Source organism: Lissotriton helveticus, chromosome 7, assembly GCF_964261635.1.
Source record: "Lissotriton helveticus chromosome 7, aLisHel1.1, whole genome shotgun sequence".
NCBI lineage: Eukaryota > Metazoa > Chordata > Amphibia > Caudata > Salamandridae > Lissotriton > Lissotriton helveticus.
This window is the reverse complement of record NC_136068.1, coordinates 1,882,450,872-1,882,719,423: the sequence shown is the minus strand read 5'-3', so window position 1 is coordinate 1,882,719,423 and position 268,552 is coordinate 1,882,450,872. Positions and strand designations below refer to the sequence as shown.

Genomic DNA, 268,552 nt, shown 5'->3' with positions numbered 1-268,552 from the left:
CTTTCACAAGCCACTGTATCCGTTCCTGCAGAAGTGAAGTGAACCCAGTGCATGTGAGAGACCCTGCGATGTGACTACCTTATGAGAAGCGGGCAGGGCATGTTCAAGGCTTGATTAACATGTTAGAAACCCCCTGTCCCCAAAGAGCTCGCGCTGATTGCCCGGTGACTAGGAATGGCGGAAACCAACCCTGCGTCGTAAGGTCAGTGCTTTAAATCAAATGCACATCAAGGCTGTTGAGTCATGACCCGCTGCTTGGAGACAATAAAACTGCAAAGGATTTACAGCCGTAGGTTCTCCTGCCACTGGCCTGATCCAATGAACCACGAGCTCTTCTCAAGCTTCTTACCTGTGTTTTCACACAGGCATGCAAAGATGTGCGTAGTCAGCATGCGCGAGTTCTGCGTGAGAGCTGATGTGCCGAAGTCACTTGCTTTCACTTTCAGGCTTTAGGATTTGTTGCCAAGTGCTGAAATAAGCAAAGGCTGAGACACACTTTCAACATGCGTTCTGTAATCATCATCGTAGGTGACAGTAAAGCTCCATAAGAGTGAGCAGGGGCAGACTAGCTATTGAGGCAATTAGAAATTCTGGTGGCCTTATCACAAAAATCAAAGACTGAAAGGAGTAAGTTGCAATGAAAATAAAGGCGCGCCACGGCAATACGATGTAGGTTGAAGAGGGAAGAGATGTAGTCTGTGTTACAGGTTCTAGGCACTGGGAAGAGGGCATTGCATCGTCCTTCGCTACTAATGCATGCGAGTCACTGGTTCGGTAAAAATTGGTCAGAGTTCAGACTAAAGGGTAAAGACAACTATTGGTGTTGTGTTAATTTAAATATTAAAACTGCTGAAAACAAGAGGGGAGGGAGAGAAAGTCAGACAAAAATGAGGAATAAGGGAGAAACAAAAATGTAGAAAGAATGAAATAGTCCGAAAAAGGGGACAGTAGAGAGCGAAACAGAGGGAGCGAAAGAGACACACAAGGAAGAGGAAAGCGCACGAGAAAGAGGACAAGAGTAAGAAATATGGAGAAAATTAGGATAAAACTGACAGAATGAGAAAAAATAGGAAGTGACAAAATGTGAATGAAAGATACAGTGGTGAAATAGAACGAGAGAACACTAGGCCACGACTTCTGGTCAGAAATATAGATGGAGCACAATCGGGAATGTTTGACAGACAGAGACATATAATAAGAAGAAGCTAGGAAAAGGGAGTGAGCTCACGCACATTGTTGTTTTTTTGCGATACACAACATTTACAGAAAGGGCGCCTTTGCCGGAACAATCTTGGTAATGTTTTAAGTGAGCTCATGAAGTGTTAGCCCCCTAAGCGTGAGGCCTAAGGCTCAGTATGATTTCACGGTGACTCAGTTGTAAGTTGCACACAAGTGCGGCATGTGCAGAGCTGTTTTTTAGATCCCCAGCCTCTTTAAGAATATAGCAGGACAGAGTGCAAGGCAGAGGGACAAGCATAGTGAGTTTAGAAAATAAGTGTAACTGTGAGGATAGAAGACAAAGCAGAGTAACAGCCACGGGGAGTGAAAAGCATGCGGAAAAGTGGTAGGAGAGAGTGCAGGACACAGTGACAGGGACGCTAATTGAAAAAAAAGTAAGAACAACTGTTACGACAGAGTGTGGGGCAGATGAAAAGCACAGAGAGTGAAAAACCTAATATTAGGTGACAGGACTGATTCCGGGGTAGAGAGATAGGATTAGCGAGCTAAAAACATGGGGAATAGTGGCAGGACAGAGTGTGTTCTAGACTGTAAATTAAGGTGAAGTTAAAATGTACGTATAGCTAGGAGGACAGCGCGAGGGTCAAAGTAAATGGCACGTTAAGGTAATAACATAAGGATAGGTGGCAAGAGAGGGTGCAGGGCAGAGGAACAGGCACAGTGAGGGAACAACATGAGGTTAGGTGGCAGGACAGAGTGTGTGGCACAGGAACAGGCAGATTGAGTCAAAAACATAAGGATAAGTGGCAGGGCAAATTGCAGGGTAAAGAGACAGGGACGGCTAGGCTGGAGGAGGGGAGGGTGAAGCGAGGCTAGAAGCATCAGGCGAACTATAATTTGAGTAGAATGTATTATAAATGTTCCTGGAAATTACTATTAAAAGTGCTTAAAACAGGTGTTTACCTTGTGCAAAGGTTTGAAGAAACAACCAGTATTTAAAGGCAAAATAACAGATACATTAGCGTATTAGCATAAGGCTTGTGCTGCCGTGTAGGGTAATGGCGACTGACAAAATTGTAATTGTAGCTTTGTGACTATAATAGAATGCATTGTAATATTATTTGTTGACATTAGTGGCACTGATGTTCAACGTTCCACAAGTGTTGTGATATTGTCAAACAGGAAATGTAACTGCTAGATGCGCTAATGGCACCTTTTAGTCTGGCTGTTTGTAATTGTCATTGAAGTTTTATGGGAGGGGTAAAGGCGCAGCTTGAGGTATCGAAACCAAAACAAACGTATTTTAGCGGCCAATTTAGAACAAACAATAGATGGTGTGATAGATTAGAAAAGGAATGTTTCTCGCAGACATTAAATAGCGTTGCATGGCATGAGTTTGTTATATGGGAACTAGAGGCAGAGCGCGTCCATATGTTTTGCCCTATGTGCACGCCGACATGAAAGGAAAGACATTAGTGACAACATAAGGAAAGGTATCAGGATAGAGTGCGTGGCAGAGGGAAAAGTACAGCTAATAAAGAAAACAGGCATAGACGGCAGGACAGAATGTGAAGCGAATGGTGTGAAAAAGGTACAGGCACGTAGAGCCAAAAACATGAGGATAGATGGCAGTACACATTGCGTGATTATAAGAAAGCCATGGGGAAGCAATAGTATGAGGATAGGTGGCAGGATAGAGTGAAGGCAGAGGGTAGGGCATGGGCTGTCCAGAATATAAGGCTATGTGGCAGCAAAAAGTGCAGGACAAAGGGACAGATAGGGCGAGCTAAAAAACATGAGGATAAGTGGAACGAGAAAGTGCGAGCTAGAGAGACAGGGATGGTGAATAAAGAGTATGAGGCTGAGTGGCAAGTTAAAAAGTGTGTAGTGCGTGGCCGAAGGAAAAGTACAGCTAATAAAGAACACGAGCATAGGCGGCAGGAGAGAATGGAAGGCGTACGGTGCGAAAAAGGGACAGGCACGTAGAGCAAAAAGCATGAGGATAGATGGCAGTACAAAGTGCGTGATAATAGTAACTCGACCTAAAAATACGTAAATAAAAAAAATGAGATCAGTGACCTGGAAGTTAATGCCTCCAAATGCAAGGTCATGTTAACTGGCCCTTAGCGTCTAATTAGCACCACTTTGCAGAACCGGCTCGACCGGTTGTGGGTGGCCTAGCACCGACTTTGAAATAAAAGTAAAGCGAGTGAACCCCGAGACAACCACTTCAGTCTCATCTCACAGATTGTTGAGGTGATTAGCTGGGCTATTTTTAAGCACAGCAATCACTGCCGAATATTGCCATTTACACATTCACTAACCCCACTCAATAGACAAGGCTGGTCATGGTGTATATCGCAGGCTGAAGATTAAAGAGTACACTTGCTGTAAATTTTAAGCACTGTGATAATAGCATGGCAATGTTGACCTAATTGGGGAAGTTTGCAACTTGAATGCACATTCTAATTACATCGATATAACTGTGGCAATGTAAACCTGGCCTGGACGTATATCACTGGCTGAAGCTGTGTGCACTTGTCCTAGAACAGCAATGTATAACTAATTGCGGCAATATTGATAATGGTAAACTGGCATAATAAATTGGAACTAGTGTTTTTTGTGCAGTACCACTAGCAAGCTAGCACGTTAAGGTATATTATTTTTAAAAAAAACTCTAGCAGCCTCTGCTGAAAGATGAAAAATAGACAGGGCAACCGTACTTATGCAATTGTGTGGCTGCCCGTGTAGTGCTTTATTTTGTCATCTTTCTGCTGCGAAGAACACAAAAGTGCTTGTTTATTGTTAAATCTGCAGCGGTGGTTTACGCTGCTAATCAGCTGCTGTAGGGAAGGAGGGAAGGGGAGCAAGTTGGAGCCCGGCACAGCGGCTCATTACTGTAGCTGTTAGAGGCTTTTGCTGGTGAAGTCGTGTGAGGAGCATCAAATGGGCAGACTGTTTGCCGCGAATCTGAAAGAAATGCGGGCCCACGAAAGTGCATTGAGCAAAAGGAAAGCACGTCATCTCAGAACAAGCTCTCGGCATTGTGTGGTGGGGGTGGGGGAGCGGATTCCTTTGAAGTCTGATGCCGAGGCTCAGGCTGCCAAATGGTGTGCGATGTGGCTGGCGATGTGCACGTGCCTTGCTCACATGAACTGTACCTAATCCGCAGTTTGGGTAGACTTTTGAAAGCCTTACTATAATCTCGCCTAACAAGGATTGCTAAAGCAATGCTGTAGGCGAGACCTAAAAAGGTCGCTTTCTGACCCACGCACTACCTTTGTGCCAAATTTGGGGTAATTCCATTCAGTACTTTCAGCTGTAGCCTTGCACAAAGTTTCCTATGGAAAATTGATTTTCTGACTCTTATTTTCGAAATTTCTCAAAAACTACTGAACGGATTTTCACCATTTAAAAAAAGGTTGCTTTCTGAACCAACCTCTACTTTCTTGCCAAATTTGGCGTAACTCCGTTCAGCAGTTCGGACTGTAGCTCATCGCAAAATTTCCTATGGAAATGAACATGGGGAAAACGCATTTTGGGTTCCCCCTTTTTTCTCAGCCCCCCTTGACGAATCACCCCCAAACTTTCAGGATAGGAGCTGACCTGGATAGACTTTTTTTTGGGGAGAATTTCACAATGAATCATCAAAGACGCCAAGGTTATTAGCAAATCAAAAAATGCTTTTCCTATGGAAACTAGGTTGTATCTATAGTTACCTACTGGTGACCGCCAGTAGGTAATAGATATATATATTCACTGAAAAAACCATAGGTTATAGACCATATATAGTTAGGAATTAGCATTTACAAAACCTTGTCATTTGAGATGTCATCAGTGATGTCATCAGTGATGTCACTGACCATGTCATGAATGATGTAATATGTGACATCATCAGCAGTGGATTGCGGGTGCGCGATGTATAGTTAGTGCAACTAACTATATATGGAATTTCAATGGTTTTGTGTGAGTAAAATAAGGTTTTTTAAATGCTAATTCCTAACTATATATGGTCTATAACCTATGGTTTTTTCAGTGAATTTTCAAGGTTTTGTAAATGCTAATTCCTAACTATATATAGTCTATAACCTATGGTTTTTTCAGTGAATTTTCAAGGTTTTGTAAATGCTAATTCCTAACTATATATGGTCTATAACCTATGGTTTTTTCAGTGAATTTCAATGGTTTTTTAATAACAAATATCAAAAGCTTTAAAATGTCAAGTACGTGGTAGGTAAAAACATTTTCGTGTTTATGCACGCTGATGTGCTTTGAACGCTGCCCCCCCCCCTCTTTTCTTTTAGGAGTATTCTCTCTTTGCAGATAGTGAAGGGTAGGTAACGCAGGCCTTTACCCCCGTTGTAATCCATCGTGCCTGCTTCCCTCTCCATGTGATTGATTGTTATCCAAGCATTTACTGTTTTGGAATTGGTTCTCTTTGGTTCATTCTCTATTTACAAACAAGCACAGAGTCGCAATACTCTGTTTAGTCTTTGCAGATATTGAAGTATAGGTAACGCAGGCTTTAGCCCCCGTTTTAATCCGTTGTGCCTATTTTTATCCCTCATTTGATTGATTGTTTGGCCGAACATTGATAGTTCGGAATTGGTTCTCTTTGGGTGATTCTCTATTCACAAATAAGCACAGAGTCGCAATACTCTGTTTAGTCTTTGCGGATAGTGAAGGATAGGTAGTGCAGACTTTTGTCCCCTTTGTAACCCGTCATGCCTATCTCTGCCCCGTTTGTTGGTACTTGGTTCAGCCCAGACCGTTTATTAGAGGTAGATCATCCGACTCCACCGGAGGACACCCCTAATAAAAAGGACATATATATAAAATGCGGACTAGCCGCTGTATCGTGCTAGCAAACTATAACATAAAAATCGTTACAAAAAACAAAAGGAATCAAGCAAAATCAGTAGGCCACTGATGGGATCTCTTTTTGACCTCGCTAAAATAGAAACATTAGGAACAACCCCTCATGAGAAATATGAAACTAGTGAGAGGAACCGAGCTCGACGCCATGATGGCTGCAAGACAGCTCGGCTCCGCCGCCCACCCCGCCCAAAATAACGACAAACCCTATGCAAATATTATAAATATATACAACACACCAGCAAAGTAACAGGGTAAAACGTTTTATTAAATAACTATTTACATGGCAGCCTGCTGCAACATCGATCCAAATGCATGACGCTGTTCCTGTCCCTCCTTCCTTAAAGTAGCAATGTTGGGCTACTTTGGGCTACTTTTTAGTAGGATGTGGGCTTTAGAAAGTCTACAAAGGCCATCAGTCGGCGAGGTAGCGGCCTAGGGGTGGAGGACCGTTGTGCAAATAGTCCGGGGGAGACACCACGCGCCAACACTCGTCCCAAATACACCCAGAGGTGATGTCCAGCAAGTTGTGTGGGGGGATGCCTTGCTGATGCCGCCACCCCCCCCCACCTTCTTGTTGCCTGATCCGGCCAGCTCAATCGATCGAGCATAAGACTCTCAAACCCAGGGTCGTAGGCCCGGCCATCTTGTGGGGCGCCCGCAGGAGAGACGGCGCGGACGGCCTCCTCTCCCCTCACTCCCAGATGGAGCTGCAGCAGGGCGACCCTTAGCGTTTCACACGCCGGTCAGCTGCAGTAGGGCGACTCTTACGTTTCACTCGCCGGTCAGCTGAAGCAGCGCGACCCTTAGCGTTTCACTCGCCGGTCAGCTGAAGCAGGGCGACCCTTAGCGTTTCACTCACCGGTCAGCTGCACCAGGACTGCCATTGGCGTTCCATTCGGTTGGATGGCCGGGGACCCGATCCGGGGGCCGGGGTGAAGAGCGGCTGTTGCTGCGGAACGCTCAAAATGGCGGCCGACTCCCCGGATTTGGGCCTGGTCCACTAGAACGGCTCTGGACTACCCTGGAACTTGAATGCTTGCCTGCTCGGGCATGAGCCCCACTCTTAAAGACGTCCTCTCAGTTTTAAAGGTTCTACGAGAGTCGTTGGCCCTCAACTCCCGCAGGCTTCCGATGGGGGCAACCGCCACTGTTGCTCGACTATCCCCCATGGATATACCGCTGCCACGGGTGTCCTCCGCCTTATCCACATCTGGTGCCGTGAGGGAGGCTGATTCAGTGCATCGTCGGAGGGATATGCCTGCTGTCCCGCTCTCCGGAAGTGGCCACAACATTGTCACAGGATGGTAGTGCTCTCATGCTGACGCTAGTTTTTGTCCGAACAACTAAGAGACTGCCAACTTGATCAGCTCCGGTGGGACCTCAGCGTGACCGGGTAGGGAAGATTTTGCCTCCCTCGCCTTTGAGTCATGGTTCATGCTGCCTGTTCTTTCTGTTGGCGCTAACAAACTTTTTGAACTGCCGAAAGGGATTCTGGTCCTGCCGCTAGTTATTGGAGACATTGAACTAAACTCTGGACTGTAGAAGTTACAAGAAATTAACAATATAAATAGGGAAATTGCTATAGTTTGAAGACATTTCTGAGGATTTTGTGATTATCAAACAATTTCAGGAATTAATGTAATTTATTGCTTTCCAGGATTAGTGGCAGAGCGTCCAAAATCCACAAAAAACACCACTGCCAACTCTTCAATAACTTCCATCACCCAGCACCGCATTTCCAAAGAAACAGCATAGCAAGCTTTCGTGGCCTTTAGAGTTTTCGGAAGCAGTTTCCCAAGACCATCACTGCAGCCATTGCAATCCAACTGAGGAACTTTTTCCAAGATCAGCATATTAACAGGGCTGCTTGTGTAATCGGAGCTCTTGCAGCCATTCAACTTAATTGAAGCTTTCACAATGACAGACCGCCCACTGAACTTCGTGCCATGACATTTACTTATAACATTCTGCTAGGTCTTCGCCAAACTGAAGTCTACAAATGCAAAGCATTTCATTCCGCTTTGACATTTCTTGACATGTAGTGGGTTGAAGTCTTTAAAGAGGTCCACAATTTGCTCCTCAGTCAAATCACTTGAAAGATTCCCCAAGCCAGCCAGGTCCCACACCACTTGAAAGGACCTGCCTGGCCTCGACCAAAATGGCGCCAGTATGGGAGCGACTTGCAACTCCTTATGACGTTCTAGTTACTTAGCCTTGACGTTATGGGGGATGTATGCGGTCTTTGTGCACATGGCGGGCGGGGAAGGGTACTGACTGGGCATACGGACAACCCTATTGATGTTGGTTTTTCATTATTGATTATTGTATTATTAAAGCTTCGAAGTAATGTTACCCATGATACTCGCCCATGGTGTGCGTATGGACGATTTTATTGTAACTGATCCTGTTATACTTTCAATTATAAAATCAACCTTCACTGATCCTGCAACCGTTTGTCACGTTTATTTTTTTTCAATTAAATTGCTCGCTTGTTACATACTCCTATACCCCTGGCTTTTGACCCTTTCCTATGCGCGGTCTGTACTACCGCCCTCGGGCGATCTATGTAATGAACAGACTACCATTGCCGAGACACAAGGGAATGCATCTCAGAGAGATAAGTCAAGTACGTGGTACATAAAAACATTTTCGTGTTTATGCACGCTGATGTGCTTTGAACGCTGCCCCCCCCCCCTTTTCTTTTTCTGCAGGTTACATTGGAATTTCAGCTCAAGTATGGAGAAGACCTAAACCGCACCGTGTTCCACGCGAGGAAAAATAGGCTAGCTCTGTGAGACGGTACATTATATGTAGGAGCTATCTCTGGGAGCGTGAAAGATTGTGTGGTATGAATGTGCGCATGGGCCCTGATTTGTACGGTATGAATGCGTATGTGTGGCGCACGACTGAGTCAATAATAGAATTCTTTTTGTATGACTGAGGCGTTGATCGAACGGTTAATGGAATGAGAAAAATAAGCCCTAACATGGTATCCGCATGTGAAGTACGAAAAAGAATATAGCACTTTCCTTACTTAGGAACGACTCTCTCTGGAGCTAGTGAATGGGAGAGTAGCCTACACCAGAAACTTGAAGGGTTATTTCAGTACGACGAACCCGACCCCAACCGATATCCCAAATGTACACCCAAAATAATGCGCACCAGTAAGTCAATTTATGTGCTGACTAAATAAGAGAAGTTAGCTCGGCTCCGCCGCCCACCCCGCCCAAAATAACGGCAAACCCTATGCAAATATTATAAATATATACAACACACCAGCAAAGTAACAGGGTAAAACGTTTTATTAAATAACTATTTACATGGCAGCCTGCTGCAACATCAATCCAAATGCATGACGCTGTTCCTGTCGAGGTAGCATAGGTGGCGGCCTTGGGGTGGAGGACCGTTGTGCAAATAGCCCGGGGCGACACCACGCGCCAAGGCCCGTCCCCGCGGTCAGCTGCAGCAGGGCGACCCTTAGCGTTTCACTCGCCGGTCAGCTGCACCAGGACTGCCATTGGCGTTCCACTTGGTTGGATGGCCGGGGACCCGCTCCGGTGGCCGGGGTGAAGAGCGGCTGTTTCTGCGGAACGCTCAAAATGGCGGCCGACTCCCCGGATTTGGGCCTGGTCCACTAGAACGGCTCTGGACTTCCCATGGAACTCGAATGCTTGCCGGCTCGGGCATGCGCCCCACTCTTGAAGACGTCCTCTCAGTTTTAAAGGTTCTACGAGAGTCGTTGGCCCTCGACTCCCGCGGGCTTCCGATGGGGGCAACCGCCACTGTTGCTCGACTATCCCCCATGGATATACCGCTGCCACGGGTGTCCGCCGCCTTATCCACATCTGGTGCCGTGAGGGAGGCTGATTCAGTGCATCGGTGGAGGGATACGCCTGCTGTCCCGCTCTCCGGAAGTGGCCACAACATTGTCACAGGATGGTAGTGCTCTCATGCTGACGCCAGTTTTTGTCCGAATTACTAAGAGACACTGTAGACTGCCAACTTGATCAGCTCCGGTGGGACCTCAGCTTGACCCAGTAGGGAAGATTTTGCCTCCCTCGCCTTTGAGTCATGGTTCATGCTGCCTGTTCTTTCTGTTGGCGCTAACAAACTTTTTGAACTGCCGAAAGGGATTCTGGTCCTGCCGCTAGTTATTGGAGACATTGAACTTTACTCTGGACCTGCCTGGCCTCGACCAAAATGGCGCCAGTATGGGAGCGACTTGCAACTCCTTATGACGTTCTAGTTACTTAGCCTTGACGTTATGGGGGATGTATGCGGTCTTTGTGCACATGGCGGGCGGGGAAGGGTACTGACTGGGCATACGGACAACCCTATTGATGTCGGTTTTTCATTATTGATTATTGTATTATTAAAGCTTCGAAGTAATGTTACCCATGATACTCGCCCATGGTGTGCGTATGGACGATTTTATTGTAACTGATCCTGTTATACTTTCAATTATAAAATCAACCTTCACTGATCCTGCAACCGTTTGTCACGTTTAGTTTTTTCAATTAAATGGCTCGCTTGTTACATACTCCTATACCCCTGGCTTTTGACCCTTTCCTACGCGCGGTCTGTACTACCGCCCTCGGGCGATCTATGTAATGAACAGACTACCATTGCCGAGACACAAGGGACTGCATCTCAGAGAGATAAGTAAAGTACGTGGTAGGTAAAAACATTTTCGTGTTTATGCACGCTGATGTGCTTTGAACGCTGCCCCCCCCCCTCTTTTCTTTTTCTGCAGGTTACATTGGAATTTCAGCTGAAGTATGGAGAAGACCTAAACCGCACCGTGTTCCACGCGAGGTAAAAATAGGCTAGCTCTGTGAGACGTTACATTATATGTAGGAGCTATCTCTGGGAGCGTGAAAGATTGTATGGTATGAATGTGCGCATGGGCCCTGATTTGTACGGTATGAAGGCGTATGTGTGGCGCACGACTGGGTCAATAAAAGAATGCTTTTTGTATGACTGATCCGTTGATCGAACGGTTAATGGTATGAGAAAAATAAGCCCGAACATACTATCCGCATGTGAAGGACGAAAAAGAATATAGCACTTTCCTTACTTAGGAACGACTCTCTCTGGAGCTAGTGAATGGGACAGTAGCCTACACCAGAAACTTAAAGGGTTATTTCAGTACGACGAACCCGACCCCAACCGATATCCCAAATGTACACCCAAAATAATGCGCACCAGTAAGTCAATTTATGTGCTGACTAAATAAGAGAAGTTAAGAGTACCCCGGGTTGGGGTTCATCCAAGATACCCCTCAGCGCAGAAATTAGGGATATTGTTATGTTTTAGATTTACCCCTTCTTCTTCCACCCTTGTAGAAAAGTCAGAATTGTACCATCGCACGTCCGACTGACACCCCTCCTTTACATCAGCTTGGATCATCATTTTCTACATGTTGGAAGGCCCCACCGTGAGTATAGGCTCGACTGGACTAGTGTCCGACCAACTAAAAAAGGAGTAAGTGTTTTCGAAAACGAGGTTACCAACAAAAATTGTCTACTATTAGGAAGGAAGGAGAACAAAGAGCTCGACCCCCAAATGAATGAATTGGAATACTGAGAATACGCAACGTGCATGAAAAAGTCCTTTTGCCCAAAATAGCTCTGTGTTTTGTCTTAGGTTTCCGTACTTGATGTATGTAATGTCGCACCCTGTCTGGTATTTGTGTGTACGTAAACTATGAATTTATGTTTTCCCTCAGCTTGTGTTTTATACGTGAAACCGACCCGTACTGTTCTATATGTGTGTGCACTGAATAACCTATTATTATACACGTTTTTCTCTCTCTCTCTCTTTATGTTGTACGTGTACTAATAGCCTATTTGGTGCGCACGACGCTCTCTCCCTCTGAGGGCTCCCTTGCTCCCTTTTGAATAAATGACGACACTGTACCTCGCCGGTACAGGTATAATTGGCTTTAGACTCGACAGTGTTTGAACAAATTGATAGAAACAAAACGATCGTATTTTGCCATATTACTACCTCTCCTTTCTGTAAAATGTTGGAACTTAATTGGCTGAGAAAGAAAGGACAGGTAAGACGACTGATGTCCCCTAATCTGACCCTTAAAAGGGAACTATATGTCAGTGTTTTTTTGTTTTAAAGCCTTAGTAACACCACCCTCATCATTTACATTGCCACCGCCCATTGCACAAAAGCGTACCGGGCGCTCCCCACGCAAAAAAAAAACGATTTGAAGTCTCCACATCAAACCTAGGGGGTCAGGGAGGATCTACTATGCCCCCTTATGGTCATTTCCCCCTTTGTTTTGGCCTCCTCTTGTCTCTCGATCCTACCGAGAGACAAGATGGCGGCCGCTCCGGACTGTTTAGAATGTTGACAGACACCGGAGAGCCAATCAGCTTCGCTTTGCGAAGTTCCGTTACGCGTCAAGTACGCGAACCGGAGCGCTACCCGGACCGCTGTTACAGATATATATATATTTTTGAACGTTAATTTATCAAAATCCACTGGAGCACATATATTGAGACCTAGCAAAGGCACATCGGGCTAACAGTCCCTACAATTTTGCCAAGTTTCATGCAAATCCATTCAGTCGTTCGGGCTAAAAGTGAGGCCAACCGCCCTATGGAAATTAACATGGGAAAAATGCGTTTTGGGACCCCCCTTTTTTCTCGGCCCCCCTTGACGAACCCCCCCCCAAATTTTCAGGGGCTGCTCAGAAACAAAATGTTCAATTTTCCTGAACATTTCAGCCAATTCCGTCCACAAACGCCAAAGTTATTAGACATAGAATTTTCAAAAATCCCATAGAGAAAAAATCCTAACTATATATACCTACTGGCGACCGCCAGTAGGTAATATATATATATATATATATATATATGTATTTATATATTTTCACTGGAAAAACACAGGTTTCAGGAACGCTATATTTAGGAATTAACATTTAAAAAACCATAGAAATTCATAGAAAAAAGACAAAGGTTACAGACAAGTTACAATTAGGCTGACATTTCACTTGTACAAAACCAGAGAAATTCAGCTGTTATAGATAGCCATAACTCGTACTACCGTAGTGCACTGCTTATGACCACTCATGACATAGTCAGTGACATCACTGATGACATCACTAATGACATCGCAAATGAAATCACTGATAACATCTTATTTGTCTGGATATTGCACACTACGTAAATTGTGGTTGCTGGTCTGCATAAGCCATAGTAAGAGCTATTTACATCTCTTCCTCCTTATCTTTCTATTTCTCTATTGCAGGAGCACTTGGTTAAGAAGTTATCTTAAAGGGGTTTAAAGGATTAGTGTGGAACTACAAGGCAGATGGTTTGCAGTAAGAGAGTATAGATGAACAGAGTCTAAGTTGTAGCCCTAAAATTGGACCTCGGCACATAGATTGCAGCACACTTAGATTTACCCTCTTTAGCTTTTTAACTCCATTATGGATCCTTCTACCAGAAGCACTGTGAAGGATTTGCTTTCAATTCATTACACATTGGTAACACCAATTGGGAAACATTAAAATATTACTTTCTTAAAGGAAAACACTTTGGATTTTTAGAAATTGACAGTGTAAAGGATGTTCACATGGATGTTCAACAATAACTAACAGGATTACCTATTTGTGTGGCAATATTTTATTTTCCTATAGATAGACAATGAATATCTCACAATACCATGAATACCCAGTGCAGAGGGAATTAGCGGTAAAATTATTGGGAAAGACAACTTCATATCCACGATTCATTGCCCCAACTAAAAAGAACCATTGATAGGCAGTTGTCTCTTTTGGTGCATTAGACACCTTGGTTCAACCATCCTCAGTAGTTACTGAAGAGGGACAGAAATACTAATTATATGAGATGAAAATCTTTGCTTAAAACCTTCTTTGACATAGTGATATATGCCCAATATCATATTAACTTTTTGAGTCTACCTCATTTTCAATGTCTTGTATTTAATGTTTTGGAGAATTGAGTGCCAAATAGTTCCTTTGTGGTTTGAGGGTTAAATATTTTTTACCCCATCTTCAAAGGTTGCTTTAAATGGAGGGAGACTTATATCTTGGCTTCTTGTATAATCATGTGTCTTCTCTGTAATTTAGAGATGTAAAATACATTGGGATACCTGCTGGGTTAACATTCTTTAACTCAGGATATTGATTGGCACTTGGAAGCTATTTCACTTTTTGTGATCTCATCCGTTTCCTTAATCATCTATTTTGATGAATTCATGCATGTGCAATGTAATTTTCACTCCCATTAATTTGAACTAAAATCATTGTTAATTTTAGTTTTCTTTCTAAATATCTCTTCTTTTCTTTCTTTGCAAAGCTTCCTTGAACTCTTGGTTTTTCAATGTGTAAATAATGGGGTTACACACTGGAATTACTGAGATGTTGATTAAAGATGCCAGTTTACTCTGCTGGAGGGAATAGTTTGAAGCTGGGCGCATGTAGACAAATACAACTGTTCCATAAAATAGGATGACAACAGTAACATGAGAAACGCATGTAGAGAATGCCTTGTATCTCCCTGACAAAGACTGAATTCTCAAGATGGCCAAAACTATCTTGACATATGATGTGACAACTAACACCCATGAGAATATTCCAATTATCACTCCCAGGAGAAAGGTTATTATGTCAACAGTGTGAGTGCTAGTGCAGGAAAGTTTCAGCAGGGCTGTCAGGTCACAGAAGAAGTGGTTGATTTTGTGAGAGCCACAAAAAGAGAATTTAGATATAAGGACAACGTGAGCAAGTGGCTCAATAAGGCCACAAATCCAAACTCCAGTGGTCAGTTGGACACATGCAGATCGATTCATAACAACTCTATAATATAGGGGGTTGCAGATTGCAACATAGCGGTCATAAGCCATGACGGCCAATAGACACATCTCTGTTGCAAGCAGAGCTACAAAGAAGTAGACCTGCAGCAGGCATTCCTGGAAAGTGATACGCATGATTGGAAGAAAGAAGTTGGCAAATAATTTTGGGAATACAACACAGGTGTAACTGATGTCTACAAAAGACAAGTTGGTGAGGAAGAAGTACATGGGAGTGTGCAGCTTTGAGTTAGAGTAAATAACAGACATTATGACAATATTTCCTATCGCAGTCATCAAGAAAATGCAAACAAATGAAACAAAGAGGGGAACCCAGAGGTGAGAAAGATCCGTGAATCCCACAAGAATGAAATCTGACTCTGAAGTCCCATTTTCTTCTGCCATGCTTCAAAAGCTGCTTCGTTGTTTGAGGAAAATATGAACTAAAAAGAAAGAAAAGGAATATGATGTTGCAAGTTAAATGGTTAGAATATAAAACACAGGACATGTTAATAATGTACATGTATGTTTCATGGTACACACATGCATCCATTTTTAGGAACGTGCCGGGAATATTATGTACAGTAAACAGTGAAGCGGGGTGCGTGCAGTAGGGAGTATTTTATAATTCGCCAATTTATTTTTGCATTTATTTATTTATTTATTTATAGATTTGTATAGCGCTAGAATCACTCCTACAGGAGCGCAGTAGACCTATTGTAGATTTCAGAAACACCTTATTGAAATATACTTTTAACATATAATGTATATAGAATATCAGAATAGCCAGGTCACCTCTTAAGAAGTTAAGATCAGAGCAAGCTATTTTAATTTTTTTCTGCAAACTAAATCTAAAATTGATCAACTGATCTCTATATTTTGTAGACTATTTGTGAAATTACCACTGTTGTGTAAGGAATGTGACTACTGAATAAATGTGCACCTGTCTGTCAGCTAATGTGGATCCTGAACATATCATCTTACCACCTGTGTTGAGATATGAGCAAGCAGACTATATAACTTTATCATCGCAGACTCTCCTGAGCATTTTTTAGTACAAAGTGGACCTTATTTTTCAAAACCCTACACATTTCTGCCTTTGAGATCAACGAGAAAAGCAATATTTTTTAGAGAATCAATGGCATTTTATTTAACAAACTAGATTAATATTTTCCTGTGCTTATGAGACAAAAGGTATGAAATGTGTCAAACTATCCAGACAAAGGTTGGTATCATTTTCTTTAATTTTCTAAAGATTTCATATAGTTATTATTCCAAGATTGTTTGAAATTGTCAGTTATCGCTGAATCATTGGCTCTAGGGCATTGTTTTTTTTATATCAGTTGTAAAGCAAATATAAGCCATAACTGAGCCAACATTTTCTGAATCCTAGGGAGAGGGAAACAATGTAACAATGTAAACAAATAAATGTGACTGTTTATGGAAAATATCCCCTTAAGTCAATGCTATGCTTTCCATATGCCACTGTACCTATGTCCAGTGCAGATAATTTATCTGTGAAATGGTGATAGGAGAACCAAAATCCACTGTAACTACCATCACCACTTCCCTATGCTGACATTACAAATGGGATCACCTCCCTTAAGAGAATGTTGTTGAATGACAGTCATTTTAATGGACAGTAACACTCTACTATCAACTTCCACTTCTTTGCTTTTTCTTTTTGAGAACTCTTCATCATTGATGAATCCCACCTTCTGGATATTCCTGCACACCGTTGAGAAATGTGCCACTTTTTTACATTTCAAGCATGTTTTCCAAATGGCTGGGCATCCCTTGGAACGTGCCAAGTGTGAACTAGAACCACATCTGAAAGACAAGTAGCTTGAATTTGAAGTTGCTCTTCCACTCTTTTTGTTATCTTTTGCCACACCCGCGTTCAGAATAGTTTTTTAAAATACTGCATTAACTTGTTCAACATTTGTAAGGTCTCTGCACTTATTCAATTATTTTGAGGCCATCACTGATGTTTCAATCCTTCTGGTGATTTCTAAAGTGTTGGGAAAGCAGCAAAACGACAATTTTTATAGAATGCGTTTGTCCAAATTGCCATCAACTTCACAAGTAAAAGCCAGGACTCTTAACTCAGCCAGAAATTGTCAACCGACTCATGTTGTACTTGTCAGTGTGAAAAATCTGTGGCATTCTACACTTACGCTGGTATCATCCTTGAAGTGGTTGTAAAGCCTGTGAAAATGTTCTAAATTGTCATCCCACTGTACATCAGGTGGTTGAATGGCGGTAGGCAAATGGTAAACAATTCTCTGGCATTTAAACACCTAGAGAGTTATAAAGCAACTCTACTTTCCTTTCGGGGTTAAACTTAAATCCGTCAATCACAATTAGATAACTTTCAACGTTCTTTAACCATTGCTTCCATTTACATTTGTGCACCTTTTGTTCTGCAAGAAAGGGTGTGTGTATATTGACATTTTCATGTCTGTAGAAAGATAATGTGCTAGTACTGTTATTCCTGTCAGTACTGTGCCACAAAAGAATACCTTCAATATACCTCTTGAGGAAGGTATGCTTGTACAGGGTTAAATGAGCTGCAGTATTGACAAGTGGCATGTGCTTGCAGTAAAGCCAATCAACAGACACAAGACTATGAGCCAATCAAATGAACAATAGGCAGAAAATGATAAGGCTGCCGTGTGGACCATTCCTTAGTGAAAATAGGGCAAGTCATTTTCTAAGCGACTTTTGAACTCTGAAGAGCAGCTATGTGGTGGTCCATTTCCCTCCTCAGCATCAAGGTGAGAGCTCACACTGTGGGGCTATGTCTCATGAAGTTGCATGGAGAGCTGTGGTATATTGGCTTGTTGCGTGGAGGAGCGCAAAGGCTGTAGAATCTCACGATGAGTTACACACTCGTGCTGCTTCTATTGTTCTTATGCTGCTTCTCTTTTGCTCATGCTGCTTCTTTTGTGCTTGGGCTGGAGTGTACAGCAACTCGTGGGACTAATCTCGCGATGCTCTTCTCACTCTCAATCTGTGGCAACCCTCTGATGGTGTATGGGGAGCTGTTCGTTCAGTCTTAGGAGTGCGGGGGTCTGTGCGGACAGTGTTCAGTAACGGCAAGTTCTGGGAGGTGACTTAAATTATCTCACCCCCAGTTACAAATTAAAGTGGTTCTTGTAAAAGTTGTGACTCCTGATGTCTTCAATTGTAACAAGCGATGTACGGATGCTGTCCATGGGGTAGCTTAGGTTCAGATTAATCAACTCATGGCAAAAACATTTTATGTCTTGAATAACACGGTCAGGAGTCCAAAACCATATAAAATAGTTTGTTGGATGAAGTTTGTGGGCAGCACACAGTAATCCCTGTTGGCTGCACCAGATCCTGCATCAGCTATTAAGATCTGGAACACTCAACTGAAACCATGGTATAAACATTCCATAGTAGATCACAACATCTGTTTGTACACCACTTTTAATGAAAACACATTTTTCCACAGATAATACCTTTCTAAATAGATTGTTCAGATGGATGATTTACATGAATGATGTTATAATCATTTGGCAAGGTGATCATGACTCACCGGTGCCTTTATCACATTGTTCGATACCTGTAAAACATTTCTCAATTTAACCCACCCCATCAGGAATAAACAGCTGACCTTCCATACTATGGTGAATTGTGGATACTCCACTAAGATGACCAAGATACTTCTGGAGAAAGAACAGGTATGGATTACAAAATAAAGAGTTATCAATCAGGCCTGAATGATCACATTCCCTCGACATACTGTGACAATGGTGGTACAAAAACAACAAGGGTGAAGGTAGAGGAGAAAATATGGGATTTATAGTCCAGCCAGGCACTCTAGAGTGACGCGTGTGCGGCTCTCTAGAGTGCCTGTGCCGCAGCTCCCAATCTCCCCTCCCGCCCCCTGCAGGTGTGTGGGCCCCATGGATCCTGCCCGCCAGACTCCATTCTTCTCTTCTTGCAAACTCTCCTCTGGGGCAGCCTGGCCCCCGCCTCTGCCTCCTGATTACAGCCCTCACGGCCCTGTCTTCAGCGGCACCCACGCCCCTCCCTCTCAACCCCCTCACTCTCTTTGTACCCCCCGACCAACACCCTCCCTGGGAGACACACCGACCGGCCAGGGTCACAGGAGGTTGAGGCGTGCCGAGATTCAAAGCTTGCCCCAGAGTGGGCCGGTCCGAGCCTCGAGGCCCCTCCCCCCTGCGACTGGCAATTGGGGAACCGTGTTTGCAGCGCCCGGTCCAGGCAAAGAATATGGCCAACATCTTGTGATTGGCACCAGCGGCGCCCACGGCTACCACCGCAAGGCCCTAGCGGCGGCAACACTCGCTGGTAGTTCTCCGCCGCCGGATCTACATGCTGCTGGGACCCTGAGGGGCATCCCTGCATGACGCTGCTGGCCCACGGGGGTGTCCTGTGTACATTGATGATGTTATGAAGCTAGGATCCCTGCTCGTGACGCAGCAACCTCGGAGGCCCTGGAGCTGTGGTTTGTCTGGCTGCCTGGTGAGTGAGGTCCCGACCTGCTGCTTTGGGCCCTTGTTACATTTGCGGAGTGGCTGCACTGTTCACACCTGGGATGCGGGACTCTGGTGCAGCCTCTTGTGGGGGTGTGCAGGAGGGCTGGACTTGTCCCCCCCTCGATCTTCTTCATCGCCTAGAGCACACAACTTAGACTGCTACTCAGATGTGGCCAATATGAGCGGGCTTGCTCCATGCATTAATCTGGCCCCTTGTTCTTGCGGATTGAGGCCAGTGATGTTCTGGGGCTGCTAAAAGTTGATTAGGCCCTGAGAAGCGACGGGGCCTTTGTCTACTCTCGCCCATATCTTTGCTACAGGTTCTGCAACCAGCGCTTAGTAGGCTTTTAGCCTCATGCCTACACAGCCACTACTCCTATTTGGAGGCATCTTCTGATCATCCTGGTGGTATTATTTATTCTTCTTGTGAGTGGCTTGCTTTTGTGCTCTGGGGCACGCAGGGTCTTGGTTGGATCCTTCTACCATAACTCCTCTCTGGGAGCGCTGCTACCTGGAGGGCCATGCCACGCAACAAGGCAGGCAAAGAGGCTACACTGTCCCTAAAAGAGGATCCTGTCACCTCATTGTGGAGCAAAGCTGGTCCCACTGCCTCTGCATCTATGGCGTCCTCTTCAGAAAGCCCCGACGATCCTCTCACCCGACCTATTATGATGCAATTTCTGCAGGAAATTAAAACTGAAATTGGATCTCTTAAATCTGACGGCCAAACTTTTATTAAGGAAATCAGAAAGGAGGTAACAGATATTGGGGAGAGGGCAGATGACCTTGAAAAAACAGTGGACACCTGTACCGAAGACCAGGAACAGCTCTGGCAGTGACCAGCCCAGATCCCCATCCTGACAGCGGAGTCAGAGCACAATGTCTGACGCCCGGTGGAGCTGCTATGTTCAGCTATTGAGGAGATCGGCCTTGGTTCATTCCCTGACCGTCACCTACCCAGCCGGAGTTTGGGCACAGTTTATTCACCCCATCTCCCTGTCTCGCCCATGCCCCCATCGTATTTCTGTGACTCTGCTTTTTCCTTGTCTCCTATCTATCTGTTCCTATTCAGCATTCTTTCATTCTTTGTCTACTTCCTTGCTCCTATCCCCTCTTGTTGGACTTGGCCCTTTTGGCAGGTTCACCCCTAAAACTTTTTGCTTTTATATGTGATTTGGTGTTGGTTGTTTTTGGCTTCTGCGCACCTTAACTCTGTGTCCCAGTGTAAAGTGTGTGCGCTCTCTGAGTGCATGTTGTGAGATTGGCCTGCCCTCCCATAGGAATGCATGGGGAATATGTGTGTCCATGGTAGTTCCTAATGTGAGAGGAGTGCAGGGTCGAGTTTGATATGTGCGGACTCGTGTGATTAAATGCTGCACAATGATGTGCGTGGATTTTATGTGTCTGGTGTGGAAGTGCCACTTCTAGAATTTGGCATGTCTTTGTAGTAAAGGTGAATTGACTGTCTGGCTTGTGATTGGCTGGAGCTGGCAAAGGATGTATGTGTATAAAAAGGGGCTGTGACCCCATGGAAAAGGTTCTCTTGTTCCTAACCAGAAAGGGGGGCTTGTTGCTGCTGGGCGCCAGGAGGATACCGCCACTGGGTGCTGCCTCCCTGTTGGAGGGCCCTGTATGCTGGCCCCTGGGCCCAGCCTTTGCCCCCCTGCTTCCTACATAGACTTTCTTTGGACTTTTGGATTTCTGCCTACCTGCCAGCGCCTGGGAAGCACTGGCCTTCCCCTTGCTGAATAGAGCGTTGTGCCGCTGGAGTGACGATCCCCTTTCTCGAGGGATTCCTCGGCGTGGGGATCCCCCTTTTCCTCATTTCCAGCACGGGTGCCCTGCCCACCCCGCTTATCTGCCGTTTTATCCCCCAAGCGGGAGCCTACCCTGTGTGCTTACACATTTCTAACCCCTGACGGGTGCCCACCCCGCCAGGGACTTGTGCATTTTAACTGGTGCCTACACCGTGTTGAAGTGCAGGCGTTACAACAGGAAGCGGACAGAAGCCCAACCCGCGCTCCTGTGACCCGGAAAAAGATTGCCGCATCATTCCTTGGGGCTCCCGAGAGCGAGGGAGAGCCCCGGACTGCCCGCTGGTGCCACGTGAGGAGAAGAGAGTGGCTGAAGGTGCAGGCGGGGCTCCGGTGTTGGAAGAGAGCCCCGCGCTGCCCGAAGAAAAAAGAGAATCGGCAGACAAGTGACCAGACCGGTGATCAAGGAGCAGCCAGAGTCCCGCAAATCCGGTGAGTGGTGCTGTGTTCAGTGTTGTGGAGAGGGGCGTCGGGGCACATTGCCGGTGCCCGCCCCTCCCCTCCTGCCGTTGATGTGTCTAGAGCCTGAGAGGCTCCACTGGAGTGGGGGCATTTCTGCTGGTAGAGCGGCCCCGGTTGTAGTGGGCCGCTCCCACAGCGTTTGGCAGCATTTCCAGGTGATTTAGAGCCCATGTGGCTCCCACGCACTCGGGGCATTGTTGAAGTCAGAGCCCACGAGGCTCCAACGATTGCGGGGGCATTCTATATCTAAATCCCGAGAGGTTCCAACGCTGTGTGGCCACATACTTGTTCTTGAGCCCACAAGGCTCCCACGTGTTTGGGGCACAGTTGTTTCAGAACCCACGAGGCTCCCACGTTGTTTTGGGCCCTATTGTTCATTTGAGAGCCCCAGAGGAGAGCCAGGAGGCACGCTGGTGCCAGGCTCCTTTCCCCAGCTGCCCAGCACTTAGTGGGCAGCTGCATCATTTAGGCCTGTTCTTTTGCGCATTCTTCTTTGGCTGCCTGCGCAGCCAGCCCAGATATTCTGGACATTGGGGCTGTGAGCCCCTGAGAGGCCAAGTTGGCATGGGGTCAGTTATGGGATTTTTGGCGCAAATGTGATTACTTGCCTAATGTAATTTATGCATACTATGCAATGCCTTTATGCCTAAACCTCTACATGTGTTTTTCATGCCTAGGAGGTTGTTTAACCTAGTATAGTTATGCTAGTGAGTTCCTGGTTCCCTGCGTGATATATGCCTAAGGTGGTTAGGATTGCGTAGTGTGTACCTTCCTGTTACCAGTGGTTACTGGTTGTGTTCTGCAAGTATTATTTTGTACTACAATTATCCTACGTGCTAAGTGCTATTTCTACAAAGTGCCAGTTCTACTAAGTGCTATTCCTGACAGTGGTCCTCATGGCCCTGTCCTGGTGTACAAAATCCCTTGTAAATATTGCCCGTGCCAGTTGGCACAATGTATACAGTGAGATTACTATCTGATGTGTTTTGATAATACAAAGGCTATTTTTGATATAACCTTGTCTGGAGTTCCTTTTGTGGGGGGCCTGGGATGTTGTTGCTGGTGGGTGCGTGCGCAAATGTTTAACTTACACTGCCTCCGGGATACGCCTTGACTGCTCTCGCCACGCTATCTAGAGGGTGAGCAGGGGTTATCTTGGTGTGTAACTCCCTTGCCCTGACTAGAGTGGTGGTTTCTACCTGGCTTTGGCGCAAGCCTCAGCCAATCAGAAATCCCATTTCTAACACCTCTCACCTGAATCTTTCCCCTTGCCCGCTTCACCACCTAGCCCCCTGTACTTTTGTGCCCTTTGACTAAGCACTCCTTCTCCCCTTTTTGGGGAAAGATTCAAGATATATACGCTGGAGTCTCAGCATACCCGCTGAGAGAGTCCACAACGCCAAGGGATTGCATGGCACCCCTTGCCAAAGCATTCCCTCTCCCCTTTTGGGAAAGGATCCAGTAAAGTATGCCTTGTTGTTTTTGCATTCGTCCCGTGCTCTCCACACCACTGGAGTCAAGCTATCCTGGCTGAAGGTGGCTGATAGCCAGAAACCGGTCCTAGGATGCTTGATTCCGGTCCAAGGAAGACATGGCTTGGCAGTTCGGGCTGGACTGTTCCCATGAGGCACAGGGTCAAGGCTGATTTGCATATGGCCATGTCTGAATTGGGGTGGTGTGGTGAGCAAGAAAACAATGGATTTAGGCCCGGATCTCTGTACTGGGGTGAATGTATGACATTGTTCTGCATTCTGTCCATTGACTGTTGTTTTTGCATTTGTCACCCCGAGTGGGACGGGTATGCTCAGACGTGAGTCCCTTGCTCTCCACACTACTGGAGTCAAGCTATCCTGGCTGAAGACGGCTGATAGCCAGAAACCGGTCCTAGGATGATTGATTCCAGTCCAAGGAAGACATGGCTTGGCAGTTCGGGCTGGACTGTTCCCATGAGGCACAGTGTCAAGGCTGATTTGCATATGGCCATGTCTGAATTGTTGTGGTGTGGTGAGCAAAAAAACGATGGATTTAGGCCCAGATCTCTGTACTGGGGTGAATGTATGACATTGTTCTGCATTCTATCCATCAACTGTTGTTTTTGCATTGGAGTTTCAGAGACCCCTCTGAGAGAGTCCACTGCTCTTAGGGAGCCTCTCACAACTAAGATGGGGAAATGATACCACGCCCCCCGGGGTACACAGCTTACTGGACTATGAACGCAGCTTTGACTCGCCTACCGGTTTGTGTCCCTGTCACCCTCGCACCCCTCTTGCCTTGCCGTGTCTCTAATCCTCCCCTCCTCTTTCCCTCCTCCACTCTCTGTCAACTTCTCCTGCTCCTACCCTCCCATTCCCCAGAATATCTCCCCTTGCCTGGTTTCACAACCTAGTCCCCTGTCCTTTTGTGCCCTTTGACTAAGCACTTCTTCTCCCCTCTTTGGGGAAAGATAAAGTTATATACGCTGGAGTCTCAGAATACCCGCTGAGAGAGTCCACAGCGCCAAGGGAGCCATTCACAATTGAGGTATGGTATGGCACCCCTTGCCAAAGCACTCCCTCTCCCCTTTTTGGGGAAGGATCATGTAAATAGGCCTTGGAGTCTCAGAGACCCCTCTGAGAGAGTCAACTGTGCTTAGGGAGCCTCTCGCAACAGAGATGGAAATGATACCACTCCCCCTGGGATCACAGCTTCTGGACTTTGGGCGCAGCTGTGACTCACCTACCCGTTTGTGTCCCTGTCACCCTCCCCCTCCTCTTGCCATGCCGTGTCTCTAACCCTCCCCTCCTCTTTCCCTCCTTCACTCTCTGTCTACATCCCCTGCTCTTACCTTCCCCCACTCCCCGGAATATCTCCCCTTGACAGCTTTTTCCCCTACCTATATGTTCCTTTTTGTTTGTCTCAACCTTACTTGTAACTAAAATTGCCATGCTCTAATAACTGTGTAACCTTTGTAAAGCTGTAACCTGCAATTTATTGTCTGATACCCATGTGAAGCGCTCTGATACCTCCGGGTCTAGAAAGCGCTATATAAAACATTTTAAATACATAAAATAAATATAAATTGCTTCATCACTCAACATTCTAGTATCCTTTCCATGGGAAGAATCCATCATACAACAATAAGCAGGTAATGGGAGGAGATACCACACACATTTTAACACATCGTTGTATGAACATCAGAAACCATATAACAGGAACATACTAAACTATGAGAAGCCACAAAGAGATCCTCACACAGGCCCAGTCATTACTTTCTCATGGCTTCCACTCTGTACATTAACAGATAATTGGGTCTCTTGTGAGATGCAGGGCCTCCTTTAGTCCCAATAGTCTAGTCCAGGTTTTCTACCATACACCCTGCTGGCAAGAGCTTTCACTCTCTCCCTCATATCCAACCCCTTTTCCATGTCCCAACTTCCCTCCACTGCCCAGGAGACTCTATTCAGGAGAAGGGTTAACCTGTAAGAGGAAAGGGTGGGATTGGCCTTGCTATCCAGTATCCAAGTCTTCAAAAGTCATGACAAGTCTATTTTAAAATATGCGTAGAAGAACTCATTGCAAAATAAAACATTAATACACGCCTCACGTTTCTCCCACATCAGTATTTTCAATCAGTTCTACCATAGAGATTCAATTGAACAGTTGAACATAACAACATCACCAAGTGTCTGCAGTATATGCTCATATAGAAAGCGTACTCTGTGGAATAACAGAGGTTCTTAATTCTGGTAACTATCCGATCACCAACCCAAGTGTACCTTTCACATGGTTTTCCATGTTGAGACAAGTCATGTTACTGACAACAACAGCAAAAAATCTAGCTTCCCTCTTCAACACTGAGTTGTGTTACATTATTCAGTCAAATGGCCAAACTAGAAAACTACTGTATACCCATGCTGAGAAAATTCTGCTTCCTTTTACATACCATCCATGTCATCGAACTAACAAAATTTTATCAAATTTTGCAAGTGTGGATTATTGCAATATCATCTATGCTGGCCTACCTTATTCACATATCCACACATTACAGAGATTGTTTAACAACTTGGTTATAACTTGCCAGATAGTTAGAAATTCACTAGCCCTTCTTGCCTGTTCTGAAATGCATGATATTACAACCAACGATCCACTTCAAGGTACCTGAATGGCCTTCTAACAAAAATGATCCCATTAGCCGCAATAATCCATGACACAAGACTGCCCCATGAGAAATATGAGATCAAGTAATGCCTGCTACCTAAGACGAAGAATGGTAAGATGGGAAAAACACAAAGGAAGAGCCCTCGAAACCAAGGGGCCCATTAGGATGGCAGGCGGATTGCCCCCGCCAGGCTGGCGGTAGTCACCGCCGGCCTGGCGGGGGCAATCCGCCCACCATCCTCACCTAAATGACCCCCCGCCATATATGGTGGCGGTTTCTAATAGACACCGCCAGCCATATTAGCATGGGCTTTTTTAGATGCCTTTCCGTGGCAGCGATGCTGCCACGGAAAGGCATGCGGTCTTCACTTTGGGGTCCCCCTGCGGGCCCCCAAAGTGAAGGAGAGGTGGGGGATGCACAAGGGGGGTACCTGTGGTACCCCCCTGCATTTGCATAAACAAAGCGGCAGGCACCACGCGGTGCCTGCCGCTTTGTTTATGCAAATGAATACGTGCATTTTTTGCCCGCCACAATGCTAAAAATGCAGGATGCGCCCACCACAGTGGCAGGCGCATCCTAATAACCCCCACTGGACCCCCGCCCTAATGGTGGGCGGTCCCAATAACCGATAGGATGGCGGGCGGACTAAGTCCACCCGCCATCCTAATGACCCCCCATGTGTTAGAAATTGGGTTCCTGATTCACTGGTCAAGCAGTTACCACAATCCTAGTCAGGGTAAGGCACAAGCAATCTCCTAAATTATCCTGTGCTCAACCTCTGGTAGCTTGGAACAGAGCAGTCAGGCTTAACTCAGAGGCAATGTGTAAAGTATGTGTGCGATACTTCAAACAATAAAACAGTGAAAACACCACACAAAAATATTCCACACCAGGTTAGAAAAATTTACTTTTATTTAATAAATAAAATGAGACCAAAATGACAAAATCCAATTAGTAGAACTTGAAATATTGAATATTAAGGTTTGAGCAAAAGAGAACGCCACCAAGAAGATGTTTTTCATCTTATTGAGGATATCTGATTGTGCCGGACTGGGACAAAGTACTAGTTCAGGGCGGCCACGATGGAGCACAGGCTAGATACAGTTACCCAGTTAGGCCAGCTGAACCAAGTACCCTGAGTCTAGGTTGAGAAGTGTTGCATGGATCTGCATCAAAGATGTGTCCCGCAAAACAGACAATGCATTGGTTCCGAGATGTGACAAGGCAGTGGTGTGTGGACGCTGAGGGTCTTATCAACAGGCTTGTGATGTGTAAGCCGCTGTCAAGGATACATGGCGCAGTCGAGGTGATGTGTTGGTTTTGATGAGTGGTGTAACTGGGATACAGCGGTTTGGCATCAAGGCTGCTGCCAATGGGCAATGTGAGGAGCTTGCACGAGAAAAGAGTTGCACAGTGGCGGTTTGAATTGTAATGCTCTGGTCCCAAGATGCGGGATGCAGCGGAGATGCAAGTCTTTTGCAATAAGTCAAATCCGCACAACAAAGGTGATGCATCACTTCTGCTCAAAGATGAGCCACTCAGCCAAGGAGATGAATTGGTTCTGCTTGGTTCACTTTTAAGTTACAGGGCTGGGGTGCCACAGTGCAGACTCCGAGATGGCAGAGTCCAGATGCAGAAGAAGGTTGGTTGGAAGTATTTTATGTCACTGAGATGTCAAATCAGGAGGCCAGCCACCTAGCCTAGGAGTCACTCTGAGTTTAAGTGATGTAGGTACAGTCCGTCTCACCCAGGCAGGAGGGCAGCAGGAGGATCTCTGCAAGGCAGGAGTGCAGCAAAGCAGCAGGTCAGCAAAGTGGCAGTCCTATCTGTGACACAGCTGTGCTTTTTCCTGGCAGAGTCTTCACAGATCCAGAAGTCACTGAGGTGGTGGCGTCAGAGGTCCAGTACTTATACCCAGTTGGGCCTTCGAAGCGGGGGAGACTTCAAAGACATGTCTTTAAAGTGCACAGATGTCCTGCCTTTCATGCCCCGGCTCCAGACTCACTATAAGGAGGTATGCAGTCCTTTGTGTGGGAATAGGATTATTCAGGTGTAAATGAGGCTGAGTCCACCTCCTCCCTCCCATCTGACAAGGTTTATTGTGCCAGGTCGTCATGGCAGTGTAAACCGCAAACACAGACTCTGCAATAGCAGGTATGAGACATGGTTAAAGATCTACTTAAGTGGGTGGCACAATAAGTGCTGCAGGCCCACTAGTAACATTATATTTACAGATCCTGGACAGAAAATGCCACTTTACTAGGGACTTATAAGTAAATTAAATATGTTAATTGGGGATGAACCAATATAAACATGATTAAGAGAGAAAGCACAAGCACTTTATCACTGGTTACCAGTGATAAACTGCACAGAATAGTAATATGAGAAAAAACTACGTCAGAAAAGTGGAGGAGTCAGGCAAACTCATGGGGGGAACACCACCCTAAGGCTGTCAAGTCTAATACCTGGGTCCCAACATATGAAAGGAGTTAGAGCCCGCCTTTAAAGGCCAATTAAACTATGTCAAGGTTAGAAGAGACCAGCACACCTCTATTTTCAAGGATGTTTTTAGCACACCACTAGCTCACTGAGACAGGCTTCCCATTCCCACACTGTGCTCCACTTACAATCAAGATGGTTCAATGAGACTTTATTTCGGTTCTGATTTTACAAACCATAAAAGTACACAACCAAATACAACGGGATAAAATTCATTATGGAAAAAAAGCCAACATTAAGGCTTCGTTTACAGCAATTTGTAACAGTGCATTCTTTGTTAATCTATATAGCAGCATAAAGTTTTTTTAAAATACTTTAAACAAGGAAAGTTTTAAGAGAAATTCATTATAAGTCCAAGCATTTTCTATATTTGACAACTGATTTTAAAAACTCTAATACAAAAAGGATACAATCACTATATAATAATTGTAAATGCATCATGGCTGGTCTAATCTGATAAAAGTTATGTTTTTTTAAAAGAGGGATCAGATAGCGTTTACGGGGGAATTCACACAATTTACATAAAAACATAAAATGCAGCATATCCTGCGGAGACTTTCCGTCGCAGCCGCAGGGAGCTGCTTCTTTCCAATCCTAATATCTGTCATATCACAACAGGAAGGCTTCTCTCTATGCCATGGTACAACCTGAATACCCCCTTGAGGATCAGGGGTCCCTTGAACCATCACAACCGCTTGAAGCCTCTGTAAGGCATTCAGCCTACAGTGTTACCTACCACCACCTAGTTATTTATTTATTTTGTAGTTTTATTTAGGCCAGACTGGGCTCAAGGGGATGTATGACATCACAACACATGCTTTCACAATGCATGCCATTACGACGCAACTTTTACAACGCTTACCATTACAACGCATAGTGCTTTGGGGCGCTGGATAGTGAATAGTGTAATTTACTATTCCAACTCCAGTCCCCGTGGATAGTAGGGAAGGTGTTGGATAGTAAATTAAACCTATTCCCTATCCTAGAGAGCCCCCCAGCGCAATGCGTTGTAATGGTTTGGGTTGTAAAAGTTGCGTCGTAATGGCACTGCTTAGTAAAAGTTGCGTTGTAAAGGTTGTCTCCCGCTCAAGGGGTGTCCGGGTACTTTACATAACAGCTGTTAAATAGAACGGTGCTTTCGTTTCTTGACATAGCATTTTGAAAAGGACAAGTTTGCAAGTTTATATTAGATGGAGTTCAGGTGGGCTTAAACAAAAAGTCTGGTTGTAGTAGAGTGAGACAGAACAGCTGAAAAAGAACTGTAAGATCAAAACATACAGTCTGCCCCTCGCTATGACGCATGGGCCTGCCACCAGATATTCCAACAAGCATTTGTTATGCAATAGGTCTCGCCCTTGTTAGAGTTTGAGCTATTGGCGTTGTAAATGACAATGCCTTTTATTTGTGTTTTAAACACCAAAACATAAATAAAAGGTATTGTTATTTATAATGTCAATAGCTTAAAGTCGCATAAATGCGAGACCAATTACATTTCAAATGCTTGTTATCATGCCAGCATTTTCTGAACCCCAAACCTTATTTTTGAGGTGCTGCAGCCTCCCTACTTCCTTTGCCCATACCTAGTGTACGTAGCTTAAGCCTGCTCTGGAGGTGCCCCCTTCTTCACAGTTACACGCAGCAGGCACCTCTCTTTGCTGTCACGTTAGAGTGTTACAAGGGTCCCCCGCTCTCTCTTCCTTGAGGCTACTTCACGCTGTCTCCCGCTCCGATACATACTGACTTTGCTTTCCTGCCTCAGTGACATGACGGTCACTGTCTCAAAACTGTTTCGCTCGGTAGCATGCTCTACTCTGTGTTCTTCAGCACTCACAGGCACGCACACTCAGCCGCGGTGCGTCCATGGTGGTGTAGGGCCGTAGCCCCACTAAGCCTGGACGCACCGTGGCAACTGGCAAGCTATAATTCATTCACATACATTATAAAATTCACAATAATGCGCCAGCGCCACAGCGCAGCGCTTCTATTAGTATCGGGACACGGGGACAGGCAACAACGGTATGCGGTGCGGAGTGCGCAGGGGGTGGGGCGGGGCGGCTGGTCTGCTGCAGCTTGAGTGACAGTCTGCAGCAGGCCAGCAGCACTGTGCGCATGAGAATGTTAGGGCTGTGACTTGCCCGAGCATGCGCAACAAACACCCAAAAAGTTCCGCAGTGAGAGAGGGTCCGAAGGTCCTCGTAAAGTCTACCCCTCCCGCATTACTTACGATGCCACCACCCTCCTAGCCCTCAACCCCGGCCGCTCCCTCAACTGCGTCCAAGCTGCTCCTGGACACACCCATGGACCCTTTTCCTGCTACTCCTGCAAGTTCGACGGCACTAAGAACAACTCCTCATCCACGAACACACAACAGATATCCGACCCCAACCACCTACAATGCATCCTGCTCAACACCCGCTCGGTCCACAGGCACGCCATTGACCTCTGGAATCTACTCTCCACCATCTCTCCGGACGTCGCCTTCCTAACAGAAACATGGATGAATGCCTCTTCAGCCCCAGACATCACCATTGCCATCCCGGAAGGCTATAAGATCATTCGCAAGGACCGTACCGGCCACACAGGAGGAGGCATCGCTATCGTCCATAAGAAATCCATCCGCATCTCAACCAGCTCAGACGTCAATCTCGCCAACTCTGAACACCTTCACTTCCAGATCCACATCGACCCCAAGACCACACTCAGAGGCACCCTCCTTTACAGGCCACCAGGACCCCGCGCACAATTTAGTGAAGACATCACGGACTTCCTCACTCCACACGCGCTCCCCTCCGAGGACTACATCCTTTTGGGAGACCTCAACTTTCACCTTGAAAAGAACAACGACCGCAACACCACCACCCTTTTGGACAACCTCGCAAACCTCGGACTGAAACAACTTGTCACTACCCCCACCCACATCGCAGGTCACACACTCGACCCTATCTTCACCTCCAGCAAGCATGTTTCCTTCAGCCACACCACAGCTCTCCTTTGGACTGACCACAGCTGCGTTCACTTCACCTACAACAAGCCCACATCCAACAACCACCCCCAACCCACTCTGCAAAGAAACTGGAACAAAATCACCATCGACCAGATCTCCTCATCGCTTCTTCAAAAGCCCCCCGCCGACTCCTCAAACCCAGACCAAGCAGCCACCAACCTCACCCAATGGTTATCCAACAGCGCCGACATCCTAGCACCACTGAAAAAACGAAAAATCAAACTAGGCAGCAAGAAGGCCTCCTGGTTCAACGATGACCTTAAGAAATCCAAGAAACTCTGTCGCTCCCTCGAGAAGGCCTGGAAAAAAGACCCAACCACCAGCACCAAGGACGCCTTCAAAAACGGCACCCGCATACACCACCAACTAATCCGAAATGCCAAGAAAGCAGCCTTCAAGGACCGTCTAGATAACAACGCCCACAACAGCAAGGAATTATTCAACATCGTCAAGGAATTTACCAACCCCTCAGCCAACTCCAACGACATCACCCCCTCTCAAGCCCTCTGCGACTCCCTAGCCTCATTCTTCCACAACAAAATTGCAGACATCCACAACAGCTTCGACAACCAACCCGGAGACCAACCCACCCAATCCCCTGCAGAACCCCCACCCCCCCTGAACATCCTCAATGACTGGAAGCCAATCTCCACTGAGGACACCGTCCGTCTGATGAACTCTATCCACTCAGGATCCCCCACAGACCCTTGCCCTCACCACATCTTTAACAAAGCAGACTCCATTATTGCACCGCACCTCCGAGACGTCATCAACTGCTCCCTCAAATCCGCAACCTTCCCGGAAAGCTGGAAACATGCCGAACTCAGCGCCCTCCTGAAGAAACCCACAGCTGACCCCACCGAACTCAAAAACTATCGCCCTATCTCACTCCTTCCATTCCCGGCCAAAGTCATCGAGAAAGCTGTCAACAACCAGCTCACCGCATTCCTCGAAACCAACAAATCCCTCGACTCCTCACAGTCCGGCTTCCGAGCCAAGCACAGCACCGAAACCGCCCTCATCGCAGCAACAGACGACATTCGAACTCTACTGGACAATGGAGACACAGTCGCCCTCATCCTCCTCGACCTCTCCGCAGCCTTCGACACAGTCTGCCATAGCACCCTTCTACAGCGCCTCAAAAACATCGGAATACAAGGAAAAGCACTGGAATGGATCACCTCGTTCCTCTCCGGAAGAACCCAGAGAGTCCGCCTTCCACCATTCAAGTCAGAGGCTACTGAAGTCATCTGCGGCGTACCTCAAGGGTCCTCACTCAGTCCCACCCTCTTCAACGTTTACATGAGCCCCCTCGCGGCCATCGCACGCCAACATAACCTCAACATCATCTCCTACGCCGACGACACTCAACTGATCCTATCACTCACCAGAGACCCTAACACGGCCAAAACCAACCTACACGAAGGAATGAAAGAAGTAGCCGAATGGATGAAGCACAGCCGTCTGAAACTGAACTCAGACAAAACAGAAGTCCTCATCTTAGGTACCTCCCCCTCCGCCTGGGACGACTCTTGGTGGCCAGCGGCCCTTGGAAAAGCACCCATCCCGACGGACCACGCACGGAACCTGGGCGTCATCCTGGATTCCTCACTCTCGATGAACAGACAAGTCAACGCTGTTTCTTCATCTTGCTTCAACATTCTTCGCATGCTCAAAAAAACATTTCGCTGGATCCCTACCGAAACTAGAAAAACAGTCACCCACGCTCTGGTCACGAGCCGACTGGACTACGGAAACACCCTCTACGCCGGCACCACCGCAAAACTCCAGAAAAAACTACAACGCATCCAGAACGCCTCAGCCAGGCTCATATTAGACATCCCGCGTAAAGAACACATCTCTGTTCACCTGAAAAACCTCCACTGGCTCCCCGTCAATAAGAGGATCACTTTCCGGCTCCTAACCCACGCACACAAAGCACTCTACGAAATCGGACCCGAATGCCTCAACACACGACTATCCTTCTACACCCCCTCCCGCCAGCTTCGATCCTCCAACCAAGCCCTTGCCACTGTACCTCGCATCAACAAAACCACCATGGGAGGTAGATCCTTCTCCTACCTAGCAGCTAAAACTTGGAACTCACTTCCCACTCACCTTCGCCTTACTCAGAACCACCTAGCATTCAGAAAGCAACTCAAAACGTGGATATTCGACAAGTAACTCCCCACCCTTCTTCAAGCGCCTTGAGACCCTCTGGGTATGTAGCGCGCTATACAAATCTTTTGACTTGACTTGACTTGAAGGGGCCGGGGGTGCTGCTACAGCCGGGCCCCGGGGTGTACATAGGGCTTCAGGGCGAGTACTCAGTGTGACCCCCAGCCAATCCTGGCGCTGCATGCAGCGCCAGGATTGGCTCGTCCACCGCGCAAAATCCACTATTGGATGCCACGCTCAGCACTGCATAATCATGGCCAATCACTGTGTGACTTCAGCATGAAGCCATGCAGTGATGGGCCAAATTCGGGAGGACGCGTGCGCCGTGACGTCGTTCTTAGTAGTAGTAGTTTGTTCTGTGTCATCGTCGCCACGGCCCACGTGCAGAGCCAGCAGCAGCCCAGCCAGCCCAGCAGACGTCCGACGGTCCACACCACAACAGTCACATCACAGTGACAGACACAGTATTGAGGTGCGTGCTGCATATAATGTTTTCAATTCGGCTGCGGTCCGGATTTATTTCTGTTGCGTGTCGCAGCCTGTAATATTAATAAATTAATACGGGCCAGCCATTTTACACTTCAGACATGCTGCTGTATGGGTATTTTGCAAGGCGTGGGACTCGGGAGACTGTAATCTATCTCATATATGTTGAAGGTTTTATTGCACATTGCCTGAAGTGCTTCTTTGCATATTTTGACACACAACACACACTCAGAAATGTGTTACTTTACAATTCCCCTAAATTGTGCTCATTTCGGTCCGACTCAAAGAAAGTACAATGAATTCATGATAACAGCAACTTTCCCAATAGCATTTTGATTTAAATCAGTACACGTTACAGGATAGCGCAGCGCCTCAAATTATCTCAGGATGAAAATTAAAACTTTTCAAATTAACTCAGATGTTACTTTCAATGAACTTGTGTGATTTTCTGTGAAGGATTCAGGTAACAGAAAACCTGACACCTGTAAAAAGCATTGTCGCCACTTAAATGAAACCTAACTTTTAAGAGAACGCTGAGATCAAAAGCGATAATTAACAGACCCTGTCTCTGCCACAACGTGTGTTGTGGCACAGAATATGTGCCCGTGAGCCTAGAGTATGTCTCGCTTCTCACTGGTTACCAGATTGGGCACCCCATCATTGCCCGCGAAGCTCAAATACACCCTTGGCTATCCAGATAACACTTCCTGGAGCCATGCCTGTATTTGAGGGAGGAACAGTCGATGCGTGGTCTCATATTGAAGTTGAGTGAATGTGTTTCATGTCATATTCTCAGGCTTGAATGTGTGATCTACGTATTGAATGCACTGTGTGGTGCCCAACCCTCCCTCACATGCCCTGCAGTTTTAAACTCTCTCCACCACCAAGACCACCACCTCCCTCCCCTTCGAGAAAAACTAAAATGCTTCACAAACTCAAGGGGAAAAGGGGTCAATACTGGACATTCCACATTTACATCCAGGGGCATCATCAACTACCAATTCAGCAGCTTAAAGGGTGGGTGACACTGAGCAGTTCTGAGTAATATGAAACATGTAATTGTTTGTTTATAGATGATCTTAGTTTGATCAGAGACCGCTAGTTTCCAAAATGATGCTAATCAATACCACTGTAGGAGAGCAGTATAAAGACTTTATGAAGCGATGGGACAAATGGCACAAGACAGCCTCAAAGGAAGAAAATTAAGTGGGGATGAGAGATGGATAGATGGGGAAAGGGGTGGACTGGTGGATGGATGATTGGTTGGATGGGCAGAACAATGGACGATGGATGGAGAGAATAAGTGGATGGATGAAGAGAAGGATGCCTTAATAAAGAGACTAATAGTTTGAAGGATTTAAAAAAGGAAGTATGGGTGAAGATAGAGATGCACAGGCTAAAGCATGAATGTATTGGTGAAGAAAGAAAGAATGACAGCTGCAGAGAAGGAAGGATGGGTGAACGAAGGGCAGCAAGAAAAAAGAACTATTAGAAAAATTACAAAGGTTATCAAAGGAGAACGGAAACCGATAGAAAAAGAAATATGTGTCGAAGGACTGAAAGGATGAAAAAGACTGAAAGGGTGATGGGGCAGGAAATATGTTTTAGAACTCCCTCAGGGGGAGCTCTCCCTCTCAGCCTGTCTGGGGCATATTTTCTTTTTGTGGCTACTCCCTTGTTTACATCAAATATTTTTACTCTGTAATAATATCCATGTACGTGCTTAATGTACTTAAAAAGGCAGCCTAGTGCATGACTTGTAACATTTTAGAATGCATCATGTGTGATGTTTCAGAGGATTTTCTATGCCTTTAGAGAGGCAAGCTGCCGCGCATAACTATTAGAAGATATCCATGAGCTGAATAATGGTGTTTAAATTACCATCAATGTCCATGAAGTCTTCCTACACACTCATTTCCATTTTATATTTAAAATGCATTACCTTAATCAGTCCAGTTTGCGCCTTAGGCAAGACATCATGGCTCACATTAGAGGCTTTTACAAGTGTGAATGTATGAAGCTCCGTGGTTATACTGAATAAACAGCTACCTATGTTATGCCATCTATTAATGTAATAACTGCACTTTCACAATTGCTTTATTAACCTTCCTGCTTTCTCAAATTTGCTTGAAAATGCACGATTTTTCTTCTTTTTTAAAAAAAGATTCTTGGGGGGATAACCCCCCCAAACCTCCATTTTGGGGTTCAGGCACGCTCGCTCCGCTCGCTCGCTACGGTGCTGTATGCAAATCACTTTGCGCCCCACCACTTTCAAATGTCGCCCACCGCCCCTGCGCACACTGCTCTCGTCTCGTTGGTGCAGCACTTACATTCTATTCCATGAGCCTTACTTTCCTGGCCCTTGGCTGTCCCGTCAGCTCCTCGCTGTGACTGGGACCCCACGGGGAGCTTCTGCTGATGCGTTAATCGCATGCCGCAAAGATGTTGCTTGAAATGTTCCAACCATTGGAAAGTAAAGAGTGGTAGATTGAAGAGTCAATAGTGTGGGCCTAAAATATGCAATATAGAAAGGTGGTCAATATATCAAATTGCAAAATTCAAAGCAAAGTAATGAGGAATAACTGATTAGATTGAACCTCCACCCTATTTTCTTCTTCCCGCCACCTCTCCTGCCCCTCCCCCTAAACCATGGCCTGCGCACCCGTGCCAGTACTGCGAACTTCTCTTTTGGAAGCTCAGCTTTTTATTTTATAGATCATAACATGCCACTTTCCCCGCAGCTGCATCACTAGCGATTGCTACTGAAACAACTTAAGTAAACGTCATTGTTTGCAGCCAAAACACTTTTCATTGTAGGCCGAGCCCAGTTCAAGGCGAAAAATCTGAGTGCCCTTACGAGGCACACTCGCCAAGGATGGATTGGCCATTTATATCAGCAGGCATTTTCCGGCTGGTGGGGTGTGAGTGGAGTGGAGTCTGGGTCACTGGAGGCCAGTTTTTGAAGGTCGACGACCGGTGCCTCTGTCCACTGCTCCCCAGGGTATATGGCAGCCGGCAAAAAGAGAAAGCGTGGAAAAGACACAAGACGAGAGTAAAAGAGACAGGAACAGAGAGAAAGACAAGATTAGAGAAAGACAGGAATAGAGAGAGAAAGACAGGAACAGAGAGAGAGAAAGACAGGAACAGAGAGAGAGAAAGACAGGAACACAGAGAGAGAAAAAGACAGTAACAGATAGAGAAAAAGACAGGAACAGAGAGAAAGATGCAGGAACAGAGAGAAAGACAAGAACAGAGAGAGAAAGACAGGAACAGAGAGAGAGAAAGACAGGAGCAGAGAGAGAGAAAGACAGGAACACAGAGAGAGAAAAAGACAGTAACAGATAGAGAAAAAGACAGGAACAGAGAGAAAGATGCAGGAACAGAGAGAAAGACAAGAACAGAGAGAGAAAGACAGAAAGTCAAGTCAAGTCAAGTCAGAGAATTTATATAGCGCACTACATACCCAGAGGGTCTCAAGGCGCTTAGAGAGGGGAGGAGGATTACTTGTCAAATATCCACGTTTTAAGTTGCTTTCTGAATGCTAGGTGGTTCTGGGTAAGGCGAAGGTAAGCGGGGAGTGAGTTCCATGTTTTAGCAGCCAGGTATGAGAAGGATCTGCCTCCCATGGTGGACTTGTTGATGCGAGGTACAGTGGCGAGGGCTTGGCTGGAAGAACGCAGTTGGCGGGAGGGGGTGTAGAAGGACAGTCGTGAGTTGAGGCATTCTGGTCCGATTTCGTAGAGTGACTTGTGTGCGTGGGTTAGCAGTCGGAAAGTGATTCTCTTATTGACGGGTAGCCAGTGGAGGTCTTTCAGGTGACTAGAGATGTGTTCGTTGCGCGGGATGTCCAATATGATCCTGGCTGAGGCGTTTTGGATTCGTTGGAGTTTCTTCTGGAGTTTAGCGGTAGTACCTGCGTAGAGGGTGTTTCCGTAGTCCAGTCGGCTCGTGACCAGAGCATGGGTGACTGGTTTCCTTGTTTCGGTGGGGATCCAGCGAAATGTTTTTTTGAGCATGCGAAGAATGTTGAAGCAAGATGAGGATACGGCGCTGACTTGTCTGTTCATTGAGAGTGAAGAGTCCAGGATGACGCCTAGGTTCCGTGCGTGGTCTGTCGGGATGGGTGCTTTTCCAAGGGCTTCCGGCCACCAAGAGTCATCCCATGCAGAGGGGGATGTACCTAGGATGAGGACTTCTGTTTTGTCTGAGTTCAGTTTCAGACGGCTTTGTTTCATCCATTCGGCAACTTCTTTCATTCCTTCGTGTAGGTTATTTTTGGCGGTGCTGGGGTCATTGGTGAGAGAAAGGATTAGTTGAGTGTCATCCGCGTAAGAGATGATGTTGAGGTTGTGTTGGCGGGCGATGGCCGCGAGGGGGCTCATGTATTCGTTGAAGAGGGTTGGGCTGAGTGAGGATCCTTGTGGTACACCACAGATGACTTCAGTAGCTTCGGACTTGAATGGTGGAAGGCGGACTCTCTGGGTTCTTCCGGTGAGGAACGAGGTGATCCATTCAAGTGCTTTTCCTTGTATTCCGGTGTTGTTGAGGCGTTGTAGAAGGGTGCTGTGGCAGACTGTGTCGAATGCTGCAGAGAGGTCGAGGAGGATGAGGGCGACTGTGTCTCCATTGTCCAGTAGAGTTCGAATGTCGTCTGTTGCTGCGATGAGGGCGGTCTCAGTGCTGTGTTTTGCTCGGAAGCCAGATTGTGAGGAGTCAAGGGATTTGTTGGCTTCGAGGAAAGCGGCGAGCTGGTTGTTGACAGCTTTCTCGATGACTTTGGCCGGGAATGGAAGGAGCGAGATGGGGCGGTAATTTTTGAGTTTGGTGGGGTCCGCTGTGGGTTTTTTCAGCAGGGCGGTGAGTTCAGCGTGTTTCCAGTCTTCCGGGAAGGTGGCGGAGTTGAAGGAGCAGTTGATGACGTCTCGGAGGTGCGGTGCTATGACGGAGTCTGCTTTGTTGAAGATGTGGTGAGGGCAAGGGTCTGTGGGGGATCCTGAGTGGATGGAGTTCATTAGGCGGATTGTGTCCTCAGTGGAGATTGGGTTCCAGACGTTAAGGGTGTTCACGGGGGGAGAATGTTCAGCAGATGGTTGGGTGGGTTGGTCTCCGGGTTGGTTGTTGAAGCTGTTGTGGATGTCTGCAATCTTGTTGTGGAAGAATGAGGCTAGGGAGTCGCAAAGGGCTTGAGAGGAGGTGATGTCGTTGGAGTTGGCCGAGGGATTGGAAAATTCCTTGACGATGTTGAAAAGTTCTTTGCTGTTGTGGGCGTTGTTGTCAAGTCGATCCTTGAATGCTGTTTTCTTGGCCTTTCGGATTAGTTGGTGGTGAGTGCGGGTGGCGTTTTTGAAGGCGTCCTTGGTGCTAGTGGTTGGGTCTTTTTTCCAGGCCTTTTCAAGGGAGCGGCAGAGTTTCTTGGACTTCTTAAGGTCATCGTTGAACCATGAGGCCTTCTTGCTGCCAGGATTGCTTTGACGTTTTTTCAGTGGTGCTAGGGTGTCGGCGGTGTTGGATAGCCATAGGGTGAGGTTGGCGGCGGCTTGGTTTGGGTTAGAAGAGTGGGCTGGGGTGTTTAGAAGAAGTGATGCGGAGATTTGGTCGGTGGTGATTTTTTTCCAGTTTCTTTGCAGAGTTGGTTGGAGGTGGTTGGTGGGTTTCGGCTTGTTGTAGGTGAAGTGAACGCAGCTGTGGTCAGTCCAGAGGAGCTCCGTAGTGTGGCTGAAGGAGACATGCTTGCTGGAGGTGAAGATGGGGTCGAGTGTGTGACCTGCGATGTGGGTGGGGGAAGTGACCAGTTGTTTAAGTCCGAGGTTGGCGAGGTTGTCCAAGAGGGTGGTGGTGTTGCGGTCGTTGTTCTTTTCAAGGTGAAAGTTGAGGTCTCCCAGAAGGATGTAATCTTTGGAGGGGAGCGCGTGTGGAGTGATGAAGTCCGTGATGTCTTCACTGAATTTTGCGCGGGGTCCTGGTGGCCTGTAAAGGAGGGTGCCTCTGAGTGTGGTCTTGGGGTCGATGTGGATCTGGAAGTGAAGGTGTTCAGAGTTGGCGAGATTGACGTCAGAACTGGTTGAGATGTGGATTGATTTCTTATGGACGATAGCGATTCCTCCTCCTGTGTGGCCGGTGCGGTCCTTGCGTGTGATCTTATAGTCTTCAGGGATGGCAATGGTGATGTCTGGGGCGGAGGAAGCGTTCATCCATGTTTCTGTTAGGAAGGCGACGTCTGGAGAGATGGTGTCTAGTAGATTCCATAGGTCGATGGCGTGTCTGTGGACCGATCGGGTGTTGAGAAGGATGCATTGTAGGTGGTTGGGGTCGGTAGTCTGTGGAGTGGTCGTAGCGGAGTGGTTGATGGTGCCGCTGAATTTGCAGGAGTGGCAAGAGAATGGTCCATGAGTGTGTCCGGGAGCCGCTTGGACGCAGTTGGGGGCGCGACCGGGGTTAAGAGCTAGGAGGGTAGCGGCATCGTAGGTAATGCGGGGGGGCTGGTCAGCGCGAGGGGCAGGGGGTCTGGCGCTGGGCGTGGTCCAGGCACGGACGGGCGTAGACGGGCTTACCTTTGGCGCACCTTCGGCGCGGGTTGGGCGCGGTCGCTGCGCGTAAACGCTGCGCGTTATGACATTGGTCATAAATGGATGGTGGAGGGGGCGGAGCGTGGGAGGGGCAGCAGCTGGGAGGCGGTGGCGGGAGGAGGGGCGGCAACAACAACAACAACACAAAATGGAGGGTCAAAGGCGAGAGCCTTACACGCACTAACAGCTGAATATAATTTAAATGCAAAGTAACTGCCTCAGCGATGTCGCGTTGATAATTAAATAATAGCGACAGTGCGGCGCAGATTAAATAAGTCAATTAGACAGAGCAGCACAATTAATTAAATAAATAAGTAAATCCCAACAGTGCAGCGCTATGAAGCGATCGTGCAGCGCTATAAAATGAAAGATTAGCTGAGTCAATGCAGCGCTAGTATCTCGAAGGCAGGAGGTCGAACGATACCAGGCTGGAGCGTGGGGGAGCAACCGGACTGAAGGAGGGTCCAGGCGGTCACAGTGATCTCGGGAGCAAGGAAGGATACTAATCGTGGGTGGGAGGGGCAGCAGCTGGGAGGCGGTGGCGGGAGGAGGGGCGGCAACAACAACAACAACACAAAATGGAGGGTCAAAGGCGAGAGCCTTACACGCACTAACAGCTGAATATAATTTAAATGCAAAGTAACTGCCTCAGCGATGTCGCGTTGATAATTAAATAAAAGCGACAGTGCGGCGCAGATTAAATAAGTCAATTAGACAGAGCAGCACAATTAATTAAATAAATAAGTAAATCCCAACAGTGCAGCGCTATGAAGCGATCGTGCAGCGCTATAAAATGAAAGATTAGCTGAGTCAATGCAGCGCTAGTATCTCGAAGGCAGGAGGTCGAACGATACCAGGCTGGAGCGTGGGGGAGCAACCGGACTGAAGGAGGGTCCAGGCGGTCACAGTGATCTCGGGAGCAAGGAAGGATACTAATCGTGGGTGGGAGGGGCAGCAGCTGGGAGGCGGTGGCGGGAGGAGGAGGGGCGGCAACAACAACAACAACACAAAATGGAGGGTCAAAGGCGAGAGCCTTACACGCACTAACAGCTGAATATAATTTAAATGCAAAGTAACTGCTTCAGCGATGTCGCGTTGATAATTAAATAAAAGCGACAGTGCGGCGCAGATTAAATAAGTCAATTAGACAGAGCAGCACAATTAATTAAATAAATAAGTAAATCCCAACAGTGCAGCGCTATGAAGCGATCGTGCAGCGCTATAAAATGAAAGATTAGCTGAGTCAATGCAGCGCTAGTATCTCGAAGGCAGGAGGTCGAACGATACCAGGCTGGAGCGTGGGGGAGCAACCGGACTGAAGGAGGGTCCAGGCGGTCACAGTGATCTCGGGAGCAAGGAAGGATACTAATCGTGGGTGGGAGGGGCAGCAGCTGGGAGGCGGTGGCGGGAGGAGGGGCGGCAACAACAACAACAACACAAAATGGAGGGTCAAAGGCGAGAGCCTTACACGCACTAACAGCTGAATATAATTTAAATGCAAAGTAACTGCCTCAGCGATGTCGCGTTGATAATTAAATAAAAGCGACAGTGCGGCGCAGATTAAATAAGTCAATTAGACAGAGCAGCACAATTAATTAAATAAATAAGTAAATCCCAACAGTGCAGCGCTATGAAGCGATCGTGCAGCGCTATAAAATGAAAGATTAGCTGAGTCAATGCAGCGCTAGTATCTCGAAGGCAGGAGGTCGAACGATACCAGGCTGGAGCGTGGGGGAGCAACCGGACTGAAGGAGGGTCCAGGCGGTCACAGTGATCTCGGGAGCAAGGAAGGATACTAATCGTGGGTGGGAGGGGCAGCAGCTGGGAGGCGGTGGCGGGAGGAGGAGGGGCGGCAACAACAACAACAACACAAAATGGAGGGTCAAAGGCGAGAGCCTTACACGCACTAACAGCTGAATATAATTTAAATGCAAAGTAACTGCCTCAGCGATGTCGCGTTGATAATTAAATAAAAGCGACAGTGCGGCGCAGATTAAATAAGTCAATTAGACCGAGCAGCACAATTAATTAAATAAATAAGTAAATCCCAACAGTGCAGCGCTATGAAGCGATCGTGCAGCGCTATAAAATGAAAGATTAGCTGAGTCAATGCAGCGCTAGTATCTCGAAGGCAGGAGGTCGAACGATACCAGGCTGGAGCGTGGGGGAGCAACCGGACTGAAGGAGGGTCCAGGCGGTCACCTGGAAACAGAGAGAGAAAGACAGGAACAGAGAGAGAAAGACAGAAACAAAGAGAGAAAGACAGGAGAGGGAAAGACAGGAACAGAGAGAGAAAAAGACAGGAACAGAGAGAGAAAAAGACAGTAACAGATAGAGAAAAAGACAGGAACAGAGAGAAAGATGCAGGAACAGAGAGAAAGACAAGAACAGAGAGAAATACAGGGAGAGAGAAAGACAGGAATAGAGAGAGAAAGACAGGAACAGAGAGAGAAAGACAGGAACAGAAAGAGAAAAAGACAGGAACAGAGAGAGAAAAATGCAGGAATAGAGAGGAAAATGCAGGAATAGAGAGAGGAAAATGCAGGAATAGAGAGGAAAATGCCGGAACAGAGAGAGAAAGACAGGAACAGAGGGAGAAAGGCAGGAACAGAGGGAGAAAGGCAGGAACAGAGGGAGAAAGGCAGGAACAGAGAGAAAGGCAGGAATAGAGAGAGAAAAAGACAGGAACAGAGAGAAAAATGCAGGAACAGAGAGAAATATAGGGAGAGAGAAAGACAGGAATAGAGAGAGAAAGACAGGAACAGAGAGAAAAAGACAGGAACAGAGAGAGAAAAAGACAGGAACAGAGAGAGAAAAAGACAGGAACAGAGAGAAAATGGAGGAACAGAGAGAGAAAGACAGGAACAGAGGGAGAAAGACAGGAACAGAGAGAAGGACAGGAACAGAGAGAAAGACAGGAATAGAGAAAGACAGAGAGCGAGGGCCCACGGAAATGAATTTCCACTTACTTAATAGACATGCTCGTGATCACTGCAGGGGCGCGCACCACAGAAACAAAACATACCCGATTCTGAAAATGTCTAAGGAGGAAGAGCAACGTGATGAAAAACACATTCCCGCGTAATAACTCACTCTCATTCAGGACACACTTGAAGGCACTCATCTTAGGCAGATATTGCCAAGACAGGTCAATAAATATGACACTGTAACCCTTCTCCCCAATGCTGAGAATACCCGACACTAACCAGTCGCAGTATAATGCACTGTGCTCGCTATCCCTCCTTACCATGCTGTAACCCGCCCGAAGTCCACGTGGCGCGGCCTGAGGAACAGAAATGCATTTAATACATAAATACATTTAAAAAAAAGATTGTGTGCGGGGACTCATGACAACTCAGATGGACAAGCCTGGCATCACTATCGGCGCTCTCTTGGGAGCACCATCTGGGCTCCCTCGGTTTAATTTGTAAAATATTAAGTGCAGGTGCTCACATTTTTTAGGAGGCCACACCCACCTTCCCGGCTCCACCTACTTCCTCCACTGGCTCCTCCTAATTCCTTTAATGGTTCCACCCACATCCACAAGCTTCAACACATCAGAGCTACCTCCTCACTTCCTGGGTTCTTCAAGAAGCTGAAGACCTGGCTATTCATAATAGCACCTCTGGGACCTCACACCTACACACCTGCCCAAGCACCTTGATACCCTCTTGGGTGAGATTAGTGCACTATATGAATCAATATACCATAACATAATAAACATAATATAGACTGCTTACTGCTCTCCTGAGGCTTGAGCCGGGAGGTGCACATTTTATTTGTTGCTGTTTTAAAAATTATCCTTGAATCGTTTCGAATTTACCTGTGTGTCCTTCCCCTCCCCCGCGCTATACTACAAAACGCCTTAGCGTTCTATCTGGCACCTACTTAACGCTGCCTTGTACCTGTTCACTGTTATAGTGTGTGTACTTTCGTGACATTTCTTGAATCACCTTGTTCGGGCAGCTTACTTGCCCGGTTCCTGTCTGTGGGTGTGGCCGATCTTAACGCCGGCATCTGCGGGGACTCGGTGCTCGAGAACAGCGGCCATCTTTGTGAGGGCGCGCTGGGGAGCGTCGCTCGAACGACGCTATAAAAACAGGACCAGCATTTTCATCTGCAGACTGCTTACTGCTCTCCTGAGGCTTGAGCCGGGAGGTGCACATTTTATTTGTTGCTGTTTTAAAAATGATCCTTGAATCGTTTCGAATTTACCTGTGTGTCCTTCCCCTCCCCCGCGCTATACTACAAAACGCCTTTGCGTTCTATCTGGCACCTACTTAACGCTGCCTTGTACCTGTTCACTGTTATAGTGTGTGTACTTTCGTGACATTTCTTGAATCACCTTGTTCGGGCAGCTTACTTGCCCGGTTCCTGTCTGTGGGTGTGGCCGATCTTAACGCCGGCATCTGCGGGGACTCGGTGCTCGAGAACAGCGGCCATCTTTGTGAGGGCGCGCTGGGGAGCGTCGCTCGAACGACGCTATAAAAACAGGACCAGCATTTTCATCTGCAGACTGCTTACTGCTCTCCTGAGGCTTGAGCCGGGAGGTGCACATTTTATTTGTTGCTGTTTTAAAAATTATCCTTGAATCGTTTCGAATTTACCTGTGTGTCCTTCCCCTCCCCCGCGCTATACTACATAACGCCTTAGCGTTCTATCTGGCACCTACTTAACGCTGCCTTGTACCTGTTCACTGTTATAGTGTGTGTACTTTCGTGACATTTCTTGAATCACCTTGTTCGGGCAGCTTACTTGCCCGGTTCCTGTCTGTGGGTGTCGCGGATCTTAACGCCGGCATCTGCGGGGACTCGGTGCTCGAGAACAGCGGCCATCTTCGTGAGGGCGCGCTGGGGAGCGTCGCTCGAACGACGCTATAAAAACATACGTTCATGGCTCCGCGCAGCGGACGCGCATTGCGGGCGCGCCGATCGCGTGCCGGAGTCAAGCCAGAGTCCAGCCCGTCAGCGCCCGTCCGCGACCGACCGAGGCACGGGGCAGGACTCCTTACCCCTAGGACTGACAGGGCAGAATCCCAGCCTAGATATCAATATGCTAGCGCAACTTTATTAAAAATGGGTAAGATCTCGAATAAATCATGTCTGCACACCATTGACCCCAACTGGATGTTACCGTCACACTGTAACACCTGCAACAAACTGCTCCCTACTCTTCAGAACCTCGATGCTTCCAAGACTAAACTAAAAATGATGCTGCTTAACTGCAGGTCCATGATAAAACATAAGACTGAAATCCACGATTTGCTTCAAAATCGTGATTTTGATGTTATGTTCCTGACGGAAACATGGTTAGAGGAATCCTCCGCCCCCGACATCTTGGAAACAGTGCCCTCGAACTACAGTCTCCTTAGAATCGACAGGCCTAAACAACGTGGTGGAGGACTTGCTCTTATTTTCAAAAAGGAACTTGAGTGTACTCTCACTAATAAAAACATCACGAATAGTGAATGTGGTACATTCTCTATAAAACTTTCTCCATTTACCACCATTGCTGGTCTTCTCATATATCGCCCCCCGGGCACGGCTACATCCTTCTGCAACCAACTCTTAGAAGTAGCCACTCAGCTAGCCATAAGACATAACAACTTCATGATTTTAGGGGACCTAAATCTTCACTTTGAAGACAACAATTCTAAAGAAGCACAAATACTCAGGTCTGCATTACATGCGCTGGGAATAAAATTACTATCCACCAACCCAACGCATCAACACGGGCACCTTCTTGACCTGATTTTTGCCACATGGGAAGGTATCGAGTTGCTCCCCCTGGTCCCAATAATATGGTCTGACCATCACATTAACATTTTTTCTATCCCTACCATCATTGCTAAAAATGTTCCCAATAAACCGTTGTCTGCTAAACGCCGTAACTGGAAAAATTACACCCCTGAACGCCTGATCAACGAATTAGAGAAACACTCCCCGCAGGTTGGTCAGTCTTTACAAGACACATGGAATAATTATGAACGATGGTTAGATAAGGCATTAGACAACATCGCCCCATGGACCTCGAAACCACCGGTTAGGAGAACCAAATCAGAACCGTGGTACTCGGAAAAATTAAAAATAGCAAAATCCCATTGCAAAGTAACAGAACGCAAATGGAGGAAAAACTACTCCCCTGAGCTTAAGGAAAGGTATAAATCGGAACTAAAAGTTTATCAGAAAATGGTAAGAGAGGAAAAAAGCGCCTTTTACAAAACCAGAATCGAAGAGGCAGCCAATCCCTCTAAAGAACTGTTCCGTATCTATAAAGAGCTAACAGACATCTCGTGTCTAGATACGCAGGACACATACTCCAACGACATCTGCGAACAAATAGCTGATTTCTTCATTGATAAAGTCGAGAAAATTCATGCCACTTTCCCCAAATCCTCTATATCAGCAAAAGAGATAGGGATCAGGCCCCCCCTTACTCAAAAACCTACCCTTACTCAATTCACTACCCCTGAAAAAAAAGACTTGATCACCATTATTAATAGCATACATTCTGGTTCCCCTACCGATGTATGTCCTTTGGAAAAAATCAAAGACATCATGGAAAGCTTTCTAATAGATCACATAAGAAATATGACAACTCTTTCTTTTCAAGAATGCAAAGTACCAGAAGATTGGAAAACTGCGCAGGTCATCCCCCTCAAAAAAAAAACCAATATTCCCATCACTCAATTTCAAAATCTAAGACCCATCTCCCTCCTGCCACAATGTGCTAAGATTATAGAAAAAATAGTCAATGCACAACTCATGGCTTTTCTGGAAAAGGAAAACAGACTTCACCCCACTCAATCGGGTTTTAGACCTGGTTATTCTACTGAATCAGCGGTACTTTACTCTACAGAATGCATCCGCAAGATGGTAGACGAAGGAGAAACAGCAGCGTTGGTCATGTTAGACCTTAGCGCAGCTTTCGATACTGTGCTTCATGCCACGCTGCTGTCCCGACTCTCAGACATTGGAGTGAAAGACCACGCTCTGGCCTGGTTCCAGTCCTTTCTCTCTCATAGATCATTCCAGCTGCACTGTCCACCCTTTAAATCATCTTCTCGTGACGTGAGCTATGGGGTTCCTCAGGGCTCGAGTCTGAGCCCCACCTTATTTAATATCTATATGGAGCCCCTGGCCCGCGTCATTGAGAGCTTTGGGGTGGGCATTGTCATCTATGACGACGACACCCAGCTCATGTTTAAGCTGACACCAGACAGCGAGAAATATGCCACTAATTTCTCGGAATGCATGAGTGCTGTAGCCACCTGGATGGACAACAATTGCCTCCGTTTGAACGGAGACAAAACAGAGGTGTTGGTGGTAGGGAACAATGCTTCAATATGGTCCCAGGCATGGTGGCCTCCGGCTCTGGGCGATCCCCCCCACCCTGTGGAAAAGGTCAGAAACTTAGGGGTTATGATTGACGCGGATCTATCAGGAAAATCTCAAGTCAACAAAACCACAGGCAAATGCTTTGGCACTCTAAAAATCCTACGAAAGATCATTGATATCATCCCTACAGAGGCCAGAAAAACCATAGTGCACGCGCTTATAACTCCCCACCTTGACTATGGAAATGCTCTCCTTTTAGGCCTTAACCAAAAACAGTTACACCAGCTACAATGCATACAGAATGCAGCCGCCCGCATGGTATTAGGTCTACCTAGAAGAACATCATCCCAAGCAGCCCTTGCTAAACTTCACTGGCTCCCTGTCAGGGAAAGAATTACGTTCAAAAGCCTCTGCTATGTCCATAAAATCGCCCATAATAAAGGACCTATCTATCTCAGAAATCTGTTATCTATCCATCGTCCCCTCAGAGAACTAAGATCTTCTGGACTGACACAATTCAAACTTCCCCGTATCTTCAGAGCCAGAATGGGAGGAAGATCTTTTTGCTACCTTGGAGCTAAGTACTGGAATGCTCTACCAGTCTCTTTGCGTATGGAACCCTCAGAAACGCTTTTTAGATCGAAATTAAAAACACACCTTTACCCACAATAATTACTCTCCCTGCCCTCCCCCCCCCCTTCTCCCTCTGACAGATTCAGTTAGCAGTTAGCGCGGGGACACACAGTTTGTGCAGCCATGCGCTTTATAAATGTTTATTATTATTATTATTTTTTATTATTCATATGGACAACAACTCAAAAGTGAACTCAAGTTAGAGAATGTGTGTATGTCTCAAAATGCAGCTTTAGGAAAGGTAATTTGAGGACCTGAGGCAAGTTTGCAAACTAAAGAGAATGTGCTTGTACAGTGCTGTTTAAAAGAAAGGACATGTTGAAGGAAGGAAGGAATACATTAGAGAAGGTAGAAACAAATGAAGGCAGGAAGGGGAGTACTGGAGTGAGGAAATTGTTATGGATTAAAAATTGAGAAACTAAGAAAAGAATGTGTAAGGAAGAAATGAAGGGATAGAGGGAGAAAGGAAGTGAATGATGTGGGATGGATGAATTGAAAGAAGAAAGGAGGAAGAAAATCAGAAGGAAGGGTTGAGGATATGAAATTAAGAAATTAAAGAAGAGATTAAGGAAGGAGAAGGAAAGAGGAAAGTAAGGAACAAATGAAGGAAGCTGGAACTAATGCACCAAGGAAGGAAGAATAGGGAAAGAATGAGGATGTAAGAAAGCAAGAATGGAAAGAAGAATGGAGGCATGGCTGGAGGTGCTGAGGAAGAGAAAAAGGAAAGGAAAAAGATGGTACGAAGGAAAGAAAGGAGGTCAAGAGAATGGATACAGGTATGAAAGGTACTGGGTCAAAGAGGGATTTAGGGAATAATGACAGTTTAATATTGCAAAGACTTTGATAAACAAAATATCAAAATACATTTTCGTGTCCTTACCACACTATGTATGTTGTAAAGCACATATTCACCATAAAGGGTCTTGACACCACTTTAAAGATGTTGTTATCCAACTCAATGGCACTAATCTTAGTAACCTCAGAAAGATGAAAGACTGGGTGGCCACACCGAGATTTAGATTTATGACCCTGAGCTCAAAGTACAGTTAAACATGAACAACAGTGCCCCTGCACTAACACAAAATCATATAGTAACAATTTTCGTATACGATTGTAACACACGAAAATGACATATAGTGCATCAATCTAAACAGTTCGTGTAGATACGTGATTCAATGAAAGTTCGTCTATTGCGACGGGTAAGTCAGTCAATAGTCTGTGTTGGGGGTGTCCATTTTCTGTTTATTGTTCCATTTCAACAAAAGCCAACACGTGTTTCATCGCAAGGAACAAATGCGAATCTTCAGGGCTATATGAAAAATACAAAGTCTGTTGAAACTCCACATGTTTCGGTTACACTTTTCATGAAAAGACCGGGTGACTCTCGGTGTCACCATGGTGGACAAAGGCATGCGCAGAAGGTGGTAATGTGACTTTTTGTGTATGTGGGAAAAAGTCATAGCTAAGGTGACATAGGTGACATGGTGCTGTGTCTAGTGGCAAAAAATTATAAAATCTGTCAAGAACAAAGTGACTGATGTGACTTCTAGTACTTCGCTTTGCGTTCGGAACCAGTATGTATATTGACCTATATATAGGAGCACCCGGTTGCTCCATCTTACTACAATTGCATAGTCAGAACCAATTCCGGATCCTCTGTGTGATGGAATGGTTCGCGAATCATAAACCTATCCGTACATAGGACCTGACCCCTACCCGGGTAAGAATATGCTAAAAATCTTGCTCACGTCCCAACACTGAGACGCTCAGGCAATATTGACATTCATCTTTAATACATGCCGGCTTGTGGACACACCCACTTGTCTTTGCATCTATTCACCTTGCTGGGTGTTCTGTCCAATAGTCTGTATTATCCTATCACAAGCATGATGGTTTGGAATGAGGTCCGAGTCTGGGCCTCACAGCAATTTGTACACATCACCTCCCCGGAGGGAGTGACACTGTACAAGGAATCTGGGTGAAACACGTCACACACCATAACGCTGTTAGCACCAAATTAGTAGGGTAAAAGAGAAATTATACCTTTTTCTCACAAGGTATAAACATGCTTTTCAACCTCTAATTATCGCGCGAGATACATGCGAGCGAGTCAGATATTTACACAGATTCTTAGAGTCATATGTTAATTTTTCATTCTACCCTTTAACTCGTGGTAGTAACTTTTCTCTTTATGGCCATGCATAGTAACATTAGATCACTAGGGCTACGTTCTAGTCGCTGTAACTCACCGACAAATAAACACTATTTAAAGGAGCCCCACTTCCGGTCACGTGTCCGTTCACGAAACACGGCGCCGGGAAACCCGTAGAGGGAGAAACACGTCCGCTAGGTAAGCGCTTCAAGACCGTTAACTTTTGTGTCCCCCGTACAACCAACGCTCATATATTTATGGGCTGCGTATCATGGAGAGTATCTTACCCGCCTTTTCAATTTTACTTTTTCCCAAGGACAAGGCACATTGTGGTACAAGAGCGCACCCGCCCTGCAACCACACTGACCCCGCTCCTCCCGGTTTCCACCTCACCTGCAGTGAACGAAGGTAGGATTTCTTTCACTACCATGCGTTTTGCCTTACCGGGTGGCATTGTCTTTTATCTAAAGCGGAACTCGATAAATGAGGTGCATATCTTGCTTTCCTTACAGATGTGTTTATCCACACATCGGATACTGCGGTCCTAAAAACGCCATACGAGGTCTCTTGCCGTTACCGTGGCAGTCACCTCCCCTACATTGTAGCCAAATAGATCATATATTTGGCTGGCCGGGTGAGTTCCGAGTTTTATAACATCATTAACTTCGCACTTTCTAATTGTCCAAACATGTCTTATAATAACGCCCCCTTACGAAACTAGTGACCTGCAATCACAATTGGCTCCCTCAGTGTTCATCTTATTGATAATAATTTTTGTTGGAGGAATTGTAGTTCTTGAATTTACTAGATTTAAGTATGGCATTAAGCCATGGCCTCGCATTTTTTCCATTTAAAATTCTGTTCTAAGGACTCTACCCTCCCTTTTTTTTTTTTTTTTCCATAGTTCCAATCAGACGCCCAGCATTAGTTTTTCCTTGTCTTACAATACAGACAAGCATTCCATAATTTTACTTTTTACATTGTTTCCTCCGCTTCTCTTCCATTTGTCTCCCCGTTGTTTACATCCGTATACTGATGATCAACACAGTTCAAGCCCTGACTGGTCACTTCGCGCCCTTTCTTGTGTCCACTCTTTACCAGCATATCCGGTCTATAAAGCCTTTTTTCAGGTATGTCTGGTTTTTCTGAACGGTAGTCCACCATCACAGAATAAAAACTATTCTAAGTGCGCACTTTAGAAAACAAACAATCTTAGATACCATACCCTACGAGCACCAAGCAATAGTCTACCGCAATGATATAACATTGTCATGTCGTAAACAATTTTAAACAACCTTCACTTATGTCACTCATGAATAATCTTGGGACACCGTTCTCTCTATATCACACCCCACTTTGCCTCATCACTTCACTCGCATAACCGGCCAGGATGCCTGCAAAGCGAAGTACTAGAAGTCACATCAGTCACTTTGTTCTTGACAGATTTTATAATTTTTTGCCACTAGACACAGCACCATGTCACCTATGTCACCTTAGCTATGACTTTTTCCCACATACACAAAAAGTCACATTACCACCTTCTGCGCATGCCTTTGTCCACCATGGTGACACCGAGAGTCACCCGGTCTTTTCATGAAAAGTGTAACCGAAACATGTGGAGTTTCAACAGACTTTGTATTTTTCATATAGCCCTGAAGATTCGCATTTGTTCCTTGCGATGAAACACGTGTTGGCTTTTGTTGAAATGGAACAATAAACAGAAAATGGACACCCCCAACACAGACTATTGACTGACTTACCCGTCGCAATAGACGAACTTTCATTGAATCACGTATCTACACGAACTGTTTAGATTGATGCACTATATGTCATTTTCGTGTGTTACAATCGTATACGAAAATTGTTACTATATGATTTTGTGTTAGTGCAGGGGCACTGTTGTTCATATGTATTGCTGACCAGTTTTCTGGTCATCCCGAGTGGTTGTGAGGTATTACCACTCGCCCTATTGCCTACACCTTGTTTACTAGTGCCTGTCACTACTTAGCGGCTTACAAGTTGTGCGCCCTGAACATCTGGTATTTCTAAAAGACCTCAGTAGGTGTTTACACTCAAAGTACAGTTACAAAGGCCCATCCTGGGCACACATGGTAAGCACTCTAACACCTGTCTTTTAAACATACTGCTCTCCAACCCTCCTTTATCCTACGTTGCTCTTTGACCCCATATCCGACCTGTGCTGGTCTCGGACCCCTTAGAACCTTTCAGTGGTCTCGTCCCTCCACTTAGGCCAGGCACTGTCCGCTATGTCCCTTTATGCCCTGTGCTACTCCCCCACCTCTCTGGACAATGCAATATTCTCTCCCCTCCACCACCCTAGACCTGGCCTTGTTTTCTATCCTCTTTAGACCCTGTGCTTATCTTTGCAGCATGCTAGTGTCAGCTCTCTGCCTCTCTCTACTCCCCCCTACCTTTGTTGCTTCTCTCTGCTCCTGTTTACTTCTCTCTGCCCCTCTGCGCTGCTCTTTGCTCCTCTCTGTCACTCTCTGCTCCGCTCTGCCCCTCACTTCTCTCTGCGCTCTGTGCCACCCGCTCTGCTCTTCTCTACCGCTCTCTCTGCTCCTCTCCTGTGCTGCATGTTTGAGCCTTAGCTGCTTCACCTTTCTTCTCCTTTGGACCCTGCACAGGTCCATCCTCCCCACACCCTGAACTGCTCCCGAGTCGACCCCACTCCAGACCCCACTCCACACACTGACTGTGGCAGTGAATTACCCTTTGTATAGTGACGAGATATTTACTAGGCTTCTCTAAGTGATAATTCGGCCATTCAACGGGCAGCATCAGTGGTGCTGCATTATATGAAGAACAGAAGCATCTATCACTAACACCCATGTGCTGCTATCTGTTATAATCTGGCAATATAAAAAAGCCTACACTATTGGCAACACAATGTGAATTAATATAGTACTTCTGTGGCTAGCCAGTTTCTAGCACTACAACCTTTGTTAGAATTAGATCAGAGATTCAGTGACACAGCTGACCAGGGCAGGAAAACAGAATTTAATAAAGTTGGATCAAGAGCCAGCATTAGTTCCCAGGTTCGTAAATTTCAAAGCTGCGAATGGGCTAAAACAAACGAATCATAATACAAATATTCATAAGTGACTGACACACTGGCACTACTTTTTCTTTTACGTAGCAATCAGTACCACAGTTGAGTGGCAGTGTAAATGATAGCTTTTTTTTAAATTATTATCCAACTGCCAAAATCCCATTTATCATTCCTAGAAGCATGAAAGGCTGTGCTACCACAACGAGATTCAAACGTGCGACATTTCTGCTATCCTCTTCAAGCAGTACAATGTGGTACATAAATACATCTGTAGATGACTAGCTCAAAGGGTTAAAGTGCCCATTGCAGCCACTGGTTTGTATGAAGCAGGTCTTTGCTTTTCTGGTAAGATAGCTAGGGTGGCTAATGCCCTTCCTGCAGACGAGCAGGGAGTAAGAAAATGCCACGCGCCATCATCCAAGTATCATAGTATAGCAAGTTCATGTTCTTGCTGCTGTGAATCATGCATAGCTTTCATAACACAAGACATACAGTTTAATCTTTGATGTGCTGCGTCAAGCTATCATTGATTTCAATGTGAGAAATAGTGAGCTGGAAACCAAATACCACCAAAAGAGGAAACAACAGTGTGGCCGGAACATCTACGTCTTCTCCAGATGCAGAAATGTGTTCTACTGACCCAGACTAGCAATTGACGTAAAAAAAAGACAGAAAGCCAATGTTAGACTTAGTAGAGACCTTTTTATATGAGGTTTTTCGTAAGAATCCTGTCCAGGTCCTTGCAGAATTTTAAAACATGAATAGATTATCAGTACTTTTCTCTGATAAGGTTGGCAATGCAGAGTCAAGAAATATGAAATGAAAAAATGAGGCCAGCAGGAAGGAGTTGTCGCTACTTTGATTTACCTGTTTTAAAAGCAGGAAGAATGCAGAATCTGAGAACACGGGCTGACCAAAAACAATAACAAGTCTTCTTTCTTTTCCAAAACATACAACTACATCGAAGAAATGCAAGCTGATTCTCGACATGTAAAAGCTTTCAGGAATTTCAATCCACCGCAAATGCCTCTAAAATGAGATGTGTCATTAGTTTGCCACACTACTTTGGCTGTTTCATTCTTCACCTTGCAACCATTACTTAATCCTTAACGAATTATATAACAAAAAGAGGCAAAATGGATACAGGTGTCACAATAAGCACAGGAAATGAAAGACACGCCCCAAGAAAATACCATCATGGCATCCTACAATCCTTGCCATTATGCAGTAACTGTTCCAGCCAAGACCTGGAACTCACTCCCGACCGACCTGCGCCTGACCCAAGATCACCTCTCCTTCAGGAAGAAGCTCAAGACCTGGCTGTTCGAGCAGTAACGGCACCCCCCCCCCCACACCAGCGCCTTGAGACCCTACGGGTGAGTAGTGCGCTCTATAAATGACTTGATTGATTGATTCCTGTACTGAAACGCACAAAAGGCATAATATTTATCATCCCATATGCTAGAAGAACCATACCAGCAACAAAAGCAATGGCACTCTCAGACAGAAAAAAAAACGCTACCATACACTATGGGTGTCTATGTTGGGACCGACAAAAGGGACACAGCAACTAGAATCATTCTGAAAACAAGATTTGCTCCAGGGTAACACCCCTTTGGCATACTATGATTCTTGCTAGCACACAGACTTATAGGTGAACTCGAACCTTTGCAGATTTGCCACTGATCTCTCACAGAAATGCACAAAAGACATGATACTCACTATTTCATGCTCAGGGCTCGATAGGAATCAAGAAAAGACACTCCTGGAAAGAAAAGCCCGGGCCTCCTGCCTCACGAAATAGATACATTTCAGTTCCTGAAAAACACAGGATCCAGCCCGGCAGCAGCGGAAGCTAATTGTATCATTTTGCCATGCACAAAACAGGCTGAGAGGGGCTAGGTGACCTGCCCCCCCACCCCTTCCCCCGCACTGTGGGGCCTTATGTTGCAATGCTCTCTTCACTCCGTCTGTGAGCTCTGCACAGTGATGTGACCCGGGCAGCAGAACTTCTCTTTCTCGCTCACCCTCACTGAAAATAACCATCCATGTTCCGTTTCCCTTCCGAGGCAGAGACAATACTGAGGAATGCAGCCATCAAGCATTGGCAGTCACAACGTGTCTTTAGATTCTATAGACCCGGCCCTGTGAAATAAGTGCCGGTGCTGAGCACCGGAAAGCACCGGCACAAATTAAGCACTGCCCTCGGTGCAACATTGGGAATAAAAATAAATAAAGCTATAATCGAAGGTTCAGAAACTTTGCTGATTGTAAATGACTGCTAAATCATATACGATGCTACAGTGGCACTCACGTGGTCTGACCTCCGCTGGGAAATCTCTTTTCTGGTTTTCATCCTTGTTTTTTAGTGTCGAATGTGCAAGTGGTTCGGGGATGAAGAGATATAGAACAGAGCAGCAAAGCTCCTTAAAAACTGCACAGAATGGAAAAAAGTGCAGCACCAACGGCCACATGCATCATTGTTCCCGTTTGCGATTTCTTAATTGCGAAAATTAAGGAATCGCAATTAAGAAATCACAAACGGCAATGCATCAAGAAATCGCAATTTTTTTTGCGATTTCTTAATTTTCCTTAATTGCGATTCACAATTTGCGAATCGCAATTAAGGAATCCCTTCCCATTGATTCCTATGGGCCTAGAGGCCCATAGGAATGAATGTGAAGCCATTCTCATTTTGCGATTCGCAATTATGAATCGCAAAATGAGAATGCTATTTCAAGGGTGCAGGGGGGGTCCAAAAGACCCCCCCCCTGCACCCCTGAAATTTAACTATAAGAACATTTTTCACACACACATGCCCCAAGGGCATGTGTGTGTGTAAAATGAAACTTTGAAAAATTCACTTTTGTGCATTTTTCAAGGTTTTTGCAAATTACCATGAAGGTGAACTTCATGGTAATTTACCTCTCCCTATTTGCGATTTCGCAATTTCTAAAGTGTGATGCATTGCATTTAAGAAATCGCAAATTGGAATTTCTTAAATTCAAAGGCAATTTAAGAAATCGCAACATAATTGCGATTCCTTAAATTGCGAAAATATAAAAAAAATGATGCATCCCAAAAAAGGAATTTGCATTCGCAAACGGCCGAATTTTGCGATTCGCACCGTTTGCGAATGCATTTTAGCTTTATGCATGGGCCCCCAAGACCTTGCATTTAACGATCCTTAGAGCGAATCATTTTTTGGTATCGGACTCTGATCTTTGTAGAAAATCAGATTTAGCTGAACAGGAATCGCTAATGCTCAGCGGAAAGACGTTAGTGTTAAGAGCGAACTCACATTTCTCATTCTCAGACTCAGAGGCAATACACTGGTCTTTGCGGCATGGCCGCACTTCCAATCTTCTGCGCAGGCGCTAACTCAGAGACTCCTTTTACTACAGTATCTTTCTAAGAAGAGTTTCTTTGCCTTGTCTGCTTTATCGTACACATACAATGTGTATTGAAATCAGTTTTGTGATCAAAGCAAGATCGAAGCAAAAAAAAAAGGCATGGTCTTAGATGCATGCAACGACGCATTTTATTAGACAAATAAACAAACAAGCATCGCGGCACCAATGCTTTACTTTTAATTAAAGCGCGTGTGCTGCGATTATAGCAAAAGTTAAGAAATAGATGTTTTTTCTATTCCTTTACTTTTGGTATAATCGCTGCACCCACCCTTTACTTATGACATTAAAAGTAAAGCGCCGGTGCCGTGATTATACCAAAAGTAAAGAAATAGAAAAAACATCTATTTCTTTACTTTTGGTATAATCGCGGCACCCGCGCTTTACTTTTAATGTTAAAAGTAAAGCATGGGTGCCGTGCTTATACCAAAAGTAAACAAAAAAGTGCTTGCCATGACGTAGTCATTTTCTCTTTTTCTGCCTCGGCTTGACTTCCTTCAGCTGCAAAAGGTTTATTATCTGTATGGGGCCATCTGTTTCACCCCCATAAAGATAACAAAGGTTTTGCAGCAGAAGGAAGTCAGGGAAGTCTGTCTAAGTGAGACGGACAAAAAAAGAGAAAACTGTACGTCACCGCAAACTCTTTCCCAATGGCCGGCCACCGTTTAGCATAAACGGTGACGCCGTCCAATGGGAAAGAGGGGTGGGGCTTAAAGCCTGCTAGAGAAAGCTCCTCAGATCATAAGATCTCGCCAGTGCACATGCACAGTCTTACGCTAGGCTTCGACCTAAAAATGGCCAATGACCAGGGGCATGACGAGATAGGCAGTGATCAAGCAGTGTCAAATCCTTAATGTGGCTGTAAAGCTACATCTCATCACTGAATAAAATTGTTTACTTTACCCATGTTATCCTGAACTTGGTAACAGACCATTCTGCAATAGTGCTCTCACAACGTGCAAGTCGCTGAACCCAGCTGAAACTGCATCTCAACCCTCTCGGATCACGAAGGAGGGAAGCAACACACAGTTACGTGGTTCCACCAAGACGTAGCCTTTTAATACACAATTCAAGGAAGGAAGACTGTAGCTATGAAGACATTGGTTATGAGAATAAAGTACACATATTGGCGCACAGGCCACACAACAATTGTCTTTTGAACTATCCATTGCAGTGCAACCTTTGCAGAATGGATTGTGCAGGGAGGCCACTGCTCCTTATGCAGAATGCAGTACACATAGAAAAGGGAAACAACAAGGAGCAATACAGTTAATTCTATGCATTACGCCTCACCTCAGTACACTTGAGGTGTTGGCACATACCCAGGTTTACAGTGGAGGAGTATGGCTCAATGGTTAGAGCGGCAGACCCTGTTGCAGAGTTCTGGCCAGGGACCAGGGTTCGATTCCCGCCTCGGCAGGGTCTCAGGCTCAATTTCCTCGGACTTGTTAATTCTCGCCTCGGTGCCTATTCTAATCACGGGCCCCACGCTGCAACTCTGGGCAATAGCTTGCTTAGCCTCCACGCCGGCCCCAACAGTGCTAAAGATGCCTGGCTGCACCCTGGGGGTGCCCAGGAGTGGACACTTCACAGGGAAAGCCAGGAGGGGTTCCACAGCGGTATGAGTATCAGCGCCAGGAAGCTGCATAGGTGACACCGCAAGGTGACCGTCTGGTGACAGTGCGCTCTATAAGTACCATGACATTTACATTTACATGTTCTTGTAAATCTGGGGAACCGTCATAATCCTGCAATGCCCATGGAACGCTTCCTACAGAGTAAGGCAACACAGTAATTTGCGCTGCCTTGCCAAACTCAATATCTATGAAGCCAGCCAAAGTCATGCAAAATGGCTTTGTGTGGCCTCATAAATATGAATTGGTTGTGTGCCCCACTGGAGGGTCACAAAACATGGACACTACAGCGGCACAAGGGCTTATAACTATGCCATTGGGTGAAGAGACCAGCACTCACACATAATAAAAAGGATGTCAGTGAGTGCTCATCTGTTCTGCTCGCTTCCCACTTACTATGTACCACACTTTGTCTCACTACACTGATGAGAAGGATTGCCACAGCGGGCCGATATTAGTGAAGGAAGTGGAGTCAAGGTACCCCTTCTGAATGCGCCTTGGCGACCCCACCAAAACATTACAGCTCTCAATGTGGCACATATGTGAGGCACCAGAGCACAGCACAAAAGGTACGAGGGCCACCATAGGAAAGACTGCCCATATGGACAGCACGCTTCAGCGTCTAGTGACAGGTGCACCACTGATTCCAAGTAGTGACCATCCCACTACACAGTCCCAATGCCATCAGGTCATGTCCACCTGAGCTAATGATGACTATGGTCTCGTATGCTGACGATACTCAGCTAGCGGTTACTATCAGCGGGGATGCGGACCGGGATGCCCCCAGGTTTCAGAGTGGACTCAGGGCGGTGGCAAGCTGGATGAAGAACAACTGTCTCCAGCTCAACGCGAAGAAAACCGAGATCATGATCGTTGGCAGGAGGGCGGAACTGTGGGGGGACAAGTGGTGGCCCGTTGAACTGGGGCCGGCCCCTATCCCGGTCACTGAACTTAGGAATCTGGGAGTTTGGATGGATCCTGCTCTTAGCTTTGAGGGCCATTCGAAGAAAATCGCGGCCTGCTGTTTCGGTATCTTGCGGTCGCTGAGGCCCATTCTTAAGTTCTCGCCTGGACTATGCCAGCTCGCTTCTGGTAGGGACCAATGTGGCTGAGACCACCCGCCTCCAACGCGTGCAGAATGCCGCGGCGAGAGCCATTGTTGGCTTACCTCGAAGGAGTTCTGTCTCGGGAGTCCTGAGATCTTTGCATTGGCTCCCCATCAAATCACGCATCCAGTTTAAGGTGTTGTGCTTGGCGTTTAAGATCTTGAGGGGAGTAGGTCCGCCAATTCTTGCTGATCTCCTGTCGTGGTATGTTCCTTCCCGTGCTCTGAGATCGGGAAGCCAAGCTCTCGCTGTGGTTCCCCGATACAGGCTGTGTCGGGTTGGTGGTCGCTCTTTCCGGGTTAGGGCGGCTGAACTCTGGAATTCCCTCCCAGTGGACTTGCGGCTATTGGATGACCTCTTGGCCTTCCGCAAAGCACTGAAAACTTTCCTTTTTAAATAAACTCTTTTATCTGTGTTGTGTTTCTGCTAATCTGTTGCACATTGCCTGCCATGCGCCAGGACGCCCCTTAGCTGGGGCAGCTGTGCGCAATACAAAAGTGCATAACATAACATAACATAACATAACACAGCCCTGATAGAAAAAAATAATTATCTGCCCATGGCTCAGCACTGAGACCACCTGAAGGGAGGATGTCCTACCTGAAACTCAGAAGCTGTGAGCTCAGTGTTACCATTTTTCCATGAAGCGCAAGGAGGTGGGCTCGCCATAATTGATGTCTGACGTGTCTGGGGGAAAAAGGGGCAAAATGCAGTGCCAAGAAAGGGGACAGACCCACCTGGCAATCATGACAAGAGACAAGGTTAAACAATCATAACATCAGAGCAACCCATTGTACCAAGAAGGCAGTACATCACCATACCTGTTGCCATCATTCAGTGAGATGGCAGACCTGGCCAGAGACACCATGGTGAAGAGTGGTGCTAGCAAGGCTAAACAATGACTTCAAAGTTATAAAATGAGCTTATGACAGATTTGCATAGTCCCTGCTACTCATTATGCTGGTGAAAGGACTTTTAGACTGATTGAAAACCTTAGCAACACAAAAGGGACACAAGGTTCATGAAATTGCTGTAGCGATCCTCAAAGTAAAATTCAACCCCCAACTGAACCGAGACTACCCAAGCTTCAAAACACGCTAGGCAAAATAAATGCAGATATAGACACCATTGATAGATTTCCCTCATGCCTCAGAGATCTCCTCAACACATGCACCAGAGCCCACCCCAACAAGGAAATCAGAGCACAACACAGGATGAACCGTCAAATCTCAGAAAAAAGCAGGTGTAGTCAGTGCTAGCTTGACCTGCTGTCAAAGATGAACTGGTGCAACCACCCGCATCAAGTCAGAATTGACCAATGCCACATGAGGAGGACAACATCAAGAAACCCTGGTCAAAAATGACCAACTAGCAGTGACCTGTAGATGGGCGGGGGGACGAGAGGGGATTTCGAAAGACGACAACGAGAGAAAATGAATTAGTCAATTTTCACTAAGGTTATACTGTTGAATCCCCCCGAACCCGGCCCCACAGCTCATACCTTTATGGGCAGCACCCGCGAACAACCCACCACTGTGGGAACTATGAGGCACAACCACAGCCTGCAGTGCAGATCTTAAGAAACTGTAGCAATCCCACTGACTGGGCACATATGTGACATGGGGAAAGAGGAAGTCTCACCTTGAGAAATGTCAGTAGAAAAGGCAAGTACATCAGAGCAGTTGTGACAAAAAACATGGATTACCAAAGGAAAAGATTGCAGACCTTTCAGCATCATAACTCAGAGGATGACAACAATGAAGACATCTTCACTTTATTTATAGAACGCGCACACAAGGAAAAACCGACACAAACCAAGGTGCTCACAGATAATAAGTGAACATTATTGAACAGGTTTGATTCTGAACATTGCAACTCACTCACACTAAGCGCCTGTGACAGCTGACAGAAAACAGATGACCACATAGATAACACCTGGGTAACACCAAGCAGCTTTAACAAAGTGAAGGAGGCACTTCCACAGCTATGAAATCCTTCAACCCCAAGTGGGAGACCTGTCTAGTATCCAACTTCAGCTGCTTCTAGCTTATGTCTGTCTTGCTCCAATCAGGGAACGCCCTTTCATTGCTTATGTCAGCAGAGTGCTGTCTCCAGCTGAAACACAGTACTCTCAAATTAAACAAGCATTTGCAATGCAATAGGTCTCGCATTTGCACAATATTTAAGCTATTGGCATTGTAAATGACAATGCCTTTTATTTATATGTTTTCAAAAACCAACACATAGATAAAAGGTTTGTAATTTACAATGCCAGTAGCTCAAAGTCTTGCAAATGCGAGACCTATTGCATTGCACATGCTTGTTCTTTTTCTGATACTGCACAGTATCCGCAAAAAGCATTGGCAAAGCAAATGAGTCAACAGGGCAAGACCTAGTGACTTTGCTTTTTGGTCACAGTTTGAATCCCAGCAGTGCTGAAACAGCATGTTTTCCCTAAAAGATAAATAAAAAGTATAATTGGGATGGGTGCTAATAACCCTTCATTATTATGTGCGTCAAAGCAACTCAGCTTTAGGTGTGTGCACCTGAATGACTCCAATTATATTTCCATGTTACCACAATTATAACAAAATCTCACCAACCACTGTGAACTTCCAAAACGACAAATATTCTATGAATAAAAGTGGTAAAAAAACTAAATACGGAAATATTGTGATGTCCCGCGGGATTTGTTTTACGGGAAAAGTTACAGAATTCCGGGGACTCTCCTGCACGTGGGCCTGTAGTCTGTGCACAACAACACTTTCTACTTATGTGTGCTTGTAGCATGAAGTGCAAGTGTGTGGGGTCAGGTGTCCAGCTAACTAGACGTCTGCTGCTAAAAAGACACGTGTGTAAATCTCATTTTCATAGCACCAAGAAATCTTGACGCTGCTTCTAAATGACCTCTTGTTTTCCATTTTATAGTACCTCTCCTCTTTGCTCTGTTATTGCTCAATGGACCCTAAAACAACTTATAAGGCGGCACGCAATCACTGTATCAGCACAGAATAAAGGGGAAGCAATGCTTTTCAGGCACCCACAGATGTGCAGATGCTTATTAAAGACACACATCTTTAAGATGCAAAACAGCACATAAGGCACATTGCTAGAGTATAGATGAGCAAAATGTGCTGCCGCTATGGGGGGACACACTGATTGGTGGGTTGAATACCTGGTGAAATGAACTAAATACAATATGGAGGTCAGCGTTTTGAATCCGAAAACTGCCTTTCATCCTTCATAGCTGGATACCATGAGCCCTATCCACTCGGGTAATATTAATCCCTGAGAGGCCATTGTGCCCTCACCCCCAGACGGCTCTTCTAGCAACGAGGAATTAAATAGGCCCCCATCCACTAATACCTGGAGCCCCTTACTGAATGTAAATCACCTGCTCGCCAACACCAAGGAGCCAGGCCAGTTATAAACCTGAGCCCAAACCACCTTGCCAAAACCAGCCCTAACGAGGGATCTCACAGGGTCCCCATGATTAATGGAAAACCATACCTGGGTTAAAAAATGAGGCAAATGCAGAATTTCCCCAACTTTTTGGATTGCCTGATGTTAAGGTGTCCACCTGCTGCATGGCCAACCATGAGTCTACCATGGCTCAGGCATGGGCAGTTAACTAAATCACTACCCCTGAGCCCCCAAAGCCACTGTTTAAACCAGGAAAAATGCTGCACAGAGAATAGCAGTAGTCACACCACAACCAGTTCATCACTATGCAATACAAATGCCTGGCAACCTCACTCACAAAAAGTGATCACTCCTCAAAGAGCCATGTGTGATGGCCCTTAAGCAAGGAGCATTAAGTAACTTTTTTTATACAACTGTTCGGGCACCTGGTAGACTTGTTGAGACCCCTGGATTCAAGCAAGCCTGGCTGAAGACGGCTGAAATGCCAGAAACCGGTCCTAGGAAGCTTGTTTCCAGTCCAGGGAAGACATGGCTTGGCAGTTCGGGCTGGACTGTTCCCATGAGGCACAGGGTCAGACTGATTTGCATATAGCCATGTCTGAACTGGGGTGGCAGAGTGGGCTAAAGAACGGTGATGGATTAAACCCAGATCTTTTGATTGGGTGTGAGTGTTTGATTGATTCAGATGCTCCGTCCACCCCCTTTTGTACCGCTTTTGGCCGCCATAAGTGTGGCAAGGTATGGTCAGACGTGAGTCCCTTGCTCATTTTGCCACTGGATTCAAGCAAGCCGGGCTGAAGACGGCTGGAATGCCAGAAACCGGTCCTCGGAAGCTTGTTTCCGGTCCAGGGAAGACATGGCTTGGCAGTTCGGGCTGGACTGTTCCCATGAGGCACAGGGTCAGACTGATTTGCATATAGCCATGTCTGAACTGGGGTGGCAGAGTGGGCTAAAGAACGGTGATGGATTAAACCCAGATCTGTTGACTGGGTGTGAGTGTTTGATTGGTTCAGATGCTCCGTCCATCACCACCCCCTTTTGTACCGCTTTGTTGAGACCCCTAGCAGAGAAAACAGCTCCTGCAACCTTTTGTGGTAGAATATGAGGCCAGGCGGTGAATGCCTGCGGGACCTTTTTTGCTAAACCAGTTATCTCAGACTGAAGCCTCTCCTAATGGTGGTTGCCAATGCATTGCACCCAGCATGAAAAAGGATGAGCGCAGGTGGTAGAAACCCCACTGCTTGCTGTCTGCCTCACCATTTGGAAGACCATTGTCATCACACTTCTTCAGAACTTGCCATGGTTAAACAGAATCTAATCTCTCTTTTTGATGAATGGAAAAGAAACAAGATACTGGCTGGAGCCATCTGATATAATGCAACTATTTAGAAGGGAAATAAAGTGTTATCGGTGAGCTGTAAACTGTTTTAACATCTGCCCTAAGATGGCACTGCGAAGTCCAAAGAAGCTTGAAGTGAACAAAATGTCTGTAGCAGTCTGATTTCCCTCACCCACTCCCCTTGATAGTACCCCTGTGCAGGCCCATTCCTCACGGAGGCGGTTCTAGAGTTAGAATTATCTGTCCTTGCAGCCCACAATGCCAAGGTGAGGATCCCACTGCACAGAAACCTGCTGACTGGACCTGATTAACATGGACAAGAAAGGAAGGTGTCCAAGAACAAGGAAATGCTGTCAATGTACTTGGAATGTTGGACTCTCAGGCGAGTGAGGAAGTCACATGACCCTAGCAAAGATTCCGCGGATCTTAGCTTCAAACCTGAACGGAAGACATTTGACCTAAAAATATCTTAATGTGTAACTCACAGCACTACCCATATCCACAGGTGACTTACCCACAGCTAAACGAAGGGAACCCTGGCCCAGGTCCCTTTTGTGGCTCAGGGACAATAAGATCACAAGCATTTGCAATGCAATAGGTCTCGTAATTGCATGATTTTTAGCTATTGGCATTGTAAATGGCAATGCCTTTTATAATAATAGGAGGCTTTGCCATTTACAATACCAATAGGTCAACGTTTTGAAAAAGTAAAACCTATTATTTTACAGAGAGCACGGTGTTCCTGAAGCAGGCTCTTGCCACTTAACTTTTTTTTTAAAGCTGATGGGCCACATTACCACACTTCCTGTTAAGTGACACTCAGAGTCACCACCCACTTACAAATACGTCATATAAAGCCTTCTCCCCACCACAATAATAAGAAGCTCAAATCAGGCCCGGACTGGCCCACAAGCAGCAGCAAATGCTGCTCAGTGTGCACATTCACCCTCCTGCCATTAGGAAGAACCTGAGCCTGACCAAGGTTGGATTGGCCTATTTGGATTATTGCCTTCACTATTGCTCACTGATACTGCCGCAGATCCCAGGTAGGTTCTATTGTACCGGTCACTTGCATATAGGGTTACCATTAGTCTGCTGTTTTTACTGGCATTATCAGGATAAGTATTTTATTGTCCTGGCTCGTACAAAAATTTTGAGATGCACCGAAAGCCGAGATTTTTCCCCTAATCAGTGCATACATACTTTAAACAGTAAAAATAAGAACACTTTGCAGTGTTCTGAAGCTGCAAAGTTAAAGATAACTGTCTCATAATTAAAGTAAATAAAGACAAAGTCCATTGTAAAATGTATAAACTTTATGAAGACAATTTTTTATAATTTTGTCAAGCATGACCAAATGGGCAGTATTTAGCAACCTTACCAGTGAGTGGGGAACGCTGAATGCCAGAATGGCTCCAATGCTGCTCGCTGTGTTGTCTCAATTCATTGCTGCTGGCGTCCATAGCAAGGCAGGGGCACCGGTCCGGGAAGGGGCTCTCTCTCGGGGTACAGGGCAGTTGCAAGTCGACCAGCCGCAAGGCAGGCATCAGTCCAGTTTTTCCAAAGTTAGTGCCTCAGTGATGATGGATAGCTGCGACCGGGAGAGGCTCTCTTGACCGTGGGGCAGAAGAGTCAGAGTGCATAGCACAGACTGCTGACAGCCTGCATGCAACGTTGGTGTCTGGTGCAGAGCTCAGTCCAGTCAGCCCAAGACAGGACTCAGGCCCCTGGTCACAGCGTGAACAGACAGGTGTGCCTCCGCACCGGGCGGGCTGGCAGACTAACAGTTAGCATTTCCTGCTTTGGCCAGCCTTTGCCCACTGGGCCCCTATGGCTTCTCCCTGGCAGTCAATCAGATGCAGAGCAAATGTGGACTGAAGGCTGCTCTGTCCCACGTGGGACCCGTCCCAAACAGGATGTGAGGCCCCATCTACATTGATCAACAGACCGCTGCCTAAGTACATAAAAATTAAAGAGTGAACAATCAACTGACTTGCGGACTCCACAGCCGGGCATTGAAGCTTGAGGCTGAGGCACAAAACATAGGTTACAACCAGAGTGCATGCTATGGTAATCCCTATTTCAAATATGACTCGACTCAACCCTAAAAATCATTCACCCCAAGCAATGCGGTCCGTCCAGGTCAGTGCGCAACTACCCCGCCCAGCAGCGCAGCCACCAGTGTGGCACAGATGAGCTGCCTAATTAGGATTCAACACATAGCCCACCCTATCAAAATCGTTACCCAGAGCTGTCGGCCCCTGTCAGCGTGCCGCTATCTGCCCAGCCCTGCAGCGAGCGGCCCAGATCATCATGCCAGCAGGGCTGTCACAGAGATACAACAGGCTCTGACCGCTGCCCTGAAAGTAATTGGACCGGAACTGCCACCTTAGACTGTCTCGGTGAGGGAGGGAACTGCGAGCAGCAACCTCGGAGCGAAAGGTGGCGGTGGGGGCGGGCTTACGCGTTGTGACGGGGTCAGGCTGCAAATAACATTAAAGCATGGCGCTCTTTGTAAAATCGGCTCCGCATTCATTTACATTTGAGCATTTCTAGGTGGAGGAGCAATCTTAAAACAAGCGAAGGATAACGACGTGAGCATGCACCTCAGCTGCACGGGAGCAAGTCACGCTGTGCGCGTTTCCATGTGCCGTGGGCATGCACATCGGACGTCTAGGGAGCTCGTCATCACCTTCTGCGTCGCCTGCTGTTGCCGAGCCTGAGCCGCTAACCCTGCACACCTGAGGAGGAAAGACCGGCCTCAAGAGCAGAACTCCTGAGTCAGCCCGGTGAGTAGGGGGGGGGACGTGTAAATACTGTGTTTTTGGTGCTTCGAGTGTGTGTATGCGTGTGTGACTGTGGGGGAGGAGGAGGGGGTTGCCTGTCTGGGTGCCTGCGTGTCTGTGTAAGTGCGTGTGCGCGCGTGCGCGCGTGTGTGTGTATGCAGTGTGTGTATGTGCGCATGCGTGAGTGAGTGTTTGCGCAAGGGAATGTGGACAGGAGAGGGGCACGGCGCCGTGCGCGTTCACGAGGTGAAAACTGAGCTACTCTGCGCTCGTGCACCCTTTCCTGTCCACATTCCCGAAAACGGGCGACATAAGGTCTTTCGCTGACGCGAGACCTAAAAAGAGAGAGAGACAATCTTGTAGGGTGAAACCATACCACCTCCGTTTTCACAGACACAAGTTCAAAGTTAAATTGACCATGAGCTACTGGTACCGCTATTCACTACTACCTCAGAGTAGGCCCTCCCTTAAATGAAAAATGGATCTTCCAATCTATTTTCAGTGAGCTTTGTGACCCAACTTGTGTAGGCACCTTCAAGAGTCAGAAAACAATACACCTGACACTCTAAAAATGACAGTAACTGTTGTTAGGGTGGTCATTTGGGGAATGAATATTTTGAGAAAGTAATAAACTCTGGTTAAGAGTGCTGAACACCCTAACTCCTACACATACCCTGGTAAATGACATGCAATATAAAGGACTGGCTGTGTTTAATAGATTACCTCATACTGTGGTAGCCTAAATGAAATATTAGCAATCAGAACATATGATAGAGAAAATGTATTAATGATGACAAGATAATACAAATAGGTGCAGTATGAAGACAGTCAGCATAGCCACTGACTGTCAAAAGAGGCGACGTCTCTTACAGCTTTTTTTGACACAAACCACAGAGGAAACAGCATCATGATGAACGTAACACAAATTAAGCATCGAATACATGACCAATTAGCAAAGGCCTAGGCTGCGCTATACCATTCATTGGCTGAAATATAATGTTGCTGACCACGTGCCTTAAGTAGGCTGGTCTGGTTTCAGTATAAAAAGATCAGCGGAATGGTCCTTAGAAATGTAAAAAAGAAATGGGAAGCTCCGGTGAACCTGAGATCCCAGGCGGTAAGTGCCTGTGATCAAGTTGAGTGGGGGTCCGCCGTTACAACAGAACCTCTAGCGTGTGTGATGAGGGTAAAGCAGGCACTGGTTCACCTCTGTCCCTAAAAACAGCACCTGTACACTAAAGTACCTTTTCAATCTTTACACATTGTATCCTGAAAACAGCATAATGCAAAGCTCAGTTATTCAATGTACAATGTCCTTCTGTATTTCCATATACTCATATTCTTAATACTAAACCTCAATACATAAAGATAAAATTACTACATAATATCCATCCTTTGTAGTTACAGGCGAATGCACTGCATTAGAATGAATTTTAGCACATTCCTCTCACAATCTAAGCCCTTTAGAATAGTAAATCCTAGAAAATGAAAAACATTAATATGCATACACATTATTTATTTTTGATACATACATAATATAATACTTCTCCTTGTGCCATTTAATTAGGAAAACCCCTTCAAGAAGTCAATACACCTAGTACTATTCTATTTGTGCTTGTGAGGATAGTGGTGTTATATGTTAGGCGGCAGTCTGTGGAGTGAGAAATGGGGAAAACAAGCCACCTATCTAACCTCAGCTAATTGTGTGATCCTTGGCATTTAATTTCCTTTAATACTTTTGATGTTCTATTATTCTGAAAGTGATGCTTTGCAGGGCATTCTGGCTATCTCCCGTCAATAATGTAACTAGCCCTTTAAGCAAATGTTTGCCTCCATATCTTATTTTCTCTCTTAATCCAGCACTTAGTCGAAGATCATCTTAAAGATAGTCACCCTGACCTGGGCGAGGATTTGGATTCACGTATTGCTCATTTCAATGAATGGATCAGTAAGGCTATTAATTCTCTGGCACCCCTTAGGCCGATAAAAACTTTTATATCCACCCCAGTTCTCGGATGAACTACGCAAATCTAAGTCTGCCTGTAAAGTACTGGAGAGACGCTGGAGATTGGGCTATTCTAATGGCAGCAAAATTAATTATCGTAAAGCCCTAAAGGAATACCGGAAACAGATTATAAAACAAAAAAGAAATTTCCTAGCAGACAAGATTGACAAAGCTAGAAATGCTCCCAAAGAAATCTTTTCAATTGTTAGATCATTCACTAACCCCCAGGCTCTGACCCGTAAGCAGCCAGGCTCCCAGGAACTCTGTCTTAAATTATCAGAGTTCTTTGAGGACAAGATTGCACGGATTCAGGCCTCTTTTCCTACCAAAGATAATACTGATCTTCTTGTGGCTCGGACAATGCCATATTCTGCCGGTCCCGCTCTCACTGAATTTGCCGAAATTTCTATTGAGCTTTCCCTTCAAGAGCTACTCAGATGCAGATCAGGCTCCCCTGGGGATCCTTGGCCTGCTAAATACTATGAAGTGCTAGCTTCTTTTTTAAATCCCTTCCTTAACTCCATATGGAACTTTTCTTTTAGTTCAGGGATCTATCCAGAGGCATTCCTGATCCCTATCCTGAAAAAGACCACTGTGAATCCCGAGGATACGGCTAATTACAGGACGATTTCTCTTCTTCCAGCCCCAGCCAAAATCCTTGAACGGCTTGCTTACCAACAACTGGCCCGTTATATTGAGAGGAATGGCCTCTACCATGACTCCCAACATGGTTTTCGCAGAGGCTGCAGCACGGAGTCGGCCCTCATCGAGATGGCTGACTCTCTGCGATGGACCTTAGACCAGGGATCGAGGGCGGTGATGGTGCTGCTGGATTTATCAGCAGCATTCGACACCGTCTCTCACACTTTACTGCTTAATAGATTGCAGGATATTGGTATTCAAGGCAAGGTCCTCGTTTGGATCTGCTCGTTTCGGTCCAGCCACACACAACAGGTTCACACCCCACCTTTCACCTCAACACCTAGACCATTGAAATGGGGTGTCCCCCAGGGCTCTTCTCTTAGCCCACTCTTATTTAATGTGTATTTTTCACCATTGGCTGAGCTGATCTCTCGCTCAGGTATAAAAACAACGTCCTACGCGGACGACATCCAGTTGCTGTGTACGTTTAAGGATCCATCTCCTAGTTCTTTCGATCCTCTCAAAACTTGTCTGAGAGATATCGCCAGCTGGATGGACCTTAACTCCTTGAGGCTTAATGCTGGGAAAACAGAGGTGCTCTTTTTCAATCAGCCATCCCCTCTTAGCCCGAACCTGTGGTGGCCGGAAGATCTGAGCCCCGCCCGACCCCAAAGGACTCTGTGAGAAACTTAGGAGTCCATTGGGATAACAAACTATCTTTTGACACTCAGGTTCAAATTGTCTCTGCGGCATGTTTCTCCAAGATATGGATTTAAAAAAAACTAATTTACTATTTACCCTGTGCCAACAGAAAAACCATTGTTCATGCCCTTATTATCTCCCAACTCGACTATGCTAATGGTCTATATCTGGGTCTAAATAAAGGTCTTTGTCAGAAACTTCAAAGAGTCCAGAATGCTGCTGCACGTTTAATTGGTGCATCTCCCGCAGACAGCATATCTCCCCATACCTAAGGGAATTACAATGGCTCCCTATGGGCAAACAAATTGAGTTTAAGGCGATGCTACTCGCCTTTCGATCCACTAAGGGCCTTGGATCGGCTCACCTTCAATCTACCTTGCATCCCTACAGTAATCTGAGAACCCTTTGTTCCAATACCAAATTTTTGCTGGCCATCCCAAGATTCAGGAAAGCCCGAGCGGGAGGAAAGACCTTTGAGCTCGGAGCTGCTCTAAGATTGAACAAATTGCCTCTGGATCTTTGTAGGAGCAATTCAGAACCAGAATTCCGTAGATCTCTGAAAACCTTTCTGTTTCGCCTGTAATTTCTAGTCTAAGAGATGGTTATCATTCACTCAGCGCCGGGACACCCCGTTGGGGTATCTGCACGCTTTACAAAAGACACAATAATATTAATAATAATAGTCGTCAGAGTAAACAGCCAGCACCCTTCTGCTGTTTATGGGCCCAGATTTGACCGGCAGGAGGGCCATATGTGCTCCCCAGGCACCACATTTACTATTGGGGTAGGCATGGGCCCTTCACACATGATTGCGGTTATACCACCTATAAAACGTGCCCCCGCGTTTTAATTAAGTAGCTATTTGCGCAATGTAATGCAATCTTTTGTTCTTTAAAACAGCATATGTCTCCTGTCGTAAATGATTCGGGGAGATGAGGATGGGGGATCTGTGAATGCCATCACGCTGGCCCTTACAAAGTTAATTGACAAGAGACATACCCTGAAACAAGACATAAAACGGACACGTACAAAAAATGATAATTTTTTCTCTGATGTTCTTGCATCTGAAAATGAATATGTTACGAAACAAACTATTGCACCAAAACTTATTAAAGTGCATATTCTCAAAATAACACTTCTCCTTATTAAGTATTTGCATATCTTTCCATTATCCACTGCAAAGAATACATTTTTTTTAACCAGTTCTGTTCATACCCACAGAAAACTGTTGTAGCATGTCGTTTGGTCTTGGTGCAATGCCCAGAGTCTGTGGCCAGCCAGGATCGTTATTTCAAAGCCAGTCGAAAAGAGTTTTCTGTGACCCTTCATAATATCCTAATATCAAAGCCCTTGCTGGGCAAAACATTTCTCAGTATCTATTGTTTTTCACTCTTTTTACTTTATGAAATTATCAGGGGTGCTAAGCGTCTCAATAGAGGTCATGTCTCCCTAAGCGAACAGTCTAAAACACACTTTCCAGTGTCTTTTTGTGCCTTAGAAGCTAGAAATCAGATGTGACCAGCTCCAAGTGTGTTAATTGAGAGTCTACAGCAGCTGTATTTAAATCTAGTGGTCCTGCAACAATGGATGCAGTTAGTGTGCATTCCATTCCACCTATTTGTCTCCCTAACTGTCTCATTAGTTCTGTGTATCCTCTCCTTTGTTCTTCACATAATTTCAGAAAGTCTTTGGTAAAGGACATGAGATCTGCTCTGGACCATGGGATATGTACATCCTACTTTATTTTCTTTCTCCCCAGGTGGATGGGACACATTTCATAGGGGCATTATCAAAGCGGGTGTTGTGGGCACTTGGAAAAAAATCTGTGGATGTAAATTTGTCAACATTCCAACTAAAATCTGGAGAGAGGGGGGCTGTTCCTGTATTCGGTGTTTTCTTAGGGCTGTGGCTTACAGCTCATACCCCCAGTGGGCCTCAGGACCGTTGCCCATTAATTCTGCAAGTGCTAGCGAGAGCACTGTATCCTGATGTGATCTGGATTTAGTGGCTATGAATGGATTTACTTGTAGCCTTTCCTCTACCAGTTAATCAAGAAGTGCTTGCTATTTAAAGGCGTCATTTTTATTAGTTTATTTTGTACTACAGGGGGGAAGTGCGGTGTGGTGGTGCCGGAATAGGGACAACTAAAACTCTCTTTGTTGAGGCTGTTGAGTCAGAGCTGACTGTGTTCTATTTAAGGGAATACAAGAGTGGTCCATAACCAATACTTTGAAAGATAAATTAATTATAAAGAAGAGTCTGTATTGTGTGTGGACTACAATACTGATAGTTAAAATCAAACCAGGTGTAACGAACATATGCACTCAGTTCACAGTTTAAGGAGTAGACATATTCAAAGTGACCACCATAGAAAAGCGCCAAGGCGATTCTGCCGTTGCTTATACGTAATTTATTTACACAATTTAAGAACATCAAAGGTTGCAAAGAAAAAAGAAAGTAAGAAAAGTACACTTCCCCCCGGAGGTACACGGAGAGATCCGGACACGCCGGCAACACTATCAGTGGTGAAACAGAACCCAGAAGTGAACATCTCCCAGCACACATTAAACAATGACAAACTGGATTTACTCCAGAAGGGTCTCTCATTTGTACCCACGAACCTTCCAGACAGCTTCATGAGGGGGGGGCCATAGTGGTCCAAAACACCACTGACTGTCGACAGGAAATGTTGTCCCAACTTGAAGTGGTCCAGAACTATACCCCTCTCACAACGGACCCCAGTCCAGAGGTCGTGCAACTTATAAAGAATGTCACAGGGTCAGGTTTGGCAGAAGGTTTCCTGAGCCAATATGACTATCTCAATAACAGTCAGCCACGCATGCCAACGATATATATCCTGCCTAAAATCCATAAACGAATAGAGAACCCACCAGGAAGACCGATCATATCGGGATGCGGTTCTCTTTTGGAACCCTTATGTAAATTCATTGATCTATTTCTCAAACCGATTGCAGTTGCCACAGCCACCTACATCAGAGACACTATGGAAGCCATAAACCTAGTGGACAATCGTCCATTTGACCCCAGAAAAGAAAGATTGGTCACAATGGATATAGCCTTGCTACACATGAGCATCCCCCAGAACGCTGCATTAGAGGTCATCAGGGCAGTGTTAGACAAGAGACCTAAACCTATGAGAGTTCCTAACGAGTTTATCCTTTCCCTCCTTGATATCACCAAGACTAAAAACTTTTTCATGTTTCAGAACAAGTACTATTACCAAACCAGAGGCGTGGCCAGGGGGGCTAGTTTTGCCCCAAATTTGGCCATCATCTATATGGACGCTTATGAGCAAGAGTACGTCCTCACTCCCCTGAATCCACACAGAAATAACATCGCACTGTGGCGGAGGTTCATCAATGATGTGCTTATGATTTGGGAAGGGAGTGCCCTGGAACTAAATAATTTCCATTCCTGGCTTAATGCCCAATCTAGTGACATCCTATTCTCCATTGACCACAGTAACAAAGAAATCAACTTCTCAGACATAACCATCAAGGCAGAAGATGATAAATTACGTACCACACTCTACAGAAAGTCCACCGAGAGAAACATATTGCTCAGCTACCAGAGTCATCACCCACGTAGCCTAAGAGACAATTTACCCTACGGCCAGTTTTTGAGGGTACGTCGCAACTGCTCGAAAAGAGAGGACTATTTCTCAGAATCCACTGACCTTCTGAACAGACTCAGGGATAGAGGGTATCCCATCCGGCTCCTTAAAAAAGACTGCAAGAGAGCGTGGTATAACCACAGGGAAATGCTACTGCAACCCAAAGAGAAGCACTTGAATACCCAGGAAAGACATGTGTGACGTCTTTCTGTGCTAAAAGCAATTCCATTAGGAAAATTATCAATAGCCATTAGCACATGATCGCCGACAAGCTTAATATGAAGGAAACTCCCCTGCATGCCTTTAGGAAAGGTAAAAGCCTCTGAAACGCATTAGTAAAATCACTTCTTCCACCTACAGAACCCAGTGGTCAGACACACTTATGGAATATCACTCCCATCAAAGGCCATTATAAATGTGGGAACTGTAGGGAAATCAAATGTTTCACACACAATGATTATACCCATACCCTGAGTGAACACACCAACTGTACCACCTCAGGAGTCATATAAGCGATTCAGTGCCCTTGTGACTTCCTATATATAGGCCAAATCACTCAGAAAGTCAAATGCAGAGTTTTAAAACATTGCAGCAAACTCAGATGCAAAACACAGGGGGCACCATTAGTGGAACATTTCACCAGGTTTGCACATTCCTCCACTTACCTCAAATGGTGGGTTATTGAGAAAGTACACATCAACCCCAGGGGCGGACAGGTGACACACAACCTGAACTTTAGGGAATGTAAATGGATACATACCTTTGATACCATACATAAGGGCCTCAACGAGTACGAGGAAATTGCAAGACAAGCTGCAAACCTGAGAATAGGGTAAACCCCCCTTCTACCTCCAGTAACGCCTGAGGAGGACACACATAAGTCCCCTATAGTGGCAGACAGCTTACAACACTACTTCAGGGCCACCATGAGTGTATCCCTCATCTATCTTGGCTGACTGACCTGTATATTAAGTGTTAACCGTTTTTTTCCCCTTCATAAATGTAACATATTGTTTTGTAAATATCGTTTTTGTGATGCGCTTTGGTATCTGTATGTAACTGCAACGTCATTATGTTCATTATATATTTGGTTATGTACATTGCATCATTTATATGTGTCCCTGTGGCCTGTTGTTATTTGCCACGATCTTCTGCCATTTGTAGTACCAGAGTTAATATTCCCGTTCGGGTAGGGCGCGACTAGACCACTCAGGATAGGTACTAGCGTAGTCCCCCCAGGGCACCTTCCAGCTCACATTCCCACGCCAGCAGCGTGCACGTCTTGCACGCACGGGCCGGCGTTTTATCTAATGGCCAGACGCTGCGTTGTCTTACTGCCCGATCTATGGAGCAGTCATGAGCACTGAGAAGCTCTGTCCTTCAAATTTCACCCATAGGTAAGACAGAACCGGGTTCTCCTTCCGAGAAACCGTGCACTACTATCGATGATCTTAGAGTGTACGGGGCAGACGGGCAGCATGCATCATGGAAACACCGGAACCTGGCTGTTCCTCAGTTCACATTTTTGCTCACAACTGGAATCTAATTCGTATCACGGCCCAACTAGCTAGTCACTGTTGTACATAGTATTCACAAAAAGGATCGGTGGTAGTGTCTCCCTACCAAGAGGGAAAACGTCCGCACATAGAGTTAATACATCTCATGGGTATAGTGATATACGTGACATATGTTATGTAGAATTTACATTAATCTACCTCAAAGGAGGTGCTCTTATGGCCTGATACACACCCACCACCAGGGGTGTCAAACAGCACAAAGTGCCAAATATCAGAGAAAATGAGAGCAGGCCACACAGCACTCACAAAAATTGTCCAATTAGTAATTGATCTAGGATAACCTAGATAAGTGTTCGGAATCTGTACAAAAGGGGGTGGTGATGGACGGAGCATCTGAATCAATCAAACACTCACACCCAGTCAAAAGATCTGGGTTTAACCAATCACCGTTCTTTAGCCCACTCTGCCACCCCAGTTCAGACACGGCTATATGCAAATCAGTCTGACCCTGTGCCTCATGGGAACAGTCTAGCCCGAACTGCCAAGCCATGTCTTCCCTGGACCGGAAACAAGCATCCTGGGACTGGTTTCTGGCATTCCAGCCGTCTTCAGCCCGGCTTGCTTGAATCCAGTGGCAAAGTGAGCAGGGGACTCACGTCTGAGCATACCCTGCCACACTTATGGTGGCCAAAAGCGGTACAAAAAGGGGTGCTGATGGACGGAGCATCTGAATCAATCAAACACTCACACCCAGTCAAAAGATCTGGGTTTAATCCATCACCGTTCTTTAGCCCACTCTGCCACCCCAGTTCAGACATGGCTATATGCAAATCAGTCTGACCCTGTGCCTCATGGGAACAGGCCAGCCGAACTGCCAAGCTATGTCTTCCCTGGACCGGAAACAAGCTTCCAAGGACCGGTTTCTGGCATTCCAGCCGTCTTCAGCCCGGCTTGCTTGAATCCAGTGGCAAAGTGAGCCAGGGACTCACGTCTGAGCATACCCTGCCACACTTATGGTGGCCAAAAGCGGTACAAAAGGGGGTGGTGATGGACGGAGCATCTGAATCAATCAAACACTCACACCCAGTCAAAAGATCTGGGTTTAATCCATCACCGTTCTTTAGCCCACTCTGCCACCCCAGTTCAGACATGGCTATATGCAAATCAGTCTGACCCTGTGCCTCATGGGAACAGTCCAGCCCGCACTGCCAAGCCATGTCTTCCCTGTACCGGAAACAAGCTTCCGAGGACCGGTTTCTGGCATTCCAGCCGTCTTCAGCCCGGCTTGCTTGAATCCAGTGGCAAAGTGAGCAAGGGACTCACGTCTGAGCATACCCTGCCACACTTATGGTGGCCAAAAGCGGTACAAAAGGGGGTGGTGATGGATGGAGCATCTGAATCAATCAAACACTGACACCCAGTCAAAAGATCTGGGTTTAATCCATCACCGTTCTTTAGCCCACTCTGCCACCCCAGTTCAGGCATGGCTATATGCAAATCAGTCTGACCCTGTGCCTCATGAGAACAGTCCAGCCCGAACTGCCAAGCCATGTCTTCCCTGGACCGGAAACAAGCTTCCGAGGACCGGTTTCTGGCATTCCAGCCGTCTTCAGCCCGGCTTGCTTGAATCCAGTGGCAAAGTGAGCAAGGGACTCACGTCTGAGCACACCCTGCCACACTTATGGTGGCCAAAAGCGGTACAAAAGGGGGTGGTGATGGACGGAGCATCTGAATCAATCAAACACTCACACCCAGTCAAAAGTTCTGGGTTTAATCCATCACCGTTCTTTAGCCCACTCTGCCACCCCAGTTCAGACATGGCTATATGCAAATCAGTCTGACCCTGTGCCTCATGGGAACAATCCAGCCCGAACTGCCAAGCCATGTCTTCCCTGGACCAGAAACAAGCTTCCGTGGACCGGTTTCTGGCATTCCAGCCGTCTTCAGCCCAGCTTGCTTGGCGGTGTGAGCTGTGAAGTTTTCTTATGTCAATGGATACAAAATAAAGTGTTGGAAGAATACAACTTGGTTTGGATCTTTGAATTTGGAGTATTGCTTCACAATAATGGACATTACATATTGTGGATTGTGAATGAACCTACAATACATTTTCGTGCTTTGATAGATTCAGAACACTTATCTATGTTATCCTAGATCAATTACTAATTGGAAAATTTTTGTGAGTGCTGTGTGGCCTGCTCTCATTTTCACTGTTGTACATAGCACCCACATGCGCCGATCACAGTACTCATGTGCTGATCACCATGTAGATATAAGTCTTTTTAATAGCACTTCTACGCCGATCACTGTATATATGCGCCGATCACTGTGTGTTATTGGTTTCAACACAAATCTTTTCACTGTACAATAATTTCCCGGATGGCACCACGTGGCGAGTGCTGCCTCTTGAGCCACATGTTGAATAAGATGGCCCGTTATCATTATGAGTACCCGCCTTGGGCCAACCATTCTCTGCTTGATTTAGGCTGCCAATTAATTGGGATATGATTCCTTAGGCACCGTTTAGAGGCCCCAGAGCACTTCACGTTACCGATCGCCCGCGTTAGTGTGTATTTTACACCCTACACTCCCAGACTGCCTCTCTTAATGTGTTATAGGTATTGACCCTGGTGATGTTAAGATGACATTGGAAACCGCACTTCGCCCCGACAGCAGCACATGAGGCGACTTGGAGCCCCCAGCTGCATCTTCTTGGAATCCTCCTGTGTAGCCACTCTGGCAACAGGATTAGGTCAGTAAGATGCACACTGACTCAAGCACTGTGACCACACCATTAGCGCCCTCGCCTAATTCATATCTCCCATTATAGGTTGCCCCTTTCTCTGTCCTGAAGAAGACTCGCCGCTGAGGTCGTAATCCACCCTCTTAGCACCAGTCGAGTTGAAACGTCAACGCCTTCCCACCTTAAAGACCTGTACCACCATTCCCCAGACTGATCCATGATAATGCATTGTATGCAGGATGTTCAAATTTACAGATTACATGTAAATTAAGAAGTGTGTGTTGGACAGGTCTTGTCTGACTGGATTGTAGTACCAGTGTTTTGAAAATTCCAATTGCTATTGTTTTGTACCCTTCTTTGACTCATACTTTTCCTATTTACCACCACTTTTCTTACCTTCTTTTTTCTTTGCAACCTTTGATGTTCTTAAATTGTGTAAATAAATTACGTATAAGCAACGGCAGAATCGCCTTGGCGCTTTTCTATTGTGGTCACTTTAAATATGTGTATTCCTTAAATTGTGAATTGAGTGCATATGTTCGTTGCACCTGGTTTGATATTAACTATCAGTATTGTATTCCACACACAATACAAACTCTTCTTTATAATTAATTCATCATTCAAAGTATTGGTTACGGACCACTCTTGTATTCCCGTATTGCACCCAGGTCCGGCTGACTTTTTGGGTCCCGTCATTTGTAACGTGTGTTCTATTTAAGGCCTTTCAAGTGTGGTTATATTGTGGGCTGTCTGATGTGCATAAATGCAGACGTTCCATACTGATGATCGCCATGTTTTGGCCGAAAATGTGTCATCTAGTGAATTATTGTCAAAATGTTGTTTCCACGTATTATCAATACGAAGCAGTACTGTATTTTGTTTTTCTGTGCATAAATTTAACAGCACATTTTTATTTCTACAGAACTTGGAAGCTGCATAGGCTGCTTCCTGTTTCTTTGTTACAAGTGAAGCAATATTTGAAACATTCTACTGAAAGTTCTATTTCATTAACTTCCCCATTCATGTGTTTGTGCGCAAGAGATTTGCAAAAGGTCTGTTCATCATGGGACAGCTCTGTGCGGTGTGCCCCTGTGGCAGAGAATGCCAAAAGGTGGCTTGTTATGTTGATGGCAGGTGACACAATAGGGAGGACAAACGTTACCACACACTTTCAGCCAACCTGAAGCCTTTGAAAAAGCCATCCGTCATTCAACAAACAATGGAATTGCTACTAGTTCACCAAAGCATTCACAAGTTGGATAGGGAAGGAAACAACCTGGGTACTGGCATTCATTGGGCAGTATAAAAGGTGCCAGGCATACACATGAAATACAGAAGCAGGAATTCAGTCCCTGCGCAGCGGCGCTGTGTTGTACTGTGCGCTATGGCTGAGTGATGTACTCCCAATCTAGTCCCAAAATAATAATAATGGAAATAGTAAGAGGATAATCGGGACCTCACATGTGGTAAGAAATATCACACAGGCAGAGGGTCATCTGTCCAATACAAAGTAAACATCAGGAGGTCTGTTAGTCAATGTAATGGTTTGTATCAACATAGTATTGTGACATGTCAAAGTAACATTTGTATTAAAGTGGCTGGTAATCAGTCATTTGACAGCTAACAGTATATGAAACGTTGGTCACAAAATACTAAGAATCTCAATGTATTTCAATACAATATGTGACAATTAAAGACCGCATATCAAAAAATAAAAGCACTTCAAATAAATGCATGTAATATAATAACAGCACTTCAAATGAATGCATAGAATGCAATACCAGCCCCCTCCTTGTTGTAGGTAGGTGGACACCTATTGACATCTGGAGACCACCCTTGGTGTCCAGCAGGAGGCAGTGCGCTGGAGCTGACCGCTCTCTGGCTACACTATAGTGTGGCTACCAGTTCCAACACCAGGGTTGTCACAAAAACCAGTGCCAAAATACCAGTTGCAACGACCAGGGTGAAGCACCACCTGCTAGCCCCCTATGATATCGTCATGCACTCAATACCTGTGACAAACCGGGTAGCAATTCCTGCATCAACCCTAAACCTGGGGAGCACTACCTACTATCTCTACAATGTTAAGTAACACCTGCTGCCCCCAAAATCCTCCAGCACTCTCCTAGTGATGTCCTGTCTGGGAATGCCCATCAAACTCTTGTGCTACTCACGCCTGAAACCATCGCCCCTGGCTGGGGAGTCTCTGCTGGCAAGACAGGGAACTGCAGTATTTCACCCTCTTTCACCCACGGTCAGTCACAAGGCTGCTTAGAATCAGAGAGTCACTGATGGAATGGAAAATGCTGAATATTTGCCCTCTCCACTAACCAGGGGTGAATGCAACAGCTCAGTAAGTAAAATCCAACTGGAAACGCACCTGAGTAAATATGGAAACATATGGTAAGGCAGCATAGATGGATAGAACTGTACCAGTAGTGCAAAATCAATGGGGCCTGTGACTCAACGGTTGCCCACCGGCAATGACAGCAGACCTAAAAAGAGAGGGAATAAAACAGAGCATAGCACAATCAGAGGACATACATGAGAGAACGGTTGCCCACCGGCAATGACAGCAGACCTAAAAAGAGAGGGAATAAAACAGAGCACAGCACAATCAGAGGACATACATGAGAGGAAACCCAAAACCGAGACCAAAACAAATCCTCCTCCCCTTTGTAACTGGCCCACTGCCAGGGATAACCGAAAGTAAATATGCAGGGAGACGGCAACCGAGTCTGCCAGAGGCTAGAGGCAACAAGATCGTGAAGCACTGGCCCAGCGCCAGAAGTGCACACCAGAGTGAGACACAGTCACCAACAGAGCTGACATTGACAGCGTTGCGACAAACCCGAAAATCCACGGATCACACAATGCCAAAAAACCTAACCACGAGGAGGAGGGTGAGGCTCGCAAAAGACAACATTATGCACTGAGAGAGCCTGGGGAAACATGGAGCAAGAGCAGCCCAGAGATGTAACAACTACTCACGGCTAGCGGCAGCATCCAGCCCAGAGCGGAGGAAGCGAGAGATACCTCGAAGGCAGGGAAGCGTCGTGGTCGGACCTCAAACTTCTGCTCAAAAGAGAAGGCAGCAGCCCACCGCAGCAGAAGACATGCATTCTGGAGTCACATTCTCTCACCAAATGTGGTAGCTAGCCTAAATGAAATAATAGCAATCAGCACATATGTTAGAGAAAATGTATTATAGATGACAAGATAATACAAATACGTGCAGCACGGAGACAGTCAGCATAGCTGCTGAGTGTCCAAAGATGTGACGTCTCTAACTGCTTTCATTGACACAAACCACAGAGGATACAGCATCATAATGCACATAACACAAATTAAGCATCGAATACATGCCCAATTAGCAAAGGCCTAGGCTGCGCTATACCATTTATGGTCCGAAATATACCGTTGCTGACCACGTGTCTTAAGTAGGTAGCTTTTGGACCTTCCACTGTAATGCAATGTATTAGCCTTGGTACTTTTCCATAGAAATGACTGCAATATCATAGCACCTTCCAGACATATTTCTAAATGTGACATGCTGAAATACTTGTGGCTAAGCTAACATTCTGCACTGTTTTGGTATCTCTCTTAGGCAAGCCTTGCGTTACAAAATAATCTTTACTTTCCGCAGCTTCAGTAAATTTTAATTAATTCTTTGTGTCAAAGTTCTACAGGCCTTAAAGGTAAATATCTGGTATCATATAATAAAGGCTGCTTCTACAATACGTTGATTAAATGATCTGCTATTGACCTCAGTATGGAGGTCACCGACAGTTAGAGATCACTGTCCACCTTGTCCAGTGCAAGTCTCCTATCTTCAGGAAATGTTAAATGAATGAACCAACCCCCTCCCTTGCAACTACACAACTGCACCAGATCATCATTTTAGCGTCACTGCTTGACTATGTACTCAAAGTTCAAGAAGTCATTGTTGCTGTTGTTCAAAACAACATTGAAAAGTGCGGAGAGGTGGACTGAGCTCCAGCTGTGGTTTTAATGATTAGTCTAGCAGAAATCAGACTTATCTCATCCACCGCATCCTTCAAAAAAGAAGTAAAAGCTCTCCTCTTAGCCAAATTTACCTGAACTTGACTATTGTACTTTCGTAACTCAATACTCCTCCTCCTGAGATTATGTACACTGTATATTGGATGTATATTGACCTCCTGTGCACCGTTGCTACCTTACCTTGTCTTTCTTTTATTTTGTAACCATTTACACTTCTTTTCTCAAATATTTTGTTTTATTATTACTCATTTGCCTTTTTATCCCACTCTGATTGTAAAGCGCTCTGGTATCCGTAAGGATCTTGTTCGCGCTCTGTAAAACTATCTAAATAAATAAATAAATAAATATAAAGTCGGATCTGCTGGCCTGAGGTGTGATAGGCCTGTATGTCAAAAACACCGGCAGGTCCACACAGAAAGCATCACCTGATGGCAAAGCTGCTCAAAGATTCCTTCTCTTCTTCTTTTTACTTTCATGTTTCCAGGTGTGCTTTCATAGTGGAATTGAAGTTTGTTCTCTGGTCTGTAATGAAATCACTGCTGAGAGGAACAAACTCCTGCCCCAGCCAGCCTCTGGTGCTAGCATCCACATCTGTGATTGATTAATTTGTCCAAAGTGTGATAACCACAAATAGATACACCAAAGTGTTGTCGAGGTAGAGGAAAAGGTAGCAATCATGCTGGCTAACCGTGGGTCAAAAGCAAGGATTGTGAAACTTTACCAAAATCAATCATTTCTGCCACTGCTCACCCCTGTGTGACGCGTGTCATATAAATGGGGCTGATGATGTGCCGTTTTTTCACATATGCTGATTCGGGAAACATCCTTTACAACGCAACTTTTACCATGCAGCGCTTTTACATCGCAACTTTTACAACGCAAACCATTACAACGCATTGCGCTGGGGGGCGCTCTAGGATAGGGAATAGATTTAATTTACTATCCAACACCTTCCCTACTATCCACGGGGACTGGAGTTGGAATAGTAAATTAAACTATTCACTATCCAGCACCCCAAAGCGCTATGCGTTGTAATGGCATGCGTTGTAAAAACTGCGTTGTAAAGGCATGCATGATAAAAGCATGCGTTGTAATGTCATACATCCGCTGATTCCTGTGATTCTGAAAACAGACATGAAAAGTGCAGTTGCTTTTAGATGCTCAGGAATTCCGACAACACTGCAAAAACTGCCCAAAGCTGGAAATGTCTGAGGGATCTGTGGCTACATTAGTGGTATGTGATGTCACTTTGCCAGAGTACAACTGTGAAACCGCTCTCTGGCTTCACTATAGTGTGGCTACCAGTTGTCACAAAAACCGACGCCAAAATACCTGTTGGAACAACCAGGGGGAAGCACCACCTGCTAGCCCCTATAATAGCGTCATGCACTCAATACCTGTGCCAAACCGGAGAGCAATTCCTGCATCAACCCTAAACCTGGGGAGAACTACCTGCTATCTCTACAATGTGAAGCAATGCCTGCTACCCCCCAAAATCCTCCAGCACTCACCTAGTGATGTCCCATCCGGAAATGCCCATCAACCTCTTCTGTTACCATCGGCCCCTGGCTGGGGAGTCTCTACTGGCAGGACAGGGAGCTGCAGTAGTTCACCCTCTCTGACCGGCTGTCACTGCACCAAGTATTCGTTGTTACTTCGCATTTATACACCACACACCGCACATTCGAAGTCCACACTGTAGCATCCTAGGGCCTGTAGAAAAGGGGCCTTCCTCTTAATAGTGTGTAACTTTACTTTACTTTAGTTTGCAAGTTTTCTGTTCAATAAACAGGCACAAAGTCCAGTCTCATGTGGGCTTAACTAAGATGTGATTGATACTTCAAAGCAAACAAGGCTGAGAGGGGCTGGTCCACTCTCCCACTTTGGGGGCCTCATTTACAAGAAAATGTCTCAGCTGGATGCCACAAGCCATTCAGCTGCACGTGCTGCATCATTTTCAAAGCACGTGAATGCATCATATTAACATCAATAATGTGATGCATCGGTGTGCCTTCCCCAGCGCTGACGCACAATTGGCTGCCATACGCTAGTGCAGGCACCCTTGCCTTATTTTGCGTGGGTGCCTGCGTTGCAGAGATAATTGATTTTGTGCAGGAAGGGACACCGTCTTGCACCAAAAAATCATTAATTGCATTTTCATCTTTCTATGCGTGCTGTATTCGCATACAAAGAGGGAAAACGAGGAGAAATAAAGGTATCTCTCCTCGGTGCGCCTCCTTATGCCTACCCTGGGAAGGCATAGGATTCTGACACATTCCCAGATTGCAAATCTTTGAATGTGTGAGTTTCCATGGATGTTGCAAGGGAACACCCACAGCACCACCCATGGAACGCCCCTTTCACACAGAGTAATGCATGAAAGGGGCCCATATTTACAAGGCCATGAAAAGTCATGCCGGGTGCCTTTACGTGGGATTACAAAAATGGGCAAGCCCATTGTGCCACCGGTGCGTAAAACAAAGTGATGCACCTGCGGCACGAGGGGCTTGTAAATGAGGCCCTATGTGTGTTAAGTGTGAGTGCAACCAAATGTGGACAACACTACAATTAAGCAAAGTTTGACGGACGCTGACCCAAAGCATCTCCCTATTGTGATGTATTCATTTAATGAGATTTGGTAAGACTGCTGGTGTAAATAGCTAAAGCTGTCTTTTAAAGCAGACCTAAGGCAAATGGAGCCAGCCACTTTGGGCACATGTCCCTTACATCAGACGTTTGCGTTTAACTTAAAAGCGAGTACTCTTCTAAGGGCATTGGAGAGCTTCACATGAACATCAGAGGTCAGGTTCCTTGTTTTTTAAGGCAAGGGCAGAATCACAGGATGCTCACCCGAAACCGGTTCTTCAACCTGGTTTGTCCGTTCCAAAGTCGCCAGCTCTGGCCTTTAGACCACACCACCTCCTATAGACCAGCATGCTTCCAAAAGCATCAGAGCTTCATCATAAATGTGATTGGCTGATAGTTTGTTTTCCACTTTGTGCAAATCCATGCAGTGAGCTCTAAGAAGTCAAGAGGAGCCACCAAGAACGATGCAGCAACTTGTGGCACAATTGCATTGAATGTATTTATTATTTTGCCCCATTTTCCAGCAGGGAATATGCCTATGTTTGAGAGTACCAAAGGCTGGCCTGCTTATCTCTATTGGGTAATAAAGTGAAACCCTTTAGTATGTTACACACTGCGGTAATGACAGGTCTACGTGGCGGGAGTAGAAGAAGAAAGCACCGGAAGAAGCTAAACACTTTGAGAGGGATGGGAGGACTAGAAGATCCAGCTGATTTCTCTCATTGGCTGACCTTTTCATTGGTCAGCCAATGAGAGGAGGACAAACCTAATTCATCACAGAGTGATATGGGGGTCAGTGAGAGTTGCTGGCCCCACCCCACTCTGTGACAGAGGGTTCTGGGCACTTCAGGGTTTAACGAGGTCTGAGTCTATCAGTGACCTCCCCCTTGTCATGAGGGGGAGGCTCTCACATGACTTTGCAGGACTGGTGACATAATGACCTCAGGGCTGTGAAATCTTCAGCAAAGCTTGGGACAAGCTGCCAGGCGCCTGCGCATCTGCAAAAAGCACCTGGTTGCCTGACCCTGACATGGCGAGTGTTTACCGGATGTATGGCGTTACAACGCGGTCTTTACACCGCACTACCATTACAGCGCCGGTTTTACAACGCAAGTCGTTACCACGACTTGCGCTGTAGGGTGCTGGACTTAGGAATAGTAAGATATACTATTCCAACACCAGCCTACGTACAGTAGGGAAGGTGTTGGAATAGAAAATCTACTATTCCTTAGCCTAGAGCGCCCTCCAGCGCAAGTCGTGGTAACGACTTGCGTTGTAAAAGCAGCGTTGTAATGGTAGTGCGGTGTAAACACTGCGTAGTAATGGATGTTCCCCGTGTTTACCTAGGGAGAAGTGTGGCGCCGCGGCCAGGGCGACTGACGTTGGAATCTGGGGATCAGGGTTCGATCCCCGGCTCCGGCGGCAGGTTAGCCCAGCACCATGTGACTCTGGGCAATAGCTTGCTTAATCTTCCCGACGGCCCCCAGCGCCTAGAGACCCTTACGGGTGATTGTGCGCTTTACAAATGTGGATTATTATTATTATTATTATTATTACCAGGCTGTCCTTGGCAAACTCGAGAACAATGGAGCACCCTCCGCCCATAATGACGGACCCTCCCTATATAACTTTTAGGATTTTACAAAAAATTGTCTTCCATGTTTAAAGCGGTTATTGTTTTTAAAAGAATACAGGATTTAGTTTCACTCTAATATTGCAATCCTGCAAGGTAACCTGCGCCATGTAGAGCCTTTCAAAAATGCCTTTTTAAGTGGCCTCTTCCAGTAAAAAAGTTGTCTTGTCTGATTATTTATGCTTCATGTATGTTGCTGCAAGAGGGCTGGTGAGTGGGTCGATATTGGCACTCTGAGCGATCTAAAGCCCTCTCCCACCCTGCAGCGCCTTGTCTATGCTGTGAAACAGTCTCGCCAATAAGAATACTTAAAATGAAAGAAACATGGATGCATTCAAATTTACAACTGTCCGAAAAGGTGTTCTATCGGGTTTATCTCCGCCTGCGCGTGAATCCCCCAGGCCTCACTCTCTATAGACAAAATGTGCTGATTGCATTTCCTTTGAGGTACTGATAGCTACAGTGACTGAGTGTACCTGGGCTTCAGTCATAGGCGCAACTTGAGCCAAATTTCAGGAGGGGCTTAGAAAAATTTCGGGGAGGGGCTGACTCTTCCAATAATATGCAGATTGCAGAGTGGAGATGCAGGGGCTGTAAGAAGGGATGAAAAGTAACAAAGCCTCATTAACACGTAAATGGTCTTTCAAAGACCTGTGAAGTACTCAGTGCGGCTGTGTGTGTGTCCAGGAAGCTGTCTCAGCCGAGGGGTTGTGGGGGGGCTGAAACCTTTTGAGCCCAATGGGTGTTGCGATCCTGGCATCAGTGACATACTGCTGGACTTTTTGCTGTATTATGTCATCTCAACGGTACACAGAAATGCTGTGTGATGCAGGCTGCTGAGAGCACCGCACTGAGGCAGTCCCGGGCTGCCCTGCCGGAGATCAGTGCGCCAGATTGTCGCACCCGTTGCCAGGGCTGGACTGGCTACTGGGCAGTTGTGTGTGCTGCCAAGCAGGGGGATGATTTCTCCGTGGTATAGGCTTACTTCGTTGATGGGGACCTGCGTGCGCTTTGAAATAAAAAAAGCAAAACGAATTTCGTTTTGCACACAGAGGTCCCCATCAACGAAATCATCCCCCTGCTCGGCAGCACACACAACTGCCCGGTAGCCAGTCCGGCCGTGCCCGTCGCCGTGATGTACAGAAGCATCTGTCTTGATTTAATAAATATATTGTGTAGGTACATCACACCCAATTCAAAACGTTGATGCAGGGACAAACATACACTCGATCCTGAGCTAAAAAGAGTTCAAGTAAGTTCGAAGTATCAAGCCCCAATATTTCAGGTGCTCTTCATTTTATTCTTCATAAAAAATGTTTCTTTCATTCAAATGATAGAATCCAATCTTCAAACATTAGGAAGAGAAACAACCGCTGCCAACACGTGTTTCGTCTAGGTCGTTAAGACCACTAGACTTCGTAAGGGCAAAAATGATCTACTGCAAAGTTCCAATAGGTAAGCGTGGGCGTATTGTTCTAACTATAGATTTAATCTCCAAAGGAAAGCGTCTTGCTCCAAGTAATTATCAAAGGGGAAAGGACGTCCAGTCCTTACAATCGTTTGTAATTATCCACCCAGTTCATAAAATGCTCGTAATATCTCCTCCGAGCAACGGAATGGCGCGTGTGCTGAACGCCGAGACACGCTGAAGGAACACACTCTTTCCGACCAGAACCCCGTACTCGGAGGAGATATTACGAGCATTTTATGAACTGGGTGGATAATTACAAACGATTGTAAGGACTGGACGTCCTTTCCCCTTTGATAATTACTTGGAGCAAGACGCTTTCCTTTGGAGATTAAATCTATAGTTAGAACAATACGCCCACGCTTACCTATTGGAACTTTGCAGTAGATCATTTTTGCCCTGACGAAGTCTAGTGGTCTTAACGACCTAGACGAAACACGTGTTGGCAGCGGTTGTTTCTCTTCCTAATGTTTGAAGATTGGATTCTATCATTTGAATGAAAGAAACATTTTTTATGAAGAATAAAATGAAGAGCACCTGAAATATTGGGACTTGATACTTCGAACTTACTTGAACTCTTTTTAGCTCAGGATCGAGTGTATGTTTGTATCGATTAACTGTGGCCCCTTGGTGTCGCAGGTTTTGATTCTGGTGGGGTGACCAGAATCTGATCCTTTGAGCTTACTAAATATTGTGACTGTACTTAAATTTTCTCTTCCCAGCGCAAATTATCCTCTCTCACCCCTTCTTGTTGTTGATGCAGGGACATCTTAAGGATTTGGGGGGCCCTGGGCTAACCGTATTGCGGGGGCCCTGGGCCAATCGTATTTTGGGTGCCCCAGTTCAGAACTGCTTTGAATTTATGATCCAATTTCAGCTCTTCCAAGCCTTCTTTGGACAGGTCACTGACAGTGCACTGGCACACAGGTGCAAATTCTAAATGTGTTTCGATCTAATATTCAGGGATAGTGACGTGTTTATCAAATTGTAACACCGCTGCAACTCACTAAAGTTACAGTAGATAATCTCTGTACCTCCGAATTTCTCACGTGAGGTCCTGTTTGGATCTAAAATAAACTTTTTTGAAGGGTGTTGCATGAAACAAAAACATCTTTCAGCAAAATGTCTGTAATATATTCTCACAAATCACACACATTAAAAATACATTTAAGGTAAGCTGCATTTAAACCCATCTGTTTAAGAATTATTCAAGGTCAGTGGGGAAATACTCCCTGCAGGGCAGAGCTGGCTGTATCCGGGGCCCCCTGTGAAAGGCGGGGGCCCTGGACCAGAGCCCTCTTTCCCATGCCTTAAAACGTCTCTGTGCTGATATGAAAAGAAACAAACTTACTTTGTGGAGGCTATCTTCAGGCGGAAGGTCATTATTGGGTCAGAGACGGACTATTTTCTTCCCCGTGGAAGAGAAAAACACAATTTACATTGAGGCTGAGGGGCAGCCTGCCCTGACACCTCTGCCTTCCTCAGGGATGCTGTACCTGCTTCTACTGACCCAGGGACAGGTTTATATTGACACTCTGGTGGTGTTCCATCCGCAGGGCCTCTCTAGAGTCCAGGTCCCAGGAGGAATATGTTGCAATCACCTGCAATTACCTTGCCAACTTCTTGGATGCATAATTTGCTCATTAATCAAGACATGCTTTGTTTCTTTTCACACAATTAGCAAACAGCTCTCTTCAGAGCTCTTACCAGCATAGAACTGAGTCTGAACATAATTGATGATATCATAAGAGGAATGTCCCTGTTGGACAAGGCAACTGGTGGACAATGTCCATTAAGTACCTGGGCATTTGGCTCTTAAATACTAGCATGTGGTTTCTTGCCCTTCTATGCCACCCTGCTCCAGCTGCTGTGGTGGTGGGCACTACATATCCCTCTGGCAACACTTTACTGCCATGTGGTTTAGATCAAGTGTAGGACATCTAAGTGAGGCCAGATGTTCACTTACTGCGTGTCACTTGTGAAGGTGTTGTCGGGAGGTGTTCATGGAAGGCCCGAGATTACAGTAAAAATCCTGTCCATCACAAATCCCAGATTTCTATCTGTGGAATGTCTTCTTTGTTTTCTGGATTGCCTTCCAAGTATTGTCTATCACATATCTAGGATTACTATGCGTATAATGTCCATCCAATGCCTCGGAATAATGCATTACTAATCCATCGGATTTTTAAATCCACACATCACAGAAGGAAATAAGACTTAAACATTTCAATAAGACACTCAGTCTTGGTCACTGGTTGGATGATAAACAAACTCCCTTCATAGTCAACATTCTTCCTGGAATGTTGGTCAATCGATAAAAGGAACCATCATAGGTATGTGACACCAAGTTTATCAACAAATGAACTCCGGACAACCTTGCCATCTCATAAATGACTAGGTCTACCCAGAATAACTCTTCCTGTTTACCTGCTAACTACCAGTAATAGTGCTAACACTGGGCCTGTTGGGAGGTGGCATAACAAATGCATGCATTTCAAGTGTTACATCAGGTTTATTAATAATGCTTAATGTCCTTTTTTGTATTGTTTGTTCTCCATCTAAACGCTTTAAACTTTTATGGGAGGGCAACAACCTCCCCAGCACCCCTAGTTACCACACCACTGTTAGATGCTTGCTCATCTGGACACAAAGCATTATAACTCTTCATTCAACTCTGTCCCTAAACATTGCAAGCCTAATACTGACAGCAAAAAGAGAAAGACTGCCCCTTTAATGGTAACCTCTGTGAGATGAAATAGAGGGGACTCCAGAGGGCTAGAGGACATCACAGAATGCTAGATTTATACTCTGAGGTACACACCAGGCAATACTAGAGCAAAGAGCACAATTTTCAGATTTGATTGGCAAAAGCCAAGAATACTTACTCTTCTGAATCTGTGGGATGTGATAAACAGATTCCATTACAGCTTTCCCCCACTCCCTCTGAAGAGCTCTGTGATAATAGTCCTCTGCAGCAAGATGAACAATATCAGAGCATCCATTTCACCACCCGTGTAATGCCAGGTGTCCACCTTTTTGGGCCAGGAGCTCCCCAAATTATCCACAATTCAGGCAGAATATGTTAGAAAAGTGTTTTTTCCTTGGAATATTGCAAGACAACAGGCATATCCAGTGCCATAGTGTTAGAAATCCAAGCTAGGACTTCTGGGGAGAGAGGCGGGCACTGTGCCCCAATCATAAATTTTAGGGTCTTTTGCAACTGGAGTCCTTGTGGACTGAATACTGCAGATCCCCCAACTGGGAACCAAATAACCGTGTTTAGGGATTGAACCCCAGCGTAGCGCAGCAAAGCAGTTCAAGGGTTGTTCAGGGAGGGGCTGTGGGCAAGAGATTCAGAACCCAGCAGCAAAACAAACAACCCTCAGGGCCTGATTTAGACCTTGGCGGACGAGTTACTCCATAACAATGGTGAAGGATATCCTGACCATTGAAATATGAATCCCATTATAACCTATGGGATTTATATTTTGGGGGAGGCAATACTCATCATCATTGTGACAGAGTAACCCATCCACCAAGATCTAATTCAGGTACTAAATTCACTATTTAGTCAGTTTCTTCTCATAAAAGAGCATAAACTACTTCATTACACACACTGGTAAATGTTACTCGAAAATGTACAAATATGTATAAGACGGACAGGTGGGAATTCTTCAGGTGACAATCTCTAAAGGCCTCAGAAGCAACAGGGAGCACACACTAAAAAAGTCCCATTGGTTAGGTAGCCCCCTAAATGTAACCTGGACACCCTGTGATCAAGCATTTTTAAAGGTCTGCACACCAGCAAAAAATGAACCCTAAAAACACAATAGCCGCCCCCACCCATATAACTAAGACAACATGAGGGGTGCATTACGCACCAGGCCTATTGACATTGTATTAGGGTCGCCACAATAACTAAGATAAAGATCTAAAGTACAATGCACTTAAATATTATAAACCTTTCATTGTGGTACTATCTCGCATGAACACAAACCAATAGATGCAATGATTTATTTTTAACAGTGTTCATGTATTTTAGGTTTTAAGTATTTCTTCTAATTTTAACCGGGTTACAAAGCCGAATATATGACCTAGTACTAAAGGCCTATTGTGAGGATAGATGCTTAAATAGTTTGTACTTGGTTAGCAGGCACAATCTGTCTTTATTGGGTTTAGATAAAACCACTATCAGCTTTAGGATATATTCTCAGAGTTCACTGTAAGGGTTTCCTGTGACACCTGGTTTCTGTTTTCTTGTTTTCCCTCTAGCAGCTTCTTCTCTTTTTTAGGTTGTACGGAAATCTGTGAATTTAGAACTGTTTTTTTAAAGCTATTACTTCTTTTAAACCATCAAATGTTTGGAGGGCCTTTTGGCTCAGATTTTAAAAGCTCACATTCCTATTTTCACTGTTTAGTAGGTAGGTTATGGGGCTGCTGTATGTGAAAAGATAGGGAATAACCTATGGTAGTACCCTACACGAACAAGGAAAACCCTTAAATCTTTTCTAGTTTGGAGAGTTTTCATAGCAGCCACTTTTTCCACTTGCTGTTTGATAAGACCTTCAACCAGAAGATTTACTTGATATTTAACGTGTGCTTCTAACTTATTTTCCTTTGACTAAGAGTGGAACAAGAAGAAGAAAGAAAGAAGAAAGAAACAACATTTGTAAAGTGCATGGCTACCCGGAGGCATCCCAGCGCTGAGCAGGGCAGCTGAAACAACATTGTGGTTGTTTGGGGAAGAGCCATGTTTTCAAAGCCCTACGGAAGGCCAGATGACTGGGTTCCTTTCGTATCTGAAGAAGTAGGGAATTCCAGAGTTTGGCGGCATTATAAAAGAAGACCCTACCACCACTTCTAGCCCTCTTAATTCTGGGAACCAAAGCCAGGTGGAGCTCGTCTGAGTGCAGCCCCTTGTTAGCTCAATAGGGCTGGACCAGAGAGAATATGATGGCTGGTCCTTTCCCACTGATCAACTTGTGGGTAATACACAAGGCCTTAAAAAAGACTCTCTCCTGGACCGGGAGCCAATGGAGAGACTTCAAGGCCGGTTTAGCCGATTGTCACCTCAGGATCCCCAGAAGAATTCTTGCCGCACAATTCTGCACAGTTTGAAGCTTTGCCAGGACTGGACATGGGGCATCCTAATAAAGGGCATTTCAGTAGTCCAGGCGCGACAAAATAAGCACCTGGGTCATAAGCTTTCTCGCTTGAAATGGTAGCAGAGGGAGAACTTTGCAAAGCATCCTTAGCATACCAAAGCAAGACGCCAGAACCTTCATAGCTTGTGTTTTGAAGCTGAGATCTGAGTCAAGCCAGAAACCTAAGCTCTTCATCTCTGGCTTACGGGTGGGCGAAGGGCCCATGCACACTGGCCTCATAGTGTCAGCCTCAAAAAGAGAGGGATTGCAGAGGAGCATAAGCTCGGTCTTATCAACGTTCAATTTGAGGTGAGATTGTTTCATCCATCTCAGTGGCGTAGGAAGGGGGGTGTGGTAGGTGCCGACCGCCCCCGGTGTAAGCACTGAGGGGGATGATAAAATGGTGGAGAGCGTGTGAATAAGGAAGGGGGGGGTTCTTTGCACCGAAGTCTGTCTCTGCAGTTTGTACTCAAGTGGGGGGGACAAGAAAATGAACGCACTGGGTATCACCTGACTTTGCTACGCAACTGATCCATCTTGTTACCTCTTTGAGGCAAGGCGGAGACGGATAGAGGCCCTGTCAGCATGGTTCAGAGCTACAACCAATTGCTTGTATGTTGCTGTATCGCTTTAAGATCCACATTCTATGTTTCTGATGTCATATGGTGCTTTGCTTTGTCTGGATTCTTCCTTGTCAGTTTGCTCCCTGGCTTTCTGATGGGAACACCAGTTATTCTCTGTAGTACTTAATAAATGTACTTTATCCATTACTACTTTGATATCCGCCTCTCTACTTCAATTACAACACATGGCGACGATGAGTGAAGGGAGCTGAACAACTACAGAGGGAGGAGAACTCCACTGGTGAGAAAAGAACCACGCAAGTTTAAATCGTTTACTTGGCTAAATTCCAAGCAGGGAGAAGCTTTGGCCAAGAAAAGAAAATTTCAAGCAGGAATAAGCTGTGGCCAAGAAAAGGAAATTTCAAGTAGGGAGAAACTGTGGTCAAGAAAAGGAGATTCTGTCTGACAAGACTTGAAAAAAAGCTACAATAGAAGTCTGTTTCTTACTCCAATGACTGGTGAGTTGGAGAAAATATTTCACTCTACCTGCTTGTACCTTGATGTGACTGATACCATAGTTTTATTTTCCTTTTGGATTTGACTGAAACTGTGAGATTGCCTATTTTGAAATTGGAAAAAGTGTAACTCGAGCAGAAGAAACAGAGATTGTGAGTTAAAGCGTCTTCTTCAGTTAAAAGAAAGTGTGGCTCAAATGTAAAAGGAACTGCAACAAGCCCAAATGTAAAGGGAACTGCAACAGTGAGTAAAAGCATCTTTTGAAATTGGCTCGCAGCTCGAGCAGAAAAAACTGAGACATTAAACCAAAGCGTCTTTTGAAATCTGACTCGAGCAGGGAAACACGAGCCTACTCACCGTTGGAATCTTCTTGATGACATCCTCCGAATTGAGCCATTGATACTGGTGATTCTGTCGACACCAGGAAGCAGGAAGAGGAAGCGAGCGTCACCGCAGGAAGCGGCAGTGACGTAATGACGCTACGTGGTGGCCATTTTGGGACAGTGTTTTGTTACTAAGCAACCAGTTTTACCGGAGCAACGCGTCTTGATGAGACATCGCGTACATCGTGTTTCAGTGAAGGAACACCTTTTTAATCAAAACGGGGTGAGTGGAACGGTAACAAGTGCTGTTCACAAGAAGTAAGCAACACGTTTTGGTGGAATAACATGTCTTGGGGAGACATCGTGTCTCAGTGAAGGAGCACGATTTTAAATCACAACTCGGTGAGTGAAGCGGTAACAAGTATTGTTTGCAAGAAGTATCCTACGGAAAGCAGTGTGTACAACGCTGTGAAGAGAGCAAGACTTATTTCTTGATTGGAAAAGGGGAGGTACCTTTTATTAGGAGGTTACTCAAGTGTTTGCCTTAAAAAAAAAAAAACTGCAACCGTGTAAACAAGGGATAATATCTGTGGTATAACCTGAGGATTATTACTGTAGAAGACAAGAAAAAACTGTAATTGCAATGGAGAGCCATAATGTCATTATGCCCCCTATGTTCTTACAAACAAGCGGAGATCCACCCATTGAGTGGGACGAATGGATAGACATTTTCGAGAACTACATTGAAGCACTGGACGGGAAGGATTCAGTGCTACAAGGAAAAAAGCTCTTTTATTAAGCGCATTAGGGAAAGAGGGTCAGCATTCTTTCAAATATTTACCAGTAGGGCTAAACCAGGATGGTAGAATGATAACTAATGTTTACACTGAGGTAAAAGCACGAATGAAAAAACAATATTCAAAAGAAGTAAACATCGTTATGGCCAGACACAAATTTTACACGCAACCGCAAAGAGCAGAAGAATCAGTTGACCAGTTTGTAACCAGATTGCGTGAACTGTCTATTAAATGCAATTTCGGGGAAATAAGAGATGAAATGATAAGAGACCAGTTAATAGTACAGTGTAGGAATAAAAAAATGCAGGAAAAATTATGGGCGGCAAAAAACCCTACCTTGCAGATGGCTATTGACATAGCAAAGGTAGTTGAGGAATCGAATGCATGCATGAAAGAGATGGAAAAAAAGGATAGTGTAAAGGAGAGTGGACAAGGAAATGGAGTTTCTTGTGTTGAACAGGAAGAGGTTGCTGCTGTGAATAAGAAAAGTGTAGACTCAGGAGAGAAAGGTACAAGGAGATTTAATAGTGGGTATTCCAGTAGTGAGAGAAGTAGATATCAGGGAAGGATGTGCAGTAGGTGTGGGAGTACGTTTCATACCTCAGATTACAAAAAATGATTTGCCTTAGATAAAGTGTGTAGGAAGTGTGAGAGGAAAGGCCATTTCTTTAAAATGTGTAAAGGAGTGAATAGCGATAAAGTAGCAGTTGTGGAGAAGAGAGAGATAGGGAGAGGCGAGGTTGGTGTTGAGGGCGCCAATAAGATATTGTGTTTGGGTGAAGATGGTACGTGTGCAGGAGAACGAGGCAGAAGGGAGAGGCCTAAAGCTCAGTTCGTTATTGATAAGAAGGAAGTCCAGTTAATGGTTGATCCCGGGTCATTTTGGACTATCATTCCAAAAGAGATGTATTTAAAATATTGGAAAGATGTACACTTGTTGGCCAGTGATATTAGCCCCTGTGGATATCAGGGAGAGAGTATAGAGTTGATTGGATACATGGTATGTGAAATATCATTTAAAGATCGCTCTGCAAAAGGGAAGGTTTTTGTAGCCAAGTCAGGACCTGCGATTTTAGGTTGGGGACAACAGTATGACCTCAGTATTGTTATTAACCCTAGGGCTGAACAGCAAGTGATGGTAGTGGACAACATAACTACTGAGTCAATAGTTGAAGGAATGACAGGTTTGTTTGATGAACACATTGGGGAATTGAAAGGTTACGTGCATAAGATTGTACTGCGGGATGATGCCGTACCTATGCAACACAGGGTTAGAAAGGTTCCGTTTATTGCACGTGTGGAGGTGAAGAAAATGCTGAAGGAGATGTTAGATCAAGGGGTGATAGAGCAGATTGAGACTTCACCCTGGATTTCTCCGGTCGTTATCACGACCAAATCTGACGGCAAATTCAGATTTTGTGTGGACCTTCGCACCTTGAACCAAATACATTGTTGTGGACAACTTCCCACTGCCGAATATCAACGAGTTAATCTTGTCGCTAAAGGGTGGGAGGTATTTTTCTAAGCTGGACCTCCGCAGTGCTTATCACCAAATTAAATTGCACCAAGACTCTAAGGCATTGACTGCTTTCATAACAACTGAAGGAATTTATCAGTTCACTCGTATGCCTTTTGGACTTGCGTCTGCGGCAGGGGTCTTTCAACGAATGATGGGTGTTGTGTTAAAGGGGGTGAACAATGTAGTGTATTTTCAGGACGATGTTTTGATTTTTGGAGAGACTGTAGAAGAACACAATTTAATTTTGAAAGCTGTTTTGGAAAGGATGGAACAGGCAGGGTTGACATTAAAGAAAGAGAAGTGTAAATTTGCGGTAGAAGAAGTGGCTATACTCTGTCTGTTAATGGGGTGAGACCAAAGAGAGATTTGTTGGAGTCCATTAGAAATGCACCAGCTCCATGTGATAAAGATCAATTGAGGTCTTTCCTCATCGAGTACTATGCGAAGTTCGTAAGGAATTTTTCAGGGAAAACTGAAAAGATTAAGGTGCTATTGAGGAAAGGGTGCAAGTTTGTGTGGGATGTGGAACATGAGGATTGCTTCCAGAGGATCAAAAGAGAAATATGTGAAGCTGGTATCTTAACACCGTTTGATACCAATCGTAAGTCTGTTTTGACAGTGGATGCAAGTGCTGTGGGGGTTGGGGCGGTGTTAGCTCAGATGCATGACTCCGGGTTGAAGACTGTTGCTTTTGCGCCAAGAACCCTCACAACTGCAGAGAGGAATTATTCTATAATCGAGCGGGAGGCTCTAGCTGCAGCATGGGGTTGCGAGTATTATAGAATGTATCTGTGGGGGTTCAAGTTTACGTTGTTGACGGATCACAAACCTTTGGTTAAAATGTTATCACCTGGCGGAGCTGGAAAGGGATCAGCGAGGTTAGCTAGACTGGCTGCGAGAATTCAGGAGTACTTGTACACTGTAGAGTATATTCCTGGTTGGAGGAACAGCCAAGCTGATGGCCTTTCCAGACTTCCACTACCTTGGGAGATGGTGGATAAGTTGGGAGTGGAATCACTCAATTCGGAAGGGTCTGTGGCAGCTGTGGATGAGGTGGTGGATATGTGTGCTGGGGCGGTTAGTAGGAGTTGGTGGAATACCTGTATGGTGAAGGATGAGGTGTTGAGAGAGGTGAAAGATCTGATTGTGAAGGGTTCAAGGAGAGAGAGTTGTTTATCTCCTGCTCTTCGTCCATATCTGAAAGTTTTGGAGCATTTGTCTATCTTGGACGAAGAAGGTCTTATTATTCTGAAGGAAGATAAGTTCATTCCCCCACAAGAGGTGAGGTTCACTTTATTCAAGTTAGCTCACGAGGGTCACCTGGGACAGTCTCTCACCAAGAGGAGAGTGAGGGAGCATTTTTGGTGGCCGGGCATGGATCTGGAGATTTCCGAGTGGGTGGAAAGATGTACAGATTGTTTGGAGAGTGAGAAGAGGCTTAAGGTTGGTGGTCAGACTGGGTGTGGAACAATAGAAGACCCAGGGTGTCCGTGGCACACTATATGTCTTGATTTTATTGGTCCTTTTTATCAGTTGAGTCAGGATATGAGGTTTGGTTTGGTGGTTGTGGATGTTTCATCGAAGTGGTTAGTAGTTAAGTTGTGAAGGGAATCACTACGAGTAGCACGATTATTATGTTGAAGGATATTTTCAGAGAGGAAGGTTTTCCCATGAAGATCATCACTGATAATGGGACGCAATTGACTTCTGTGGAGATGGCTAGTTTTTTGGAAAAGTGTGGTATTGTACATTCGAGGACGTCATTATACAACCCACAGGGTAATGGTATAGTTGAGAGGGCGAACCGAATGGTTAAAGGAGCAATCCAGAGGGCCCTCTCATCTAGGGTGAATGTGAGAGAGTTAGTTAATGATCTGGTTTGGGCCTATAGAACTACTGAGAATGGTGTGACTGGGAAGATCCCCTTTTGTATGATGAGAGGGCGTTCAGCTGGTACCAAACTTGTTGCGGCATGGATGAAAGAGTGCTGCAGTCTTTGAGAAGCGTGAAGGTGAAAAGGAGGTGGTGAGTAAGTGTAATTTTGCGGTGAATGATTGGGTGAAGGTAAAACCTGGACGTGTTGGCGTTGGGTTGACGAAGTTCAGGGGCCCATTCAAAGTCAAGTCTGTCCATAAGAGGTTTGTGACTCTATTTAATGGAGAGAGTTGGAACTTGAGACGGGTGGCACTGTACAAGAAAGCCAAAGAAGGGGTTGATTTGTCTCAGTCTAACCGGGTGTCGGAACCAAACAAAAGTGGTTGTAATGGTGCTGGTAGAGGTCAGAGGGAAAGGAGACCTCCGAGTTATTTGCAGGATTTTGTTTGTGAGTGATGTTTGTTTGTGTAGTGGAGGGCATGAGCTTATTCTTTTTATTTTTTTTATTTTTTTTATTATCATTCATTTCCTTGTATACGAAGGGAAGAGGATATGTTGTATTCTCTTTACTTGTATTTTGCTGTATCGCTTTAAGATCCACATTCTATGTTTCTGATGTCATATGGTGCTTTGCTTTGTCTGGATTCTTCCTTGTCAGTTAGCTCCCTGGCTTTCTGATGGGAACACCAGTTATTCTCTGTAGTACTTAATAAATGTACTTTATCCATTACTACTTTGATATCCGCCTCTCTACTTCAATTACAACAGGTGTCATCTGCGTATGTGACAATATGCACCCCAAAAGGAAGAACAATGTTGGCAAGAGGGGCCATATAGGCATTAAAAGGAGTAGGGATCATAGACAACCCCTGTGGGACCCCACAGTCTAAGGGCAGAGGGTGTGAGATGGCCTCACCCTCAAAGACTTGGAAGGATCTATCCTCCAGGAACTATTGCAGCCAGGTCAGAGCGGCTCCCAACACACCCAGGCTTCTGAGTCGTTCGACCAAGATATGGTGGCTAACCGTATCAAAGGCTGCACTAAGGTCTAACAGAATCACAGCCAAAGAGCCTCCTGCATCGAGGATTTTCCTAGCGTCTTCGACGATTGCTGGTAGGGCCTTACTGTTCCTTGACTCAGGCGAAAACTTGTATGAGAGGAATGCAGTAGATTAGAAGCCCCTAGGTGTCTAGATAGCACTGAGTTGACATGCTTCTCCGTGATTTTGCTGATCCCTGGAAGAAGTGAGATGGGCCAGTAATTACTAAGGCAGTCAGGGTCGAGGCTGGGTTTTTTCAATAGGGGTTTCATCATAGCTTTTTTCCATGGCGAAGGGGCCACACCGGCGGATAGTGAGGAATTAATCAGGTCGAAAATAGAAGGACTAATTGATTCAGCCACTAATTTCAAGATTTTGGGTGAGGCGGGGTCACTGGGCAAACCAATTTTTACGAGTGCCCAGGTTATCTGGAGAGTATCATCATTCATTAGGTTGAAAGCTTCCAGCGGTTGTTCTCTGCTCCAAGAGCTAACAACCTCTGGGTGGGGACTAGTATGGTAGTCCGTGGAGGTGAAGGCTCAACATATTGTTTGAATTTTGTTATAAAAATACTCAGTGAGTTTGTTGCAACGGCGATCTGTTGCTTAGAGAGTATCAGGGGGAGTGGGGGCTATCAGGAGTTTTTTTGCGTTGTGAAATGTTTCACGACGGGAGTTGGCTGCCAGGGAGATTTTTTGCTCGTAATAGCAGGTTTGAGCCTTTTCAATTTCTATCTTGTAAACTAACAGAAGGGAATCAGGGAATGGTCTGACCAAGGTATAGGTTTGGTATTGGTTTCTGACAGAGTAACTCCTCTATATTGGAGAATATGGGGTGGAGGAGGTGTCCTTGTGTGTGCGTTGCATGAGACACCTTCTGTAAGAGTTGGGGAACTGCAAGATCATGGGAGAGCTCCATTGCTGTAGGCGAAGTAGAATCATCGAAGTGAATGTTAAAATCACCTCAAGAAGCTTTAGAGGGTGTATCCAGGAGGGACTCAAGATGATAATAACATCAATGTAGGCAGTGGTGTAGTCCTCATGGGGTTCAATAAGGTATTTGGCAGTGTCTGGAAAGAGGTGGTCTGTAATTATTAAATGTTGTTTGAGAAAGGTGTGCCTAGGTTCAGTCTAGAAAACATAATTTATCTACTGCTTTTCTTTCAGGGATTCCCATTGTTCACCTGTATTGATACATTGATTGGGAGTAATTTTAATTGCACTGGCGTTATTGGCGTACTTTTGGGGTAGGTAATTTACGCATAATTACAAATATTACGCCACAGCACGTAATGATGTTGAGGAAGAATTCATACAGTGTGATGTAGTGAAACAGCTAGTCACAAATGTGAGCAACATCTTCCCAATTTGAGTGAGAGCTTCTTATTGTGTGTGGTCAACCCAATCATTTCAGGTAGATTTATTATCGAGTGGACCGTTCAGGTAAATTTGAGCACCAAACTAAAAATCCAAATGCAAGCGGCACCTGTGCACAACTGGAGTGTGGTGGTGGATTCAATAGATTCCAACAGTTGGGAATCACAGTATAATGTATCCTCCCCGAGGAGATTAACCCCTTTGCCGTGGGGCCAATTACCCCGCGGTCCGGGGAGGAGGGGGGCCGCACGCGCACCGCGGTACTCATGACGAGCTGAGCTCGCCATGACTCCACCCACTTAATGGAACGTGCCGCACAGGAGGGGAATTAGCCCCACGTGGGCGTTCCACGGCCGTTATGACGAGATCAGCTCGTCATGAGCACAGCTCCACTGTGCCTCATGATGAGCTGAGCTCACCATGAGCCTCTAAGAAGTTAAACTCCATTAGGCGAACTTGTTCCTTACAATTAACCATCTTAAAATATGTTGCCTCAAGCCCTGTAGGTAAAAAGTGGCTACTGCGGTTCATAAGTTTCGATACTTGCTGTCCTTCCATAAGCTAGCAATGGTCTTATTATGTTCCAGTCCCTGTAACAAGCTTTTACCGATATTTATATTATATTATATTAGGGCTCATCTAATCTTTGCTGGCTGGAGAATCTAACAGCATAGCGGCACCTTTTAGCCCAATAGTAGGTCTTATTAGAGGCTCTTGCTGCTATTGGTTTGGTCCATTTAGGAGAAGGGATTGATAATAAGGTTTTTTTTTTATATTAGCTGAATATTTGTTAATTGTTATTGTGTTTTGTAACATATGCATTTCAGTAGGTATCTTAACTAATTTTTATATGTAACATGTATATATGCATTTTATAAAATATTTGTACCTATTTGTATCGCGTATTGTACTGTATTGCTTGTTGCAATTTTAGGGTCATTCAACCGAAATAAAGTCTATTGATTATGATTTGACGAGCCGCGGCCGGTAGTGGGAGTACCGGCCAGGCGGTGATGAGGGGAGGAGGAGGGGCAGGGTGGGGGGTAGTAATGTATGGAATCCGGACCTTAACAGGTAAGTAAACATAAAAATAAGTAAAACGAATTTAGTTGTGCGCACTGCATCGCATTTGGTGATGCAGTGCGCGCAACGAAATTTGTTTTATTTATTTTTATGTTTACTTACCCGTTAAGGTCCGGATTCCATACATTACTAGACCCCACCCTGCCCCTGCTCTTCCCCACGTCACTGCCCGGCCGGTACTCCCACTACCGGCAGCGGCTGGATTTGAACCTTCTCCCTCAGCCCATATTTGAATGGCTAGAAGGGTCGACTGGATTGACCATCCCAGAAGACATTTCCTGTCAACTGCGTAGTTGTCAACTTTAGAGGTCCGAATGTTGTCCGTAGTCTCTTAACACGCCATAACCTTTCTTTTTCGGGGTCTTCTCTGATATTTGTCCCTTCTTTGAACTATTTTTACAAACCTTGCATCTTTAGGGCGCCCTTTGCTTCTGGCCCACTTCCTGCTCCTGTTACAGGGCTCAACCCAGCACATTCTATTTCCAGTCTTATGTGGTTGCTCTTAGCAATAAATGTGCATCCCTGGAGGGGGTAGTGGGGGTGATTGACTCATAGATTCCATTGATGAGGCAAAAATCAACAGGCGGCGTCTGCATTTGACAGTGTCAAAGGTGGTTAGCAATTCCTATTTTTTCTTGTACATCAAGGGGTGATGGTATACAGGGTTGATCTACTGATACTTTGTCCTGAGTGGCGAAGTCCTTGCCTGGTCAGACTTCTGTGCCTTCTAGTAAGTTCTGGGGGTGTCTGATGAGTTTACCTTCATGGCCTGGAATATTGTATGGATTAGTTGTAAAATGGTCATGAAAGATTGGCTCTCCCTGGTTGAACAGTTTGATTTTATTATCTTGCAAGAAACCTGGGCCATAACTCCAGTAGTTCTTAATGGCTACTCTTGTTTTTCTATCCCTGCTATTCCCTTTGTTTGAGAGCATCCGAAGGGAGGTTGGAATTTTGGTTAAAATCGTAGAGTTGAGGCCAAAATAGCTCTACTGCGTTTTCGTTCTCCCGAGGCTCAGGTGTAGAACTGACTGGCTCTCATTGTTTCAAATTTGATATTATACATTTTTTATAATTATGACTTTTCCAGTACTGCCAACACTAATTTCCAGATTCTATTGTATTGTTGAAAAACGTATGTTCAATTCTAACTCTGATCTGGTGAGCTGTAATAATATGATCTGTGGCGAATTTAATGCTAAGCTCAGTCATACATTTTCTGATATTGAACCTATGCACCCCCATAGCGGGAGTAGCAGCTGGCACATATGACACGACAGGTGCTGATTTAGGCCGCTATGTGTTGGCCCGAGATCCTATAAACTTACAAGAGTCTGTCTATGATAGAGCTACTAGGGTACATACCTTCTGCAGAAGATTGTGCAAATCTGTAGTTGACTATTGTTTAATCACTCGTGCTTTTCCACAATATTTGTATGGATTTGATATACTGTGCACAGTTTTATTAATCAAAATCCACTGACTGCTACATTATTTTGGTCCATGGATATTAGGGTCTAAGAAAGCGATCTTGTTGCCAGCGCATTAGCACAATGGTTTTAGGCTTTCATGTTGTTTGCCCGATTCAGCAATATTTTGGGAAACATTACTTAAGGCTGATCTGGGTATTTTTATGTTGTGTCTGGCAGAGATACCCCCAAGAGAGAATTTGTGTCTTCATTTTAGGCTTTTGTGCAATGTAATAAAAGACCAGTACTATATATACCAAAAAACCTCTAAACTGACCTTTCAAATGTATCGAATAGGTATAACTCAATATCTGTTTTTCATTGGTACTACACACATATCAAATTTTCAACAAGCAATTGGTTTTCATTAGAATTCTATTTTATTTGTCACATTGATTTATTCTTATTTCATTTTTCTTAAGTTCAAAAACATTTTTTTTGTATTTTTAGGCTTTTTTTGTTAAAGGTAAAGCACACATAAAAGATTTTACTTTAGATGTGTTCTATAAAGTCTTTTATGTGTGTTTTCCTCTAACAGCTGCTGCTTAGGTCCAAGATGGGTCATCATTGATTACAGAACTCAAAGATAGCTATATGACAGAACGAATGTAGGTTACCAAACAGGAATCGCTTTTATCTTGGTGGCAGTCCAGCACGTGTTTAAAACCATTTGCACTCTTTGGTGTCATGCATCTTTTGCTTTCTTTGTAAACTACTTTCTACTGGTTTTTCATCTTCACTTCTACTCACCACATGAGGTTTAAGACAGAGATATCATCTGTGCAGTTGGGTTGATGGTTACCTCTCCTCTAATTAGCACACGAAATTAAAGTCAAAAAAAGAAATTAAGTCATTTGACTCACATTTAAGATACAGCACACACACTTACATGCTTATTATATTGTTGCAGATGTGCAGAACTCCCAGTTTTATCTGAACATTTGTATGTATTTGTCGGCCCTGATGAAGGTGGTAAAATCTAGCGTTCACCGAAACGTACGTAGGCCTTCTACAAACATCTGCTAACTCCACCAAGGAGGACCACCAAAATAAGGATTAACAACAAAATAACATATGGGACTAATGCCATGGGAAAATAATGCATATTGTCATATAGGGTCCTTGTATCTCAGTTGTTTGATGTTTGTTGTTAGTATTTTTGCACAGTATGAGAGTGTGTATGTATGAGAAGAATAAATGGTGAGATAGTTTTGAATGAGTGGACAATGCTGATATTGTTTAGTCTTTTATAATTGTCTTATGGGGGTATATGATCTTTTGTGTGAAAGTTTCTCTTCATTGTTGAAATAATATATTGTAAATCTTTGTCATTTTACCTTTAACAAAAAAAGCCTAAAAATACAAAAACTGAAGAAAAATGAAATAAGAATAAATCAATGTGACGAATAAAATAGAACTCAAATGAAAACCAATCTTTTGTTGAAAATTTGATATGTGTGTAGTATCTTTGAAAAACAGATATTGAGTTATACCTATTCGATAAATTTGAAAGGCCAGTTTAGAGGTTTTTTGTTATATACAGTATGTTCTTTTCCCCCGCCTCTAGACCTATAATTATATTGGGAGTACCTTTGCTCAGTAATCCATAAAAGACCTGTAACACAAAGTGATTGGCAGGTCAATACGTCCCTCTATTCTTTGGTTTGACAGATCCTGTTCCCAGGTAAATAGATATCTGAGACTTCTTTTGTCAGTCAAACCCAGAAACCCTTAGCACAATTGCCCTGGCTAGGGCATAGTATAAAGAGGTGCTTAGGGTCAGAAATTCAAAGAGCTAATTGTGTTCGACTAACAAGTGCAGTGTTCCTTAGGAATTCCTGTGAATGCTGGATGGGGGTCGGAGAACTCCAAGAACAGAATACACTATTACTTTATTGAGCAGTAATATTATGGCGGACCAGTGGGTAGGCCATTTTAACAGCTTTTATTGTACTACTTCCTATGACATTTGTTATGTAAGTACAAAACAAGCATTCATTGTGAGTCCCAGAAAGCTTGTTTCCGGTCCAGGGAAGACCTGGCCTGGCAGTTCAGGCTGGACAGTTCCCAGGAGGCACAGGGTCAAAACTGATTTGCATATAGCTGTGTCTGAAGTCGGGTGGTGAAGTGAGCTAAAGAACAATGATGGATTGAACCCAGATCTGTGACTGGGGGTGATTGTTTGTAAAGTTTCAGCACTTCGTCCATCATCTCCTTGTGTTTGCTTAGCTCGCCCTAAGTTGGCAGGGTATGCCAGACGTGGATCCGTTGCTTACTTTACCACTGGATTCAAGTTAGCCTGGCTGATGAGGGCTGTCAGCCCGAAACTGAGCGCCGGATGATTGTATTCGGTCCAGGGAAGTCATGGCTTGGCAGTTTGGGTTGGACTGTTCCCATGAGGCACAGGGTCAAGACTGATTTGCATATAGCTGTGTCTGAACTGGGGTAGTGAAGTGTGCTAAAGAACGATGATGGATTCTACCCAAATATGTGACTGGGGGTGAGTGTTTGTAAAGTTTCAGCGCTCTGTCCATCATTTCCTTGTGTTTGCTTTGTTTATCAAGCATTGGCATAGCCAATAGGTCTCGCTTTTGGGACCTTATATGTTTTTACCCATGCAGCACAATTTTCTGGGTGCTTAAAATTTACAGGTTTCAATACATGTAGCACTGGGTGGGATATGGAAGTTTATGAGGTCCGTCATTGGATTTTACGGGGGAGCCCCATAATTTTGAGTTATGCAACTGAGGGCAGTAACTTAAAAGTTGCTCCCCTGTCATAGGAGCAGTATTGCCCCACTGAGAGCACACGGCCAGGGGCAGCAATGCTAAGATAGGCCCCCCTTGTATGCTCCTTCTGTAGGAGTCTCTATGCTGCACACAGGGACTGTAGAAATGATACCCACTAACATCCAAAACCAGTGCTTTGGCTGAACGTATGGGAAAAGCAATAGGAGTATAACCGGTAGACCAGATTGAGATCTGGGTGTACATATGTATAGAACAACAATATCTCAATAGGATTCACTTGATCAACAGATATATTTGCATGTACAAGACATTACAAAGGATCTGGAAAAAAGAGAGAGACTCAAAATGTTTTGGTTTTTGAAAGTGCATATAGCATCATATATTAAAAGACAATTTAGGAAAACAGTCAAAATAACAGTTCAGAGAACAGCACTTGAGGCATATAATGCGGTGGCAACCCAAGGGGGCTTTGTGCATTGCGTGATAGTGAGACAAACGGTGATGCCGCGAATGAGATAAGGGTGAAAAATAGCGATAAGCGCAAAAAGACATAAAATGAAGATAATATATACAAAATTGTTGGTTCCTCCTAGGTGAATGAGTAATTGCTGTTAGTATAGGAACCGAGGATGGTAAAGCGCCATGAGTTGTGCTGTAATGCAGGTTGACGGAGTTTCGATCCTATTGATTTAGGATCTTCATCAGGACCGGGTTGCTGATTTGACAGGAGTGCTGTAAGGAAAGGAAGGGGTAGGTAAGGGTTCGGAGTGGATAGAGTTACGCGGAGCGGCAGCGATGGAGTGGCGTTGAGGAGGGAAGGGTTTGGGAGGATGGAAAGGATAGGGAGTGAAGGGAGGGTAGGAGGAAGGGGAATGAAGGGGAGGCGGGCGGAGGAAACCAGGCGGGGAAAATTGGGGGGGGGCAATGCAGCAGGAGGAGTGCAGGGTAGGGGTCAACAGGGAAATGGGGGGAAAAAACTTGCTGGGTGGGTGCTAGCCCAGAAACGGATCCCCGTTCTGGAGAAGGTAGTAGACTATGCAGTTATGTGGTAGAAACTGGATCCAATTTGAGCGTAGACATCAGAAGGGTTCATTCCATTTCTCTGCGCTAATGAGTAGCAGCCACCACTGCTCCAGCTTGCGGCTTCAGCTGGTTAGGGATGTAAAGCACGAGCCCTCATCAGCATCACAGACCCTTCATTCACGCGTGGGAACACAGACACAGAGAAGTGCGTGCGCTGCCTGGCTCAGCTGGGGTTTGAGGCAAGGGATGCGTCAGGATCATGTGCACTGCGCTTACCCATGGCTCAGTCCCATGCCTGGCGACAGTGAGGCATTCGAGGCTGTGGATGAATGAGATGAAGAACGAGAACTGGCAAATGCAAGGGGCCTAGCTGACATATACTGACTGATAGGCACATGTGCATGGTGGTGACTCTACAGGCACAACAAAACGGATCATACATGCAGGCACCCACAACCAACATGCATACAGGGAAGCGCACATACACCACGACAACCAGACACAGGCACAACTCCGCGAGCCCAGAGGAAGATAAACACACCATTACCTAATAAAAGTTAATAAAAACAAAACATGCGGCCAGAGCACCGGTAGCGCACACGTATCCATCCTCAGAGGATTAATATATTAAGGATATATATTGGCGTGGTGGCCCCTGGGGTTTGGTGGCCCTGTGCAGGTGCACAGCTTGCACATGCCTAAAGCCGGCCCTGAATAAAATTAAAAATAGCTCAATCCTATTTTGAAGTTACGTAAAAAGTTCCACGAATGGTGTTGTGCAGTTGTAGTTTCTTTGGAAACGTTGTCAGGACACTTTTTTTGTGGTAGTTTTATATAGCGCGGAGTCGACCACGGGGTATCAGAGCGCTTTACATGAGCACCAGTTGCGTTACAGATGGGCACATTATTTTTTGTTGGGCACTGAGAGATTAAGCGATCTTCCCAGAATCACAGGATGCTTCGAGTCCCTGCTGAAACTCGAGCACGGCTCCTCCCCTATTCCGAAGTTGACCACTCTAACCATTAGGCCACATCCGCTCCCCTCTCTGAAAGTGAATGCTGTATATGGAGGTTAACCTGGGACTTATAACTGGAAATTCTATTTCTATTGCGTGTGAAATAGCGGAATATTACTGCCACAGAATGTGCCACATTAAACAGCGTGATTTGCCTGCATGTAGGCGCCTCTGAGGGCCGGCTTTACCGCTAGTGGCGCCCGGTGCAACAATTATTTTTGGCACCCCCACACACCATGACCGCGTCCTTCGACACCTCTAAATTTACTTTGTTTTCGCTTGTAACCTGCCCACTTGTCACTCTCTCCTCCTGTATTGCACTGTTTGCTACCTCATGTATTTTGTTTGCTCACAATTGTCACTTTTACCTCATGTAATTTATCGTCTGCTTTTGTAATTTGTTCACTTGGAATTTTCTGTTCCTTTTGTGAAGCGCTCTGACGCCTTCGGGTAAAGTCCGCGCTATATACAAACGCATAAATAAATAAATAAAATAAGTAAAATAAAATAACCCGTCCCCTAGTTCCAAAGACTATAATTTTAGCAGTTATTAGCTCCCATAGGCCGTAGAGACACAGAAACGACAACACCCGCGTCCGTCTTTACAGGTACCAAGTGTAATTAGCCTTAAGGTTTCAACTGCAAATGCAAAATAACTAATTTTCCCGCAGCATTTTTTTAAAAAATATGACACACTACAAAGTATCCCAATTTAAAGAAACCCCATATTTACTTTTCTTACGTAGTTACAGTTTTTGGTGGTTTCATATAGTGCGAACTCGTCCCGAAGGTATTGAAGCGCTTTAGATAAGCACAAGTTACATTACATCGGGTTACATTACACACGGACACTATTATTTTTGTAAACACGGGGAGATTGAGAGATTTCCCCAGAATCACAGTCGGTTGAGCCGACGACCAGGCTACAGCCCGGTTCCCCAGGTCGGACGTCTGCAGCTCTTTTAATATTTAAAAAACACATAGACAGTTCGCTGGTCACGCGGCTTAATTTGTGTAATAAAAAGCAGCGTTTCCTGACTGCTTGTGCGTGATCTGCTCACTCCAGATGTGAAGTGCTTCGTGCTCTGCGCATGCGCAGAGGGTTGACAGCAGACAATACTGCTCCACTTCCGCCTCTGCCCAGGGAGTGGACCGTGTGATGTCCGGGTCCGGTGTCCGTATCCTCTCTTCCTTGACCGGACTCCACAGTCCCCCCGTGGGAGCCGCGTTCAGAGAAGCAAGGATGGCGTGGCACTCCACGGAGGAGGTGAGTGGTAACGCTGCCTGCCTTAGAATTCTGCCCAATGGCCCCTCGGAGCCAGCCCTGGTTTCCCTGTCAGTATGGGGTGCATTCTGGGATCTGTAGTTCGTGTTTACCTAGTGGAAGTACAGATTTAGCAATCCCGGTGTGCACAATCAGGTCGGTAAATAAGTCCTCCTTATCGGGTGGTGTACCAGGTTGCTCTGTCCATGAGCCAGATATGAATAATGCATTAATTAAGGTCCCATACTCTGTTATCGTGGGGCTGTGTGTTTGAATCTGCCCTAGTGGCCCGTTGGGCATATCTCCAGAGCCCCCGAGTGGCTCCATGCCTTCTGGTGTCTTCAGCCAGTGGGGGCATTTTATTTAGCATCACTGGGCATGCTGGGTACCCGAGACCCTGTTTACAGTGTCAAAAGCTGGACTAAAAATCTCACACTGCAGTCATTTTGGAGAAAAAAAGCTAGGTGTAAGTGAAGAGGCCACACATGCGTTGCCACTGGACACCTTGAGGCTTATTTACAAGCCCCTTGCGCCACACGTTCGTCACTTTTTCCATGTTAAAAATAACGCAAAAGTGGCGCAAGGCGCTGGTAAATAAGCTCCCTTGTCTTTGGCAAAGATAGTGTTCCTGTAGGGTCGGCTCATACATGTATAATTCTAAGGTTGCTTAAATGACTAGCGTTGAAGCCAGCACCTGTCATGTGACAGACGCAGGACCATGAAGATTTGGGGGCAAATTTACAAGAAAGTGCAGCAGCGCAGCACATCAAGCCCTTTGGCGGTCCCACCCTGCGGCACTTTCAAAGCACAGGGATGTGACATATTTACAATATTATGTTGCATCTTTGTGCTTCCCCCTGCACTGGTCATGAAAGGGGTGGTATGCACACCATATTTTCTTAGGGTTAATTTTATAGTCAACATTATTATTTGGCATATCGCGTGCGTCCCAGGGATATGCAAGCCCTAGCAATGTAATAAATACAAATGTGGGGAGCGCAGATTCTACGCTCCACTCCCTGGTGCACTGCAAGAATTGGATAAACTATCCAACACATTTTATAACGTTCCACATTTCTCCAAGTTAATCCAATGATAAACAGTCTTTTCAAAATTTTCATTTTCGCCACATCCATAGCATAATGTATTTTGGAGGCTTTTCATATTTGCGTGTGCCCATCCGGACTTCTTCATAAATATGATCCAAAACGACAACAGGTAGTTCTAAGCAGCATCTTTTTATTTCAAACCCAATGCATTTCGGGCTGTAGCATCAGCCCTTCGTCAGGGGTCACTATAAAATCAATTACAGAAACAATCGTCATTGCCAAATAAATAGCGTTTTTCACAGCATACGCAAGAATCAGCATTTACACTTAAAAGAATTCCCCTTCGTGTTCAGAATTCAATATACTAAAATAGTGACTCATCATCGTGAATCCACCAAGCAGGCTCCACAACGTCACATTATCCAATAAGCACAGATATTACTCCTTGTCCCCAGTAGTTTTGTGCTAAAACCCTCTATTCAAGTGAAGCATCCTTTACATTCATTTTTACGTTTTTTGCTGAATCCCTTTTTTTTCACCATATTCTAGCAATTAGTTAGTGTTAAACTCCAAATCCAGAGCAGTTCGAATCCTCTTTGTACTTTCCCATTTCCCAAACGGCCCCTTCCCTTTCAATACATGCAAAAGCTACACGTTTTAATGTCATTTGCCTGAGCCATATTTTTCATTGCGCGCACACAACTGCATTCGGAATGATTAAACTTGCCGCTTTACCTGCTAGCTCATTTTCATATGGTCGCTCAGCAAGTGCTTCCTGCAACCAAAAGATTCTCGTGTGTTTGGCCACGTTTCCAAACTCCATTATGAATCTACATGCTCCACCCCTCGTTAACAAACCACCTGATCAACTAAAACTACTAATGCTTCCTTATGAACTACGTAACCCAGCCTGCATTTGCTTGTGAAAGGAAACAACCGTCATCAATATAAAAACATCGTTAGTGTAAAACACATCGTTAGTATGAAAAACATCTTTGTAATTTTTATTGAATATTCCACATCTGGGAACACGCAAAGTTCAGGGCAGCAATCACGTTAAAAATCACGTCCCTAAAGCAAAAACAAATAAAAATTACAAAGATGTTTTTCATACTAACGATGTGTAAAGCGGCAAGTTTAATCATTCCGAATGCAGTTGTGTGCGCGCAATGAAAAATATGGCTCAGGCAAATGACATTAAAACGTGTAGCTTTTGCATGTATTGAAAGGGAAGGGGCCGTTTGGGAAATGGGAAAGTACAAAGAGGATTCGAACTGCTCTGGATTTGGAGTTTAACACTAACTAATTGCTAGAATATGGTGAAAAAAAAGGGATTCAGCAAAAAACGTAAAAATGAATGTAAAGGATGCTTCACTTGAATAGAGGGTTTTAGCACAAAACTACTGGGGACAAGGAGTAATATCTGTGCTTATTGGATAATGTGACGTTGTGGAGCCTGCTTGGTGGATTCACGATGATAAGTCACTATTTTAGTATATTGAATTCTGAACACGAAGGGGAATTCTTTTAAGTTTAAATGCTGATTCTTGCGTATGCTGTGAAAAACGCTATTTATTTGGCAATGACGATTGTTTCTGTAATTGATTTTATAGTGACCCCTGACGAAGGGCTGATGCTACAGCCCGAAATGCATTGGGTTTGAAATAAAAAGATGCTGCTTAGAACTACCTGTTGTCGTTTTGGATCATATTTATGAAGAAGTCCGGATGGGCACACGCAAATATGAAAAGCCTCCAAAATACATTATGCTATGGATGTGGCGAAAATGAAAATTTTGAAAAGACTGTTTATCATTAGATTAACTTGGAGAAATGTGGAACGTTATAAAATGTGTTGGATAGTTTATCCAGTTCTTGCAGTGCACCAGGGAGTGGAGCGTAGAATCTGCGCTCCCCACATTTGTATTTATCCCCCTGCACTGGCACACAAACTGCAGCCATGCGCTGGCACCATTGCACCATGGTGGAAGGATGGCTGCGTCGTGGGGAGACTGTTTTTGTGCAGGAAGGGGCACCTTCCTGCACGAAAACAATCACTACAGGCATTTTCCTCTTTCAATGCGAGCAGTAGAATGCAGCACGTATTAAGAGGAAAAAACAAGGAGAAATTAAAACATTTCTCCTTGCTACGCTACCCCTGGGGTGGGATAGCCGTCTAACGCATTTCCAGGTCTACGATTCCTTGTAAGTCTGGGAATGTGTCTGATTCCATGGGTGTTGCGTGGAAACACCCATGGAACGCCCCTTTCACGCAAAGTGGTGCGTGTACAGCGGCCAAATTTACAAGGACAGGAGAAGTCCTGCAAGGTGGCTTATACTGTCCTTGTAAATATGGAGCAGTGAAATGCGCCGCCAGTGCGTCACAAAAAGTGACGTCTTGGCAGCGCAAGGGGCTTGTAAATCTGCCCCTTTGAGTGTGCCTTGTGATGTTTTTTGTACTATGTGAGAAGACGTGACCCCATGACGTAAATTATAAGGATATAGCAAGACATTAAAGAATGCTTTTCTTTTTAGGTCATAGAACTTCATGTAACTTGTAAGGTGAGGTGGCAGTATTTTATTTATTGTACCACAGGGTCACACCATCACTCAGACCCCTTTGGGCTCTTTATCTTTTCATGTTAAGAGCAGTTCTGGTTGCAGATAACCTGTAATGCACGTGTTGGATGTACTGCGGATATAAGCACACCAACAAGTAACGTGTTAGTTACTGTAAACACGTGTAAGCTGTTCCGTTCACTCAATGAAATGTTCTATTGGGAGCAGTTTCATCGCTGTCCGCTGGCTCTGTGTGTATGTGGGATTGTATAGCGCCAACCTAGACAGAGGGCATTGGAGCGCTGCACAGGGTCAAAAGCGAAGATGCCTTCAGCGAGTGGATGGAAGGGTAGCTGGGCTCAGGGGGTGGAAGTGCCTACTATACCCTGATAGTGTGTCCTGTAAAGAAGTGCGCGTCCAGGACTTCCCTAAAATGGAGCAAGGCATGTGTTTTTAGTTTCTTGCACCTGTTCTTCTCTCCCTGGTATGCACCGACTTCCGGTCTGCCGAGAGGCGCTTGTCGCAGGGAGCTTGTCAGATAGATAATCAAGGGTGCCCTTCCTGATGGCCATGTAGGTGACGCGGCTGGTTTTGAAGCTGGTGTGGGTCACCAGCAGTGCTTAATTTGAGCAGGAGCTTTCAGGTGCTCAGCCCCTGCACTTCTTTCACAGGGCCGGGGCTACAATTTCTGACCCTGCAGGTGGTGGTCTCAATATTAATTGTCCAAATTCAAAATAAAAAGAATAACATACATTGCATGGTTTCTGGCTGGGAAATGTTCATAGACAGGCCAGCATACGCCTGTCCAGGCAGGCATGATTGTGTAAGATAGACTCTTAGAGCAAAGACGTAGGGGACAGACAACAGATCAAGGTTAGAAGACAGAGACTGAGGCAGTGAGAGTGTTGAAAGTGGTGCTCTCCAGAGGAAGAAGTGAGCTGTGGCCTCCTTGGCAAAAGTTTCAGCACCTGCACTTCTTTTTTTACAAATTAGGCACTGGCAGGAGTTCCGCTGAAGGGTGGGCGAGGTGCTCTGATGTCTTCTGTCTGTGGCAGCAGGCATTGTCTCTGTGTTTGTTAGTTACACCACAGCAGATTGCTGTCAAACATTGCAGTATAGTACCACGTTGCAGTGGTCCTGTCCTTTTCTTATTACAGATGATAAGGGATATCACAGCTGCACTACCAAGAACATAAGAGACTGTGGGTCTTATTTGCAAGCCCCTTGCGCCGCCGGTGCGTCACTTTTAATATGGGGAAAAGTGTAGGGTGACCAGAATTTTAAAGCCAAAAACTGGGACATTTAAAAAAAATAGAAAAAGGACTACAATTGTACTTCAAGGCGGCGCACAGAATGACAGCGCTCATCAGCAGGAAATTATAGAACCGGCAGGAAGAACATACATAAACTGCAATTTTAAGCCTAGTAGCTTGCCTGTTAATGAAATTGCTTTCTTGAAACAACTGCTAACTATCCCTGCTTTGTAAAACCTCAAAAAGCACCTCCTGTGATTTTCAGTCGTCCCTCTTTAAAAACCGGGACATGAGCTAAATTTCTCAAAATCTGCCGGCGGGACTGCTGGTGAAAAACGGGGACCGTCCTTGCAAATAAGCCCCAGTATTTTATAGGGTTTGCAGGCCTAGCATCCATTGTTATTAAATATGCACTATGCAAGCCATCATTGGATTGTGTAGATCATAAACGCAATATAGCGAGGATGCAAAGGACACATGACACAGGCATTTTTCCATTTTTGTTTTGTCTTTTGTCGCAGGATGCGGTTTCTTACCCTGAACTGCGCTCTCAGAGCAGCAGTGGGCGTGACCGACACCGAAAGGTCAAAATACTGTTCTAACTCCAATCCTAAAATATTTGTGGGACAGAGCAACTGCCCCAAAATATTCCAGGAAGCTTATTCAGTATTACAACTCCAGTCCTGGAATTTTTTGGAGATACTTATAAATTCGCCAAGTATTTTTAGAAATCCTTGAAAAGTAATACATTTGAATGTCAGAAAGTGCTGTCCTGAGGGCGCAACTCGGTGCAGAAAAATCAAGATTTTCCCTTTTGGACTTCAGAAAATGGAGATGGGATGTATAATCAAAGTATACTGATCTGTTCACTTTCCTACGCTTTCACTGATGAAAATGACATTTGGAAAGTTGCAAACTGATTTAACTGATTTCCAATTGATGATATGTGACTTTTTGTACTATAGTGAACAGCTGTGGTACACATTTGAATCCATTTGCATCTTTAGTGTCCAGTGGCCTCTGTTTATAATTTCACTTCACCAGTAAAAATGTACCTTCTTATATTCGCTAGACTTACAGACTCCTTTGTTAAAAAAAAATCATTATGCTGCAACTGTATCAATCAGCAGCCATTTGCAACTGGTGGGCTGGAATGTAAACCAATGTGTAATGGCATTAACCTTTTTAATGTGTTGATGTGTCTCTGTGACCCTTGACCTCTTCCTCCAGTCATCCTAAATATCACTCCTATTTATTCTGAGACGGTGGCTGTTCCGGTGCCAGGCCGCCCTCTTACCTGGTGCCTGTGAGCTGTTGGTGTATATTAACAAAAAATGGTGGACAGCAAACTCAGTCGCTCTGACAGCGCATGCATTGTAGCTAAAGGACAGCAATGCTCGCCAACTGGGAACAGCCATGCTCACCAACTGGGAACAGCCATGCTCACCATCACATCTCAGCAGGGTCAAAGGGCAAGATGGGTTTGAAATCCTTTTATCCTACCTGTATTCATGGAAGCCATTTTGGTGGAGCTGATACTCTGTCCTGCTTGGTTTTGGAGAAAGAGCTAGTAAGGAATACATTGTCTCTTCCTATTGACTGAATCCACCTGTCGTGTGTCCACTGAATGAATGTTTCATTCTGAACTTTGATGCCTTTATCATGGGCCTCTTCGTCTTCTAGGCACTAGCTCCATTCCACGACGCTGCGCCCTATTCCTTTGAAGAAGAGACAAAGCTTCTACATGAGTGGCAGAAGGAACTCTACAAGACCTTGATGAATGAAATCCAGCTGGCCTTGGTCTCACTGGGTGAGTGTGCACTGCCTGGATCTGAAGCTGTTGACACACTGTAGTCCCAAACCATGGCCTCCGCACTTGATGTTATCGCATTCGATCGCCACACCTGTATATGGTGTGCTTGGAGACTCATGGTAGCAACCTGGCTCAATAAATTCTTATCTTAATTGCCGGTGACTTGACTTTTTGATGTGTCTCCTCTGGATATATTCCCTTTCAGTGCTGCAGGCTTTCTACTGAAGTCCTTATTTTCCTGGATTGTGTTACCATCTCTGCTTTTTTTAACGCCATGTATATTCATTACACCATCACACGTATAATTTTCAGTGATTGTACAATCCCCTAAATTCATCATTCGTGACCTGGTGCTGCCTGTTGTGGATCTGTGGGCTCTGGTGATGATGCAAGTAATTGAACATGCATGTCTACTCATGCCTGCTTTGAAATGACTTCCCTAATGAAGTGTGGGTTGATCTGAGCTAGGACACCGATAGGACTGTAGTGCAATCCCTCAGAAGCGGAAGGAAATGAGTAAATTCTACAGTGGCTGATGATTTTAACTAGATGCAGCCTGGGTTGTGTGGGGTGGAACAATACTGTAAATCAGAGAGGTGGATGGTAATAAGACTGTGTCTGTAACTATTGTGTTGTGTCCACGGTTTTTATTTTAGATGGGAACGCTAGGTACCAACGCCGGGTGTTTTAAGTAGTGTAGTGTATTTTTTGTAAAGCGCACAGCTGCCCCAACGGGGCGTCCCGGCGCTGTATAACGCTGTGGAACCCTTCCTGGCTCTCCCTGTGAGATGCCTCTCCTGGGCAACCCCAAGGTGAAGCCAGGCATCCCAGTGTTGTATCCCAGTGGAGATTAAGCAAGCTATTGCCCAGAGTTGCAGCGTGGGACCCATGATTAGAGTAGGCACCGATGCGAGAATTATCCAGTCCGCGGACATTGAGCCCAAGACCCTGCCGCGTCAGGACTTCAACCCTGGTCCCGGGCCTGATCTCTGCTTCAGAGTCTGTCGCTCTAACCAGTGAGCCATGCTTCTCCATTGGGCATGCACCGCCTGGGTGAATCCTACACCTACATTTTCTCTATAAGATTTGATGTTTGACTTTCCTCCGGCCTCTAAGCCCTACAGATGCCCAAGAGCCAGGGATCATGGCCGACCTAGGAGACCTCCAAAGGGAGAAAGCATGTTTTTTTTTACATTACTTGTCCAGACATATCTCGTTCTCGGTTGCGGGGCAGTGTGTGTGTATGTGTAAATGTATATGTCCAAGGGTGCAGGTCTGGGTGTGTTATTTCTATCGCTTTAGCTACACAATCTAAATTTCATTTTGTTTCTATTCTTACAACAGGCTGTAAGATTCAGAATGCCTTACTCCAAATAGACAAGGAGAAAGAGCCCCATGTCCCACAGACTCATACTTCTGAGGCTAATACCTACGCTGCTGACTTCACCTCAAGTAAGTAGAGCTTTTTAGTTGCTTACTGTTACAGAGAAGGCGTCACCAGCACAGTTCTTTTTAAAGTAATGTAACTTATCACAAACATTGTAATCCATGTCTTTTAATGATTGTTGTAAAAGTATTCATCTAGCTTTCTTGATAAACACTCATCAAACATTCTGATTTAGATGTAATGGGGATAATCCGACTAGACACAGTTTTTTGCTGTTGAAAAGCCCTCCCCTTCCCCTTTCCAAGCTTATTTACCAGGCAGACTTTTCTCTCCATGTTGGCAGTCCTTTTCCCAACAAATTAAAGCGCTCTCTGTTGACAAATCATCTTTTCATCTCCTGTGGCTTGCAGGGATATGTGGATTCATAAACTGAGCCAAGGAGTATGGCGCGTGGGACTGAAATTTTCGTAACATGCATTCCCCCTAGTCCTTTACCTTAATGATGCATTGCACTTGTACTGCCCTGTGACCTACACATTTTACTGTACTTCAAGCAGGTGCTGTCAGACGAATAACTTTGAACATGGCATAGACATTATATGTCATGGTCATTCCCTCCAGAATAAAACCCCAAACCTATGATGAATCTTTAACTACCACTTACCGCTTAGTGATCAATTCCCACTGTCTCCCTGAACAAAACTCCTGAATGTCCTTATCTATTCCTATGACTATACTTTTGTCTCTTTGACTGTGACTCAACAGATCTTCCTCTCATGTCACTCCATATTCCTTCATCCTCCCTCTGTCTGCTTCTCTTTCAGCCCTCAAGACTTGGGTGGCTTTAAATTACTATCAGTCAACCCACCCAAAACAGACATGTGACCCGTCACCCCTCTAAGGGTTCTTCTCCCTACTTCCAAGCTATTTTTTTCAACCACCAACTATGATAAGCACTCAGAAACGTATTTAAAATATTTCACAGTACTTATAAATGTATTCATGATCTTGATCTGTCATATCTTTCCCTCACCCCATGTTGAATCACACGAAGGCCGATAAGTATACATCGTGAGCTTCAAAACAGTTGGGAGACCTTGTTTCACATGCAAGTATCGCAAGTCAATGAATGTTACCATCAATGCTGGCAAGTGGTGCGGGAGCCCCGGCCGGTGGCGTCTTCAGAGAAGTTGCTTCACTGCTTTTCTGACACGTCACTGGAGCCAATGATGCTCCTCAGATACGTCACTGGAGCCAATGATGCTCCTCAGATATGTCACTGGAGCCAATGATGCTCCTCAGACTCGTCACTGGAGCCAATGATGCTCCTCAGATACGTCACGGGAGCCAGTGCTGCTCCTCGGACACGTCACTGGAGCCAATGATGCTCCTCAGATACGTCACTGGAGCCAATGATGCTCCTCAGATACGTCACGGGAGCCAATGATGCTCCTCAGATACGTCACGGGAGCCAATGATGCTCCTCAGATACGTCACTGAAGCCAATGATGCTCCTCAGATGCGTCACGGGAGCCAAAGATGCTCCTCAGATACGTCACAGGAGCCAATGATGCTCCTCAGATACGTCACTGGAGCCAATGATGCTCCTCAGATACGTCCCCGGAGCCAATGATGCTCCTCAGAAACGTCACTGAAGCCAATGATGCTCCTCAGATACGTCACTGGAGCCAATGATACTCCTCGGACATATCACTGGAGCCAAACGTCACTGGAGCCAATGATGCTCCTCAGATACGTCACTGGAGCCAATGATGCTCCTCAGATACGTCACCGGAGCCAATGATGCTCCTCAGAAAAGTCACTGAAGCCAATGATGCTCCTCAGATACGTCACTGGAGCCAATGATACTCCTCATACATAACACTGGAGCCAAACGTCACTGGAGCCAATGATGCTCCTCAGATACGTCACGGGAGCCAATGATGCTCCTCAGATATGTCACTGGAGCCAATGATGCTTCTTCAGAAAAATAGTTATGTTTTTTGCTGCTGTTCATGGTCCAGATCATTGCGTGAGCTTGGGGAATGTCAAAGCAATTATGCCGGTGTAAATCGGTTTATAAGGATAATTGTAGTGTGGCATAGTATATGTATGTTTACATTACTTCCTTTATTGCGACACATGCAGCCAGCTATATAACTTTTTGAATTGTCCTCTGTACGGATTGTTTCTTGAAATTGGGTGAGATAATATGGTGTGCTGTAGTCCTATCTTGTTGTTTCCTTTAAACACCATTTAAAACAATAATATATATATATATATAGTGTTTTCGCATCATTATAAAGAAAATAAAAAATACAGGTTAAAAAATGTTTGCAGCAGTTCGGATTTTGAACTATAGTTGAAGATATATTTTTTATTTGTGAGCTCCAGTCTGTCAACAAATACAACTTCTGCTGTTTGTCTTCTAATAGTGTTTATGACACCTTGTTAAGGATATTAGAAAGTAATCAAAACAGTGATAATTAGTTGAGATATCACTTAAAGTGCATTATTCATATAAATGTGCAATGGACTCTGCCAGTTCACCTTTAAGGAGCTCACCTCTGTTTATAAGACAAAACATTCAAACAGCTGTATAAAGGTGTGTCGGTCGTGATCGAACTGCTTTGCTTTGACTCCTGTAATCCTTCGTCACAAGTATGAACAGAGAACTACTGTCCCAGTTACTGCTCCAAGAGAGAAGGTCTTCTCTGCTGCTTACAGGTCCGTGCCTGAAGCTGTTGTAGATTCACCTGACCCAAGGAATCCCTGAGAAGCATCAATGTCGCTGTTGGAATGTGTGTCGCTGCGACTTCAGACTGTGCTTTCTGCGTCGTTTCTGGGTCAGGAGTCCCTCGATGTAGTTCTGCGTGGAGCTGTAGGAGTGTGCTTGATACTAGAATGTAGATGTCCATGGGGGGATGTTTGTTTTCTGCTCCATGTGTCAGTGAATGGGCCTCCATGTTGTTGTTATTATAACACAGAATGTTTGTACTCTCCAATATTTAAAGACAAAGTATGCTAAGTAGAACTGTTTCCCCCTCACAGCGGTGCAGCCAGCTGTCAGCCCAGTCGTCCTGGTGAGGATCAAGCATGAAGAAGATCTCTACTGTGATGATCAGGACACCTTGGATCCTTTAGGGCCTGGTATCAGTCCTAGCGCAGGTAAGCTGGACGTGCCCTGGATCAGGGCAACAGATATTCTTCTATTTTAACCTGAAGTATCTACACCACAGATTAAACAAGGTTCACTTGATGTAAAGAGCAGCAGATGATAGTCTGATCTTGTTAGGTCTTATTTTTCTGGCCGAAGAGCTCTGCTAACCCAGTCTTTCATCTTGGAGAGTTTATAGTATACCAGGTAAGCCCAGACGTGGGTTCTGGGCTCACTGTGCCACTGAAATCAAGCTAACCTGGCTGAAGAGGGGTGACATCCCGAAACCGCTCCTAGGATGATTGTTTCCAGACCAGGGAGGACCCGGCTTGGCAGTTCGGGCTGGACTGTTCCCATGAGGCACAGGGTCAAGACTGATTTGCATATGGCCATGTCTGAACTGGGGTGGCATGGTGAGCAAAAGAATGATGGATTTAACCCATATCTCTTGACTGGGGGTGAATGTTTTGATATTTTCTGCATTCCGTCCATTAATTGTGTGTCTTTTGCCCCTTCTACACTAGCACTGCTGTCAGTGGTCTTGTTTGTTAAAGAAGTGAATGTAAAAAAATCATTCATATCTTTTCCTTTCTTTGGTGACCCGACCATCGTACACTGCGTGGTCAGGTACGATGCGAAGATCTTCAGGGTCATGGCGGGGAGAAGAGCATCAGTTGTCCAAAATATGGTAGGAATATTACAGCCTTTGGAAAGGTCTTTCCAGAATAAGCAAATGAAGTGGAGTGAAGTTGTGGTGCTCCAAGTACATGTAATTGTAAAAAAAAAACGTCATGTGTGTGCAGTGCTACAGGAAGGGGGAATCACCCTGCCCCCTCAAAATGGGATCTTCAAGATCTTCAAGACAAAATCAATACCCAAAGCACACAGCATACTATCACAACATGATTATAAACAGTAAGTGCACAATGGTTCTCTTGTTCTTTGTTTGGTTTTTATTTTCTAAACTTCTTAAGAATCCAATTGTTTTCCTGCTCCAGACAGATGGACAGTGTCTTTGAAGTTAGGCTGGTATTGGGTGATAATGAAACAACAATGTGGGTGTCGTCAGCGTACAACACCATGGTAAGGCCTAATGAACAGATAATATCTGCTAGAAGGCGGACGTACACATTTAAAAGAGTGGGGCTCAACGATTAGCCTTGTGGCACTCCACATCTGAGCTGATGGATCTCCTACAGACAAGGCCCTTCCCTGACCTGAAAGCTTCTATTGTCCAGAAACGAGGTCAGCCATTTTAGTGCCCTTACAGTGTACTTACAGTCCATGTTAGAGGGTGGCATGGGAGACAGTATTGAAGGCTGCACTCAAATCAAGAAGAATGAGCTCAGCTGTCTCTCTTTGACATGATGTTTTTAGATCCTCCGAAGCCAATAAAGGGCTGTCTCTGTACTGCACTCGGGACGAAAGTCTATTTGTGTCTGATGCAGGAGATTGTGTTTTCCAGGATATCAGTTAAATAACCATTTTAAATTTTTCTATGATCCTGCTAATGCTTGGCAGCAATGATATTTCTCTGTAGTTCTCAATCTTGTCAGGGTCCAGGGAGGATTTTTTCAGCAGCGTTCTAATGACCGCATGCTTCCAGCGATCAAGGACCTGTCCACTTTTTGTCGACAGTTGTCAAGGCAGATCTGGTGAAGTCACCTCCTAGCAGCAATGTATCTATAGGAGCCGGATCCAAAGGAGAGCAGACTCAACTGTGTTCGCTGCTGCCCCAATGATATTATTGTTCAATTTAGGGAAGGTTGAAAAGACAGTTTAGAATTTTTTAGATGGACGAGCGAGCTAGGCTGCGGATGCACACTCGCTGTGGCTGCTGCATCACTTTTTAAAACGAATGTTTATGCTGATTTTAAAAGCACTTGTGGAATTTTCTTTTGTTGTGTGCTAGCGCGCAATTGTATTTCACTTTTTAACTTACCTGCCACGCTCGTGACCCCGGTCCGCCCCGGCTTGTGCCGTTTGCGCGGAGGGTCAGTGAGAGGAGCGTCACTTCCTGCCTGCCGGCAACACCACTTCCGCCCTGCTTCCAGGCATCGCAGGTTAGCGGTCTAGTGTTGCCGAGCCGGTGTAGTTATATTCTTGCTCCCAGCGCCCGGCCAGTGACTAAAGCGGCGAGCTAGGCTGCGGATGCACACTCGCTGTGGCTGCTGCATCACTTTTTAAAACAAATGTTTATGCTGATTTTAAAAGCACTTGTGGAATTTTCTTTTGTTGTGTGCTAGCGCGCAATTGTATTTCACTTTTTAACTTACCTGCCACGCTCGTGACCCCGGTCCGCCCCGGCTTGTGCCGTTTGCGCGGAGGGTCAGTGAGAGGAGCGTCACTTCCTGCCTGCCGGCAACACCACTTCCGCCCTGCTTCCAGGCATCGCAGGTTAGCGGTCTAGTGTTGCCGAGCCGGTGTAGTTATATTCTTGCTCCCAGCGCCCGGCCAGTGACTAAAGCGGCGAGCTAGGCTGCGGATGCACACTCGCTGTGGCTGCTGCATCACTTTTTAAAACGAATGTTTATGCTGATTTTAAAAGCACTTGTGGAATTTTCTTTTGTTGTGTGCTAGCGCGCAATTGTATTTCACTTTTTAACTTACCTGCCACGCTCGTGACCCCGGTCCGCCCCGGCTTGTGCCGTTTGCGCGGAGGGTCAGTGAGAGGAGCGTCACTTCCTTCCTGCCGGCAACACCACTTCCGCCCTGCTTCCAGGCATCGCAGGTTAGCGGTCTAGTATTCCCTCCCATAGGTATAAATGGCAGTATGGAGGACGCGCAGCGGACGAGCGCAGCGGGAGCGCCGACTTCGCGCCGAAGTCGCGCTCAAGTCAAGCCCGTCCGCGGCCGACCAGGCCCAGGGCCCCGTCGTAATGCCCCTTTGCTAACATATTCCTTCTCTGAGCTTCGTAGTCTGACTCTCCCTCTGCCCATCTCTGACCAGGCCACCAGGGCTGCCCAACAATGCGGCATCCTAGTTCCCTCAGAAATCCCTATCCTGATCACTACCTCCCCCCTTGACCTTTTTCCTTCTCTTCCATCTTCCTCGCCCCCTTCACCTGTCCCTCTGAGGATGCAGTATCTAAACACTCGTTCCTTAGTCCGCCATCAGCTCGAAGTTTTCCAACTCTTGCATGATGGCTTGATCGACATCCTCCTCTTGACTGAAACGTGGCTAAATGAGGACTCCGGCCCTGACATTTTAGCCGCAATTCCAGCAGGTTATTATATCATGCAAGCCAACCGACCTGCTGCCAAGACGGGTGGAGGGGTGGCGGCCATTATCCGCTCTGAATTAAAATTCTCGGAGCTGGCTATGACCCCTATCCCCAAAACTGACTGCCTCACTATAAAATTCTCTTCACCCAAATCATCCTTCGTCTGTGTCTTGGTCTACAGGCCTCCGGATCATATGCCTCTCTTCTCCCAGCTTTTTGGCGATTCCATCTCCCAGCTATCGATCAACTATGCTAACATCATGATCATAGGAGATTTTAATTATTGGCCATCCGATCCCCACGAAAGTCATCTTTCCGTGGAATTTACGGACCTACTTGCAGGCATGAATTTTTACCAACATATTCATACCCCCACTCACTGCAAAGGTCATGTCCTTGACCAGGTGTGGACATCTAATCTTGATATTTCCTCTCCTTCGGTACTTCCCTGTCCTTGGTCTGATCATTGTTTAATCTCTTTTTTTCTTTACCTTAACATCCCCTGCCCTCCTCCCCTCACTAAAAACCTATCGGCGCGTAACTGGAAGAACGCCAATATATCTGACTTCCATGCTCTACTGGCCTCTTCAGCCCCAGTCCCTGCGGTCTTGGTCAATGATCAAGCCGCTCACCTAGAACAATGGCTGTTAACTGCTTGTGATAAAGTTGCTCCCTATAAAACGATCAAAGCTAAGCGTCCCCACGACGCCCAACGCTGGTTTTCTGATCAGCTTAAGACTGATAAACTTGCGCTGCGTCAGGCAGAGCGCCGGTGGAGACGCAATTACGATCCCCATCTAAAATTGATCTATGTCACTACCCTAAATACTTATAAAAAAGCTATACTATCTGCTAAAACAGCCTATTTCTCTCAAAAAATCCTGGATTCCAACACCAAGGCTAAAGACATCTTTTCCATCGTCACTGAGCTCTCCCTGCCAGATAGGGTTACTCCACAACCTCAACCTACCCAAACCCTATGCGACTCTTTGAATTCCTATTTTACAGATAAAATCTCTACTATCAAAGACAATATTCCTCCCCCCTCATCACCTCCCACTCTACCCCCCCCTCCAATGAACCCAAGCCGTTTGATTCAGTTTCCACCTATCTCTCAAGAGGAATTCTTCGCTCTTCTTCGTAAAGTCAGTTCAGGATCACCTAATGACTGCTGCCCTCCCCATATTCTTAGAGAAGCCTTTCTGTCATGTCCTAGCCCCCCATTAGCCTTGCTTAACCACTCTCTTGCTTCTGGGGAGGTCCCTCGTTCCTTCAAACAGGCAGCGGTTATTCCCATCCTTAAGAAAACCAATGCCGACCCCACCGTTTTAAGTAACTACCGCCCAATTTCCCTTCTTCCTTATTTGGGTAAAATTCTTGAGACCTATGTTACTCGCTGCCTGAGTACCTTTATAGAGAATTCCTCCTTCCTGGATAACCAACAAGCTGGCTTTAGACCCCTCCACTCCACCGAGGCGGTCATAGTGGCCGTCATGGATGCCTTGAGGAAGGGTGCCGACAATAACATCCCCCAGGCCCTTGTCCTCTTGGACCTGTCGGCTGATTTTGACACGGTCGATCACACTATTCTGATCGACCGTGTCAACAATGCCGGTATCCAGGGGATGGCCCTCGAATGGCTCAGATCTTTTCTGAGACATCGTACTCAGGCAGTACACCTATCTACCTTTTCTGCCTCCTATTCACCCCTTACTTGTGGGGTCCCTCAGGGCTCCGCGCTCTCACCTTTATTGTTTAATTTGTATCTTCAGCCCCTTCTTGTCTCCCTCCGGAATACCCCTGTCACTATCTTTAACTACGCAGATGACCTTCAGTTAATTTTTCCTATTTCTAACCTCCCTTCCTCCCGTTCCAATTTTCAGTCCACCATGCTCAACATCGCTGAGTGGATGCTTCATAGCCAACTAAAACTAAACCCAACAAAAACTGAGCTGGTACTAGTTGGGGGCTCCACCAATCCGTGGAATTCTAGCTTTTGGCCCCCCTCTCTGGGTACTCCACCTGACCCGGTTGGCACGGTGAAGAGTCTGGGGGTGATCATTTCGGAGGACCTCTCTATGAGGCCACAAATCAATGCAGTCACCTCATCCTGTTTTTTTCACCTTAGACGGATTCGTAAGATCAGCAGGTTCCTCACTAGAGATGCTCTGATCCTAGTCATCCTAGCATTGATCACCTCCAGACTCGACTATGCTAACACGTTGTATGCCGGAATTCCATCTATCCACCTCCACCGGCTGCAACTTGTCCAGAATCAGGCAGCTCGCCTCATCTTCCGCCAGCCGAAGTACCAGCATGTCACTCCTCTCCTGCGTAGTCTTCACTGGCTTCCCATCACCAAACGCTGTCTTTTTAAGCTTGGCTGTGTCATTTTTAAGGCCTTGTCTGACTCAGCCCCAGCATTCATTACCTCCTGTCTGACACGGTACGTCCCTCATAGAGACCTCCGCTCCGCCACCCTCAATCTCCTGGTCATTCCCAAATCCAGGCGGAAAAAGCATGGCGGCCTTAGTTTCTCCGCCATGGCACCTGCCACCTGGAATTCCCTTCCCACTGCACTTCGTCTCTGCCCTACTTACGATCATTTCCGTAAGCTCCTTAAAACTTTCTTATTTCAACAACTACCTGAGTAACTTCCCCACCCTAGCTGCTGTTACGTCAAGAGCGCCATGAAACCGTTGGTGAACGTGCGCGGTACAAATATTTTTAACGTAACGTAACGGACCGATCTCTTTATTATTAGGATGTAGATCTGAATCGCCTGACAAGGAGTCAAGTCAAGTCATAAGCTTTTATTCGATTTGAGAAATACAAATCATACAAGCATAAAGCATATAAAAACAATTCATTGCATACGTAATTATTCTAAAAACAAGTGACTCAAGTGAACTCGAGAATAATTCATTAAAAAGAAGAGAACATACACTGGCGTACGCTGGGCAACAATACATAGTTAAAGATATAATTTAGCTGTAAAAGGGTCATGCATGTACAGACAGGAATAAATATAATTGTCACACAAAGTGCTTTTCTTGGCAGCTGTACATTATGAAGCAAAGGTTCCAATATGGCTCGGGCAAACACGGGGAGGTTAATTCATATGTAAACAAAAATGTAAAAGACCATACATTTACAAACGGTGGGCATAATGCATGATTAAAATACAATATACTGTTAAAAGAGACATATATGTACAGACAGGAATATATAAAGTTATAGCAGCACTATGCTCTTCCTGGCAGCTGTACATTTTAATATAAAAGTGGCAACAAAGAAACAGATATCCACGTTCTCTAGGGAAGATAGTAACTCTAGAGCGCTGTTTGAAGATCGAATTTTGTATTTTAAAAGGATAGGTTTTAGATACCTTACCCTTAAAAAGTGATAAAATTTACAGAAAAGTAAAAAATGACAGCAGCTCTGGCGTGAGGTATTGTCACACGGGCAGGGAGTCTCGGATCTTGTTTTTTGGTCTGGGAATGCAACAAGGTGATGTACAATACCCAACCTGACTCGGGTTAGTACAAATTGATGGGAGGGACGAGAGACATTCGAAAGGTAGGCTTGAAACCCCGGAGTTAAGTTTAGTTCCTTGTAGAACTTCACGGTGGCTAACTTGCCATACACCTTATCTCGCCCTTTCTTTTTAAAATTTAAAAATGTTTGTTTGATTTCTTTTTTGGGGATTGCAACCGCCAATTCGGGGTCGAGGAGAACATCAATTTCAAATAAAGTTTTGTACCAGGAATGAATGTATTTCAACCACTGGATGCGTGATGAGTAGTCCAATCCTATACAATCAAGAATAATTTCTTGAGTGAATCGAGTCTCTGGCTTAGCCCAAATAGAACGCCACAATAAGAGTGGCCGAACGGCTGCTAAGTCAGAAATAAACTCGATCCCTACCTCATCATGAATTAATTGGACAGAGGCAGAGGGGGGGACACATAACAGTCTTTTTAAAAACTTGTTTTCATCTTTTTGGAGCGAAGAGCCCTCAATTTGACCCCACACACCCGCCCCGTACAGTGCAGAAGAAACACAACGTATATTATATATGTTAATCATATCTAAGATGCTTCTCGTTCCGAGCTTGGATGCAAATCGGAATATACTACTGGTAGACCGCATCATTTTCAACCTGATGTTATCGAACTCGGGTACCCAAGACCCGTCGTTGGTGTAGGTGATTCCCAAATAACAAAATGATTTAACGTGTGTCATCTTGTCGCTATCCAAGAAAAAGCTGTACTTCAGTTTATTTGCAGACTGCCCGCACAACATTACATAAGTCTTAGTTTTGTTCACGCGGAGCCTCCTGTTTTGAATAAACAGCATGAATCTGTCAATGAGTCGCTGTAACCCAATCTGAGTGCGGGATAAAAGAACAGCGTCGTCCGCATATAGTAAGATTGGGACAGGTTTGCCTCCAATCAGGGGAGCATCTGCTGGGGTATCGGCCAAGATGCGATCAATATAATTAATAAAAAGGGAAAATAAAAGAGGGGCCAGTACGCATCCCTGGCGAATACCCCGTGAGACTTTGAGAAACGGCGTACATTCGCCTAGGGTACCATAACGGACCTTACAGGATAGTTTCTCGTAAAGCCTGGCCAGAAAGTGGACAATTTCCTTCGGAGCCCCTGACTCCAGCAAAACCTGCCAAAGAATAGCGTGATCAACTAAATCAAACGAGCTGCTCAGGTCAGCAAAACATAAAAAAAGATTGCCCTTTTTGACTACAGTATATTTATTGATAATGAGGTCCAAATTTACACATTGCTCCAAAGTGCCCCTACCTTTCCTAAAGCCATATTGCACTTTTGTTAAAATGTTCATGTCTGTAGCCCAAGTTTCTAGTCTTTTGAGCAAAATTCTACTCATGACCTTTACTGAGGCGTCCAACAAAGAGATCGGACGATTATTGGAAGCCTCAGATTTACTGCCTTTTTTGAATAGGGGAATAATAACTGATTGACCCCAGGAGGGAGGAATGTTACCTTCTGCTGCGCAGTTAAAGGTCCTCACCAGAATAGGAGCCCACAAGTTTGGTTCTGCTTTTAGTAAATCAATGGGGACCCCATCGGGGCCCGGGGCCTTCCCCCCCCCCCCCCCTTGCTGTTGGAAAGCCCTTCGTGACCCTCCTCCAAGGTTACTCCCAGAGGTAGAGGTATCCAAGAGGAGGACTCGGTCACTGATACGGTTAGGGGTTTCCCTTCCGGGTTAAAGATATTAGTAAAGTGGATAATCCACTCGTTGCATGCAACGTATGATGTTATTTCCGGGATACCATCGGTGTTTAGAAAAGGGCTGTTAATTATTTCCCAATAAAGTTTACAATTTTTGGTCTCAGCTGCTTCTTTCAGCTTATCCCAAGCTTCACTTTGTAAAACCTTTTTCCTGTTGGAAACAGCCATTTTATAATTAACCCTTAATTGTTTAATTCCATTGCTGATACCTAAAGCTTTCTTCAGTTCCCGTAGAGCTGCTGTACAGGGTTTATCAAACCATCCCCGTTTTATAACTCTGTTGGATGGGGATTTCTTAGTAAAAATACCTTCAATGATGGTGTTGATCTTGATAAATTGTGACAACAGGAAATCGGGGTTAATGGCATTTTTTAAACCATAGCTGATTTCGATTTTACAACTAACTATGACCTCCCTCTGTTTGGCCAAGGAGCTGGTTCCAGACCATTTAATCCTCAGACCATTTGGTCTGATCGGAACGATATCGGTGGAACAGGTTTCTCCAATCACTAGTTTTGCACCCCGTCCCGGTAGGGTAACGCAGATGCTGTTGTGATCACTTAGACTTTCCTCCCTGATACACAGGTTTATAAAGTCTCCTGTGCTGGAGAACAGAATATGGTCTATAAATGTCCCTGCGTCCCTCCCTGTAAAAGTGGGGCAAATGGCATTCAAACTGTTTTTATTACAATTTAACAGGTATAGGTCTAGTTTGATTAACAGTTTGTTTAAAATTGAACCATAGTGGCAATGTGGGAAATGAAGGGAATCCTCGCTCTCACCCACACCCCCCCCTATGATTAACCGTCCCCGTTCCAAAGCCACAGGGATTCCCTATTGATAGTTGACATGGCTGCAGATTAAAGTCCCCTGCCCATAGAATATCAGCCCTTCTGTTTGAGATGCCCAGAACCCTTATGATTTCCTTTTCCAAAGGGAATAGAATATTCCCTCTGGAGGCATCAAAGATGTTATTATAAAAATTAACAAGGACCAAATCATTTCCCATGCTACATTCAACCCTCACTACCTGGCTGTGGGTTCCCACAATCGAGCTGCTTCTGACTTTACAGTTACACAACTTATTGGACAGAAGTAGCAGAAGGCCCCGCTTAGCCCTTCCTGAACTGGATTTAGTAGCGTTGAGGCAATAGGATGAATAACCTTCTATATTTATTTGCTCTTGGCACCAGGTTTCTTGAAGGAGGATTATATCAAATCCTTCCCCTATAAACTTAGGCCAGAAGGGGGTGTCTAGTTTCCCTGCAATTCCGGCAATATTCCAGGAAATGAGGGTAAGGCCTGCAAACTCGGTTGGACCATAGATAACCTGCTCTGGCTGAGAGGCGCGGGCTGTGATCGAGTTATCCTCCTTGGCACTCTCGCATGGGGCAATCTTGGGGGCACAGAGAACCACACACGCTTCATTACTAATACATGAAACCCTTCTACGAGGGTACATAACTACAGGCCTACAGGTGGAAGTTTGGTTATTACAGGGGTAGGGTTTGAGAGGGAGAGGTTGTATGGGGCTGCCTTCCTGAACAGAAACCTCCTGTATGGCCGCATGTCCACTGGGGGGTACGCAATCCGTGATAGAGACTGCTCGATCGCTAGCGTGGACATGTTGCATGCGTACGTCCGACCCTAACTGCCTAATGTCGGACTGGCTTGATGATGGTGAAGCATGAAGTCAGTCAACCATCTCAAGACAATCAAATCTGTTGTTAGTGTGAATACCTCGCCACCCGTCGCCCATAAAATGGCCTTTGTTGGAATACCAGGGCCGAGGTACCCATTCCCTGCTCCTGCTCTTTTGGGTCAGCCATAGACCTCCATAATTCCAGTGTTGTTCTGGAGGTAAAACCCAGTTTGGTGGTGGTATTGGGTGATGATAGTTATATACGGGGGGGTAGAAAAAGGAGAGTCGATGCGCGTCGATTCCCCCTTTCTTCTCCAGATCTGGCCACGAGCAAATATGATTCACGGTGGACGCATCATCGCAAGTAACAATGACGCAGTCCCCCTGAATACTCTTCGGGCTCACCCCCACCCATGGTACTCTACGTACAGATGATATTCTACTGTTGTTTGGGGGCTGTAATGGCCTATTGATACTAAGCCATTGAAGGATTTTATTCAGAAGGGACCAGGGTTGTTCATCTGATCCTGCTGTTAGTTCGGGTACTCCCGTTAGGATCACAGTAAATGGGGATACCTCAGGTGACAGATGAACTGGGCGTTTGGGTCTAAACCCCCTCTTACCCTCTGGAGGATGTGATTTTGGGGGCACCGGGGGTTTGGTTTGAGATGGCTGCGAGGACACCTTGGCCGCGGTATGATTGGCAGCTATTAGTGGGGCTACAGGGGGGGGGAAGGGAAGAATTTTGCTGACTAGATGAAGGTGACTGAGAAGGGGTTTTAGCTGTTGACTTAGATTTTGCACAATTTTTTGAAGCTGGTGGTATGGGGGTTGATGGCTCTTTTGTTTTAGACTGGGTTTTGGTCATAACGGACGGTCTATCTGAGTTAGCTGGTATAACCCCAGGATTGACCACTGTCGAGGCCCCCCCAGATTTAACAATTCCCGCCCTGGTCTGGTTGGGTAATTTAACGAGGAGTATGGCAAGTTGCTTTTCAATTGCCATGATACTCCGTTCCAGAGGTTGGAGATGGTATTTTAATAAGTCCCTGAATCTAGCGAAAAGCTGCGGAGTATCACAGCCAATCAGACTGAGGCCACCCTCTTGATCATTGTCCGATGTGGGGCATTGTAGGTTAGATGAGCCAAGTGGTGCAGAATTACTGCTAGGGGGGGCATTCTTGGATGGTGATACGATGGACCCTTTCTTTTTATTGGCTTTACGATGGTGTTTGGTGTTATTCCCCTTTTTTTGGAGTTCTGGTTGCTTAGGAACAGCACCTTCTCTAACCCCCTTGAGCCTGGATACTTGTTCAGGATCTTCAGACAGAATCTGCCCAAGGTCCGGGGTAATCTCAAGGTTCCCTGTTGAGTCTAATTCCGACGACAGGTTGGTGGCTGATAGGTCAACAGCATTTGGGATGGAATGAACTTGGGCTGTTGCACCAGACTGTATTAGAATTGGGATAGGAGAAGCTGATGGAAGCGGGGTTAAAGCCGCTGCTATGAGGCCCATTGAGGATCTCCGGGCAATCGCAAGCTCCTGATACACCCTGCGTTCTAAAAGAGAAATATTTTGATTAATTGCCTCATTAGTTTTTGAGATGAACTGGTCAATAGGACCTGTAAACAAGGCAGTTCTAAGTGCAGGCTTACTTCTGGAACCCCTGGTCATTGTTGTGAATGTTCGAGGTCTAGTTCCAAAGGACACAAAGCACACGAATGTCAAAAAGTCAATACCCTTGGGAAATGGGGGCAACGTCTGGTAAGTGGGATCCAAGGGGGCTAGCCCAGCCCAGCCTGGAACAGTCTGGAACGGGCCCGCCCTTGGCCCGGTCTTCGCCCGGCGTCCCGCGAGGGAGGCTGTGCGCTACTTTTATGCGCCTCCTGGCGCTTCCTGTTGGTGCTTGGCGCAGTGCCTGTTGGGGGATGTAGTTCCCCAGACCCCGCTCTCCGCTCAGCGGCAGTCTCCCTGGGCCAGCGGGAGGCGTGCGGCGGGAGGCGGGGCTGCTCCTGTGGCGGTTCGGCTATGGCAGAAGTTTTCGAACACCTGGCGATATGCAGTAAGGTCAGCCAGGCGGTTTGCACTCCGGTCTGCTTTCAGGGTAATGTGCTAGTCAAAAGGTTTCCCTTGTGGCACTCCACATCTGAGCTGATGGACCTCCGACAGACAAGGCCCTTCCCTGAACTGAAAGCTTCTATTGTCCAGAAACGAGGTCAGCCATTTTAGTGCCCTTCCAGTTTACTTACAGTCCATGTTAGAGGGTGGCATGGGAGACAGTATTGAAGGCTGCACTCAAATCAAGAAGAATGAGCTCAGCTGTCTCTCTTTGACATGATGTTTTTAGATCCTCCGAAGCCAATAAAGGGCTGTCTCTGTACTGCACTCGGGACAAAAGTCCATTTCTGTCTGATGCAGGAGATTGTGTTTTCCAGGATATCAGTTAAATAACCATTTTAAATTTTTCTATGATCTTGCTAATGCTTGGGAGCAATGATATTTCTCTGTAGTTCTCAATCTTGTCAGGGTCCAGGGAGGATTTTTTCAGCAGCGTTCTAATGACCGCATGCTTCCAGCGATCAAGGACCTGCCCACTTTTTGTCGACAGTTGTCAAGGCAGATCTGGTGAAGTCACCTCCTAGCAGCAATGTATCCATAGGAGCCGGATCCAAAGGAGAGCGACTCAACTGTGTTCGCTGCTGCCCCAATGATATTATTGTTCAATTTAGGGAAGGTTGAAAAGACAGTTTAGAATTTTTTAGTTGGACTGATCTCTTTATTATTAGGATGTAGATCTGAATCGCCTGACAAGGAGTCATATATGAGGCAAACCTTTCTAACAAGAAGTTAGCAAACTGCTAACAGCGTTCCTTAGAGGGAGAGGGACCGACTCCTTCAAGTTTATGTTTTGGAAAGGAATTCACGATGGCGTAGATCTCCTTAGAGGGCAGCAGGGACTGAGTTATGTTCTCTGCAAAATCCACTAATTTGTCCTTCAGGAGTGCATGCTGGTATGTTTGCAAGGTTTTATTATGAGTAGCTTTCCCATGGTCATCATACTGAAGTCTCCATTTTTTTCCACTTGATTTACATTCCTTCTTTAGCTAATCTCTGGAGAATTTCCTAATTTTCTTTGAACGAGTACCTCCAGAGTTGACTCAATCCAGTCCCCAAAGGCCATATGGGCAGTGACAACCTCCCCATCCAGGCCAAGGACTGAGTCCTGCAGAGCATCTTTCAAATGTATTATGTCAAGTTTAGACCAATGTCTAGAAGGCTTTCTTAGGGGAACGCTGGAATAGGATGAGTCTGCTCTGGTGATTGAAAACTCAATCAATATCTGGTCTGACCATAAAACAGGTTGTGGGACATATGTAGGAAGCGTAACCAGTTGGGAAAATTAAATTGCTGATACGTTTTGCATGAGATTTGGAGCCTGTGTGCAGGAGTTATCATCCAAGTGTATGTTTAAGTCCCCCAGTAGCATAAAATTGGTTGACTGGAGGCTATGGAGTAATCTCCGTAATGACCTGTACAATGTCTGTGGTGGGCCCTGGTGGTTGGTATAGAAGCAAACCTGCGAATGTATATGTGTGCGAGAGTATTAATGAGAACAGCAGGTTTTCACAGCCTGCTGTATCCACTGAAGAGGATTTACATTCAAGATTGTCTTTAAAAACAATTGCCATTCCTCTTACTTTCTTTCCGACCCGATCATTTCTCGCGATCGCGTAACCCGGTGGAAGGTCTGCAGGAATATCTGGCCGGCTGCATTCAGCCACGCTTCCGTAAGAAACAAGGCTGTAGGTTACCGGTCTTCCAACAGGATAAAACCGGTCCAGGGTGTGCTTGGGTAGTGACCTGCAGTTCAAGAGGAACACCTGCCAGGAGACAAATGGGTGATCGGGGGACGCCCTAACCCCAGAATTTGCTGAGGTTTGAACCCTATGGGCGGCTGTGAGCGCATGAGTGAAATATCATATGGGATTTGACAGATACTAGGCATAATAGCCTTGTCCATATAATGATAGCAAGCTTTCCTAAGATATTGATTAAAGGTATTTTAAGGCCCCTGAAGTATTTCAAATGCAGTCTGGATCAAAAGGGCTGGGGTTCTGGCCCCTGGCCCTGGATGGCTCTCCCGCTGCATGTCCGCCCACCATGGCTCATTTAATAGAGAGGGTGTATATAAAGCGGGACCGCCAACCACCAACATGGCGACTGCTCCTGTGCTGTTAGGCCTGGCGCTGAACACGGCCTGGAGAACCGATCTCTACAAGGGCCTCACAACAGCACCTAAAATGTGAGCTATGGCATAGAAATGCACCCGGATAATGGGCAAATGCCCAAAATAGGCCAAGTAACATAAAACAACATTTTTTATAACAGTTAAAATGATTGTTAGCCCTACCCTCCCTCTCATTCTCCCGCACCTGATTTATTAAGATCCTACGGTTCTGTGAATATAAGCAACTCGCGCTGGTGAAATAAAATAGAGTTTCAGAGAAAATAAGTGGTACTCACTTTCCTGTATACAATACACATTACAATTTAATATTGAAGAAAATGTAAAATTCTTATATGTTGGCTGAATAAATCACTTATTTTGACAGGTGTTTCAGATGTCATATACACGATTAAAGGAGACGAACATCAGAATTTGAAGGGGTGTACAGAGATGAACAGCACATCATGCACAAAGCCTTCGAGTACAGGTAAGAAGAAAATGATCCATTCTCCAAAATAAAAACATATATAAACCCCACAACCCATAATTCTACCTTCATGATATTGTTTGTAAGTGAATTTTGAAGGGTGAAAGTATCCTCTTTTAAGTAGAAAACTTAATACCAGATAAATATGCTTTGTGTGCACTGTGCAAATGTCTTAATTCACAGAATTAGAATTTGTGGTATTTTACGATCTTATGCTACACTTACTATGGTTGAAAATCGATGGATGTGGTAGATTTGCTACCATCAGAAATGTCTGGTGAGGGTAGGAAAAGCAGCATTACAGGTATAACATTGGCACACATGTTTAAGGGGGTTGCTATTCACAAACATTCTGTTCAAGTAAGCCTCTGATAATTTCAATACAAGTAAAACTTCTCATGAGAAGCAGAAGTGAGGGTATTGTCAGAGTGGGAGAGGGTAGGTAACACTTACTTAGCACATACTTTACCTACTGAGAAAACAAGTAAAGAGTAAAATTTACCTGAGGAACGTTTGCTCATGACTTTCTCCTGCAGATTTTACTGCACATAGAAAACTGTCATAGAGTATCGGTCAATTTAGAGGTTTATGTGATTAATGTCGTCCAAATGTAACCGTATGACAGTAGATTTGCAAATTTGACAGCCCGCTCCGGGAGTCAAGCTTTTGATTCATTTTGTGGATCGAGAGGTCAGCAATGACACAAACCTGGCGACCTGAAGTCTGAGGAAGCAAATTAAGTTAGGCTTCAGTTAATAATTACAGTCTGGTATTTTTATTCTCCCTTCTTTTGAATGTTTGGAATGGGTGGCAGTTTGGTAGTACACCCCACACATTCTTTCATATAGAAAACACATACACGTGCACTCACGTGTGCACGCTCTCACGTGTGCGCACTCTCTCCCTCTTCAATTTATACATTGCTGACCCTACTAGTTATCGAGAGGGTTGTGGATTTCTTGATATTACTCTTTACCCAATTTATACCAAACCGGAGCCAATTTGGGGCTTGTTGGATCCCCTAGGGAAACTTTAACATCCCCATTGCCATTGGATGCCAAAGAAAAAATCTCTTCGTAGTATTTGGTCTTTTATGTATGAGTTTGTGTGGTTTTATGATTTGTGTATTTTTTAACAGGTCACCCAATGGTTGCATACTCTGTAGAACATGACACCATTGCCTATCAGAACTCTGGGAGAAGAGACACCATTAGTAGCCACTCATGTGAGTACCTAGAGCTGTCTGAGACTGTGAGATTAGATGATCAGTGAAAGCTAACTGCAATGTGATTCTTTACAGATAAAACCACTGCACTTTGAACATCTGTGGTGTACTGTCTCCTGTGTTTCACACTTAATTAAATTAATATATGTTAGACCTGTCTGACTTTTTGCGTAGTCCCTCCAATTTATTATTTATTTTGTCCCCTTTTTGCCCCTCATGCCTTTATTTATTTTTGTGTCCACTAGATTTTTATGGTGTTGGCCTGGGGGGGATAGGTGCTCTTTTTCCCTCATAAACAGTCACCTCAGTTTAGGTGCCTTTCCTGTCAGGGATTTACTGAGTTTCACAAAATGGTGGCCACCAACTGTCCCCAACTGCCACATCCTAGACATCCCCATAGGTTAACATTAGGCCTTCCAGAACTTTCTGGACCCTACTGGACCCTGTGTGGTTTGGCTATAAAAAGGGCAAGGGTCAGGGAGCCATTTTGTGTAGTACAGGGAGTTGGAGGAGAGAGGCAGTGGTGTGAGGAGGAGGACGCACTGGAAGCAGTTAGTTTGTCCGTGTGATAGACAACCACTTCAGGGAGACGTTCCCCCTCTGGCCCCTGACCAAACTCTCCCAACCGCCTTCTTCTTCTGTGAAATTGGCCCGGCTGTGGCAGAAGACCCCCCTTGAGCCCTTGGCCCCTCTTTCCCCCGTTGTCCTAGCTCCTGCTGGGGACCTTCTCCCTACATTCCCCCGGTAAACTTCACCTACCAGCGTTTTGGTGGAAGCGGATTGGAGCGAGGTGTGGCGCCCTGCGCCTCCAGGAAGCTGCAGTAGAGAGGCGAGTGACAGCGGAGCTTGTGCGGCATTGAGCACAGGAGGAAGTGAGCGTTCGACTCTGTGCAGTTCCAATAGTGCGGCAGGGTGAGGAGAGAGAGCGCAGGCCCAGAAGCGGTGTCAGGGCAGGCGAGCAAGCAAGTGAGGCCGCGCCAAGCGGGAACACTAATCACCCGCGCCTGCGCTGCCTCGCATCCTGACAGTGAGTAGTGCGTCTTGTCCGGGAGCCGGAAACCCCGATTGCCTCAGCCCAGACGCCGCCCCCTGCGAGCCCAGGCGTCTAGGGCGTGCTTCGTGAGCGGAGGCGGGAGAGCTGAGGGGAACCGAGTCAGCGCCACCCTCCGCTCCATTATCAAGTAAGGTGGAGGTTTAAGGGAGGAGAACAGCTTGACTGAGGGGATCACACGAGAAGCGGAGGAGGAGTTCTCTTGAGCCCTTTATTGGAATCACCTGACAGAACCCTCCCTCATTACCCGCTATTTCCTGGGGATCTCCGTGTTGAGTCAGGAAGGGCCCGGGAGAGCCGGAGACAAGCCTACGTTTAACAAGCTCAGAGGGAGGCATTTATGAAAAATCTCCACAGTACTGGGGGAGTGTCCTGCAATTGCGGAAAGTTATAAACTTGAAAGCTGAAGTGTGAGATTCTTTTACAGAGGGGGAGGGGAAGAAGAAACGGTGACCTCATTTTATTTACCTATGTGCAAGTGATAATTGAGCTATAGAAACATTCCATTTGAAACTTGAAACTGTCATCTTGGGGTTACTGATCTCTTGCGAGGAGGGTGTTGCTCTGTCAAGGGGAGGTAACCTTCCAGGGTTCTAAGACCTGGACATTTCTAATGTGTTAAACTGAAGTGGAGGAAGTGTCAACGTTGTGGACGTTCTGGTGATATAATTAGAGAGCCTTCACTGGGGTGAGAAACCTAACACTGTAGAAGACCAACTTCTTTTGAACTGAATTCTACTGAGGTTATATGTCAACTGGAATCTTCTGACCAATTTGTACAGTATATTGAGATGTAAAATGACTGAAGAGTAGATAAAATATTTTTATAAAACAAGCTCGTATTTTTACACAAACATTGGTGCAGTGTCATTTTTGAGTGATATTGCATTAGATTACTGCTGGGTGGTTTGCAACCTTTACACATGTGCCTCTGTTGATTTTGCCTTACCCTAGGCCAGGCTACCCTAGGTGACCTGACATATTTAGGTTCCAACAATATATATTAGTTATATTTGTTATACATGGTGTAGGAAGCTTACTCTTTATATAGTGGACCGATAAGAGGTACACTGTGTAAAGAGTCCAGGCAAACCCCAGTGGGTTCGCAAGGGCACAAATGAAAACCCAATTGCTCTCTTTTCTGGTAGCGTGGGTGAGCAGTTCGGCTTATCAGAGAGTAGTGCTAAGCATTTGTTGGCACACACAGAGGCAATAAATGACACACACACACTCAAGAATAAATCTGAGACTAAATTAGAAAAATAAGTACTATTTTTATATACATTTTGATACCAAGAACTTTGTTATTAAGTAAGTTCTTTCTTTTTTAAATATGGATTTTAGCAGATAAGTAAAATGTTCACTTAAATGTGTCTTTACGCACAATGCATTCCTATGAGAGAAAAGGCATGTATATCATACCGTTATTGGCGTGTGGTTTCTGTGGGAGTCCTTTGGGACTTAGGGTCGTAGGAGGCCAAGGTCCAAAGTACCACCAGCAGTTACTCCTTACCTGCCATGGGGTGTCTGGTTGCAGAGCTGCTGGTTTGGTTGGTAGCTGTGCACACTACACCATTGTAAAGATGGGGAGCACCTTGAAACATGATGCAAAGGGGGATTTGGGGACATGTTCTGGAGCTTCCAATGGGGGGCTCAGGTTACAACGATCTGGGGATCAAGGAAGCACAGTTCGTTCGTCAGTACCCAGGCTGGGCCTCTCCGGAACAAAGTGGAAAGGTTGGTCCTGGAACCTTGTTGACGTTAGTCTTGCTGGTTGAGGGTGCAAAAATCAGGACAACTGCACATTCTGAAGGTGGGTCTCTGTGCTGCAGATGTTCCTTGATAGCTGCTTCTTCATGGAGTCGTTGGAGTCCCGACTGGACTCTCACAGTCTTGGTTTTGCTGCAAGGAGTCTGGTATCCTGGGTATTGGTCCTGTGCGGCTCTATTTTTTTTTCAGGTGTCTCTCACTAGGTGAGGGACAGATTTGGCCTTCAGGAGCACATGTTCCTCTTCCTGTGTGGTTGCCGCGTCGGGCTGGCCAGGGAGCTGCAAGACTCAGTGCGGCAGGCAGGGTTTGGTCCCAAAGGTCCATAGCAGTTTTCAATTCTCACTTTTTCTTTTGGCTCTGAGTTTCCTCTTCTTCTTGATCCATTGAAACTAAGTTCCTAGTGTCAGGAGTGCCCCCTAAATACTCAATTTATGGGTGTGACAGGGAGCAACACGTAGTAGCCAATGGGCTACTTACCTTTAGGATATCTCCACCCTTCATAGGACCACTTCCTGTGGGAAGTGGACCTAACCCTGAACCAGAGAGTCTAATTCGGCCAATACTAAGATGGTGGGATTACCCTGTCGGGAAGTCTTGGGTTGCATATATGAGGCAGCAGAGGCCTTTGCAGCCTACTGTCTTGATATGCTGATCACTTAGCCATCCTGCTTGAAGAAGGTGACAGCACCTCTGGCCAGAGGGGGCATTGTTTTTGCCCTCTGATATTATGGGCTCCCACCTGCAAAGGGTCAGAAATTTGTCTGTGGTGGTAGGCTGGTCGACAGGTTCTCAGGGAGCACTTCTAGATGCTCTCTGGGTGCATGTATTAATAAATCCATCACTGGAATCAATGTGGGCTTATTAATACGAGATGTTTGATACCAATTATCTCTAGTTTCAGTGTAGCTGGGGAACTCGTTTTCACCAGTGTCCAGCATATGTACTTGAAACGGTTTCCCTGTTCACTTGTAATATCCATGAATCGACTTGGATATCACTGGGACATATCTGCTCATGCAGAGATGTTCACACAGCTAATATGGTGCACCCTGCCTTAGGGCTGTAAGGCCTGCTGTAGGGGTGTCTTACCTACACTGCATGCAGTGTCTGCAGGCATGGGTTTGCCATGTTGTGTCTTCACCTTTCTCTGCACCATGCACCATGGCACGCAGCCTGCAATGGCAGTTTGCATGGTGGTGCTCGGGGGTTCCTTAGAGTGGCACAATGCAAGTTGCAGCCCTAGGGACTCTCTTTAGCCTCCTTTCTCAGGATACCTGGGGTACCGTTTACTAGGGACTTACAAGGGGTGCTAATGGTATTGACAATTGGGAAAAAAATCTGTCACTAGGGACCTGGAAATCCGGAACTTAGTGCACTTTATTTCAAAACTGCATCAGATACCAGGACACATGTGGGTGTGTGTAGGAGAGTAGGATCTGCTCTTATGGTTACCCCTATTTTTTCCGACTTTAGTCTGGCTTGGACCCTGCTATCCAGGACCCCAACCTAGCTGCATCCTCTCTAAATTGATTCCAAGTACTTTAGGTACATTCCAGTTTGGTTACTAGGGTACCCTTATGAGTCCCTAGTATATGGTACCTAGGGCATAGGTACACCAGAGGCCTACCAGGGACTGCAGCATGTATTATGCCACCCTGGTAAGCCTTCCAAAATGATACCACAGGACTGCTACTGCAGCCTGGGTAAGGTGGTGCATGCACCCCTTACTTAGATATAGGTTACCTATATCTACCTTAAATCACTACACATATATTTCATTTTGATAACTTTATTTCGGTCATAGACCATAAAAGTGCAGATAAAATACATACATGCGCTAAGATAAAATGCATAAATAGTTAAGAACATTGAGTTAAAAAATTATTAAACAGTAAGTTATCAAAAAAGAAAGGAGATAGCGATCAACAGCTGTTATCACAGTTAATCAGGGTAGACCTTCTGCGCCACATACCATGTAGGTAGCGGGAAACCGAGAACACAATAAGGGGGAGGTGTCATGTCTTAAGATTCTGCAGGCTTGTGCACATTGTTTTAGTCCCAAATTTCTGCACTACGGTGCCAACCCGCATCTCCGTGTTTTACTATATGCTGGGCAGAAGAACAAAACATGGACAATGTCTTCTTTACTGCTTTTACAAGCTGGGCAGATTCCATCTTCTCGTCCGGCCCATGTACAAGTCAATGCCCCAATAGGCAGACAGCCATGTCTTAATTGAGTGTACACATATAAACCTATCAGTCACCCCTATGGCAGGCCTTATCAATCCTGAAGGCAGGGTGCTGGGTTTTGTGTGAGAGGGTGCCCATGCATGAGCAGGGCCCCTCTGCAGGCTTCGGAACCTATTCTCTGGGGCTTTTCTGTGATGCAGCCAGACCATATACTCTTAAGTGCATTATAACCTTGCGGTAAATGCTAACTTTGGAATGGCTGCAAAGAAACATGTTGTGTTTGGTGTCAAACACTTTGGAATCGTACCCTCCCATCCCCCGCCAGTCCTGGTGGTGGGGGTATGATTCCACCCTTCTAGAGGGAGAGACATTTCCACACCGGTACACACGGTACCAGTTTAAAAGAGTCCTGGCATCACAAAATGGATGCTGCAGCCACAGACATGGGTCTGGCCTCCTGCTGCTGGACAAAACTCCAGCATGGGAGGCCTTGACAATAGGTTTCCTGTCACAGGGAGGTGTACCACCTCCCAGACAGGCTTTAGTGTATTGTGGTCAGGTGGGGGCACTCCAAGAGTGCTTTGAAGTCCGCATTGGGGGCACATTTGGTGTCCCTGTGCAGAGCTCAGTTCAAACCAGTTGCAGGGGCTGCCAGGCCCTGCTCTGGCACGAAACTGGACAAAGGAAATGGGTGTAACCAGCCCTCTTTTCAAACCCTCCCATAGGTGGGTCCCCAGAATATGTCTATCCCTTTTCTTGGGTATAAGAAAGGAACCCCTGGCTACAGGACTTTAGATTACACCTGGACGAAACTCTGATACTGAATCCTGGAACTTTGACGATCTGCATGACGCTGGATGACTGAAGAATCTCCCTAGAAGTAAAGGTGTTACTCCCCTGCTTGTCAGGCACCAAAAACGTATCTAGCCGGTTTGCATCTCCGAAGCTCCCGCCGGACTCCGAAGTATTTGCAACACAGGAGGTGGATTTCCAGACTTCCCCGAGGCCGACCTGAGTCCCCAGCAAAGCTGAGACCCGAAGCCTTCGTGGGTAACGTGAAACCGGAACCCCTGGACACCGTGCACATTTGCAAGTACATTAGCTTCTTGACGTCCCTTGAGGCTGTGCATTGGGTTACTTGTAGCCCAGACCCGAGCACATTTTCCACCAAAGATTGCTGGCCTACACGCCACAAGTGTTCCGTGAGCCGGCCCTTTGTGTTTTCCCTCAAAGTACCTTCACGATCCCTGGTCTGTCAACTGTGGGTCCCTGAGAAAGCAACTTTGACTTTCATTGGGTTTCCCTGGTTGCTCGAGATGTGCCCTGACTCTCCACCACTTGGCGAGTCCCTCGGACCTTTGCTGGTCTGCACCGAAGCATTTCTTATCTTTCTGCGTGGGTTGCTGTTGCCAAGGCTTGTTGGGTCCAATCCGGTCAACAATGCCACAGCACTCGACATCCTTCGTGGGACAGCTCGAATCCAGTTCCTGGTCATCGTCGACACCTCCTGGTCCTCGTGGCTGCAGAGTCGAGCTTCACCTCTTCAACCTGAAATCACCCGACATCGGTGGGCATTTGTCTATCCTGCCCCTGGCCACTGGCATGTGACCCAGACTCTGTCCCCTCTGCTCTCAGATTCTTCTCATCTTTGATCCAGGCTTGGATCAACCCGGACACTTTCCACTTCGACGGCAGCAGCACTTTGCAGCAGATCGCCATTGAAATCAACGACGATTCCCAACACCAAAAGACACCTATGCACCCGGCTTCCCTGGGTGAGGTAACTCGAGTACTCCGGTGCTCCCGTGGGTGTTGGCCCTAAAACCCCTTAAGTCTGAAGGGGTGTGCTCCAAGTCCTGTCCCCAGTGTCCTTAATCTTTAAATTTCCAACCATGACTTTCCCCATAGAAGCTAACGGTGATTCGCGGCTGTGTTCTCACACTGCACGTGTCCACCATGGGTCCCCTTTGTCACTACCTTGGGTGGTTCCTTGTGGTCCCAGCGATTCTACAGGCTCTAGGCCTTGTGTCTAGTCAAGTCGTGGTTCTTATACCACTTTCTTAATATATGGTTTGGTACGCCCCTAGGGCTCAACATATATTATGTTAATTTACTGTGATCTATTAAGTGTAACTAGCTTTGACCTCTAGCCTAATAAAGTAGGTTGTGTTTAGAATAAAGATATATTTCATATATATACCCATGTGGGTGTCCTTTCATTTAGCCATTCAAGAGATTATAGACTGGTAAAACAAGCTGCTTTACATTCCTTCAAGACTTAGCCTGAAGGCTGCTCTGCATAGCTACCACTAAGATAGCTTTCAAATAAAGTTGTATTTAACCTATCACCTCTAAGGGGTTGTTTGGACTTGTGCAAGGTGCCCACTATAACTAGTGGACAGCATATACAAGGCCAACTTCTCACAGGGTGACAATGTCAAACAAACATTTGCAATGCAATAGGTCTCGCATTAGGAAAAAATTGAGCTATTGGTATTGTAAATGACACATTTTTTATTGATGTGTTGGTTTTGTAAATAGCGAAATTAATAGCTTTGTCATTTACAATGCCAATAGTTATAACTTTCGCAAATGTGACACCTATAGCATTTGTAATGCAATATGTGTTGTATTTACATGACTTGGATGTATTGATATTACAAATACCAATGGCTTTTAATTTTTTTAAATATTTAATACTTAAATAAAAGTTATTGTAATTTATAATGGCAATAGCTTAAACTTTTGTAAATAACTTTTGTGAAGATTATGTTCAGTGTATTTTATTGTGACGAAAATCCAAGAACAGAAGTGAAATATTAACATTTTTTGTGACATTTGTAATAAAGCTTGAAGCATTGAGAGAACCAGTTGCTGTTGAATGGTTGCACAGATTGATGCTGTGGTGGCGCTGAGTGATGTTGTGGTGGCGACGAGTGATGCTGTAGCGTTCAGTGATGCTGTGGTAGCACATAGTGATGTTGTGGTGCCCCTGAGTGATGCTGTGGTGGTTCTGAGTGATGCTGTGGTGATGCGATTGAGTGAGTGAGATAGATAGATAGAGTGAGGGTGATAGATAGAGAGAGGGCGATAGATAGACGGAGGGCGATAGATAGAGTGAAGGCAATAGATAGATAGACAGATAGAGTGAGGGCGATAGATCGATAGACAGAAAAAGTGAGGGCGATAGATAGACAGACAGAGTGAGGGCGATAGATAGACAGAGTGAGGGCGATAGATAGACAGAGTGAGGGCGATAGACTGACTGAGTGAGATAGACTGACTGAGTGAGATAGACTGACTGAGTGAGATAGACTGACTGAGTGAGATAGACTGACTGACTGAGTGAGATAGACTGACTGAGTGAGATAGATTGACTGAGTGAGATAGATTGACTGAGTGAGATAGATTGACTGAGTGAGATAGATTGACTGAGTGAGATAGATTGACTGAGTGAGATAGTCAATCTATCTCACTCAGTCAATCTATCTCACTCAGTCAGTCTATCTCACTCAGTCAGTCTATCTCACTCTGTCGTGTATTTCTATAGGTTCTGAATCAGTCCCCCTATTCCTGACCCTATTCTGGTTAAACTAACTATCAAGTTAACTAACAGTCAGCCCATGAGGCAAGAAAACCCCCATGATGCAGATACCGTTATCTGACGCAGTCACACTACGGCACAGGAACGTGTTATCTGATTAGGTCATAACGCTTGAGATCTAATTAGACAAGCGACATTCCTCCAGCCCCTGATAAGGCATACGACGTTCTCATAACAAATCAAACCTATGACAACCTGGAAAATCCGTGCGGCCATTGTTTTGATTTCACAGAGAACTTTTGCAAAAGAATGTGCTAACGAGCAAGTCGTATGACATCTTTATTGACGTACCTATGTCCATCCTTACGTCAATCTCGGCACCTTTAAGGTATAAATATTGCCGACCTTGCCCTATGCAAACACACGCGTGGTGACAAGACGGAGCAGCCATACTTGCCGAAGCCGAGAGCAGAAGCAGACCCCGCTGGCAGCAGCCCCGCCTTCCTGACGCGCTGAGAGACGCGCTGCTATCTCAAGCCGAGAGACCCAGCACCGGCGCTTCCGGGCAGCCCTCGCAGGCAGCCTGGAATATCGAGAGCAGAGAAAGAGATACCATTCCTCATTCATCCTAACTTCCAGGTACAGAACTGAATAACCCCTCACAGAGAATTCTTTAGTTATTCACTTGGCAAAAACAAACTTAACTTAAACTGTAACTTTCTATTCCCGCCCACGCATTAGACTTAGGTCAGGTACACGGGGTAGGCGTATTTAGAAACACCAGTTGAGTACGTTTAGTCAAATGTATATGTGTATGTAAATATATTTTAATCATTTTAAACATCATATGGCTCAGAAACCATATCAATGTTTTTACAGTATTATTTTATACTATTGCTTCTAATGTATGCACTTTACTTAACCATAAGTATTGCAATAATATCGATCCATTTCTCTTGTACGAGAAAAGAGACTGATCAATAAATAACATCTTTTATTGAACACGCCCGTCTCTTCCTTTTCTCTACATTCTGATGAGACTAAGAATGCACGTACTGACTGAGTAAAATAATTGCCTTGTGCTCACACGACTCTTGAGATTGACTCTTGATTAGGGGAGAGCAAAGTTGTCATGTTCTATGGTTGTCAGAAACTAAATCCCTTCTTGTCTAATCAGGGGAGTTAATCCCTTCCTTGAACATTCGAGAAAGTTTCTAGCGAACTCTGAGCTTAGCTGGCAAACCCAAAAATTAAGTCTAGCATCGACAGTAGTAGACCTAGTTAACGTCTGGCCTAGGCCTTTACTGCTGTAGGTACTATTCCAATGCGCAGAGCCTATTGGGAAAATAGGAGCTACACTACAACTCAGTCAGTCTATCTCACTCAGTCAGTCTATCTCACTCAGTCAGTCTATCTCACTCAGTCAGTCTATCGCCCTCACTCTGTCTATCTATCGCCCTCACTCTGTCTGTCTATCTATCGCCCTCACTTTTTCTGTCTATCGATCTATCGCCCTCCGTCTATCTATCGCCCTCCGTCTATCTATCGCCCTCTCTCTATCTATCACCCTCACTCTATCTATCTATCTCACTCACTCAATCTATCTCACTCAGTCAATCTGAGTGAGATAGATTGACTGAGTGAGGGTGATAGATTGACAGAGTGAGGGCGATAGACAGAGTGAGGGCGATAGACAGAGTGAGGGCGATAGACAGAGTGAGGGCGATAGACAGAGTGAGGGCAATAGACAGAGTGAGGGCGATAGACAGAGTGAGGGCGATAGACAGAGTGAGGGCGATAGACAGAGTGAGGGCGATAGACAGAGTGAGGGCGATAGACAGAGTGAGGGCGATAGACAGAGTGAGGGCGATAGATTGACTGAGTGAGGGCGATAGATTGACTGAGTGAGGGCGATAGATTGACTGAGTGAGGGCGATAGATTGACTGAGTGAGGGCGATAGATTGACTGAGTGAGGGCGATAGATTGACTGAGTGAGGGCGATAGATTGACTGAGTGAGGGCGATAGATTGACTGAGTGAGGGCGATAGATTGACTGAGTGAGGGCGATAGATTGACTGAGTGAGGGCGATAGATTGACTGAGTGAGGGCGATAGATTGACTGAGTGAGGGCGATAGATTGACTGAGTGAGGGCGATAGATTGACTGAGTGAGGGCGATAGACAGAGTGAGGGCGATAGATAGACAGAGTGAGGGCGATAGATAGACAGAGTGAGGGCGATAGATAGACAGAGTGAGGGCGATAGATTGACAGAGTGAGGGCGATAGACAGACAGAGTGAGGGCGATAGATAGACAGAGTGAGGGCGATAGATGGACAGAGTGAGGGCGATAGATGGACAGAGTGAGGGCGATAGATGGACAGAGTGAGGGCGATAGATGGACAGAGTGAGGGCGATAGATGGACAGAGTGAGGGCGATAGATGGACAGAGTGAGGGCGATAGATGGACAGAGTGAGGGCGATAGACAGCCTGAGTGAGGGCGATAGACCGCCAGAGTGAGGGCGATAGACCGCCAGAGTGAGGGCGATAGACCGCCAGAGTGAGGGCGATAGACCGCCAGAGTGAGGGCGATAGACAGCCAGAGTGAGGGCGATAGACAGCCAGAGTGAGGGCGATAGACAGCCAGAGTGAGGGCGATAGACAGCCAGAGTGAGGGCGATAGACAGACAGAGTGAGGGCGATAGACAGACAGAGTGAGGGCGATAGACAGACAGAGTGAGGGCGATAGATAGATAGACAGACAGAGTGAGGGCGATAGATAGATAGACAGACAGAGTGAGGGCAGTAGATAGATAGACAGACAGAGTGAGGGCAGTAGATAGACAGACAGAGTGAGGGCGATAGATAGACAGACAGAGTGAGGGCAATAGATAGACAGACAGAGTGAGGGCGACAGACAGACAGATAGATAGATATAGTGCCCTCCGTAGTTTTATGTCAATACTAGAGGTTTCCTCATTACCCATCTATTTCATACATATTTAAATTACCTCAAATAAAGAAAAGCTGAGTTGGCCAGCAACAAGATTCGAACTTGTGACCACTAGGCTGGCCATAGATCACCACATCAGGGCTATTACCCAATGAGTTGCCTTGCAGGTGATTTCTTGTTTCTAAAATGTGTCAACTGGTGAAGATAGCTCCAAGGAGTTAGTCATCTACTTTCTACACAGATCAATTGCACATCCAACAACTCTCAGTAGAAGTATGGTAGCACAGGTGGTTAATGCACTTGCTGCAAAGATCAGTGTATATAATAGGCGGTTATTGTCCTCGCTGCCCTGCATTACCCATGACTTCCAGCTCACGTGCAAGAATCCCAACAAAACAGCAGAGTGGGTTCGTGAGTGAGCTGCTGGCTTAGGTGTCAGCAGGGCCATTAGAATTGTCAGACTTTTGAGACATTTTCCGCAGAATCCTGGGTCTGCCGCTTTTGTCAGTTTATTTGCAGGTTAAGAAAATGTTTCTAGCACAGATGGATCAAAAGTTACTAATAATCTGGTGACACCACAGCAACATGTGTCGCTACATTTTTTAGTTACTTTTGACCCATCGAAAGCACTTTGAAAAGGTTGACTGTTCTGCTTTCTGTTTACTGATTGCTATATTTGGGTGTTATATCTTGTACGGATGAGGTGGAACTTTTGAGCCGACAGTGTTAAGTATAACAAGCCAAAGTGGTGGCATTTTTACTCTTGAGGAAGTGGTGGGGGCTAAGGCAGGCTGAAATTAAAAGTATTTATTTGAAAGCTAGGTTTCATTCAAAATTCGTTTTTTTCGCAAAATGGAGCACTACTATAAAGTTGTCACGGAAGTCGTTTGGCTGGCACCGCCCATGCGCGCGGGTATCTCTCATACATGAACATCCGAAATGACCACGGCGCAAGTAATTGGGCGGGATTCCGGAATTGATGCAGTTAAACATATTTTCCTAGGTTTGGTCGCACAGATTCCTTGGCGAGAGGGGAAGGAACGTAAACCACCGTGAGATGGAAGACACTACAGGGAGCACTAGTGCACACGGAGCACTATCTTCAACACTAAATTTAGAAAGGATACTCGTGTTTCCTGAAAATATTTTCCTTGGAAGCGGGTTTTTGCAACCGGGTCTCATAAACAACTTCCGCGGAGAACAGTGAATACGTGGGGAGAGCTCCCTTCGATGCGGAGAGGGTGCTCCGCCTGCTGCCACAGCAGCACCCCGGCAGCAGAGACAGCACTTCTGTTCCAGTAGTTCACCCCCTAGAGAAATCAAGAACAAGCAAGCGACCTAGCGCCAAGCTATATTACTTAGATGTTTAATTAAGCGCTGATCGCCGTCTTAAGATAGCTTCATGGCGCAGAGACGGAAGTCACTAATTAAGAAAAGAAACTCGGCCGATTCAGTTATGCGTAGCAGGTCAGCAGGAAAAATAATACATTAGTCAGTTTCAGCCAGAGTGTATATTTCTCTGGCTGAACGTCTATTGGGGAATGACTGGGCACCAAGGTGGTGATGAAGAAGGGGGAAGGGGCGGAGCTGAGGCGGTAAACACTGGTGGGAAATCCAACTGACCAATTATGGAATCTGCGTTTTTGGACATTAGAAAGTCTAGCAGTTAAATAAAAATACCAAACGAAACCAATAGAGGCCTTCATACGTTAATTAAACAAGTGCGACTCCTGTTATGCCCCACCCTTTATGTACAAGCAGGCAGAAGATCCTTAGAGTGTGTGGGCAGGAGGAAGAAGTCCGGGGCAGATGTAGATAAAAAAGTAAACAGGCACCCTCGGCACATCTAAAATTTGATCGCATAAACAGCAAAGTGACAAGATAAGATTTATAGCCCTGTTTAAAGCCCAGAGGAGTGAAAACACAGAGCGCTTCCTTGTGTGAAATGCTTTTAGACAAATAAAAAACCAGACAGGAGGAGGGGCAAACAAACGCTGTGCGAGGAGGAATCGTGTGAACAAGGAGCAGCCACCATTGCGGAAGCCGGCGTGTGACGCTGCAAAATGTGCCTGCTCACAAGCGACAGAAATGGCTTAAAGCATGAGTTGCTTCCATGATACCCCGGTACTGGTGCCTAATTAAACAAGCGAGACACGGCCTGGCGGCCGTGAAGTGTGGAGCAGTGGGCGGGGGAGGAGAAATGGGAGACACGGCCTGGCGGCCGTGAAGTGTGAAGCAGTGGGCGGGGGAGCCCTTTGAAGTGAAGCTCTCTGAGGCAGGCGGCTCTGGAGCAAGGGAAAAGCGCGTGCTTGTGTTCCCGTGAACTGTTTAAAATCCGCCCGATGGTTTGAGAACGATTTTGCTCACTATAATTCTCCCCTATACATTCCTTGCGGAATGGGATAGGCGAGACCTAAAAAGGCACTTTCCTACCAATGGTGTCTATTAATTACTTTTATCACTCCATCGGACATAGAACTGGACATTTCCTGCCATACCGAGACACCCCGTCAAGTCAGTCACTTTGTCTCTTATTTACAACACCCAAAGGCCTCCACTAAAAATATCTTATCAATATTTAAATTTCAAGTCCTTATAGATATGTAAATAATTCACTGTTGCATGACTATCTCCCTCCCCGGGTTGCCTAATCTATACTATGGGGTGTTATAACCTTTCCAGATAAAATCACAAAACAGATTGCAGGTAGGAGGGTCACAGTGCAAAAACATTTATCAGGCATTTCTAAGCACAACTAACCTGGGGCACCTCTACCGGTCTGTCACAAATGACATGTAGAGCCCAGTGTTACCCTGAAGGGACCTCCATTCCAAGCTGCATTTTCAATCTAGGGCACAGAGGAGAGGTCACTAGTCCCTTTATGAATATTAGTTTGTATCCTGGGGTGTGAATAATTAGCACTCCACACTATGGCTAAATGACCGCTTGCAGACAAATGTTGACACATTTATGATTATTAATTCTATTTAGCTTACCTGTTTTTGAGTATCCCATCTCTTCCTAACTATTACATGATGTTTGCAGGGGAAACATCACTTACAACGAAACTTTTACAACGCACTACCATTACAACGCAACCATTACAACGCAAACCATTACAACGCATTGCTCTGGGGGGCGCTATAGGATAGGGAATAGGTTAATTTACTATCCAATAACCTTCCCTAGTGTCCACGGGGACTGGAGTTGGAATAGTAAATTAAACTATTCACTATCCAGCACCCAGAAGCACTATGCGTTGTAATGGTATGCGATGTAAAAACCGCGTTGTAAAGGCATGCGTGGTAAAAGCATGCGTTGTAATGACATACATCCGTTTGCAGGGGTGTGCTTTTGAAAAAAATATAATGTCTTATCTTCAGATTTCAGAGGAACTCTAGCCATTTTTGCAAGGTTAAACAAATATACAAGGGACATCATCAAACTCACATAATCTGTAATCTAGCATTTGTTGTGGTGCTATTGTAGTGGTGGGAATAGATGTTATGTGGAGTGTTTTGTATTATGGTGCGTGCTGACTAGAAAAAGCAGTGTAATGGGGTGTTGTGGTGACCTGTTTTGTGATTAGGCATGGCAGGATGTGATTGTGTGCATGGTTTGGTATGTGGACACCTTGATCTGGAGAATGCCAGAGCATCTGGCAAGGTGTGCTTTTTGTTTGATACGGAGGGGCAGAAGGTTTGCACTTGACTCTTGATGCAATCGGCAAACAGTTTAAAACCAAATAAGTCATTAAGGCAGAGTAGGTTAGCTCTCTTGGTTTGATGTGTAGTAACAGTCTGACTGTAGCATTTCTGGCCCTTTGGAGGTTTACTGTTAGAGGAGAGAAGATCAGAAGGAAGGAGAGAAGACTGGAGAAAGTAGGCAGAAGGGGAGAGAGGATGTAAGAAAGGGTAAGATTGAAAATGAGACTAGAGGAAGAAGGAGAAAGGAGAGTGGGGAGAGTCTCAGCGAAAGGAAAGGGCAAGAAGTTAAAGAGTAAGAAGGAGTAAGAAGACTAGACATAGAGGAAAGAAGACATGCAAGATCAGGGAGACAAGAGAGTGGGTGAAGGGGCATTAGTGTGGGATAGGGAGCTAATACTAATGGGGAGCTTTAAGCTTTAGTAAGCTATCAGCAGCAGCTGTTGAAGCCAGATACTAAGACATCACTATGGGGAAAGTGTCTCTATGGCTTACATTTTCTAAAGTATCTTCAATAAACAAAGCAGGATGGAAACCCAGAGTTAGGATCTGTTTGATTTAAATATCCTTTGATGGGGCTGACCAGGGTCCAGGATGGCTATTGATCTTGTCAGCTTTGCCATATCTCTATCCTAGGAGGTGCACCTAAACGGTGAGACCAAGAACTGCATCTAAGATGGGGGTCTCTGAGGGAGCCAAAGGATCAGTGCACTGGTAAGGTAATCCTGTGGAGCCCAGGGAGGTCGGCATTCCTCTTTAAGACACTGTGAATTTTCCCTCTGGATCAGGGGGAGAGCAGAGCCTGTTTCAGTCAGCTTGTAATTCTGAACTTGGGGCATGCATTACAAAAATAGAAGACGACATGGAACAAATGGTCCACAGGAACGTTGGAACAAATAAGATGCTGAAGGAGAGTAAAGTGAAAGCCCAAAGAAGCAAATTATTCAAGAACTGTTCTATGGCCCAGATCCCCCTTAATATGAATGTAGAACAGCATGAGAATGGGGCAAGGGGTACTAGAATCAGAATCTTGGCAGCCGAAACAGCTGAAAATAAGGTCTTCAAGACAGAGGAACAGCTCTTTCTCCATATAGTGATCTTGAGAGCATTGCTCCTCACTTCCAGAGTTCCCTCTAGGAATGGCAGTAATGTAGGGTATGTGCAGGCAGAACCTGAGTGATTCTCTGAATGAGAGCAGATGAGTGAATTTGGTGCCCATGAAAAGGGACATGATGGTAGTTTTGATCCGGTCAGTCTTGGCACAAAGACAAAATGTGCAATTCATGAAAAAAGATCTGGCTTTATTTTTCTGTACGGCTTCCTTTCCTTGATGGTGAGAAGATATACATGTTTTTGAGTCCTGGTCCCGCCAGGAAATGCTTAGACTCTAAAAGAAAGCTGAGGTCTGCACGTCCGGTCTAGTTTGGCTGTAACAAATGCAAAGTTTGTATTCTTTGCTTTTATGCACGAATTTGAGGATGCTTCCCATTAAAAGATCCAAGAAAATTTTATATTTAAGCAGATTGTTTGGGCTGTGATTTCTTTTGCTATGAATTATTACCAAGAATGGAGGTTACTTGATAAAAGCAATGCTCCCAATTTGTTTTTTATAAAATTAGAGCACTCTAAAATTCTATTTCCTAACTATAACATCCCCGCAACCATTGTTTTTTCCAGTGAAAAAAACAAAGATTACAGGGACGTTATAATTGGGAAATAGAATTTTAGAAAAACTTCAAAATACACTGAAAAAAACAAAGGTTACAGGGACGAAATAGTTGGGCTCAGATTTCAAAACCATAGATATTCAGCAGTTATAATTACCTGAGCTAACTATAACTTATGCCCCTGCAATGCTCACATATTACATAATTCGTGATCGGCTCAGTGACATCACTGATGCATCTCAAATTACATCACAGTTGACATCATCCAGTGAGTGCGTTTGTTTACAAGTTTGAGTGTTTAAACATATATAACAATGTACTACATAAGTTAAAATAATGTACTTTCTATACTACTAATGAGTGATACTATTTCTAACATATATTGTGTGAGTGGCTATGTGTATCCATGTATGAATGGCTGTATGAGTGACTGTATTGGCAGTGAGTGGGTGAAGGAGTGGCTATATGGGTTTATAAGTAGATATGTGAGTGGGTATGTGAGTCAGTGTATTAGAGAGTGAGTGGCTGTGTGGGTGGTTAAGTGGCTTTGTGAGTGGGTGTATTGAAGATTTAGTGGGTATGACCGTGGCTGTATAGATGTATACGTAGGTATGTGAATAGCTGTGAGAGTGATGGTATTGGATAGTGAGTGAGTGGCTGGATGGGTATATACATAGGTATGTGAGTAGATGTATGGATAAGTTAGTGGCTCTGTGAGTCGCTGCATAAATGTGTGAGTAGCTGTATGGGTGAGTGAGTAGCTGTTTTGGTGAGTGAGTAGCTGTTTGAGTGTGTGAATAGGTGAGTGGGTGGGTGTGGGTGGCTGTATTGGAGAGTCATTGTCTGTGTGAGTGGCTGTAAGGATGAGTGAGTTGGTGTGTGTGTTGTTGTATGGATGTGTGAATGGGTATATAAGTGGTTCTGAGTGGGTGTGTGTGGTGGTATAGGTGAATGAGTGGCTGTGTCATTGACTGTATGAGTAAGCAAGTGGGGTGTGAGTAGCTGTATTGGTGAGTGAGTGGAAGTGTGAGTGGCTGTATGGGTGCATTAGTGGCTATGAGTTTCTGTATGGTTGATTAATGGGTGTGTGAATAGCTATATGGGTGTATGAGTGGGTGTGTAAGTGTATGTCTGTTTGACTTGATGTACGAGTAGCTGTATTAGTGAGTGGGTGCATAAGTGGCTGTATGGGTGAGTAAGTAGGTGTGTGGCTGTCAGTATGAGTGGATGTGCGAGAGGTTCTATGGATGAGTAATTGATTGTGTGAGTACTGATATGGGTTGGTGAATGGGTATGTGAGGGTTGTGTGGTAGTGTGTGGTTGAGAGGTTCTATGGGGGTGTGCGTGGATGTATGACTGGTTCTGTGGATGTCATCAGTTATGCCACTGACCATGTAATGAGTGATGTCATATGTGAGGTCATAAGCAGTGCATTGCAGGGGCATAAGTTTTATAGTTAGCTCATGTAACTATAACTGCTGAATTTCTATGGTTTTGTACGGGTAAAATCTGAGCCTAACTATTTCATTCCTATACCCTTTGTTTTATTTCAGTAAATTTCTAAGGGTTTTCTAATTAGATTTCCTAACTATAACTTACACCCCCACAATGCACTGGTTTGTTTTTGATCTGTTTTTCCTCTCTCTGCTCATTGCGGCCAACTATTTTGCCTCCTTCTGCTAGTTTCTGACTTCTGTTTAGCCTCTTTCTGCTAGTTGCTGATCTCTATTTTGCCTCTTTCTGCTCATTGCTGCTGGCCTCTAGCTTGCCTCTTTCTGATTGTTGCTGACCTTTATTTTCCCTCTTTCTGCTCATTGCTGACCTTTATTTTCCCTCTTTCTGCTTGTTTCTGACCTTTATCTTGCCTCCTTTTATTCGGTGCTGATGTTTATTCTACCTTTTTGTTGCTCGTTTCTGACCTTTATTTTGCCTGGTTCTGCTCATTGCTGACCTTTATCCTGCCTCTCTCTCCTCTTCCCCTGGGAAGGCGGGGAGCCTCAATGCCCCCGATCCCAGCTGGCTCCCAGCTCCTCCGGGAGCTGGCCTGGCTTTCACAAGCAGGGAGCTGCTTTAAATAGCAGTTCCCTGCTTGTTGGAACAATGTTCTGAGGACACTGGGTGCTCCAAGTTTCTGAGGCCACGTGGTAGTATCATTCTAATTTGCTCTCCAGATGGGTTCTAAATTTTGACCCTTTAGTAATTCTTCAAATATGTTGGCGAGAGCTGCTTGAAAGCATCAACAATCATTTAACTTCCTTGGAGGTTGCTTCTGGAGTATTTAGAGAAGGGAGGATGTTTATAAGGGCTTTTGAGGCAAAGTGGTCTTAACAACATTTTTTGCTTATAGTTAGGAAAGGAGTCATCTGGTTCTAAATTTTGTCACTTATTAACAGTTTTTTTTATATATGAGGCAATATAACTGTGCTTTTTCACTAATGTAAGGTGTTTGTATTTCAGGTGTTGTCATAGTTCTGTTTTTTAGTTTTTGTTTTCTTACTCTACAATAGAAGGCAACAATAATAATCCACATTTGTAAAGCGCACAATCACCCGTAAGGGTCTCTAGGCGCTGGGGGCCGTCGGGAAGATTAAGCGAGCTATTGCCCAGAGTCACATGGTGCTGGGCTAACCTGCCGCCGGAGCCGGGGATCGAACCCTGATCCCCAGATTCCAGCGTCAGTCGCCCTGGCCGCGGCGCCACACCTCTCCCTCAATATACTTAAGAACTTTTCAATATAGCCTTACAGCCCGCCATAGCGGGCTATACCAGCAATTAAAGGCCTGCTGTAGTGTTAAAGGCCCGAGCAGAAGGCGAGGGACTTTTCCAAGGCAGCGGGACTTTAAAAGCCGGTACAGCCCAGCTACGAAGGGCTATAAGGCTATTAGAACATTCTGCCACTAGAGGGCAGAATGCTCTAACAAATAAAACAAAGCCTTCAGGGAGCGTGAGGGGATTGAAATCCCCTCAGGCGTCCTGAAGCCTTTGTTCACAGACAGAGCTGTGAACAAAGAAACATTGGAATGTTGCAGCTCCGGGCTTATACCAGCCATTATAAGCCCGGAGCACTCCACTGTTTTCAATGGAGCTTCCAATGTTCCAATGTTCTAATAGCCGGTATAGCCCTGCTACGAAGGGCTATAAGGCTATTAGAACATTCTGCCACTAGAGGGCAGAATATTCTAACAAATAAAACAAAGCCTTCAGGAGCGCGAGGGAATTGAAATCCCCTCAGGTTCCCTGAAGCCTTTGTTCACAGCCAGAGCTGTGAACAAAGAAACATTGGAATGTTTTAGCTCCAGGCTTATACCAGCCATTATAAGCCCAGAGCACTCCATTGTTTTCAATGGAGCTCCCAACATTCCAATGTTCTAATAGTTGCTTGTGAATTTGCCATTGATTTAAAAACAGCCACTTTTGTTATCATCTCACTGGTTGATTTTATAATCTTGATTTTGTAGATATTCCAGCTCCTATACCTATATGCTCACTCAGCCCTGAGCTGCATACTGAACCACAATCACAGGAGAGGCGTGAGGAAAGAAGCACTGGTAAGTAAAACCCAAGTAATCTCTAAAGAGCTAATATTATCTCCCTAATCAGAATAATAGTGTTGTTTTAGTTTTGTGTATTGTTAGTTTTCTTTTAGTTTTAGGAAATCAGTGATTTCCTCAAATTTGAGCACAAAGGACATTTGAAAAAGCATATTAAAAATAAAAAAGCACGCAGACAAATGTTTCTGTGTTGTTTCTCCAGGTTTAACAGTTTTTTTTTGTCATTCACTTTTTTGTTTGACTATTTCTTTGGAGAATTAATGACTTTTATGATCCGTTCTACTCGTGTAATAATAACATTTTGTTGAAACGGTTTTCATTAGGCATTTAGAAGTGTGTTTATTAAAGTATTATAGTCTTGCCACATTTTATGGACCTTCTATGTTAATTAATAGGGTTGCTGATGGAATGTATTTTTCATCCTGCTCCTGCTTATTTCCCCTCCCAATCACTTTCCCCCTGCATGCCTTCTCTGCCCACAGTCTTCACAGAGCACAACATGCTGTGTCGTAGCTGGTTATTTGCCTTTGAGATTGTTTTATCAATAGAGCTTTCTTTATGTCCCAGACATTGCAAAGTGTCCAAGGACACTTTTGATTTAGTTCCCCTGTACTCCTGACAGAATTTACTAGTGTGTGTATTAACTGTTTGAAATTGTTTTATAATGTTCTGCATCTGTGGACAGCAACTCAGCAGAAGATGCTGGAGTCTTGCATGGAAAGAGGTTAGTAGCACTACCTTAAAAATTGGGATATGGTAATTTGTAACTGGATAATGCTATGCTATCTGTGATCATGTTGTGCTGAATTAGCCATCTTAGCTCATTATTAATGCCTGAAATGTGTATAAACCCCCCTTATTTTTGGGGTGAGTCAGAAACATTCTCTTTTCCTTCAGAGGCTCTGTCCATTTCCTTTTCCTACTAGAAATGCCTTCTGCTTCCTTTCTCTCTTATGATTTCACTATTCATTTGGGGATTAGAATTATTCCGATTTGACGATGTACTCCTCATATCTTTATGGACTCCTCATATCTTCATGGCATTTAATATCTATTTTGTCCCGCTTATTATTTACTTTTTGTATGAAACCATTTAACTTTTCCCCTGATCTGGAACTCCGTTATTGAGTGGTCCCTGTTACTTTTATAACTCTGCTCAATTTATGTTGGGAATGATGTCGAGGAATGTGGTGTTCCTTTTGCAAGATCAAGGGTGCTGGACCAGTATTGACAAAGGTAATTTTGAGGTATTATACATTTTGGGGTGCATTAATAATTTGGGCTCCAGCTCCCACACAGTCCTTTGTGCTATGTTGAGTAGACAACGTATGATTTCAGAATCTGGTAGCATGTCACAGAGCAGTCAGGCTAAATTTAAGAGGCAATGTGTAAAGTATTTGTGCAATACTTCATTACAGTAACTAAGTGAAAATACCAAAAAAGACTCCACACTAGTTTAGAACAATAGAGAATAATTATCAGAGTAAAATAAGATCAAAACAACAAATAAATGTGAAAACAGTGCTTAGAAATCACAAGCGGTGAAAAAGTTATTTGAGGTTGCGAGTCACCTGTTCAAATCCAAAGTTCAGGCGGACAGTGATCGAGGGCAGGCTGGCTACTGAGCCCACACAGGTCTACTGAAAAATGACCTTGTATGGAGCAAAGCTTTGAAGACTCAATGCGTTGGTTCCGCTTTACACAGTCGGGTCAAAGCGTCGTCGTCGAGCCTCTCAGACTGTGTTGAATGTTCGGGGCTGCGTTGTCGATGAGCCAGGAAGGAGTTTCCTCCGTTCGGTGGGGACACCTCAGGTAAAGGTAAAACTCCCATACAGCAGAGTACAGCAGCCCCAGCTGATTTGCAAGAAGTCTTTTTTGTCCTGAGACTTCAGAAAAAAAGAAGCAAGCCAGCAAACCCTTGGAGAATCTTGGGTTCATGGACGTAGAGTGCAGGTCCAGTTCTTGCTAGGCAAGAAACAACAGGCCAATATAGCAGAGCAGGTTGCAAAGTCGCAGTCCCACCTGTAGCCAGCAATCAGCAGGCAGCATGCTAACAGAGTAGAACAAATAGCAAAGTGTCAGTCCCTCCGACAGCAAAGCAGCTCTTCTTCCAGGTAGAATATTCTTGTTTCCAGTAGAGTTCTGATTTGGGGGTGTCCGCAGTCCATTACTTATACCCAACAGCGCCTTTGAAGTGGGAGAGACATCAGAAGGAACATTCTGATTTCTTTCTGAGTACGGGGTAACTGCATCTTTTGAATTATCCTCACTCTTTCTGATGTTACTTTCCTGATGCCTTTCTCTATCTGGTGCCCCAGATATTTCACTGATTTTGCACAGAACTGTAATTTTTCAGGGGCCACTTTATGTCCCTTTTCACTCAGGTGATTCAGTAGGGCAATGGTGTCAATCACACAGTCCCTATGACTTTTGGACGCCACCAAGAGGTCGTCAATGTATTGCACCAAGACAGAATTTCCAGGTAAGACCAAAGTTTCCAAGCATTTTTTCAAGATCTGATTAAAGATAGAGGGGCTCTCTGTGTACCCCTGGGGGACCCTGTTCCAGACATACACGTGACTGTTGAAGGCAAATGAGAAAAGAAATTTGCTGTCTGGATGCAAGGGAATGGAAAAGAAAGCATGACATAGGTCTATCACAGTGAACCACTCAGCATCCCAGGGGATCTGGTACAGAATCACTGCCGGGTTCGGGACAATAGGGCAGCAAGGAATCACTTTCTTGTTTACCTTTCTTAGGTCCTGCACTACTCTGTACTTGCCACTAGGCTTTTTGATGCCCATAATCGGTGAGTTGCATGGGCTACTCATTACTTCCTGTATGATGTTTCCTTCTAATAATTTCTGTATTTCCAGGGCAACCCCTGCTCTCACTTCTGCATTCATTCTGTAGGGTTTAGTATTAGGATATACTGCATTGTCCTTGATGGCTATCTGTATGGGGTCTACGTTTTTCATTAATCCTACATCTTTTCCGGTAAAGTCCCATACTTCTGGCTTCACTGTTTCTTGGAGTTCTTTGGGCAAATCCTGCATAGTCATTCGTTTAATTTCTGAGTCCGGTCTGATTAACATTAATTTATAAATGCCATCTTCATCTGGGGTCTGAATTTCAACACCCTTTGGTGTGCAAAAGATGGTACAGTTCATTTTGCACAGCAAATCACGTCCCAGTAAGTTCACTGGACTGGTGTCACAAACGACAAATCTATGCATTTCCTTAAAGTTTCCAATTGAGATCTCCATGGGCTCGGTAACAGGAGTACTAATCAATTGATTAGATACACCCACTACTTGGATGGCTTCTCCCGAGAGGGGTAGGTTTGGAACGTCCACTGTTCTCACAGTAGAACGGGTAGCGCCAGTGTCCAACAGAAAAGTGACATCATTTCCGTCAACCTTTCCTTCAATGTATGGTCCGGACTGGTCTACCGGCAAGGAGGCGCCAAGTACGCACTCCTCGTCCTCCCCTCTCAGGCCCCGTCAGTACTGGTCATCACAAAGGAAGGCATCGTTTAATAAATACTGCGAAGTTGTTGTATTTCTGTTCTCATTGCTTTCCCAGACCTCTACGTCATCACCCTGCGTGGACTTTCCCTTAAATACTTGCTTTGGTGCTCGGGGCAACTGAATCGTTTTTACCTGTGGTTGGGTCTTTCTTTCTGCGTCTGTGGAATTAAATCAGGTGTTTGGGAGTTATCATCCTGCAAATAGGGACACTCGTCTCGCCAGTGTCCAATTTCTCCGCACTGATGGCAGGGAAATTTCTTCTTAGCCTCCTCCCTGCTCATTTTGGGCCGGGGCTTGCCTCCTCCCCCACCCCCAGGACCTGGATTCTGAGTAGTTTTGGCCATTTTATTCAATTGTTTTTCCTGCTGTTCTGCGAGCTTCACTTGAGCCCACATAACCTTCTCCTTGAGAGCCTTTTTCTTTTCTGCCATCTCGTCCTCGCAGTACTTTGCGTACCGCAGGACCTCATCCATCTTTTTAGTATGCCAACAGATTTTGTTATCTTTTATCCACTGACAAATTTCGGGTCTTAAACCATTTACAAACCTGTAAATAAAATGTGTCATATCCTTCATCTCGATGTTGTCTATCCCGCTGTATGTTTTGAACACCTGCAACAGCCTTTCATAAAAGGAGTGCACTGTCTCGTCTCTTTCCTGTGTTGTTCTATCTATCTTGGTCCAATCAGTTTCCTTTGCTGGCACTTTAAGTTTCAAATGCTGAATTACTTGTTCATATTTTTTCATCACTTCTTTCGATGGTTCCCCTGTGTTGCCATCTCTCGGGTATTCTTCACTAGGCCAAGCTATGGCTATTTTACACTCGGTCCACAGATCTACCGGGACCACAATGTCGAAAAACCCATCCAGGTCTTTCCACAGGCATTTTTGCACCTTTACGAACCTTTCCACCTGCCTGTACCAGTCTACTGGTTTTTCGCGCAATTTGGGGAAATCGTTAGTAAAGGACACCTTTACTAACGTGGTAACCTGGTACTTCGCGCATAGGGCATAACTGCTCTGGTTTTTCAGCTTCTTTGACCTGGCCTCGTCCTTTTTCTTGGCCCATCTAGCTTTCCACCTTTCCACATCTCCCCATTTTTGCAATACTGACAATAGTTCCTTGACCTGTGCTTTTTTCCCTGAAGCATTCAAGTTCTCCAAATCTTTGTCTGAGAAATCTGCTCTATAGGGTTTTTGCAGTGGTTTTGATCTTGAAATATCTATACCCATGCTAGCAGCAGTGTCTGTCAGTTTTTCATGAAGTACTCGGGTATTTCGGGTGAGACTTTTGCAGATAAACAGCATTTCGTCTTCGGAGTAGGTATTTAATCTGTCTAATCCTACGTTTCCTGCCATCAATTCCTCTATTTCTATTCTCAGCTTGTAAAGACCTAAAGGTTTCGTTGGGGACGTTTGCTTTTCCAATTCCTGACTCCATCTTTCGATTTCTTCAGGAGTCACCAATGTGACACTCCTAGTACCCGAGGTCGATTCCATCTGAATTGCCCTCGTACTAAACGTGTGCGGCTTCGGGATCCTTTTCTCAGTCTTTCTAATGGGCAGATCTAGCAGCGAGACCTCCGACTCGCACTCACTGGTCTGATCATCTATAATTAAGGGTTCTGGTCTGGTCGGTGCAATGACAGGGGTAAACACGGGAGTTTTTGGAGTCCCTTGACGGTCCCCGTACAGCGGAACCACCGGTCCGATCGTTACTGGGATCGTCAAGGCTTCAGGACTTGCATTTAGCTGTGACATTTTCCGTATTATTTCAGCTCGCTGATTCCCCAGCGCTTCTCGCTCTTTCTCTTCTAATAACCTGTCCAAGGAGTTTCCATGTAACACCTGCGGGGTCAGAATGGGAGCATAACTCGGGGCAGTGGGATGAGTCTCACTCGGCCCTCCGCCATAGTTAGGCTTCGGAAACAGACTTCCTGTGCCTAGGATTCTTGGATCTTCCTCATTCTGGGGCTGTAATAACGGCATTCCTGAACCTACGGACCTCACCTGTCCTCCATAAGGGGGACGAGGGAAAAACTCTCCTTCACGTGAATATCCTGTCTCTCCACCTACGGGTCTCCTGGGGTAAATACTTCTGGGTTCTATGGGTCCTAGATTCTCAGTATAAGGAGGAATTATATAATCCCCTCCTACACTTGCGGACCTGACCTCTTCCCTTTGTAGAGGTCTCCGGGGAATATCTCCTGCACTCGAAGGTCAGTGTCCCTCATTATAAGGAGGCGGACTTCTCATGCACATGTCATCTAACAATTCGTCATCTGACTCTCCCAGGGGCCCCCAATGTTTAGTCTTTTCTGTTCTTTTTCCCCCCCCAGGAGGATCTTCTGCTGGCATCATGGGAAACAGTCCTTCAACAATCATGCTCTGTCTCCATTGTTTCATCTTTTTATCTCGGGATTCTTGCCTCAGTTTTGGGTAATACTTTGTCAGCCCTTTGTCCATTCGGGGCTTTTCTCTTTGGAAAGCCTCAATCTCCCATTCCTCTAATGCCTCATACTGCGTTAGTCTCGGTCTGGGATGTAATTCATTCATTCGGGTTCTTAAATTGAATAGGATTCTACCATTAAAGGTACCTTCTAACGGAAAGGCCATTATTCCGTCGTCTTCTGTGTACTTCACCCAATTTTCTAACCACACACACGTATTGTACCCTCTGTCAAACATCATGAAAGAGGCGGGAGTATTTGGTGGTGGAATAACAATGCCCTCTCTAGTTTTAATCGGCTTGTCCTTTTTAAAGTAATTCATTACCTTCTTTACAAGGGCCATTTTTCTCTTAGTTCCGTACATAATATCGTATCTATTAGCTTTCCACTGACCCCTTTCAAACCCTTGGTTTCTTGGATCGGGTCTAGTTTCTGGAGAATACGAGTGCCACATACGATTTATACGCTTAACTTTGTTTACAAATTACCTCCAATCAGAATGCGTCTTGCAATTCCGTGCGACCAATGGGTGCACGCGGTAAAATATTTTCGGCCAATGGGTGCGCGGCCTTTTCGCGAGACAGTTCTCACGCTTCGGCGCTCACCCCTCCTTCACAATTCCAGCCCCGCTACCCGCCCGCTGTATCTACCAATCCCAGCGCGGCACAGAGTGACGTCAGAGACGCTTCGCGACTGACTCCCTCCCTTCACAAGGTAACGGAAACTTTCTTTCTTTCTAAAGTGCTAGTGCTTGGTATTTTTAACAACGAATACACATTCGCCACAGTGCTCAAGTGTCTAGACAGGAAAGATTTCTTTTACTGCAAGTAAACTACTTCCATTTACTTTTCACACGCTGTGGGTAGATCTCTTCCGCCTACCCTTCACTCTAGCATTAGTGAACCTGTTACTTCCCTAGACCCATCCACTCTTTTCCGGGATATATCCGAGTCTAAGGTTTCCCAGCGGACCCCTTTGCTTTCACCCAAGCTCCGATGAACCTGCTACTCTTCCGATGTGACCCTCGCTAGGTTACGCCACTATTGGAATTTTGCCAATGAACCTCGTTACTAACATTTATTCACACTGGTATTCAGGAAAAAAAACCCTAGTTAGTGCTTCTGGTTTTCTACTTAACCTGCACCTAACTTTCCTTGAGCCTGCAACCTCAAGGCAATGGATTCTATTCACCACTTGCCTATTCAATTCCCCGGGGAGTTCTGACAACACTGAACAACACGTTTTACGTACGCATGGATTAATACATATAACAATATAAGAACAAGAATAACAATTTTGAAACAATTCATAAATTTCAAAAACAGCGCATTCTCAAGAGATTGATCAGGTCCCTCGAAATGGCCGCTCTTATAGCAGCATCAATATACTAGCAGCTACCGACTTGACTTAGCTTAACTAGTCCTACCTAACCTTTAACTATTCCCTAACCATCCTCTGCTTACCAGAAAATACTGATAGAGCGCGCGGGTCACCCGACCAATAATTTCGCCACTTCTGTCTTCGGGCCCATATATTTCAAATCACCATATACATTGATCAGATGACCTCACGCTCTGCTATCAGATATTTGTGAGTTCCCTTCGTTATTCCTCAGCGTACCCGACTTACCATCCACCGACACGGGTACCTATGACCACAATGGATCAGGGAGCTAGCTGCAAAAGGAAAGGCAGCAAAATACAAACCCAACAAAATAATATTCAATACCTTTGTAAAATGACCACGGACAACTGAAAGTTTTAAAGTCTTTATCTAATTTAGTGAAATTCAGATAGCATCAAATTCACAGTAATTAAGCAATCGATAATCAGAATAACAGAAAGCACATAGCTGAATAGGAAATAAGTCAGTGCAACCATTTATAATCTAATGGAACCAGGACACATTCAAAAATGAAGGATCAGGAATTAGAACGTTTAAGATGAATCACTAAGATGGGATAGGCTTTGATTAGGACTAGTATTCTAGAATTATTTCAAGGGAATGAGACAGGAGTTCGGGACATCTATACAACTATAGGAGAGTCTATAGAGAGAGACACGCTATGCTTTAAGGCAAAAGTGCTTTAGACAATTTAAGTAAGGAGGTCCTAGACCATATCAGGAAATGACAAACTGCAATGCAAAATATAATTTCTAACAGGTAGGGTAACATAGGAACACGTTATGAAACAAATGCAAATGACTTTATAATTCAATGGTTGCGGAAAAGCATGGAAAATTAACATATGCAAAGGTATGTCTTTATTAAAGCAAAAGACAGAAATTCAGGAAGGTGCAAGATTCAGAGTGATATTTACCTAGACTGGTGTGAAAACCAAACCCTGGCCACGGGTCAGTTAAGGACAGGAAACCCTCAAGGAAGGATACCCCTCAATGGACAGCAGGTGCAGAATGGACACCCAGGACAGGACAGGAAACCCTCAGATTAGGAATCAGGACAGGACCTCTCGGACAGGACCCTCAGGACAGGACCAGCACCCGCAGTTCGGAAGCAACGCCTGCGCTCCACCCTCACTGCAGCTATCGATCAAGACCCCGATTGGGTCAGCGAACTCCCAGCAAAGTGCTCCGCCAGCACTTTAAGGTTTAGTAAAACCTTAGTCTATGGTCAATTTCGGACAGAGTGCTCCGCAGCTCTCTGTATCTTCAGTCACCTATTGAGTGCGTTGGGTCAGTGACAGGTCAGCTAAACCAGACAAGTCGGACGACTTCCCTAGGTGAACCCAGGGTAGTTATACTGTTTGGGGACGGTGTACCACCCCCCCAATGTTGCAAAGTATCAGAATCCCTCAATTTGGATTGGTCCTAAGGTAGGCTTTGGGTAACACACCAATCAGAATAGACTATTTGGAGGCCTAATTTACATCTCTGGGTACCGCCTAGCAAGATTGGGGTTCCCATGAGAAACTGTACGGCAAACAGTAGCGCAACACACATTGTATCATATAAGGAGCAACTTTCTCCGTTCTCGTAGGGCAGAGGTGGCTTTCCCATGAGCATCTTGACGGTGGCTGCCAGCTGGCTGAGTTCCACTGTCCAATGTTGCCACCTTTCAGTGCACCACGAGTCTGCGCAGAAGAGACCCTCAATATGGCTCCCAACCGGTTCGGACCCCCATTTCCCGCAGTACATGAAAAGTAAGCGAGAACAAATTAATACATAGAAATAAATGTATGTAAACACATCATTGGTCTTGTACTTCAAACTTATCATTATAAAAATATACTATGCAGTTTAAATGTTAGCAACATATACACACTCACAAGAGCATTACCACGTTATTCACGAAAGCTGTGTATTACGCATTCGCACCCTTTCCCTCCAAAACTTATAACTACGTCAGGTCACGTGAGTGTGACTGACGCATGCGCAGAAGCACTTTTCAAGCGGCGGCCATGTTTTAGAGACATTGTTTAGTTGTATTAGAAATACATGTACGCAAGCTTCCTCTACCTTGTTCGAATATGAAAATAAAAGATTAGTAAGACGTACAATTTATTAATTGATTACACACGGCCGAGGTTCTTGACTCGAGCAAGTCGCGATGCGATGCTTGCTCTATCAGGTGTATACCCATTTCATCATGTCCAAAGGGGGAGCACTGGTGTTTTAACATTGTTTAACAGGGGTAAAGCAGAAGTAAAGCTCACAGAGTTTTACAGCCAGCAAAAATGTGGGGGCACAGCATGCAAAAGATGGTCATTTCCAACAACCACCTGATCACTACACAACATCTCTGGTAGAAGTTAAATCAGTCTGTCATTTTTGTGGAGTTTCTAAGCTGTAATATGTTAAATATAGAAGGAGAGCTTTTCCTAAAGAGTGACTCCCTAGTAAAAATGTACCAGATTTGGACATGCAACTCATGGCAGTGCAAGATAAGGATTTGGAGGTATGAGACTGTGTGCGTGTGCACGTGTGTGCAGCATCATGTGTATCCATTCTGCACATAAGTCATAGTTTACAAAATCCGACATTAGTCGCAAAACAAACTTCCCTTCAGACACGATTCCCGATTCACAAAACTTTATTCGATACATAAAATGAATCATAAAAGTATTGAACATACTATTCATCATACCTCATAGGGTTGAAAGTTCTAATTTAAAATGCACAATTTTTCCAAAAATTTAAAAGACATAATAATGACCATAAAAGAATATACAAGACATGATTTTCACCAGAAAAGTTCTATACATGTAGTACTACCCATAGGTCTTCCTAATCTTTTGTGAAATTCTGATAAAATTTAACATGGAACAGCAGATTTCTACAGAGGATAATGATGACAGATATTCGTACCCTTCCTCATAAGTGCAAGGTTGCCTCCCCTTCAAGATTGGTTTAATAAACCGGAGTCTTGGCTCTTTATATAAGGAGCAAAAAAGAACCAGATGTAGGGTGCTTTGTCTATCCCTGTTATTACAAGGACAAGGGTGCAGCCTCTCACACCAACCCCCTTGTTTCGGGAATGCAAGCAAAAAATGCAGATTCTCCAGCCTAAACCTTGTTAGTAGGAATCGCCATTGCACATTAAGGGTAAATGTTAGATAAAACTGAGGTTGGGGTTTACAGGCATAGGCAATAGCATTGTCAGTAACATTAACTATGGACGGTGGGTTCAGTGATTTCCAATACTTAGCTTTTATGTCCACCTCATAATTTCCCTCGATTTTTTCCGGATTGTCAAAATAGGAGCCAAGTCCAATCTTATTCAACATATTACAAACATAAGACAACCAGGGAATCTGTTTTGAGTTTTCTAAAGCCATGCAATCAGTAATAATGTCTTTAGTAAGTTGCAGGTCTTCAGATTGCCAAATTTTACCCCATAACAGTAGGGGGGACAAGCGAATTGTATCAGAAACACTGACCATACCAATTTCTTTGTGGCAGAAGGTATTTGAGGAGCTTTTAGGAACTGATAGGACCCTTTTTATAAAGTTATTTTCCACCACCTGTATCACCGATGGCATTTCGGTCCCCCACACCCCTGCCCCATAAGTGGCTACTGATAAACATTTAGAAGTGTAAAGGGTTCTGAGGTGCATAATATGCTTTTGCCCCAGTTTGCTACAGAAGCGAAAAATACCCTCTATCGCCCTTGTCATGTTCTGGGCTCGAACCTTCATGACCGGCGTCCAACTTAGTTTGCTATCAAACAAGTTACCAAGGTAATTAAAGTTTCCTACTTTTCCAATTATGCGATTGTTTACCACGAACTTCCTAATAGTTAACCCTTTTGGGCCACAAGACATTACAAAAGATTTCTCAAAGTTCACCTTTAAGTCAAGATCAAGCATGAATGTATTAAAAGCATCTAGACACACTTGCATGCTATTTCCTGTCAATGTCATTAGGACAGTATCGTCTGCATAAGAAAGCATGGGAATGCTTTTACCATTGATTTTTGGGAAGTTACAACCCTGGTTTAGTAGGTACTGTTCTAATCCATTTGTGTAAACCAAGAAGAGAAAAGGCGCCAGGATGCATCCTTGACGCACGCCTTCAGTTGAAGGTATTGGTTTCGTTAATTCCCCTCCGGAACCAAATCTAATGGACACAGTTGTTACTGCATGTAACCTGCGTAGCAATGTGACTAAAGGTTCCTCAAAGCCCATATCATCCATCATCCGCCACAACTTATGCCTGCAAACAGTGTCAAAAGCACTCGTCAAGTCCATGAACGCAAGATGTATGGGGGAATTTTTTGCCTTCATGTACTTGCCTAAAATTAGTGCCAAATTAAGGCACTGCTCGTTTGTCCCCTTTCCACGTCTAAAACCATACTGAGAGTCAACTATGAGACCTATAGAATCTGCCCAGCTTTCTAATATCGCCAAGATTACCCTACCCAGAATTTTACATGAGGCATCTATTAAGGAGATCGGGCGGTAGCAACGTGGATCAGACCTACTACCCTTTTTAAAAATCGGCACTAAAGTTGCCTCCTTCCATGTGCCAGGGATACGCCCAACCACAACAGCCTTGAAAACATTCAATAAAATGGGTGCCCACAGACTGACATTGGACTTAAAAAGATCCAGGGGGACAGTATCTGGGCCTGGGGCTTTTAGCGATGCTCCTTTCCCTAGGGCTTCCTCAATCTCAATCAGTGTAAATGAAGAGCTGAGGGTCAAAGCCGAGGAAAGTGCCACCAGATCCCCTGACCCTTCAGTACTTACCATTATTGAGATGGAATTGGGGTTAAAAATCTTAGTAAAATGTTGAACCCATTGATCAGCGGTAACCTGCATAACTATAGATTCTTTATTATTGCTCTTAAAGAGGGGACGATTTATGACCTCCCAAAAGAGCCTACTATCTTTTAGTTCTGCAGCCTTTTCAAGATCATCCCAGGCACTGACTTTTAAGTCCTGCTTTCTTTTTGTAATAGCATCCCTATAAGCCTTTCTACTAGTCCTTACAAGCTCTTTGTTTCTTGGTTTTTGACACAGAGATAGTTTTAACGATCGGTGTGTAGCAGAACACACAGAGTCAAACCATCTAAAGGCCTTTTGGCCTCCCTTCCCCTTGGGTTTTCTTAAGTGCTTCGCTCCTTGGGTTTTCTTAAGTGCTTCGCTTCAGACACATCTTTGCCCTCCAGGTTTCTTTAAATTATGTGTTTTGGAGACCTGTGCTCATGACCTCTAAGAAATGTTGGTACACCTTTCAGTACTCCTGGAAAACGAAGGGGGTTCGTGTCATTGAGACCCACCAGAGGCAGTTTTACCTCTGTGAACAGCTTTCCGAGGTTACACAGAATGACATCCTTATCCAGAAGTAAAGTAAGAGTCCAGCCATTGTATCATAAAACTACATACTCATGGAAGTATGAGGTGTGTCTTTGTACCTAGAGGCCTTTGTTCTAATTCTGCTTGCTTTGGTATGGAACTGAAAAATGAATATTTCTGGGCAGATTCCTAAGTTTGTGTAGCCTATAATTGTAAATATGTTGAATGCAGTATGGAATTGTGTAATCTAAACATGTTAAACAAGAGTTCTGTGGTTGCTCAGTAGTCACCCAATGGCATGTTCCCAAATGCATTAATAAACAGATCTTTTATTTTCTGCTACAACAGATAAACAGCCACACTTTTCTTACATGAACTACTTCTTGTTCTGGGTGTTACTTTGGCGAGAGAAATTGTCTCTGTAATAAGCACTGCTTTGCCCATAAGTAAGTTGCTGGTGTATACAAATTAGCAAACATTTATAAAAATGGGTTTGAATAGATGTGAAAGTTCAAAGAGCTGAGCTGCCAAATTGTGAAGGTGAAATAGACTCTTCTGAGATACACAGGTCCCTGGAGAATCCAGCTTTCTGCAGACACCAGATTATTCATGAGAAGCAAGTGCACAGTAGACTCTGGAATCAATGTTAACATCTTCATACTTAGCAATACAAACATTGTTACAAGGAGTAAAGTTTTGTTGAGAGTAAAAATATCTAAGACATTAATGTGGGGACTTTAACCTAGAGGTGAAAAATCTTGGGTACTAATATTTTTTTTTATTAAATATCACAGATTGTCAGTTTGAGAATTCCATATTTTATTTTAGAGTTAATTTTGTGTCTTTCTCCATTTCAAAATGGGAGGAGAGCTATTCTTGTCCTATTGGTCATTTTTCATTCATTGATTTAACTAAAAACCTAAACCTCACACGCATTCCTACTCCTCCCTTTTCTGTAACCTAACCCCAAACCTATCTCTATCTTTCTGTCTTTTTGCCATCCTAATCCTACCTCTTAGTTTAAAGCTAACCGTTAATTTAATATAACACTGCTACTTCATATCCTCAATATTGTTACTTTAATTATAACACTTTCATTACACCTCAGCTAACCTTTAAATTGAAGCCCTATTAACATAAACATGTCTCTCACTTGTGACCTCCTCAAAGTTTTTTGTCTATAATATTATTGCTTGGCCATTTTATTTTACTCAAGAATATTCACCACTGAGACGTTTCTTATGTTCTAAGCTCTGCTTCCCATCTTAATGAATGTGCATGTTCCCAAGAGCTTTTTATGAATCACATTCTTGATGTAAATAATAATACCAAAATATGTTGATTCATCTTGCAGGCAGTGGAATTACTACCAGGAAACAGATTGATGGGAATTATGTACAGTGTAATAATGAAGTACCATTCAAATCAATCGCAGGAAAATCTGAAGCCAAGATGCTCCAGTACTCCAAAAAGGCAATGCATATTGAAAGTCGGGTGTGTCCCCAAAGTAACCAGGAAATGGCAGGAAAGAACATTTCTCAAATTGAAGGAGGTTTTAGTAGCTCATTGCAAACACACCACCGCTTGGCAACAACAAGCATAAATCTATCAGACCCAGTCAAAGGATATGGTAGTACAATAAAAAATGCTAACCATCCCACGTATCAAACCAACACACTGAAGAACAGTGTACCAAATACATGGACTGGAAGTGAAAAAATAATTTATCAGAAACATGGTGTGATGAGGCAACAAAGATTCCTACCCCAAAAGAGACCATACAGTTGCTTATTCTGTGAAAAAGGCTTTAGAACTAAGTCTGCCCTAGTTACACACCAAAGAACCCACACAGGGGAGAAACCTTTTCATTGTACTGAATGTGGGAAAAGCTTCAGTCAAACTGGGGTGCTAATACGGCACAAACGAACACATACAGGAGAGAGACCGTTCCAGTGTGCCAGCTGTGAGAAAAGCTTCAATCGAAAGGAGCACCTTGTTATTCATCAAAGAACACACAAAAGGGAGAGATTTGGTGGAGTTTGTGGCGTCCGATTATTGCCAAGTGCCAACAAGACAAACACACTAGGATCATATCACCCTCCGTAGAAAAGAGCACATCATAAAACTCGGAGGTAGGACAGGTGTATGGTGGTTGTAATAGCATCAGAATGCCTCATCACTGCAGTGATGGAAGACTATTTGGAGCTCCATTCATGGCCTCGCAACAGTGGTCAAAGGATTGGCTTCAAGCTGCAGCCTGCATGAAAGCCCAGTGATCTGCAAAGTCTGTGATCTAACCAATTGACACCTTTTGACCAACTTGAATCATAAATGTTCATTTACTTCAGCTCCTTCCTGTAAAGTTTTCAACTCATCTGTTAAATTGGGGGGGTGGGGGCAAAAACTTTGACTTCCTAAATTACTTCCCATAGGAAATTTCTGTCACAGATACAGAAAAAGTGGCTGAATGGGATTGCACCAAATTTAGCAAAAAAATTATTTTTGCTAAAAAATTATTTGGTGTAAATCTGGCCAGCAATTTGAGAATTTTGCATTTGAACATGTGCTAAGAATGGCCATGAAGAGGTTAAAATAGGTATAGTTGAACTATTGGTGTCCATATATACTCTAATTTGCCTTTTTTAAAGTGGACTAGTCAATCATGATTGGCCGGCCACAACATGAACAATGATGCAGCATCCATTACAGGACTCAGGCACATTGTCTCTGCTTCTTGAAAATGAATTAAAAAAATATATATGGGAGATGAGTGAACATACCCAGGTGCCTGTGGTGGTGGGTCCCAAAATAACCTCCCTTTGATTTACTGGCCACAAAATGGACAACATGTTGTTGTAGGAATTAAAGAACTTTGGGTCATGGGCCACATTTAAATGCATTGTAATCAAAGACTGTTTTTGAGGTTCGCGTATGAAGGGTGATAAAATATTTTAGTCGCAATGTCAATCATTTGTTGGTGATGGTATACCCAGTTTAGGAATTCCTCTCAGTTCTCAGGTGATTTTACCCAGTGAAAAATGTTGTACCTCTGCTGGAATCTGAGGAGAAAACTCTTTCATGTTTTCTCTTAGACGTTATGTGCTCCAGAAACTGAAATGAGAGCACATTTCTATAAGTTCATGCTATCTTCCTCAGCCATGTGAGAATAATGTCTGATATTCTGCATAGACATGTACTTCCAACAGCAGCAGCCTGTCAGCTGATTCCCCAGTGTTCTGGTGCAGCGTCCCCAAAATGTCTACCTTCTAATGAACGACTAAAGTGATACATTTCTGTATTTATGGCAGAGGTGTGACACATCTGAACACCTTTTTCATGGAATCAAAGCTGTAAAACTGAAAGCATTTCCTATAGAAATGAAAGATGTGAAGGGGTACATTTTGTCATAGAATTGATGGTTAGTGCTCTAGAAAGCTAAATTGAGGACACACTTTCTATCAGTTCTCAAACATCTTTCTTATACATGTCAGAAAAAACTGGCGATAACTAAAACATGTACTTTAAACACCCACAGCAACCTTTCAGTTGATTCTCGAGTGTTGTACTGCGGCTTCCTCATAGTGTTGGAATGAACAACCAGAGCACTAACATTCTGTATTCATGTCAGAAGTGTGGCACAGCTCAACTCTATCTTGATGGAATCGAGGCTGTAAACCTGCATTTCCTAGGCAGGAAACTGCAGAAAATAACAAATCAAGTGGTTTTTTCTTGCATTGAAATTGTGTAGTCCTGAGACACATTTCATATGAGTTCTCGGACATCTTTCTCAGCCATGTTAGTAAGACATTCTGACATGCACAGTGAAGCACGTACTTCCAAGTCAGTAGTCTCCATTTAACACCCTTTATATCAACTTCAGGGTCACCACAGAGTTCTCATGAACAACCAGATCACTAACCTAGGCAACGGTGAGGTACTCTTGAAAGTACATTTATTGGTACAGGAGCTGTTGAATTTAAAGCCTTTCCTGAAGAGCAGACAGAAGTGAAGCAGCATTGAGATGTTCATGCAAGTATGAAACCAGTGTGTTAAAAATGGGACGGGTGGCATGGGTTTTTAGTCATTTGAGGCATCACATTTTTAAAGGGGCTAACAATAGAGAGGTGTCTGCATTAGGACAGCACCCCCCTTCTACATTTGATTACTCAGCTTAGCCGTCTTAGTCGCTTAACAGGGCCTAATTAACTGAATTCTGAAAAACAATCAAAGGTTAAAGTGACGTTATAGTTGGGTTTTGTAAGGAAACATGAGTTAATACTAAAAGACCCAGAAAACAATTATATAAGCCAGTTATAATTTAATAAACTAACTATAACTTGTTTCTCCATCATACACTGCTTATGACGTTACATTTTACAACTCTCATGACATGGCATAATTGATCCTGGTTGTGTTGTAGTATCTGGGTTTAGATGCTACTAGGATCCTGGTCACGTAGTCATGCAGCTTCAGATGCTACAGTGTAACCAGGATCCTCAAACACGTCTGCATCTGAGGAGCATCTGTGGTACGCTGTCTTATCACAGGCATGAAGATGATCACGCAATAATTGAATAAAAACATAAGAATATGCTCTTAAAGAAATGGTTTCCGTTTTGCACATCAGGAAATTAAGCCCTGATGAACAAATAATGAATGCCACTCATGTTTTTGTTACTTTTCAGAGGTTATGGGTGTCTTTGCACTTGAAGTCTATGGTGGGGTTGGTTGCGTCACTGGCAGATGGCTTCAACATGGCACTAGAATATTTATAAAACTGCCTGCTGAAGGGGGTTCAAAGAAAAGAAGCATGCCATGAATTATGGTTGCAGTGTTGGAAGGAAAGTGTGCATATCTAAAACCAACATAAACCACATATGAACACATATACTTGAAATATGAATTAGATAAGTGTGTAACCGCATTAATACTTTTCAGGTCTTATTAAATAGAACCATTCACTTTGTTTTTTATGTAATTTAATTTGCACAAAAAAAATTCTTGAAAAATAAGGAATAACCAACATATGGCATTTATATAATTATTTACATCATACTTACAAGAGTTTATCATGTGGAAAGTGTTGTTTTTAGTGAGGGAAGTCTTATTTTCAGGATGGCCACAAGCTTCAGTAAAATACCTGCATATACCCGGTCAGTGCCTACTGGTCCTATTAGCATGCACTTCAAGCATTGTAATCTATGAGTGAATGAATCCGTATTTGTAAATCGCAAACTATTCACCCTTACGGGTCTCAAGGCGGCCGTTGTGGAAATTAAGTGAGCTATTGCCCAGAGTCACATGGTGCTGAGCTGAGCTGCTGCCGGAGCTGGGGATCGAACCATGAACCCTGTGCTCCGAAGTCAGCTGCCCTGGCCGCTGCACCACACCTCTCCACTCCCCAGTGGAGCACTCCCCAGTCAATTTGAAGATGGTCAGAAATTGGGCAGCCACTAAGTTATAGGTGAGCTTGGCGGTACTGGGTGTGGTTCCGTTTCTATGACTGCATTGAGTCCGCTGTCATGTACATCAAATGGGAGATCCTTTGAACCTCTGTTTTAACAAAAGTATTATTCGGCTACCAAGCAGCTGTGTGAATACTCGAAAATGCACAATGACCAGCATTATGATGATCTCTTCTACGATGGATTTTTGGATTTGGTTTACATCCTTTAAGTTTATTCTGCTACAATAACTTGCCAGAAGGTTCATAGCCAGAGAAAGGTGTGCCTGGGCTTGTATGCCAGAAAATGGACAACATAAATATTGTCCTACAAAATATCCTGACCAAAATATTCACAACCAGCATGTTGTGAAGTTAAATATAGATTTGCTAATCTTATCTCTCATACACATACTTCCAAGACACATATATGCAAAGTTAAATACAATAAGCTTACACATTAGCTTCATATATCTACCTTCATCATATTATGGTTGTGGATATTAAGGCCACAGTATTTTTCTTGGACAACTTTTCTCCCACAGTATTCTGTTACGGTAGTGGTGCTTTGTGACCTCTCTTTTGCCATCTAGGCTGACTTTGATTGGGTGTAGTGAACATGTTTGTTGTGTATTTTGGCACTGCTGCCTTTTGGCTAGTTTCACCAATGTTTAGCACATTCATAAATCTAAAGGTAGGCCTGGGTAATGGAGTCCATTGAACAGGACATAGACCAGTGAGGAGTGGCTTAAACCATGTGCTCACTCCAATCCTCTTCCAAATATCCCCTCTGTCTGAAGGGAAATATAGACATTACCACACGTGCGACCGGAAGCCAGTATATTTCTTGCTTTTCAAAGATGATCTGCCAATGGGGCTGCTGAAGCATCTTGCTTCCGTGCAAGAATACTGAAGATTTGCTGAGCTGAAAGTGAATGCCTTGAAGAACAATAGTGCTCTGTGGGACAGCAGGAATGAAAGCATTTGTTGCATTGGTGACAAATCGATTAAGATGAGTAAAGAGAGTTTGTATATAGAAAGGTTGCTTGCATGATCCTTTATTTGGAATTGCCAGGTCATAAGATGAGGTGAATAGTGAAAGACAACTATGACAAGCTTGAATCTTATTTAATTTAATATATGGCAGTTTGGCAGTTGTTTCTTTAAGAGTTTATACTTTGTTGAAGTTATACTGCAACACTGTGGCCTTTTAGGTGTCAGATATGTAACCCCTATAGAAAGTATTGGAATTAAGAATACAAGTTGATACATAGGGTCTACTGCTGAAGTTCAGCCTGACCTCTGTAAATGTATTGACAGAATTCTCCCGCTTTAAATTTTCTGAAGGAATGAATTTCTTAACAAGGGGGCATTTGAAATTTCAGTTAATAGGTAGTGGCTAGTAAGAGAAATTTGAAGACATATCTGCTTATAAATGAAATAAGCAAAGAGTTCATGGATTTGAAATCCAGACACATTGTGTTTCATATAATCATAGCACTGAAAGGGAGAAAATATAATTTGATGCTGTCTGTGAATACCTTCAAAGAAGAAACCATTTTGAGGACTTGCTAAGTATATGGTGAGTGTGGAACTGAAGATTGCCTGGTGGATATCCAGGCTCCACAAGCAATTGATTTATTGTACGTCTATATTTTTTAATTTAATCTGTAATAAGGCATGGTGAAAATAATGCTTTACTGGCAAGAAGAGTAGAACTGTACTAATGCACTGCTCTGTATGTTAGTAATTTCCCATGAATTGCTGGAAGACTGAAAACAGTGGTTGAGTCAGCTTCGTGTAATGCATGGTTCTGAGAAGTTTGAGAAGAAATAAGTCTAATTCATCACTTGAGATCTATTGACATTTGTAAAGCACATGATCGAAGTAGAGTGATACAACTGAAGACTTGATTGATTTAACAATTTTAGAAATGGTATTGTTAAGATTTCTGTATATTTTGTATAATATTGAGTGAAGAATGTATTAAATAAAATGTTTTCTTACACATGTATATGTATGATGTGCATTTGAATGGATGTTGTGGTTAAGCTTTTAAGGATGATCTTATCCAAATAAACTTTGCTATTGTTGAAAGAATGTAAAGACAAAATAAAAACATACAAACCTAAATTTAGATTTAAATGGGACAAATAATTCTTACTCCCCGGGGCAGAACATACTTCCTTCAATAGAATCAGGCAAAAATTGGTTTCACCCAAAAATTTATAATTTCCTATATTTACTCACTGGAAAATCGAGATTTAATTAACACCTTGGAGTTAGCAGACATTTCTGTTAGGCTTGATTTGGGAACATTAGAGCTTTCTTTTTTTATCACATTGTCTATTTGTGGCTTGATTATTCAGTCGGCAAGTGGACTACTTTGTAAAAAATGGATACAGTTGAAAAGGTTTCCCTTTTTGGTCTCTGAATTGTTAATCTCAGTCTGTGTTTCTGACGTCACAGGTGTTGCTGGTCTTTCCATTCAAAAGCGATGTGATTGAGCATTCCGAATTGATCTGGCCGGATTAAAGTGGGTGATTTGTATATGGTTGGTCCTAGTGGCACAAATTAGCTCAAAGAGCAATGACTCCAGGTGTCTTGTAACCAGCACTGCTGTGTCACTGTTGCCTCTTTGAAATCCACGTCTTTGTTCTGGACCAGAAGTCCATGTATGATGCTAGACATGGAGGCCCTTGTAACTTAAGGGAGAGGCTGTAGCCTTACGGCTAGAGCGGTCGCCCTCGAAGCTGGGGAACCGGGTTTGAGTCTCGGCAAAGTCGCTCAACATCCTAGGATTCTGGCAAATCAATTAATCTCCCTGTGCCTAACAAAAATTAATGTGTCCTTCTGTAACAAAACTGGTGGAATGTAAAACACTTTAATACCCCATGTATCGGGTCTAGTTTGCGCTATATGAAACTCTTAAAAAAGTAAAAGGGCCTTGTATAAATCGTCTAAGTTGATTTGAGAAGCTGACTAATCCTTCACCAACTTTCCGTGAAGCAGTCCTCGCCAAAGAGATCCCATGTTTCCCACATTATTGTCTTTAATAGAAAAAACTAAATTAAATGGCCCTAAATGCAAAAAGTTGTTTGTGATAAAAAAAAGTCAGCACTGGCTGGTGCTACATACAGCATCTCAACCATTATCCTTCCAGTGGTAACAGTCCTTTTACTATCTCTCACTTGCTCCCTCACACTCTCTCTAAGAATGATGAGTCACACAGTGATGAAATGTAACACCTTCAGGGCCAAAGTTATCAAATAGTAATGCTGCGCTATGCTGCGTTACAGGGAAAGTGCAGGAATGTGCCGTATTTATCACAATATTGTGCATTCCCGCTATATCCCATTGCTAGCACACAATGTGCTGTCTCTCGCCAACACAAGCACTCTTACATTATGGTGGAACGGTGCCTGCGTTGCAAGCATGATTGTTTCTGTGCAGGAAGTTGCACCTTCCTGCACAGAAACAATCATCGGAGGCATATTCTTCTTTCTATGTGTGCTGCAGAATGCAGCACAGGTAGAAAGAGGAAGTGACGAGGACAAACAAAGATATTTCTCCTTGTTATTCCTTCCCTGGTAAGGTGCAGCATTTTGGCTCATTCCCTGGTCCACCAGTGATGGTAAATCTGTGAGTGCATCAAAATCCATGAGTGTTGCCTGGAAACACCCAAACAATGCCTATGGCATGCTTCCCTGGGACAGACTAACGCAGTGCAGCAATTTGTGCTATGTTGCGTTTCTCTTGATTTATCACAAGGAGGCTTTGCATGGCATTATAAATCGCATCTTAGGAATTGCATCACTTTTGCACGATGCTGCATGGTGCAAAAGTGAAGCAATCCCTTGATAAATATGGCCCCATGCTTTTAAACACGTCCAAATTGAGTCTGGTTGTATGATGGTCTGGCTCAGTAGAGTAATTTGATTCCTGACCAATGAATGCTACTCACACGAAGCGAGATTGTGGCATACATAAGGTTCAGTTTTTCCTCTTAATCTAAAGAGTGCATTAATGTCACCATTTCAAATACTCTATGAAGGATGGACAACTCATTCAGAAATTCTGAATTACACATGCTGTATAATGTTGGACACTTAGGGCCAAAATTATGAGGCCAGTTGAGTCGCACTTGCACCACGCAACATGTTGTACGGGAGACACAACTCAAAAAAAAATGTAATCTATGAAGCCATACAAGGCCCCTTTACGTGGCATCGAGTAGCTGCATTAATCTGGAGTAACAAAACAGGCACATTGCTGCATTGCACTACTAAGCTCTGGGAAGGCAATATATAGGAGTTGTGTAGGTGTTCCTCAAGGTTTTGGATGCATTCCCAGATTTACCAAAAGTGGTATTCTTGGAAATACACACCAAAGATGCACCTGCTCAGGGGAGGTGTTACAAGGAGAAATATCTTGATTTCTCCTCGTTACTTCCTCTTTCTATGTGTGTTGCAGAAAGAAGAATATGTCTCTGATGATTGTTTTGTGCAGGAAGGTGTCCCTTCTTGCACAAAAACAATCCTGCCTGCAACACAGGCACTCTTTCACCATGGTGCAAGGGTGCCTGCATTGGCGCTAGGTGCCAAAACATTGCCAGCGCCGGGAAAAATAAAGGAATGCCTCATATTCTTTTAAATACGGCGCATTCCTGCTCTTTCCCTGTCACATAGCACAGCAAGGTGACTTCCTCATAAATATGCCCTTTAGTTAAGATGGGCAATGTTGTATTCTTATATCTTATATATTAAGTCATGATATCTATGTCCAATAGGACAGGCCAGTAGGTAGAACCCTTGCTTTGCAGATCTCCTCATACCCTGTGGGGCGAAGGATCACAGGTTTAAAACCCATTTTGCTTCCTCCATTCTTCATCCATCTGAGATCAAGAAGATAAATCATGTTCCTAGTGGTTTGTGAAAGGATTAAAATATGGATGGTCACATACATTTAACATGTTCTTCCTTTCTCAGAGTTGCGGCCTTACACACTTCATTGGATGCTATGATGAGAAAAAACATTTGTTACATAAACAATCACGTGCTATTTTAGGCATGTTTCAATTTGGTCTCCCTGGCAGATTACTCACACATGCAATGATTTCAAATTCATTTAAATGTTTAAACACAATTCTCTTATTTAAAATCTCCACTTTTAATAAATCCATGTTTGCAGACCTTACATTTCAAAAAGCAGACAAGAAATAGACACGTTTGCAGGATTTCAAATGTATTTTGGCTGAATAACAAATGTTTAAAGGCAGTTTCTAGTTGTTGAATTGCACAAGGTGGATATTTAAAAAAAAAACATTAACAAATAAACGTAAACTTTGCCATTGGCGATTGCTCAGGCAGCATTCCAGGTCATTGATGCATGAGAATTGCCTATCCCCAAATGCCCATCCATGCCCCATCCAGAAAGGAAGACAAACTAACTCAGAACGATTCTGGCCTCGCCAGTAGGGTGCAGCTTGAGTCGTATGGCCCAGTGAGCATGAGCCCCTTGTCTTAGCACACCGTTGCACTGCTGCTGAGGTAGCTCGGGCGTATTCCAGTTCGTCATATGCTTGATAATACTCAATTAGTGGCCAAACTAACCCTCACTGATTTGACCTTACAAGGCCTGCCCCATTCTGGCTGCTTTGGTTCCCTTCTAGAAAGGACTTGCCTGGCAGTTCAGGATTGTTAGACCTGACATCGTTGGCGTGAGTCTCCCTTCCATTTTTGACGGATTGCCTCCTCTGTTTTGACCTATTTTTACTGGTTGCATGTTTTGGGCCCTGAGCCACTGCTAATCAGTGCCACAGTGCAAGTGCTCCCTATGTTAAATTGATATACTGATTGGATTCCATGATTGGCATATTTGATCTCCTGTCAGCCCCTAGTACAGTGCACCAAGTGTACCCTGGACTTGTAGAGCAAATGCTGCTGGTGGGCTTGCAGCACTGGTTGTGCCACCCATAGAAGCAGCTTGTAAAGTGTGTCTCAGGCCTGCGTGTAGTCTGTGACTACCATGTTGACTTGGCCAAGTGCAACCACTTGCCAGTCCCTAAACCTTCCCTTTGCTTCCTATTAGACACCCCTATGGTAGGCCCACGGGCAGGGTGCATTGCAAGTATAAGGTAGGACATGTTCTGATGTGGGTAGCATGTTCTAGTAGTGAATTACAGCCATTTTCGTGTTTCACTATTGAAGGCTACCTGTTCTCGTAGACTAGAATGAGCAGTGAATATTGTTACATCCCTACAATCCTAACTGACTCAGGGAACATGGTAGAAATTCGAGTTTAGTATGCCTGAACTCAGAATAATAAAATACATCTTTTAGTAAAGTTTATTTTAGTATTCTGTGTTTGTAAATACCACTTTTAGAAAGCAGGTATTTGCTTGCCTAACCATTTGAGCCCGCCTCTGCTGACTTGTGTATTCCTTGTCTGGGTTTGTGTGTGACAGGGCTGGGGAAATTCCAGGAGACAGTCTGGGACAGCCCAGTGGTGAATAGGGAGATTTATCTCCAGATGGGAGGGGGAGAGTGCACCGGGGACCTGAATAGGGCTGGGCCTTCCCTCCACAATGCTGGCTCCACCCCCTGTGGCTTGTCTGATGTCTCTGCCCTGCAGAGTGAAAGGAGAAGGGGAATCCTGTCAACAGAGTGCTCCAGAGCTGCATCTTCCTGTGCTGGCTCCACCTCCTGTGGGGCGTCTGATGTTTCTGCCCTGCACAGTGAAAGGAAGAGACGAGTCATGTATACACAGTGCTCAGGAACTGGTTTGAACTAGGCAGGGGCCTCTCTGCCTTCAGAGAGCAAAGGATTTTGGGGTATACATATTGGGACCCAGTCCCACAGACTTTAGATCACTTCTGGAACAAGAAACCTTTCTGCCAAGGAGAAGAACCAAGGAAGCTGCAGGAGTTTGGACTGCCCCTCTGCCATTGTGCTGTTTGCTGGGTTGGCCTGCAGTGGTTACTTCATTGCCAAGGGAAAGGAGAAGGAACTTTGTAAGGACTTTCATCTACAGAATATTCTCCAAGGGCTTGAACTGTGCTTGCCTCCTGCTGAAGTCTCAGGGCCAAAAGACTTCACCTCCAGCACCCTCCTGAATTTCCTTGCTGGGAATTCTGACTCCAGCCACTTGCGTGCCGCTGGGAGCTGGAAGCGCGACGCATCGAGAGGAAGCGTGTCGCCTCCGCAGCTGAGATCATCGCAACGCCGGAGAAGCGAGAGTTCGTCACATCTCCCTGGAAGCGTGTGTTCATCGAAGCTGTCTGCTGTCGCATCGCCGGAGAAGCGCGATGCATCAAGAGAGCTGTCATCGCATCGTGGGGCCTGTCGTGGTTCCAAAGTACAGAGTAGTCGCAAGGCTGCCAGGGCGTCATCGCGTTGTCATCGCATCGCCGCATCAAGGGCGCCATCTTCTCGCATCGCAACTGGATCATCGCATCGGCATCGCATCAAGGCGCCATTTTGCGCACCGCAACAGGTCGAGAATCTACGCATCACCTCCGCACCGGTAAGGCTCACTACGAGTCCCCTACTCTGCGCAAGCATTGAGGAAGGACGCAACCGTTCCCTCGGGTCACGGAACCGACGCATCTCCCCTTCTGCAAGCCTCTTTGTTTACTTTGCGTGCCGCATCCAAGAACTTTGTTGAGAACTTTGTCCCATTTACCAACAACTAGAACTAAGAGACTTTTATCATCCTTTAAGTAACCTTTAGTATCGTATAGCATTGTGGATTTTTGCCGTTTATGGTCTTGTGTTTAAGTCTATATAAAGAATACCTATTTTTATAAAACCTGTGTTGGGTCCATCTGTAGTGCTCTCACTGTATTACTGTGTATATTCACAAATGCTTAACACACTGCCTCTGAGATAAGCCTGTCTGCTCGTGCCAAGCTACCAAGGGGGTGAGCAGGGGTTATTAATGAGAGTAATCCCCTTGTCCTGACTTAGAAGTAAGGGTCCCTATTTGGACAAAGGTGATAACCATTGCCAACTAGAGACCCCCAGATCTAACATTGGTGGTCAGCGGTGAGGATTTGGACTTTGCATTTGAGTTTCATATACAGTAATTGGTGTACACTACTATTCAGTGCAGACCAAATGCGACCACATACTTTTTTTGATAGAATCCTTTTTCCTTTGAACTGTTATTATTTTCTAAAGACTCCCAATTCTTACTACCATGAGTAAACCAGCATCTGTTGCATCTATGGATCTTGATTTTGAGGAAGAGAGGTTGGAAACCTACACTGTGAAACAGCTCAAGTATCTCTGCAGGAAATTGAAAGTTGCTACACCAGGCATTTGTAAAAAGGAAGACTACCAAAAGGCGCTGAGGGCCTGGGTAGAAGCCAGAAATGTCCCTGATCTTGTTGTGGAGCCTGTTGGGGATGCAGATGGGCAAATTGATGGGCAAGAATTTATTTCCAGCCAGGGGAGGGGTGCCATCCCCACCTGGCAGCAGCATCTCTTCCAAAGACTTGTCCCCCAGACAACCGGAAGACAGGGAGAGAAATAGAGCACTGAAGCTGGAGTTGGCTAAGCTTAAGATGGAGGGTCAGAGGGAATCACAGAATAACAGGTTGTCTTTGGAAAGAGAGAGAATGAGAATGGAGCATGAGAGAATGTTGAGGGAGCTAGAGATCAAGGCCAAGGGCTTAGAGTTCAATTCCTCTGGTGGCAGCGCACCATCTGTGTCTTCAGAAGGCAGGGTACATATTCCCAAGGATGTCATCAAAGATTTTCACAAAGGTGAAGATATTGGTCAGTGGTTTGCAGCATATGAGATAGCAATGTTGGCCCACCAGGTCCCTGAGAAGGATTGGGGAGCAGGGTTGTGGACCCGCTTTGTCACTGAAGGTAGGGACACTTTGTTAGACCTGCCCAAGGAGCATAGGATGTCTTATAACCACATGAAGGAAGCTCTAACCCTACTAAAACCAACTTCAAACTGCTTAAAAATGTGAAGACCGCTGGTCAGGTTAGGTCTTCTCCAGTCGTTTCTAATCAGCAGTGCGAGTTCTTAGTACTCCACTTTGTGGGTAAAGTGGATCAGATCTACCAAAACCTCTCTTCTGGGGATACACTTAAGGTAAACGTCGAGTTAGCAGGGCCAGCTAATGCGACGAATAAAGGCTTGGTCTTCCTGCCATTGCTGTCGCTGGAAGAATTTCAGACTATAAGCGCCAAGATTAAATCTGGCTCGCCCGCTGACCCGCTGGCAGCAAGTCACTTCCGGCAGATTCTACCTCTTATCTCCCCAGTGGCCTTAGAACTGGTTAACCATTCGCTGAAGTCAGCCTCCGTTCCCAGGGCATGGAAGCATGCAAAGAGCATTCTACTGTTGAAAAAACCATCTCTAGACCCTGAGAATCCGTGCAACTATCGCCCGATATCACAGCTCCCGTTTATGGCGAAAGTAGTTGAGGCCCACGTAAATGTCATCTTATCCAACTACATTGATGAGCATAACATCTTCGACCCATCTCAACATGGGTTCCGCCCCCGCCATAGCACGGAATCTGCCCTTTTGGCGGTTACGGAATCGATTCGAAGTAGGTTGGATGCGGATGAATCAGCGGCCTTGATCCTATTGGACCTAAGTGCCGCATTCGACACGGTATCCCATGAGATTCTCCTTAATCGTCTTTGGACGATTGGTATTAGGGATGCTGCTTTGGAATGGGTTCGGTCCTTTCTGTCTGAACGGTCGTTCCAAGTGTCCGTGCCGCCGTTCCACTCGCATGTACATGCTCTGGGCAGAGGTGTTCCTCAGGGCTCTATCTTGAGTGCCTTTCTGTTCAATTTGTATGTGGGACCTCTGGAGACAGTGGCCAGAGACAGAGGGCCAACTCTGGTGTCGTATGCCGACGACACCCAGTTGGCAATTGCCTTCTCCAAAAAATGTAGGAACAATCTGGAAAGTTTTAAGGAGGATCTAACAGCTATCTTGGCTTGGAAGAAGGTGAATTACCTTCAACTAAATGCTAGCAAGTCCGAGATTTTGATGTATGGTAAGGACCAGGGACTCTGGTCAGAGAAATGGTGGCCCGACCATTTAAAGCCCACACCGGTACCAAAGGAGACGGTGAAGAACCTGGGCGTCTGGTTCGATACCGGTCTGACTTTCGATAAGCAGACAAAAGCTGTAGCTTCTGTCTGTTTTGGGCTTCTGAGAGGTTTGAGACCCTTGCTTGGTTTCTTCCCTCCCGGAGTACGTCAAACCATCCTGCAAGCTTCCACCTTGGCAAGGCTAGACTATGGCAATGCCCTATATCCTAATTTTAATGATGCAACATTGTACAGCTGATGGAAGAAAATAGGAAACTTTAATTAAACATTTTGTAGCAAGTCAAATATCACTATCAGGAGGAACGTTTGTAGCAGTAGCAATTATTTTCCATGATGGTCCTTCAACAACATCTGGACATTACACTGTCTATTTAAAATGCAGTAAAGGATAGACATATTGTAATGATGCTCAGTTGGTTTTTAAACAACGTTTGCCTAGCGAATTACCAAATTCCTACCTAATATTTTTAAAGCCAGAAGTTTTAAGAATATAATTCAGCCTATGAGTATAATATTTTAATTTATTAATACGATTACTATTGGGCAATTTCAGCATAAAGGATTTCAGGTATACCATTTGGCCTAGAGGAAATGTATTCATTTAAATTAAGGACTTTTTCTTGGACATTCTCACAGCAGATATTTTTAAAGAACATCATTTAAAGTGTATAAAAATAAAAAATAACTGTTCATTGAAATATTATTTGAGTTCTTTCAAATTCAAGTAAAAAAATTCTCTTAGAAGGAAGTATTTTATATATATGTGTCATTAGTATTATATGGTATGTTATGAGGATGGACTTTTTAAGGAATGTTCAGAAATAGTTGAGTATATTTAATATTTTAGACACACTTTTGTTTTTTTAAAAACAATTTTATTGAATGTTTTTTTTTTGCCCGCAGTTATGTGACGAGTAACATTGCAATCACTGTTTGTAGTGAAATTCAATATATTCTGAGAACAGCAAAAAAGGCAAAGAAAATAATTTATATAATGTTAATTATGTTGTGTTGTAAAAAATATAATATTATATATTATAACTGTATTTTTTCTTCTCTTTCACAGATCCTAATTCTAAAATATGAAATTTTCAGAAATTAGAATTATAAAAAATAATTCAAAAAAATGTTTAGCGTTTTTTATATCTATTACTGTGAAGGTAAGATTAACTAAGTATTAAAATGCACAATGGGCTGTGTTTGCACACTGGTGAAGAAAGGGGGGATGGATGGAGTAGATATGTGTGGAAACATGCTCTGTGGCCATTTTAAGTTACGGGATAAAGACCCCTTGAATCCTAACTCACCAGATATGTGCAAAACGTGCCAGAGAGTTGCATTGCAGAGAGGTGTAAAATGGGCCATGGCTTCGGACCACCTCTCTGCAACGCAAGGACCCAGGGACTTTCAAGATTAAAAAAGACTAATGTCCTCAACTTAAAACACGTCACAGAGTGTGTTTCTACATGTCATATCAGGCCCCATCCTCTCCCTTCACCACTCTATAAAAACGCCCTATAAACTTTTGTAAGTCTCTCCAAACAAGTTGTCTATTCATTCTAGCAGCACTATGTATCTAACCTATCACTTTGCTATTTTATAAGTACTTATAAATGTATTTTACACTCTCTTTACAGTACGGAAATTATTCTAGTTATTAGTTATATACTTAAGGATTGGCGTAGCCACTAACCCTAGTATAAGTCAATTTCTTTATATACTATGCATGCAAACCTGCAAGAAGCTACAAAGTATTAATACACTCTTCAAAATACCCAGTTTATACTTATGTAGTTTTGGAATCTCTCTGTCATGGGATCCCATGTGACCTGGGAAAAAAAAAATTGATTGGTTCATAACATTTCCCATTGTACCTATTGCCTGACCGCAACCATTTCAATTGTTCTTCTTTGAGCATCTTTAGAGAGATAACTGTGCTGACCTCCTGTCATTCTCATGACATTTTTCAATCAATCAACTAGCAATATGCTCTTATTGTGACTGTCTGCCAACACCTAAGCACTTATGGGGCAAATTTAGAAGCATCCTGTGCCAACAATATGTCACTTTATGTAACATAGTGATGGCGCAAGACACTTTCATAATTACAAGGAGAGGAAAAGTGATGTCATTTGAGATGTCATCATTGATGCCACTGACCATGTCATTAATGATGTAATATGTGACATCATCAGCAGTGGATTGCGGGCGCGCGAGTTAAAGTTAGTAGAACTAACTATAATGGAGGAATGTCAATGGTTTTGTATGAGTGAAATGCCCAGCTAACTATAACACCCCTGAAACCTATGTTTTTTTTAGTGAATTACAATATACATTAGAAATGACTAATACCTACGCCCAAGCTAATACTTTGGTTTGGGGTGCCTTGAATATTCTGAATTGTCACACTGGTAGAAGTGTGAGGGTTTGTAGTTGTGTTGGCAGTGACCATAGGAGTAAAGGGCGGTGCACGCTGCAGCAGCCTCATGGATCTGGCACTTATTTATTTTAACAAATTAAGCAGTCAAGACTATATGCATGTCCAGTACACTGCTTACACCTTTCTATGTTTGGAAGAGCCTCATATCGAAAGGAAGCAAGCACTTCGATGTAAGTTTCTGGAGAATGCGCAAGGCATGGCTGAGCCCAGGTCACACTTCTCAACAGACAACAGAGAAATCACCCAGAACAGGCACATGAGGAGCAGAGCAGGCAGCTAGTCTAAGCAGAAACAAAAGACTAGAGTTCCTGATGCTTTCTTGAAGGCACCACTGTGATAAGAATGGAACAAAAATGGAAAAATGTGATTTGGTAGCAGCCTACTGAATTTGGCTTGCCCTGCAAGTCTTGGTGTCACAGCCCACCTTTTGGTAGTTTCCAGGCCGGTTCAGTGTACCCTACAGCTATAACCGATTCCTGTTCTGCGGTTACAGAGCTGGGTACTATTCTGAGGTCTCTGTCATTAGTCTACCAGAACTTGGAAAAGTCTAACCTGCTCATGTTTGTAATATACGTTTTAATACTGATATGACCACTGCTACACCAGTATTTGTTTTTATTTTGGTTGGTTTAATGTCCATGTACCTGCTTTGATTGTGTGCATCAGTTACAGGGCTGTAAAGATCTTGTGAGGCAATTATCATAGTAAACAAGACACAATCGAGGAAGGGGGAGGGGCATCCGCTTGTGAACAGGACACTTTTGTGCTGTGATTCATCAGAAATGGTTGTCAAAGCCAATAGGTTCAATTTTTAATTGTGCTAATACATGCACGCAGGCAAATGTGCACAGAGTTACTGTCCTGTGTCTCCTATAGTTGTGCTGTGTTTAGTTAGATCTGGTGATAGTGAAGACCTTTGGATTTTACTAAATTTCTATGTATAGTATTTTTACAATGGCTTCCAGCAGCCCCTTTTGTCTATTGATCTGATGTTGTGTCACTCACATTTTTCTTCCACCCACTGTGGCATAAAGTGCAGGTTTGCCACTTTAGACATTGGTTAACTTCACTGTGAGTGACAACATCCTGCTCTTCGACGAGGATATCCATACACAAAGCAATTTACTGGCGTGCCAGGCACTATTCTGGCAATGTGCACGTTTGAGACTTAAAAAAATCGTTTTGCTAAATACTAAACAGGTAACAGATGCAGAAGGTATAAAGCAAAAGGGCAGCCTGCACACAGACCAGGACGAATAGTCGTAGTAAGTTTGGGCATGCATTAGCATCAGCCGCGGTCCGTGCAGGTAACAGCGATGGGGCCATGTTAGGGGAGGGATTTCGGGGGCAGATGCCAAGGGAAAATTAACTATTTATTTAATTTTCCCTCAGCATCGTCCCTCGGAATCCCCCCTCCCCCCACCAACGCTGCTACCTGTAAAGACCTCCACTGATTAGCACTGTAGATAATGCTCGTTTTACAAGGTGTGGCGCAGCAGCCAAGGTGGCTGACTCTGGAACACGGGGCTCACGGTTCAATCCCCGGCAGCAGGTTAGGCCAGCACCATGTGAATCTGGGCAATAGCTCACATAGTCTTCCCGACGGGCCCTAGCGCCTCGAGACCCTTAGGGGTGATTAGTTTTTGCTTTACAAATACTGGGTTACATGGAAATGTTGATCAACTTTACAACTTTACAATACAAATGGGAAAATTAGCAGCTCTGAACTAGGAACACTGGACAGATAAATAGGACAATGGAAATGAAAGAAGTCCATGAAAGACAAGGGTACAACACACACATTACAATCAAAAGGACAACATAGTGTGAAGTGAACTCATCAGCAGGACCAGCTTTAGGGCAGTGCAACTGTGCATCCAGCTTTCAGGCAGCAATAAAAATGTCACGATAACCCTTGTGCTTAATGTTCCTGCTAGAGAGAGATCAGAGTTTTGTCCAGTTGCAGTTTTGGCGGCTGCTGCTGCTGCCAATAACAGAGCTGTATTTTTCATGGATAGCTGAGGGGAGTAGTAAAACCAGCCTTTGCTAGCACTTTCATACAATCAAAGTGTATGTGAGAGAGGGTCTATGGAGAGATGATGGTCTCTTTTGCAGGGTGGTGGTGAGGAGATGGTAATGGGGGGCGCCAAAAAAGATTGTTGTCGCGGGCACCACCAGCGCTAAAGCCGGCCCTGACCATCAAACTGTCTCTGCATCAGGAATGGTCCATCATCAAACGCATCATTTCCAAGAAGTAACAGTAATTTGCTGGTCTTTAGGTCAATCCAGATGTAAACATGTTCCCTTTTCGTATTACAAATGAGCGACAGAAAGTGCAAAAAGTAGGATGTTTCCATCGTAGCAGAGAGCCGAGACCATGGCAGAGTAGTGTTGATTCTTCATGTCGTGTCCTCGCACACATACGTCATCTTCATGTTGTGCTAAAAATTGATAGTCATCCCCTCCTAATTCAGCCCAATGCAGGAATCTCTGGGGGAAAAGAAATGAAGTAGTGGTTAGCACAAATACTGTTTGCCCACAACCTATGTGACACAGCAGTGCAGAATCCCTGAAGTAGTGAGATGAAGAGAGGGAGAAAGAACCAGTATTATGGAAACAAGACAAGATAGCCTCGGTACTTACCAACTCTCGCACTGGGCAGTGCCCGCAGCAAGCTCCTAAAAAAAACCTTCGGACCCTTCACTTTTTAAATACAGATTTAGAAGGGCAAGTCTCCCTCCTCAACAGAAGTCAAAGCTACTGATGCCCTTTTATGGGGCTGCAAAGGTAATCTGCATTTTTGGGGGTTTATTAGGAATAGTCAGTGGCATGAGCATAGCAGGTTTGTCGATGATTTTCAAGCAGCAGTGGTTGCTTGGGGATCTCCACCAATCAGAATTTATTTGGGTAAAAATGAAAATCTACACTCCGGGTTTATTACCATCTGAAATACCTACACTTTGCTGTGGAGGTGAATCACTATCATTTCTAGGTGCTCCCCTTCAACCTCTCCTACGCACCAAGTGTCTTTACCAAACTCTTAACTCCTTTGGGGAGTATTTTGCAATCCAGAGCAATTCATGTTTACCTCAACCTTGATAATTGTCTATTTGCTTCTTCTTTTCCCTAAGCAGAGGGGCACACATCAGATTTGCGGCTTTCTCCAGAAAAACAGATTCCTCTTCATTTTTAATAAGTCTAATCTTCATTCTTCACAGATCCAACAGTTCATCTGAGCCTTTTTTCAAACAGACCTGGTTTCTCTGCTGAATAAAATGCAAAAGGAAACTGATGACCTATCTTTTCTCCCTGCTGTGGAAAAGCTGGACCTCATTAAGACACTGGTCAAGGAGAAATGGCTCCCATATTAGTGAGCCGTCCTTGGGTCTGTCTCATCTGTATCACTTGGTTCACCATTTTCTTCATCACTGGGATCTGGCATCTCAGGATTATGAGACATTGGTCCCAGTTATCCCAGCGATATGACAAGATCTTCAAGGGGGCTTAGCCCCACGAAGCTAGAAAAGGGTAGTCAGCTTCTCCTCTATCCATCCTCTTGACAGATGCCAGCAAAATTGGAACACAAAGGCACAGGGCAAATTAAATAGTTAGATAGTTACAAGAGGTCCCAGTCCTCCAATTGGTGAGAGGAGCAGTACAGAACACTCTTCTCTGGTTCTCCTCCTTCCTCCTCAGCCAGGCTGTATGTGTCCAGACAGACAATCGGGAGTTGCGTGCTTACATCAGCCAGGACTGGGATGCAGTGGTTGCTGTATCTCCTTTCCTGAAATATTGGTCTCTTGGCGGAGAGGAATCTTATCTTTCTCCCAGTGATAGATCTTCTGCAAGGGGAGAATGAAATGGAGACCTGCAGAGCCAAAAGTGTCCCTACTTGATGTCTCTATGCATCTCTCCCCTGATTTTCCAGCAGATTATCATTTGATTCGCCAACCCTGGCTGGATCTATTCATCACAGAGACAAATTCTCTACCTTCTCAATTTTGCGGTCTAGTCCGATTCAAGAAAACTACGGTGATAGACCTTCTACCTGTCCCTTGACCTTCAGGCCTCCCTTATTATTTACTCCATTTCAGCTAATCACCTGGGTTCTGAGAAACATCTGGTCAGGAGTCATCCAGGAAAAAGTGACTTCCCCTCTTGCTACAGATGGAGATGTGCCCTCACTGCCAATTCCCAATTCTGTTTTAGCTGACACCTTCGTCTGCTGCTGGATTTCCTCAGATGACTGGGAGTATGGCTCTTCAGAGGTTAGCTCAGTTAGTACAAGGTTGCTCTAAGGAATTTGCAAAGAGCATTCGACTTTACAAGAGACCCTCTAAACTAAGATCCTACCGTGTCCATTGGCATAATTTCAAACTTGATACTGACACAGGATTGTCCCCTGCCTCATGTGCTCCTGTCAAGGCTTTAGTTTGGTTGAGAGGCTCCTTCAGTGGACAGTGATACAAGGTTTCAGGGGCACTGATATTTATTTAGTCACTTCTTTAGCTTCTGGTCTACTTAGAGTTGTTTTCCTCTGTAAACCAGTTTTCCATTGTTCTATTCCACCCAGGGATCTTCCTCTGTTCTTACGTGTCTTAATAGATCTCACTTTGAGCCATTGGAGTAATCAGACCTGACATTTTTCACTGCTAAGCTACTCTCTCTTCTTGATGGCCATCTGTTCAAGTCATAGGATAGGTGAGATTTGAGTTGGCAATCATTAAATGGCACAATAATTCAAATGTTGATTTGCCCAGTCACATCCAAGGCAGGTCAGCTAGATGGGTGGTATCCTCATGGGCAGCCTTTAAGGGAGCCTCACTGAAGGACATTTGTTGCATAGCCACTTGGGCACCTCTTCAAACAGTCTCCATTTGGGTGGTGGGGCATCTGCAATTTCAGTACTCAGCTGTTATCTTCCAATCATCACCTTTAATTTTCAGTTTCAACACCCTATATTAAATAAAATCATAGGTATAGCATCAAATTTTATGTGGTGTCAGCTTCTTTTTGAGGGAGGAAATTAAAAAAATACTTTCAGCTTGGATATTATATCCTTGTGTAAGGATTGTGACAGGAAGATGGACAAGGAGGTAATGGCTTGGTTATTGACCGGTGTCTTCTTTACACAGAGTGCTAGTCTTCCTTGCCACAGTCTTGAACCCCGTCCCACCCTCAACCAGCTTTTAGTGACTGATTATTTTCTATGCTATTTCTACTTGATTCGCTTTTTATTTCAGGAAGTGGCCTTTTCCAGTCCTCCACTACTGCTTCCTCGGATACAGGAGCATATTGGAAGAACTTGTTTTGTTGGGCTAGGTAATCAAGATCTGTGAGGCAGAAGGACTGTTCACTTTGTTAGGAATGAGACTATGAAGACCTGGACTCAGAGAAATGAAGATTACCAGAAAGTGACCAGGTTAATAACCTTGGTGGTAGAGGACACCCATCAATTACCTCGGTCACTGCACTGAATCAGCATTCAGCTGAAATGCTGCGTACAAAAGGCAATGAAGTAAAGGGGGTGGCGCAAGTATAAAAATGAGCTAGATGGCAAACTTGGAAGGCTTTTGCCTTCCTCATGTAGAATTGGTTGACAAGATATTCTTTACCCCTATATGTGCAGAATTGGTAGAAAAGACACCTCAATACAGTGCACTTTCTTGAACAATAAGCAAGCAGACCAGGAAGCAGTAATGACGTTTGCAAGATTAAACTTGTTCTTCAAATTTTAAGTCTCAACGAGCTCCTCCATGCCACAGTGAATGAGAAAATTAGGTTTGAGATACAAGGCTTATTGCTTGATGTGCAGGAGCCAAAGCTATAAATGCTTCACATTCTAATATATCGCCCAAATCAAACAGACTATTGAGTGTAGGCATCAAAGAAATTATGAGGTTAAAGATACCATAATAAACCTGCTATATTCACTTACATGATCATTGAAGTCTCAAGAGAATCCCAACACCTGGGCTCAGTTATTAGAACCCTCTCTGATGGCAGCAAAGAAGAGCATACTGAGGAGAGGCGGGCAAAAGAGTAAGTGGGGCATAAAGTAGTGAACTGAGGAGGTAGCAAGAGTGGACTTTTCTGAATGCATAATTCATAAAGCACAGGGCTTTGAAGAAATAGGAATGTCTTGGGAGCTTTTGTGACCTTTTGTGAACTCATACCTTTGTGGTCTGAATTGTGACATGGCTTGATTAATAACTTCTTGTGATTGGAGTCACCCCAAGATTGTAGGCATTTTTACTAGCTTCTTGTATATTATGAAAAGACATAATCCTAATTCTTTTCCACTGTCTACTATGATGTTGATAGTCTGCTGCAATTCACATGTCAGCCCTTGCCACACAAAAAAATTACAAAAAACATCTTTAAAGAAGTCTGAAAGAGTTATGTAAATTTTGGAGATGTTACAAAATTAGTTGCATGTCAAAATGGCACCTGGTCAAAAGAGGGCGAGGACTGTACCTGCCATAGAAAAGGAGCTCCAACTGGTGCAGATAAAGTTGCGGTTTGTTGTGCAGTCTAGTACTCCGTATTCTTTTTCATTCAAGTAGGCGCAATGTAGGCCGGGACCATCCTGGGCCAAAGGCAGTCTGTGGAGAAAGTACAAAAGAAAGACAGCCATGAAGCAGATATGTCAGAGGATTTGCACTGCATAAATATTTCATTAATTAATAAGTCCGGCTCTGAACCAAGACTACATTCTGATATTGGAATCTGTTTATTAAAGTATTTTAGATTATGGCCTTATAGTAAGTAAATTATCTTAAAGAATTACCATATGTTTTAATTATAGTGATAAACAGACATGTAGGCTGGAGCAGTAGGCTTTTCAGGCTAATAAATTCTCAATCCAACATTCAGCTCAGGCCCATAATTATAGAGCAAGACTTTAATTGCTATTAGACCACTGAAATATTGAGCGCTCTATTGAAGGCAATAGAATGCCTCCGGGTAAACAATGTCTTTCTGTTTATCCCGGTTTAATATATAACATTAAATGGAAAGAATGTTCTAATAGCTTTATCTGTCTTCGGCCTTCGGTTATATTGGCTGTTAAAGGACCTAACCCTTGTTACGTGGTTCAGGGCTTTTAGCAACTGGTCTATCCCTCAGCAGCGGGGCACACGGTTACAGTGAGCTACAGGTTAATTAAAAAACAATGCTCCAGGAGAGCAGAATTTCCAAATTATGAAGAATAATTATTCCAGGAGAGAGAACAGGTTAAAGTCCCAGAGGCTTTCAGTATCTCCCCCACATCACACACAGCCATCACTGAATACCTCTAAGGCCACCATCAGGGTGCACAGCCTTAGCAGTAGATGACATGCATGGACAGTGGGAGCCACAGAAAGAAAAGAGTCTCCAAAGTTTGCCTAATGTTATTGTTCTGTTTGACATAGCAGAGGCAGGGACCATGGGGTCTCTACTTTCCCTTATGCATCTCCGCTGTACAACAGCGGCAGCAGAAGCTGTGCGAGCATTGAAGGCAAAGCCTTGCCTCTTGTTAGCTGGACTATAGTCGTGTGTCTTCCCAGTACCCTTCAAAACGACTTATGTTCAGAGGACAGGGAGAGGAAGAGGATATGTACTGCTTCATCAAACTATTGGTGGTAGTGGGTCTTTGAGAGCATGTAAACGCCATTGCCTCTCTATCACTTACAACTGAGCTCTCAACTTTCCAATGTCCTAATTCACACTCTAGTACCAATCTCTTTTTAAATATATCTATATAGCATGAGTTGCAGGCTGTGACGTGTCCTTTGCAATCACTCAGACATTTCCCATGCACAAAATATGTGCACTGAGTTTCTTCTCCAGGCTTGAAGAAGCTCTTTGGCAGCCTGACTAGTAAGGATTCTCTCTCATTCCTGATGTAATAAAATGTAAAGTGCTACAAGCTTGCTAGGATCGTAATGGCACAAAGGAACTGACACAGGATCAGACTATTGGGCTATAGAAGAAAAAGGTAACAACAGCGCTTGCTTGATTTGGATGGAGCAACAATGTGGCATTGCTCTGAATCTGCTGGCCCCTCAAGCAATTCTCATGTTTGTCCCCAATGCCTGCTGCAGATCCCCTGCTATTCAACTATTTACAAAAACAACAAGGTGATGGATGGAATGCTTGGATTAATCTCAGCCGCTGGCAATCGCCCTGGGCTGCATCCCAATCAATTGTTTTCTGCCCACTACGCCACCACAGTTCAGGCCCAACCATATCAGTCTTGACCCTGCAGCCCGAACTGCCAGGCTAGGTCCTCCCTGAACTGGAACTATGGTGCCGTGAGGGGTTGGCAGCACCCCGACTTGAGAGTGTGGTAATCAGTCGCAGCTTTGACAGATGATGTGTAGAGAAAATAAAAGTTAAAGAAAACTACTTAACTTACCTTACACTCGCTACATCGCTGAGCTCAAATAAGTGGTTTTCTCCCCCCCTCCCCGCCTCATCATCTGTTGACTCACCCCCATGCCCCATTGCTCTTACCTGCACCATTGCGATTCCTGGTAATCTCTACAACGTCTGCATGGATATCGTTTGTGTTTCCAAGTTCTTTAGAAAATTAAGGTATTCATAGGTAATGCAATTAACCAAAGGTAAACATCAGAGCTTCCTCCCCACTTCATGAATTCCATAAGAAGCTGAATGCCTGGCTTTTCAAGTAGTCCCACTAGGCCCTAGGAAAGGCTAGACTCACACCTGCTCAGCACCAGGATACCCTATGGGTCATAACACGCTCTACAAATCTGCATGAAAAACATAATTAGTGCTTCTTCTCCAAGCCTAGTAAAGCCAAGTAGCTCAAAACCACAAACTCATATCTCCGAAATCCACAACCCTGTTATGGGCATTTCAATGGCACAATGCAAGTATTTGTGCTTTCACAAGTAGGCATTTAATAAAGTTTATAATTCAGTTTTTAAATACATAAAATGAGTTTACATTAAAACAAAAAATGTAAAATACAGGACATGGTACACACAGTTTGTCTGCTGACAACCAGCAGACAACTAACAACTGTTTGTGCTGGAGAAAAAAATAAAAAAGACACCTGCCCTTCATGAATACTGCTGCTGTATGGAAGGGATAGTGCAGTCAGCAGCAACTAGGTTCACATTTTAAATTAAACTTCAATATACATTTTAACTGCAGAAAATTAAAATTTTCAAAATCCTTTGGGGTAATCCTAAAACTTGACACACCTGAAGAAGCCAATGCCCAAAGTGTCCTCGTCAAAACAAGCCGATAGCTTAAGAGGGCTAGCCCAAAGCTTCTAGAAGTAGATTTTCGTTTATGTTTTTTTATATCTTGTCAAGTGTTGTGTGTAGTGTTAACATGAGTTAAGCAGACAGCAAGTTGCCAAGCCAGACATAAAAGAGCAGTTGTGACTGTACCAGAGTGAAGGTTCTGTCGCTGAACACTACTCTTTTCCATCACCATGCAAGCACACGAACAGCTACACCACGGCTAAGTCATTTTACTCCACCAGTTATACATGTGTTGTGTGCCAAATGTTGAGAAGCCGGCTAATATGTGCAATTTTTGCACAGAAGTATTAGGTGTCCACATGAGGTACTCACGTTGAATTTGAAAAGGGGCTGCCATTGAGCCACTGCCATGAGTCATTGATTTTCCGTAGTCCAATCCAAGGATCGTCAATGGTTTTGTACCGTCTTATTGTATCCTGAAATTAGAAACAGGCAAATTAATATCACAAGCAAGAGTAGAAGATAAAGGTCTGGGGTTAACCCTGGGGTCCACCATCATTAGACATAAAGACATTAGACCATGAAGAAGTGAGCAGGTGCAGCAGTGGGAAAATAATGTAACGAATGACAATACACCAGAATGGATGGACAACTGAATACCTTGAGGGTCAGGACAGCGATAGGATTGAAGCAGGCTGCTACGGCCACTTACCTGTTGGACCAAATCTTCCTGAGCTAGACACGCATACGTCTGACTTGCATCCTCATTTTATTACCTCCACTGTCCAGGTGTAGAAAGCTGCATGAAGTAGGTTTATTCAACCAGCTCAAAAGTGTTTTGTAGATGAACTCAAATCCCTCCAGGAATGGGGTTAACCTTTGTTCAACCCCTCTTCAAGTGAGCCCCCTCCCCCCAACTCAACTCTGGCAGACCCTCACACTCCTTTACCCACATCATGCAAGACTGAAGAGAGGCCTCAGAACACAGGGGCACAAAACCCTGGAAACCAAACATGAAGGCCCAACACAAGTTATAAAAGAGGTGTAGAATGCTATGTCTGCCCCATCCTACTTTCGTGTTTCTTTGTTTATTTGGGGGTCATTGATGAGCAACGAGGCAGAGTCACAATAAAATAGGGATAAGCTACAGAAGTCAGGACTAGAAAGAATTAGGGTACAGAATACAAAGAACCAAGGGCCTGATATACAAATCCCTTTCATGGTTGCACACCCTGTGCTTTCAAATTCACTCAATTTGCAATCGCAAAAGTGTTTTTTTTTATGCTCCACAGTCTTTTTACGTGTCAGACAAATCTATCTGACTCAAAAAACGCGATTCAGGCACTCTTTTTGAATCAGGAAAAAAGGAGGGGGGGGGGGGGGAGTAGAAAAAGATCCCCTCCCATTTCTGATGCCTTTCTCCCAGTTACCAACAGTGGAGAGAAACAAATCCTGTCCACACGCTTAAACAATAAGTGGACCTGAAGTCAGGTGTGTGTGAATAGGCTTTATGAGTCAGTACATATAATAATAGCGAACCGACACGTGTTTCGTCACACCGTGAAGGAGATTTGACTCATCAGGGCTGTACAACTTGGGCGTAATCAAGGGCGTGGTGGTGGTTCAAGAGTAAAGCCAACCACGTGTGCATTGAAAAATAATAAAGGTATGCCCTGTTCGTTTGGAAGGCGAGATCATAGAGTCCAGACGGGTACGTCCTACACTCTAACAGGGACCTAAGAAGGAAAGGAACGCACTGGTATGTGCGGGCGTGCAGCGTTCTACAGACTGTAGTATTTCTTCCATGGCACAAGCATCCGCGTTGATTCCAGCACCCGGACGATTACAAGATCATCCGAAAAGACCGTACCAACCAAACAGGAGGCGGCATCGCCATCGTCCATAAGAATACCATCAGAATCATGACCAGCTTCGACGACTACCTTGCAACCGCCGAACACCTCCACTTCCAGATCCACACCGACCCCAGGACCACACTTAGAGGCACCCTCATCTACAGACCACCAGGAACCCGTAAACAATTCAACGAAGACATCACTGGCTTCATCAGCCCACATGCCCTCCCCTCCGAGAACTACATTCTACTGGGAGACTTCAACTTCCACCTAGAAAAGAAAAACGACTGCAACACCACCACCCTTCTGGACAACCTGGCCAATCTCGGACTCAAACAACTTGTTGACACCCCCACCCACTTAGCCGGACACACGTTCGACCCCATCTTCACCTCCAGCAAACACATCTCCTTCAATCATACCACAGCTCTCCAGTGGACGGACCACAGCTGTGTTCACTTCAGCTACAAAACTACCATGACTCACATTCCCCCACAACCTGTTCCTCGAAGAAACTGGAACAAAATCACCACCGACCAACTCCTCACATCGCTCAACCAAAACCCTCCAGCCCTCTCATCGGACCCAAACGAAGCTGCCACCAAACTCAAACAATGGATCACTCACAGCGCTGACGAATTAGCACCCCTAAAAAAACACCAGATCAAACAAGGTAGCAAAAAGGCCCCCTGGTTCAACGATGACCTTAAGAACTCCAAGAAATTATGCCATACTCTCGAAAAAACATGGAGAAAAAACCCAACCACTGACAACCTGACCACCTTCAAGGCAGCCACCCGCAAACACCACCAATTGATCCGATCCACCAAGAAATCAGCATTCAAGGATCGACTCGACAACAACGCCCACAACAGCAAGGAACTATTCAACATCGTCAAAGAATTTACCAACCTCCCAAGACCTCTGCGACTCGTTATCCTCTTTCTTCTACAACAAAATCGCCGACATACATAACAGCTTAAAGAACATTTCGAAAGAACAGCCCACCCCACCCCACCCACTTCCAAACCCGAACCGCTCTCTAACAACCTTAGCGCCTGGAACCCAATCACCACTGAAGACACCATTCGACTAATGAACTCCATCCATTCAGGTTCGCCAACTGACCCCTGTCCTCACCACATCTTCAACAAAGCAGACTCCATCATCGCACCCCATCTCCGTGATGTCATCAACTGCTCCTTCAACTCCGCTACCTTCCCAGAAAGCTGAAAACACGCCGAACTCCGTGCCCTCCTGAAGAAACCCACAGCTGACCCCTCTGAACTTAAGAACTACCGCCCCATTTCCCTCCTCCCATTCCCTGCCAAAGTCATTGAGAAAGCCGTCAATAGCCAGCTCGCTGCCTTCCTTGAATCCAACAACTCCCTCGACCCCTCACAGTCCGGCTTTAGAGCCAAACACAGCACCGAAACCGCCCTCATTGCAGCGACAGATGACATCCGAACGCTACTGGACAACGGAGAAACAGTTGCCCTCATCCTACTCGACCTCTCCGCCGCCTTCGACACAGTCTGACATAGCACCCTCATACAACGCCTCAGCAACGTTGGAATACAAGGAAAAGCCTTAGACTGGATCATCTCGTTCCTCGCCGGGAGAACCCAGAGAGTCCGACTCCCCCCATTCAAATCGGAGTCCACCGAAGTCATCTGCGGAGTACCACAAGGATCATCACTCAGTCCCACCCTCTTCAACGTTTACATGAGCCCCCTCGCTTCCATCGCACGACAACACAACCTTAACATCAGCTCCTACGCTGACGACACCCAGCTGATCCTTTCCCTCACCAAATACCCTAACACCGCCAAAACCAATCTTCATGAAGGCATGAAAGAAGTAGCCGAATGGATGAAAAACAGCCGCCTAAAACTTAACTCAGACAAAACGGAAGTTCTCATCCTAGGATCTTCACCCTCTGCCTGGGACGACTCTTGGTGGCCATCGGCCCTGGGCACAGCACCCATACCCACAGACCATGCACGCAACCTGGGCTTCATCCTAGACTCCTCCCTCTCGATGACCAGACAAGTTAACGCCGTCTCATCCTCTTGCTTCAACGTACTCAGTATGCTAAAAAAAAAATCTTCAGTTGGATACCCACCGAAACAAGAAACACGATCACCCACGCATTGGTCACTAGCCGACTGGACTATGGAAACACCCTCTACGCCGGAACCACAGCCAAATTACAGAAAAAACTCCAACGCATCCAAAACGCATCTGCCAGGCTCATATTGGACATCCTTCGCCAAGCTCACATTACCGGCCACCTTAAAGACCTCCACTGGCTTCCCGTCAACAAGAGAATAACGTTCCGTCTCCTCACCCACGCTCACAAGTCCCTCTACAAACTAGGACCCGAATGCCTCAACACACGACTGTCCTTCTACACACCCACCCGCCAACTACGATCCTCCAACCAAGTGCTTGCCACAATCCCGCGCATCTACAGATCCACCATGGGAGGAAGATCCTTCTCCTACCTGGCAGCCAAGACCTGGAACTCTCTCCCCACTCACCTCCGCCTCACACAGAACCACATTTCCTTCAGAAAGGAACTTAAAACCTGGCTATTCGATAAATAATGCACCCCCTCCCATAAGCGCCTTGAGACCCTCTGGGTGAGTAGTGCGCTATACAAATTTCTGAACTTGAACTTGAACTTGTCATCTGTGCCAAGAGCATACCAAAGATTGCAAGTGTTCAGGAGAAGAGGGTACGAGCCTCAATCCATCTGCAGCATGCGCCAATATTCTGTGCTTTGCATGTAGTTAAGTCTCCTCACCACCTGGACGTCACTGGTGTTTTGCACTTTTGGTCACACAGAATGGTGCTCAGCAAGCTCTGTAGGGTGTCCGGCAACACTCAGAGGTTAAGCCCTGGTCAAAGGATGTCATTCTTGGGTTTATTCTTCTTGTGCCAAGTTGATGCTATGAGTTTCATGAAATGGGCTTGTACAAACCTTATAAACTGCTCCTTCGCAGATGGTAGTTTGTCAGAGTTCTATCTGAGGTTCCCAAACTAAAATGAAGTAGAATCTTTTCTGGTGATATCAGTTCCTGTTTGAGTTACATGTAAGGAGGCATTGATTAGTAGTGGATACCTCACAACTCATTTGCTGCCTTATTTTTGTTCCATTCTTCACCCCTTACCACTATTTTAGTTCCTGACTTGTGGTTCTTCTAGTTGGTACTTCTACAGGATCTGCTCCTAGAAATCATTGTGTGGCTCTTTCCAAAGGTCATATGCACAGTGCCTTTTAACGTGAATCCTTCCATCTTATCAGTTATTGTATAGGTCACTGTCCTCTCAGCCTGTAGGATGATCAGCTTTACCCGGCGATTCATTTTTTATTAAATTACCCTTTGTTCTCCATATCTTTTCCTCAATTGCACAGATGCTGGGCCCAAGAATAGTCCAAGTATTACACCCTGGGGTGGTTCCCTAACATTGAGTTATGGTCAATCATTCTCAGTGAAGATGCTACTATAAGCTTTTCATGAACCTGGTCAAAACCACTTGTATATCATCTCTCTCGGACATTTACAAGCACACCCAGTGAGTCTGTCAAATTATCATTATTTTGCCAACACTATCTAGAAGCTTCGTTGACCACCTCCTGTTCTGCAAAAGGCTCTTTTTCAGCAGCATGATGCTCTCTAGTGGTCACACCTGCCACTTTCTTCTGTATTACAGTGAGCTTTGGTATCAAATCTTTTCTCATCATTCTTTACATTTTATACAGCATCTCTTTGCCAACTTTATCCCTTTTCTACTCTCTGAGAGTCATATTCTTCCTTTCGCAGATACTCGGTTTGGCTACTCCTTTCACAACACTGCTTAACTCGAGTTGCTGCTTGAATGATCAAAGAGACTGCAGCAGTATTTACCATTCGCTTTCATGCTTATGGAAACTTCTGAAGTGTCTTCACGTTCATTCTGTATTGGTTTTAGAACCTCCTGTAACAAATCTGAAGAGTGTCTCATGGGTAATGGTGAACATATTAGCAAATATACTTCCCTATATACTTCGCTCCTCAATAGGTGGGATCATTCCCAAGGCATATAGAAAGGTTTCCATTTTTTTTTTTTCAGGTTTCATTGGAAGATATACGCTGTATAGTTAGCTAATTTTGCTGGCAATCAAGCGGGCGGTTTGGCCTACTATTATGCAGTTACCGCTGCAGCACTGCTAAGCATATTACGAGTTTCCGGACTGCAACACTTTTCATGTAGGTGAAACCTAGAAAATTAATATTGGTAAGAAGAGTTAATCGAAACTGTTGTCATGGAGAGCAGTGATGGAGCGAGGGTAGAAACAAAATTTTGTATACCCCTCGTGAAGTCTCCTTCCCATAACAGTCACAGAAACTAATTGAGTGGTTTGAAATACTAATCAACCTAGAGTAAAATTGCACCTACACAAGTACACGTGGGAAACTAAATTTTCTTATGTTGCAACTATAATTAACTAATAAAATGATTCCATCGTGTCCTAAACTAACAAGCAGCTTTAAAAGAATTCAAAAGCGGCATGAAAGTGCTTTTTGTTTGTCCATTTGTGGCAGAAAAAGGAAGATGGGTAAGAAAATCATGCATAATTTTGCTTTTATTTGCTCGGTAACAACTAACAGGGATACCTTAGTAAAGGGGGAGGTAAACAGAATGGGTTTTAATTCAATAATTAATAGCTATTTGTGTTTGTTTCTATGATAGTTCCCGTGTGGGCCTCTGCGGCCTGTAGAAAAATGGACGTTTGCATGACATCGAGTTTGAGGCGTATTACGCATGGGCAGAGCTGTAATTGAAAACTGCAGATGGAGCTTGCAAAGCCTCTAGGTGAATGAGACGGGTCAAGGACAAACTGCCCTGGAACCCTGAATGACTGCCAACAAAATGGAAGTCGGTAGTGAAATCATGGGAAAGAAGAGTAAAATTGCAAATTGAGGACACGAGTGACATGAATATTTACCAAGACAATGACCATATTGAAAATTGCTGAAGTTGCGGAAGCCGAGATGAGCTTAACCTCGTCCACCCCTTGAAAGAACCAATCAGAGACGTTCGGGACCCAAAATGTTTCAGAAATTTAGATAGTTCAGTTAGTGGAAAGGATATAAAAGAAGGCGTTCCGAGGAGGTAAAAAACGTCTTTCCTGATGTATCCTGACATGCTGCCGGAATGCTGATTGATTCCTGATGCGTAAGAACTTTGTCGTTTTTCTTGAGATTTTGAACTTAGCCTGAATGGGAACGGAGTCTTTAGGTGAGGTTGATAGTTAGGGAAATTGAATTATGAACTTGGGAACTATCAGGTCTTCTTTCTAAAATAATAGTGTCCTTTGAATTTAAAATACATGTCCATTTCTGAGCTTACATTTAATAAATCAAATGTTTGAGATTCATGATTTAAACATGAATTCAGTATACTTTAATTTTGCATTAATAAATTAAGTCATGACAAAGAATTTTTGCTGAATAAAAATTAGATTAATGAAGAATTAAGCTGGTCTTGTACATCCTTAGCCTAATTTTTTACTAGCAGGATCCATCGTAACGGATGGTGGTGTGTCTGAATAAACTGAGTTAATACTAGAACCATGGTAAAAGAATTTAAACTGCAGATGTATATTTTGTAAATAGCTTAGATGAATTTAGACATTACGCTATGATGCAGCCGCTCTCCTTTGAATCACACCAATCCATGAAGTAGAGGGAAAGTGTGTAGAGGGAAATCATTGTTATGGGCCCCACTGATGAGTAATTGTGGTAAATGTGACTTCAGGGAAAGGTGATGAGGATTTTAGAGATTATTTCCAGAGGGGCGCTGCATCAGCAGCAGGTGTGGAAATAGAAGCTATCCATCAATACATAACATTTACCTAGATAGGCCACTTAAAGGACCTTAAAAGTGAAAGCCATTGAAATCTTTCCAGGCCTTAGATGATTTGATAAATTGTAAGGTTCTGTATTCAGGATGGGGTGGAGAAGAAGAAATAAGCATAGGTATAGACCCAAAACCAAGTCTTCTTTGTGCAGGCACTCAGGCTCAGAAACAAGCCCTTCCCCATCCTTTACACACACACACACACACACCTATTCATAGCAAATTAGAAACACATTTGTTGTTTCAGTCTGTCTGATACAGAAAATTGACAAGAACCTCGAGTGGTTACAGCATCCTCCCTTCTCACCCTCACCATGACGCTCCTCTACCCAAAGCAGTCTGCAGTTGAGACCGGTTGTTATATTTGTACCGTGCCTTGAATTAAGTAAATATATTTGAGTAACAGTTTTAGGTCTGCAAGTTTTGGTCAAACCATCCTGACAAAACCCAGCTTATGAAACTCCAAAATTAAAAAGAAAACGAATATCAATTTTGGGAAATGTCATTATGATAAATACCAATTAGATGAAAATCTGTTGATTTTAATGGAAAGATAGGCCTGAACCTGGCTGAAATTAAACAATTTCTCATACAATTCCTAGGCTTTACAAACTGTAAGAATAGATCATTAAAAACTAACATCAAGAACATGAAGCGGTTAGAGTGAAAAAGTAGTCACTGCAGTCTTTCATTTAGGACTATATGAAAAGGAGAAGAACGTGGCAGAGAAGCAAAGCAGAAGAATAGAAAAAAATGTGGTAGAGGCTGAGGAGCCATGCCTTCTACCTTTTTCCCCCCCAAACAAGGAGAGTCGGGAAACTAAGGTAAGTCTGACAGACACTCTTTTTGTCCAGGTCAGGCGGCAAGGAGCTAGACATGTGCAAAATGTGCGGGCTCCTGCTGCCTGAGCCGAACTTTGCCATGCTGAGGATTTCACAGCCCTGTGGGTGTGACCTCGTCAGCCAACAAAAGCGCCTCCAGGCCCTCCCCCTCATGACGAGGGGGAGAATCACTAACTGCCTTGGACCTGGGCAATTTAGTTATAAGCCCTGAAGTGCCCATGGTTGAGTGTCTCACCACAGAGTGGGGTGGGGTCAGCAACTCTCACCGACCCCATCCCAGTCTGATGAGAGAAGGGCTCCGGTCTCTTCTTATTGGCTGACCCAAGTTTGGCCAACGCAAGAAGTAGCAGTCCCAACCCTTCTGGGACCTCAGAGGCTACGCTCCCGGAGAGCTGCAGTGAAGGTTAAACGAGCTTTTTTAATGTTTGGTGCATTTGAGCGTGTATGTATGCATGACAGTATGTATGTGTATTTGAAAGTGTGAGTGTTGTGAATGGGTTTTGTGTGTGTGTATGAATGCATGGTTGTCAGTGAGTGTGTATGTGTTAGTGTGTGGCCCCCTGCTCCCTCCTTGCTATAGTTACTGGCCGCCAGTGAAAGATGGGGCCTTCAAAGCCCCTGGGGGTTGGGCAAAGTTGAAGGAGGAAGGAGTGGTTGACTGAAGGTAGTCACCGCCATAGACAATTAGGAGGGTAGAAGAAAGGGGTGTAGGTCTTAAGTGGGCACTTTTAAAAGGCATAAGGAAGTAAGAATGAGAAACAAAGTAAGGCAAACCTTGAGCTGGAATGCCAACAAAAACAAAAAAACAGCAGTAGATGGGGAAAAAAATGAAATTATTTTTTACCAAGTAAGGCAATCACCAGGTTGGTTTTAGTAGCCTGGTGAATGGCATCTTAGGTTAAAAAAAAAGTTAAAAAAGGTCCGAAGAAAATGGTTCATCTGAGCCAGTTCAGTCAGTTGTTTTTTTTCGGAACACAAATACAACTGATTATTTCGCCATTCCATAAGAAGTGCTCTTCAGCCCCCTTTTCAGAAGACCCGTTATATAAATTCACCACAAGAAATAAAGTAGGGTGCAATTAGCCCTCATTAGCTAATGCTTCACTTGCGAATAATCCTTAAACAAACTCGGATAATCATATTTTGCTAAAATATGGATTACCCTAAAGAACAATGCAACCCTCATGAGATGCAGACTATAGAAGCAATATTTCCCCACTACTTCTTACCAGAAAGCGTTGATCCAAGATGGGCAGTGTGCCATTATGGGATTCACAAAACTTTTGACTTTCGTCCCAAGTCTTCTTTTCTTCTGAGTAGAAGTAACATGTTCCATTAGTCCAAATCCAGTCCATAGGACAAGGAAGAAGTGAAGCACCTGTTGAAAGATGGGTATTCAGAAAGCTCAATACCTTTCCACTATATCTCACACTATTAAACAACTTCCTATACTGAAGGCTTTGACGAACATCTGTTCACACATCTGAAGTGGAGTTTGGAGCAAGCTCCTCCCGGACCTTAGTGAGTGCATTAGGAGAGAATTAAGGTAACCAGTTAGAAAATACATTTTAGAACAGTAGTGTAAATAGTGAACACATAATAACTGCTCATGATCTAAAACAATGCAAGCAGCTCCAAATGGAAGATATGGGCGCTCCTAGAGAGCCAACTTACCAAATTATAAGTGCAATATGCTTTTAATTTATTGGGATTTATATATTGTGGTCCATTCTTACCTGTCAGTGTGTATATATTTTCAATATAGCAACATATTTTTTTGCATTTTGAATCCTCTTTAACAATTATTTTCATGGGAGGGGCTTGGCTTAGATGCCAATAAAGACTGCCGCTTAGCCCCGGGGCTTCGCAACACACCAGTACCTCCGTCGCTTTTCCTATCGGCTTCCGCTATATTGTGTCCCTGAAATGGCTGGTTCATTGCAGGTAAGCGTCAAGAGACCAGATTTCTGACTTTCTGGAATTTCAGCATGGCAGTTTGGGGTTGGAACATCCGGTCAGCATATCCTGCACAGTTACGGCTGCCATTTAGAATTTTTTACCGCGTTTGCACATTTCTCCTCATACTTTCATTGAGTTGGAGTCGTTTTTATAAATACTTTTAAAAAAAATGCTCAACTTGTTCATTCTGAGTGGTGGCTCCAGCAACACTGTTTGAACTTTATGTTTATAATCTTTGAGCCATCTTCAGGAGTGGAGTCACTACTACTTTTGTATATCAGTCTTTTATTATGCTTTGCCTTTATTCACATTTAGGGGTTTCTTATTGGACTCAGTTGTCAAATGTAATTCATACATACCTTCTCTACTTTTTTGGTGCATGTGTCATTTATGGGCAGAGCTAAGAAACTTCTACATTCCAGTAAGGTGTCTCAGAACAATAGAGAAGACTCTGCTTGTTCATTTACAGGGTTTTTGGCTGAAGGTTCATGTGCATCTACTGATATGGCTCAACCTGCCTCAAGTGGTCACCTGTGCGCTTCCACTGTTAAAGCTACAGTTACCTTCTTCTGCCAATAAAAGATCCAAACAGGATCCTCCTTCATCAAAGTCATCTTCTCTTGTCTCTCTTCATACTATGTTCGAGAAAATGTGCACCTTACGACCCTTCCTTTAGCAAACAAATATCGACTATAAGTGGTCATCTGTGGAGTCTAGAATAACTTTGGGGGGGAAATGTGTTGATGATGTGCAGGAAAGTTCTTCTGAAATTACTGCTTCGGAGAAAGATGTTCTATTATTAAAAAGCTCTCCGAGGACCTAGGAAATAGAAATTGGTGTAATAACCTAAGTTTATGTTGTTTTCCAAAATGTATTGAGGGCGGAGACCCGGTCTGCTTTTTCACCTCATTTTTGTTGAAGCGTGTGTATTTACCTTCAACTACCAACTTTGCTTGTTTTCGTCATCTGCTCCAACAAGACCTTGGGGTGTCTTCACATTATTTTTGAAGTTTACCAACCATTTACAAGTTTCCTGAGCAGCTATGATTAAGAAGCAACTTAATTGGTCTCTCACAAGATATTTCAACTATAACTTTACGTGTAGAAAAGACTTTCTGGATTTGCATCCTACATTACGCTCTATAGTTGCACGTTACGGATTGTTTTATCCTTGCACGTTGAAAGTTACATTTCAAAATCCCACTTCAAATTTTGAAGATCCAGCACATCTCAGAAAATGTATTCAGTCTCAGTCGATGATGTCAATGGACACTGCTGGTACTTTCTTCTCAACTGCTTTTGCAAATTGCTACTGTGTTTTTACTGACTGCTTCATAGGGTTGTTCATTGTTAACTTTTATTGTTTGTTTGAACTAACTCTTCTCAATGTTCTTGTAGATCTTCAAGAGTCTTCTGTTATCAGTTTTATAATGGTTCCTTATGATGTGCTGGTGTGGTGCGTTCTCCCTGGTTGGTCGTGCCATCTCGTGCGTCAACACGCTCTGTCCCTTTTTGGTTCCTGTTAGGTACATACTTCTGTCGTCCGTTTTGACATGTACTGTCTTCTTCTGCTCTATTTGCTTCTTCTTCCCAGTTGTTTCCTCTGCTCCCTTTTCTTTACTTCTTTTCTCTATCAGGTTGTTGAGTGTTGGAAATGGCCCATTTTGCAGGATTATCCCCAAACTTTTTGCTTTCTCCTCCTATTTCCCCCTGACCTGCTTGTGTTGGTTTTAGGACTCTGGGCACTTTACCACTGCTAATCAGTGCTAAAGTTCATATGCTCATTGTGTTATGGATTGGTGTTTCCATGATTGGATATTTGATTTATCTGTTAGCCCCTATTAAAGTACACTGCATGTTCCAGGGCCGGTGAATCAAATGCTACCCGGGGGCCTGCCGCGCTGGTTGTGTCACCCCCGTGAGTGGCCCTGAAAATGGTAACTCAGACCTGCTATTGAGGGTCTGCACACAGTTTGTTTCTGCCATGTCGACTTGGCCAGTGCACATACTGGCCGGTCCCTAACCTTCCCTTTGTGTACATGTCAGAGATCCCTCAGGTAGTCCCAAGGTACCCCTGTGGGCAGGGTGCAGTGTATGTGAAAGGTAGGACATGCCCAGGTGTGTGTGGCATGTCCTAATAGTGAATTACAGCCAATTTCGTTTTTCACTATTGCAAGGATCTCAGTTCCCCATAGGACAGAATGGGAGGGTTGTTTATAACATCTTATAAACAGAACTGGCTCAGTGGATTTGGTAAGAAAATACAATTTAGTATGCCTGAACTCAGAATCTAAAGATACATCTTTTAGTGAAGGTGATTTTTTACATTCTGTGTTTGAAAATACCACTTTTAGAAAGTGGGTATTTTCTAGCTCAGTCATCCTGTGTGCCTCTGCTGGAATGTGGATTGCCTGTCTGGGTTTTGGATGACAGAAGGCTGGGTGCCGGAGGGGCTCCAGTTAGTCTAGGGCCTGGTCTGCCTCTGACAATGCCGTCTCCACCTCCTGCCAGGAAATCGCACCAGAGAAGGCAGAACTGGTTCTGGCCGGGCACAGACACCCTCTGTCTGAAAGATCAAAGGATTTTTGGATACAAATAATAGTGCCCCGACCCCTGAACTTTAGAACTCATCGGGAACAAGAAGACTGCCAAGAAGAAGAGCCGGAGAAGGTGCGAAAAGGAACGACTGCTTTGCTGGGTGCTTTGCTGAGCTGACCTTCAGTGGCTGCTTCTGTCTTGGGCAGTGAAAGATCTGGACTAGACTTTCTGCAACCTAGTTTGTGAGTCTCTCCAAGGGCTTGAGGTAGAGCTTGCCCCCTGTTCACAAAGTCTCAGGAACAGCAAAGACTTCAAGTTATTTGACCGGCAACACTGGGGACTGAGTGCTTTGTGCTGCAACCCAATGAACACCAACTTGACTACATCTACAACGCCACTGCTGACTCAGTGTCCTGAAGGCACTGCAGAGGGCACCACCGCAATGCCACACCACAACCCTGGTCGCACCAACGCTGCCTGTTGATGCCGCCACTGAGCTGCTACTTGCACCATGACCTGTGGGCACCACGACCTGTGGTCATCGCACTCGGCACCACCTCACTTCACGCCGAGACGTTGGCACCACAGAGGGCACTGCCACATTACCACACCGCAACCCTGGTCTCACAGACGCCGCCAGTTGATGCTGCCACTGAGCCGCGGCTTGCACTGCGACCTGTGGGCACCACACTCTGCACTGCCTTGATTCATGCCAAAGCTTTGGCACCACAGAGAGCACCGCCGCAAAGCAGCACTGCGACCCTGGTGTCACCTACGAAGCCTGTTGATGCTGCCACCGAGCCGCTGCTCACACCGTGGCCTGTGGGCACCGCACTCTACACCGCCTTGCTTCACGAGGACGCCTTGGCCTTTCTGACGCCGCCACTACCCAACGAAACACACGCCGCTCCTTGCACCGTGGTTCGAGGGCACCGCTCGTAAGTCACACGGCGCACCACCCTCATCCTGCTCCACAGACTTTCCCTACCGACGCCATCAACTCCAGTTCCTCAGCTGACGACAGTGCTTCAGCAACGATGGCACTGCTGCACCGGCGAGCACCACCTTCATCTCGCACCACGACCCTGATCTCACTGACGACTCCATCTGATGCCATCACTGAGCAGCTGCTCGCACCGCGACCTGGGGTCACCACTGCGCTTCGCACTGCAGCACCAGACGCCTGCCGGCACTCCTGATTCCATCAGAGAGGAGCTCGACCAGCAACGCAAGTGACTTCAAGGGCCTCAACGCCCTGCATTTCTCAAAGGTACTATTTGTGGGTCTTCCCGACACCGTAGCTGGCCCGCAACCAGCCAGAATGGTTGGATTTGTTGTTCACAACACTGTGGTAGCCCAGATGGAGCTATCCACACAAGGAACACTTTTTAATCGGCGTATTTTTGGAACTGTGAACTTTTAAGTATAGTGTTGTGGATTTTCATTGTTTTTGGTCTGGTCTTAATTATTTGAAAATATTGGATATTTTTCTAAACTGTTGTGGTGTCCCTTTGTGGTGCGTACTACTGTTGGTTATGTGCAAATGCTTTACAAACTGCCTCTAAAATAAGCCTGGCTGCTCGTGCCAAGCTACCAAGGAGGTGAGCAGGGGTTATTTTAGAAGTGTAACTCCCTTATCCTGACTAGAGTGGTGGTTTTTGCCTGGCTTTTGCCCATGCCCTAGCCTACCAAAAATCCCATTTCTAACACTGATCATATAATTTTCTATGTACATGTTACTTATAATAATCAGAGTAATATCTTGGAATGTGAAGGGTTTGGTTAATCCTGTTTAAAAGCAGAGAATTATTTTGCATTTAGCTCCCTATAACACTGATTAAGGCATTTTACAAGAGACTCATCTTACAGAAGAAGACGCATTAAATCTCAAATAATATTGGGTTGGTTTAGTTTTTGTTTTGCTTACATCTATGAAGAAGAATGGAGTAATTCTCTTATGTCATAAAATGCTAAACTGCAGTGATGGCCGGTGAACGTTGAAAGTGGATGGATGTTCCGTTTAACCCAGCAGACTGTAAATTTGGCAGCCATGGAAGGCAGATGGCATGCGTCAGGCCGCTCAGTCAGCTTGACAATCGAGGCCAGGCATACATGTACTCACCATATTCAGCTGGGTCATGGTGTTTTTCCCAGAAGTGTCTCTCAGGCCAGACTGCAGCTAGTTGAAGGAAGCAGTGAAATAAAAACCAAAGGAAACAGTACTTGAAATCCCGCCTCCTAATTTCATAGGCTGACAGTATCAAGGGTCAGCCAGTCAAAGGAGGAGGCTAGATCCTAGAAGGATATTCTGAGCCACTTCATAGCTCAGGGCGAGCGGAGTATTCAACCGAAGCCCTGGAAAAACTGCTGCTTTAGGTAGCACCTGCTTGCCCTCACCACTGCCTCACAGACGCACACTATGCATGCATGATTTGGGCAGTATTGAAGTTGTCCACTTCACATGCACAGCGTGTTTGTACACGGCTGTACTGCACTGTGTAAAGAAGAAGATGATTAACCATGTGAGTTGAATCCAGTAATCCTTTATTCCAGTATTAGGGTAACAGAGACAACGAAGGAAGACCTCCACCGGCCAACAACAATCTCCAACTACCGTAGAGCCCGGCTACCAATTCAACCATCAACATTCTTCCACCACTCGTGACCCACACATTCTACAACCTCACGCGGCACTCATACCAACACCCACTAGCCCATACCACACACCTTCCTCCTTCAATAACATACACAACACAGGACAAAAACCACAAAACATATCCTAATTTGAAATCAGCAAAATGAGCAGGCATCCTCCTCATCCTGTTTCCACGGCGTAAAACATTAGTTTAGACTGTACCAAAACTCACACCCTCAACATTGGAACTAAAGCTAGCATTCCCTGCCACTCCATTGTTCCTATGATTCCAGCTACTACTCCCTTCACCACAATCATCTCCCAACATGTACCCCCTACATCCTTCCTCAGTTGGCACTCTATCACACAGTGCACCATCCTGGTCATTGCAAAAACTTAACTGACGGAAATTCCATTTTCTACCATCTTCCAACTCAACAGCACTTCCACACATCCTCCGCACTCTCAAAGGCTTTGACCACACACTTTCACCCTTCAAAACACTCCTAGGATTCCTCACTCGGTTCTCGATGAACCTTGCTTTTCGTTTCCGGACCAGATAGAAATGCTTCAACATGGCTAGTTTTGGGTCAAATACCATCCTTAGATATGACGTGACCAAGGTATTCCACTTAATGTTTACCAAATACACACTTTTCGTTCCTAAATGTAAGTCCATGTTCCCTAAGAGCTCTCAAAACTGTATGCAAGTACTTGTAGTGAAGTTCTTTATTCTTCCCAAAAATCAGAATGTCATCTTGGAAAACCTTTGCACCTTCAATCCCACGCAATATTCTTGACATTTCCCTTTGAAAAACAGCTGATGCGCTAGCTAGTCCGAACGGCATGCGCCGATATCTAACATGCCTTCAGAGGTAATAAATGCTGCACAATGCTTTGAACTTTCATCTAATTAAGTTTGATGATATGCACTTGCTAAGTCTATTTTGGAAAACCACAAGGAACCCCCAACATAAGATGTTAATTCTTGTAAATTAGGAAGGGGAAATGTATCAACCCAAATGGCTTCATACACTTCAAATCTACACATAAATGTAAATCACCATTGGATTTAAGGGAAATGACCACCGGAGAAACCCAGTCCGAGCTCTCAACTGGCTCTATGATTTCGTCCTTGCACAATTTAAGAATCCCTTGTAACTTTCCACAATAATTGATAGGAACATTTTTGAGTTTTTGTCCTATGGGACACACACTTTCTCATAGAACAATCTTATGTTTAAATTTAACCATTTTACCTATGCCATCAGTGAAAACATCAGAATACATTTTCTTCTGAGTGGCGTATTCATTACTAGATTGTGGGTCTTCACATTCATTTCCATTCTCAATAGCAAATACAGGACTCTCCAATCTAGCATCAATCTTAATGCCTAAATCAGCAATATGTGGCCAGCCTAATATGGTCGCACTTTTTTGGCCACATAAACCTTGTACCGACAACTTAATTCCAAAGCATACATTTGCCCATACATACCCTTCTAACGGAATCTAATGGCCGGAAAAACTGCCAGGATTCACATCAGGCTCCAAAAATGTCCTACTGGGCCATAGTTTCCTAAATAGCTCAATGCCCATAATTGTGTACCATGCACACAAATCCACCATAGTATTTACTTCCACTCCGTCAATACACACCATACATGTGGGTCATTTTTTAACCTTGCTTATAACTACCTCTAGTTTATCATGGATGCTAAATACTTCTCCAACTACCTCCAACTCATCATCATGCACCTCGTCTTTAATAAATGTAACGTTATTCTTAAAACTATGACATACTCTACTGAAATGACCTTTCTTCTTGCATGTAGTACATACTTTATTTAATGCTGGGAACAATTAGAGTTAGCTAAATGGCTACGAGGACCGCATCTATAACACACAAATCTTCCCATGACTCCAGTGCCTCCAGCTTTGCTTCTAACTTTACTTACACTTGCTCCTAAAGATTCTCTTATTTATAGATACTTTATGAAACCAAATTCCTCCTCTGCAAAAACTAAGATAGAATTTACTTGGAAAGCAGACTTAGGGGATGTGACTGGAGTATCCAATTATGGAATAAAATTCGATCCAGGATATTTAAAGTTTCGCGAACCGCTTCTAGCACCCAGACCCTATTCTTTTTGTATGATAGACTATATCACACACCTGCCTCTGTTGGTAATTTTTCAAAGGGTACCAAGAAGGCCTGTAGGTCATGTAGACATTCAAATGGAGATTTATTAGATCTCCTTTTTTTCTGTCCTCCTACTGGTGGTTTTTGGAGGAAAATGTAGTCTCAACTTCAACAATCTCTAATCTGCATAGTCTTATGTTCACCTCTTTGATTTTTTTAGGTAGTTTATCTAATGTTGTTATGTTACGGTCCAATGACAAAGGTTTATTTGATCGTATGATAGCATTAGTTTTTCAGCAAATCGCTTCCAATTGGAAGTGTTCAACAAGTATATCTTTTTCTGCCTGGTGGAACAATGTTTGTCCTTATCATAGGTTAGATGTTGCATTTTCTTCTTCGTGTAGACTGCAGATTAATAGAGACTTATATTGGATGACTTTAACTAATTATTTGTATATTCTTGCTAAACAGCATGTTATGGATACTCGTTCTGAAAACTTTAATCTTGAGTAAATTGTAATTATCTCTGCTTTTTTGTGACATATCTTTTGTATTAATGTTCGTGTATTATAAAAAAAATGTAATACATGCTGCATTCCGATCATCAATTGTGTATGGATATCACATTTTTTCCCTTTTCCCTCCCTCCATTTTGTAAGTCTCCTTTTTCCCTTCAGAATATACAAAAGTATAAACAGATTTTCTGTATTTTATGTTGTTAAACATGCATTGTTTTGACTTTTCTATCTCTTTAGCTAGGTATTTTAATGATTTTCTGTATTTTATGTTGTTAAACATGCATTGTTTTGACTTTTCTATCTCTTTAGCTAGGTATTTTAATTATTTTATAATTGTTACTTTTTATAGAGCTAATTAAACTCAAAAACAATTATTTTCATGGTAAACAACTGAAGGGCCGATTCCGATGTCGGACGGACCGGAGTCCGTCTAACAGTCAGAACCTGGAACTGTACGACCTCTTTAGTCAGTTCCAGACCTGCAAGTTGGATGCAACCGAACCCTGTTCAGTTGCAACGCTATACAATGGGAGTATGTATTCCAAAAGGAATGCATGCTCGCATCATTAAGTGCAGTTCATCCCTTCACCCTGTGGCAGGCACCCCAAGGTGCCTGCTACTGGGTGTAGGGATCAAAATGGGGGCACCATCTGTGTCCCCTAGGCCACTATTTGGCGACCTCACACCCATGGGGACCCTGCTGGGAGTCTAGAAAGACAGTTTCCCAATGCCTTTCTGTGTCAGAAAAGCTCACTCCGAAAGGCAGTGGGAAACTGCCATCGTACTCCCTCGGCCGTAAAGAGTCGGCTGGGGGAGACTGAAAGTTTTCTGGACGGCAGACAGGCTGTCCGAGCCCGTCTGTAGCCATCCAGAAAACAGAGTCAGATTCCTTTCCGACTGAGCCCATCAGAATCGCTCGGTTGGAAAGGAATCCAGATGCGCAAGTCCGATGCAGTTAGGATGGCTCCGAACGAGGGTTGGTGCAATTCCTAACCGCATCGAAATCAGTCCCTAAATGTTATTGCTTTCTTCCCAGGCCCTGTTCCTTCCCATGCCTCCCACTTGTCTGATCTTCTGCCATTCTCTTAAATAATGTATCCTCAGACCACCCACATGGTCTCCTTCCGTGTCTTATGCCCTTATATCTGATCTTCTCTGCAAGACAGACTTTCCTGTCCAAGACTGGTGTGTTTCACCCATTACCGGAAGGTTCTTGAATGTCTGTCCGCTACATTTATTGCTGACATAATCACTGCTTCCCATCTACCAAAGTGCCTCTTGTGTCACATCATTATATCAGACATCCTCCCCATCACCATCACCATCAGCAGTTTGCCTAACATATGGTGCCACACTTGAACAAGGGTCACGTGTCTCCTGTTCTTCAACAGCATATCTGAAGGCTCCCTGCCAAGACTACGCACCCACATGCTTACAATACCCTCACTCCACCCAATACCTACACAAACATGACAGGTAGCTTCCAACTCTTTATCTATTTGTCCACCACAAATGCTCAGTGTTCGATTACCTCCCTCTAGCACACAGTGTACTCATTAACTTGTCAATGTCAAACGTTTTTATAGAGCGCCATTATCACCGCAAGGTCTCAAGGCACTTGCAGCATAAGAACCGGGTGGAAAGAGACAAACACTGAAAGGGCATCACAACAGAGAGAGACTGGCCACATGCTAGGGAAAAAGCCAAGTTTTCAAGGCTTTGCGAAATTGCTGATGCTCCTTAATTGAATGAAGGTGGGAAGGTAACTTATTCCAAAGGGCAGGTGCAAGAAATGAAAAGGAGCGTTGCCCATACCTGGAGGTTCGCACGCGAGGTTGCATTAGCAGAGACTTGAGGCTAGATCTTAAGGCCCTCTTGGGGGCATACCAGTTCAGTTTTTTTTAAGATACCGGGGCCCCTTTTTATACAATGGGTTATGGGTCAAACATAGGATCTTAAATTGACTTCTTTGCCGTATGGGCAGCCAGTGTAGTTGTTTCAAACATGGTGCGGACGCTGTTCTAGGTGGCAGATCCAGCACCAATCTTGCCGCCGTATTCTGCAAAGTTTGTAATTTGTGTACCCAATATCTCCCACCTCTCTATTAACAAGGCTTTTTTCACACTATTTGCTATCATTTTCGAATAAAAGCTCCAGCAATTTGGTTTTGGAAGCAAGTGCAAAAAAAAAAAAAAAGAATTTATTAGAAAACAGTAAAGAGAAATGACAATAACATTTTTAGCACCAATCTAGTATTTTTGTGTTGCTGCTACAGGCAGCTTTAATAGTCTGTTGAAAGGACCTGTTTTCAATATAGGTAAAGCAGGCTTTGGTTCCGCCCCTAAGTCATGATTGGTTGGCTTTGCTTTCTATCTCGGTTACCTTCACGTCATGCAATGACTTTCTTCAATATTGTGTTTGTCCCTCCCAGCAGCGTTTCAGTCTCCCAATTTTCCGGTTGACTTCCGTCCTTCCATTGCTGATGTTCGTTGCATTCATTGTCCTGCTTTCTCTTTTCCTGTAAAAACTGCATTAGAGTGCAGCTGCTATAATGCTCTCTCTTCCATGTGTTGCTTCCCCGTTCCCTCTTTACTGCCCCCCCTTGCTCAAAACACCGCTGAAAATAGTCATTGTTATTGGGATTTTGTAAAGGCAGCAATGGTCAGCTCGCTGAGCTATTCCATGCGCCTGCTGTTATTGGTTTCCCAGCTATGGTAAGAGTGAACCATGACACAGACCATATATATCAATGAACACGACTTTGTTACATATGGCATGCAAGTGAATCAATGTTTATCTAGTGTGCTATAAAACAAAAAAATACAGATTCATATCAATTGCTGAAAGGTCCAAAAAAGGTCACACTTTGATAAAAAAAAAGTTATAAATACCAGAATCTCCTTCCAAAACTGATTGTCCTGCCCACCAAGCTTCTGCAAAAGTTTGAGAGGTCTGAATTTATGGCTCAACAGGTGGAAATATAACTCATTAGTTCCTCTCCCACCTCGGCACCTGTAGACTGACCATTCTAACACCAGCTAGCTTGACTCCGCATTTTATGACCTTGAGATTGAAATACACGAGCACTTGCAATAACCCCTTTTGTGCTTTCATGTCGTGCACATAACCAACCAGCGGCGGCCACTTTTTCCTGTAATAGAAACCCCATTCAAGATGGCCATGCATGCATGCAGATTTGTTGTAATGTACTGGTGGCCATTTTGGCATTAACTAATGAAATGCCCAGGAACATTACCTAGGCCAATAGTTTGCTCTTTTACAGCCAAGATCTATTGGCTTTGCCAATGCTTGTTTATATTTTTTAAAACATTTTTAAAAACAAAGCAGGAACAGATGGGTAATAAATGTAGGAGGGAAAGTGCAACAATGACAAATACATCAGAAGAAATGTTCGGAAAGGGACATAGAAATTATTTTTTGCAAATCACCCACCCAACACACAGTCCATGTGATGCCTGTCCAATACTCTCATAACAAACACTCCAAACACCTAATTGCACATGCACACACACACAGTCCTGTTTAAGTACTCCTGACTTTAGAGACTCCTGAGACACATTATTGACACTCTGCACAGATGCACATTTCTGATTATTGATGCACATCGAACTAAACACACCGGACTATACACACTGGTGGGAAACGACATGTGACCATTACTGATACTCACACTCTACAAGTTTCTAATATACACACACTCTATAAGATACATACACCCGCCCACTCCACTTATAACATACAATCCAGAGTCAATGCTGGCTGTACACATTCTTGAAAAACACACTCTCCTGAAATGCAACACTTAACTCTAACATCAAAGGCAATACTCATGATCTCACCCTTGAAGTGAGATATACAAGCCTCACAAATGATATCACAAGCCAGATTAGACATCACAGTGTTGTAATTTAACCACTTGGATGCTAAGGTGTTTTATGGCTTCCCATTGAATTTCCATTGAAGTCAATGGAAACTCCATGACGAGCTGGGCTCGTCATGAGCGTCGAAGGGGTTAACAACGATTGGGTTGAGCGTTAGCAAAAGACATCTTAGTTCTAGCCGTTATCTTGGCATTTAACGGACTCCATTTTGTATTCATGGCAGCCATTTTGTCTGCCACATGCTACCTCGTGTCGACCATGTGCTTTGTCCTATCTTTCTGCTCATGACACTTGATTCTGCCCAGCAACAGGCTATTATTAGCGTCCCCTTGTTTTGCCGCTGACCGTTAGGGTCCACATCTGTTAGTGATTAGCCCTAGATTGGAATGTGTTAGCCGAAACCCCCAAGACTGTTAGCTCCTCCCACTGATCGATTGTGCCTCTCGATATTACCTTATATGTACATAAACTGTGCTCTTGTGCCTTGTACCGCCTTCTTTTGAGCCCCTGTGTGGGTATAAATAAACCATGCATCCCTAGTTCGGGGTGCTACTTCTTGCAATGCCGCAGGGTACTGTTTGAATCGTAGCACCACCTCATGAGGTGTAATAAATGTTATGTTTTCTATTTCCAGTTCCTGTGCCAACTTCTTTCGTTTGGTCTGAAGACTTTGTGCAGAGAAGGTCGAACCCCTTGCACTAGCGGGCCTGGCTGAGGCCTGTACGACAACAGTACCATTAACAATAACAATGAGCTGATTATGAATATAATATTATTCATTGGTTTCAACGCTTTTAAGTTTTGTTACTCATTGTTATAAATAGCGAGAAGGCATTAGCATTGCATATGCTGTGTAGGTTATGGTTGATATGGCTATTGTGCGAGTTTTTTATTAGGGAGGTAACCATGACTGGTGAATTTCAGTAACTTAAAGGTTCTGTTTCATAACCATAACTACACTCTAACTGTGTTTTTAAGTAAATTATAAACGTTTAAAGAAAAATGTGTTATGGTATTTGGACCATCCCTAAACATAACTTCACTTTACATTTAGTTTACTCAGCCAATTTGTTGTCTTTATGATATACTGAATTGAACTTCTATCAAAGTATTCTCTACCCCACTGTACATGGAACATCATGTCACAACTTGTTCTGTGTGTCAATCATTCCCTCACAATATTAAGATCTAACTAATTAATAATTCACTTTCTCAACACACTGTATGCTCTGTTATCCCAATTTTCTGGGTCTTTTAGTGGTGGTAAGAGTTTGTTTACCTATCTCATAGTCACATAGTACCAGCCTGAGCAAACAGAGACATGCATATGCATTGCTATTTGTAAGTGATTCCAGATCCAAAGTTAGAGAAATTCCATTTCAGTCAAGTCAGCAACAATACTGTGATCAATGTATTTTCAAGATTTCATGTGAGTCAACAATACTTACATGATTGTAGTCCTTGGGTTTCCTGGACAACGTGATCTTTCAGGTTATTGTCTTTACTTGTATTGTGCACTCTCACTGGGCAAAAAACAAACACAAATTAATTTTTAGAGTCCAAAATTAAAATCTGAATAGTCCTAATTATTTAAAGGATCAAGACTGAAAGCTTTCAAAGAAAGTAAATGTAGCTGTAAACGTTTGTTTGAACTCAAAAAGAGAATGCATGAATTTTAGCAATGCTTTCTTTGATACAGTGGGATTAGGTTTATAAAAAGACAAGCAAAACAAAAAACCTTTTTATTTTTCATCTTTCTGACATCGATATTGCTGGGGAGCTTCAACCTTTCACAAAAATTGTGAACAGCTCATTGTTTTTAACTGGACAAGATCAGTTAGAGTGTGGGATGTTTTGTATTATTGCGGTTTTATAATTAGATTTTTTAAATACATAACACGAGCATAGTAATCACTAGACTACGAATAGAAACTGGGACAATTTCTTTTGAAATAGATATTCCCCCCAAAAAATCCTTAAAAGTTTTTGAAATTGAAAGGAGAATGAATAAATGAGTGGAATTCAAAACATTTCTGCAATATCCTCCCTAAAATCCCAATTTATTGATTTGTTTCTCTGTTCACTTCATCCTGTAATGGTAAAACACACAAAAGGTGATGGAGGAATGCTTGCAATTTGTCTAACTATTGATGATTGCTCGGGTTGCATCCCAACCACGGATTAGAAAAATATGGAACACTGGAACCCCCAAGCACACTTAATAAATTACAGGCATTATGTTTGTTTCCCTAAATTCTGAGAAGCTCAAAAGGAACATCCCGCTCAAATCCTGTAAGATTTTCAGAAATACATAATTACTACAGTACACTTCCAAACACAGGACAACAAACAGGATTTATTGATAAGAAATGTTCCAAGTCAGGGAGTATTTAGATACACAGTCTACAATTGTAAGTGGACTGAACAGATTGATTAAAAAATAACATTGATGTACTGCCACAATGACGCACTCCGTTCCAATAGAGAAGGTTTTCACAGCAGTGCATTTGGTTGTCTTTAAAAATAGGTCTGATTCAAGATTAAGAACACATGAATGTCTTCATTTACCAAAGTGCCTTACAGGTATAAAATGTCACGTACCAGGGCATTTTCAACGTGGCAAATTGTGTGTGTTGGAGTCTCATAGGGAAACCCTAGTGTCCTCCCAAATCTATCACTAAACTCCAGTCTGAAACAGGCCATGTATTCACAACAAATCAGGAGAGAGAAGTGTGGTAGGACAAATGCAGTGTCCTAAAACACCCAGGCAGGGGATGCAGAAGAATTGTCCTGGCATCGGGTTTGCTCCCTTTCAAGTGTGCCAAAGTTTTAGATGTGCTTCAGACAGACCGGTCAGGCAACATTTGACACTGCTGTTCCAGCAAGATAAATAATAATAATAATAATAATAATAATAATAATAACAACAACAACAATAGGCACATTTATAAAGCGCATGGTTACACTCGGCAAGTGTGTCCCCGCGTTGCGGTGCAACTGCACAGATTGCCACAGCCCAACCTAGGCAATCCTAACTATCCTGGTGGAAGAGATGCGTCTTCAAATGTTTTCTGAAGGTGCCCTCCTGGGCCTCCATCCGTAGACTCAAGGGAAGTCTGTACCATTGCTGGGCAGCCAGCAGTCGGAAGGAGCGTCCACCCATCCTTGCTCTCTTAATAGCGGGAATACACACCAAACCCGCCCCACCTGATCTCAGTTGGCGCGTTGGGGCATAAGGGGTGAGTAACTCAGACAGATATGAAGGAGCTGTACCCTGAATAATATGATGGCATACACACAGTGCCTTAAACAGGACTCTCTCTCTTATCGGCATCCAGTGGAGTAGTGCCAATGCTGCCTTCGATGAGGCCTTCCTGAGGCGCATGAGAACCAGATGCGCTGCATTCTGTAACCCCTGGAGTCTAAGCATACACTTAGTCGGGGCACCCAGGTAAAGAATGTTGCCATAATCCAGGCATGATGTCACCAGGGCATGAACCATGGTCTTCCTGGCTGTGGTAGACAACATGTCCAGGGTTTTGCAAAGGGCCCGCAGGACTCCAAAACAGGCGCCTGCCACACGCCTGGTTTGGTACTCCAAGGAGAGCCTTGTGTCCAGCCACACCCCCAGGTTCTTCACATGAGTGCAGGGCACAGGGGTGGACCCCAGACTCTGGGGCCACCAAGCCGATGACCACACCGACGGGGCTCTCCCCACCACAAGCACCTCAGTCTTATTGCCATTCAATTTCTGGCAGTTGTTAGCCATCTACGAGGCCAGCTCTTGAAGGCATGCCACGAAATTGGAGGCTGCCGTATCCGGTGCCCGTGTTAGGGAGACCGCCAGCTGAGTGTCATCGGCATAGGACACGACCCTGTTCCCAAACCCATCAGCAATCTCCGCTAGTGGAGCCACGTAGAGATTGAACAGGGTCGGTCTCAGGGTTGATCCCTGCGGCACCCCCTGTCTTAATTTGATGACTTTCGAATATTGGGATCCCTGCCTCACCTGAAAGATGCGCACCGACAGAAATGATTTCATCCAACTCAGGGCACTACCACACACACCTCCTTTCCTCAGACACTGCACCAGAGTGTGATGAGCAACAGTGTCAAAGGCGGCACTTCACTCCAACAGGATTAAGGCCGCCGTCTGACCTGCATCCACATATTGCCTGATAGTTTCTGTGGCAAAGAGCAGGGCAGATTCAGTCAAGTAACAGGCCCGGAATCCAGACCGAGTGGGATGCAGAAGATTGAATTTCCCAATATGCGCCGTCAGCTGCATATTTACCACTCTCTCCGCAACCTTTGCGAAGTATGGTAAAAGAGAGATTGGACGAAGATTGTCCAGTTGGTCTGGGCCTATATGAGGTTTCTTGGGTAGCGGGAGGACCACTGCTTCCTTCCAATATCCTGGCACTGTGCATGTCCTAAATGAGGCCCCCACCAGGTGTCTGATATATGGCTCCAGGGTTTCCAAGATCCCTCTCAACACTTTAGGGGAGGCTGGGTCTCTAGGAGAACCAGACTTAATATTAATACACATTTTGGTAAGCTGCTCTGGGGGGGTTCAAGGGGGGGGGGGCGAACAGTGAAACTCACCAACCCTTCACCCTCCCAGTTGTACTCTCTCTCCTACATCGCCTTGTGTCCTAATCAGGCGGAGTCAGGAAAGGTGGAATACATTTTCTCCACCTTGTCTGAGAAGAAATCTGCCACGCGGTTGCATAGATCTTCTGAACCCAGAGCCGGCGCAGCCTACGTAGCTAGGGAAGATATCACCTTGTAACCCTAAACAGTTCCCTAGTCGAATTGCCCGCCGACACAATTCTTTCCAAGTAGTAGGCTGCCTTTGCCCTTCTAATGAGCCCATGATAGCTCTTCAGTGTCTCTTTATACTCCCTCCTCCCCTGGTCTGAGAAGTCTTTCCTCCACCGCCTTTCCAGGCATTTACAGTTTGCTTTCGCCGTTCTCAGGGCGGCGGTATACCAAGGAGCAGATTTTTGTGCTCTACCCGGTATTTTTTGTGACCAGGTGGCGGTGCTGTCCAGGGTCTCCGTAATCCGCCTATCCAAATTTATGCACGCACTTCAGCATCTGTACCTTCTGGTAGGCCCCCCTGAGAAAGGGCGCTGCTGAACTTTTCCTGCGAGAAGCCAGCCCACTTCCGGCACACTATGCCCCTTTTAGCTATCTCCCGTATCTTTGGCCCAGGCAGCCTCATAACAAAAGGGACCAGGAAATGGTCTGTCCATACAACATGCAAGACAACTATATCCTCTCAATTCGCAAAAATGGGGTCAAGCAGATGGCCCCTGAGATGTGTAGGGAAGTCAGATATTAACCTGAGTTGTAGAGTGGCCATTTCCTGACATAGCTCACCCGCCGCCACACAACAAGCATCATCAAAATGCAGATTGAGATCATCCAGCACTAATAATTTATCATAGCATAGTGCCGGTTGAGTAAGGCAATCTATCAAGCTAGGAGAAAAGCGAGTGGGGGGTCCAGGAGGTCTGTAGACCAGAAGCCCTTTCACAATGTAGTTCGAGTCCACCTTAATTCTAAAGATCCCAGCCTCGCTATCAGCAATGGTGATAGACTCGAGGGCGCATTGGATGTGGTGTTTAAAAATAATTGCCACTCCGTCCCCTCTGCCGGAATCCATGTCTATCCTAGTGATCGCATAGCCCCTAGGTAGTGCCTCTAGGATCTCTGGCACAGAGTCCTCATCCAGCCAGGTCTCAGAAAGAAACATTACGTCTACCTGACCATCTAAAAGCAGGTCGTAGATCTCCAATCTATGCTTCCTGAGTGACCGACAGTTCAGCAAGCAGCAGTTCAAATGAGAGTTTGCCTCCTTCACCTCCCTCCCCACACTAGGCTTGAATGAGCAGTACCTACAGTCCCAGCTCTTACTACCTCCAGTCAAGCTGTGTCTACACAAATCCGCTATAGCAGGGCGCAGAGCAAGCAGTTCTTGAGAGCTATACTGTAGCTTTACTCCAGCACAACGAGGGATTCTGGCACCGGGCCCCGTTTGGGCGCAGGCGGGCTTGCCTTTGGCGAGCCTCCGGCGCGCCCTCTGTGCGCGTCCGCTGCGCGGTCGCTGAGGCATGGGGTTTTATAGCTACCTACTCCCCGCAACTAGACCACTAACCGGAAGTGCCTGGCTCTCCCTACCCCGCCCTCCGCGCAACGGTAATGGTTACCGGGGTGGGAAAGAGTCAAGATTAAGCCCAGGTGAATGTTGAATACTTTCAGAGGATTGGAGCACTACGTCACCTTGAACTCCCAACCCTCAAATAGCACTCTTAAACATACTCGAAGACATGGAAACTACCACATGTGAAAAACACTTCCTTTAGATTGGTATAATAAATGTCAGAATTAAAAGAGCACAGACTTGGATTGGCGGGCAGTGAAGCTCTAGAGAGCAACTAAAAGGAAGAAGGGACAGGTGTAGAATATTAGAGCTACCAATCAATGAAGTTGCCAAAAGAAACATGAGAAATTATGGAAGGCATGGACACTATTGGTGTCATGCTGTTTTATTGTCCATCGATATTGAGTGCTAACAGTCATATCTGAACTTGGTACCGGGCCCGATTTGCTTGCGAATGGGGGAGGGCGGGGTAACAGTAATTATAATGTATGATAATTGTTGGAGTTGTGCGTTGGGATCTTGGCAATTATTGCTATTAATTATTCCATGGGGGAAATGGGGGGAATATATGCATTTCTCCCTCTGTACATTTCCTACCAGCTACAAAGTTCTAATTGTTCCACCATTAAATAATATGTTCGATCCAAATGTGTGAGTGATGGAATTTGGACCAAGGTATGTGGGGCAACTGGGTATTGCCACCACAGTAACTTTATACAATCAAAAAAGGCCCCGGGAGAACTTAGGGCAAACTTTATTAGCCAATGTCAGATGTGGTTCAGATAAATTCTGATATTACTTTCACTCTCAGATAAGTCACCGAGGTGCATGTGGATTTGGTTTTGGAATTATGTAAATGTACCAGGGAGGAGGCTACAGGCAAAAATAATACAGTACAACATGACTTTAATTGTTCTTCTAAAAGAAACGAGATGACTATTTGTAGTATTTCCATGCATCACACCAAGCAGAATGTGGATTAAGTCTAGCCATATTCACCCTTACTTTAGAAATTAAACAGTAAAAAATACATTTAGCAATACATTTTGAGACAAAAAAATACAGAACTGCTGTGTTTTGCAATTGCCAGTATGTACATCAACAACACGTCAATCAGAATTAGAACAACAAGCCTCAATGCAAGCTATTTTATAGTTCAATATTTTGTCAATAAGTATAAAGGCCTTCAAGAATTGAGAGATAATGGGTGCCATATACATCCATTTGTATCAGTTTTTAATTCCTGTGTACTTTGCTCGCACTTCCCTACAGGATGCCTTTCATCATATGCACCATCAGGTGTAACTATATGAACTGTAGTTATAAATACAAAGAAGAAATCCAGAGAAAAAATATTTAATACATGCATTAGTGTGTGGATCTAATGTCAAAGAAAGGGATATAGCCATGATATTTCCCTGCTGTTTAAACCGAAAACTAGCAAGACAAAGGAACTACACACAATTTTGCACATTAAAAATAGTTATGGCAATAAAAAAATATTATGATGATGATATTGTGAGCCAACTAAAAGGACCCCCTAAAAAATAGATTCTGAGCGAAAGGTAGAGGTGGGGTCGAGAGGTCATTAAGAAGAGGCTTATATGAATGAAGCCAAAAGCACATGGACCCTTGACTGAGGTTACTCTAAGCCACAGGGTCTTTAAACTGTGGAGCAGGCTCTCTTAGAGAGGACTTTAATGCTACTGGATGGTTTGGGAGGGGGTGACACCAGGCTCTGCCCAAGTGGAGCATTTAATATAGAGAATAGAGACAAACATTTTGAAAGCAGTGCTTTATTACTAGTGAAATAAGCAAGGTAAAAGTCGGATGCTCTCGAATGGGCCATCAATAATGTATTTTGTCAGTCTTGTCCTGGCTGGAAGTAGCTGTCAAATTGGAGTGTGTGTGTGTGGGGGGGGGTGCGGTGGGAGGGGGAGAGGCTCTAGATAAAGGATCATATTTTTACACTTTTAGGGAGGCCTACCTGTCAATAGAATGTTGGCCATCATGCAACTACATTTCTAAAAGGAATAGCTGCACATAACTACAATGTTTGACTTGATACATTTGTTCAGAACTGCCAATTTTATAGAATAATTATGAAAATATGCTTGTTTTACTGGGGTTCCTGATAAACTTTTTTCTATGCAAGGAGGGGGGAAGTGGGGGGCACAACATTAAAAAGTTTGAAGACCATTCTTCTATGCAGTAGCCAATAATGATTATAGGTTTGTGCTTGAAAAGCTTACCTGCTTGCCAACAATTTATGGCAACGGAAATCGCCAATAATACAAAAACTGTGATCAATGCTGTAAATAAAAACAAAGAAAGTTTGGTGACTTGTAAAGTTCAAGACAAAAACAACTTTTCCATTCCTGAAATATTTTGACAAATCATTACATAGACACCACAGGCTGTGTTATTAGCAGTTGCACTGAACGAGCACCGGTTTTATGCTTTTGCAGTGATGAAAGCTCATACAGAGAAGTCAAAACATATCCAGGTCAGAGCATGAGCTGCAGACAGCACAACTGGGAAACAGTGAGTAGGCAATGCCTCAATTTCTGAGCTGTGGTGTTTGCAGGTTCGCATTAACTTGGAAACATTATGAGTTACATGTATGAGCTTTAGGCAATGTACACATACAACTAGCACTGCCAAAGTGGATGTGTTTTGCCTTTATAATGAGAGTGCCAAGCTATTGTCCTTGCCAATACTGGTCTGTTTAACATGGTTTAAAAAAACAAAAGTTAAAAACTTTTCAAAATACTGGAGCCAAAGCAAATGCATTAAAAGGTGTCTAAAAGCTGTACATTTAGTTCAAGAATTTCAGGCTTTAAAAATGATTAAGCCTTGGTAATATGTTTCATTCAGGAAACACTAAACAGAGTCAAAAAAGAGTGTCATCAGAGGTGAAGGGAAAAGACTTGCCGAGGCCTTATTTACTTTCCACAGCACTCTGAACTAAAATATTTGCTGCAGCCATTTGGTGCCCTGCAGTTGCCTGGGGAACAGATTCATGGTCCTTTAGAAAAAGAGAAATTTTCTTAGTCATGCTAAGTATACCTGCTGCCCCAGGGCCATCTGAATGACCAAAGCAGACAGCCCCTTCCCCAGCTCTCTAAAAGCATTTGTATGCCAGGGACTGTGTAATTATGCAATATGTAGAATGCAGGAGATAAAATAAAAACATCTCCTGTTTTATCTCTTGCATTCCACGTATTGCATATTTACACAACCTGCTCTGCTGCACCATTGAAATCAAGGCACTTTTAACTGCAAGGAAATTGCAATTGTGACGCCTGTAGGGTAGTACAATATAACAATATTAGTTGTTTAGAGGAGTTCTGTGAACTTTTGAGCCTGGTGCCCCTACGGCATATTGAATTCATGACCCTGTTGTCTGCAAGGCAACTACACTTGTAACTGCCTGTTTAGTTTTAAATGCTCGCAATATTCTCGGTTTAGTGGGGTCCCTAGAGCTTTTAGCACCGGTGCCACTACACCTGCTGCTCCATTTAAATCAAGACCTTTTTAACTGCAAGGTAACTGCAATTGCGACTGGCGACTGGCTGTTTAGTAGTCAAATATAGCAATAATATGCAGTTAGAGGAGTTCTGACAACTTTTATGCCCAGTGCTATTGCACCTGCTGCATCATTCATTCAAATCATGACCCTGAGTCTGCAAGGAAGCTGCACTTGTGGCTGCCTGTTTAGTAGTAAATTATAGCATAGCTCTTGTATGTTAACTTTACTTTTAACACACAATATTTATTATAATATTTAGAAGTTGATCATAAATAATGACCAAATAGATTACGTTGAAAAAAATCAATCCAATAATGCCTACAAAGTTCAAAGAAAAGTACAGTGGCATGAATAGGGAATGGCACCAACGTTCTAAGGTTAAAGCATTGGCTTTATACAAAAAAGAGGCTAATTATGATGTAGGGTGTTAAGCCTCCTCCCGACACGCGGAATCTCCTCGAACGCGTCAGAGCGGATTACATTCTGAACCACAAAATTACGATGTTCACGGTCAGAATGTAAACCGCGCAGTCATTCTAAATCGCTTCCGAGCCACACGCGGAGTATTCCTGTCGGTCAGAACCACATTGTACACCCCCTATGGACATGGTTTCCATCTTCAGGATTACGATATCGATTTCCAACAGCCTTTCCACGTCGGCCTGTCTGGCACAAAAAGGCTGTTGGAAAGGAACTTTGGGGGCCCTGGCATGGCCCCCTAGGCCGTGCAGTCTATGTTTGATGGCCGATGGGGTGCCTTAGGGATCCCCTGTAAAACCCAGCACGGTGGGATAGGAACCGTGGTGTGCCTGCAACAGGTTCCAGAGTTTTCTGCAAACACCACATTTCTCCATAGGAGCCTGAGTTAAGGCCGGTTGTCAGGCACAACACGAGCTCCCATAGGGAACAATGAGACTATGACCAGAACACCGTTCGATCTCATCATAAACCGGCGGTCGTAACCGCAAGTCTGTCGGATACGATTCCGAGTTTGTGTAGGATGGAGGTTTTTTGCCCGTCATGACAAGCCACTGAGTAATAACATAATAATAATAATAATCCACATTTGTAAAGCGCACAATCACCCGTAAGGGTCTCTAGGCGCTGGGGGCCGTCTGGAAGATTAAGCGAGCTATTGCCCAGAGTCACATGGTGCTGGGCTAACCTGCCGCCGGAGCCGGGGATCGAACCCTGATCCCCAGATTCCAGTGTCAGTCGCCCTGGCCGCGGTGCCACACCTCTCCCCATAACAAGCAAGCATTCCAGCCTACTGTTAGAAGCTGTCTGTCTTTTCTGTGGGAAGAGATCTCATCTTGAAAGTGAATGGAGCTTAAACAGTTTGAACAGCTTTAGTTGAAGTATTATAAATACATGCAGCCGGGGAAGTTAAAATCAACGTATCACACAAAAGCGAATGAACACAGTAACTGATTAGAACCCCATTTTAAGATATATTAAATACAAGAGATTTCACAAGCACAGCGGAATCGCTGTGCGGGCGAATCCTATAAAAGTAGTTCCCTAAAGGTGAACAGGGAGGGATTCAAGTCATCCAAATAAAAAGATGATAAGGAAGTAATGCCCTAAGGGAGGAATAAACACAAGAAGACAAGGGAAAGTCATTGAATAAGAACAGAGATATGAGAACAAGAAGAAAGTCAACTAATAGTAAGCAATTTATTGACACACCCAACTTGGTATGTCTGTATGGTCTACAAGAGATGTTTCAACATGAGGCAAGTAAAAGCTATATTCAGAGAAGACCTAAGAACAGGTGCTGAGCTCTGAGATGAGTCAGGCACCTGCGGTATGTGGTCATTAATCAAAAGGTCTACCCCAAGACAGAGCAGAAGATTGCTGTTGAGAGCTTCCCTCCAAAGCGGGTGCCCACAAGTACCCAATACAACAAAATATAAGCAATGGGCTTCATTTTGTCAAAAAGGGAAAGCCTGTGTCATGATCAGCGGTGCTGTCTCCGTACAAAGCCAACCCTCACTTATGTGTTTTCATAGTCTAAAGCATAAACATGCAACTCAAAATAACGGAGTTAGAATATGATTTTCGGATTTGAATTAGTGAGAAGTGATTCGATCTTTAAATTATGCACTAACTTTGGAGAAATGTCAAAGTAAAGGCACCACGCCATCCCTTAATCACACCAGTCTTCACCACACTGTAACACACCTCACCTTAATAGACAGCATTACATGATAATCACACAGTAAACAAAATCCAATGCATATCACAGACACAAGTACCCCAGAGCACACAGTTTTACAATGTATATAATATGATTGCATTACAAAGCAGACCAAACCACACAATACCACGCAATGCAACCCTATAAAATTGCCATAAACCATAATAAGCCCCACACTTCATTATACTTAACCATATGACCACAAGCCACTGCTCTATAAAAACCTACACAACACCAAAAACCATCACAAAGCAACACGTCCCACCACACAGTACCCTGAACCACACCACGTCATTGCTGCATATATTACACCATATAATAATGCACGTAAAATGCTTTTCAATAGCTATACTGTATTGCATCACATTTACATTCACCACATTACAAAATGTAATATCTCAATTACAGCAAGCTAAGGAGGCCCATGCAAATGACACGAGTAGGGGAACGTGCATTTGTAGTGGGGTTGGATAGAGGAATCCCGCACTCACTCCTACAAAGCCCTCCACGATGCAGGACCTGCGTACCTGAACCAGCGCCTCATTCCACATCCCCACCAGACGCCTCCACTCTGCCCAACTGGCGCTGGCCTCAGATCCACAACACTAGAAGCGGAGGACTAGGGCACGAGTCAGGGGTCCACGCAGGTAGACGGTGTCCCCCCACTTCTTTCACATGGTGGCGGCCGTCCACTCTGCCAAGAAGTTGGGCCCCACTAAAAAAGATGCTGAATTTGTCCCGGTGTAATTTCCAAACACCGGGACACATTCAGCAGCGCCTGCACGTTGTCTGCTTTCGATCATAACATCGTGCAGTCGGGGTCAGGCTCTCTTATTTCTCACTCCTGCCATAACAAAGGCCGAGTCTCAGGAGTCATCAGGCCTACTTCTGTTGGAGTTTCCTGGCTGGCAGCAGTCAGGAGCCTCAAACCTGTTGCAAATGCAGCAGAGGGGCAACAAAGGCTTGCACCTGGTTAGCTCTTCACACATACTAAAGTGAGGCAGCTTTTCACTTTGTTCAGGCTCTGTTTAGGAGATATGTGTGCACTGTAAGAATATCAGATGTGTTGATCATTCCCAGTATTTGCACAAAATAAATAGCATTTATATACACTTACTACCCTTGAGGAGGCGTTGTAATAATTTAAATATCACTATTTCTTTTACAGCACTTTGGCTATAGAAAGCTTAACGCTGACAAAAGGTATCATTGTTTTAAGTGAAGTGTACAAAAGTGTGAATCTTCTGTCTAAATCAGGAGGGGTTGCAAGTATACTCGAAATGTGCTCAAATGTACTCATGATACACCTGCTAAAGTATATGTGAGGGCTCAAGATCTGCAGTCACTTCTTGTGATGCCAGTTCCTGTGATGTCACGTGCTGCGATGCCACTTGCATACTGATTAAGTCGGATATTCCCCCCACTTCATTTTTTAGAAGTTGTGCCCTGCGGAGAACGACCCTTCTACCTCGCCGCTAAGACCTGGAAGGCCCTGCCTCTCCACCTCGGTCAATCCCCGTACCTGCCCCACTTCAGGAAGGATCTCAAGACCTGGCTCTTCAACTGAACACCCAACCGCAAACTGACAAGCAGCCTCCCGTCCTCCAAGCCCATCCCAGCGCCTTGAGAGCCTCACGGGTGAGTAGACACGCTTTACAAACCCCGATTGGTTGATGGATCACACATTGATTGCACAGGTGCACTTTTAGCAACGGGGGCTTCCAAAACTAACTCTAGACAAAGGATGTACACACAGTACAAAACAACACACACCATCAAGAAGCAATGTGCGCAAGCCTGTCAGTGGTGGTATGTCTAGCCTCGGATTGGTAACGCGGGCACTCGGGCAATGCCCGAGGGGCCGGTGTCCGAGTTCCTGCTGTGGGCTGCTTTTTTTTAGCAGTCTGGGGCCGATTTGGGCAACACCGCCGGTCCCCCACCTCCGGTTTAGCAACAGGCAGAGGTATCACTCCCTTTGTCTCGCTGGCTGGCCCATTAATGTATGCACATACTGAGCGGCGCAGGGGGCTTCAGTAGAAGTGGCCTCACTTGTTTCCAGGTGTGTTTCACTAGTGTAAACTAATTGGTGCATTTTTTTAGGCACCCCCCTCCTCTTTAATATAATTACGCTGAAGCAGTGATTTGAGGAAAGGCATTATGCAAATGAGGGCCGATTTTTTTTGTGTGCCCGGGCCGATTTTCAATCCCAATCCGACCCTGGGTATGTCCCACCCTTCCACCACCAGATCCATTGGTCTGCGGCGCATCTCATGTCCGCGCGCGCACCCAAAGTGATGTCATGAGCGAGCTGAGACCGCGCTCAACCACCAGCCAACAGTCTGGGAAGCAAGGATCAGCTGGAAGGCGAGAGGACAAGGCAGCAAAGGCACCCCAACAGAAGTGATGAGAATGATGGCCAGACCAGAACTGTGCCTTCAGCAGCAGGCAGCAGTCTGTAATTATGATGACAGACACAAGTTACCCAGGGTCAACTGGCAGTGCCACACGGGTGGCCTGACAGGGCAGTGCATGGGGCATTACTGTTGTCTGAGAACATGCTTTAGGGCCCTGCAGGATTTTTTTGGCTGGTGGTTTCATAATTCGTACCACAAACATTGCCTGCAGTAGGAAGAACACTGAGTGACACTTGTAGCAGCCCAGACAGAGCAGGCCATTTCCTCGAACGTGAGGACACACACACCACCCCTTCCTCTGTATGGGTTATCGACAGTAGATCCTAAATGAGACACTGGTGTCTGGACTGCCCCCACCCCTCCCCCATCTCAGAGCCCCGTGCAGTGTGTGTGGAAGGGATGCTACATTGTGTCCCAGGCTGGATACATTGTATCTCGGGGGCGTGTGTCGGCGCAGCTGCCCCCGTTGCTCACCTTTACGCATCCGTCCTCCTTTCGTCCATGCCCACTTGTCCCTGCTGGGTCCGGCTGGGCTCTGCCGCGTGCACGGTACCCTGGGCTCGATGCCCTGAACCAGCTGTTCCTCCTCCTCCTCGGTGCTTTCCCCATCCTGTTCGAGGGAGTTGGCAGGACTCTCGGGGGCGACGTCAAGTGCCCTCCTGCCCTGTGGCACGCCTCCGCAGCGGGTCAGGAGCGGTATGGGGGTCTGATCCAACTGACCCGGGGAAAGGAAGCCGGAATCCTCCAGCCCTCCGTTCCTTTTATTGGGAGTCCTCTGCTGCGGACTCTGAATTTCACCCTCCATGCTGCGCACGACTTGGAACAGAACAAGCAAAAAAAAACGGAGATATATCAATAAAAAGTGAAATCCTTGAACGTAAAAGCGCAAACTCGTTGAAATGGTGTGATCCTGGTCAAATCACGACAGGTCTCATGCAGGGGGAGTTTTAACCTGACAGCCGCGAATACAGGGCGGGCAGGGGAGGACTCTGCCAAGGGGTACTTGCAGGGACCCCTCCTTGGTGCCAGCTATCGGCAGGGCTCCGAGGGGCTCCCGATCTCGCCCCGGCTTCGTTTCTCATCAGAAGGGTGCAGGGAGGGCTCAGCTCCGTCTTTCAGTAGCAATACCTTCGACTTTACTATTTGAAAATGGCGCCAGATCGTCTTGTGAGCCGGCGCTTGCGCAGTGTCATGCTATGCTTGCGAAATCAATTGGTTTTAAAAACAAGCACTGGGAAAGCCAAATGTATTGACTTTTTTTTTTTAAACAAACACTGGTAAAGGCAATAGGTTACGCCAATGTGAGGTATGTGTTAGCTTTGTCAATGTTTAAAGATATTTTGCAACGCAGTGCGAGCTGCTGGGCAACATGGCTTAAAGTTTTTTTTTTTTTTTTTTTTTTTTTTGAAAGCGCTATGATGCAGCTAGCGTTGACTGCATTATAGTACTCTAAATTTCTCAAGTTAAAGGCATTATTTATAAGTAGAAGCCAAATAGCTAAAGATAATCACTGCAGGTGTTAGCGCCAGACCACATCACTATTAATCTACTCCCTAGCAAAGCAAGAACACTCAATCCCACAAACAGCCGTCAACCCAAGTGGTATCTGTCGTGTTCTGCTGTGTGCGTCAGGCAGTATATCAGACTCAGGACACAGGTTGGTTCTGCAATACTTCTTTTATTACTTTCCTTTGGAGCTGGTCACGTGCACGTCCGTCCCAGTACCCGTCCTGGTCAATCTGCCGTCCTTCCTGTCCCTAACCGGATGTGGTGTCCGGTGACCTGGTCACCTCCCTCATGACCCACATGGTCCTAGTGTCGTCCTGTCCTGTCGCCCTATCTGTCGGGTCACGACAGTATCACTGCAAAGAAAGGAATATTAAGGACAAGCAGAAATGACATGCACGGGGGGCGTGGCTTGAACGCCGCACAAGATGGCGGCTTGATAGCGGAGCTCCGCTAGTCGATCACCGGGACCGGCGACTTTCTCCGCATTCACCGGGAAATTGTGGGCACAATTAGCATATTCCGCTGTCGGAACATGAGGTGAGCAGAAGGAGCTAACCTACTTTCCTCTACTCCAGCGGTATGCGCTCTTTCCTTTGGTGACGCGGTTCGCTACTCCAGTGAAGGACTGGACTTTTAACAGTACCAGCGGTGCCAGGGAACAACACCTATAACCTTCATGGGATACCTGTTTCGGCGCACAAACTACAGAGACACGGGACACTTCCTTCGGCGTCAAAGATCAGCGTTTATTACTGCAGGGAGGCAAAAGTCACAAGAAGTACAACAGTGTGTAGGTTCTGAGAGTCTGCTTCAAATTGAGTTTGTAGGTCGCTCTCTTTTATACAGAGTGTTACCATTGCATAACATGTGGACAAAAGATTATAATCCGGTTCCCACAGTAGGTTTCAAAAAGGGTCGCTTTCATGAGTTCAGAATCCCGGAACATCATTACAATAGCTATGCCGGTTCCCAACTGTAAAAGTACATCTTCCCACCATTAGGCACACCCATTAGAGTTGTAAATGACAAAGAAGAAGAGACAAGAACAGCTGCAAGGAAGTCAGACACGTGTAGAGAAAAGAGTGTGGGGGTAATATCGGAAGCATGATCGTGGGAAAAAAGAGTTGGATCCATCGCCTGCAAGGCTGTCACAATAGACCGGTACAACCAGATTACCCTCAAGCTGTGCCATCTGCCTTTGCTGTGTCATTCCTCCGGCCATAAAGACGCATGAAAGGAATATGTGTCTTCCGCAAGGCTTGGGAACTAGAGGGTCAAGGAGCGAACAGTTACCTGCTCGCTGACTACGTGAGGGCAAGAAACAAAATGGATGCCGTATCTAAAAAATGGAACCCGAGGGTTCAGATGAAGGACACGTAATATTAGACGAACCCTGGCAGGTAGTGTAGCGAAATTTCGCACACTTGCCGAACTCGTCATTTGCGGTTCGTAGATACCAAACTTGTCCATATTCGGCAATGCCCAGAACATCGTAATAATTTTTACGGAACCTCAGACGGTCCTTTTGCCCTCATGTAGGCAAGCACTAGTCGGAATCATAATCGATTTCGATACTCATCAGATCACTCAGATGTTGTTGGTACATTATTCTGCTCTTCAATGCTTCTTTGGTGACAACGGGCTGTCTTATACACGTCGTAGCACAAAGGCCACATAAGGCAGGACCACATTGCACACAAAGACAACATGAGAACAGAAATGTCACAACAACCCCTATGATCATCAGAATCTTCCAACCCCAAGTCGATATCAGACCCCAAAACCATCCCAGAAGCGTCCAATTTCCTTCGTCCACGTGTATGGACTCCGAAATTTTGTGCAACTTAGAGATGGCTTGATAAACCGTTGGAGCGTTATCAGGTATGAATATGCAGCAGCTCGAATGGATGACTTTACAAACCCCACCTCTATCTGCTAGAATGATATCTAGAACCATACGGTTCTGCAACGTCATCAGTCTATCCGCCTGGACTTCGGCTGTTAAATTACCAAGGGCATTTGCAGTTATGTTGGCAGTTGATTCTACTACACGAGTTAACTGTCTCAGGTTCCTGCTATTAACCATCGGTCCCCAGAACGGTAGGAAACCCTTAAAGAAGTCTCCCGCCTCTTGTCCGGAAGTATCTTCTTTGCTAATCACACCTCTTACAATTCTATTTCTGTGATAATCAGAGGCCACAGTGAAGGTCGGAGGCAAAAGATTTGCAATATAGCAGGTACCCGAGAAGTCATGAGGTAACCACGTATAGGCTCGATCATAACATACAAAGTAGGTACCCTTGGCAGGCAGGAAGACAGGGGAGGAGAGTGTCGGTAAGACATATGTCTCGGTACAAGCACTCTCCCCAAACTGAGCTCTCGGATTTCGACCAAGACCTTTCAAGCAGAAATTACCAAGGTGAGGTACAATCCATATCGGTGGCAAGCTTTTAAGCTGCCTCTCACCCACTGATAAGCTGTACTCAGCTTCACTTAGTTCCTTATATGCTCGCACCTCTTCCTCTGGGATGAGCGATGCGTCAAAAATATCTCTATCTAAGTCTGCAATAGCTCTCGCCAGAGTCTTGTGGTACGGGCCAGGACCAGAGTTTGCTGAGCGTGGTTCTCGATGGGGGTAGGAATCTAGTGCGCTACGGAACATAGTTTGTAATGCTCGAGCTGACCCTTGTGCACTATAAGGCAGAACTAGGTACGGAATACCTTTATCCATGGTATGTGGCATTAACCCACACACCCAACAATTGGTAGTGTTTACCACTAACTGATGCTGATGCAGGAGTTGTATAAAAGAGTTGTTTCTGAATTCCGCACGTCTGATTTGTTCGTGTTGAGGCAGAGGATAAAAGGAATGTGGAGAAACAGTAGAAACGACATATTGATCATGAGATGGAAGAGTAGGTGTAGCAGAAGACAATAAGAACTGAGACCCATAATATATTCCTCCTACCAATAGCAAAGATATGGTGAGAAACAGTATGATTACTTGTGAGAAAAACCATTTTGTATGACATATTTTTTGCAATGTAGATCTTTGCGCCAACATTTCTTCTCTTTTCGACAGCTCAGAAAATGATGATTCCATCCCCTAACGACCGTCCGCGACGTTCTTGACGCACTTCGTTCTGAGTAGCGGTTATCAATTCCCAGGAGTTCCCAGAAATTGATAATAGAAACCAACCTTGTGTCGATAGCTGCTAAACAGAAGGAAGTACCCGCACGGCCTTACGGTCAACCTGGATGGTAGGTTCTAGCTAGATAATGTTCTTGGCTGTACGAAAAAGAAAAAGATACACAATATATAATGTCCACTGTTTTCAGAGCAATGTAGAACCTATAAACAAAAAAATCTTTTTATTTATGGCTTGTTCGTGGACGAAGAAAATATCGGCTACTTCCAGGGCGAGTCTGATCTTCAAACAATGGATTGGACGGCAAAGGAGTGTTCAATTGTGCAGGCAATTGTTCAACAGTCAAATTTTCCAAGGTTGACGTGGAGGAAATTGTTTGAGAGGAGTCAGCAACGGTGTCAGATACAAGCCGAGCTTCGCTGAATGGAACGAAACGTGGTGCAGTGTCGGTCTCAGATGAAGAAAGACCTCTTCTTATCCAGGTGTCCGATGGCAAAGGGAGCGGGACTCTCTTTGTGTGGGTAGCATGTACCCAGTTCCGACGTCCGTGTAGTCGAACCGCCGTCCTCGTAGCCAGCTGTACCTGAAACGGGCCCACAAATCTTGGTTCAAGGTTTCGTTTTCGTCCGTAGTTTCTGACGAGGACCCAGTCCCCTGGTTGAAGTCGATGACCAGGACCCTCTGTTTGTGATGGCAGAGACTCAAAGACCTGTTGATGAATCAAACTCAATTTAGCAGTCAGATCATAGAGATAATCAATCAACATAGGGTATTCAATTCTGTCAACTTCCTTAGGTCTTGGGACTCCCCATATGTTAGCAGGACGACCGAACACAATCTCATATGGGCTGAGCCCTACTCGAGAGTGTACAGTTGCCCTGGTCGACAGGAGAGCCAGAGGCAAAGCGTCGGGCCATGATAAACCAGTTGTTGCCTGAATTTTAGCCAATTTCAGTTTTAGAGTGCCATTATATCCTTCCACCAAGCCTGCTGATTGTGGATGGTTTGCACTATGAAATTTTTGTACAATCCCTAAACCGCGACACACACTCTTCATCATACTCCCAACAAACTCACTTCTGTTGTCCGACCATACGACCCGAGGCATTCCGTAGCGGGGAAAATACTCTTTGAGCACAATTTTTGCCGTGGATAAAGCCGTATTATCCTTAAGGGGGTAGGCCTCAATCCACCTAGAGAATGCACACACCACAACCAACACATACTTCAAGTTATTACATCGGTCCATGTGGATAAAGTCCAACTGGATAACTTCGAAAGGGTACGTAGGAGGGGCAAAATGACCAGGTGGAGTGGGGGTGCCCTTACCAGGATTGTGCATCAAACACACCATACAATTCTTAACCACTCTCTCGGCGCACTTAGTAATCCCATCATTCTTCCATACATGAGACAACAACTTGCATATACCTTTCGTGTTGATGTGCGCCATACCATGAGCCATTGTAACAACAGCGAGCACATACGCATCCGGTAACATCCATCTCTGCTTCTCTGATAGATCAACCCAACATCCATTCTCATCCAATCTTCCCGTGCTCTCTCTCCATTTTGTCCTTTCCGTCTCAGTGGCTTCATTCTGTATTCCTTTCACACTTTCAAATGTGTCTTCACACATACCAGTCTCTGTTGGCCATCTCACTGAGCTCGTAACATACATTCTGTTTGTCAAATCTTTAGCCGTCTCTTTAGCCGTTTCATCCGCAAACGCATTACCACGACCCACATCGTCCGTTACTTTCTGATGTGCGCTACATTTGACTATGGCCACTTGTTTAGGCAATGTGAGTGCATCTAAAAGATCATTTACAAGCTGACCATGTTGAATCTTCGTGCCATGCGACGTAAGGAATCCTCTCTCTCTCCACAGTCGTCCAAAACTATGTGCCACACCAAACGCATACTGACTATCTGTAAACACATTCACCCGTTTATCTTTAGACAACACACACGCTCTCGTCAAAGCGATTAACTCGGCAGCCTGAGCCGAATTCTGACTTAGTCTTTCGCTTTCCACAATCGTTCTCAATGTAACTACAGCATATGCAGTCGTCACATCACCGTTCGGCAACTTGAAACAGGAACCATCCACATACAAAGTACCATCGGGATCTGTCAATGGAGTATCTTTTAAGTCAATACGACCCTTAGTTTCCTCCTCAGTTCTGAGATAGCAGTCATGTACTGCTTCACCACTTGATTCTGTGTCGATCGGCAGCAATGTTGCTGGATTCAACACATTACATCGTTTTATCCGTATGTGACTGGCCAGCAACGTCAACTCATATCCAGACAATCTTGCGCTCGTCAGATGTTGAGTTTTCGTTCGATTCAATAGAGTGTCAATTGCATGCGGAACCATTACCGTGAGCATATCATCCATAACTAAACCTGCGGACTGTCGAATGGACGCCGCAGCTGCCGCTGTTGCCCTTAAACAACTTGGCAAGGCTCTTGCTACTGGGTCTAAAGTCGAAGAAAAATAGGCACATGGGCGTTGCTTACCACCAAAAGGTTGTGTCAGAACACTCAACGCACAACCATCCCTCTCGTGAACGTATAGTGTAAACGGCTTACTGTAGTCAGGAGTGCCCAACACAGGAGCCGAACACAACGCATCACGTAATTCAGAAAAACTTTTCTGACACTCTTCAGTCCAAGGCAATGGGGATGAAACATCCTTGCACGTAAGGGCTATCAATGGTTTCGCCAACAATGAAAAATTTGGAATCCATTGTCTGCAATAGGACGTAATACCTAAAAAGGCACGAACTTCTCTCTGGGTTTTTGGCACAGTCATTCGGGTAATCGCTGCAATTCTCTCTGGGGTCAACCTTCTCCCTTCTCTTGACAATAAGTGACCTAGATAGGTAACTTCTTGACAACAATACTGTAGCTTTGAAGGCGATACCTTGTGGTGTAAGTTATGTAGATAGTGTAACAATGATACTGTAGCCGTTTTGCAAATAGCTTCTGTATCAGCTGCCACTAAAAGATCATCAACGTATTGAATCAAAGCTGCACCTTTAGGTAATACAAAGGCATCAAGTTGACCTTTAAGTGCTTGGCTGTAGATTGACGGACTCTCACAGTAGCCCTGTGGAGCGCGTTTTAACCTAAAACTGCGACCACCTAATGAGAATCCGAATAGGTCTCTGCTTTCCTCTGCAATTGGGATGCTAAAGAAAGCATTCTTTAGATCGATCACTGTGAACCAGGAGGCAGATGCCGGAATCATTGTTAGTAAAGCCGTAATGTCGGGAACCACAGGAAATTGTGGAACCACTATTTTGTTTACTTCTCTTAAGTCTATTACAAAACGATACACAGGAGGTTTAGTTGGGTCAGTTCGTTTCAGAATTGGCAATACAGGGCTATTACACACGTTTCCACGAGTTTCTTCAACAACACCTTTTCTAATGAGATCATGAACGATTGCTAACAGCGCTCGTTCGCCCTCAAGAGAAATACGATATTGAGGTAAACGTGGTAATCGCGCATTTGGTTTCAATTGAATCACATAGGGTGGAATGTCTAACAGGCCCACATCATTGGGACCTGTGGCCCATAAGGACGCAGGGAGGGAATTCAATTCCGGTGGGAATTTATCGACCGATAAATACATTGGAGAGATTATTCTCTTTCCCAATGTAAGCTCCACTCCTTCGGGGGAACAATACAATGTTGCATATAATCGTTTCAACAAATCCAGGCCCAAAAGATTTTCACCACAACCTGTAGATAGAATCAGTGGAGCCGTTAGCTCACGAGGTCCAATCATAAGAGGCAAAGGACTAGAGACTGGGTTACTAACAGGGGCGCCAGAGAATCCAACGGAAACGTTCGTTAAGCCAGACAAAGGTGCGCCAGGGAGTTTCGAATGCATGATGGAACTTTTCGTCGCACCAGTGTCTAACAGAAAAGGCTCAACTACACCCGATGTAGCCACTGCAACGTAAGGCCCACTCTGATCGACCGGAACTGACACTACTCCCTCTCTTTGTCGTTGGCTGTCCTAGTAATGGTCATTTACAACAGTCTCATGCTCTACATAATAATCGTCCACATTATACTGTGCAGATCGGACTGACCCTGCATTTCGCTGGTCAAAACAATTATTCGCATCCGATTGATTTTGATGACGATCAATCTGATTGTGGGATGAACCACGACCTCTACCTCGTGATGCCTGTTGAGGACCACCACCACGGTTTCCACGTGTCGACACACCATTTAGGCGGTCCCGTAAGGCAAGACAATCATATTTTAGGTGTCCCTCTTTCTTACAATATGCGCACTGATTATACCCAAGGGAAGATCTATAATCAAAGTTGTCAGAACGCGGCTGTGTCCTATCGGGCTGTGCTCGTGGTCGATACTGCTGTTGTGAATCAGTTTGGTTTGATCGTGGAGGGTATGCTTGCTGTAACAAAACCTTCGTTTTGAGCTCTTTCGTTTTCTTCTCTACACGATCACTTTCTTCCTTTTCCCTATTCTCATAATACTGGGCCGTCGCTAGTATTTGCGCAGGGGTTGAAACTGCCCACGCACTCTCTGAATTCTTCAGTTTGTTGCTTAATTCAGGCAACAAATTCGACACAAATTTGTCAACAAATAACCGCTGGCCTCCCTCAGCTCCCATGTCCTGACCGCTGTGGTCGACAAACGCTTCTTCAAACCTTGTAAAGAAATCCGAGACACTCTCGTCTTTCTTTTGCTTACAAGCTGATAACTTATCCCAGTTCACCTTCATCGCTGGCATGATAGTTTTCATGAGCGTAATGATTTTCTGCGGCAAGTCTAAGATTAGCTGGTCGGGCTTAGCCCCACCAACTTGTAATGCATCAGCCGCTAGCAGTGCAGCCCAATCACCCCCTAATTCAACTGCGTGGTTGGCTTGACGAATTTTGGCCCAAACTGGTTGCGGTACAACATTGCCAAACAACATGTCGATGTCGGCAAGGTTCATAATAGAAGCTTCCACCAGTTGTGATAACTCCTTATAATAACCAGCCGGATTTTTACGCGGATCGGGTAAGGATTGCTTCACTTGCAAAACTTCCGATCGTTTCCATGGAAGATGTATCCATACCCTTCGAAAATGCGGTAAAACCACAGGGTTTGCATTAGGATCACCAGGCACCCACAGTGGCGGAACCTCTCTCATAGGATACTGACCAGGAACCGCTTTCCAATTCTCGGTGGTATCATCTGAGGACACCCGAGAATGTGCTGTGGATCTAAACGCTAATAAGCGTTCCACGGCACGTCGTACATCTTCACCTATGATCATACCGTTGGAAAAGTGACTCTGAAGTTCAATTATGTCGGACGGTACATTATCTACATCATCATTATACCATTCTTCCCTCAAAAAGTTACACATCTCCTCAAACACGAATCTCTGCGTAGGCTCGTTAAACTGAGAAAACGTATCAAAGACTACACGTGGAGTGTAATTAGCAGGATGTTTTATCCACCTATGTGCCATGATTATTAATGTCTCTTTCTCCCTACCACTAGGGATCTGACTCCGTCTCTGAGGAGTTTCAGATGAATCAGACGAAAATAACGGACCAGAAAGAGGTGAATAAAGGGTAGCAACAGAGTTAGGAACACGCTTACGAACAGAAGGGGAAAGAAAAACAGGGGCAACAACACTGGAGGTGAAAGAAGGCATAGTAGGAACTGACAAGATAGTCGGAGTAGCAGAAACAACAGTCTGCGAAGGTACAGGTACAGGAGCAGTAGGAACAAGGACAGGTGGTGAAACAAACGTAGGGTTAACAACGGGCTGGCCCGCAGCCACTGGAGCAACAAGGGGAACTACAGGAGGAATAACAGGAGCAGCTACAGAAGCAGTAGTACCCTGTACATAAGGAGGTGGTGATTTCATCAAATATGATAACAAGGAATCCTCTTTTAAATCTTCTTCTTTCTTTTCTAGATTATTCGGTAAAACCGGGTAACATTTATCTATTTTCATATGATGCAATCTAGTAGAAATTTCCATTTCCTTTTCTTCTTTGTCCTGTTTACATTCTTTTATAGTTTGCATTATCGGAACGAACCCTTGCTTTTGATCCTTTTTAAGTTGTTTGATTTCTTTCTGCTTGGCCTCTTTACGCCATATCCAAAAGGAATCAAACATAGCTGGCCTAGCTTTCTTTAAAAATAATTTAGCCTCAAGATTATCTAAAATCGAAAGTTCAAAAGTTCCATGTGGTGGCCATCTAAGGTCACCGTCTTTCTTTGTATAGCGGATCCAGTAATCATTATATATTATAGGACCCACCCCATGTCGACTATAAAGATCATGTATCGGAGTTCCAAATGGAGGTATCGGACACGAGTCCTCCAACCGGGAATCCATTGCGCAACATTGGAAAATACGAAACAAACCACTATGGCTAGGCATCGTGCACACTAACCTAGTATCAAACTTCAAGGATTACCGAAGCAATAGAACCTCGTGTAAGTCAAAACCCTCGGTTTTTGGCAATTGCAACTGTCAAATAATACTAAGAACCAATACTAAGAACCACAAATGCAATGGAACCATGCAATACAACAAAGCCTTAAGGCTGTCACAAAGCTCGGAGAGCTAACAACAAAGCCTGAGGAGGCTATTACAAAGCTCAGTGAGCTATTACAACAAAAACCTTAAAGGCTAACAACAAAACTTTCAAAAAGCTAGAACAACCACTAAGGACTGGGAGCGACCCACAAAATACTTAACTCAGAACTTCAATGGCGTCTCCAGGAAGGCCCGTCTATCGTCTCGCTTGTACGTAAGGTCTGCACCGGGCGTCGAAGACAGGTCGACAGTCAGGGCATCGGTCCGTCGCAGCCGTCAGGAGGCGGGAATCTTCGCAGGGAAAAACTTCGGGCCACTTATTTCGACAACAGGATCGATGAAGCGGGGTGCACCTTCCCTCGGAGATTTCACACGAAGTTCCTCACGATCATCAGGCTTTGGACCGGTACCGCTGAAGTCGCCCCACGTTGGGCGCCAACTGAAGGACTGGACTTTTAACAGTACCAGCGGTGCCAGGGAACAACACCTATAACCTTCATGGGATACCTGTTTCGGCGCACAAACTACAGAGACACGGGACACTTCCTTCGGCGTCAAAGATCAGCGTTTATTACTGCAGGGAGGCAAAAGTCACAAGAAGTACAACAGTGTGTAGGTTCTGAGAGTCTGCTTCAAATTGAGTTTGTAGGTCGCTCTCTTTTATACAGAGTGTTACCATTGCATAACATGTGGACAAAAGATTATAATCCGGTTCCCACAGTAGGTTTCAAAAAGGGTCGCTTTCATGTGTTCAGAATCCCGGAACATCATTACAATAGCTATGCCGGTTCCCAACTGAAAAAGTACATCTTCCCACCATTAGGCACACCCATTAGAGTTGTAAATGACAAAGAAGAAGAGACAAGAACAGCTGCAAGGAAGTCAGACACGTGTAGAGAAAAGAGTGTGGGGGTAATATCGGAAGCATGATCGTGGGAAAAAAGAGTTGGATCCATCGCCTGCAAGGCTGTCACAATAGACCGGTACAACCAGATTACCCTCAAGCTGTGCCATCTGCCTTTGCTGTGTCATTCCTCCGGCCATAAAGACGCATGAAAGGAATATGTGTCTTCCGCAAGGCTTGGGAACTAGAGGGTCAAGGAGCGAACAGTTACCTGCTCGCTGACTACGTGAGGGCAAGAAACAAAATGGATGCCGTATCTAAAAAATGGAACCCGAGGGTTCAGATGAAGGACACGTAATATTAGACGAACCCTGGCAGGTAGTGTAGCGAAATTTCGCACACTTGCCGAACTCGTCATTTGCGGTTCGTAGATACCAAACTTGTCCATATTCGGCAATGCCCAGAACATCGTAATAATTTTTACGGAACCTCACCAGCGGCCGCCATTTTCTTCCATTCTGCCGCGCTCTTTCTTCCACCACAAAACGCCGCTTTTCTACCTCAGCGTGCGTGCTGCGGTTATTTCCTACACCAGCCTCATGCCTTAACGAGATACTCTCTCTACATCATGTCTCTCCACTTGAGACACTCCCTGCCTATTTTTTGATGAAAACAAAAAACGCCATTTTTTCTCTCAACAAACCTTAGCGCTCATTTCTCATGTATGGCGCCTTTCTCCACACAATTTGGGGACACGCTCATCTGCATAGCACTTATGGACACTCTTAAGTCGACATAGACGTTTTCAATCTATTATTCCTTGCCATGCAGTGATATTATATTCACACAATTTTTTCTGGCTTTTTCTGTGGAGAAAATATAAGTTTTGTGATTATCATTTGGCTGCATCTCATCATTCCTCGTTGCAACATATATACGCTTTTCAGTTTTTCACCATAAGCGTACCTCCTGCTTCTTATTTACAAGACTTCTCATCTGAATTTTGTGGTGACATTGCATTTCCTTCCCTAGCCATATATGGGGAAGCTTCGAAACCTCAAACTTAACGTTTCTAAGGCCAATCCACAACTTTCCTCAGACTCTGACTCTGTTACGCAAATTATGGATGATCCTGTTCTCCACAAACCAAGCGCTGCTCACGGCGCTATTCCTAAGGCTACTACATCCAGTAAGCTTATTCAACCTGGTTCAACGAAACGTCTGAAAAAAGACCCTCCCTCTCCAGGTTCTTCATCGCACTCAGCGTCCATGGATCTTATCCTGGAGGAACTTCGAGCACTTAAACCCTTCATGGCCGAAACCACTAAAACCTTGCAATTTCTTCATGACAAATGGTCCACTCTGGAATCGCGGGTTCTTCTGGTGGAGCAATCTACCGAGTCTCTTCAATCTTCCTGCGCAAAAATTTCACGCTTAGAAAAAGATGTCTCTCTCCTGAAACGACAGTCGGAGGAGTTGGAAAATCACAACCGGAGGAACAACCTACGCCTTTATAATCTTCCGGAACTTACAGAAGGATCCAATCCGACAGCTTTTTTCCAAACCTTTTTACCAAAAATTTTGGATCTTCCTCCTTCCTCTTCGCTCAACATCCAACGTGCGCACAGACTTGGCCCGAAAGTTTCCTCCAAACCCCACGGAGTCATCATGCTGTTCCTCAAATATACTGACCTCCTTCAAGTACTTTCGGCAGCAAAGACTAAAAAGCAAGTTATGTGGGAGGGGCACAGGTTATATCTTTCCCAAGATGTTGCTAAAGTTACAGCTGATCGTCGAAAGCAGTTCCTCGATTTGAGACCACGTTTGAGAACCCTTGGTGCTAGATTTGGTCTGCTACATCCATGTCTCTTCAAGGTGACCTACAAAGACAGGACAACAACATTTGAAGATCCACTCGTCCTTGAAGAGTTCCTTCATCGTCACGAAACCGACAACATGGACACTGCAAGACCTGTCTAACCATTCTTGTTTTACCATGTTTTATTGCTTGTCTGCCTCTTTGTTACCCTGCTGTATCTTGTTTCTGTTTACTGTATTTGATTGAGTGCCTCTTACCCATGTATATCTAGCCCTATTTTGTGCAGTGTTATCGTGCTATTTCTCTGTTTCATTTACCACATGTCTCTATAATGTTTTCTTCTGATTTTTTATCTTCTTAAAGATCCTCTCCTCGTGTTTCTTCATCCCGGTGTACCCATATTTCCCTCCAATTTTGTTCCTTCGCTGGTTCCTCAGGTGTTCGACGGTGTAAGTCTCCGTTGTTGATGTCGTCCTCTTCTGGCGTCGTCACCCCTCAGTTCTTTTGACTTGTTTTCTATTTGTTGAGATCTTTTTACTCTTTTCTTGTATTGTTCTGCATTTACTACTGTTCTCTTTTTCTATTCTCTTTTTCAACCTATTCTCTTCCTTTTCCTTACTATGTTCTCTTTATTCGCTTCTGATTTCTTTCTCTTACATTTACTATTTTTCCATTCACATTTCTATTCTCTTACTTTTTCAACTCATTTTTTCTTCTTTTTATATCATTCTATTGAAGTTGCAAATTCCGAGTAGTTACATGGAATGTTAAGGGGTTAAATAACCCCATTAAACGTCAACGTGTTCCAACACATTTGACACGGCTTAAAGCTGACATAGCTCTCCTCCAAGAATCCCACCTTTCGGACAAGGAGGCTAACAAACTTAAACGTTGTTGGGTGGGACATGTTTTTCATTCTCCTGCTTTAGGTAAGAAAAATGGTACTGTTATTTTATGTCATAAAAAGTTAACAGTTTCAGTTATATCTTATGAAAATGATGCTAATGGCCGTTGGGTTCTTACTAATCTTCTCATTGATAAAATTCCTATCGTTATTTTTAATGTTTATGCTCCTACAGGTGTTGATAAACTATTTTGGCCTGCTATTTCTGACAAATTGGTTACAATTAATGAGCAATATGTTATTTTTGGTGGTGATTGCAACCAAGTTATGGACCCCTTTCTGGATAGAAATTCCAAAGTTAAATTTATTCCCTCTAAGATGCATTCCCAGTTTATTACTTCTATTCGAAACTATGCTCTAGTTGACATTTGGAGACTATGTAACCCTGACCTTGGAGAGTACTCGTTCTATTCCCCCACCCATCATTCCCAATCCCGTATTGATTACCTCTTCCTCAGCAAGCCCCTAGCACAGCTAGCTACTCATTCAGACATAGGTTCCATTTTAATTTCAGATCATGCTCCCGTTTATGTCGATATTGATCTTATCCCCTTCTCTCCTCATTCAGGACGCTGGAGATTTAATAACTCTTTACTTCTAGACCCCATTTTCTGCACTAAATTTACAGCCTTTACCTCTGAATTCTTTGCACTAAATCACCTCCCTGAGACTCCCTTTGTCACGGTGTGGGATTCCTTCAAAGCAACTGCTAGAGGTTTTATCATCAATTTCGTTTCTCAAAAGAAAAAACAATCAATCACCAAATCAACTCAACTTTTGGATAAAATCAAGAATCTAGAATATACCTATTATAATTCTACCTCTGAATCTTCACTTCGCGAACTTATTTCTGCCAAAATTGAATTTAATAAATTTACTACAAATGCGGCATCAAATTCTCTCCTTAAATGTAATTCCCGCTATTACGGCGGCCAAAACAAAATGGGCAAGCTTCTAGCAAATTACCTCAAGATACGTAAAGAAAAAACAAAGATTGAATCTATACAGGGTCCAGCTGGTGTTTCTTTCTTCAAAGACAAAGACATATTAACTCAATTTGTCTCTTTCTACCAAAATTTATACACTCCTGAATCCAGTCCTGACCCCATTGATCTTCTTGCTTATTTTCAGGATATTCCTTCCCCTCCATCTTCTCATGTTGATTTTCAATCATTGGATTTAACTATTTCCCTCTCTGAAATTTCACATGCTGTTTCAATCCTCCGTCGTGGCAAAGCTCCAGGACCAGACGGTTTTACCATTGAGTTCTACAATCACTTTTCTTCCCTTCTCCTCCCTAAACTTTTATTATTATTTCAATCCTTTGTTAATTCTGGTTCTTCTCAGGGTACTTTTCAGGAAGCATTAATCTGTCTAATACCCAAACCAGATAAAGATCATACCATATGTAAAAACTATCGCCCAATCTCCCTAGTAAATACAGATTATAAGATTTTTGCCAAGATTATAGCCCTCCGACTAGATCCTCTGCTACCAGAACTTATTGGTCCTGAACAATCTGGATTCGTTAAAGGTCGTTTGTCATCAGATAATTCTCGTGTTTTCTTTAATGTTTTGAATAAAGCCACCTCCCTCTCTTCTCCACTGGCTGCCATTTCTCTTGATGCCGAGAAGGCTTTTGATAGGATAGGCTGGGATTTTATGTTTCAAGCTCTTCGTTGGTTTGGTTTCCCTCCTAAATTCATTTCTCTTATTTCCTTACTCTATTCTAGCCCCCACGCTTCCATTTCTGCTAACGGTATCACTTCTGATTATTTTCCCCTTCGTCGTGGGGTACGTCAAGGTTGCCCTCTATCTCCTCTTTTGTTTATTCTAGCTTTAGAACCCTTTTTAACCAAGATTAGATGCGATGATACTATTTCTGGTTTTCAATATGGTCCCCAAAAGCAAGTTAAATTATCGGTGTACGCTGATGATATTTTATTTTATTGCTCAGACCCTCAAACGACTCTACCTTCCTTCCTGAATCAAGTCTCCTCATTCTCTAAGGTATCTGGCTATCGACTTAACACGGACAAATGTGAAATCCTACCCCTAAATCCTTTATGTCAAAAACATCTATTTGATACCTCTGGCTTTTCCTGGCAACCCTCTAAGATTAAATATCTGGGTGTCTGGTTCGCTCCTCGTCTCTCTGATACCCTCAAATTCAATTTTGACTCCCTCTCTAATAAGCTCTCTACATCCATCACTCGTTGGAATCCTCTTTTTCTTTCTTGGTGGGGTCGCCTGGACTCCATAAAGATGATGCTAGCTCCTTTGGTTCTCTACACTATTTCTATGATCCCCATCCGCATCCCTAATCACCACTTCAAGTCGATAGATTCTATTTTGTTAAAGTTTTTATGGAAAGGTAAAAAACCCTGAATAGCCATCTCTATTTTGAAGAAGGACAAATCTCTGGGTGGAGTCAAATTTCCCAATTTTAAATCATATCATAATGCCTTTTCCTTAAAACAAGCCTTGCGTTGGCTTTCTTCAGATCTTCCCTATTATCCTCCACTTTGGTTGACGTTAGAATCATCTTTCCTTCATCCTTATGAATTCATTGAGGTTCTTTCCTTTTCCTCTAATGTAACTTCTCTCAGATCTCCCATTATTACTCACTCTCGTTCTCTTCTTCAGCCTTACTTGTTATCTTCCTACCCTTCTACTGCTTCTACTCACATCCAACCTATTTGGCATAATAAACACCTTCAAATCCGTAATCGCTCACTCTATTGGAAATCTTGGCATTCACGTGGTTTGAAATGGATCTCTCAACTTCTTTCTGATACTCATCCTCTTCCTTTTCATCTCCTCCAACCCCAATTTTCGTTGCCATCCTCTTCTCGTAAACAATATTTATCGCTGATCCCCTCCCTTACCCAGTATCTTTCCTCTCTCCCTGCTACCAACTCTATTCCTGCAGCACACCTTTCTATTTCGAATGCTCTTGACCAATCCCCCTCTGCTTCTTTTCTCTATAAATCTCTACAATCATCTATTGAACGCATTAAATCTAAGGTTGAGTTGGCTTGGGAGAAAATATATCATAAACTACGCTACCCAATTTCATAACCTATAAACAAAATTCTAAACTATACATGGACCCATTTATGAACCTGATATATTTTTGGGCCTACTGAATCAGGTGGTCAAATAAATCTATATACACATTATCTACAAACTATATACATATTTATACATTTGCAGAAAGAATATTGTCATTAGAATAAAACCCAACCATTTAAACGACCACCATAGGCGACGTGATCTAGCTAAAGGTAACCTATACTTCTAAATAACCAAGACCAGCTTGTTTGTCAAAAGTAAGATTTTATTTTCTAGATTATGGTATATAAGTTGTAAGTTTTATAAATGAAATTTTATTTGCAATAAAGCAAGCATGATAGTAAGAAATATGGAAAAATACAATTTAAGCAATTTAATCAAATTTAAAGAAATTATATAAAGTTTAGCATTTCTAAAACCTATTTCCCTAACTGAGCTAAATAGACAGAAATTAAAGTAAAGTTCTTTGAGGATTCTTACGTGCTCCACGCAAAGTCCAGCAGCACATCACCCTCATCGGAAAGTCAGAAAGCAGCAGCCAGCCCAACCCTAAGGGCATGACTTTTTATACCTTTCTACGCTAACTAAACTAGCAAAGGAAAGTTTTCAGAAATACTCGACGTCCCATTGGCTGAGAGTGACAAGTGACATGTCACCCGATTCTTAAAAAGTTCCACAAAATCATGTCTTACAAAGACCATTGTCTCTTCCACGTGAAGCCAGAGGCTTCCTGCTATTGCAACTTTGTAACAGATCATCCTCGCAGCTTCCATAGCTTTTCAGAGCAACTTCCGCGGATGCCAAGTTAAGGACTGACAAAAAGTTCACTTTCGACCTTGGCCATGTCCGACAGAATGATGTCAGCTCATCAGTTTTTGCTTTGTGAATGCAGCTTCAATAAACGTTTTAATTCAGAATGGGCGTCTCGTGACTTTCTGCAGAAATATGAATCAGCTTTTATTTTGCGGCTCAAATAGCTAGGCCTCAAAAGCAGGCAACTTATGATTTCTAGTATAAAACAAACACAAGAAAAGTATTAATGTAAGAAATAAAGTATATTCTGTATCCACCCCATGGTTTACTAATTAATTAACCCACCCGATTAATCAAAATGTTACCTAGCCATTGCAAACAAATAAAGCAGCGTTTATATTTACCAGTCTCCGTTTTTCTATGAGACCCATATGCACCTAGAATAGTAGAAATGACATTACACAGACAAGGAAAAGCAAAACAAGCACATGCTTATTTAAGTTTGCAGCAGTTAGTAATGACAAAAACGAAAACAATAAATTATTTTATTATTTTGCACGAACAAAAAGATGCAACATTTATGCACATTTATGAGCACACATGTTAGTCCCCCCACGTGTAAAGTTTAATCTAGGTTGTATTAGCACAACATATCACAAATCATTAATAATTTTATTCATGTTATGGAAATGTGACTTTGCGAGTATAAACAAAATTTTGTTTTCTATCTCGCTCCATCAACTCCCTCATCTGGTGATTAACAAATCACCACACCAGCACTCAAAAATTTGGTAAATTTAATTTATAAGAAATCGATTCAAATTCATTGTATTAGTAAACCTAAAAGTCTGTTTCAGCATAATCCTTGCAATTAACATGACGCTCTCTATGTAACTCCTGCAACTCAATCTCCCTTTCCTCTTCTTTTCTGAGTTTATAAATTCTCTTCTTTTCTCTTAAATGCTTCTTTCTTTTATGCAACAGACAACCTACTTTAGTCAAAATAAAAATAAATATAATTATAATCAAAGGTGCCAGAATCTTGCCAAGAATTGAACTTCCGATATTATGAAACCAGTTTTTAATTGCTTGAAACCTATTTGAAAGTTTCCCAGTAAAATCTTCTTCTTCTAAAGGAATTATTTCAGAATGCATTTGTGTAATATTCTTAATATACATTTCAATATTTTTACTTTCATCCGGTATATATGTACAGCAATGTTGGACATGTAAAATGCCACAGACTCCTCCCTCTTTTGCTAAGAGTATGTCTAAAGCAAGACGGTCTTGAATTACCATGGATCTAATTGCAATAACTTCAACATTCACTAATTGAAACCCATCAGCAGTGTCAGTTGATAATCTATCAACTATAGTGGACAATTTTCTGATTCTCCCTGCATTTAGGGTTATACCAACAAAAGGTATTACAGCTTGGAAAATATCTCCCAGAACTTCAGTAAAAGTTTCTCTTTTAGCTCTATTTACATAATTGTGTATTTTAAACAATCCTTCTGAATCTCTGTCAACATGAAACACTTTAGGAAAAACAATTCCCACATAACAAGTTCCATACCAATGGTCTGGAAGGTTGTAGTAGGCTTTGTCACCACAAACAAAATAAATTCCAGGAAAGATAGGATCTTTTCCACCTTTAAATCCCCAACCTCCCATAATCTGATAAGTATCTTCACAGTTGCTTGCACCTACAAAATAATTATCAAAAAGTGTGTTATCTCTTCTAATGCAAAGCTTTCCACTAACAGGTTTGTCTATGTGAATTGCAATATTTTCAAGCATTTTACCATTTAGTTTCTCATCCTCTTTTTGCCAGAATGATGACTTAGTCTGCTTGACTAATTCATTTCTCTTATAAATTGCTCTTCTCTCCTCAACCATATTCAGAAATTTCTTCCCTTCAGCACTTAATTTACATGTTAGATTATTCTTGTAAGCATACTCATAAGTGAGTTCGTTAGTAACAAGGAAATATTCTCTTAATTGTTTAGCTTTCTTATGCTTATTTAAAGCATTATCAATTTTAACATTAGCAAAAATCTCATCATAATTTGAATAGTAATATTCTAAACGACCAGTTTGATAAAATAAACTAGTTAATACACTACATGTAACAGCATAAGTGAGAGGAAGCATATTATATGTTACTCCCTCAGAAACAGAAGCGGGTAACTTAACGCACACATAACAATCCTTTGCATCCATTACCTTTACATATTCACTCAAAAGCTTTGTGAAAGTATTGCTTGAAAAATCACCTATTGATTTATCTTGATGAATGTTAGGTTGATGATCAATTACTTTAGCAGATGCACTATGTTTAGTTTGGCTAACTAGAGCTTTGCTTGTTAAGTTAACTTTGTGTAATTCTCTATTCATTTCTAAAGGTATAATCACAGCTAGTATCAACCAGAGCAGAACTAAAATGAGCAGACACACCAGAGTCATCTTACAGCATCTTTTAAAAACAGAGCATTTTGAAGTGCTCTCCTTAATGTAAGGCATTTTTAGGTTAGTTTTAGCCTCAAAAATAAAATTAAAAATAAAAATAAATTTTAAAATTTATATACACCCCCCTTTTAAAATATTTTTCTTTTTATAACCCTAAACAAGATTTCTTCGACCTTATGTCATACATAAGTTTTTCTTCTACTAGACAGTTTTTCTTCGACCTTGTGTCAACTAACAGGATTTCTTCAGCCTTATGCCAATTTAATAAATTTGTACTTCAATCATTGTCACTAATTTCTTGGATTTCGTTTTCTTCTTCACTACTATCATATATGTCTATAACAGGTGGAATTACTAAGTAAGTCCACTCAGGAGACTTGTATTTCTGGTTTGGTCTAATTATTCTCTTCCCTTTTCTTGATATCACTTCTATTTTCCTTCCAACTCCAACCTCTTTTCCAGGACTCTTTTGACTACTGATTTCTTCAACTTGTTCTATTGGCTTTTTAATCAATCTGACTCTCAATCTTCCACCAGGCCAGTAGTCTGCTTTTCTCACGTACTTTTTCTTTGGTTCAGAATTATTCGATTCAGATTTCCAAGTCCTTTTCTTTCTGCTTTCACTTCCACCTTCCACGTCACTTTCCTCAGTTTCGTAGTCTGAAATTTCAATTGACTCAGGAACTTCTCTATATGGCAATTTCACTCCTTCAGGAACTTCACTTTGTCTTCCATCACTGGTACTCGGTAATTCGTTCTCCTCCTCTTCCTCAATTACCTTTAGCTTCCCAGATTTCGGATTTTTGTTCCTTACTTCAGAGCTTGTTCTCTGCCTTTCGATACTCTCCTGGTCTGAAACTTCTTTTGGTTCAGCTTCTTTGTCTTCAATATAGACAACCGAATCCTCAGTTATCTTTCCTTTTAACAGATTCTCTTCACCTTCAGAATCTATTTCAATTATTTCTAAGTCTTTTCTTGTCAGATTTCCATTCACTGGCACAGTTTCCAGATGTCGACTTTCTTGTCGATCTTCAGAATCTGGAATTACTTCACCTTCTGTTCTGTCTTCTGCTTCAGAATCAGAATCATCTGTGGTATCACTTTCAACATCAGAATTCTCAGGAGTTGGTATTGGAATAGTATGACTTGGATGAATCCAGCGCTTCAATCCTCTGCACTTTACAGCATTAGTAGTGATCAAGATTACCTGCCTAGGTTTCTGCCATCTAGGAGATAGACAATTCCTCCTCCGATGTACTTTCGTTCTGACCCAGTCTCCAGGTCTCAGATCATGTGTCAAAACTTTGTCATTTGATTGAGCTTCAGTTCCCACCTGATTAGACACAGAAGTTACCATATCAGATAACCTTTTACAGTAATCCAAAATTGCACTGTCATTTATGCTCAACAGTTTACCTACAGGTACAAAAGCTTGCCTCATAACTCTTCCCATCAAAATTTCATGAGGACTCAAACCTGTCTTTTTATCTGGTGTACTTCTTATTGACATCAAAACAAGTGGAAGAGCATCAGTCCACTTAACTCCTGTCTCTAGACACATTTTTCCAATTCTGTTTTTGATAGTTCCATTTATTTGTTCAACTACACCTGATGCCTCTGGTCTGTATGCACAGTGTATTTTCTGCTCAATGCTCATAGCTTCGCAAATTAACTTCAATAGTTTGTTATCAAAATGACTTCCTCCATCACTCTCAATGGTGACTGGAAAACCGTACCTTGGGATGATTTCTCTGAGCATTAGTTTAGCTACTGTAATTGAATCACAATGTCTTGTAGGAAAAGCCTCTACCCACCTTGAGAACAAGCATACAATTACAAGTACATATTTCAAACAGTTGTGTAAGGGCATTTCAATGAAATCTATTTGTAACCTGGTAAAGGGACCACCCTCTCGACCAATTATTCCTGTCCCCACCAATGATTTTCTGTTAGGATTCATTTGTTGGCATGACAAACACCTTTGACAAAAAGATTCTGCAATGGTTCTAAACTTGGTATTGAACCATGTTTCTTTAAACAGTCTGACCATAGAATCTCTTCCTAAATGTGCAGGACCATGATATAATCTGGCCATGTCAGAAATCATGCAATTTGGTAAAACTACTCTCCCATCTTTGTAAACCCACACTCCATCTTCATCACGTTGTCTACAATCTGATCTTAACCACTGGTCTTTTTCTTCATCATCTGCTTCGTTTTGTAAATCTCTAATCTCATTCCATGTTTCTACAATAGTTGTTAGCATTAATGAATTTGAATCAGTTTCTTTACTTCTATTCCGATTGTAAGAATAATTTTTCCTTGCGCAGTACTTTGCTGTTTCATCTGCGAAGGCATTTCCTTTGGAAATATAATCAGTCCCTCTAGTGTGTGCTGCACACTTGACTATGGCAATTTCTTTTGGCAATTGTATTGCTTCAATTAATCTTCTAATGAAAACTGCATTTTTAATTGGTGACCCTGTTGATGTCATGTATCCTCTCTGTGACCAGAGTTGTCCATAATCATGCACAACTCCGTACCCATACTGACTATCAGTAATGATGGTAACTCTTATATCTTTTGATATTTCACATGCACGAATTAAAGCAATCAATTCAGCCACTTGTGCTGAACGAACTCCTTCAAGACATGATGCCTCTTCAACATCTTCGACTGTACAAACTGAGTATGAAGCTTTCAAGACACCACCTTCGGATCTTAAGCATGAGCCATCTACAAAGTAGACAAAATCCGATTCAGGCAAAGGTCTGTCTTTGATGTCTTTTCTTGGTTTTGTGCAGAATTCCATGACATCTAAACATTCATGTTCTGTCTCGATGTCATCAACAATTTCAGAATCAGGCAGTAATGTAGAAGGATTCAGATTCAAACATCTTGAAATCGAAACATTATCTGCTCCTAGTATGATTTTCTCATACTTTGTCAATCTGCTACTTGTTAAATGTTGAGTCTTACCTCTTGTCAGTAATATTTCAACTGAATGAGGCACAAAAACTTTCACAGGAAATCCCATAATGATTCCTTCACTTTGTTCAAGACTGATACTTGTAGCTGCGACTGCTTTTAAACAACCTGGTAATGCTTTTGCAATTGGATCAAGAACTGCAGAGAAATATGCAATAGGTTTCTTTAGGTTCCCATGTCTCTGAATTAACACAGATAATGCACATCCTTCTCTCTCACTGCAATACAGTTCAAAATCTTTCTCATAATTTGGCATACCCAAAGCAGGAGCTTGGCATAAGCTCTTTTTCAAGTTTTCAAAAGATTCCATCTCAACATCATTGAGAATAATTGGATCTTTTACATCTGATTTGGTCAGTCTTTGTAGTGGTTTCGCAATTACTGAAAATCCACTTATCCATTGTCGACAGTAACCTACCATTCCCAGGAACATTCTGACCTGTCTTTGTGTTCTTGGTGGTAACATTGCTTGAATCATTTTTATTCTCTCTATTGTTACTTGTCTTTTTCCTTTTGCAATTCTGTGACCAAGATATTTTACTTCCTGTTTGCAAAACTGTAGTTTTGCTGGGGACACTTTATGTCCTTCTTCTGCAAGGCGATTTAACAGAATTATTGTGTCTGTTACACAATTTTCTCTTGTCTTTGCAGCAATTAACAAATCATCAATATACTGCACCAACGTAGACCTACCTGGTAAGTCTAAATCTTCTAATGATCTTTTTAACAGTTCGTTAAAGATTGAAGGACTTTCTGTATAGCCCTGAGGGATTCTTGTCCATCCAAGGGTCTTACCTTGGAATCTGAAAGCAAAGATTTCATAACTGTCTGGGTGTAGAGGAACAGTAAAGAATGCATTGCAAAGGTCAATGACTGTGTACCATTCAGCATCATATGGAATCTGAAATAGAATTACTGCTGGATTTGGAACCACAGGACAACATGGAATAACAATTTGATTAACCTTTCTCAAATCTTGTACGATCCTAAATGTTCCGTTAGCCTTTTTAACTCCCATAATTGGTGAATTACAAGAGCTACTCTTCATTTCTTCCAATACACCTTGTTTGATTAATTTTTTAATTACAGGTGTAATACCTTCAATTGTCTCAGTTTTCATTTTATATTGTGGAGTGTTTGGAAATTCTATTCCCTGCTTCAATGCAATTTTAACAGGATCTACGTTTTTCATCAGACCCATCTCATTCCCAGTAAAATCCCATATTTCAGATTTCACTGTTTCTTTTAGCTCTTCAGGTAAATCTTTTTCTTCAAATGCAGGAAACAATTTTGTTTCTTCTGCTTCCATCATCATCATTGTCATTCTATACAAACCATCTTCCTCCATTGTTTGTAATTCAACTCCTTCAGGAGAACAATATATTCTGCAATTCATTTTACATAGGATGTCCCTACCTAATAGATTTACTGGACTACTATTACAAACCACAAATCTGTGTTTGTCTCTGTAATTTCCAATTTCAACTGGTACTGGATCAGTTAAGTCTGTTTTAATTTGCTGATTACTTACTCCGACAACTTGGATGGTATCCCCAGAGAGAGGTAGGTTTTCAATTTCCACTGATCTAACAGTAGAACGGGTAGCACCAGTGTCCACTAGAAAAGTGATGTCTACATCATTAACTTTCCCGTTTACATAAGGACCAGACTGGTCAACCTCAAGAGTGGCTCCAACAACACACTCTTCCTCCTCTCTCGGGCACCGTCAGCAATAATCATCAGAATCACTGTCTTGGCTTTCTGTTAATAAAAATTGTTGTGAAGCATTTTGCATTTGAACCCTTTGCTGTTTTTGCTGTTTTTGTGGTTTTATTACCTGTTCACATCCCTGAAATCCCACGTTTGGATTATATTTTTGAACTCCCCCACAATTCGGAAAAGGTGGTTGTGGCAACTGGTCTTGTCGATTATTCACCTGTTGTTGTTGCTGTTGTTGTAATTGTCGCTGAACATTAAATTCATTTAACCCCTGTTGCATCTGTAGCTGTTGCTGCACGTTAACACCATTCTGCATCTGTGGATTCAATAAGGGATTCTTTAAGTTTCTAGGAGGATGAGGACACTCGTCCCTCCAATGTCCAATTTCGCCACAATTAAAACAAGGTAATCTTTGTTTCAGCTCTTCTATCTTTGGGCTAAATTTCTTTTGGAAATTATTACCTTTAAACTTTCCTTGTATCTGGTTCGTATTTCCAGTTTGAACAAAATTAGTGTTCTTATTTCCCATGCTGGCAATCTGTTGCTCAGCTACCTTTACCTGTGCCCACATGGCTTTCTCCTTTAGCTTCTTCTGTTTTACTTCTAATTCATCGCTACAATATTTTGCTTTTCTCAGAATATCATCTATAGATAGTGCTTGCCATCCGACAATACTAGTTCTGATCATTTCTCCAATTTCAGGTTTTAGTCCATAAACAAATCTATAGATAAAATGACTCATGTCTTTCTCATCTAATTTTTCATAACCACTGTATTGTTTAAAGATTAACAGTAGCCTTTCATAAAAAGAATGAACTGATTCTTTTGTTTCCTGCTCTGTTCTTTCTATTTTAACCCAATCAACTTCTTTGGGTGGAATTTTGTTTTTCATCCAAACAATTACTTTCTCATAAAAATCCATTACAAGTGGATTTGGGGCACCTGTTTCTTTGATTCGCTCAGGTTCTGTTTTTGGCCAACTAATAGATATTTTACATTCTGTCCAAAGATCAGATGGAACAACAATGTCAAAAAATCCATCCAAATCAATCCACAGAACTTTTGACACTTTGATAAATCTATCGACTTGCCTGTACCACTCAACAGGTTTCTCTCTTAATTTTGGAAAGTCATTTGTGAATAACAGAATGTCCTGTCTCGACCATGGGACATGAACATATCCTCCACCTGCAACTTCTCTCATTGGAAATTGTTTTGACATTCTTTCTAATCTTTCATCTTCCTTTCTTTTGGTCCATTTAACTCTCCATTTGTTCAGTTCTCCTAGCTTTTTGATATAGACAATCAAATCTTTAATGTGAACTATTCTTCCCATTGAGTTCAAACTCTCAATGTCGCTTTCTGAGAAATCTAATCTATAATGTTTTGCAAAATTCTTTTGTTTACTCACATCGATTTCAAGTTCTGCAGCTAGATCCTCTAATTGATCATATTTATTTTTCGTTTTCCACTGAATACTTTTGCAAATGAATAGTAGTTCATCATCCCGATAGTAATTTAAACTATCTGGGCCAATTGTTCCAATTATTAATTCTTCAATATTTGCTTTTAATTTGGCCACATCAAGCTTTGGTGTAGTTACCCTGACTTCAGGACTTCCTACATCTGACATAGCACCCATTGGTGTTTTTGGAGATAAATCCTCATTAAAGGTTAAATCAGGCATTCTCGATCTAGAAGTGTTTAATTCTGTCAAATCTGAATAAAATTTTTCAGCAGGCTTTTGAATTTCTGTATTTAAAGGAATAGTTAATCCAGTTTTGTTTGTATTTCTTTGATCAAATACAGGCTGAACAGGACCTATTGTTACTGGAACTGTGACAGCTTCCATGCCTTTTGTCATTCTTTTAATTAATTCTTCTTTAGACCTTAAATATTCATTATAATCATCATCCTCAACATTTCTTATCTCTCTTGTATATTCTTTTGGAGGTTCCCTTGCTCTTGGAGTCATTGAAAAATGTCTACCCTCATTTCGAGCATTCTCGAATTCTGGTCTTCTAGGAGTTTCAGTGATTTCACTATTATTTGGGTAAAGTTTAGGAGCTTCACTAATTGGAGGTGCACTCGGTGAAGTTTCAGTAGAAACCACCGGAGTAGACCATGATCTAGAAGGTCTCAAAGGCTGATTAGGCTGTTTATTTTTAGCAGTTGTATATATTTCTTCCATAATTGCATCCTCAGATTCACTTTCCATAAATTTTCCTGTAGGAGAACCCATTACCATTTCATGAATTAAATACAATCCTTCACTCATGTTTCCCTGTCTCCACATTCGTAATCTATCTTCATGAGTTTCTCTTTTCCATGATGGATTTTTAGAAGGTCTTTTAATTCCACTAGCTTCTCTTTGTAACTGATACATCTCATCTTCCCACTCAACTAAAGCTTCAAATTGAGTTGGTCTCGGTTTTGGAACAAGAGCATTCATTTTCTCTCGTAAGTTTCTTAAAACTCTTACATTAAATGAACCATCATCAGGCCAAGTCAAAACACCATCGTTTTTAGTATAACGTTTCCAACTGTCGAACCATAAGACAGTATGATATCCATATTCACCTTCCATGTATGCTGCAGGTGTTTTATACTTATGAAGTAGTTTACCACCTCGCGTTTCGATTTTCTTGTCGGGTGAAAATAAATTCTTAAATTTCTGAAATAATGTTGTCTTTTTCTCAACATGTTTAAAATGATAACTCATTTTCAAAAGTTAAATTTAATTCACAAAATCGTTCGTAAAATATTTCCGGGATGTTCCGCAAAACAACCAATCCGTGCGCGAAACACACCAACAAGCCAATGGCAGTTGAGCTGCGTCACTTTTCAGCTCGACCAATAATTTTGGAGATTTTCCTAAGGACCAATCAGCTCACAGGCCGTCAGAGACTCAGGAGCCAATCAGAATACAGCTTGTGACGTAGGTCACCCAATCCCAGCGCGGCTCTGTGACGTACACAGCAGCTGCGGTTTCTCGCTTCTCACTCCTGGCGCTTACCCCTCCTTCACAAAATCTTTTCACAGCGCCATTTTAAGAACACTTTTCAGTGTAAATTAATTCTTAACAATGACTATAAAGACAACATCTGTTCGTTTCACTATTTAGGATAGTTTACATACATTCAAGTATCCACACTTCGGAATAGACGGCGCTATTCACACTAAGGATAATATTCAATTGTCAGTAGAGTAACCTTACCCCACCCTTCAAGCAAGTATAATTATGAACTCGCTTTGCTCTGAACCCACCGCGAAGTGAAAGTTCTAAGAGTTCCACTTGAACATAAAATACAACTCAAACTCGCACTTTTACACGGAAAATTCCCTAAATTCAAACACACACGAAATCCGTACAGGACTCTCACCTGTTTATAGAAATCATGCACCGTTAGCAAAATAACGACGTTATCCGTACAGGGCTTTCACCTGTTTATAGATATGAAACATGTACCCGTACAGGACTCTAACCTGTTTATAGATAATCATGCACCGACGCTAAATTTACCCTTCACTCAAGCTCGGATATAACTAATACTCTCATCACAGTGAGTTTTATGGAAGGCGCTTTGTCCCTATTCTCATGCTGCTTTGATTTCTTAGAAAATCCTCACTATACAAGAATCAGATCTAGCCCTAAAACTGTGCTGCTCGGCGACAACACTATGGTACACGGCGATACCTCTTGTGATACTCGGCGATATCACTACAAACGAACAGATGGCTTGCGTGACTAATTTCTCGCCACACAATCTATACCGGTATAGCTTACAGATAGGCACGAAAAACGAACTTAACAAGTGTTAAAACATTAATCCTATTTGTATACCATGACGTAATCCTTAGCAACCAACATGTTACCTTGGTTACCCCTTAGCAACCATCAATTTCTGCTACCAGATAATTGATCCAGCGGGCTATAGAAAATATATCATAAACTACGCTACCCAATTTCATAACCTATAAACAAAATTCTAAACTATACATGGACCCATTTATGAACCTGATATATTTTTGGGCCTACTGAATCAGGTGGTCAAATAAATCTATATACACATTATCTACAAACTATATACATATTTATACATTTGCAGAAAGAATATTGTCATTAGAATAAAACCCAACCATTTAAACGACCACCATAGGCGACGTGATCTAGCTAAAGGTAACCTATACTTCTAAATAACCAAGACCAGCTTGTTTGTCAAAAGTAAGATTTTATTTTCTAGATTATGGTATATAAGTTGTAAGTTTTATAAATGAAATTTTATTTGCAATAAAGCAAGCATGATAGTAAGAAATATGGAAAAATACAATTTAAGCAATTTAATCAAATTTAAAGAAATTATATAAAGTTTAGCATTTCTAAAACCTATTTCCCTAACTGAGCTAAATAGACAGAAATTAAAGTAAAGTTCTTTGAGGATTCTTACGTGCTCCACGCAAAGTCCAGCAGCACATCACCCTCATCGGAAAGTCAGAAAGCAGCAGCCAGCCCAACCCTAAGGGCATGACTTTTTATACCTTTCTACGCTAACTAAACTAGCAAAGGAAAGTTTTCAGAAATACTCGACGTCCCATTGGCTGAGAGTGACAAGTGACATGTCACCCGATTCTTAAAAAGTTCCACAAAATCATGTCTTACAAAGACCATTGTCTCTTCCACGTGAAGCCAGAGGCTTCCTGCTATTGCAACTTTGTAACAGATCATCCTCGCAGCTTCCATAGCTTTTCAGAGCAACTTCCGCGGATGCCAAGTTAAGGACTGACAAAAAGTTCACTTTCGACCTTGGCCATGTCCGACAGAATGATGTCAGCTCATCAGTTTTTGCTTTGTGAATGCAGCTTCAATAAACGTTTTAATTCAGAATGGGCGTCTCGTGACTTTCTGCAGAAATATGAATCAGCTTTTATTTTGCGGCTCAAATAGCTAGGCCTCAAAAGCAGGCAACTTATGATTTCTAGTATAAAACAAACACAAGAAAAGTATTAATGTAAGAAATAAAGTATATTCTGTATCCACCCCATGGTTTACTAATTAATTAACCCACCCGATTAATCAAAATGTTACCTAGCCATTGCAAACAAATAAAGCAGCGTTTATATTTACCAGTCTCCGTTTTTCTATGAGACCCATATGCACCTAGAATAGTAGAAATGACATTACACAGACAAGGAAAAGCAAAACAAGCACATGCTTATTTAAGTTTGCAGCAGTTAGTAATGACAAAAACGAAAACAATAAATTATTTTATTATTTTGCACGAACAAAAAGATGCAACATTTATGCACATTTATGAGCACACATGTTAGTCCCCCCACGTGTAAAGTTTAATCTAGGTTGTATTAGCACAACATATCACAAATCATTAATAATTTTATTCATGTTATGGAAATGTGACTTTGCGAGTATAAACAAAATTTTGTTTTCTATCTCGCTCCATCAAGGTTGAGTTGGCTTGGGAGAAAGATCTGTCTCAAATCTGGCCCTCTACTCTCTGGGATAAAATTTGGTCTAAAATTCACAGTACATCTAGAGCTGCTAACACTACCCAAACTTTATTTTTTATATATAATCGTACACTATTTACTCCCTTACTTCTGTCATCTTTCTCCTCTGACATTCCCTCCACTTGTTGGTCCTGTCCCTGCCCTTTGGCTGATTTGAAACATATGCTCTTTGAATGCCCTCCCATTCTACATTTCTGGCAATTAGTTTGGTCCCAATTTCATAAAATTTTCAATTTCACTCTCCCCTTTTCAATCATTCATATTTTTCTAGGTTCCCTTTCCCCTGATCTTTCTGGACCCCACCATAGACACAAATTACTTGATCTCATGATAGCCATTGCTTTTCATCATATTACATCGCATTGGAAACAAGCTAAAGATGTCTCCTTCTCTGCTTGGTGGAACGCAGTTTGTTTCAATCATCGCCTAGACACCAATTTTGTCTCCCCAATTTCCCTAGCAATTAAACGTGACCTTCTATGGCTCCCCCTTACCGAATATTTATCCAGAATTGCCAGGCCTTCTCCCACTTCTCCAATACGCACTGAAGAAGTTCAAAAACCACCGTGATTGTTTTATCTCAATTATATGCAAGATTATTGATTGCTTCCTATGTTTCTTTTATATCAATTATACGTTATACATTTCCACTGTTTTCCCTCCTACCACAATATTCCTGTATTTTTATTGCAAATTATTTCTTCTGTATTTGATATCTCTTTGATTAAGTCCTTCCTTTGTAAGAGAGATTTCTTGTTTTTTATACCTTATGACTGTTTCTTCATGTACTGTCGTTACTTCTTTATACCTTAATAAACTTCAAACTTAAAAAAAAAAGAAATGACATGCACGAAGTAACCTGGGACAACAGACATGAAATTGAGCTGAGACAATTGTAAATCCATTCAAAGTAGTCATCTCAATAGCGCTTTGAGATTTCAAAAGCTTAAGCATAATATTTGAGCATCAATCTAGTGTGCTTTGTGAGGGATGGCAAGTGTCCCATGATTAACCCCTTCACCGTGGGGCTAATTCCCCCGCAGCGCTGGGGGGAGGAGGGGCGCGAGCAGCGCCATGGTGCATTGACGAGCTCGGCTTGTCGCGCTGCAAGGTGGCGCTGTGCTCATGACGAGCTGAGCTCATTATGACCACGCCCATTTTCATCGAACGCTCAGCACAGCGGGGGAATTATCCCCGAGTGTGAGCGACGCGCGGGTCATGACGAGCAGAGCGCCACCGTGCCTCATGACGAGCTGAGATCGTCATGAGCACCAATGGTGTTAAGAACTGGATCAGAGGATAAACAGTTTTGTGTCTCGCGTTAAATAAACACGCGGACACGGAGTGGGGATCAACACTTCTTTATTTCCTTTTGTACTGTCCGTGACTGGCGCTCTCTCGCGCTGCCCCTCCCTTCTGCTTCCTGTCATGCCTGACCGGGATGTAGCAGAAGGAGTCAGGCATGATGACACAACATCTCCCCCCTGTTTGATTTGGTAATGGACTCACTTCTGTCACTTCTCTTAAAGTTCTTCAATGAGTCGAACTGGTCCTCAGGGGGACTGATTACTTTAGTATCATTGAAAATAGCCAATAGGGTAATTAGGTTAAAAGTCAAAAGTCAATGGCTATTGGCTAGCCAGATAAATTATCTGGCCCCTTTGCAAGAAGAAAAATAATTGTGGTCAATATATACATACAGCCAGCGTATATAATAGATTACGAAAGGCAGTTGGGACTGTTAGATTTGGATCTCATCTGTGCAGCAAATGCAATACAGTTGATAATGATTTAAGAGATTTAAACCCTAAATTGGATCCCTCTTCTAGGGATAAATTGCTTAAAGAACTATTAACCATGGCACAGGTGCCCCTGGCTACTTTTCCTAGTGCAGGAGGCTTTGCACAAGATGAATCCCTAGCAAAATTTCTAGGAACCATAGAGCTGTTCTGTGCCATGTAGATACCGACCGTCTCATGAGGAAGACTTTACACATTGGTAATCAGAGCTGTCCAATTGACTACACCTTCATGAATGCTTGGCACTTTACTGAGGTAGGGGTTCGAAGTACTGCAATGTGAAGGTCATGATAATTGGACCTTACGAGTACTACTTAGGATAGAACAAGGGCTGAAAAGAGATAGAGTGACCCCTCTGCAGATAGAATATCCTCGGCACATGTCCACTAGTATAACCAAGGATAGTTTTAAATTTGTTAAAGCGTTGATGATCAACTATAGGTCTCTCTGTAAACCCGAGGAAAGGGAGAATGTCCTAACATGGTATGACAAGGTGATTGAGCAGGTGGTAAACTGTTTGAGGATACAGTTAAATCAGGATATGTGACCAAGAAATGTGGCGATGAGAAGGGGGTAAGAGAGATGCTTGGTTTAATAATGAGTGTAGGATCTTAAAGTTGAGAGTACGAAAAAGGGAAAGACTGCTTAGGAAAATACTGGATAAGGTAACAATAGAGAGTCTCCGCTTGGCAAAACATGTCTATAAAAACAAGTTAAAGGAAAGGAAATCGGCATATACGACAAAAATTGGCAAACTCAGCTTGAAGTGATCGGGACAAATAACATACGGAAATTCAAAAACTTGGTACGGGATGGGAATGTGCAAGGGGGAATGATGTGCAGAGTAGGGGAAGATGACTGGATGAATCATTTGAGCAATTTGTATGGCAGCAATAGAATAGATGAGAATTTGGCAAACTTGATAAAGGTTGAGGTAGAAATAGAGCCGCATTTCTAT

The 268,552-nt window shown here is 44.1% G+C and overlaps 2 protein-coding genes across 5 annotated transcripts; one reads left to right on the top strand and one right to left on the bottom strand.

The window, feature by feature from the left end:
• Positions 1 to 109,969: 109,969 nt before the first annotated feature.
• Positions 109,970 to 178,087, top strand: LOC144770855 (uncharacterized). Of its 4 annotated transcripts, XM_078655636.1 has the most exons (9): positions 109,970 to 110,175; positions 116,716 to 116,842; positions 118,190 to 118,297; positions 121,284 to 121,400; positions 136,140 to 136,241; positions 137,380 to 137,466; positions 157,804 to 157,893; positions 158,582 to 158,620; positions 171,987 to 178,087. In XM_078655636.1, the coding sequence occupies exons 1-9, from the start codon at positions 110,068 to 110,070 to the stop codon at positions 172,736 to 172,738; spliced, it is 1,530 nt and encodes a 509-aa protein (XP_078511762.1). In that variant the 5' UTR covers positions 109,970 to 110,067; the 3' UTR covers positions 172,739 to 178,087. The 4 variants fall into 4 exon arrangements, with proteins under 4 accessions (XP_078511762.1, XP_078511763.1, XP_078511764.1 ...); XM_078655637.1 differs by lacking the exon at positions 158,582 to 158,620; XM_078655638.1 differs by lacking the exon at positions 136,140 to 136,241 and having other exon boundaries at positions 171,987 to 172,883.
• Positions 178,088 to 189,336: 11,249 nt separating this feature from the next.
• LOC144767822 (NKG2-D type II integral membrane protein-like) lies at positions 189,337 to 235,583 on the bottom strand. Its single transcript, XM_078651200.1, has 7 exons — positions 234,917 to 235,583; positions 228,549 to 228,608; positions 221,576 to 221,650; positions 207,662 to 207,810; positions 198,197 to 198,300; positions 195,081 to 195,208; positions 189,337 to 191,093 (listed from the first exon to the last, which is right to left on the bottom strand). The coding sequence occupies exons 1-7, from the start codon at positions 235,245 to 235,247 to the stop codon at positions 191,074 to 191,076; spliced, it is 867 nt and encodes a 288-aa protein (XP_078507326.1). The 5' UTR covers positions 235,248 to 235,583; the 3' UTR covers positions 189,337 to 191,073.
• Positions 235,584 to 268,552: the final 32,969 nt, after the last annotated feature.

Excerpts from the sequence above, each read along its gene's own strand:
- LOC144770855 (XM_078655636.1), top strand. The coding sequence starts at position 110,068 with ATGTCCGGGTCCGGTGTCCGTATCCTCTCTTCCTTGACCGGACTCCAC. Across the intron at positions 136,242-137,379 it reads CACAAAGCCTTCGAGTACAG|GTCACCCAATGGTTGCATAC; the intron begins GTAAGAAGAAAA and ends ATTTTTTAACAG. Across the intron at positions 157,894-158,581 it reads GCGTGAGGAAAGAAGCACTG|CAACTCAGCAGAAGATGCTG; the intron begins GTAAGTAAAACC and ends ATCTGTGGACAG.
- LOC144767822 (XM_078651200.1), bottom strand. The coding sequence starts at position 235,247 with ATGGAGGGTGAAATTCAGAGTCCGCAGCAGAGGACTCCCAATAAAAGG. Across the intron at positions 221,651-228,548 it reads CATAAATTGTTGGCAAGCAG|TGAGAGTGCACAATACAAGT; the intron begins GTAAGCTTTTCA and ends TTTTTTGCCCAG. Across the intron at positions 195,209-198,196 it reads AGCCCCTTTTCAAATTCAAC|ACTGCCTTTGGCCCAGGATG; the intron begins GTGAGTACCTCA and ends CTTTCTCCACAG.